At 44.1% G+C, this 240,730-nt stretch overlaps 6 protein-coding genes and 1 long non-coding RNA gene across 10 annotated transcripts; 2 read left to right on the top strand and 5 right to left on the bottom strand.

Annotated features, from left to right (window-relative positions):
* Positions 1-1,148: 1,148 nt before the first annotated feature.
* On the bottom strand, positions 1,149-14,865 carry LOC306789310. Its single transcript, XR_013772643.1, has 2 exons — positions 13,892-14,865; positions 1,149-4,440 (listed from the first exon to the last, which is right to left on the bottom strand). It is a non-coding gene; the product is annotated as an uncharacterized lncRNA (long non-coding RNA).
* A 5,917-nt stretch (positions 14,866-20,782) lies between these two features.
* On the bottom strand, positions 20,783-78,187 carry LOC306789587 (A-type potassium channel modulatory protein DPP6-like; the record flags this gene model as incomplete). Its single annotated transcript, XM_079285603.1, has 26 exons — positions 20,783-21,685; positions 22,723-22,796; positions 22,910-22,982; positions 23,105-23,160; positions 23,253-23,355; positions 23,501-23,555; positions 23,640-23,834; positions 24,597-24,666; positions 24,773-24,871; positions 25,017-25,064; positions 25,819-25,931; positions 26,014-26,061; positions 26,158-26,249; positions 26,340-26,447; positions 26,592-26,630; positions 27,477-27,603; positions 27,729-27,826; positions 28,121-28,275; positions 31,719-31,839; positions 35,037-35,118; positions 35,554-35,606; positions 35,695-35,769; positions 35,883-35,977; positions 39,950-40,048; positions 40,482-40,596; positions 77,996-78,187. The coding sequence occupies 26 exons, from the start codon at positions 78,185-78,187 to the stop codon at positions 21,539-21,541; spliced, it is 2,532 nt and encodes an 843-aa protein (XP_079141729.1). The 3' UTR covers positions 20,783-21,538.
* A 28,745-nt stretch (positions 78,188-106,932) lies between these two features.
* On the top strand, positions 106,933-169,417 carry kmt2cb (lysine (K)-specific methyltransferase 2Cb). Its single transcript, XM_079285092.1, has 61 exons — positions 106,933-107,041; positions 113,291-113,479; positions 121,027-121,115; positions 122,864-123,011; positions 124,601-124,807; positions 126,079-126,188; positions 126,345-126,454; positions 127,051-127,213; positions 127,321-127,492; positions 128,620-128,734; positions 130,361-130,536; positions 130,739-131,091; positions 134,264-134,329; positions 134,499-135,223; positions 136,690-136,812; positions 137,958-138,074; positions 138,440-138,541; positions 139,510-139,614; positions 139,731-139,912; positions 140,333-140,497; positions 140,618-140,724; positions 140,873-140,941; positions 141,082-141,294; positions 143,338-143,457; positions 143,732-143,857; positions 143,955-144,085; positions 145,191-145,383; positions 147,008-147,100; positions 147,399-147,446; positions 148,374-148,514; positions 148,628-148,660; positions 148,905-149,042; positions 149,143-149,284; positions 149,414-149,649; positions 149,810-149,883; positions 151,149-151,346; positions 151,576-153,513; positions 154,124-154,437; positions 154,570-156,152; positions 156,248-156,359; positions 156,565-156,631; positions 156,720-156,780; positions 156,917-157,149; positions 157,882-159,522; positions 159,791-159,982; positions 160,944-161,108; positions 161,201-161,330; positions 161,887-162,034; positions 162,188-162,372; positions 162,538-162,674; positions 163,041-163,323; positions 163,503-163,636; positions 164,178-164,288; positions 164,399-165,515; positions 165,611-165,747; positions 165,878-166,020; positions 166,123-166,297; positions 166,415-166,531; positions 166,619-166,692; positions 167,053-167,161; positions 167,493-169,417. The coding sequence occupies exons 2-61, from the start codon at positions 113,292-113,294 to the stop codon at positions 167,583-167,585; spliced, it is 14,877 nt and encodes a 4,958-aa protein (XP_079141218.1). The 5' UTR covers positions 106,933-107,041; position 113,291; the 3' UTR covers positions 167,586-169,417.
* A 1,833-nt stretch (positions 169,418-171,250) lies between these two features.
* On the top strand, positions 171,251-191,979 carry LOC306789516 (5'-AMP-activated protein kinase subunit gamma-1-like). Of its 3 annotated transcripts, none has more exons than XR_013772664.1 (16): positions 171,251-171,437; positions 172,811-172,876; positions 174,589-174,853; positions 182,703-182,932; positions 185,243-185,294; positions 186,172-186,278; positions 186,996-187,077; positions 187,911-187,969; positions 188,062-188,107; positions 188,224-188,278; positions 188,400-188,526; positions 188,780-188,945; positions 189,039-189,076; positions 189,193-189,339; positions 189,431-189,607; positions 190,732-191,979. XR_013772664.1 is itself a non-coding variant. In XM_079285501.1 (16 exons), the coding sequence occupies exons 1-16, from the start codon at positions 171,357-171,359 to the stop codon at positions 190,761-190,763; spliced, it is 1,647 nt and encodes a 548-aa protein (XP_079141627.1). In that variant the 5' UTR covers positions 171,251-171,356; the 3' UTR covers positions 190,764-191,979. The 3 variants fall into 3 exon arrangements, 1 of the variants encoding a protein (XP_079141627.1); XM_079285501.1 differs by having other exon boundaries at positions 189,431-189,524; XR_013772665.1 differs by lacking the exons at positions 171,251-171,437; positions 172,811-172,876; positions 174,589-174,853 and adding an exon at positions 177,366-177,992.
* Positions 191,980-195,058: 3,079 nt separating this feature from the next.
* bcl2b (BCL2 apoptosis regulator b) lies at positions 195,059-222,102 on the bottom strand. The gene is made up of 2 exons (XM_079285567.1): positions 221,047-222,102; positions 195,059-197,900 (listed from the first exon to the last, which is right to left on the bottom strand). Exons 1-2 carry the CDS (start codon positions 221,620-221,622, stop codon positions 197,763-197,765), a joined length of 714 nt encoding a protein of 237 aa, XP_079141693.1. The 5' UTR covers positions 221,623-222,102; the 3' UTR covers positions 195,059-197,762.
* An 832-nt stretch (positions 222,103-222,934) lies between these two features.
* kdsr (3-ketodihydrosphingosine reductase) lies at positions 222,935-229,547 on the bottom strand. Its single transcript, XM_079285559.1, has 10 exons — positions 229,194-229,547; positions 228,366-228,455; positions 228,013-228,069; positions 227,792-227,857; positions 227,601-227,696; positions 226,659-226,850; positions 226,375-226,458; positions 226,199-226,282; positions 225,979-226,080; positions 222,935-225,869 (listed from the first exon to the last, which is right to left on the bottom strand). The coding sequence occupies exons 1-10, from the start codon at positions 229,380-229,382 to the stop codon at positions 225,750-225,752; spliced, it is 1,080 nt and encodes a 359-aa protein (XP_079141685.1). The 5' UTR covers positions 229,383-229,547; the 3' UTR covers positions 222,935-225,749.
* Positions 229,548-229,935: 388 nt separating this feature from the next.
* On the bottom strand, positions 229,936-239,907 carry vps4b (vacuolar protein sorting 4 homolog B). Of its 2 annotated transcripts, XM_079284318.1 has the most exons (13): positions 239,822-239,907; positions 238,268-238,379; positions 237,921-238,021; positions 235,824-235,935; positions 235,309-235,459; positions 234,069-234,127; positions 233,779-233,898; positions 233,502-233,658; positions 233,245-233,393; positions 232,103-232,184; positions 231,801-232,020; positions 231,554-231,694; positions 229,936-231,465 (listed from the first exon to the last, which is right to left on the bottom strand). In XM_079284318.1, the coding sequence occupies exons 1-13, from the start codon at positions 239,840-239,842 to the stop codon at positions 231,364-231,366; spliced, it is 1,527 nt and encodes a 508-aa protein (XP_079140444.1). In that variant the 5' UTR covers positions 239,843-239,907; the 3' UTR covers positions 229,936-231,363. The 2 variants fall into 2 exon arrangements, with proteins under 2 accessions (XP_079140444.1, XP_079140445.1); XM_079284319.1 differs by lacking the exons at positions 237,921-238,021; positions 238,268-238,379; positions 239,822-239,907 and adding an exon at positions 236,812-237,024.
* Between the last annotated feature and the right edge of the window lie 823 nt (positions 239,908-240,730).

The following is a 240,730-nucleotide window of genomic DNA, read 5'->3' on the forward strand; positions in this document are numbered from 1 at the left end:
GTAGTTGACGGTGTGCACCTGCAGTTGGTCTGCAATCTGCCAATAAACGCACAGATGAAGAAGACTGAACCCAATCAACGCATCATTGCATACATCCTGAGCTCGTTTTCAGCTCGCGACTAACGACAACAACTCTCGGTCAATCGCTGAAGACATTCATTGTTGGATTTATTGGTTTTATAAACTCTGAAAACACTGATCGATGCTGGATTACAAAGCTTCTTCATTGGAAAGAGCCGAGGCACTGTGAAGTGAGTCTTTGTTAGACCACATATCCAGAGATATCCTAAAAGGAGTCATTAGAGTGCTTTGGTTTCACATCGTACATTAATTAACAACTGAACACAGCGGTTTCAAGGGAAATCATAGAGAAACAAATGAACTGGCCAAGAGGACAGCAAATGTAAAATGACTCAAAAACAGCTGATAAATGCACTTTATAGGAGAGGATAAGACATATTATTTATACCCATTCTTATTGTGAATCAACATATAAGTTGTGAGGTCGACATAACCTCACTGATAGTTATATCATTGGTTATAATAACTGAGGTCAGCTGTAGATTAAAGGACATGTAGTGTGAAGGCATCAAACATTCATTCATACCAATCGAAGATGCGCCTCCATCTATATACAGTATATATATATATATATATATATATATATTGTGACAGCCCCCGGGGTGGCAAGGGGGTTTCACGACAACACGGACCAATAAACACAACCAGTCGGTAGATAAATGGTGCAAGTGAGGTTTTTACTGAATATAGAGAGTGGATAGAGGTAGGATAGACACTCAACAATACACTGTCCGCTTTCCAGAGGGATGGTCGGTGTTCACTTCCCCGGTTCGGTGCACAACGGGTATTCCTCATACGGTCCAGGGCGCGGGCAGGAGCAGGGTAGTCGTACAGGCAGGGGTCGGGAGCCGGGCGGGTAGTCAGACGTTCCAGGGTGATCAAGGGGTAAGGCAGTTGTCTCCAATGGGTTTGCTTTTTCTCCGTCTCCTTCCACTCCTACTCTCTCCTAGTTTCCTGTGTCCGGGGCCCTTTTATAGTCCCCTCTGTTGTGAAAAAATGTGCTGTAGCTGTTTTTCACACTTTAGAGCAGGTTTAAGAATGAAACAGAAGCTCTCAGAGGCGTATAGTTTAAATCAAAAGCAATAGGTTTATTTATCGAACAAAGTTATTCAGCCAACACAATTAAACATGCATGGGCTCTAATGATTTCCCTCTCAGAGGTCCACCATAAGACACGCTTAAACACATCAGCATCATCCTTAATATATGGGGTCCGCCCCTTGCTACACATTGGCCAAAGTCAAAGATGCAGGCGTGGCACGTTTGTACGTTATGACACCTGGGTGGAGGCCGTGAATGTCCATTCACCTTTGGCCCCTCCCAATAGGCGTTGGTTTCCGTCAGTGTGAGTGAGAGTTTGAGGCGAGAGGACCTGGGAAAGAGTGTGTGGAGAAAGCCGGGCTCAGCTGGGCGTTGGCCCTCGCTTGAATCTCACTGTCTATTGTGTCTTCCTTATCTTCTCTAAAGATGGCTGCCTGTTCTTATGTGACGCAGTTAAATAAGTAACCTCTCACCTGCTTCTCTCTGGCCTTGCTGTGTTGTGAGCACTGTATAAGTGGTTAATAGTGCTGCATAAGATAATGGTTATTAAAACTACAAATATACTAGTGATTAATTAAACTGTATATATAAGCTAGTTGCTGATTAAGCTGTATATAAGCTAGCTGTTGAATAAACTGTATATAAGCTAGTTGCTACTTAAAGCTGCATATAAACTAGCTGTTGATTAAGCTGTATATGAGCTAATTGCTGATTAAAACTGTATATATGCTAATTTTATCAACAAATCCCTCTCTTGACGTCTGAAGGACGTCACTTTCTTTACTTTCCTACCCTGTTCACACGCTGGTGTCTTCCTCTGCCTCTCCTGACCCTACCAGGCTGTTCTGCTCTTCCCATACTGGGTAAGCGCCATAAGGAGGGGGTGGTAATGGTTCCTTGGAGAGGGCAGTGGTGATGAGACGGCCAACCAAAGAACGAATACAGGGTATTATACAACATCCACATGAGACCAATATTGCAATGAACACACCCACTGACACTGCTATTGACAAGATCAGGTGCTTCCATTTTCCAAACATGTTTTCCATCCAATCTCCAAATGGATTGTTCACACCTGATGCTTCCTGCATTTCGTTTGACAGTGCCCTCAGACTATTCAGTGCTTTTGTGACTGAACCGTCCGGCGCAGTATTGTTGGGGATGACAGTGCAACACAGGTCTCCAAACATTGAGCAAACACCTCCTTTTTCAGCAAGCAACATGTCCAAAGCCATTCTGTTTTGTACAGTAATCAAAGAAGTAGGGGCCAGCTGCTCAGCCAGACCCTCTATTGCATCCCTAGTATGATTAGCCAAACGAAGAACATTGTAATGCACATAATTGATACGATCAACATTTTTATTCACAGTTATCCATGGAATAATACTTGCGACACTCTCAAAACCTGCTGCAATTTGGTCTACCAATTTGTATTCATTAGGCACTCCTCTGGGCACTCCGATAGCATCTATGTAAGTTGGACCTCTGTCCAGGCTGAACTCAGCTTCAGCTGCTCTTTTAGCTAAGATATGTCTGCGTCTGCGTTGGGTCAGGCTTTGTACTTTGTTTTGGTCCTGTATTATTTTGTCTCCCACTAAGGTAAGTGGCATTGCCAGCCTCACCATAGCACAGACTCCTATTGTAGATGGTGGTATGTTAGTGAATAAGCGCAGACCCCCACAGTAGTAGAATAGCCCTCCCCTAGCCCAAGAACCTATCTCTGAGCCTGGTCGTGTCATGTTGCACCAGTCTTCTGGCACACTACCTAGGTGGATTTGAGCTCTATCGTTGGTGAAATGGTAACAGACATATCTGGATCCTAGTCCTTTGTAAGCTTTGAAATAACCTACTGCAGTTTGGTTGTCTATCGGTGGGAATATGGATGCCAGAGTAGTGCAATGTGGTGGAGTAGCCATTTTAGTCATTTTTGTCATGCACGCGTATCCTGTTGGGTCAGATTCAGGATATAGTGGTGCTGGTTCGGTGAACATAGCTGGTCTAGCTGCAGCACAAGCTACACAGCCACTCATTTTGTTTTTTATAGCATTATCAACAATCCAATTTAACCATACATTGTCGCTTCCTTGTCCTGTAGCTAATTGGATCACCTGTTGGGGAGTCCATTTAGAAAAGTCTTCTGATAAGACAGTAGGTGGGTCTGGTGGTAGCGGTTGTCTGTGCGGAATTATGTTTATTTGAATTCCTACTCTCGGGTCTTTGCCTGGGACGTCCACTAATAGGGCGAACCATATTATGTTTTTTCCTGTGCTGCTTTTGGTGACGTTGTTCAGGGACAGAGATAAGGGATTGGCTGTTGCTGAAAAGTCTCGTTGGAAGTCTATTTTGTCCCATAAGGTCCTTCTCGGACTTTCCCCTCGCATTGTTGGCTTCCACCGCCCTGTGTGCTTAGTTACCGCCCCCCAGGAACGACAAAACGCTGTGGACGGGACGTTCACGTAATTCTCACATCTGTTGACTATGGCATTGTCAGCACACAAATACACAGCACGACCTCTCCATGCTCTTGGACTTCTTCCACAGTTAATCACATCACACAAATCAAAAGTAAAAACGGTTTTGCTCCCCTGGGTGTATTTTAAGGTCAGATATGCACGACACGCTTTTGGTGGTGGCTTGTATGCCGGTTCTGAGGCATCTCTTTTTTGCCTAACCTTCCCTCTCTCGAGGTCGTTTTGAGTTTTGTTCACATCCTCGCCGCTTGTTGTCAGATTGAAGCTTGGATGACTCTCAAACCTTGTCAGATTTTGCATGTTCACATCCTTGCCACTTGTTGTCAGATTGCAGCTTGGATGACTCTCAAACCCTGTCAGATTTTGCACTGCCTCTGGCAGACAGCCATAGTTTCCGCTAGTCGGTTTGTTTACTGTTTTGTCCCCCATTTTCAATCCCAAAGTCAAGAATATCACAAATGCCACACCCAAACCCAATAGGACCCACCCAGTTCTTTTACCTATCCCCATGTCTTTCCAGGTACCTGGAGTGGGATGAATCCCCTGTGGCTGGACGTCTGTTTCCCCCAACAGATTACACTCACACTCCATTTTGCGCCAGATCACCTCGGACCTCTGCTAAGGGTCTGGAACGCTCAGATGCTGGGGCACAATGTGACAGGTGGTGCCAAGGTGCTCCTGATTTACCTATGACCTGGACCGAGTGTGAAGTAACCTCCTTCACTTCGTACGGCCCTGTCCACCTGGGGTCAGTCCACTTTCTCTTGTGAACTTTGACCCTGACCCAGTCACCCACTCGGATGAGATTTTTCACTTCCTCCTGGTCAGCTGGACTGGTCCGCTGGACCTGTTTGGAGAGAGCCTCCGTGAGAGTGATTAACGCAGTCATATATGCCTTCATTTCAACTTGCTGCACATCTAAGGCTGGTATATGACTACTGTCTCTTGGAGGACCAGGCATTTGCCTCCCTGTCATTAACTCATGTGGTGAAAGATGCGTCTCATTTCCTTTTGCGCTCCTCATTGCCATTAGAGCTAATGGTAAGGCTTCAACCCATGTCAGCTTTGATGCCGCACATGTCTTTGCTATTTTTGATTTTAGCGTCTGATTTGCCCTCTCTACCAGTCCTTGTGACTGTGGATGATACACTGATCCATATCTATGTCTGATTCCTAGTCTGGCTTCCACTTCCTGCAAATGCTTATTACTGAAATGTGAACCATTATCGGACCTTATACATCTAGGAACACCATAGCGAGGTATTAGTTCTGTTTGCAGCCACTTTATTACTGTCTGTGCGTCTTCTTTTTTAGTTGGGATTGCCTCTACCCACTTTGAAAATCTGTCCACCATTACCAAAATGTATCTTTTTCCTTGTACTCTGTTTTCATGTCCCATGTCAGTAAAGTCTATGCTGATGTCTTGGAAGCAGGCTGATGGTACAGGATAAGAGCCCATAGGTGTCTTGTACGGTTTCTTCACATTGTGATCCCCACAGGTGGTGCATTCGTCGCAGAAGAGGGACACCATGCTTTCCATGCGTGGGTGCCACCACAGTGCTTCCACCCTTTGTAATGTTCCTTTCTTTCCTTCGTGCGTTGGTCCATGTGCCTCTGGTATCAGTGAGACACACAATTCTGCTGGTGATACCACTCTGCCATCATGGGATCTCCAAAGTCCACTTTCTCCTTTTGTTGCTCCTTTCCTTTGCCATTCAGACCATTCGTATGGTCCAGCCTTCTTCTGTATCTCAATCAGTGTTTCTTCAGTGATTTCGGGTTCTTGTATGGCTATTTTCAGAACCATCTGTTTTGGTCTGTATCCTCCTACTTCTTTAGCAGCTTCATCTGCCTTGTCGTTTCCCACACTTATTCTGGTCTTTGCCTTGCCATCATGTCCTTTGCATTTCATGATTGCCACTCTTTTTGGTAGCTTCATAGCTTCCACCAGTGCCATGATTTCCTTCTTGTGTTTGATGGGTGCGTCCATTGATGTTGTGTATCCTCTTCTTCGCCACATGGGCCCATCAACGTGAGCTGCTCCATGTGCGTAAGCAGAATCTGTGACGATGTTTGCAGATTTTCCTTCTGCTATTTTCAAGGCTTGTATGAGCGCTTCGACTTCTGCCAGTTGTGCTGATGCTGGTTGAGGTAGGATACCTGATGCTACTATTGTGTGTTCCATGTCTTCGAATTGTCTCACCACAGCATAGGATGCTGTGTTTCCGTCTTCTCCTTTGTAGCAACATCCATCCGTGTATAACCACATTTCTGCTCCTGGGATTGGTGTATTTCCCAGGTCTGGCCTTAGTTTGTTTTCAATGATTGCTCTTGCTTCACAGCTGTGTGGTTGATCTCCTTGCCCTTGTTGTAGTGATGACGCCATATTGATTCCTCCTGTTTCATAGACAATATGTGGTCTTGTGCATTCTCTTTGAATTTTCGATTTTCTTGCAGCTCCGAATGTGAATTCTTTGCTGAGGAGGAATGCAGCCACACCATGATGTGTGTGGATTTTCAGAGGGTGGCACATGACAATGTGGGATGTTTTCTCGATCGCCTTTGCAATTGCCGCCATGTGTCTTGTACAGGTGGATTGGCCAACTTCAACTGGGTCCAGTTTTGATGAGTGATACATGAGTACCACTCTTTCTCCCCCTTTTTTCTGATACAAAACTGCATTTACCATCCCTCCTTTTTGTTCAGAAACATCTAGGTGAAAAGGGAGTAAATAGTCTGGAGCTTGAAGAGCCGAGGCATGTGACAAAGTCTGTTTGAGTTTGGTGAACGCGTCTTCAGCGTCTTGTGTCCACACCAGTGGGGCAGAGGTGTTTCTAGTTCCTGGTTCCTTGAGCAGGCTTCTGAGACAGGTGGTGAGGTCAGTGTAGTCTGGAATGTGACTACGAGAGTAGCCTGTTAGACCCAGGAATGACAGCATATGTCCCACGGTGATAGGTCTGTCATGATGGAGAATGCTGTCTCTGTGGGCTGTGCTTACAGCCAGGCCGCTAGATGAGAGAGTGCGACCCAGGAATGTGACTTGTCTCCTACATGTTTGGACCTTGGTCTTCTTAACTTTGTAGCCTTTTGAGGCTAACAGCAGCAGCAGAGTCTCAGTGGCCTCCAGGCAGGTGGCAGAAGATGGGGCAGCAATCAGGAGGTCATCCACATATTGTATGAGGACGACACCATCCGGCACCTCTATATCAGACAAGTGTAGTCTGAGATGATGGTTGAACAAACCTGGAGAACAACGAAAGCCTTGTGGCAGGCGAGAGTAGGTGTATTGCTGGTCGTTGAATGTGAAAGCAAACAGTGTCTGTGAGTCTTTGTCCAGAGGGATGCTGAAGAAGGCGTTAGCGAGGTCAATTACTGTGAAATATGAGTGCTGTGGGCTGAGATTTGTTAAGGCAATATGTGGATCTGGAACTGGATATGACGCCGGTTGTGTGGCATCATTGATTGGTCGAAAATCTTGTACCATCCGCCAGCCTGTGTTGTTTCCGGCCTTCTGCACTGGCAATATCGCTGTATTGTATGGTGATCGAGTTTTCACCAACACTCCAGCTTGTAACAGACCTGCAATGGTCGGGGCGATGCCTGCGATTTGTTCTGGCTTTAGTTTGTACTGTGGATGCCAGATAGGAGGTGCAAATGGATCCAACAGCGTCACCTTCACAGGTTTGACCGTTGCCAATTTTCCCACATCATAAGGGCCAGTCGTCCATAGTGTCGCAGGCACGCCGTCCAATAGAGCTTGAGTTGCAGGATGGTCAGTGCATGGTTTACCATGATGGCGTGGCAGTGGTAAATGTTCAGGTAGTGTGTGTTCTTTGGTAGAGATGATCCATCGCCACATATCTTCTTCTGTTGCCTTCAGCAGTCCTGCTGTATCTGTGTGTGTCCATGACAGAGTATGTGCTCTTTTAATCATGGGGCCGAGTCCTCTGGCCTCTTGTCCAAATCCAACCGCTAGGGTGACGTGTGGAGCAGATTCTTTGCTGAGACCATACCACTTGGTCTGATAATCATCCAATATCACTGCTGCTGCCACGCCTTCTTTTCCACAATACACATCATGACATATTATTTGTGGAGTTAGGTGTGCCATATTGATGTCCCAATCTTCAGCATATGGGCAGTCTGGATCGTCCGTGACATTCATAGTGCAGTGCACATATGGTAGAGGAGTTTTATATGGATGCAGTCTTTGGATCTGTTCTCTGTGTATGTTGAACCAGAATTGAATTGTTGGTGTGCTTGGTCCTGTGGCTAGACATCTCAGCCAGTACACTTCTTCATCCAATGATTCCACATTAATGGACGTTTGTGGCATAGATAGTATTCGCACAGGCATTGATAGTGTGCTTGCAGGGGGAGGGTCCAGTGAGACTTGGACCCCTTCGTTGTTTAGCCATATTGTTAGACCGAATTTAGTCATCAGATCGCGGCCCAGTAGGTTTACTGGGCAGTTTGGCGCTGATAGGAAGCTGTGTGACCATTGTTGACTTCCAATTTGGACATTTAAAGGTTTAGTGCACCACTGGCGTTCTGGCGCGCCTGAGACCCCAACCACTGACACATATTTAGATGACAGGACCTGTGGAGACGTGAGGCTGGAATATGTTGCCCCTGTGTCCACCAAAAATGTGTGTGCCTGTCCGTTTATTGTGCAAGTGAGAGTTGGCTCACTTGCTAGTCCAAATTTCATGATGCCGGTGCCAGGTGGTTGTGGGGTGTCCTAGTAGGGATAATAGTTATTCGCCCACTGAGCTTGTAGTGCCTGGTTGACATTTTCTCCGGAGCTAGGATCATTTTGCGGCCATTGCTCAGTGCCTCCTAGTGGCGCCTGGTATGGCTGTCCAGCTTGATTCTGGTTTCGTGGATCCTGAAAGCCTCCTCTTCCTCTCTGATAATTTCCTCTTCCTCTGGGTCCTCTTCCTCTTCCACGTGTTGGGCCTTGTTGATGTGACAGGTCACGTGTGTGACAGTTACGTGAGTAGTGGCCTGGTTTTCCACAGGTGTAGCAGTAGAAAGTGCCTCCTTGGCCACCCCCTTGATCACCTCCTCTTTGTCCTCCTCTTTGGTTTTGTTGCCATGGTTGCTGCACCATTACAGGGACCACTTGTGCTGCTAGTGGTTCCAGTTGAGCCATCTGCTTCTTTTTGTCCTTTGCAATCTTTTGGGCCGTGTCCAGGTCAGACAGCTGTCTCTTCATCAGTGCCACTTGCAGTGCCTTGAGCTCCACATCTGATGCTTCTGCAGCTGTTCTGTGTTTATCATAGTGATGCAGTACATGTTCTCTCCATGCAGATTGAGTGAAGGAGGCGATGGCCACAGTGTTTTCAATCGCCTCTCTTACCTTTGCAGGCAATCCTTTGGTCACCATGCTTCTCCAGAGTGCCATTGATGTCTGAGATGCATCTGGGGATTCTCTAAATGTTGTTCTCCATACTTGCTCAGCGCGAGCTAGGAGATCTGCAGCAGGCTCCCCAGGCTTGGCCATGAAGGTTGACATTTGGCTGTGGTCTGTTGGGGTGGGGTACTCTCTTCTTAAGGCCTGATGTAGTAACAGCCTGACACCGCCTATGGGCGTGGGGTCAGGCGCGTTTGTGGTTCCTGCTACGGCTTCAAGCTTTTTCAGTGTGTGTGGGTCAGATGCTCTGGCCAGCAGGCCTCTGTAGTCACCAAGTGCCAGTTTGTGGGACTTTGTATATTTATCTAGCTCTTCTAGCCATGGCTCTGCTCCTGAGGACAGTGAAGGAAGGGCAGTCAGCAGTGTTGACATGTCCATGAAAGAGAAGGGAATAAATGCCATCTGGTGAGGGGCTGCAGCTGTTGGAGCTGGTCTGAGTGGCATCTGACGTGAGTTAGGCCCATATTGTTGTCCACTGCGCGTTGTTGATGGGGCTGTGGCATATCCGGTGAAATTTCCATTTAGCGTTAGCCTCTGTACTTCATGTGTTTGTGGCCATTTGTGTTCGTTGGCTGGCTGTGCAGCTAGTTCGATCAGCTCCTTCTCTTCCTCTGTACCAGGAACCCACAGGTCCGCTTGTGGTATAGCATATCCACTAGCCTCCATGTAAGGCGTATAGCCTGTTGCTGCATGGGCTTTTTCCAGCTGTTCGAGCTCCTCCAGTTGTTGTTCCAGGATTTGAATATCCTCTTGTGTTTCGTCTTCTTGTCTGTGTTGGTAACGGTCTCTGATTGAGTTGCTCACTCTGTGCCGAGTTTCGAGTGGGGCAGTCGATTCGAAAGCATCGAAGCGTGGCTCATTGTGTGCGTCGACAATTAGTGTAGGTGTAGTTTCAGGTCCGGGTGTGTTTCGCAGCCCTAGGGCGCTCAGTTGAGTCATCAGGTATCCCACAGTCTTCTCAACTTGCTTCGCTCTTTTTCTTCTCTCTTTTTCCTCTACTGAGACAGGTATCTGCAGCTCTCCTTCATCTACTGCGAAGATGCCTTTCAGGAACCCCTTTGATACTGGTCTTACTGGAGCCTGAATGAAAGGGTTATTTGTGGGCACATAATCGGGAGGGGGAGGTGGGAGATCCGGGTGCAGTTGGCTTTGTTCATGTTCATGCATGTCTTTGTGTTGCGGTGGCAGGTCAGGATACAGGTTGCTTTGTTCATGCTTGGGCTTGTCATTGTCGATAGGGGTGAATGGGTTGTCGGCATATGAGGGAGGGGCAGTGGATGAGGGTGTTAGGGCCGGAAACATGCCTCCGCTGTGTTTGGCGGCCTCTAGTGGTGAACGTGCTGCTTCAGCATCCAGCTCCATTGCGTTCCATGGCTCTTTGCCAACCCGCTCCATCCATCTCTTCTCGATTCCAGTGAGAATCAGCTTGCTGCCCATCCTGTTGTTATCAAAATCGAAGCACCGTTTAAGATAAGGCCAGACGCCTTTTTCTGCAGCTGCGTTGTTTCTTGCTGTTCTTTTTCCCATGTTTAGATATCTTGGATTTCTGTCCTGCCATTCGTTCTTCTTCTCTTCACAGTGTCTCATCACTTCCCTGTTCATCTGTTGTACCATCTCTTCTGAAGGGGAACAATTCAGCCGTTCTCCATCCCAAATGGCTTTATCTTTCCATCTTTTTATCAATCGTTGGTAGGCGTGTTGTTCCACTGGCCAAAGTTTGCTTCGTCCATTAATCCTGCTCTGTTCCTGGACAGCATTCTCCAAGATGCTCAGATAAGAGGAGAATTTCTCCGCCATGATGGGTGTTTCTGTAACATGCAATGAGAGTCTGAAATCAGTATTCCCAAATGTCCACACGATGGAGCCAAAAACTCCTGTCCATTGTTCCTGTTGCAGTTCTTGAATAGGCCACAGAAAAGCCAACATGCAGGACAAATGTTTTTTTTTTCAAAAGCACCAGCAGAGGGAGCCAACGCTCCTCCCAAGTTTCCTGGTGTCTGGTTGAACTCAAATCAATGTCATTCACACTGCTGCATGTCTTAAAACCTGCTTTTCTCTGTAATATGTGTGTGTGTGAAATGATGATCTATTTTATTATTAACACTTTATGGTGAAGAGGACGAAAACAGTACAGTTATAGAGTTATTTCGAAGTCTCTGTGTGAATGGACACAAAAGCTCGTCCATTATACTAATGTGGCAATTTTCAGCCATAATCTTATGGTTTTAGCAAGCATTACCGTGCAGAGGTCACTGATCTTTATTCTGTTGTACGAGAGAATGACGGAGTGCTTCTCTCGGCGTTTTAAACCTTCATACAGTGACCTCACAACTCCGCATATAAGCATTACAAGTATTACGCATATTATTTAACAGTGTATGAATATATATTATTTACAAATCTGCCTATATACCCCTGCTAGGTGTGAAATGCTATGTTTTAATTACTCAAGCAATGGCTTGTAACTAAATATTTTATAAGGCAGAGAGAGAGTGTTAACCTTGCCCCCACCTTTTTAAATATCTTCCGCTAACTGTCTTTGTAACTGTCTTTGTAAGTAGACACAAATCAAGGCCGCGTCTGTATTTTTTATCAGGAGTAGTCAAATCCTCCCTAATATTCCCACCGCCAGTCTTGACTAAATGAATAGAAGATTTGTAGCAGCTGTTAACCTTGTATATTCATACTTTTAGCGACTGTCTGGCTGGAACAATAGAAGCTGTGTATTAGCTTTTAAAACTTTTTTTTTTTTTTTTTTTTTCTTCCTGGTAGCATTCCTGGACTGCTGTGTTTCCGCATTACACTTTGCTAACGATCCCTAAGGAACACAATTTTCCAATAAATTTAACTATGCCAGTAAAACTGACACTTATATTAGCCCTCAGCTGTCTCTCAGCATATTCTAGTGATTTATGTGTGTGTGTGAATGTAACAGTCGTGTATAATGTGTGTTTTCCCTACTCTGGACACCAACCTTTGAAACAACACACCAACATTTTCAAACACCAAGCACGGCCTCAGCTGGCTGTCTCTAACGCACAAAGAAACTCAGAAACAGCATAAACTCTGAACCAGGTCTCAGCGCTTACATATATGCTCCTAATAATCGCACTCATTTAAACGAAATCGAATCCATACACAGCCGTGGTTATGTACGCTTCAAACATGCACTTTCATTCAAACAAAATTGCAACACACTGCCATTTTTAAATGCGCAGAGATCACCAATGCGGTAAAGGAATATCTTTAGAAACACAGTCAAACAAATAAACAAAAGTTAAAACGTACAGCTCAGCAAATAGTCACCCGCATTCATACTAGATAATCAAAACACACGCTGCCGTGTCTATAAGCATAAATCAGTCACAAGCACGGAGTCACCCGCATTCCTACTAGATAATCAAAACACACGCTGCCGTCTCTTTAAGCATAAATCAGTCACAAACACGGAGTTGTAGAAGAGATGTACAGCTCTTTTTACACACTCATCACATTCCATCAGCAAGCTTTTTTCTCAACCTCATCAAACAGACTGGAGCGCTACTGATCGTTCGATCACAACGCAAATGACAAACAGCTTTTTAGCAACCAAAAAACAGTCAGATTATAAAGGATTCTTTCCCTATTCCGTGACAGCTAATCCACTTTATCAAACTAAACAAACAGACACCTCTTGGACGCCTGCGCAAATGACAACTGCTTCTCAGCAAACAAACACAGTAAACACCAATTAAAACCAAATTTGAAATGCGCACAATTCACAAATACGGTCTAGCACGTAAGTAATACTTTTACAAATGCAGTGAAACAATGAACACACATTAGAACATACACGGCTGTCTCTTTAAATGTAAATCAGTCAGAAGCACGGCCTTCGGATGAACTGACTCTTTTTTTTTTTTTTTTTAGACACACATTTATCAGAAACGCATTGTAACAGCAATTTGTCTTTTATCTCGATCTCATCAAACAGACTGTGTACCGCTGATCTCTCGACCACGATACAAATGAAAACAAATGCTTTTTCAGCAAACAATCAGTCAGATTATAATAATTTCTGTCCCTATCTTACACACATATCAAAGAGCTCTGCTTCTTTAATACATCACAACGGCCGCTGCTTTTTGTCAAAAACAATGTTACAGCCGGGAGCTGATCCCGGACCTACCGCGTCGAAGACTGATATTTTAACCACTACTCCATCAGGGTAGAACGTAAATAATACAATTTAACTGCTTTTTTATCCTAGGTCATCTCTGGACCTGTACACGTTCTGGCCATTTTCATTAATCTCGTCCGTTATTAACAACACACCGATATAATCAACTTCTGTGCTCTCGTCCAGAAACTCCGTCGAGGAAACTCTAATCAGAGTAACACTATTTTTTACTGAATCGCTACACACGAGTTGATGTCCGAAGACTCGATGCTCTTAATACGGGAATCCCGCAGTCAGTTTTCTCCATACAGTTTATCAATGACATCAATGACATATACATATATCCCCGTCATGTTATGCAATTTCTTCGTAGCCCAAAACATCCCATAAGTACGTTAGAAATCACGCCTTTTGCAACATGAATTTGAGTGTTCAGCGTGGAGCGCGTGTCTGCGAGCAAATGCGTTACACGGCTCACAGCACCTCACATCTACGCTATCACAAATGCGTCATTTCTCGCCGTTATTTGACGTTTTCTGATGGGCACATTCATACATATTCACAAACCCCCAAATGGCTGTATAACAACTCTGTTGCTGTGTGTTTAATCTTTACCATATTCTATACTAAGCAAATACTTACAGTTCGGACAGTCTGAGCACATTTTAGAATATTTCTATGAATACAATGTTGCAGAATTCAGTTAAATAGGTCTCTGCATACCTTGAGATGTGCACCGGTGCGTCTCAGACCCCCCGACTGCAATTTCGCTCCGATGGCAATTATCGGGTTCCCAGCCTCGAAGGGAGTGTTACGCCGTTATCTGGAATCAAAAGGAGAGGCCTGTTAACATTCTAACCTGAAGCTCCGTATCGTATCAGATCACGTCGGGGTCACCACTTTGTTGTGAAAAAATGTGCTGTAGCTGTTTTTCACACTTTAGAGCAGGTTTAAGAATGAAACAGAAGCTCTCAGAGGCGTATAGTTTAAATCAAAAGCAATAGGTTTATTTATCGAACAAAGTTATTCAGCCAACACAATTAAACATGCATGGGCTCTAATGATTTCCCTCTCAGAGGTCCACCATAAGACACGCTTAAACACATCAGCATCATCCTTAATATATGGGGTCCGCCCCTTGCTACACATTGGCCAAAGTCAAAGATGCAGGCGTGGCACGTTTGTACGTTATGACACCTGGGTGGAGGCCGTGAATGTCCATTCACCTTTGGCCCCTCCCAATAGGCGTTGGTTTCCGTCAGTGTGAGTGAGAGTTTGAGGCGAGAGGACCTGGGAAAGAGTGTGTGGAGAAAGCCGGGCTCAGCTGGGCGTTGGCCCTCGCTTGAATCTCACTGTCTATTGTGTCTTCCTTATCTTCTCTAAAGATGGCTGCCTGTTCTTATGTGACGCAGTTAAATAAGTAACCTCTCACCTGCTTCTCTCTGGCCTTGCTGTGTTGTGAGCACTGTATAAGTGGTTAATAGTGCTGCATAAGATAATGGTTATTAAAACTACAAATATACTAGTGATTAATTAAACTGTATATATAAGCTAGTTGCTGATTAAGCTGTATATAAGCTAGCTGTTGAATAAACTGTATATAAGCTAGTTGCTACTTAAAGCTGCATATAAACTAGCTGTTGATTAAGCTGTATATGAGCTAATTGCTGATTAAAACTGTATATATGCTAATTTTATCAACACCTCCTCCTCCTCTGATAGGGTGTGGTCGCTCCCTCGTCTCTCCTCCTCCGGTGTTGCTTGTTGGGCTGATGGTGGTTTGGCGCTCTTTTCCACTCCCTGACATGGGGGCTCCGCCTCCATGTCAGGCAATATCGTCCCTCTACCACTTCTCCTCTGAGGTTGCCCCTCCGGCTGCCACATACCCCCCCCCTTAAATCCGACCTGGGGGGAGGACTGCTCCAGGAACCTAGGGCGTCCCGTCTTGACAGGGCGTCCGCGTTTCCATGAGCGGCCCCGGATCTGTGGACAACAGAGAAAGCATACGGTTGAAGGGATAAAAACCAGCGGGTGACCCGGGCGTTATTGTCTTTTGAACGGGACATCCATACCAGGGGGGCGTGGTCCGTGACCAGGGTAAAGTGTCGTCCCAGCAGATAATATCTCAACTCCCCCAGAGCCCATTTGATGGCCAAACATTCCTTCTCGACCGTGGCGTATCTCGTTTCTCTCGGTAATAATTTTCTGCTTACGTATGTGATCGGGTGCTCCTCTCCATCCCTCAGCTGGGACAGGACGGCACCCACCCCGGTCTCGGAGGCATCCGTCTGTACCACCAACGGTTGCGTAAAGTCCGGGGTCACCAGCACTGGTTCAGAACAGAGTACTTCCTTCAGCTTCTCGAAGGCGTCCTCGGTCTCTGCCGTCCATACGATCCGATCTGGCAGCCGGTTTTTTGTTAGGTCCGTCAGGGGTGCTGCAAGAGCAGAGAACTGGGGAACAAACCGTCGATAGTAGCTAGCTAGCCCAATGAATGCTCGTACCTGTTTCTTTGTGCGGGGGCGGGGCCATTCCCGGATCGCCTCGACTTTCCCTACCTGGGGCTTGACGCAGCCGCGGCCGATGGTGTACCCCAGGTAGTCAGCTTCCCGGAGGCCGAGGCGACATTTCTTGGGGTTGGCTGTCAGCCCCGCCCCTCGCAGAGCTTTCAGGACGGCTTCCAGTCTTTGGAGGTGAGCCCCCCATTCCTCCCCGTGCACGACGATGTCGTCCAGATAGGCTGCCGCGTATTCTCGATGGGGACGTAGTACCTGGTCCATCAGTCTCTGGTACGTGGGGGGGGCTCCGTGGAGACCGAACGGCAGCCTCTTATAGTGGTACAGTCCCATGGGAGTAGTGAAGGCCGTTTTTTCCCTGTCTTCGGGGGCTACTGCCACTTGCCAGTAGCCTTTAGTCAAGTCGAGGGTGGTTATGTATCTGGCCCTCCCGATGCGCTCTATCATCTCGTCCACCCGGGGCATCGGGTAGGCATCGAATTTTGAGATGGCGTTGAGCTGCCTAAAGTCATTGCAGAACCTGACTGAGCCATCGGGTTTCGGAACCAACACTATAGGGCTGCACCACTCGCTCGTCGAGGGTTCGATGATGTCGGCCTCCAGCATACTCTGTACCTCCCTCTCTATCGCCCCCCGGCGGGCTTCGGGGATGCGGTACGGCCTTAGCTTCACCTTCTTCCCGGGCTCGGTGATTATCCGGTGTTGCACCAGTGTGGTGTATCCGGGGTCCGGGGAGAACACGTCCCGGAACCGATCCACCATTTCCCGGACGTCCTGCTTCTGCCGGGGGGTCAACTCTTCTCCCACGGGTACCTCGACTGGCTCCGTTTTTCCTGGGAGGGTAGAGAGAGAGAAACAGAGCATGGCATCCCTACGCACCCATTTCTTGAGCAGGTTCACATGATAAACCTTCGTCGGGTGCCTCCGACCTGGTTGCCGGACTCGGTAGTTTACCGGCCCCAATTTCTCCATCACTTCATACGGCCCCCTCCATCGGGCTAGAAACTTACATTCCGCCGTGGGTACCAGGACCAACACCCGATCCCCTGGGTTAAACACTCGGGGTTGGGTTCCCCGGTTGTACACGCGGGCTTGGGCCGCCTGTGCCTCGGCCATGTGTTCTCGGACGATGGGCCAGAGGGATGCCATCCTCACCCTCATCTCCTCGACGTGGTCCACCATGGTGCGGTAGGGGGAGGGTTGGTGTTCCCAGGCTTCTTTGGCCAGGTCGAGTAGCCCCCGGGGTCGTCGACCGTACAGGAGCTCGAAGGGCGAGAATCCGGTAGATGCCTGGGGCACCTCTCTGATGGAGAACATCAGGAAGGGTAGCAGTTGGTCCCAATTCTTCCCGTCCTGGTCCATGGTTTTTTTCAACATTTTTTTCAGTGTCTGGTTGAATCGTTCTACTAGTCCGTCCGTTTGGGGGTGATACACCGACGTCCTCAGTTGGGTCACCTTCAGCATGCCACACAGATCCTTCATGATCCTAGACATGAACGGGGTTCCTTGGTCGGTGAGAATCTCCTCCGGTATTCCGACCCTGGAAAACAACATCACCAGCTCCCTTGCAATGCCCTTGGTGGCCATAGAGCGTAGGGGAATGGCTTCGGGATACCGGGTGGCGTAATCCACTATCACCAGGATGTACCTGTGTCCCCGGTTGGTCTTGGGTAGTGGCCCCACTAGGTCCATCCCGATCCTGCTGAAGGGGACGGTGATGATCGGCAGGGGCACCAGCGGGTTTCTGTGATGGGGTTGTGGGGCCACTTGTTGACATTCGGGGCAGCTCCGGCAGTAATCCTCCACGGCCTTTTTTATTCCGGGCCAGTGGAACCTGGCCCTCACCCTTTCCAGGGTTTTCTCCACTCCTAGATGGGCACCTAGGATATGGGAGTGGGCTAACTGGAGGACAGAGGGTATGAAAGGACGGGGTACCAGTAACAACCTGAGGGGGGCCCCGTCCCTTATTACTACCTGGTAGAGGAGCCCGTTATAAATGGAGAAATGTGTGGGAGGGAGGTCTCTTACCCCGTCCAGTGGTCGTCCGTCTACGGCGGCCACCTGCCGAAGGGCGTGGGCTAGGTTGGGGTCCTCCAACTGGGCCGTCCCAAACCTCCCTGTGAGGGGCCCGGGTAAGATGGGCTCCTCCGGGTCCTGGGGAAACAGCCCGGCCAGCTCCTCTTCTTCGAGGGAGGGGGTATCTGCCTCCTCGGGGATGGGCGGCGCCTCTCCTTCGGGCTCACTGGGGCTGGAGGGTCCGTCGTTCTCGACGGCTGTGGCATATACGTCCTCGGGGTTGGGTTGGGTGGCCTCCACCAACGCCCGGGCCACGGCACTGGCGACTCCTTCCGATAGGGGATCGGTGGAGATCTCCTCCCCCAGCCCACAGATGGCTTTCTTCTTGTACTTTCGGTGAGGGGTCGTACCTGGTTTCACCACCAGGCTGCGCCACAGCTCCTGGAACACGGGCAGGTCTCGGCCGACCAGCACCTCTACGGGGAGTCCTTCCACTACTCCTGCAGTGCCGACGTATCTACCCCTCGTCGTGTATATCTCGAGGGCGGTGGTGGGGTATTCGCGGGTCTCCCCATGGATGCACGTGACCGCTCGGGTGCCGGTTAGGAGCGGGTACTGAGCAAACGTAGGTCTCACCAAGGTAATAGCGCTCCCGGAGTCCACCATCGCGGAGGCGTCGCGGCCGTTTACTTTGACCGGGGTGAGGGGCATGTGGTCCTCGTGAGTGGCCCAGCATCCGGTAATCAGTCCGCATGGGCGACTCCCCTCACTGGCCGTGGGCATGGGTGCGTCCTGGCGGTGAGGACATTCCCAGGCGATGTGCCCGATCTCGCCGCAGTGGTAGCACCTCCTCTCTTCCGGTCCAAACGCCGGCCGACGTCGGGGAAAGCCTGGGGGAAAGGAGGGAGACACATAGGTAGTTTCCTCCGTTCTCATCTTTTCTTTGCGGGTGGACCCCTCCACTTTCGGGTTTCTTCCCCCACGCACTAACGCTTGTGCTGCGTGGTAACCCTCCATGATCTCTACCAGTTCCTCGAGGTTGCGGGGGTTTCTCTGGCCGGCCAATTTTTTTGCCTCATACGGGAGGGATCTAAGGAATTTGTCCATGACGACACGATCGGTGGGCGACACCTCGGTTGGCTCTGCGTGCAGCCAGGCCGTCGTAATCCTCTTGATCTCATGCATCTGGGCTCGCGGAGAAAGGGAGGTGTCATATGTCCATTCATGAAATCGTTGTGCCTTTATTAACAGCGTGACCCCGCATCGCTGTAACGCTTCCGCTTTCAACACCCGGAAGTCAACTTTTCCAGCGCGCTCTAAGTCCTGATACGTTACTTGCGTTTCGTTGATCAAAAAGGGGGCTATCAACTCAGCCCAGTGCTCTTCTGGCCATTTTTCCCGGAGTGCCGTTGTCTGGAATATCTGAAAAAACACTTCAACATCGTCAGCTGCCGTCTGCTTGAGAAGGAAGCGCGCTGGGTTGGCTTTCTCCACGGTACGTTGCTCCTGTTGTGTCTGTAACATGCCCTTGATTTCGCTTTGCATCGCCTCCGCGCGTTCGGTTTGTACCTCCATATACTTCTCCATGTGTACTTGCTGTTGGTATTGTTGTTGCTGCTGTGCTTGGAGGATTTGCATTTGTACTTGCATGGCTTGTTCGTGGCGTTTTTGGGTTTCCTGGTTGCTAGCGATTAGCCCCGCTAGCAGCTCTTGAAATGGCACCGGGGTGGCCATGCTTACTGGGTCGGTCGGTCTATCGGTCAGTGTTGCCAGAACCGGACTGTGCCCACATTCTCCACCAAATTGTGACAGCCCCCGGGGTGGCAAGGGGGTTTCACGACAACACGGACCAATAAACACAACCAGTCGGTAGATAAATGGTGCAAGTGAGGTTTTTACTGAATATAGAGAGTGGATAGAGGTAGGATAGACACTCAACAATACACTGTCCGCTTTCCAGAGGGATGGTCGGTGTTCACTTCCCCGGTTCGGTGCACAACGGGTATTCCTCATACGGTCCAGGGCGCGGGCAGGAGCAGGGTAGTCGTACAGGCAGGGGTCGGGAGCCGGGCGGGTAGTCAGACGTTCCAGGGTGATCAAGGGGTAAGGCAGTTGTCTCCAATGGGTTTGCTTTTTCTCCGTCTCCTTCCACTCCTACTCTCTCCTAGTTTCCTGTGTCCGGGGCCCTTTTATAGTCCCCTCCTCCTCCTCTGATAGGGTGTGGTCGCTCCCTCGTCTCTCCTCCTCCGGTGTTGCTTGTTGGGCTGATGGTGGTTTGGCGCTCTTTTCCACTCCCTGACATGGGGGCTCCGCCTCCATGTCAGGCAATATCGTCCCTCTACCACTTCTCCTCTGAGGTTGCCCCTCCGGCTGCCACAATATATACATAAGTCATGGTATACTGTGCCAAATGAAGTCCTATTATAGCATGTCGAAAATACGAATAGAAAAGTCAGAGTATACTAGTTCAAAAAAAGTCAGCATTTCAAAAAAACGTTATAAAAATGTAATAAAAAGGTTAAAAAAAAGTCACAGCATGTCGAAAAATTCCTAAACGGTCACAGTATATATCGCCTGTCATAGAAAAGTCATAGTGTAGCAAATAAGTCATATTATACTGTTTCAGAAAAAGGAATACTGTAGCATGTCCAAAAACGTCATTTGAAGTAATTATAGGTCGTTCTAAAGTCTCATTGCATGTTGAAATAAGTCATGAAAGACATTATATTGTGTTGTATGGCACCAGAATCGTACAAGAACACAGCCAACGAAAGATACATTTCAAAATGCTTTATATACAAGTTGCACATACAACATAAAGACTTAAACAATATAAGATTTATACACTTTGTACATCAGCTGACTAGAAACCACCGACAATACTAACAGAAGTGACATGGGGAGAGAATCAATCCATTTAGAATACAAGTCAGTTATTGACAAAATCATGTAAATTAAGCGTAGTTAACTCACCAGAATATGAAATAACTATTTGCAAACTAAATACTTTTTCTCAGTAAAACACCATATTTCAAGTTGATGTACAGCTATTTTGTATTTAGTTCTTTCCATGTTTTGAGATCAAATGTGCCACAACTTGGGATTTTGACTTACCTCTCAAATAACTGGCCATTACTTGAGGAGAATTAAATCATCTGGTTTCGAGTCCACAGTTCAGACAAGGCCTATCCATACCCACTCGTTTCCAATGTCGTGTCGGACCCCGACACCAACGTGTCACCCACGGTAAGGCACAGTGACTTCAAGAACAAGAATTCAATTCAGAGATATGACGAGGGAAGATACGATTCCATACCAGTTCAGGATACTTTTTGTAGTACAACGCAAGTTAAACATTGTGCCCTTGTTTTGTAAAGCAACTATACGGACTGATGCAGCCAGACATTCACTCAAAGACACAACACTGAACAGAGAAATTCTGAGAAAGTAGCAGTAATCATACTCATGAACAGAATAATCAGTAAATTGGTTGGCAAGGTAATCAGAAACCTTAATGTGCCTTGTTTGGAACGGAGACGCATTGATCAGTGGCCAATATGTTGATCCTCTATCTGTCCACTAGAGGGAGGACTAGTTCATATATTCCAATAGCAGAGAGAGACGTGACTGTTCACATCTGACATTTATTTAGTCTTTGTGACCAGCACGTGGTGAGGAGAAGGGCTGTATGCCGGGGTCCCTTGGGCACGTGCAGGTGCTGCGCTTCAAAGGACAGCTCAAATGGGATTGGGCAGCAACGTGGTGTGGGTTGATTGGGTAAGAAAGCTCTGTTGCATATTGTGCTATAGGCGGGGTTAGCTTGCTCAGAGGAGCGTGTTTAACTGCTGTCCTCGCCCTCTTCTGGCTGCTCGTCTGTCAGTATCTCCGGCACCCGGAAACACACCTCGAAGAAGTTGACCAGGGATTGGCTCAGGTGCTGCTGTATCCCATCACCGTGTAGGAAGTGTCCCTCATCTGGGTAGATCTGTGCATAGATATCCAGGAATGGAATTATATAGAGCTGCACCGCACCTAACAATATTCATTAGCAGTTCATCTTTTGTGTTTTTTTGTCAATTGATGAACCATTTAGTTTATAAAATGCGAGCAAATGCCTGACGATACAAAAATGGCCATATAAAACATTATGACTGGAGCTGAAACAATTTATCTAAATTGTAAAAAGTCATAGTATGTCATCAAACTGTCAAACATATGTCACAGTAAAGCAAACCATAACAATGTCTGTTTATTTTCTTGTGCATTTATAGTTTTTATCTTTCAGTTGTCCCTTTATCATCTTTAGAGTTTAGTTTGCCTGCTACCTGCCTCCTTTTTGTAGTCTCAGTGTGTAAGATATTCTTCCATTGAAACATTAAATGCACTATCTGCCTACCTGGTCTGCATTGAGTTGACACCATGACAAAATGTTTGTCACAGTATAGCATGCTATGAAACATAAAATCCTGAGTCATCGTATAATATGCCATGAAAAATGTCATGGTTTAGTAGGTAATGAAAAAGTCATAGTATAGTATGTCGGGAAAGAATCATAACAAAGAGATAGAATAGCATGTTACAAAAAGCCTATAGTTTAGCGTGTGTAAAAAAAATCATAAAAAGTCAAAGTATGGTCGAATAAAAGTCATAGTACTGTGTCAAAAACTATAACTCAATAAAATACATGTGTGTGGATCATAGCGTTTGCTTTTTTGTGTGTTTTCTTGATGTTTAAATGTAGGCTATATGTCAGGCAGTTGTTCTACATGGCGGTAATTCTGGAATAATAACCGCCATATTGGCCATAAAAAAAAAGTCGAGCATAAATCATGGTTGTTTTGCAAACTACACTTCAACTATTTTTGGTTGTTTTAATTTTTCCTCCTTACCAAACTTAAATCTAGAGTCCTTGTTCTGTACAAACAGGCGATCTTACGTTCAGGCACAAATAGGTTAAAATCAGATAATGACAGTTACACGCAGGTACATTTGCCAGGTCGAGCGCTTATTTCAGAAACTCACCTGTAGAGTGTAATTGGCCTTCTCGCTGATTAGATGATTGATAAATTTGGCTGTGTGCTGGAAGTGAACCTTTTCTGTGATAGTGGAGAATATACAATTGGAGACAACACATTAGCGTGTAATCACAGTGAAATTGCGTTTCACTCGCTGCGGTATTGAGACGTAACACAGAAAACACATCTTTTACCGTCAGCAGTCGGGTGAATTATCAAGTACTGCTTCTGCAGAAGCTGACCAGCTCTGTGTGCTAAATTGGCCGTCTGAAAGAAAGAGAGAGGAAAATCCACCTCATACAACGACCCTGGAGTCCATCTCTGTACACTTCAGCTAAACATCTCGGGCGTGTGTTTTGGAAAGAGAGACGGAAACATTCAAACTATACCGTATATACTCGTGAGTCTGTCTTTGAGCCGAGGTATCGCTCTGAAAATGCAGATGCTGCCATTTGGAAACAGGGGAAAAAAAGTCAGAAAGATCGGAGCATTTCATTTGAACACATCCATGGAAGAAAAATATGTGGAAGGGTATACCATATAGCTCGAAATCTGTGATGGGGGAGACGGCTGTTCCACATTTAAGTTGGGGAACCTCCTCAGAGCTCAGAAGCATCGTGGCTAAATATCCTCCATAGGCCTGAACAAAGGCAGAGGAGACACAGAAACGCTTAAAGAAGTCTGATTGATTCCACTTCATGGTAATGATCTCCACATGAGGCAGTTGCTGTATCAACACAATTACAATTAATTCTCAAGATCCTTTTTGAGCATGTTCCCCTTACCTTTCCATGAACTCCCATTCGACTGTTATCAATATAAGGCACTTTGGATATAAACCTAAAAATGAAAGAAAAATAATTGTTTTAGGGCTGTAACACCACAAATGCCTCCTCGTGCCTACACGTAAAGCAGAAGTCTGACCTGAGTGCCTCCAGCTGGTCCTTCTCCTCTAGTCTCCCCAGCATCCCCTTAACTTTGTGCAGAAGGTTGGTGCCCTGGAAGCCACTGCCGTGGCCATCGAAGCGGATGACGATGGTGCTGAAGCTGCTGACCAGAGCCGTGGCCCAGTCTACCCGGAATTGCTCCGACACCATCTGCCCGCCAGGCGTACCGTCCCTGTACCAACACCACAGCACGTGTTGATCATTTTGAGGACTGACACGTTTCTCAGCGATTCATATTAAATGGGAATCTTGTTACGAGGAAGGCACATCTTTTAGTTCAGGATTGTTGGAATCACAACTGGACAAAAGAAGGTTCAACATCAAAATGGAACATTTACAAATAAGACCAGAGGGATATTTTACACAGCAGCTGTGAGGAATGATGATGCAGCTTTCCCATACGTCACATTTCATTTATATCCCTTTAAAAACGACAGCTCCGAAGCACATGTTTCATTTAGTTTCATCCCTAATTCCTCGACTCCTCTCTCCTCATGCCTCTTCCTTGCCTCATAAGTTCGCATCTCAGGTGGGAGGTACTATGACGCGAGGAGAGAAAGTGAGGAATGGAATCAGGGATATATACAAACGGAGAAACGAAAAGAGCTTACAGCGCCAAACGTCGGGATTGGTACAGTACGAACAGCAACAAGCAACGCACTAAGATTATAGCATTCTATTGTGGGTCACCTCAAGCCCTGAGGAATAACGACAAATTTCACTGTTTTTCAGGGTTTCATAGACCAAACAATCAAAACTAACCCATACGAGGGAAGTCAGGATATCCAACCTTTTGAATTATGAGTCCCCCAAAATTTAGGTGAGTGCAATACTGAATTGCTGTAGTATTTAAAACGCATATGAAAGTAATTGTTAGTTGCTGCATTTAACTGTTGACAATATTCTATGCACTATTATATACATTCATACTTACACCAGCAGCAGTAGAGGGTAATGGGCTGTATTTACAAATCCAGCTGGCTTCAGGATCTGCATGGTCAGAGCTACGACAGATAGGACAAGGTCAATGGGAATCTTACGATACAAGACGGCTGGCTGTGATGTACGCATAGGTCATTGTGTGGTTGATTATTTAAAAAGAGCACATACTGTAGTCGTCTATGGTGACGGTCTCGTACTCCACTCTGGGCATCTGCAGATTGTTGTACGCGTTGTTGACCCTGTCGTTAGTCTCCACGTCAAACACCTCTGCAGTGAAGCAGATCAAACAGGCCCTTTGTTAAAATCTCTCAACGACAAATCTGCTCATCTTCAGAAAGCGTGTTCATATCATTCCGTGCAGCTTGTTGAACACGGTGAAGCAGGAGGGCGACGCCGCCGAGGCGACACTCACTCTGTTTGTCTTCGGTGCTATAGATAGCCACACTCGGTATATCTGGACCTACACAGGACAATTCAGGGAAAATCAGTTAACAGGAATGCAATAACACTTTATTTGATGTAACAAAGCACTGAGAAAAAGGCTCAAAGGCCTCTAATCAAGCCTCTGAAACCCCAATCCTTTTCTGCAAAGGAAACATCTCCCTGTCTCATCTTCAACAGACTTCAGCCAACAACAGCCCTCTTAGTCAGCTCTGCAGTTAATAATCTACTTCTGTCCCATGAGAAAGCAGCGTATTATTTCACCATGGAGCTGCTCCCCAAAGATCCAATTAATGTTGAAAGCCACGGGCACTTTCCCTCTCTGGGGGGCGAGCCTTCTAAACAAACCCGCCTCCATAGAAACCATGATGTTTTGCCCCTGCGATGAAGCCACAAAGGGCAAAAAAACAACAACAACGACAGAGAGTTGCAGAGGTGCACAATGAATATCTAGCAATAACAAACACAATACATTTTCATATGACAAATAGTAAAAGCAGAAAGAAAAACGCTCTCTGTGAGCAGCTCAGTCGTGCTCACGTGACTCTTGGCGTCCAGTCACACGATACGTTATTTCTGTGGCTAATCAGAGGGATCCAGCAGTGGTTTGAGGTTATCTGCTAATGTCCACTTCGATAGAAGCTCTCAGCCTGACATGGAGCACTAATTCAGTTTCGCTTTCTACTGAAGACGTTCTTTCTCAGGAGTGCTGTCATGTCAAACGCTCTCCGCTGTTATGAAGACAGATGTGACTCGAGGTCAAAGACACTCACCTTTACAGTGGAGTAAGTAGTACTGCATGTTGTGGCTGAATGAAACGTCCACATAGCCACACGTGAACTCACAAGACAGGCAGCAGCGGTTGAACGGAGGGATCGTGTCGGCGCTGTGGGACGGCAGGGATTGAGTGTCATTGTGTAGTAAGCAGAAGACATAGAAGTGCTGGTAAACTTGGAAGGAAATCCTACCTGTACAAGTGCCGTCGCTTGGGGTCGTCCTCTGTGCTCAGAAAGTATCTGGAAAACATCCAAACATCACCATCAAACGATACAGAATAACCACGAATTTGCAGCTCCGGCTGTTCTGAAAAAAAAAGCATCAAAATGTCTTACATGAGGTTCCTTTCATGATTGTAGGCCAAGATCCTGGTGACGTCCCAGTCTCCAGAGGTCAAGGACTGAAGTGTGTCTGTGCTGGTGTTAGGCTGGAGGAAAGTAAAGGCCCATGAACATCAAACACACTGTACCAAACCGTCAAACTATAATATCACAAGGGTAATTCTGCAAGCGCTTACCAAAGAGGTGGACATAGAGATGTGGAAAAACTTTCCTCTCCCACCCTGAGGGATCGCTCTGGTGAAGAAGAACTTGTGTCCGTCGTGGGAAAAGAGCGGCGCTTCATTCTGCAGAGAGGAGACAAACACATCTGCACACGTCTCTGCCTGCAGGGCTTTCATATTTTCATATCATTGACTTGCTTAAGCTCCGACATACAAAGTAAGAACTCTACGAAACAACAGCAGGGAAGCGGCGTTTTCCTCACGCACCTGTCTGTGCAACCAGCTCTCACTCTCATCCTCATGTTTCTGAAAAAAAAAAAAAAGACAAGCATGATTTTAAATAAAATTCTGAATGTAAGATAAGATAATTCTGGAGATAACAGTGAGTCAGTTTGTCTCTTAGTACTTTCCGACATCCTTAACTTGTCTGTGGCACTCAGCCCATTCACCACAGTAGAGATGAAATACGCTCAGAAGATGAATACCACTCTCACTCTGTTGAATGGGAACACAATCTGCCTGCCAGCGCCTCTAAATCTCACTATTCAACACAGTATATCTTCTTTGCTCAAGCCATACAAAAGAAAACAATTGGAGGAGGTTATGAGCCGGACTACTGATATACTCCGAATAAGAGTATTTACTAAAACATTGAACATTTCCTTTTAAAACCGGTATTGAACTACGAACAGAAAATTGAAATAATTTCTTGACACAGCTCAGCCGTGTAGTTTTCAGCAAAGATTACCCAAACTGGACTAAATTGTGCATTTGTTTGGGACTATTTTCTGCTGAGTCGGTGAGCTAGTGAGTATTTGCAGCAGCAGAGTTGTTTCTGAGGGATTGACTTCAAATAAACTACAGTGCCCATCTTCACAATAATAAGGCGACAAGTCGGTCCACTGCAGTGGCTCATTGCTGTGTTTTTAATAGTGTTTGGACAACAATAGATGTCTGAGGTACAAAGGAATACGCCATGTCAGGCTTCAGCTGCACAGGCAACACTTGTTAGTATAAAATCATTGTTGGCTTTCTGGTCTTTTTGTGGATTTGTTGACGGTGAGAAAAACATCACCAGATTTATCCTTCACACAAACTCAACAAAGAGCAGATTTCACACTTTGTCACAGAAAGATTTGCCGAAACTTTCACCTTAATGCAGACTCCAGTTGTAGCCTCACACAGTGTCAGGATAGAGTTGTTCTGGCCTCTGTTCAGCCAGTTGACAGCCACTTTTGTGCTGGTGGCCCATTTCACCACAGTGATGTAATATTCCCTCCTGGAAAACCAGAAAGTGAGAATGCATCGCCACAACTGACAACCGCTGTCTGGGTGAGCTTAAGAAAATACTCCAGGGCTATCTCTGGTGACTGGTACTTCAAACATCTGTGAGCTGTCACTCACCCTATCCGGGGGTCATCAGGTTTCTTCATCACCACGGTGTGCAGGGGGCCGTTGAGGCTCACCACCGACAGGTGAACGACTGGGTTTTCTTCCCCAGCCTGCGAGGGCCAAGGAGAAACGAAGATAGGTCAGACTGGAATTCAGCTAAAGACGGTGAGACGTTCGCTTTCTGTTGTCGTCAGAGTTAAACAAGTGATACATCAAAGTCATTTAAACACACTTGGCCTTGTCCTGGAGGAATTCATATAATATTCTGTCCGCTGAATGATCCGGAAGATTTTATAGATAGATAGAAAATCGTTTTTAACGGCAGTAAAGTTTTACCGTTGCCTTGAGCCACGTTACATTTGCTCAGCCTAAGGACAGGCGTGAGATGGTGGCCGTAGACTTGCCTTTGGGTAGCGATACTCCAAGGTGGCAGGGTACGGCATTCCTGTGAAGAAGGGAACTTCCATATTTGGCACCAGTGTGTCATTGATGGTCATGTACGCCAGACGCAGCCCGTCTGGAGACCACCAGTGGGCTATGTGTGTCTGCAGGATCTCCTCTGTAAAAAAGAGCGTACACACACACACACACACACACACACACACACACACACACACACACACACACACACACACACACACACACACACACACACACACACACACACACACACACACACACACACACACACACACACAGACACACAGAGCTTGAAGCATGTAACTGAAGGCCAGAACACAAGCTTTGAAGGTGATGGTTTCCAAACACCTGCCGTCTCTTTGTTTGCCTCCTGACACAAAGTATTTGGCTGTAACTCTACAACATCCCTCATACATCCCAGTTTGCATTGCTAGATCTGCAGCTTTCCCGTTCGCTAATGTTTATGTTCTTACTATATTCTGACAATGATACAAATATTTACAGCGTGTTCTATTTACAGTGTGTTCTATGGTGACCAATTGCCGATATTACATTTTGAGAGAATCCAGAAGCTTGGCATTGCAGTAGATACACCATGTTGATGTTATATCTCTTCATTTTATTTGTGTTGTCAGTCATTGGTACTTTCTACATTTGTATAATTATTTCTATATATTTCACACACCTGTGTACATGGAGTCAAATTCCTTGTATGTGCACACATACTTGGTCAATAAGGCGGATTCTGGTTCTGATGTGGATGCCGGTGAATCACACTATTCATTTGAATCCCTGTAAATATTATATATTGGAATACGTGGTATTTTCTTCTTCATTTTTGAGCAAAGCTATAATCGAGTTTTCAGTTAATTCAGTGTATATAAAATGCTATATAAATATCGGTTCCTTTGCCTCGTTCCATTTGAAGGTTCTGCTGTTGGCAGAGGATGAAGCCTCAAATATTCCCTGCCAGTTAAAACTATAAGCTTCGATCGATCGATTGACATATGCACTGTAACTGAGGGAGCTGACATGCAGGAAGAAACCAAGACAAAAACGATGCATTTCAGCCATCTGACAAGAGAGCTCTGATTCTTTTTGAAAGGCTCTGTACTTGAGCCTCTGATTCCACTTTCCTCTTTGCAGCAGTTTCCTGATGTGTGTTTCTCCTCCAGCAGGGGGCAGAAGAGCTCCAGGAAAAGCACTTACAGTAAACACTCTACTGTACCTATGTGTGGAAATCAAAATAGACTTTTCTTGATCCAACTTAACCTTGATGAGGTCTTTGATAATTGTGTTATCATTGATGTCATCATGCTTTCCCCACTTTATGAATGCGAAGGTTGAATTCTGTGGTAACACGATCTGACTGAGAGAAAAGGACACTATTCAGTGTTTCAAGGCCCACAGAATATTAGCAACCACAGTTTCCTCCGTAACCCAGGAAGAACACAACATATCGTTGATCTGACACATTATTTCATGTGGGTCGGAGCACTTAATAAGACTCCTGTTGCTTATGAAGATAAGTGCCTTTGCTGAAAATGAACATCAACACACTGCATCTGCAATTCATACACGATGAAAAGACTCCCTGTCACAGCGGGAACAGATGGGGTGTTTTTTTGTGTTTCTTGCCCTCACACGCTGCCAGCGTTGGCAATAACTGCTGTCAGAAGCCAACACACAGCCTCAGCTGGGGAAAGGGCACATGCTGAAACGTGTGAATCATTTCATACTCTCGTCTGTCCATCAACTCAAATATTCCATTTGATGTAATGGTGAAGCCAGAGCAATGTGTAAAATGAGTATTTCAACAACATCTGCGTGATATACTTTATCTTCAATGAACTGTTCGACAAGCAGATGATACATTTCTGTCCGGCGCTTTCATACATGAATAAGACAATAAATGAGAACTTGTGTTGAGCCTCTCTGTGACGGGATTTTTCTCACAAGGTTCAGGATGTTTGACTGCAGAGCAGTACAATACCAGAGAGACGTGAGGAAGCCTCACCTTGACCCACATTTAGACAACTTCTGCCAAACAGGGCACACCGTCAACGCACACCGTCAACACTGTAAGCAGTGTCAGAGACGAAAGCTCAGCTAAGTGCTTTTGTGAGACTCTTCTGTTATCCGCCGGTAACTCCAGGAAAAGGTTGCAAGACAAATCTTTCTTTAGCCTTGAAAATGGATTACTTCTTCAGTGTCATGTTCTGTGTCTCCAACAAAGGAATAATCCCATTAATGGAAGAAAAGCTTAAAGCCAACCCTGAAGCAGTTTAATCTGTAACAAAATGTCTCTAATAAACACTGGCATTTTGCAATTACGTTGTACAATTATACCGAAATGATTAATTAAAACCACTCACAGAATAAATCCAAAATTAAGAATGATAACGATGCCAGAAACAGAAGTGGGAAAATGTGTCTCAAACGTGGCAGCGCATCTGTAAACAAATTCATATTCGAGCGATATGTAATTGCAATGTCTGTCTCACATATGCAGTAAATCAAAAAGTGAGATTGCAGCGCTGCAGTGATTAATTGATTAAAAACAGCCTGGGCACAAAGACAAGGTATGGCTAGTCTAGAGAGGGAGGGGCACTGAAACGTAGCCAGCTGTGCACTTTCAAAATGGAAACGTGCACACAAACACTCCCGCAGGTTGGGGGGGGGGGGCAGGTGTCACGACATTGGATCGAAATGGTTCAATTTAGTTCGTGCACAAGGTTTGATCGAAGCACCGTAGATCCAATTAAAGGGTCTGTAATCAATATCTTTATCCTAACAATGATCACAGGGCTCCCTGGATTTTTAAAGAGGCTGCTCTCCACAAATGACTCTGTTCCGCATTAATCAGATCAAAACAGCAAACAAAAAAGTAAGTGATTAGCTGGGGAACGCAGCGGAGCATTAAGCAGCTAAAGAGACAGGCGACTCCCTCAGGAAACCCCAAAGTGAGCTGAAACAGAGTGAATATTGGACTTGCATGGTATGAATGGTAATGATGCGTCTGCTGGATGTGTAAATAATCAACTGTTTGCTAACACATTCGCCAGATCTTTTATTCACCATATTAAAAGGTACCAAATATAAGTAAATGCAGATTTAAGGTAATGCTATGGGTACAGTGATATTTAACAGTGTGATTTTAAACTTGAAGAAGGCCTTTTTCCTTTTAAACGTGACAATGCCGCCCGAGCACCAAGTGAGGTCTGAAAAGAAGTGGTTTTCTGAGTTTGGTGTGGAGGAACTTGACTGGCCGGGCCGGCACAGAACCCCGACCTCGACACCTTTGAGATTACGACAGCGGGGACTCCAGGCCTATGTGGCAGGGACTACAAGCAACAACAGACTATAAACCCAAGCTGTGAGGGTCGACCAGCACCAATGCTTTACTCCTAGACAGCCGCAACAGGTTCTCTGGAAAACGCCTGCAGAGCATCAGAGCTATAGGAATTGACAGAAATTCCCACTCTGTCTTTGGACTTTGGATCAAGTCTGCTATTTGCGACATAGAAATCACTCCGGTCTTTGTCGTGTGTCGGTGTGTGGCCGTGTTCGTCGACGGCTTACCCTCATACAGCCAGTCGGCAAGGCCGTTGAACACGACTCCCTCTTTACCGGTGGAAACCAGGCGGATCGCTCGGTTATCCAGCGTCGATCTGTAGTAGATGTTGTTTTCAAATATGAAGATCTGGACAGAGAAATGAAGGCAGAAGAAAGATCAGTCTCCATATCACTGGATGCAGCCTAGAATCGTTTTGCTGTCATGCTCGGCTTAAACCTGTATTTTCAATTTCCTGTGGTGCAAAGCTGGGACTCTTTTTTTTCCTCTCAGCCTCTGCATCTCACATCTTTCCATCTACAGTACGTGACTTTAGGCGAAAGCCACCTGTGGCTTTTTATCACAACATGACTTTATCACAACCCAGATAGAAACACGCACTCAGTGACACCTACAAGCTAATACAGTCTCGGACAACACCTGCCTTCAGCACTTTATTAACAGATACCCAATTACAGTTTGCGCTGGATTCCTCTCCAAAGCAGTGGGAAACCCTGTATGTTGCTAATCAAGGCGCCGGAGCTGGCTGAGGCCCCACAGGCTCATACCCCTCCAGTGTTTATTGAGACATTAACGGGGGCCCAATGGCTGAGCTAAACTGTGGGTTCGCCTGCTGGGTTAAGCGCCAGCGATGGCATCGCCTGAAGGAATTAAGACACACCACTGGCAGATGAGTGCGTGACACTTAAAACACTTAGTCAAACCACTCCAGGGTTTTTCGCTGCTTCGCCTGGTGCCAGTATGAGGGAGCTGAATGTGGGATTGATTGGTATCTGAAGCACAGGCGACTATGGGCTGTCAGCTGAAACCTCTTCAGTTAAATGTAAGCCTCAAATTGCCGGAGCAAGAATCAGGAAAGAGAAAGACAAGGGTCCTTTCGCTCTGATCTACGGCTGCTGTGAAGAACATCCACGTTTTATGTTGTGGGATAAACATCAGAGGAAAACAGATCAATGCAGGGCTGTGCAAAGCAAAGGACGTTTGGTGGTTGGCGAATGTTGCAGAACCATCACGGAACATAACGGAAATCCGGCGGCTGTCAAGAGTTGCATAATATATCTAATTCACAGAATCCACATTGTTATAAATGACATCTTGGCCAACATCCAACATAACCTCAAAACACTAACTCGAGGACTTTTCAATCTTCAAGGTATTTAGATGAGAGGAAATAGAGAATAAGCAAAAGGCTAGAAATGAGTCATTTCAAAGGGGTGGAGAGATGAAAGTAGCAACATCAAAGATACATGTGGAGCTCGTATAGCAGGGTTTGCTTTTTTGTGTACGAGTGTGTGTTCATGTATGAGCGCGTGTTTTTAGTTGTGAATTATTGACCAATTTGGTCACACAATGCTTTCATTTCGTAAAAAATGTTGCTCTGAAATCCATCCCGTCATTCTTACCCCTGCTCTTTTGTGTCAGTATGACCTCTTTTTCAGGTGTGTGTGTGTGTGTGTGTGTGTGTACGTGTTGACCCAGCCTCACTGATTGCTCTGTCACGGTAGAGTAACTGCATGCTGCTTAATGAAGGGAGCGTCGCAGGATTCATCTCCACGCTCCTCTCACTGTACATCTGATGCTTCACTGCACACACACACACACACACACACACACACACACACACACACACACACACACACACACACACACACACACACACACACACACACACACACACACACACACACACACACACACACACACACACACACACACACACACACACACACACACACGTCTTTATGTGCCGATGAAGCACTTGATTATGAAAATTGCTCCAATTGTGAAAAACGTAGAAAATCATTAAATTTAGAGAAAGCGAACGAGTGAGGGGAAAAAAAGAAACATGTCCAACATCGGCAGGTCAGACGGAGACGAGAGCTCATCTCATTTGTCTCGCATGGCTTCGGTTGTTCATTAAATGAAACGCGGAGCTACAGTAACAACAATCAGGTACGCTGTTACCATATGCAAATGATTCTGCTTTTCTTCCCTCGGCAGGCAAAGTCTCATCGCACACTTGAAATGTTATTATTTTCACAGCAATGTATCTGTAAATTCAGCAAATGATGCGATAAGAGCAATTATGGAGGAAGAGAACCCTTTGAAGCTGCTGTTGTCTAAGCACCGCGATCCAAACGGGCACTAATTTAGAGTCAACAAGGTAGTACAGACGGAGTATTGCAGTATAGGCGAGAGAATAAAACAAAAGATTAGCAGGTGCTCGGGTCAATGGCACTTTTAAGCTCCTTAAAAGATTATTTTATATTTTTGTAATTGCCAACAAATTGCATGAAAAGACCAAAACCAACCATGTCTTAGTTGTCTCTCTTTACCTTATCTGTTACTATTCTTTGCACCAAGCCCAATGGTTTCTACTGAGGATGTAAATCTTTAAAAATCTTTATAATTTCCTAAAAAAGCAGGGCACAGTCATTTTAAGCCAGGAGGACATTTTACATTTGTTTGGGGACTATTTTCTGTTGCAGATGAAAACACACTTTCCATGTGTTCTCATGAACACATTAAACCGAACAACAGAACTGGTCTGGCCCCGAACACCTGGATGACTGAATTTACAAAATGAAAGTGCCACTCTCCTGCTACTGTTGAATTTATAATAGCTTGAACTATTCTAAAAAATGTACCCTGTACCTTATGTCACGGATGAAAGATTGAAAATAAACAAAAAGAGCTCACTTTTTATATGTAGATGTTGAATCAAAGGAAGTTTTTTTCTAGACTTTCAGCTGTTTTTAAGACTACGCTACTTTTCAAAGCTTACTCCTCGTTGCATAGCAACAGGGAAGAAATTTAATGAATGAAAATGCCAAAAATAACTGCGATGAAACCAAATAGAAGACGCCAATTTAGTTTGCCCAATGTTACAAACGGTCTCCAATCAACTGGTGCGTTTTTACAAGATCTGGCCCCAAATGTGGCTGGTGACACACACACGCACACATTGAAGTCAATGTCACGGTTTTGACCCAAGACTGTCCAAGCCACGCGTTTGTGCCACCTAGATGCCATCTGCCACTGTGGCTCTCACCAGCTCATGTGCTGTCACAAAGCTGGGAAAATAACCATCATGTGGATCTAAAGTGCCTTTGATGGAGATCAAAGCAAGGAGAGTTCACCCTGGAAATCCTTAAAGTAGTCATTAACCGTGCACAGAAACCTCTTATCGCCACAACATTTGTCTGTTCCACCCGACAAAGCACGCATCACTACTGTGGCTCTTCTGCGATGCCAGGCTGATCCTGACAGCTCTCCACCAGTGTGCCAGTATTCACAGTGTAATCTCGAGGGTACGGCCTCCTCACCAGCTGCTCGCCTCGGGGTCCCCATCCAGCAAACTGCAGGACGGCTTCATGCACTTCAGGGGGCTTCAGAGGCCAAGTCTCCCTGTGCAGAAAAAATAATTTAAAAAAACAAAACTGTTTTTGTCTCTATGTACACTACATGCACAATGCAGCGCGTATCGGAATATAAATGCACAGTCAGAACAAGGAAGTTATGTTTTTTGGGCTGGTTCTGTCACTGTAGGCTTCATCAATCTTCCACAGCGGTTTTTAAAAGTTTTTTTTTAGCACAAGCTGACTTTGCTTTGCTCACGACAAATACAGAACAGTGGGGAAATAAGCAGACGTAGATGGATGAAAGGCTAAAAACAGGCCGGCCTGGATGCATTCAAAGGCAGCGGAAGCAGGTAAATGGGGCTGACGTCAGTGGACTGGCTGCACCAGGTCAGGATGAGGGCAGATTATCCTGCAGTCACAGAAAAAAGGACCAAAAGGTGACAAGACAATGAAAAGAAGACACGACAGAGGTTGGTCTTACTGTCTCACAAGGCTGTATATAATGTACTTGGCCACATAGGAGTGTTGGTAGATCTGCAGAGACAAACAGCATCACAGTTAAAAGAAGGAAAACGTGTGGAAGAGTTAGACGGTGCGAGGTAACACGCCGAGGGTTTCTCACCGGTTTCACTTCAAAGGCGAACAACACATGTTGCATGTCTGGAGACACTTGGTACCTGGCGGCTCTGGCTCTGTCCTGCATGGGTCAAAAACACACTCGCAGTAAGTAAGACACCAGCTACTGCAGCAGGAGTATACTGAGAGTGCACTCACTCCTCGAGTAAGTAGATGGAGTAAGATGATACTCACAAACAACTGGTTGAGAACGATAACAGTTTCCTCCTTTGTGTCAACATTAAGCTTGACAACATCCCCTTCCCTTGTACGATACAGCAGCTCATTGTCTGTAAATGGCAAATAAAAACCATCAGGGACATGGGAGAAACTGTAGCGGCATATAGTTTCTACACCCAGATTACTGCCGGGTCTTTATTGTGTCAATAATCTTGAGTAAGCCAAATTGCAAGTAAACCTACACTAACTAACCCTTTTTTTTACCTTTGTTAATCTACATTCTATTTATTTATTAAGGTATAAATCAATTCATAATGTAATTATTACCTTCATATTGTTGTTGTTGTTGTTGTTTTGCACATCGTTATCTGACATTTCTGACATGTAATATGGTCAATAATCTACGTGCCTTTGATATTCTTCCTCATTCTGGCTGAAAATACATTTGCATCTTTGTTATTGAAAGTTAGTTGAAAATATGAATGAAGATATTGCTGCGTATAGTTGACTTTCCAGAGCATTTTCACGGAAAACACAAACACTGCAAACATTACTGCTAAATTCTTGCTGTTCTGTCTATTGCTGGCTAGTTTGATAACTCTATAGGTATATCTTGAACTTTAACTTCAGTATCTTTCAACCCATGTCCCATTTTTTTACCATGTTTTTAGGTCTAACGGGGACAACAACGCTGCAGCCAGCAGCCCAAACGAGCTGTAATGTACCTGCTTGTAGCGATTCCTCACCATCAATGTACCGTACGTCCACTAAAAGTACTCGTTATTGCCACTGACAGGCCCAGATTGTAATTCTACTTGTCTGACAACATTACGGAAAGGACCAGAGAAGAATCAGCTTGCTCTGGTCTGGCATGTTGCTGCGGTATGCTGCTCGACTTTAGGTGGCTTTAAACTCTCTGCCACACAAACACTCTTTTTAAGTGTGTTTTCCTCAGCAGGTGGAATTTTACAAACCAAAGATGGACTTGTGATCAAACAAACACTTTTGTCTTTTTAAAACGGCAAAAGTAATGCACCACAAATGTGATGGTTAAAGTGCCTCGCTCAGGCCATGACGCCCGATCTTAGTTCATATATAATTGTGTTTTGCAGTGTGCAGGGGGCTCCAATGGTTGTTTCGCCCAGAATCTCTTTGTTACACAGGTATTTTTTTTTTATTTTATTTTTTTTTCGTATCGCAAAAGTGAATTGTACACAAGTACACCACCCCCCTACCCCCCTGTAGCCCCCTTTAAAGGGGGCTGTCGTGTTCAAGAGGCGCCACCTGTTTTGTAACAGCGAAAATGTTCATCTTGCAGAGTTGCACAGTTTGTTATGTTGCACTTTACTGCCAGTATTTAAGAGATGGTCGGTGTATTATGGTCGGTGCATACTGGGTCCAGGATGGGAACTGTAATCACGCCAAATCAATTTCATTTCATCTGAGCTGAGAGTCATACAGAGAAATGACAGCGACTCCGTTGCCAAAGATGGTGCTTTACATTTTTAGGTAGATTTTTTATGTGCATACTTTTCTTGTTAATACCTTGTTTACAGTGTTGGACGCTATTACATTGTGTTATATCGCAAAAAATATAAACGCGTCAGAGAGACAGCAGCAGTTCATTGTTTTAGAGATCAATCTGAAGGTGGATTGCGTCATCTTTGGATCCGAGTGTGTGTGAGGAACTCATCGGTGAGTCCAACGACCACTGAGGCAAGCAGTGATCAAAGAGCAACCGGGATCAATTACACACCGCTGTGAAAGAAGCCCGCAACATATTGATGAGGAGTACTGAAGTGTGAGGTTGTCCCATTGGGTTTCTTATCAGAGGGTCATTAGCACCGAATGGAAGTTGATTGCATTAAGTGAACTGACGAGATGCGATGTCACACAATTGATTGTGAGGATTTCGCCGGCCGCTGAGGGCGTTCTAATCTCCGTCTTGAATGAAGGGCACAGAGACACAGGAACTTAACTAATTATACGCTAATGAGCCGGTAATGTAAGTAATCAGGGGAGCGGTCTTCACAGTAGAACAGCAATGACAGACGTAAGTGTCTGTCACACAAGCGGGAGACGTGGGTTTGCGTGTGTGCAGGCGATAATGTGAATGTATTTATAGAGACAGCTGCGTTCAGATGTACACACGTAAGTCACAAGGTGTGTTCATGCATCAGCTTGTGTGTGCGTGCGCTGTGGAAAGAGACGGAGAAGCAACACTAACTGTTTCCCCTCTGGGGGTTTGCCTTCAAACACAACTCCAACTTTTTTATATAATGGCAACTTAGCAATGACGATCATAATAACTGTATTTTTACAACACATATTCAAAAGCTTGTTTGTACAGTATGACCCTAAAAGACACTATAATGTTTAGTGTTGAAGGGAAACCGACAGTAAAATCTGTCAGGTTGTTGCGATTGAGACCAGAGGAGAGTGATGGCACAACATATATTTATCTATTTAATCTAGTATTAAATATATTGTCTTTTCTTTTTGTTTTATCGGATTTTAGATGGCCAGCTGTATCATGTGCATTAATTACTTCAAAATGTGTTTTGTACCTGGAGAAACAAAAACTGAATCAAATAGCAGACGACCAAGTTCATTCTTGACCCTGGAGACCGTTGTTTGAGGATAGAAGAGGGTCACTTCATATTTATCTTCCTGCAGCTTTAACTACAGTCGCAGTTTGCTCTGACAGAAATTAATCCCCCAAAGAAAGCTATTAAGTTGCCCTTGGGTTTAGATTTTTGGGGAAAATAAAAAACAATACTATCACATGACAAAAAGTGATTGGTTCGAAACATCGGCTTTATATCGGTAAACTCTGAGAGCCCAAAACCAATTTGCATCTCAAATCCAGATGTTATAAGGTCCATCTGTACACCTTTCCACACAATAATTATGATTGAATTTATGTAACGTGCTTCAGGGATCACTGTTGACAACCAGACCTCGAACATATACAGAGCTGCTTCAATCCTGTAATAAGTAACATGGACATGAATCAATTACTCTGCAACCTTACCTCTGTTAATGAGTGATTAGCAGTAGTAGTTGTACTTACTACCAACACAGAACGACACTGGTCCAGACTGTTACACAGTGCACAACAAAATCCAAAATCCAAGTCAAAAGTACTTTTCCTGTTTTTCCTGAGTCGGCGGATCCAACATTTCTGAGCACAGGTGGCCGCTTGCTACTGGCTACCTTGCCACGGTGGCAGAGGCCACAGCAGACCTGCTCTACTCTACATCTGTTCAATTTGAACCATCCTACTGTACGTCTGGTACACCGCGTGCTGAATGTGTAATGCAAAATAAAGCTGGAACACCAGGTCAAGTGTTTGCCATGGAAACAGAAAGAGCTGTATTGTTGTGCTTTTTTTAATGTTGAGAGCGTAGAAACTCACGTAGAAACGTTTTCCCCCAAAAGTCAAAAAGCTCTGTGTTCACGGTTACATGCAGGTACATTAGCAGCAGCTGTGGAGACAGCTAGGTTTAACGGCTGCCCTGCAGAGAAACCTCTGTTATGCGATTGGTGGGACTGGAGATTAAGTGAATTTTATATTTTACCGCTCGTTTTCGTCCATAAAGCTCCACTGTTCAAGCCTCCAAACTACCACACATCTCTTCTCTCTTTCAAATCGTGTAACTGCAGAGCACGATCCAATAACCACTTCTCCTTAGATATCCCATAATGTACATATCAATGGTAGCAGAACTAGTTTCAATGGTTTGAACTGCAAACTGCCCTCAAGCCGGATTCCTTCGCTCCCATATAATAAAGTTATATGAGGATTGGGAATCTTTTTCATTGAAAGGCGATTAAGTTCTTTGTTAGCGATGTAATGTTACATGCAACCGAATCAGTTATATTCCTTTCTGAAAGATGTGTCATCACTGTTATAAGCCCATGTGGGCTATAGGCACCATCACACACAATGCACAACAACTACGATAACAACATGGACAATTCAAGACAGTGGGTCAGATACACTGACGGTGTATACCGTCTGGATACATTCTGCATTTTGACATGAGAGGCAGATGCTGAATGCCAAACTGTTCACTCACCGCTGAGCCATTTGGCGTCTGGGTCATGGATGTGAAGGTCCGGACCAAAAACATCCTCTATTGTCACTTTCTTCTTCAGGCCGAGGCTGTCATCTACACCTGTCGAGGGCATCACCAAAAGATCAATAAGCATGTGTGAATCCAAGTTGACGTGCAGCAGCTCACATGCATGTTCGCAAAAAAACCTCTAATTTTCCACAATATCAATACACACGCTAACTAGTATATGGTTACGGTGAAGGAAACATTTTGGTTTGTGGAAAACATACTGTGGCTGAAAACTGAAAAGATGTCGGATGTCCATGCATCACTCAAACCGTCTCCTTACTTTTTGCAGTGCTACATAAAAGGACAAACTATTTCCTGTCATGGAGTGCAATATCGCTGCAGATTACACATGTTCTAATCACTACAATAAAAACGTCAGTTAGGAGGGTTGTGTATCCTTGGAGGATTGCACGCGCTGAATGATGGAATATGTGTGTGTGTGTGTGTGTGTGTGTGTGTGTGTGTGTGTCTATATTGTACATACGAGGGGTCAGCAGGATGACGGAGGTGACAATCAGGGAACAGATGATGAGGATGACCAGCAGGGCGATGGCGATTCCTTTCCAGTTCCTCTGCGGCGGAGCGCTGCCGACCAGGTCCTGAAAAACAATATGACACATCACACTACTTTGATGCAAAAGAAACATCAACTTTAAAGCTTTCAGGTAACAGCAGACATGATTTGTCACCTGATCTGCTCTCTGTATTACCAAAAGACGCTGAGCGATGACCTTCAGGTGATGCTTTTCTGTTTCACAAAGGACACACAGCGTTTCAGATATGATCCTAACATACACGAGGCAGATGTATTTTGCACTGTCACAGTTGGAGCCAGAGGAAAGCTCATTCTCCGTCAGACAGACGCCGACAACTCAGCCACTTGTGTGCAGTAACACCGCGTCCACCAGCTGCTCCCCGCTGCTCGCACACGAGAAGAGTCCCTGCAGCTTTGCCCGACAGCTGTGGAGGAGCTAGGTCTTCAACGCAGACACAACAGGCAAAATAATGAGCGGCTCGCCTCACACAGCTCAGCAGATGGTCGATGGCTAATCGGCACCATTCGAAACACATACACTGCAAAAGTCCACAGGACACACACAACATTTCAAGTGCGGGAGGCAGCGAGGGTGGTCTCTGTAGACCGGCCGGTACGCGCTACACGCAGGTTCTTGAGCTATTTTGATTCAGGAGCTCATTTTTCGGGGAGTTTTAGAGTGTGATTTAACAGATGGGCTTCGTATAAACACACACACACACACACACACACACATCATTCACTCCTTGAAATACTGTGTCCAACAGAAAGCAGGAAAAACTTTATAAGTAAGTTCACCTCAACCACCACCTCAAGTTCACATTCGGCCTTATCTGTTAAATGTGTGCATAAATGAACGCTCCTGACCATATACTCTCATTTCCACCACACATTATCTTGAATAGGTAAACCAGCCATTTCGAAGAGATAAATCGCAACTTGGTTTTCACATCTTTCCATTTTCTCTCACCAGTAAAACAATCAATGTACGCTGGCCTTTCACATTAGATTCAATGTTAAATGTAGACAACAATTAGCAGAACAATACAAACATTCAGGCTCCTTCGTGTGGCTCAAAGACGTACTGCATATCTAAATGTTTAACAATAGACAATGTAAGATATTTTACAAATATATGAATCGCAGGAGATTCTTTGAGAATCAGTCTTTGGGAATGATGAATAACAAGACAGGTAAGGCTACTCTGAGCTGCTATTCATTTAGCATGTGAGTAGCCCTACATATGTTTAAAGACACATTTGATGAATGAATGAAATCTTCATCCAGTAGCTCGAGGGATTCAGGTCATAAATCAGGGTTTCTGGTCTATGCGCGCATTTGGACAGACGGACCCATTCCGTGAGGAAAGTGAGCGGCTCCAGCCAGCCGTATCAGTCCAGCTGTTGATGTCCTTGTTACCAATTAGAAGCTGTCTGCCCGCAGTTAGTGGTTATACAGTATGCAGCAGCTTAGTGAACCATCCACAAGTTAATGAGGTGTGTGCGTACACGTGAGAGTACAACAGACGGCTCGACTATCGGAGCCGAGATGATGTTTTTTATATCTATTCAGACTTTAAATTACTACATTGCAAGTTACTTTTTATTTAAATGTTTTAAGCGTAGCTGTGTGTGTGTTTGTGTGCATTTACACTGCATGTGCACCTCCTATCTCTAAGGGCAGCAAATCAATACTGAAGACAGTGAGGACACATAGAAAAAACAGCAGGCACGGCAAGACGCTGATTTATTACTGCAGAGGTAAGCTTTTCACGATCAGGTGTATCCTAAATTCATAAGATATCAATGTCCCTGAAAGACATGCTGTTGAAGTTGCCTTTGACAGAGATCGGGCCTCTGAATCAAGCCAGAAATGAAACAATAAGAGGCTTTGACAAGCGATCAGAGTCTTGTTTCTGCATCTGCTTACTTATTCCCCCCCCCCCCCCTATCTCTGCCCTGAAAATGGCAAACCAATCAGTGCAGGCAGACTTGAATGCAGCCCAGTCCGCTATCTAGTTCAGGGCAGCCTGTACCTAACGGAGAGGTACTCTACAAATGTGACAGCAGCTGGTTCTACGCCACATAACAGAGGCAACGTGTCTCTCAGCAGAATATTTTCAGACACTTTGATACCAGCCCGGGAGCCATGCGAGTAAATATTTAGTTCCAGTCTTTTCTTTCCACCCACAACAAATCCAGCATGCTCATTGTGCTGGAGCACAGGAGGCACATGGTAATAATTTCAGACAGCCTCCTTTTAGAATCTTAAATACATCTTCCACAGGCCCCGTGGGCTAATTCAGGTTGTGGAAACGCAGGATGCAGACGACTTGATGAGCAGGAGCAGCTTCCCTCCAGCGCTTGGCATTTCTGTAAACAGACACCCAATTATTCAATCAGAGGTCAGGGAGCTTTTCCGCAATTTTAATCGATAGGCAATCAAATGCTGTTGGACGTTTTTCCTTTTTTCACTATAAACTCCTCAATAAAACAGCATCCAGTTGAAATGAATACGGCCATTAACCATCACCGGCAATATTCACGGCTTCACAGGAAAGACGCCATCATGGAGAGGGATGGAGACGTGATTTAGTTTGAATGGGGATGAAGGCATTCATAGTGTTCACATTAAAAATGACAGGAACAGTTGTGTCAAGAAAAAAAAAATAGCTGGGGAGAGAAGATCAAACTGTTATATTATGGTTGCAGATCATCACTAAATACTGGCTGTTGTTTCCATGAGAACCAACCATTTGCCATGGTTTGTCGGGAATTTCAGTATGCAGTTGTGTTTCTGTTCTTTTGCACACGTGTTACACTCCCTCCACCATGTTATGAAGTCGTGTGATTCGAGTCGAGCCACGGCCACTTCATGCTAAATGTGTGAGGCCAACTGCTAACACGTACTGCGTCACCCGTTTCCTCACCTTTGTTTTGGTGCTCTCTGATTTGTCGCATTTCTGAGGACGACAATGGCTCACAGTTACAATGTTCTGTCCTGGAACGTGTGCAGCAGAGCATGAGTATCTCATCAGTCTCGTTCTCAGTCTCGTTCACGTTCTTTGATCCCAGAAGGGGAAGAAGCCAAATCAAGTCTGAGAATGGCTCAATGGTTAAAAGCCTCCTTTATTTATTGTAGCAGATCTTTGTTCAGGCACCCGGTTTCCATGTGCCATCCTCTCGTTTCTGGAGCTCTCAGTCCATACGCCGATGCATCAGCGGAGACTATTGTCTGTGCCCTGGGATTGAAAAGTGCCAAACCTGGTGGTTCGCTCAATACTCATTTGATGCTGTCAAAAACCCTGCGCTATAAATTTTCCCAGATGCAAATGTTCTTTGCACTCCCTCGGTAACCGTCTCCTCTGCTCCTCTAAGGGGGTATTTGTCGATATGATGAATCATCCCCGGAAGCCTTCTCACCCCACTCACATTAGTGGGCTCCTCTGTGTTGGTGTCAGCTCTCACCTTGTTGTTGATCTGTACCAGAAACTTGAAAGACAAGTTCACTTTTCAGCGTCGCACTTGCTTGGTCCAGTGACTTTAACACTGCCATTCACCCCACGCCGTGCTGAGCCTTAGGTTTTTGCATCATCCATCTGGAAAACGACTTTGTCGAGGCTTTTCTGCAGCTGAGGCATTCTCTCTTGGAAATGTTCTGGTGCAGTGTAGATGCCAAAGCAATATCTCCCAAATGGAGTAATGAATATCTTTTTGCAAAGTGGGCCAAAACGCCAAACTTGTGTCCGGTTTAGAGAATACTTTGGCGCCCTCCAAGAGTGTGATCCCCTGATGAACGCACATGTCCCTCTCTGTTGACTTAGTGGTCAACTTTGTCAGGTCGACACATAGTAGAACCTCTGGTCATCAGGTTTTAGTACAGGAACTATTCTTGCACACCAGTCTGTAGGCAGCATTACTTTGGAAATCACTCCAAGCTCTTTCGTGCCGGCGAGTTCTCTCCTGACTTTTGGTGGGAGAGGTAATGGGACACCTCTAGGTGTCGATGGAGCAAATGGCACGGCTTGGTTATAGTTCAATTTCATATTCCCCATCCAATTTACCTAAGAGTGTGTTAGTGTGTGCTTTTACGTGCAACGGTGGAAGAAGTACTCAGACCTTCTTACGGAAGTAAAAGTGCGAGTACAACGGTGTAGAATAGAGATACACTGTGTGTATATGGAGAGGCTGTCTGTCGCTGTGTACTATGCTGCACGTCTTTTCTCAAATGCCCAAGACAAACAATAAAGACAAATCGAATGTGTAAAATACATTTTAAAAATGACTTGAGAAGAAGTACAAAAGCATTAGCAGTACAATACTCTTTAAGTACCAATGGTAGAAGTACTCTTTGTGCAGAATAGCCTTTTTGCAAAATAAAATACACATATAATTGTGTTGATGCATTCAAGTGTAAACATCACTCTAATGTCAAACGGTTATTTCTAACTAGAAACACAGCTTGGTAACTTCATCTATAGTAATACAACACTTATTCATTTATTATATTTTGTATTATTAATGTCAATCTGCAAAGTTACTGGTAAACTAACCTGTCAAATAAATGCAGTGAAGTAAATGTAGTCGAGTAGAGGCATAAAGGTGCACACAAGTACTTGAGTAAATGTACTTTAATCCTAAATCTCAACACTGTGTTTATATCTGCATGTATTTTATCGTCTTCACCAAGGGTTGAATCCTAAAAAGAGTATTTAACACCATCTTCAGGCTGGTTTTGTTCATTTGCACGTAGCCCATAGGCTTGGGTTGGTAAAGTTTAAATAGCGAAGATCTAATTTTCTACTAGCGAAAGCCATTTGGAGCCACCATCATGCTAAATGATCTGAATTGAGGTTGAAAATGAACGTGGTGTGTCAACACTGTGGAAAGTTGTTATGATGAAACACCCCATCCATTTCAGTGCAATCTTTAGGAAGCTCCACTGGTTAAACCTCCGTATCTATACACATAGATTTAGGTAGAGGCTTCATTCTTTTTATATTGGAGATAAAACTTAGCTGAATTTCAGGAGCAGGACCACACCTCAGCCACTCGCCCACTTCCGGCCACACTCCTATGAATACCTACCCACTCTAAGTCTCGGCACACTCGCGTTTTCTGCACTCGCAACCGGAACACCACGCAGAGGACGCCGCAAAGCGCATCGAGAGGGTCCGGGCAGCCAAACCCGCGATCTCCACCTCGCCGACCAGCTGCATCCACCCGCCAGGATCTGACAATACGAAGAGATCTGACAATACGAAGACTCGGACTCACGGCCGTCCTCCTGTTACTCACATCATCGACGCAACAAGCAAGCAGTGCCAACTCCTCACAACTTTCCCAAAGTCACGTTAGGGAAAAACAAACACGTACCTACATGCAAACACACTGGCGTGACGCAGCGACCGTGACGCCACCACGCACCCCGAAACTCCGCCCCCAACCCACAAAGTTCCGGGTTGCCAGGTCGCAGAGCCTCACCTCTCATCCCCCTCCACCACCTCAGGCAAACTCAACTCTCCAAAGCAGCAAGAGACGACTCTATCTTCCTCCCTTCTATTTCCACAGCATTCCATCCCACCTTTTGGCCGGAATCACCCCTCCGTCCCTTCACCGTTCCCCTACACCACCCTTCTTCTGCCTATACCCAGGCACCGGGTCGCCAGGTCTTCTTTCCTCTGTCCCCCTTTCTAAGCTGCCCCCCCCCTCTAAGCTGTCGGCACCGGGTCGCCATGTCTTCTTTCCTCTGTCCCCCTTTCTAAGCTGCCCCCCCCCTCTAAGCTGTCGGCACCGGGTCGCCAGGTCTTCTTTCCTCTGTCCCCCTTTCTAAGCTGCCCCCCCCCCTCTAAGCTGTCGGCACCGGGTCGCCAGGTCTTCTTTCCTCTGTCCCCCTTTCTAAGCTGCTCTGTCCCCCTCTAAGCTGTTGGCACCGGGTCGCCAGGTCTTCTTTCCTCTGTCCCCCTTTCTAAGCTGTCCCCCCCCCCCCTCTAAGCTGTCGGCACCGGGTCGCCAGGTCTTCTTTCCTCTGTCCCCCTTTCTAAGCTGTCCCCCCCCCCCTCTAAGCTGTCGGCACCGGGTCGCCAGGTCTTCTTTCCTCTGTCCCCCTTTCTAAGCTGCCCCCCCCCCCCCTCTAAGCTGTCGGCACCGGGTTGCCAGGTCTTCTTTCCTCTGTCCCCCTTTCTAAACTGCCCCCCCCCCTCTAAGCTGTCCCTCCACTGTTCTTACACCTCCTTTCTTCTGCCGTACCTAGGCACCGGGTTGCCAGGTCTTCTTTCCTCCGTCCCCCTCCCCTATCCTGCTTTTTCTATGCAGATTCCTGGCACCGGGTTGCCAGGTTCCCTCTCCTCTGTCCCCCTCCCCTATCCCGCTTTTCCTACTACGCATACTCTTCCCACGAGGCAGATTCCTGGCACCGGGTTGCCAGGTATTCTTGCCTCTGTCCCCCTTTCTAAGCTGTCCCCCTCTTTGAACGCAACAACGCAACCTCTGAACGCAACAACGCAACCTCTGAACGCAACAACGCAACCTCTGAACGCAACAACGCAACCACTGAACGCAACAACGCAACCACTGAACGCAACAACGCAACCACTGAACGCAACAACGCAACCACTGAACGCAACAACGCAACCACTGAACGCAACAACGCAACCACTGAACGCAACAACGCAACCACTGAACGCAACAACGCAACCACTGAACGCAACAACGCAACCACCGAACGCAACAACGCAACCACCGAACGCAACAACGCAACCACCGAACGCAGCAAGCAACAACGAATCGCAGAGAGAGAAAGGGAAGAGAGAAGTAAGAGAAGAGAGAGAAAGGAAGAGAAGAGAGAGAAAGGAAGAAAAGGAAAGACGGCAAAGTAGAGAAGAAGGAGAGGAAGAGAGCAAAGAAAGGAGGAAAAAAGAGAGAGAAAAAAAAGCGTATGCTTTTTAAAATAGCACTGTTCCCTCTTACAATCCACTGCTATTAAAGTGTCTTAGCTCTGATTGCTTTATCCCCGCAGACTGCTTTATCCTTTTGTGCAGTGTGGAACATTTCACCCACCCACTCAACCACAAATGAGCTGGGAGCTTCCGAACTCGGGCATATAAAATGTCACATGAAATGTATGAATCGCCAACACCTCCATTGTTTCCAGCAAATGAAATCCCTTAAGAGACGCACAGAATCTAACTTCATATCAGTTGATTTCCCCAATGCTGGGCTTATTAAAGAATGCAACAAACAGCTGCAATCTCTTGTATTCCCTGGATGCTGACATTTACTGAAGAGCTCTTAACGAGGCAAAAAAGCGTGTCCGTGTGCTAAAAGGAAATCTTGACCTTTGGCAGCGTTTTCAGACACGGCGAGGTATTCCTGGCTGTCTGCATGAAGCCGTCTCTGTTAGTGTGTGTGAAGAGCAGGCAGGCATGCCATACAGCTGATAACAATAAAAGCTGCATCAATAAATGAGAGCCGGAGCCATTTTCACCCTCTTCTCTACAGGCGCCACATCTAAACAAACTCTGTGCATTTCAGTACCGACGACTCTAAAGGGGTAGAGAATCCCATGAGGGGAAGCGACACCATTTCTTCTCAATCTATTTGTTACTATTTTCCTTTTTTGTTTCTAGATGAAGTGTCTATGAAAATGAAGCATCTTTTAAGGTGAAGCTTAAAAGATGCTCCCATTCTCTCTCTCTCTAATCCTCTCTGCGTCCCACTTTCCCTCTGTCGAACCATCTCTTTGTCTCTGCTGAAGTGTGAAATGGATCTTTACTGATCTCTGAGCACCTGGTTTCCAAGGGAACCAAGAGAGTCGTTTGAGTCAGATTTGCAGTGAAGATGGTGCTGGCTGTGCTGTGCAGTACAGCAGGTACTAATATTACTGCCGAGTGTCACGTGGGAAATGTGACCGGAGTCTTGCGGAATTAACCGACTAACAAATATGACACGGAAGAAAACTGACATTTGAAAGGAAAGCAACCTTGCAGCTGCAGACATCGGACCCCTCGATACTCGATATATATCACTCCACTGTAATGTAGTCGCTGTCTGAGTACAGAGTCAAACTCGATGAGTGAAGCAGTAACCTTCGGACATATGGGATAAACGTTTCCTCTGGAACAGCATCAATAAATTATGGGCATTCATGAATGAGATTATGAATTTATGCCAGCTGGCTTTTGGGTTCATGGATGGTAGCGCATCAGCATGTCTCCGTCTTTCCAGCCCGTCTTTGTCCCATTCGCAAAATGTGGAGTGTGAGGTTTACACTCAACTGAGTATAAGACAAAGAAAACGAAATGTTGTTGAGACGAGATATTGTAAAGTCAATGTGTTTGCTGATAAGCGATCCCCTCCGACAAGTAGAGACAAGCACAAAATTGTGAATTGAGGACATGCCACTACGTACTGTGCAGTGGCGGCTGGTCAATAGAGGGCCATGGGGCCTGGTCCCATGAGCCACACGGATAATAATCATAAATTATACAAATTGTCAATATTTGTGTCTTTGAACTGTGGAATGTACCCAGTAATGTATGTAAAATATATGATATCTGCGCAAAATATATGCTTTTCCTGCTCGTCCTCTCCGCCTGTGTGTAGACACGTCTGAGAACGCGCAGCTGGGGGGGCCGAATCGTTTTGGCCCAAAAGAGTCTATGAAGCAGTTTAGCCAATTGCTGATTAAAGTTATAAATGAGTGACATACAATTTAGCCAATCAGCGCGCTCAAATAGATTCAGTGTGGGGCCAGAACGATCAGGCCCACAGCTGCGCGTTCTCGTCAGGAGAAGTCTCTACAGGCGAGCCAGCGCGAGCACTCCTCCTCCAAGACCCGTTTGAGAGGAGAACTTTGGCGGAGATTCTGCAGCCAAAGAGCTGATATCAGATCAGCCTGACCTCACAATCAGACAGCAGACTACATGCGAAGCTTCACTACTAGCTGTACACCAGACAGGTTTGGCTAGCTGGATGACGTCATGCTAATAACTTATTTAGCTTTTTAAAACAACGGGTACGGATCCAGCACGACAGCTACGGGAGTGAGGGATGAGGAGGTAAGGAAACATGAGAACACCAGGACACACATAAGAACTCTGTCAAGCTACATATGATGCAAAGTGAACATCTGTTCTTCTACATAGCTGTCCTCAGTCTCATCTGCTTAACTTGGTCATGGAGGCATCAACATGTAATAGAGATGTTAAATTAACAGTGAAAACTCATCATAGCTTAATTTAACATCAGTATTCATAATTACACTTCATGTTTACTTCTCCTGATCTTTACCTCCTATAACAAGGTCCATAGGGGCATCTCAATAAAAAACATGTTATATTATATAAGTGTTATTTACTGATTGTTTTCGTGTTGGAATAAATGTTAAATATTTAACTGCCAAGTAATAATGAGTGTTTGATACTTACATTTTTTTGCATTAAATCATACTGGGATGTTTGCTGAAATTGATAGGATGGCCCTACCTAGAACATTTTCAACCAGCCACCACTGGTACTGTGGAGTGTACAGTTAACCAAATCACATAATCAATATGTCTGACGATACCCGCTGAGGAGAAGTACTGTAAGATAGTAAATGTCACATTGTGGAATGTATTTTCTGTAAAAGTAATTTTACAAAGTGAAGAAATCATTTTTTTTTTCTCGAAAAACAGAAGAAGAGGGGAGACAGAGTTTAGTTGAAGTTGCTCACATAACCCAAAGTAAAGAGAACAGCTGATCGTTGACTTCAGTGCTGTTCTGTGTAGTCGTCTAACAGACAAGGAATGAAAGGGTTCAGGAACATTTTCATTCCCGGCTAATTACACTTTGCTCTTACAAGTATCATCACAAGCAAACAAGTAGCAAACTACTTTCAAAAAATCCTCCAGCGAAGCTCCATCTGGTTGCATCTGATTGTCTTCCCGTGCTGGAAGACAATCGCACAACAATCTCTCCGAATCCAACTTTAGCAAGTTGTCAATGTAAGGAGATGGAGTCCAGCGCCACTTGATTCTTTGGCTGACAACTCAACACTGACATATTATGACTTTCTAAAGGATATGATGAACATTGTGAGCAAACAGTTGCTCATTTGCACATCCAGCAGTGAACCAAAGCACAAAGTGACATTAGCATTCAGTTGGAGTCACGTTATCTCAAATATTGACTCTCCTTCTAGCTGATTTTGCGCTTCACAAACTCCTTAAGGAAAGTTATCTGGCTCTTAAGCTGCTAAATGCTCTGAATGCTCGTCGCTAACTTTGTGTGTTTGCTGTCTGGTGCTGAGCCGCTAGTTTACAGTGGGTTTAATCCAGCCTCAGGCCATAAAAAAACAAAACAATGAGCTAAAAGACGCTAAAACTCTCCACAGACCTGAGGGGATAATGATCAGAGATACAAATTGAGTCGGATAATAATTCTCTGTGGGTTTCTTACTACAGCACATAGTCATTTGACTCATTGTTAATATATAAATATTGATTATTGCAGCTATATACTTCCTTAAAACAGATGGACATATTTGAATAAGTAGTAGTCGTAGTAGTAGTAGTAGTGAGGTTAGTAGCAGTAGTGGTTGCAGTAGTATTACTAGTGGCATCAGGGATTTATTGGTGAGGTAAGTAAGAAGAAGTGCACTATGTTGTTCTTTCTCAACAACTCAAAATAATATTAAATGATTTAGACCGCTGCCTTTTATGCCATTATCGGATTTCACCTGGGAATGAATTATTCAATATCTGGGGCGATGCTTCTTCCCTTCCCACTTAAATTCTTCCAGTCAGCTACAGCAGTATGCAGGCAATGTTAAATTAAATTACACCCAGCCAGCGTGTCTCATTTAAAAATACCATGAGTGCCGCACTCGTCTTATTGTCAGAACGGATACATTACCAGACTGGAGAGGGAGGCGCTCCGAGGGATCTATTCTACATCTTCAAGAGGGTGTGTGTGTGTACTCATCTAGTACTCATTTGGCTTGGAAACCAAGTGTACCTGTATGTATTTTTATATGAATTAAAACAGCAACATATTGTGTAATTAAGTGGATATATTAACATGTACAACCCTACAAAATCCATAGAAACACACAGGACAGACTGCAACATACAGTAACAGCAAACTGAAGGGTGGCGCCAAAGACCAAGAGTCTACAGCCCAGCCAGCGGCTCTGTGAGGATGTACTTAGCACCAGCAGTGTTTTGTGGTAAATGATATCAGCATGCTAACATGCTCACACGATGACAATGCTAACATGCCCAGGCTGCTAAACACATCCTCTGCTTGACATCTCTTTTTCAGAATGGAAGGGGAACATTCAGCATCTACAGCAGAGAGCCAGCAGAAACAACTGGTTATGTGATGACGAAGCACGATGCAAAATAATTCAATCATAACACCGTTCTGTCATTTTCTACTGCAGTCATGAGAACAAAATGCCAAAGCCTGTTGCACATTTAGTGCAGGTGACGGTGACGGATGAAGAGTTTAACTTCCAAGAGTCTTTCTTCCAAAACAGAAGCAAGTTTGAGAAGCTTGAAGTTCCAAAATGACTGTTTTCTTGAATATTGTCTTAATTTGCAGCGTGAGAGGTGACAAGTATATGCATGGACGCATAATCTTTATTGTTGCAATTTAATGAATGCAAGTTTGAATACATGATGGTTAACATGTAGTGAATTACTGTATAAAAAGAAATTGGCTTCTCGTGCATTTTAGCCCATACAGTCTGTAAATAGCAATTAATGTCAATTCTGAAAAAAAACAATGGGCCTACCGTTTAAAGTGCCGGTCAGACAAATAAAAAATAGACAGTTGCCTCGGCCAAAAGGTAAGTTAGACCACCAGGAATGTGCCCAGTGGATGGCCAGTCCAGCCTTGTATACCAACAAAGGAAACCATAAAGTGGTTTAGCGCATAAACTAAAAAAGTAACTATGGACAGAGTCAAAGTGTTGCCATAATTGAAAGCATTTCGACTTCCTGGGCAACTCTTCCTGAAGATAATTCTTTAAAAGAATCCACAAAACAGATGGGGAGGAAATCCCTCCCCATCTGTGTTGAAGAATAAATAAATATTTGAGCTCATGCTTCAGATATTAGAAGTAAGAATCTGCAGGAAAAGATCCATACAAATAGGAAATGTGAAAGAGACAAGAGACCAAACTTGGCAGTATGAGTAGATACTTTCTGGGCTTCGTGGGGCTCTGCATTGGTCTTTGTAAGAATTAATAACATGTAGTGAGAGTGTGACATGGAGGGAGATGAGAAAAGCAAAAAACGAGGCCTGCTGAATCAATCGACGGGGAAAAAGGCACGACCGAGGAAAATAAGGGTTTTCTTAGGGGATCTGAATTACCGCCTGCCTCTGGACAAAACTGGCACAATATATTTGAATCATCAGAAGAACTGCAGCGCACAACAACGCGACTGAAGTTGAATCACTCAAGAATGGATCAGCTGGAAGTAACCCTCGCTGCCGTTTCTTTTTTTTCCTCTTCCTTTTCAAACTGAACGTTATTTTTCCCTAGAAATGTCCATGAAAATTAAACCAATTTTGAGTTGAAAGAAAGATAAGAGACCCATTATCCTTTCTGAATAATTGCAGGCAGACCAAACGCATTTAGAAGGATGAAAGATGGGGAGGGAGTTGAAAAAAATTCACGAAAAAATTCGAATTTTATTTAATCACAGCAGAGTCTGCCCATCTCATCAATTATGTAAGAGGTCTTATACTGCATGAGTCACCTTTGATCCCCGCAGTGTGGATGGGTGCTTGTGTTTTAAATGACGGCTCGTCTGCTGGAAATAGATACTGTGCAAGTGCTACCTTGAACAAGACAATGACCTGGAGTTCAAAAGCAGCGAGTATGTTAATGGTTATAAACAACAGACAGAGAGCGACACTGTGGTGGCAATTCCGGTCCGCCTTTATAGCATCACGATCGGCAACAGGGTGAGGGGGCTGTTTGCGGGGGTGCTCAACAAAAGAGACGGACAGCGATGCCGTATCAGATAAACAATATGGGGGTGCACTTGCTGAGCCAGTAATGACTGCCATAATAAAAAGGCAGCTCAGCATTTGCAAAGGGGGAATATAAGATAAGCTTGAATTCATTCGCGTACATTCTCAAGATTCAAGCTGGATAAAGAGCCATGGTGCCCACAACACGTCGGCCAACTGCATTGAAACCTCCACTAGTCAGCAGCAGCGACGTTGCAGTCCAGAGAGGCTGGAGTTCAAATCTCAGATGTGCTTCTTGGGCTCGGCGCGGTCGCTTCCTGTGTTCTGATATTCCCATCTCTCTCATTAAAGAGTACACACGCAGGCTGGCATTTGCATTTGAAACTGATATTACTCGAGCAAGGTCACGGCGTCAGCGACGGGGAGGGGGTATATCGTTTTCCGAGCTCCCTGTTCAACAGGAAATTGTGTTGCTTGTACAAACTGTGCACTCTGAAAAAGGGGACAAGAAGTCGAGGCCGGAGCGAATAAAGATGCATCTTTCTGTTTCATTATCAAAGGTCAAATGATTGCTGAACGCACATAATGGTAACCGTGCACTGTGACATATGCAGATGAGCATAATGTGCGTTTTACTCTCTGTGAGCTGTCTTCTCCAAGTCTCACATCCAAGTTTTCCTCTCAACCACCATGAGATGCCTAGGCTCCCTTCTTTCTGATCTAAACATGGTTGAGGATCTGCTGTGCTGCAGTCGACTGCACCGCCACTTTCATAAATGTATGAACAGGACGTTAAAAAACAAAACACTTTAAAATATTCAAAAGTTGCTGTCCGCATAGACACGAGAGATATATCCTCACGCTGTTGAGAAAGTGCACAAGTAAACAAGAAACCGGCAAACGCTGTTGAGGTTCTTCAAATTCACTTGAAGGGAGTATCACTAAATATATCCTGCCCAAGCAGCAATTATGTATAATGGAGAGAACCTTCACCTCAACTGATGAAACTGACCTTTTTTTTTTAAATCTCACATATTCAGGGCCGAAAACATATAGGCTACCATAGACAAATGCTTAATAATCAACAGCTGTTGTGCAACTAGATTTACTGTTGATGTTTCGACTTCACTGCGAGCAAACATGAGTTTAACTCTGTGAAGCACCTTTCAAACTAAATGAAATGGCGGGAGCTCAGTTATGTAAACCCATGAAGTGGATTGTGCCATTGCATCCCTTCACATTGTTGCCTATGGGGCCTCATACAAAGCTCAATTTTAACTCAATTTAACACGCATCTGTCTGACGCATACAAACTTTTATCTTTGGTGCAGAAACAAAACAAAAAAAGATGTTGTTCCTGAAACCAAACAAAAGCTAAACCTTGTATGAGAAGACCAGAAGACGTTCTCACAGAGTACAATTACTCATGAGACAGGACCCCGCACAGGTCATCATGGTATAGATGCTACACCTGTGGGCTGAGGTTACAAATATGAGTTCATTAAATATTTAGGAAGAAGTTTGGAAGTCGGTGCGTAACTCCAACCTAGCCAGAAAACAGCATACATATCGAATATTTTGGTTGTCCGATTAAAATCAGCAGTTTTCGCCGCTGCTATTACACACGCGCGCGCGCTTGTTAAGAGAGGAAAACGCCAACAACTGATTATATGAGAACAGAAGTGAACAGCTCGTGTGAAGTCCTACCTGGTCCTGCTGCTGAGCCGCTTTCCCCGGCCCGTTCGCGTCTTTTCCAGAAGTCATTACGGCAAAATAAAGAGGGGAAGGAGGGAAGAAGAAGAGGAACGCGCGCCCGGCGTCCGCCGTTGACAGGTGCAGAATAAAAAAGCGAGAGAGAGACGCAGACCAAGAGAGAGAGAGAGAGAGGGTGGAGCGAGAGAGAGAGACGTATCAAGTGTTCAAGGATATCAAGTGATTAGTTAGAATAATGTAAGAGACCGTGGGTGCAGACAGCGCCGGGTTCAGCTGATGTGCAGGAAACTGTGGACGGCTGCGATGTGGGAGGTTCGGCTTGCCTTTCGGAGTGGCAGTCTCATCACCCGCAGCTCCCAAAACTCCCGCCTACAGCGTGCGGCGTTTAGTCATGAATTTATTGAAGTTATGGATAGGACTGGGGCGCACATGTGCATGCACGGGCAAACAACGACTGGAGGATCAGACATCATTTTTCAACATCAAAATAAAAGAAGTAAAACGTCAAAAAATGTCAGATTGGAAACAATCATTTGTTCTTCAATATCTTCAAAAAGGTGTAATTTAAAGCATCGTGAAACTATACAAAAATGGGGACAAAAAGAAGCAACAACTTCCTTCATTAGCAAAAGTTTGGAGCTCCAATTGTGCAAAATTCTTATCTGCAGTCGCCCCCCCCCCCCTCCCTCTCCCCATCCCCATTCCCTCCGCTCCCTCCGTGGTAATACAAAGGAGAGCTCAAGGCTTTGTCCACCTGGACCTATATTTAGTTGTACCAGGCTCCACTTCCCGCCGCGCTTCACCGAGCTCGCACTGATAATATGGAGTCCTGTCAGTTCGGATCAGATCACTGTGGGCACTCATTACTGGCAAGTCTATTACACCGGAAATGGAAACAGGAATCAATGTATGAAGAGCAAAATACTTTCAGGTGTCAGTGGAGTTGTTTTCTGGGGCAATTTTTTGTCTTATCATGGTTAAATATACATGTATACATTCGTGACTGACCATGTTCTGTGCATTGCAGTTTAGGATTTGCATATCTATACGAATAAAAATCACACTAACTCCGCTATATTGTAAGCCAATACTGCTGTATTGTCTGCCAATAAAACAAAGGGTTGCTGCTGGGCTGGCTCTTGAGAAGCAGTGCTATACCGTCCTCCCACATAGAGCAGAAATAGTTCCCGTTCCCAAAAAAACATTGTTTGTGCTGTAACTCTCTCACCGTGTGTCACATATCTGTGCACACACACACAATCCACATTGTTGTTAGCACAGCTTGCCTGCCTTATTTCTGTTGCTCGCACACACACACACACACACACACACACACACACACACACACACACACACACACACGCGCGCGCGCGTAGCCCTCTGGTTCTGAAGAGAGCTTTTCCTCAGAAGTCATGAGCAGCCTCTGCAGAGCTCCTGGCTTTTTGAACCAGTCATCTGTTGGAGGGAAAGGAGCTGAACGCTCTGAGATAAGACGGAGGGAAACGTGCGTCGACGGCAGAGGGGAGATTGTGTTTGGCATCAGTACAATGTCTTCGTTGTAATGGGTGGCAGTGCCTTCACTATCATCTTAAGGGGTTTGTTGTTTTCACAGGAATAAACAGAGCAATGGCTGAACTTCAGAGTAAAATCATCCATTTTTTATCTTAAATCCCAAATGATGCTTATCATAAATGATACAGTAAATCATGAAATATTTTGATTGCTCCAGGAAATTCATCTGTGCAAGCTTATTCTGAGATCACGCTTTTGTTCATTATGAAAAAATGAACATCAAGACATGAAGTGCTGCCAGATCATTTAGTCAGATTATAGGCAAAAGTATAGTACATTTTTATCAGTAAACGTTAATTTCATAATGATTACATTTTGGGGGATTTTGTTCCTTTTGTTTTGTCGACAGATCCCTTTCGACCAAAATCGGTGCTCTCACTGTTAGGGTATAAAGCGTACTTGGCACCATTTACAAAGTAAATGACGTGCTCAATTTTCATATTATAAGAAAAACATAATATTTCTCTTCATATTTGGGACGTACAGAGATGCCTACGGATTGGCGTGTAACGGCCGCACCAATCCATTCTGCAAGGTCGGTATCTATTATGTGAGATTGAATACAGTTTCTTCCTCAATGTCATTAAAATAATCTATATTTTCCGCTGTCAGTTACATATATCACTGGGGGACCCTTTCTCAGTTCATAACGGCACAATGATCTCTCTCCTCATGTCGTCTCCCTCTTAGTATGCTTGGATTCTGAGCTGAGGTATTGGAATCTGTACCAGAGAGAAAAAGTCAAATTTATGCATCATTAATTGTTACATAATAGAGTGCACGCCCATGGATAACCACAATCGTAATAATAAGTAACAATACAATAATAAAGATCATAGGTAAGTTAATGGGAAGCATGTTATATTACCACAATAAGTCCCGATCGGCGCAATTCTATGGTGCCTCTGAGCAGGATAAAAGGGGGGAAAAGAGGAGGAAACATAGAATAGAAAGAAATTCAAGAAATAAATGTAGAGGGAAACACATTTCTGCAGCAGGGCGATTCTGACAATGGACTTTAAAAAGGCCAGACAGCGCAGCTCCACACTTGGCCTCAGGGAGCTGCACGACCAGCTCAGTGCCAAGAATGATTTCAGCACCACTGCTGTGGACAGCTCCACTGACAGAGCAGAGAGCCTGGTTTCCTTTTCACCCAAAGACATTCAAATCAATCTAGTTGGCGTATAAAAGCAGATGCAATTGGGTCTGCTCTGCATAGATAGCCCAATAAATGAGAAACAATTGTTTACAAATGAAATTAATTTCACAATTCAAGATTACAGTTTAATCCTCGAATGTGTGACAGTCGCTCTACTCTCCGTATTTATAAGACTTCACTCATGACAGATTAAACTCAACTCGCTGTCAGGGGACGCGAGCACCTGAAAATTTGCCGCACAAAAACATCAACAAAGTTGATCATCACAACCCATTACTATAGGTTCCAGGCAACAACGAAATGAAGAAAAAGAAACAACACACAAGCAGGCGTAATTGGAGAAGTAAAAGATAATGCAACCATGAGGGGTCAGAGCGAGCCTGCCGAGCTTTTTTGAACCACATTTCTATCAGCTAATTGACATCATTTTCATTTATATTCAGTTCTATCATCGAGTGGTTTATGTGCTGCCTGAGACAACATCTCTAGGCAGCGCTGTCAAATAAATCCAAAGCCCTTAAACAACTTTCCACCAAGCAAGGACTGTGCAGGGCTGTTGAAGTTATTGACAGTGTCTTTTTTTCCCCCTTTCTGTCTGGGGGACCAACAAACAATCATTTATTTATCTGTCAATAAACAATGGGATAGTCTTCCACTGCATGCTAGCTCCCCCAAGTGATCACTTGTTGTCTGACATCTTTATGTTGGTGAAGAAATGAATATTCAGCAGATTTCTCGCAGGACAATTCCTCGTTTAATCGTCTCCACTCCGAGGCTTTATTTTATTACGAAAACCATCAACACAAATTAGAGATTATTATGAAGACATTAACTTGTAAATTGGTGGGGGCCATGCAGTTACTAAAAATGCAAATCGTTTCCTGATTCATGGCAGGAAAACATTTTGTTATGAAGGAAATTGTGGAAAGAGAATCTAAACGTGTGAATCCCTGACCAGCGCTGCCTGCAGTCGTGGCCATTGGTCAGTCAGTCAGTTAGACTGAAGTCAAAGAGAAAAAGGGCGAGAGAGAAATGAGGGCGCCTAATAAAGGCCGGTACAGTTTTGTTTGATAACTGATCATTATCAGCCACGCTCTCCACGGCCCTAACATCAGAGCAGAAAGCCTCACACAGCCACAGACCCTTAAAACCAACAATGCTAGGCAGTACATCATCATCCATTCTGTTTTTGTATGAATGCATTCCTGAGGCTTTTTTTTTAGTTGCCATAACGTGCAGACAGCATATCATCGTAATGGTGATGAACATAATGTAATGTCATAAGACCTGTGCAATCTAACGCAGTGCACCTTTGCAAACAGTATAATTTTCACATTTAGTCTAAACTGTGTGTGGTGTTTTGCGTTTGCAGTGGTGTTTCAGCAACCCACGTTTCTGGATTTGATTTGTAATGTTCAATACCACGTGCCGACAGTCAGCATGGGGAAATGTAACCTTCTCCCTTTTAGTATTTCGTGTATTTCATACTTGGCAGAGAACATCTCTCAGCAGAGTTATTGAGGACACGGAGGGCATTTCATCTGCATTTTGTTGGGAATTTGGATTTTTAGCAGTTACATAAAAAACACACCAACATGGTGCGTACAGTATATTTTGGGGTTATTACAGTATTTTTTATTTTAACAAACTTTAGGCCATCAATGAATATAGTATTCACTATTTCCTCACCATTGTTTCATGACTGGCAGTGTGGCGCTGAACCAGCATGCATGTTGGGTTGGAATGCAAAAAAAAGGAGTGAATATAGTTAAGCAGTTTAGAGTTACAACCCTAAACATTTGAATGAAATCAAACCCAGTTTTCTGTGCCATTTGTTTCTGCCATAGCCAACCAATGTCTTTACATTCAGCTGATGATTATTTATCAGAAATTGTATTGTATAAATATGTTGTGAAAGCACCAATGGTCAACCCTTATCCTTGCAATATTGATACAGGGATATTTGGTCAAAAATATTGTGCTATTTGATTTTCTCCATGTCGCCCAGCCCTACCACCATTCCCTAATCCCTGAACATGGAGTGATTTTTATTGTAAAGGAGCCACAGAACAAGCAACGCATGTCCCTGCAGACAGCGTCAACTGCAATTGTCAATCAAAGTTGAATCTATACAAAATGATACGAAGGTCATTATTTCAGCAAAAAGATTGCAGGGAGTGATGGAACAAGAAGACAGCTGTTAAGATGGAGAGCCACAGCTGCACATCTACAACTCCTCAGCAAGGTAACCAACGGAACTGTTCCCTGCTGTCGTGTGGAGAACCACTTGCAGCATGTGCAGCTTGAACCCAGGTCCCGGTTGCAATTACGGTTGACTGACTTCTATATTAAAACATGTGTTTGTTTGGTTGCGCTGTAAACAGATACACCATGTTGCACTTCAGTTGTATGCACACCATAACTGAGATGACTGTTTGCTGTAGCATTAAACTGTGCTTGCTGTTTGACTTTAAGGATTATAAATAAAACAGAAAGTCCGGTCAAAATGTTCTGCCGGGGAAGTATGCACTGCACAGTGTGTGTTGGGGAGACTTTTTGTGTGTGGACCACTGAAAAGCCAATGAAAATAAAACACAAATTTTAAATTGTTCTCATGCACAATGCCAATAAAATCCTATCAATCAACGATGGCTGCTGATTTAGGAACAAGCTGTTTCCACTCGGCTGTGCCGCCTGCTGTCAGCCCGGCCAACTCAATCATCAGTCACGTCCCTTTCGCCCTCTGGCCCGCCGTGGCTCCCTCAGCTGTCAGATTAGCCGCAACGCTTGCATTCACCGAGTGTAAATACTGCTATTTGCATCGCCACTCCTCGTCTGCCGAGCCGCGGCCATAAATCTCGGGTTAAGGACAGAGCCGGCGTGTGGGCCGTGCTGCAGAGTTCATCACAGATCATTGCTGTACACTTCAACGACATCAATCCGGCCCAGAGAACACACGCCTACGTGAGTGACAAAAGGCAGAGAAGTTTTCAGACTGCAGGCAGCGGGAGTGTTTTCACTGTCTGGACGTTACAGAGGGGTGATTAACAAGTGCACAAGTTTTTAATCAGACTCATTATTGGTCTTTTACCAAGAGAGGACTTTCAGGGGGAAGCAATTAATCTACCATTGTCTTGTCTGGAAATGTTTGGACACACGCACACACGCTATAAAAAATGACATTTACTCTTATATCATTCCCGAGCCTCTGAATCTCACTCCTTGACCCCCATCAACACTTAACAGTTGTTCTAGGAAGGCTGCACTGGTCATACTTGCTTGTCAAGTATTAACAACAGAACTAGCTGGTTATCGTTACGTAATGATGCTAAAGCCTGTGTTATTTTTGAATACATTCTTAAAGTAAACTACAATAACCGCCTCACGGGTGTATGCCTCTGCCAACCAGTCATGTTGTTGTTGACATCCATATCTTTCCAAAATATCACCACATCATCATCGTAGCAATTCTTGAGTTATGACCGAAAACACGTTTTGTGAGGTCACGTTGACCTTTGTCCACCAAATTTCAAATAGTTCAACCGTGATTTGTGCCAAATCTGAAGAAATGATGCAGACAGAGTAAAACCCCCAAAACATAATGACTCTGGCCATGGCTGTCGCCGGCTCAGAGGCATAAAAATGTACAAACTTATAATTATCTCTGTATGCTGACATGTGCAGTGTCCGAAATCTCGTTTTATGCACATACTCAATACGTGTGCACTATTGTTCAACATAGTTTCCTGTGAATAAACAGTAGCGTGTATCTTTTGAGACGCACCTACTGTAGTTACCGCATCACTTCCTGAGTGGGTGCTTGCTGGTTGGAGACGCCTAACCATGGTAACATGTGCCAACCTCATGTGACCAAACAGCAATTTGTAAGAGTCATGAAGTCTGAACTTATTAAAAAATGATATTCCGCCTCGCAAAGTATATACTTACATTATTTGGTGTTTGCATATGGATATATTCAATCGGAAATAGTATGCAATCCGCGTACTATTGGTTTCACACAAAGGTCTTGGACAAACTAAAAAATATCACATGCTGTTTTAGCATACTAACGAGCATGCTGGTATGGAATTTCGGATGCAACCTTTTTTTTTACAATTGGCTACTGACTTTTCCACTAAATCCTATTTGATGTAAACGAGGGAATCACATCTTATTTCATGTCATGATTGCTGAATGGAAAGCTATTAATTCATTCAATCAGCATTTGAGCCGCATTTTTGAATAGACCCATTGCACAGTATACTCTTCATTATTCAAACAGCGTTGTATAATATCTGGACGGAAATGAGACCACAGAGGATGAAATTGGTTTATTTTATGTTGTGCCCTTTTCCAGCTTCGTCATTCACTTTAGATTATGGCAGTTTCACATTACCTCCTCTGACTGACTCAGGCTCATGACAGTCATTTTTTATGCTCTGCAGTCTACTGTGTCGCTGTGTGCCCCATAAGGCGTATGTCGTACGCCACAACCCAAAATATTCGCTCCTGTGAACCCGAAAAGAGCAACATCCCTGTAGCTCCCCACTACCTGCACTCACAAATTCTCTCCTGAGGAAAAAGATTATCTCGACTGCACAATACGCCACAGAGCAGCGATGAAACTCAAACAGAAACTCATTTTCATTTTCTGACCAAAACGACATCCTTGGGGACCAAATTGGGACTTTTCAAGGAAAAAGAAAATAACTGAGGAGAAACAGTATTACAGCGTCAAGGTTGCCAGTATCAGAGGCTCATAATGTGGTTCCAGTTTGGCCTCCACAATAGGTCTCATGGGTCCATTTATAGTATGTCAAACAAGCCTTCATTTATTGTTTGTGCTACAATAGGTTGCCATGAACATATAACCTCCTCCAGGCTGCAAAATCTCCTCACATTTATAACTCTGTGGCCACAAAACCAGACACTGCCACAGTAAACGTTTCCAGGATAATGCATTCTGCTCAAAAAGCTAGGAGACAGAAAAGATTTAAAAGAGCCTCAATGCTTCGATGACAACAGCTTTTTGGGGCTCGGAAGAGAGAGAGGTCCACCGAGACGTCTGAGAAGAAGGCCTGCAGCCATGACAGTAACTGGCCCTAATGTTCATCTTTAACCAACTCTTGATATACTTGAATTATCTTCTGTTGTATTAGGGTTGACCGTGTTTATATCCCTAACAAAGGATGAACCATAGAGTTTTAGAGCACGTAACGATTATCTGTCCACTGATTTCACAAAGCATGCCTTGCTCATTTTGAATTAGCCTTTAAGATCCCCTACAGAAATGTGTTTAAGACATAGAGAAATACGTTGACTTGAATCATAATTTTGTACTCCTTTTGTACGTCTATGTGAAGATGCAAATATTTTCAGTTCTAAAGTTGAACTGCCAGACTCGAGATGTCTCCCACTTCCTGTGCATCTCTCATGAGTTCATCTCATCAAAGTGTCTTTTGAAGAAAACACCAAAAGGCACCTTCACGCAACTGTGGTCAAAAAGAAATTAAGCAAGCAGATGTTGAGCGCAGCTCCACTGCACGGATATGACTCAGACAATAAAACACAACAGCGAGGAAATGATGTCAACAAGGAAACGGTAAAGTTGCTCATTAAGTATGGCACATGAGCATTTATTTCTTTAGGAGACGAGCGGGGTGAGTCAGCGTGCATTTACAGGGCATTAACCCATCTGCTGATTTAGTTCTCGTAAAACAGACTTACGAGCCTCATGAACTTTATGTGTGCTCATCAATGGCTTGCAAGAGGGTCGTAAAATGAAAAGAAGAACAAAGTTTAGAGTTACCACTGCATTTTCGGCGAGTTGTTATGGAAATTTGTCGGAGACAAAGCTCAGCCACAAGGGCCATAAACAAGGAATTAGCATCAGCGTGTGCTGTATAGTCAGATCAGGGAGTTACAAATCATCAAAGAAACAAAAGTCACAGGTGTAAAAAAAAAAAATTGATCTCAGTGGGCCAAAAGGACGTGATGATGAATCACAAGGAAAAGATAATTAATATATCAGTGCTGTTCTACTCTTATTAAGAATGGAGTAGTTGAGTCACAGAGGGGATTGATTAAAAGCAAATTAGTAGCATCTGAATGAATAGTGCTCCATTGTTGCCCGTTCACCGTGGGTTTGAAAAGGTTTTCATCATCTCGCTACTCCGCCTCTCCAAGGACCCCGACAAATAACAGAAGAAAAAAAATCCAATCTTGTTTATGTTTCATTATTCTCTCTATCAGTACTTCAGACCCAAATGAGAGGCGCACACACACACACACACACACACACACACACAAACCTGTTTCTTTGTATTGCGCACAAGGAGATGAAGAAATCCAAGACGCTGCCCACCCAAAACAGGCACAAAGCTATTCTAGCGATATTATTATAATTTAAACCTTCATCGACTTTGGTTGAAAGGACGTTATCTTATTGTGCCAGGCTTTGAGATGTTCGTCTCATGAGATTTCTGCCCTGAACCCTAGTTCTATGGCGGAAAACGAAGTTTAGTTTGTGGTGCTACAGCTTTTACAAGATGGTTGTCATTTTTCAATTCAAATAAAAGCGGGAATTCCAAACAAAATGACTTTCATTTCCATTGTATTGGGGTGAATGTAGGGTAGAAACCAGAGAAAGATATCTCAAAACCTGGACAAATAAAACTAAAACTATCTTCATAGCCAGTCAGCACTTATGGTGAGAAAATACGTTCTTCTTCTGTAATTTGAAAGCAACAACCCTTTACCTTGATCATTCAAATGTTGGAACCATTGCCACAATGGAAATGCTAAAATATTGATAATTAGCTGCAATGTTCACTACCATAACCACCTTATGTTAGCATGTTAGCATGCTGACATTTGCCAATTAGCACAAATCACAAAGTACAGCTGGGGCCGATGGTTTTGTGTTCGATGGTATGTTATAAGTTTTAAACTTATTTTCTCTTAAAACGTAATATTGATATGTAGTATTGAGTATAGATATGTTTAAGGATCACCCAAGTCATAAAAATGCATTCTAAGCTACGTGTGTGTACCAAACTTCAAGCTAGTCCATGCAAAAGCAACATCATCAATCTCATGGCAGCACGAGAGAAAACGTCAGTTGATTCCCAAAGTGTCCATATTAGTATTAGCAGTAGTAGTAGTTGTAGAAGCAGTATTGGTGATATTATAATCAGCAATATGTACTTGAGACACAGAAAACATAAAGACATTGTGACAGCTTGTACACCAGCAGCTCTCTGCCAGAGCTCAGCCTCTCAGGGGATTTGGATGCAGTTTTGAAATGCTCGTGTCAAACTCCTATCGTCTCAAAAATAATACATATTTCAGGCATCAAGGCAGCCACAAGGACAAAACCCCAGGACACCCAGCTAGATCAGTATCAGCTGCTAAGCTGTAGCCTGACTCTATCAAAGCCTGACAGCATCTCATTGTTGCCTCCTGCTCCCTGTGTGTCGCTGATAGCATCAAGTGAAACATCTGTCTACCAACACCGAGATATATGTTGTAGTATGTCTCTAATGAGATAGTACTGCTGAGTGAATCACAAATGCACGGAAAAGAAAAAAGTCAGTGGGAGGGGTTTAGTTTAAAAAAAAGGTGCATTGGCTTCATGCATGTAGTGAATTGTATATGATAGACAGGTTGATTACACATCCCCAAATCCCATTTGATGTCAAGATGAGTCATCAATAATACTTTCAGACTTTACAAGAAGAATGGGGGAAATGAGTAGGAGAATAACAAGCAGGAAAAGGTTCCGGCCAGCCGGGAATCTGCGCCCATGTGGTGTGCAACCTAATGATTCGGCCTCAAGTATTCTTTGTGGGACACTGTTTGCCCTTCATTAGAGAGAGAAGACAGTATAGAGGCGACAGCACACGAGGAGAGAAAGAGACGGAGGTTGCTCGCAGGACTCAAATTGGGAACATTGTGTTTGCTGTCAGTTTCTTCAACCCCTTGGCAACCAGGAAGCCCTGAATTTACACAAGCAAGTAAAAAAAAAAGTGCCTTTGGGCGAAATAATAAAATTTTCCATTTCGAATTTGAGGTGTATTCAGAAACTCGATCCAGTGTCCTAAGGCAAAGCTTGCCACAAGTTTTTTTGAAATAAACTGTTGCATTAAGATTCAACTAAGTTTGGGAGAAAAGTTTATTGTCATTAGAAACGTCAAAATACTGATAATGACCTCTTCCCATTGTCGATTCTTATTAAACGTTTGTGCCGTCGAGGTCCAACTTTGTCTAGTGGGGGTGAATATTAAATATGTATCACAGTGAAAAAGCTGATAATGCATGACGGGACTGAGGAAGCACTCTGTGCATGCACAGTGCAGTCTTTGCTTAACCACAATTAATGACTGTAGGGGAAGTGCATTAAGGTATTTCTATGCTGGATCCTGTGTGTCTGGGTTTATTTTTAAGTCTCACTGCAGCAGTCGAGAAAGACATTCACGAAAAAAAGCAGGGATGCAGATAGGGTAAAAAGTCACAAATCTACTAAGAAAAGTCACAAATCTATTTCACCCCATAATACTTGATATTTCTAGTGGTATTTAACATAACTTTACAACACCAAGTTGCCCATCAGCACGTCCCCTGAGAGCCTGGTGTTTAGATTTACCCACTGATGCATTTTTAGAGATAATAGCTGTGATTTTGCATCAAATTCTAACAACGTACAATCAGACTGTTTGAAAAATAAATACATAAAATGAACAACTCTGACACTAACTCATGCATAGAAACAGCCTGTAATTACTTTCAAAAGAATGCTCATCGAGTGCTCAACAACAGACTGATTAGAAGCATAATTAGAAAGTAGAAAGCCCCTAAAATGCTCCGCATGGCAAACATTAAACAAAGGCAAACACGGGTTACACGTGTACCTGAAAAGATTGAACACACTCACCTTCCACAGCCTCTCCACCCGGGACAACTTGCGTGATTTCATTGTGACGGAGTGGCCGCATATGGAAAGGGCGAAGGAGGAGTGATGTACATGCAGAGAGGGAGAAGTGATGAGCTGGTCATAAACCTCAGCTCTCAGTGAGAATTATTCCATCGTCAGCATCTCAGCACTAACTTCCACACATTACGTTGGAGAGAGTGCCCACGTGGGTGTGTGTGTGTGTGTGTGGCTGTGGATGTTGGCATGGATGTTCTCAAACTGAAACACTGCCCAGCTTTCTCAGGGAAAGACCGCATCATCGGGGAGGAGACCCCCAACGAGAACTTGACACCGCCATCACGCCAGAGGACATCACGTCAGCGCTTTGAGGGAGAATCAGGCAGAGCAAGGTGTCGGACAGCCGTCCACGTCTGCACTAATCCCTGAAACACAACCCCACAGGAGGAGAGCGTGGGGTGGGTGCAGCCAAAAGCCCTCGGCCCCTTCACAACAATCAGCACTGAACCACTTACCTGAGCCATTAGCCGCATCTTGCCGCTCAGCAGGGATCAGCATTACACACAGAGAGCTCTGCCACTTTATGGCACTTTTTACCCAGGGTTGTTTATACTGTCTCCCATCTGCTTTTCTCCCAGGAGCAATTTACCCACAACACCAACTTTGTGGATTGATAAAAGCATTGGTCATACGGCTACGGGCTGATGCAGGCTAGAACACGAACACGAACACTTAAGAGGTCAAAGGGACCGAGACTGTGAAGCTAATACGGCGTCACCAAGTGCAAATACTACCTGTGCCCTCGAGGCTTGTGACTGTAGCATGGAGTCTCTCCCTGTTGAGCTTATTTTACTTTTGAATGAATGAAAAATTAAAAAACATCTTGCACAATGTCTGGAACCACAACCTTCTCTAAATGATATTACAACCACGGAAGTCATTCCTAGACCTTAAGCAGCACTAATTCATTTTTTTAACGTGAAACACGAAAGCTGTCGCTTAGGTTTAGAAGTGTGCTTTAGGATTTAAAATTAGAGGTGTGGTTTAAGATTTATAGTTAGAAGTGTTTCTTAGTCGAATTTGTAGCACCTTAGAGGTGGATAGTAAAATGTTAGCAAGTACATGCTATACCAATTATGCTTGTAAAGCTTGTGAAGTTTTTTGCCAAAAGTTGCAAATCCTTATCGAATATATAGTATGTTTACAGTATGGTTACCATAGAAGTGTTAAGCCATAAAAGACAGTCATTGAATGTATTAAAACTGTGAACAATAGCCAAGGGTCAGACAGGGATTTACAGACAGGCATTTCCAGAGACACGCCCAAGGACTCATCAAACCCACGCACAGGGTCTGGACAGCTGGATTTAGCCAATAGAAACTAAGACGGACATTTTGTGACTTTTTCGAACTATGAAAGGAAGTGCAGAGGAGGAATTCGTCCTCTTTGCTCACGTTTCATCTTGTAGGTTGTTACGCTTTCAGGTTGAAACGCGGGTGAATGCTTTTCCGGATCATATTTCTATAGATTCTGTAAATAGTGTAATTCACTTTGCCATTGTTTTAGCTTCAGTCAGATTAAATACTTTTGATTGTAAACCAGTTTATGGTAGATTGAAGCGACTCTACTGTAAAAAACAGTGGAGCGTGTTCCGCGGCCCTCCCTCGTGAGAGGAAGATTGAAGCCTCCACACTTACAGTGCCGAACCCACAGTGACACCTGACTCTGCAGTTCCCCTTCACTCTGCAGAGCATATTTTGCATCTTTCAATCAGAATCAGAATCAGCTTTATTGGCCATGTGTGCTTACGCATACATGGTATTTGTCTCCGGTTTCCACTCCGCTCTCAATGTACAAACACAAATTTACAATAAAACAAGAAAATATATGTATAAAGAATAAAAAAGGGCAGCAAAAAAAGTAGAACGGATGTAGGTATAAACATTTAGCGATAATATAAGTATAAATATATATCCAAGAGAAAAAAGTGGATATATATATCTACATGTGAACTCACCGTTTTGGATTTACAGTCCCCATGCTAACTGATTTGGTTTAGTCGCAGCGAAAAAGCACGAAAGCCCACTGTACTCGCCCAGCACTGCGCTCAAGGACCAGATGTTTCCCTCTGGACTTGGTGCAGTACAGCTTGTTGTGCTGTCCCCAAGTGGCCAGAAATAAATTAATTTAATGCAAATTTAGGACAATCTCTTTGCCCTAAAATGTGCCTGTGGAAGCTGGAAAAAAAAAGACGAAACTACATTGTTTCTGCTCAAAAATTAAAGAGGTAAACAATTGGATTCCCAGATGCATATTATGACAAAAATCGAATCAACTGGTGTTCAGGTCGAGGTCTATCCGACAATAAAACATCATGGATATCAAGTTCTGAGAAGTCCAGCTGACAGACGGTCAGACAGCACAGACATGTAGCATTCCCTGTGAAGCTGATGAGTCGTGTGTGCTTGTCTCAACCCATGAGCCACAATGCCTTCCTCAACACATTCAGCAATATAGTCTCTGTATTCCCATGATGCAACAGACAATGTGTTGAGGGAAGGAACATCAATCATTGCGGTTCGGCTTTCTCGTCTTTTTGTCGGGTACGATTTTGACAGGCTGCCAGCTCCGGAGTAGGGAATCACTCAATAGCGCTCTCACCCTTCTCTCCACCTCCGCTATACACCAAACAATCATTATCTCCCCCAATCTCTGTTCTGCTCCATGTGAGCGCCACACTGAACATCCTCACAGACGTCCACGCTCGATTCCCCGGCTCAGGGAAAAGCAATCCTTTCCCTCTCGTCCCCGGAGCTCTGGCTCTCATTCAAGACCCCTGACTCCTGGTTTAGAGGAACAGGAGATAATTATTGACTGGAGACGATGATGGAGGATAAGCTGCGCAATACAGAATGTGCCCAACAGAGGGGGGAAAAAAAGCCCCCTCAATGACCTACCTATATATGGGCCTGTACACAAGATGTAAGTTAGCAGATATACACACACACACACACACACACACACACACACACAGACAGACACACAACACACTCTTAATTCAGAGCTAAGATGCAGCAAACAACTCTGACCGGCCACATTAGTGTTGAATCCTCGAACAGAACAACAAGCTAACCCCACCTTCATGGCTGGAGGGACTCTCTCGCGGCTCCTCGCAAAGACTAGAATGCACAGAAAGGTCCGATGAGGATGCAACATGAAAACTGATCTCATGTGTTATTTAATAGAAGACTAAACAAAGCCAGGAGGCAGGAGAGGGCCCGCGTAGTCAACGGGCCTGTGTCCCAGCAGGCATTTAGACATTTTAAACACAGGTCACTACGTCCAGCATGGCTGCTTTTCATTGAGGCGTTCTGGCTCCAGGGTTTGGTGGATGTCGACTGAACGGCATGGAGTATACTGACACTGACGTGACAAACATCTGCTACCAAAACAAGACATCACCACATCTACAAGCGTTACGAAACACAAGTGTACAGAGCTCGACCCGCCACGATCATAGCATGTACATAGAGTTGAATAATGGTTAAAGATTTACATTTTTTATTTCTATCATTAGTGATTGATGTAACTTGCTGCTGGCAATCTACATACCAATGAACAGGTGAGGTATAAAATGTAACCTGTGAGCTTTAGAGATGCTGGAGGGCCTTTGGACAGATGCCGGCCGGCTGTTTCTACCTTTTTGGGAGTGGCAAGATGAAAAATGATGATTTGATTTGTAAGCACATTTACTGCATCAGAACAGCGATCTGTTGCTTCAAATGTACAAAAGCCAAAGTTACTTTGTTGCTTCCGCTGTCGGTTCCCCTCCAGGGTTTACCCCGCTGTGATACGACCCTGCATTTTGCATGCGTGCAGCGGTTCAACGGTTCAACGGTTCAACGGTGTCTTTCGCGCGTGTCTGCTTGCGCTCGCCACCCAGGGGTGTGTCGCTGCTGTATCATGTCGTGGTCGATAAGCGAGTCCGCCCGTGTGACACAACGGATTACCGCTGCCTGGTCTCGGACCAGAGGAAGGCTGTTAGAGGGCTCGGGAGAAATGGCAGCTCCGCTCCTCTGCTCTAATTCTAGCTGACAGACATTTCCTTCACTGGCTTTAAAGTGCTGTCTTCATTATTAATGATGTACTCCGGATTAGTCTCTCTTTTGATTAGAAAAAGGAGCATTTGTAAACAAGAGGCGCTGCTGCTTAGAAGATGAGAGTCTCTGTAAGAAGGGAGCATCCAGAGCCTTGCTCAAAGACACTAAAGCAGCACACATCGCTGCCGGGGGATAAATTGGCTGCTGGCAGCTGAAATGCACTCTCTGGTTCCGACTCGCACCCTCTGCAACCGATATGATAATTTGATCTTTTCCACCCTCTTGAATTAAACGTGGTAATTAAGCCGCTGATGATTTCTCGGCTGTCTCTGCCATAAAAAGGTCTGTGTCTGCAGGTCAGAAATCACTCAATTTGGCTGATGTTGCAAGGTGAACGTATAACCTTTCCAATGCATATGAGAGGTGACATTACGTTGCTCTTCTTGGATCTTGTCTAGACACTGTTAGCTGTGGCAGCTGGCAGGTTTTAGTTACAACGGCTGTGTAGGAAACCACTTGGGTTTTTGTTTGTTTGTCTTTTGTGGACAAGTAGGATTTTAGGCTTTATTGGTGCTGGCAGCACAGCGATGACAAATACACTTGTCTGTGTGAACCAGAGCCAAAGCCTGAGCTCACCTACTGTACTGTGCGTTGATGTGTACAGTACAGTGTAGAGTTGGTGCTTTGATTGGAACACAACAGTCTCCAGTGGCAAAACAGAAACGGTGCATGGCTAAGCTGTTAAAAATATATATATTATAAATAGCTCACGGCATGTGCTTTGCATTTCAAACATCAATGAAATGACACAGTCCACGGGATAAAAACTCTCATGACAATAAATTGCAGATAAAGGAACAAACGTAATCTGCAATTACCCTTTCCTTCCTCCAAAAGAGCTGCACTGCTGTTTTTTAACCACAAAAATAAAGCTGATCATTGAAAAACGTTGAAAACACAGCCTGAAGTTGTACAACAAAGAAAACAAACTGAGACATGAGGCATACGATTTAATTTATTTTAACTGCATGAATATTTAACTCGCTAACTTTTGACCACAAAGATGACCACTATTGTTCAAATATCAGTGAAAAGCGAAGATTTCAAATGTTAATGTTAACATTTGTGTTATGTGAGCCTCTGTGTTGCATGTCTTGTTAGTACTTGACAATATAAGAGCGTCCTGAATGATGTTTCTACTTATATTAATGTTCTCTCTTATTTTATTGTGTCTGCATGCTTTTTAAAGGGTAAATATTGCATAACTTTGTAAATTTTATCTTATATTCTGTTTTTAGGTTGACTTTGTAACATCCGCCAAGGGACTACGGATGAAACATAGCCTCTTGGCTAACTCTGGCGCATTTACAGAAATGTTTTATTAATGTGCACTGTCCCTACCAAATAAAACAATCAATAAATAATGTGAAAGAAACTCAAAGCAAAACACCTGCATGGAGGCTCAATAACAGCCGATGATATGTTTGTTACTTCGGGGGACCTTCAGAGCGGAAAGTGTACCACGAGAGACTGAAGCTGAGTGTCAACCATTGTGCAGGATCCTCGTCTCATCGGGGTGTAATAATGCTCCTCTGTATTCAAACACTGACCAATCTCCACTGTCAGCTTGTGTAATAACAAAGTAAATCATCAAGAGGAAGAGGCACAGCCTCCCAGCGAGGCAGCAGCCTGCTGACGCACTGTTGACAGGTCCGTGGAGGTGGTGGGGGAAGGGCGGTGTGGCGGGGGGGGGATGATTGATGGCTTGTCAAGAGAACGTTGAGGTCCTGGGGTGAGGGATGGACGACCTGTTGAGATGCCCTCTGGAAACAGAGGAGCAAAAAAAACAACAAAAAAAACAACAGGTCGATAACGAATGAGTCTGCAAGCTCCTGACTGAAACAGGAGAGGCTGATGTTCCTAAGAGCCAAAGGCGAATTACTGTTTTCAGATTAGAGGGGGGGGGGGGGGGGGGGGGAAACAACTGGTCACGCTCGTTACGGCGGATGTAGCATGATGCATGACACCAGCACAGGATGCTCAGTGTGCAATGTGAGAGCTGCGTCATCTCCAGACGGCAGTCAGAGTCCCCAACGAGCAGCAGCGAGTGTGTGCGTGTTCCCAGAGCCTATACAGCCTCACCCTTTCCACCCTTTCCACCCTTTCCACCTTTGCAACCATGGCAACGGCGAGCAAGTGGTCCTGCTGAGGCTGCTGGCGCTGTCCTGAGGGGAGGAGCTCGGGACAGCGTCTATTTAAGCTCAAATGTGTTACGTTTAAGCTCCCCGATCCAGCCAAAACCTTAAAGCTGCTATAATCAACATTTCTACATTGACAATGGATCAATTGTCAATATGTTATGTGAAGAGGTTCATGGTGATGATCCCACAGAGAATTACTGTATCGCAAACTCTACAGTTCCCCTCAGCTTGCAGAGCGTTTCAGCATCTCTCAGCTCACTGGTTTGGTTTTTGGGCCAGAAACCTTCCTGTTTTGGTTCACTCTCACCCACTGTACATTACCTGCTTAGCACAAGACAGCAGATAGACAAAATAAGTGACTAGTTGGTGAACATAGTGAAGCATTTAGCAGCTAAGGAGACCGATATTTTCTATTCCAAAGTCGACTGGAGAGCGAAACAGAGCGAAAAGTAGTATTAATATTGGATTTAAGATTGTCAGGTGGACAGACACACGACTCCAAATAAAGGCTAATGTCTCTCCCACTTTTGCCCCCAAGTGGTCCAACAGTTACTTAAGGTTTAAGAACCATGTGTGTTTTGTTCTTAGGGAAGACAAAAGAGGAATGGGAAATGTCCCATGATGTTACATTTTTAAACTGTACTATGTCTTTGCCATTGTCAGATAAAACAGCAGGTAAAATGTGACCTCAACACCTCACTTACGACCGTCATGCCTCCAGTCGTAAAAACAAAAAAAGCCAGTAGTTCGAAAACATAAAAATGTGCTGACCATGAACTGCAAAGTCACTGGTTCCAATCCAGCCTCTTTGTCCCCTCATTTCCTGTTAACCGTTGACTCTAATAAGAGTCGCCTATTGAAATGTATGTGAGCTGTTCAGAATACGTGCTTTGAATTCACATCTGGCGTTTTTGCACTGGACTGTGTTGTTAGTGTGGGGGGGGGGGGGCATCATCATCATCATCACACCATCGTTTTGGACGAATGCAGCAGGTAATGAAGAAGCCAGCGGCGGCCATCAGTAAGCAGTCGGCACCTGAAGCTGAAGCTGTAGCCCGACCACAGCGATAATGAGGACGGCCTATCACATCTCGCTGCTCTCTTTCTTTCGTCTGGCTGCTCGTGTTGAGCTCCATCTGGCTGACTTATCTGAGCTTCTGGACCTCAAAGGGAAGCACACTGCTAAAACTAAGATTTGGGAACTGGGCCAAACTGTTTAACTCAGATCTGGAGTATCTCTGGAAGTAGAAGGCACAGCTAAGTGCACATGAGGACAGGCAGGGTGTGTGTGTGTGTGTGTGTGTGTGTGTGTGTGTGTGTGTGTGTGTGTGTGTGTGTGTGTGTGTGTGTGTGTGTGTGTGTGTGTGTGTGTGTGTGTGTGTGTGTGTGTGTGTGTGTGTGTGTGTGTGTGTGTGTGTCCTGGGCAGTAGTATCTGAATTAAATTTGACACTTCAATCACACAGTCAGGGTGATTAATGAGTCACACTGTTTGGGATTTACCTTTGACAATATCACCAAAGTGAATCTTAAAATTAAAATTCACTCAAAAGATGACAGCCATGCAGGTATGATGACATTTTACAGGATGAACTCCGCATATACCCAGCTAAGAATACTGAAACACAATGGTGACACTATAAAAACACTCCAGGAATCTCTAAAAGAGAAACCTCATATAGCTCACAGCTCTTTGTCTCCATCCCCGGAGATGTAGCCTGCGTAACCTCCATGTTTCAAAATTAAGTTTTTGCCACCAGGATCCTCAGGGAGAATATCCTACTTTTTCCTCTAAATTCCAGTATACTTTTAATAAAAAATCTGTAGCCTAGGAGGAGAAAAAAGAAAATCACTAATGCATAGAGCAGCGTGTTAGTCTTAGATCCCTGTGGGAAATAGGTTTTTCACTAATGACTCGTGCTTAAACATGAACATATTTGCTTTTAAAAAATGTATCTAAAAATGGTCGTCTGCCATTGGAAGAGTCAGATGGACCTGATTCTCTGAAGGGCATTACTTCCTTTGAATCTCTGATTGTAAGGACTAATTATTTTCAAGGGAATTTCTTTTAAGCTTTGTCTTATATTTTAATTTCGATAAAGAAGGAAAAACAATACCCGTATAAACATAAAGTAAACACAGCCACTACTTTTACCTTGAGAATGTGCTGCCCCATTGTTGTTGTACATATATCGCATTTGATCTGTCTTTAAATTATTCCCTGTAAGATGTCATCTTGTGTTGCATTCTGATCTTTATATGTTGGAAAAGTTTATGAAAATAAAATAAATCACATTTTTAAGTCCAACTATTTCAGTGAGAAGAAATGAGCAAATCTTTTTGAGTGAGAGTCGAGCCTTCATGTATGCGGTTCGGAGAAAGCGTGCATGAATAAACACTTTGTTAAATTTGTCTACCCAGACTTCTGTAGAGTCACTTGTCACCTATCCATGTGAGACACAAACAGAGAGAAATGTTTATATTTTCTCTCCTTTCGGCTGTGCAGAAAGAAAAAGTCAATACAGGTCGGCTCATAAAAGTATCCCGGGGCTCCAGTCCGCATCTTTACATGCAGCGGCCATTAATTAAGGACACTTGTGGGTTTCTATTAGCAGTAAAGGGTACCGACAAGGAGAAAAGAACTACTGCTGATGTCTCCCTAGCTGACCAAACTCTAGCACAGAGTATTGATGCTTATACCCCGAGCACAGCAACAACTAATCAATCCTGCAAAACACACACACACCAAAAGCTGCGGTAAACAAAGTAAACATCTTTTACAAAACAAATTATTTCCCATTGTTTCCCCCAGCTTTGATTAAAACAATGCAGCTCAACTTGCATCTGAAGGATTTTAGAAACAAGCTGAAAAACCATGCAGGTAAATATTTGGATACATGAAATGAAATTGACATTTCCAAGTCAATTTGTGCCCTCTCCCTCCGCAAAATAAATGGAAACAACAACAGTGTGTTAAAACTTTTACAGAGCGGAGGTGGGGTAGGAAATAGTCTCATCTCCTGAGGCTAAAGGCAATTTCATGCTCCAGCACGACTCGGGGGGACATCGGGACTAAAGGTGACCTCAAGATTAACGGTGCAAACCTAATAAATATGTTGGAAATCCAGCAGCACAATAGCATCTCCTGGTCACACTCCTAAAATCCAATACCAAGGTTTAATTGCTAGGGGAAATCACAATTTTGAATTTTGCAGCAGTGAATTATCATAAAATGAACATTTCGAGGTCCTTAAAGGAAATGGAGGAAATATGGCTGTTGACAGAAATGGGGGAAATATGGCTGTTGACAGCCCGAGCCATGTCAGAGTTCAGCCTGTTGCCAACCGTACCGCCTGATGTGAAGAACATCAATAATTCAGAGGAACATCACAGCGTTGGTGGCTATTTAAAGATCAAAGGCCAGTCATGTACACTTTTGTTTGCTGTATGTTGGAACTAGTGTCATCTGCAAACAAGCAACACGCATATTTACGTAAGGAGTCGCTTCATCAGGCCTCACTGGATGCAGAGAGAGTCAAACCAAAAGACTGAAGCACGTGTGTTACCTTGTTGGTTTCTCCTCTTTGGTTCAAAGAGGGCTAATCAGTGAATATCTGCCTCGGATGTCTCGGGTTGGAAACATTTACAAATGCACTTATATAAAAGCACCAGGAACAAACATCACGAAGGCAAGGAAGCCAAAAACGTTCGAAGAATAAAGCATTATCTTTTGGAGAGGAACTTTTAACTATTTGTATTTGCCGTTCTGCATTTTTTGCTGTGTGTGCATTCGCAGAGAAAGAAAGTGTTGGAAAGACAACCTGGACTTTGACAACTCAAAGTGGTACAAAGCTTTATAAATACTGCTAAAATCTAACATCTGCTCAAAGCAAAGCATTACTTTCATTAGGCACTTGTATTTAGGAGGCTAAATCTGTCAATAGGTCACATACTGTCTCATATGAGGGAACTTAATCCATTTTTTGGTAACTTGAAGACAATTATAATGCCACTAACAATAGTGTACTGTCACAACATAACCATGTCAGAGACGTGAAGCCGACTCAGAGTCACAATAGAGATCTTCTCATTGTTGCTTTATAGGTCCAAACTGGATAGGATTTAGCAAGTCAATGTCTACTGACAATTGTGCAACTCATCTAAGAGGCCCAAGGACGTCTTCCCCTTTGACTAAATTTTCATTTCCTGGCTCCAGTGCATTAACTGCCAAGATGGTGACCAGCATACAAAAAAAAGCAAAGCTTTAAAAACATGAACTTAAAAAAACTTCAGACTACACCCATGTTTTGCCACAATCATGACCAAATGATGTTCTTTGCTATTTCAGCACCACGGACAGTGCAAGAGGAAAGCGCAGCCTCTCCCTCCAAAAAAAACACAGACAAAACCTAAAGAAAATCACACCAGACGGTGATGATTTTCACATTGTCTTTGTCTGTTAAACAATGCTGTGGATGCTCCAAGAAAAATGAAATAAAATATGAAAGAAGAAGGTGATAAATGACAAAAGACACAGACCACAACTTTCACAGGCCCTCTTAGATTTGTATCCAACATAATCTGAAGACAGCTTGACAAAAACAAATGATGCAACCAAACAACACAAAAGCAAAAACAAAATTCTAGCAAGAGTTAGTTACACTGCCAACTTCTTGACCAAAACTGTAAACATTTCTATACCTCCATGGATATACTCTCGGCTTATTAATGTGTTTGTATGAAGCCTGTGACTTATCTAAACTAAACATCTGGAGATGTGTTTCATAAGGGAGGGTTATGTCGGGTAATAAAGTAGAAGTGTCTTACATCCTCATCCTCCTTCGAGCTTTTTTTGCGGTACTGGACGTGAGGTCTGCCATCGACGAGTTGCTGAGGGGTCTTCGCTGCGTTTTCCTCGTCTGCAACCTGACCACCGAGAAGGTGACTGGCCTCAGGTGGGTGCGGGAAGGAATTGGCCGTGATAATCTTCCCGTTGAATCTCTGATACAGCGAAGCCATATTATAGGTCCAGTTCAGATAAAGCAACTTACAGCATGTCAGAGCCACAGACGGGTCTCGCCTGAGTCCAGTATTTAAAAAAACATTTTTTAGGGAAGGTCTAATGGTTTTCTGTGCGCCTCGAGGAGGACCGATGGCAGGCGGCCAGTTTTCACCTCCGGGTTGAAGCAACAACAACAAAAAAGATAAGGTGAAGATACCGAGCTGGTATCTTCACCAGCTACGCTTCTGTGGATAGCAGATGACTCACAACCTGAAGTGACAGACCGATATGAAGCTAAATCCTTGGCAGCAGCGATGTCCTTTCAGCTTTTGTCCGGGCGCACAGCAGACTGGTATAGGCTGAAGGTGTCAATAGTTGTCTCTCATCTGTATTCACAGCACGCTGTCTCTCCAGTTTCCTGACGCCGCCAACACAGCGAGCCAGCAGGCGGATGCGCGCCGAGTTTCCGATCAGATACTCGATCCCCCCCCGCCAGACTCTAGGTGATTATCCGCGAAATGAGAAGAGCGCGAGATAATGTTTCGACACTTTCCGCTCGGTTTCGTGGCGGCCCGTCCTCGGCGCACGGAGAGAGTGTGTGTGTGTATGTGTCTGTTTGTGTGTGTGTGTGTGTGTGTCTGTTTGTGTGTGTGAAGGACGAAGGGAGCTCGGCGGTGTACTCTCCGCAGACGCGCTCTGCATGAGAAGTGACCAGCGCTGAGAGAGAGCAGCGCTACTGTATTGCGCTTTCTGTCGCCGCACTTCTCCGGGGTGCCGTTTTACGCACAAACACGCCACCGGCGCAGCGCGAGTTTCACCTAATTTGTGGTCATTTACAACGTCTGCTTAACGAGGCGCACTCGTGTACGATTTCATGAACGAGGTCATAACATTTTCTCCCAAGTGACTGTAGACCTATTTGGTCCCAGGATGGAGCTCGAGTGCCTCTCTGTGGCGCGCTGGATTAGGGCAGGCTGGCCACACCTCTACCTCAGGTGTAAAACAATAAATCCTCTTGTTTTTGCTCATGTTTTCGCAGAACATTCAGATCTTGAAGCTATAAACTCGAGAACAACAAATCTACAGGCGAACATTCTTTTCATTTTTGTAACAGCCAGAAAACACAGTCACATGCAGCAAGGTCCTGTACTTTCCTTAAGATCCCTTACAGTAATAATTAAAAACATAAAAGTGTCTATCTTCCCTGATGCACGCAGTTTCTCTTTTTCTATCATATATTTCCAGTCAGTCCATCACAAGTATCATTGGGCACTACAATTGACGCTTGAAATGCTCACAGTCCAAAGATATGCAGCTCTCTAATGCAGAATATTGGCTTATGTGTGGAGGGAGGGGAAAGACTCTCGAGTCAAAGTGTTAACATCTGTGCCATCCCTTTCATGGACGCCACAGGCTAAAAACCCACAGCCTCTTACTGTGACAGCTCAAACCATCACTCCACCGGCCGAGCCATATTTCTGGGAAATAGGTCATCTTCACATGGGTACAACTTCAAAGCAGCACTAAAGCATGGCTCAAAACAGCCTCTCACACATTCGGCTGAATAGCACTGTTTTGCATCTCCCATTAAGTGACATCAAGTATATTGCAGAGAGCACTCAAGGCAGACTGAATACGATATGAAAATATTCTCTTTTTGACATTGAACAACGAGCGAGTTTCAATTATTTTTTTCCCCCTTTTTTGAAAAATGTCGAGTCATCTTCATCTCTGAAAGAATTGCTGGAGGCTCATTGAAACGACTTGTATTATGAATGTCACCTCTTTAATAGAACATTGATCTAGAATACAGAATATTGATTTCAAAAGGTTTGTTCATCCATTCAAAAACAAAAAGTATAGGATATTACTGCATTTGTCTAATTAAAGTTAGTCCCTTTCCCTCCTGTTTCTCTTCACTTGGAATCAATTGTCCTCCAGAAATAAACTGAATTAGTTTGATGCATGCTTTTTAATTGCAGCAGAGATTTATGGTGCGGGCAGGCTGAGCAGCCGGGCTTCTAGCCTCCGCTTACACTCGCCTTGGTCCCTGTCATCGTTTGTTTCTCCAGTTCATAAATGCCTTTCCTGGGTCTGCGCACCCACCGGGGAAATAGGTCCGAGTCACTTGACATCTGTCCCCGGCCTCCCTGATAGATGTCTTCCAATCTCCACCACCTTGTTGGGGAGCTATTGTGAACTGCCTGGCTGCTTTAATACTCCCCTCAGGACCTCGCCGGGAACCACAGGCTCAGCTCGACTCCCCATATCGCCTCCTCGCAGATACGGCAGCTGACTGCTGTACGCCTTCCCCGCTCTTACAAACACCACTGCAGTCAAGCACATGCATTATTAGAGGCAAAATGCGGAGAGGCATGTAATAACAGCTATGATGATGATGATGACGATGATGATAGCTGCAGCACACCTAATACCTCTGTGGATAGCTAATGGTGTTGGAGCCAGTGCAAGTTACTTCAGGTGTGATATGGGACATTGTAATTATTTTTCAGGCTCATAACAGATGCATTTTAATCTGAATGACGTAATGCACGTCTGTGCACTTTATCACGCCGCGATTGATGGATTTAGGGCTCAGTGAAGTCCCCTGGGTGAGAGAGGGATTTAAACACAGAAGTAACCACATCATTTAACTGGAAATGCGCAGGTGTTATCTTGTTGTATAAAAGGGCTGGAAGTAAGTCATTTGCTTTCCAGTTGTTGTGGAAATTATGTAAAAATACTAGTTCTCACATACGCCAAGGAGTACTTTTCTTGTTCAAAAATATGTAAAACAGAGTTAAGTGGGGTGATACGCTTGAGGCTAAGCTCAGTGTCGCACATGATTCATATTGTATATAAATATATGCACATGTTGATGTGTTTGCACTAACTGAAATGTGACCAGAGGCCAACTAGTTTCCATCATCATGCGACACGCAGCAACAAAATGACTCACAAATTAATTTGACGGAAGAGCAAACGAATCAATCAATCAATAAATGTCTGGTGGGAGGCCAATAGCCTAATATCTAATTTCCTCTGAACATCACTTGGCTGAATAAGGAAATTACCTCTCCACATGCATGTAACAGAGTGGATGTATTTACAGCCCACCATAATCACATCCATTTTTGCACCATTTTTCCATTTGGTATTAGCAGGACTAATGATTTCCCTTGATGCTGAGCTGAGCCAACCGAGGCAACAGCCTGTTTATTTTGATGAACCCTGCTGACTGCGTCAGATGAAATGCCCCTGCTTTGCTTTCTGGTGGCCTGTCTTACATATTTGATCTTAAATCATGTCCTCAAGACAGTCCATTATACTAGGGCCGTAAATAGGTTACTCTCGTGCTGTCACTTAAACTGAGTTGTGTACATCAAATGTGTATCAGAACCAGTGTGCAAGCAGGATTTGCACATTTCATAAAACTTCACTCCAGATCAGAGGCCAAACTGTGAGAAAGAGATGTGAGGCAACGATACTGCGTGAGTGGAAGGAAACGGTGCATGCAGTTGTTCTACAAACAAATGGAAGTTAGTTATAATTTGCCCTGCTTAAGTAACACGGTCCACAGCATCAACATCAGCTGTGACAAACCCTTAGCGCTGTAGCGTTAGCTGCTTTGAGTCAAGACATGTAGCATCTGAACACAATACACATGTCTCTAGATCCAGCGTGACTTACCCTTTCCGTGGATGCATTCATCTGCGATGTCCATCACTGAATTTAACCTCACTTAGAAATCCTGTTCTTCGGTATAAAAGTCATGCTTACATTGCAAACAAATACTGCTAATAGCTTATTCTGCATTCTTTTAATGGTGCAATTGTGCCCAATTGTGAACCAATATAGGCAACAAAAAAAAACGGGGCTCAAGTTGCAGCCCGCAGGTAACTCGAGGTAACGTTTCAAACTACTTCCTGTTCCCAGAGACCGCGTTTTATGAGAACTCTATTTCCAAAGTTTAGAGCGTTATTATCCCCCGAATAGCTGTAAGACAAGTAATGACAATAGGAGTGACAAAATATTGACATTCACTTGTTTTATGTTGCACTTGGGGGACTTTGAAAACCCCTGCTCTAGATTGGATAGATAGTATATTAGATATATAGACAGATAGATAGATCCAGTGTTATCACAATCAGCATCTTATCTTAAACATGAACTGCCTTTCCCATCAGGATCACAATGTTACATTGAACATGTCTAGAAATAATACCCATTGCTCGCTCTCTCAGAAACATCTCCCTCTCTCACTGTTTATCAAAATGGAATTACGCCTCACTGAAGGCCAAAGTCAATAGGGCTGTGCAGAGGAATACGTTAACACTAAATTACACCCCAACACTACATAACAACTCTCGGCTCATTTTGGGCCTTGTAGCAGCGGTGGATTCAATGACTGTGCGCTGCAAGTCACGACACTTCGTTACAATCGCGGCCCGCTGCATGAAACCAGAAAGCCTCCACAAATCCATGAAGCAGTTGACTTCATATTTACTTGATGGTATGCCGTGACAACCAGCTTCAACGCTGAGTCTCATGTAGATTCACACAGTTCATGCACCATTGTTGTGAAAATTCCACTATAAATTCCCATTACTGTAAATATTCGAGTACGGGCCATATTATTTATCTTCTACGTAGAATAAGTGCTGAATCTTCCAGTACATTACGGATGAAAGGAAGCTGTGTACTGAGCCAAAATTGAAATGGTGCCAGAGGAAATGGAGTTTAATTCAGGCTGATGTGGTAAAATAGACTGTGGCTACGTTTGAGGGCAGCAGCAGACTACAATTGTGGGATTGTGACAGCGGCAGATGATGGGGGAGAAGGGGGAGAAGGGGGAGAATCGGGAGTGGAGAAGCTGAACAGGAGAGTCACCAAGAATTTATTTCCTCATGTGTGTTTGAGTGCGGATGGATAGTGTGTCGCTAAGCAAGGGCTGAACAGGCTTTGGGATGAATGAAAGGAGGGAGCTCATCACCTGTGAGGTCGTAATCTGAGCCTTTCTGCTTCCTCCCCCCCCCCCCCCCGCTTTTATTTCATTCAGATATTAGTTGCATTGTTTTTCGAGTGTTACAAATGAACGCCCCTTTGGTAATTTAATATTCCATATGGCTCTTTATATATCTATACATTCTTAGACATAACAGTGAGAAAAGTGATTGTGTTTAGAGTCTACTTAAGTGTTTCTCTGCTGGAGACACAAGCCATTCCTTTTAACGCCAACAACCACCATCAGATTGTGTCTGTTCTTACATCTATCTCATCTCTTTAATTGCTTGAGAACAACAAAAGTTATCCTCAACTTTTGCTCTTCCTCAATCCTGCTTGCAGTCCTATTTGCATGCAAGGAGGAACGCAGCAAAAAAAAAAGTCAGCATTGCGCAATTAGCTGGCCTCAAAGAAAACGGAATGACTTCACGTAAACAAAGAGGAAACAAAAATGTTTAAATTCAGAACATGCCAAAGAGGAGTGAAAACCGATCATCTGGAATTCCAGATATCTCTGGCTGATGCGCATAAATACTTCTATCCAACTGTTTCCCCACGATGGCCAGAACTCATTAGATGGCAACACATCACAAAGAATAACAATGAGGCACTAAGTATTCTCCACAGCATATGTAGGCAAACCATTCATTAGAAGTCAGCACTTGAAAGAAAATTAAGCGGGATACGTTTGTCCATCAAGATCACCAGAAGAGACGCAGAGAACCCGCCGCCGCCGCCGCCGCCGCCGCCGCCGCCGCCGCCGCCACCCCAACAGCCACCCTTTCCTGCTTGTCCAGTTGTTATCAAACACATTCAGCAGCCTTTTTTCTGTCAGGAGCAGGAGACTCTACCCATAAACACAGACATTCCTCGACAGCGTGCCGTGCATGCTAAAGAGGCCCCTTACCCTTCTGGAAGGAGTGCTGGTGTCTATCTTCAGCTGGGTGGCTATGAAGACTGACATGGTGGCGAAAAAGTGCCACTGGTCTTCCCTTCTCGCTGTGTGTGCTCACACCTTTGTGCTGTGAAGTTGAGGCTGCTGGAGGTGCCTGAGAAGTCCCCCCCTCCCCTCCCCCCCCTCCCCTCCGGCTACAGGAGAGGATAACCCGGGGGTCCAAGAGCCCGACCAAAACGCCTCCCTCTCTCCTCACCGGGTGAATCCATCACTCAGACACTGGCATTGCCTCCACTGGGGGAGGGTGGGGGGGGGGGGCCATCTCCACTGCTCAGGCTGTTCCAAACTTATCTCTCCCGTCCTTACTCCCTCCCTCCCTCCCTCCCTCCCTCCCTCCCTGTCTCACACACGCTTCAACTGAGTTTTCTCAGCGAAGATGGAGAGTGTAAGTCAATCAGACACACACCGTATATGTAAACAAAATGTGCACCACTCCAATGTGACCTATAGCCACATATTCTTTGGAGCGAAGTGAATAAGATAAAGTTGTGACGCATATTCTTATTTCACGGACAGCGGCATTTTCTACATCCCTTCATAAATTTTCTACATCCCTTCATAAATTCAAAGTCAGAGGAATTTATTTCTGACCATGACTCATTGGCTCGTTTAAAGAGGGATTCTTCCCCCTGCAACTGCAGCAGTTTGTCACTAATGACTGCCGGGCCTCAGCTCATATTTTACGTGTTTGATTTGCACACAGACACCAAAGTCAGGATGAAGAGCTGCACGTATAGTTGCAGGTATATATAGGCAGTATAATCACAGAACATGAGACGATAAAAGTTTAAATTAAGAACACAAGAACAAAAGGAAACAGCATGCACGCTTAAAGGTTTTTATTTTTTCCATGTTAATCAGGCCAGCATGTAAAGCCATACGCTACACCGAGGATAAAAATTAGCTTAAGTTCATATTTGCATGCACACCACAGGAGACAAGGTTTCATCTGAGAGAATAGTGACCGGGGAATAATAAAGTCCTTTGAGTTTATACAAGACTTGGCGGTTGTAGTTACAGCCATCGCCGCTAACGAGCTGATTTTGTGCCGTGACATTTCCCCTGGGGTCCTAATTGGTGGCTGATAGAAGCCCCTGATTGGTCATCTTCCGTATTCATTTTTGTCACATTTACAGCCATGACATACACTCCTATGTTTATGAACATTGCTGGCTCACAGTAAGTCACTGTAATTGCAATTAGTGCAGAAGGTCAGCGCCATTACTGTTGTAAAGCACAAAGGTGACGTGCTGTTCCATCATCCCGGCAGACGATTAACAATATGATTGTTTTTTTTACTTGTTTACTGAGACTCACTTCTTCCATTTGTCACCTCCCGCTGATTTTTGCAGAGCGTGAGCCGGCGTTAAAGCCTTTTAAGAGCTGGTGTCAAAACAAAATCATTAATTAAGTGCGTGCAATAAAACGATGAAACAGACAAATTGAAGACATATTAGTTTATATTAGTACTTAAAAAATCCCAGCGACAGTGTGCGTTTTGGTCTTATTAAATCACACATGCCAGCATGTTTAAGAGAAACATTATGGATCTCTAGATCCAGAGAGAAGGATGGATTTATCACCAGATAGCACAGCGAAAATGAAATCATCCGTTTAGGGTTTGGCTTATCTAAGAGTGACTACAGCTGCTAAATTAAATTGATAAATCATAAACAGATCAATAAACGAGAACGGTAAATACCAAACAGCTCTATGTGGATTGCAAGAAGCAAATCATCCCTTATAATCTATCACTCTTACTTTCTTTTTTTTTACTGTGAGCAGCAATGTTTTCCACGCTGCTACAAAGATAACCTTGCCAACCTTATAGAAATAGCATCCAAATCCAGACATTCAAAGGGTTTGTGTGTGTGTGTGTGTGTGTGTGTGTGTGTGTGTGTGTGTGTGTGTGTGTGTGTGTGTGTGTGTGTGACTGTGTGTGTGTGTGTGTGTGTGTAGAAATGTGTATTAGTGTGTCTTTGTGTGTGCTACTGGGCAGCATGACAGTTTTAATCAAAACTCACTTCACAACTTTATGCCCCATGAGGCCGGGCAAACCTTTCCCGCTTTCCGGCCTTAGCCCCGGCTCTGATCTTGACCTTCAGCCAGACCACAGCACCTATCCCCGGCTAATCAACTCAAAGGACACAAGCATCCTCCACCAGCGCTCCTCCCTGTGGATCCTCAGATGCACATTGCTGTACTTGGTATGCCTCTCAGACCAGCTCCTCCTTGAGCTCAGGGAAGGCCGGCGGTGCAAAGGTATGAATAGAGAACACAACACTGTTTTTTTCACAGAATGGGAATGAGTCCAGGAATTCGCGCCTATCTTTCCACGGTGCGTGTCTTTATCAGCGAGACGCAAGCAGCTTCTACACGCAGAGTTCTATCAGGTCATCTGCTGCGGGTGACAGCTACAGATGAACCCTGCGCCTCGTGGGAGCAATGCAAGAGCATCATAGCACCCACGGATGAAGAGCTGGCGGTGTTCACCCGGTGGCCAGGAAAAGCTTTCATATGCACAGTTCTCATTTACAGCAAACCTTCCCTGGAGAGCCAAACCCACGGCACAGCAGTTAGCGGTGACAAATGACTGCTGTTGAATGGTCGTTGTCCCTTGCCGCCGGCCGTCCCTCGTTGTTTCTCCGTCTCCGGATTTCATTTCATCAAACAATGTGCCATTGTTCACCACCGCATTACCACTCTCAATGCGGCCATTGGATAAAATAAACAGATGGTATCGAGATGTGCCTGGTGGCACGAAAAGCACGGAAAATGAAAGTCATTTTGCACCGGCTCATAATGGCTGTGGGCAGCAACACAAGCATTTTAAGCAGGCGATTCAAAGCACAATGGTTGGAAAGCAGGAATACAGAGGGCTCACTAGATGAATACAGAATGCTTTTGAAAGGCATTTCATCCGCACGTATTCCTGCTGCATACAAATCGTCTCGGCGAATGTTTGTCTGTACGAGTCTACTCAAGGGAACCAGCAAATCCTTGAAAACATTTCAAACAACCTCCAACGCAGTTGCTCTCGAAACTAAACCCGATCAAACAGATCAAAGTTATGATCATGTTCCATGGAAACATACTTGAATGATAGCCTAACGTGCAACATGACCCCCAGATTTATACAAACAGTTGAGCTGGGCCTGAACATTACAGACAGTAACTGAGACTTTGTTTGCATGAGGGTGAAACTATTTGTATCTTGGAAAATAGGGAGTGCTGTCAGCCGTCTGACTGCCTCTCAGCCTAAATGCAAATGATGGAAGGCTACACTCAGGAGAAAGGCACTGGCCTTGAAAACGTCAGGCAACACCAGAGGCAGCCAGCACAACAGATGAGACACTGTCAGGCAAAACACAAAGTCAGTTTCCTGCTATTTCTGGGCCACGTCTGAATGTGATTAAAAGATGCCGAGTACTCTTTCCATTACGATTCACATGTTTTTAGAATTGTGGATCCTTGTGTTCATGTGTCCTAAAACACCACAAGATACTAGAAACAGCGTACAGGTCCATGTACCAGCCCGGCTTCTCTTTCTGCAGAGCACATTTGGATGTTGGGATTTGTGAATCCTCTCGGGTGTCACAACATAATTTCAACAGAAAAACATTTTTAAAAAAAGATTTCACCACAGAAGCAGCAACAGCTGACAACAAACGTCGCGAGGAGCTTAATGATGCAGTACAGTTGTGGCCGACAGTAATCAACACCGTAATGGTGACACCATCAAAAGGCTGGAAAAAACATGATAGAAATGTTTTGCATGTAGAATAGCTGCATTTTAGTGCATTGCACATTACATTTTATGTTCTGGTAGAGCCACTAAATCCAAATAACTGTTTGAGCTTTGTGTAGTGGATCTCCCAAAATAAACTACATCTTCTTTCTTATTATTCCTATTATCTCCTAAGGCGTGAAATATATGAAAAGGTATGATTACAAGAGATATGCAGTGGTTTTATTGAAAGATTCGCTGGGATTAAAAGCTTGAAACGCCATAACTGCAGTTCCTGATGACCTTTGATTTTTGACACTTTGTCTGTGAAGGGCAGTGTCTGTGACTGGTTCACAGTTATCATTTCCTAAAGTAATGTCAACATTGCTGTGATTACTAAATATACTTAACAAAGTAAAAAACAAGAGGAGGAAAAAGGGTCAAGAAGAAAATAGCAAAAAGCATATAATGAGTGTATCGGCTAATAAGTTTCTATAAGTCAGAGCTCTCTCATTCTCATGGCAGGATCATAATAACCAAATCGAGTTTAATGAGTTTCAGTGAAGACATGTCTGCATTTTCTCCGATTTTGCTCTGTCCTCTGAGAGCAGTGGGCAGCTCGGATATCTTAATGATTTCTTTTCTATGCAAATTGACAGCAGATTATATGGTCAAATGTAATAGGCTATGCCCGGGGAGCCCTTAAAGAGTCGAACTCTGGTCACAGAAACTTTACTCTTCAGGGCCTTTGGGCATCGAGCAGTAGAGTAAGTGGAGTCAGCAAAACTGTGGGATGTACAGAAGCAGTGGTGAAATTAGTTGTTTTTTTTTAAAACAGACTGTAGGCTTGTGAAATCTAAATAATAGGGAGAAATATCTGTCAGGATGCTGAGAAAATAGAACTACTTTTGACAAGGAAGCTTGATCTGGAGTCAGTGTGTGACTGTGTGCCTCCAGCAGAGGGCAAACGAACTCTAGCATCGGTTCAACAGAAGTCATGATGATATCAAGAGTCAGTCAAAGTCTTATCTATTTCAATCCGTAGCACTGACAAGTGAAATGAGTGAATCGTCACGGGAAGCCACCGCACATCCACGTTGGACAAGACTGGATGAAACACTGTCACATCAAACAAAACGTGCAGAACTGTGAGATCTAAACATGAGGAAACTAACTCATTTTGTGAATTGATGGGGCAACATATTTCCACATCCAATTGATTTATTCTCAAGGTTTTTCAATTATTAATCTTTCATCTAATCCTTATATGTTTTGTTATTTTTTGTGAATCCTGCACGTGGCACTAGGTCTCATCCAGTTTACAAGAGCACTTAAAAATAGCCAACTACAGCCTGCAATCTGGAAACATGTTTGGGGGTCACATGCCCCCTAGAGGCAGACAGATTTGTCACATCCTCAATATTTCACGGCTCCTCATCAGAGTACCAGGGAAACTGATTCATGCGTCAACATATTTTGTATCCCCTATACTGAAAACTACAATCGATGTGTCGTCCTGTGTAATTCAAGTTAACTGTGGATCTTTGATTTGAGCGTTGCTCAGAAAAGGCATTGTGGGAGTGCTATTGCTGGGGCATTGGCCTACTAAAACATGTTTCCTCCCCTTATGGCTTGATTTGTGGTGGTTTCTTTGTGAGAATATCGAAAAGGGCAATCCATGCACGTAATTACAGACTTAAAGTTAAGTAAATGAAAAAAAAACATCAAGTCAGAGCTGTGAGGGAATATAAAATAACCAGACTCTTATCAGGACAACCTAATTGGGTTTTCTACACATGGAGGAGCTGTGTGGACAGACACTCCATTTAGCGCAAGAACTTCGCAAACAAGTATCTTATCAGATGATTTGGTCTATCGAGTCTTAACTCTAAAAACAAGTGGAAAACTATCGAGAAGACATTTTGGAGTGCCTTTGCCTCTCTACAAGCAGATGGTGTTGTTGCAACATAGTGGCACTTGTTGTTTCCAGACAATTCCTGATTTAAGTGATCCTGCACTTGAATGAATGCGTATTAAATAAAAATGACTGAATATGACGCTGGAGTAAGCCGCAGAGGGGAAACTGAATCTGATCTTTAAAAAGTTACAGTTTGAGATTCATTTTTTTTTTAAAGACCCGGCAAACAGCAACATCTCGACGGCACGTAACACCTCTCTGATGTCTCCTGCTGCTGAGGGTGATGAGTCCGCAGCAAAAGGGACACGAATTTGTCTCCTCGCGCGCCAGCTGTGCGCCTTCAAAGTACACTCCAATAACGCCAATTGGCGACGGTGAATTCTAAGCCTGGTGGTTGGAAAATAAATACCGGAAGAATGTGAACAAGAGGTGGAAATGAGGAGGCTTCAAATATAAATTACCTTCTCTCCCTTGGTGGATCCCCTGCGGTAGTTTCCTGAACCTGCGGACGAGTTCATGGTCTAGTCTGCAAGACAAAAATATTCACCTGAAGCACACTGGACAATCCACTTTGCTCTCTCTCTCGCTCACGCTTCCCACCCCCCTCTCTCTGTCTCTCTGAGCACGCACGCACTATACGCTTTTTTTTCTAGTAACCTGCAAGTTGAAAAAGCCACGCATATGGCGACACATGATCACTGATAATTGCATGCGTCGGAACCCCAGCTATTCCAGCAACGACCCACAGTAATGCTGCTTGAAAGCGCCGTCCAATGGAGAATCAAAGCGCCTGAGGCGCAGCCTCTCCCTACAGCTGTTATAGTGGGCGCCTTCTGCCTCGGCAAGTGAGACAGATGATCCGCAGAAAGTTTCCTCCCGATGGCAAGTCACGAGATGAGTTTATTTTAGAATGTTGTGCAGTAAATGAGCAGGTCCGTGTTCAGAATGATAAAAAAAAAAAAAAAGCAACAACAACAACTACGCATTTACAAAGAAACGGAGGAAAAGAGAAGCGAAGCTGTTCCCAGGAGCGAGGATCCACGGCAGTCCTCAAAGTGTCCAGTTTTAACTGTGCAGTTTGAATCCCTTAGTTGAATAGGAGTCTGCAATGGCCGTATCATCTGTACCTTTTTAGGAAACGTTCACGCCCCATCTAGTAAGCCCATAGGCTATATGTCGAGATATTGTGACGAGTCATGAAAGCGTTTTTGTTGGGGGCAAATATCAGCATCTATGGCTTGTGCTTATCTGGACGAGCTTGACTCTTGCTTTCACAGCTCGTTTATGATTTGTTTCTGTGATCCCGTTTTAAGCGGGGCAACCTGTGCGTCACGTGCCCCTCCTGTTTCAGGGCACACAAGTTTCCGCAATAAAGCCAGCAATTATAGGCTTTTAACGGTGGGTGGTGGTGATCAAAGGCGAAACTATGTCACCCTGCGGGCCCCCAACGCGGTTTGAATTGTTTCCATACGATGAAGGGATGCAAAGGAGTTCATTACGGAAAGTAAAGTGTGAATTTAGTGAAACCACAGGGAGCTAAGCAGCGACGCAGTCAGCAAATAGGCTACTAATGATCCGGGGCTGGGGAGTTTTCTACAACTTCAGCATGCAGCTAATTAGACAGAGAGCAAAGGACAGACTGTTCTTTTGTTAACAAGGAAAATATGATTGATATGTATCTAAGGATACTTGTGTAAATCCTATGAGGGCACAGACAGTTTCTTCCACTTCTGAGTCTTTTTTTCTCCTCTGCAGACTTGAGGTATACGTGAGTGATTGCAGTCAGTGAAGACAACCTGCTCTCTGTGGAGACGTGAGGAAGTCTGTGCTGTAACCCCCGACTTTGTTTCTTCTTTCTGTTTTGTTTTTGTCGCATTGCACTGGTGTTGGAATATGAATAATTGAACAGTGGGAATAGTATTGTACCCATAGAAACACAGTTTAGGTGTGACAATTCCCAACTGGGCTGCGTTGGTGAAATAGCAACAAGGCGACACAAAACCCCCCACTTCAAGGTACTAAAGAAGAAGCAACAAAGCCAGGCACAATGTGTGCTCTTTTTTAGGCCTATCATGTGGAGACAGTATTAACTTCCAAAAGCCCAATTGTAGAATAATTTGAATTCATATTTTATGTGAAAATAATACAACATTTATATCAATTTTTTTTTCCGTTGCCAATCATTCTTGTTTTCTGCATCGCTTTTAGGTGAAACTTGTTTTATATCTTCAAAAAGGTCACTTCATGGTGGTTTTGTAGCATGCCTTTTTTCGTATTCCCGAAAAGCAATCATGCATGAGACAGGGGAAAGTATAAAGCGTGCGTGACAGAGTGCTGAGCAGCATGGAGGCCTCCTCCATCACAAAGCCATCATTTAAAGATCAGCACCATGGACAGCAGCCAGGCAGCTCTGTGGCGGTGTTAATGAAGAACAGGCAAGGTGCTCCGGAGCCACTGGAGACCAATTATGGTTGTTATACTGTTGTGTAAATGCCCAAGTGGAGTAGAGGTCATCGACCAGGAACTGGTTTGCACTGAACAAAAATGAAATGGAAAGAGTCCAGATGAAATGGGCGAAATCAGTGCAGGAGGGTAAATGAGGGAGATCTGCAAAACGAAAATGCTTTATGATGATTCATCACGTCAGATAGAAACCCTTCAGTATCAATGGAGACGAGAAGACAACCCTCAGTGGACCTTCATCAAAATCTGGCATTTGTGCAAAGTAATTAGAAAATGTAAAACATTCAAAAAATTCAAAAAGAAGACTTTATTTCCATACTTTCTCTGGAGAAATGGTAAAAATGTTGGGCAGAACTTTGGTGACAATGCTAATGATCAGTATTTCCCCCAAGAAGTCTTCATTTATAATTACTGTGCCCTCTGTTTCCCATGCCATCATGTCATGTCTTATCTGTACTGAATCACATCAATATAGCAAGAAAGCTGACCAATTGAAAGTATCAGTGTTCCAAAGATCCTGTCATCAATGAAGTGTTTCCTGTCTGGTATGTGATAGCGCTGTGAATCCTCTGCTGCATTTCCAGATCTCGTTTCAGTCCCTGTGGTCTATTAGCCCTTTACTTAGATGAAGCTAAATACGCTTGGGACATAAAAAAAATATATAAAAAAAGACACACAGTATGATATAGGTCAGCCGAAGGATTCCTATTTTCCCCCTTTTTTATCTGCAGCGGTAATCGTGTTTTGTATCTCCTTAAAAAATTCAAAATGTCAAAGTCTTTGATTTGATTTGACAAGACTAGGCAATTTCAGCCTTTGGAGAAAGCATTCGAAGTTCCCACAGTTTTTTTATTACTGACAAGGCAAGACCCCCAAATTATTGCAGAAGTTTATTTCAAAATGGGCTTAATTTCCATTTGACTTATTTATTCCATCACCACCTCTGAAACAGCAATCTAGATGCAAAATAAGTCAGAGACTTCTTGCTTGAAATCCAATTTTTCTCCCAGTTGGCCACCCTCTTTCCTCATCAGAATGTCAACAAACTTGACCACATGTGCTGCGGGGCCATAAATAAATCTCTGTTCGCCACTGACTTAATGGACCTGAGGATCTCAGGGGCATGTGGAAAGCCAGGCCCTGTAACGATAATGACCCGAATGACCAGTGGAAGCAGCGCCATCAGCTTAAAAACCTCCTCCATTTAGCAATGTGTGGGCTGCTTTAGGGTTGACATGAGGTTGGAGTGATATAAGAATGCATACAGACAGCAGCATTAATGCTGTGGAGCCTTTTAGAGGGCGAGCCACTTTCCAAAAACCTGTTCCGATACGCGTGGTTTACAAACAGAACACAACAATCAGAAAAAAAAGAACAAAGCCGATTTAAACGTTGAAACAAATGTTGAATAAAGGACTCTGCTTTCTTACCAAGAGTTAGATGAGATGATTGAAACCATACTCTCATGTTTGTCTATTCAGTACGAAGCTACAGCCAGCAGGTGGCTAGCTTAGCTTAGCGTAGCATGAAGAAGAGAACGAGAGGGAAAGGGCTAGCCTCTCTATGTTTAAAAAAGGCGGCAACCTCCAGGTCTCAAAAGGGAAGCCAATGCTCAATGAATAGTTTCAAGTCTTCTTTTATACAGCATGATGCTCATTTAATAAATGATGGTCCCATTTAGAGTAAAATAGACGATAAAGCAGGGTATGCTTTCGGGCGTGGCTACCTTGTGATTGACAGGTTACCACACAGGGTTGTCCGGTCTGGGAGATGTCCATGTTTTAGTCTGAGAACTTCAACCCTGTGTGTTTTCAGGTCATGAAAGTTAATTGTAACAGTTTGATCGCCTAAAATGTCTCATGCAGAGTTTAGTTGTACTTTGCTCCACCATGTCGTGTCACTCCTGGTTGCACAAAACCAAAGACAAATACGCCCTGAGACTATTCATCAAACCTTCATCAAACCATTGGCAGAGCTTGTAATGCGTCATCTTTGTGATAGAGCATCTTTGGTATCCTCGTCATCCTGAGGTTGCCAGGCAACTCGCAGAGCCTCCAGGAAGTCACTGATCCGGGCCAAGAAATTAAATGCGAACAATTCTCAAAACATCGGACTATTCCTTTAAACTATAAGAAAAATGAGTCACTAGCCCCTAACCCTACCCTAACTATCACAACTAACCCCAACCCTTACCCTTAACCTCATTTTTAAGTCTTAACGCTTAAACCAAAGTTTCCCTCACTCAAAAGTTCTCCATGGTCCTTGAACAGACATACATATAAGAGCACACACACACACACACACACACACACACACACACACACACACACACACACACACACACTTACCACACACACTTACAAAGACTCACAGCCCTTCATCAGCTTTCAGGGGCAGGTCTCAGGATTTCAGCCACTTTATCTCAGGTTGTGGATTGCCTTTCAGACATGCAGTTCCACACAGCTCCTGTTTACCACTCCCACTCTGACATACATGAAGTGATTACAACTGACCCCAACAAGGCAGCATCAGAAACATGCAGGCTGCGCAGGACGTAGTCAGAATATCCTACCTGTATATAGAATTTCGCTGCCGCCTGGCGGACAACGAAATCTCCTCTGCTCTTCCCTGAGCCATTTGCTGTAGAGTGGACGGGAAGATTGGCTGTTGGGAGATACAAAGTGTGGCAGTCTGTAATACAATGAGCACTTCTTATCTGTACGAGAAGCAGTCGAGAGTAAGAAAAGCTCACAGAAACAACTCACACGAACAAATGTGTTTTGTAACGTGAAAGTGTTTCAGTGCCACTTGGGGGATGTTAGCGATGCTCCCTTGCATGCAGTGTGGCCATTTGTTGTGAGGCACAGTCAAATTTGTTTGTGTGATTTCATCAGAGCTTTGATGGCCCCCATGGAAAACATTCATCAAATGGTGTGTATTATGACTATACCTTACATCGGTGTGAGGAATTCCCAACCCCAAAGGCAGTGTTGTGGCTGTTTCAGACGGATACGTCTTGCCATTAGCGGCAGTGCTGTTTCTCAATGCCACAAGGAGAGTGTTGGCCCAGATTAATCTTCAAAATGAGCCAACAATTCAATAATCTCCACGGTCCATGTGCTAACCGTCATCTTTTATTATACAATTTGTCAACGGGAGGATGAGAGGAGACAGATAGCACACAAATAAGCCTGCAAGAGATTTGATTTGGACAGATTTGTGTGGTCTCACAACATTGTGTCTTGTACTGAAGAGCTAACAACATTACATGCACACGCTCTGAGTAAGTGGCTGTCATGTAAGGTGCACGCAGCGCCGCAGAATCTCTCTTTTTTCTCTCATCTGAGCTGTCTTCCCTGTAATTGGTCATCGCCGCGACGCCTCAAAAAGGCTCTCAGCTACAGGTGTCAAGAGGTCAAGATGTTGCATCTAGCTTTAATCCCAATCCACGCGCAAAGGAAACGAGCGCCCCGATACCGTTGCTCTATCACATTATACTTATAAGGACCCACCTTCATGCATCACTTTGGCAGCACATTAAGCATTGTATGTGTTATGAAGAGGGATTATAAAGGGAAAAGTGAGCCAAATATTTCACGTTGACAGGAATGCTCTGCACACATACAGGTCTACATATACCTGCTCAAAAACAATTACTCATCATCAAAGCCTTTTGTCTCTGCATGCTTTGTTTTTGACAAAGAGAGGGAGTACATTCATCACCATGAATGGAGGGAGACACCATGAATTTTCACCGTACTGATTTCAGCATATTCAGCCACAGTCAGCGCTGCCGGATCTTTGGCTTGTTAGACGCTGGGGATTTGTGCTTTATGATTTATGATTCTTTGGCCTTGGAAAACAAGCATGCATGTGTAAATATTTCACTGTGAAAGAAAAAAAAAAAAGTCGGTGCTCTCTTGCTGAGCTAGATTAACAGGTAAGGCCCCCCAAACATCACATTTGACCCCTGTTATAACACATCAGCCACACTCACACTTACACTTTGTGTAAAGTTTTAAGGGTTTTCTAATGCAGTAAATAAATCTGAGGGCACAGGAAATGTTTTCCAATTATTCTAAAAAAAAGTATGCTCTTTGAGACCAAATGTATTTATTTACACATGTATTTTATTTGTACAAATGTGGCTGTAAATCTAATTTCCCATACAACCCTCTCCGGCTTAGATTGCTCAATTTAGAAATCCAGGATGCCGTCCTCTAAATCTCCCCGTAATTTACCAATAAACGTTTTTCATAAAATGATAAAAATATGAACTTGTCATAACTGGCAAATGTATGCAACCAGTGACAAATGGTTGCAAGTGTAGATTAGACAAAATGGTTGGGCCCCACCGTTCTAATTATTATTATTATTATTTAAACAGAAAAATCACAGCTTTCTGAACAAAGATGTTTCACCTGAATTAGCTGCCTGCGGTTTTGTGCCTCAGCCACAGATTCTTTCTTCATTCGCTATTTTTGGCCCAATAACCACTCTGTTTGGGTGAGCATTAGAGAAAACCTTAATTGTTTTATGTCTGAGATTATATTTAACATTTCAAAGAGCCAGCAAAACTGCAGGGCTTTCTTTTCTGTCTACTTCCAGACAACATACAGAACCTTAGAGAATCTGAGAAGCCCGATCTCTTATTCTGTCTGCGTGTTTCAGCTGCCCACACAGCTGCTTTTTATCAACACCTTGTTTATTACATCTAACTTAAACTATGCCATTCAACAGAAGGTGAAAACCGGACAGAACACCACCATTATACTTGTTTTGTTTCGTGATCCAAGAAAACTTTGCTCATCACACCTAAAAGGCAGGTTTGTAACATGCGGTGTCATCGTGCACCTCATTAAACCTTGCAGTGATCCCTTGATAGCCAACAAAGAGTGTTCTGCCAATTCCCTAATGGACTTAGATGCCGTGACTTATTTATCAGCCTCACATTCAGCCCAGTAACTGAGTTCTGGGTAGTTTTCACCTGTTTCATGTTGGTTCAGTGCATCTTTCCCTGGACTGTCAAAGACCCTTTTCTAAAATACATGACAACATGAAGGGTCTGCGCCTGATGTTTGGACCTGATTTAGACAGTTCGTATATATTATCATATTAAATCTCTTTGATAATTTCAGTTACCTTCAAGAACGTATTTATATATTCACTTTCAACCAAAAAGACGGACACAGATTCATGATTTATATGTTGTATAGCCAGCAGGAATGGTGAAGCAGCGCCTATTCCTTTTCATGAGGATTTCTAAGTTGGGTCTGCTGACCTCAGCACCTTCTCCCTGACCAACGTTGAAAAGCAGCCTTGGGTAACACAAACAACAAACACTAAAACTGGGAATTCACTCAATTATCCTACTAAGTTATTGGCATGTGATTTGTTTTCTTCATCGATATTACTGTCACAGAAATTTGGATTTTTCAGTGCTTGGGTGACCTAAATATACCTGCAAACTGCATTTCTTATGAAAACATAATTCATTGTTGACAGATGGACTCCTCACTCTGTTGCCGAGCTGAGAGATTTAGGACAGATGCATCGGCTGGTTCAAGAAACTGGTCTACTTTGAAAGGTGGTCTTGTTCCCCCGCGGTGTCTATAATCCATCTGGATGCTTAAACCTGACTGTAAAGGAGTTAACAAGAGGAGATAACATACTACAACATCATCGAACGCTCAGTGCGATGACTGCAATGGTCCTACAATTGTCAACTTGTCGATGAAAGGTTGGGCTAGTCAAAGCGCTTTTACACTACATGTCATCATTCACCCATTCACACCCATTCATCCACTAATAGCAGGGGCTACCATGCAAGATGCCACCTGCCCTTCAGGACCAACTAACATTCATACAACATGCACAGCTACTGGAGCGACTTGGGGTTAAGTGTCTTGCCCAAGGACACATCGACATGGACTAGCGGAGCCGGGGATCGAACCACCGATCCTCTGATTGAAGGACGACTGCTCGTTAATCAGTTGAGGTCTGACAATTTCTTACTGGGAACATCCACAGACTTCTTTAAAATCATTATCATACATAAACCCAAATTCTCTTTTACAGACACAAGAGGAAAACCACCTCGTCAAAAAACCAAAGCTGTGTGGACAACATGATTATTCACACGTGAAAGGCCATCCATAAAACTGGGCCTGTTTGGTGAACCACTGAAACACAGAATTGAACTGGCTCCATGAGGTCTGTGTTCGCCCGTGGTAGACTGGCAACCTGCCCAGGGTTTATCCCCATCTCTCGCCCAATGTGTGCTGGGATCGCTTCCATAAGCAGATGGGTGGACGGATACTGAGATCTCCCTGTTTAACTGCTCGTCCTCCACACAAAATTAATTTCCATATTCTCCACACGTTGCGTAAATCAGAAAGGGAAGGCCTTACATCACTTGTTATGCTGCACTTCTCAAGGAAATGTATGAGATAAAAGTCATTGTTAACCTGTCAGTATCCAAACAACATGCACACAGATTGTGGAATCATTTTTTTCCCCCTCCTCCCTAATTTAGTTATTTGTTAGTAAACTTATCCATGTTTTTTGACGCTGTCCAGGTCAGAGCCAAAAAGAGGAGGAATATGTACGCCTGTAAATTACTACCACCGACACTTCACCACAGCGTATTGCTATGTAAACAAACAACATGACAGCTTGATAACACAAAGTATGACAAGCTGTATTTCCTGTCTCATATTCAGTATCACACTTGCAACAAACTGTCACATATTTCTCCCCTCAGCACAAGCTTTTTTCCAGGATTCATATTTCTGGGGAGAAAAACAAATAAATAGGCTATAACATAAATAAATTGAAGGATGGCTTGACATTTTTTGGCACACTGACATTGGAGTAAGTGTGATCTGTGCAGTAATATTACAGCCTTGTTCCAATAGCTATGGCAAGCTCCTGTGCAGTGAATGTCCTTCGCAATGAATGCGGTCTCTTATTGTTGTGGAAAACAGACACTGGAAACACAAATATGTCCTGTTTTCCTCTCAGATCACAGGTGGCTGTCAAAATATGCTAAATTGAGTGAAGTTATAAAAACATTCCTACAGGCGGGGGATGTGTTTTAAAGTAAACTTTTAATAAACTTTAAAAAAAATAGCACAGACGTTCGTTCATAACCTTGGGGAAAGTGTGACAAAATAAACACGATTCAGAAGTTACGCAAGGAAAAAAGATAAAAGAAACAAAAGAAAGAATTGACCTTCGAGTTGTGATTATTTTGTCACGTAAAGCTGCAGTGACTCATGAAACAGCAACACTTCAGCAGTGGACAAGAGGAAACATGCGAGCACAGGCTGAAGTGTATGAATTACAACTTTTAATTCCATTCAAGAATGCTGTGAGGTTTATCATTCGTGATCTTTACACTGTGAAAGATTCAGCCTGTAAACACGCACACATGGAGCCCTTTTTATTTTGTCTGAATTTGGTGCCGATCATTTCATGGGTATTAATATCTCGTGTTTATTTGTATATAGCCCTGTAAGGATTGGCATCTGCAGTACACATCTTCTCTGTCACGTTCACTACTCTCACCAGACATGGCTTGAGGGCAGAGCATCGTTTCTGGTGTCTCACGCCTCACTGCCATTTCTCCCGCGTTTATATGGGAACCTGAGCCGCGTATACATATATTGCTGCAGCAGGCTTGAGAAATTCCATACGGCATTTTCTGAGTCAGACAGTCGATTTATGCAGAGAGCCTGCTTTATGGTGCCATGGGACCAGCTGAATTGTTTCAGAGATACAGGAGAGGATGCTACGAAAACATCATTTCACATGGAAGCTTTCCGGCGCTGTTTTTCACGGGTGAGCAAATCACTGCAGGAGAGGTGACAGCGTTTCAAGGCTCACATGGGACTGCAGCGCCTTCAATCAAAAACAGCTGTGTAAAATGGAACAAAAACAACTTCTATGAACACATAATGAGGTGAAATAATGCCTGACCCCAGCCAGACAAGCTTGAGACAAGCTATTGTTCTCCTTTCCTCCGGGTATTCGGAGCAAAAACATCTCACCTTGGCTTATTGCAACACTACCAGGATTACATCCTGTACAGTGCTCCGAGGTGTCTCTGAGGAGTGCAGCAGAGAGTCCAGGATATTAGAGAACTTTTACAGTGTATATACCAGTCTGTAGTGTAAAGCAGGGCAGAGTGGGGTTCAAACCTTGGCCTTAATAAGGCCTCTTGGGTGTGTCTGTAAGGGAGTCCACCGTCTTGATGCTTTGATGCTTTTGCAAAAGAGAAAGAGGGAGCCGAGTCTCTCCTCAGTGGAATCTCCCTGGGCAGAACGGGACAGTTTGAGTAAGGGAGAGAAAAGATGGCAGCGTGGAGATGATGCGACAGAGAGGAGTAGTGAAGGGAACGGTATCTGAAATTGTCATATTTAATAAGCCGGTCAGATGTTTTCATGCTGTCGCATCAATCAATTATTCCTTTTATTTTAGTCAGTGGATCAGAGGCTATTTCTGTTGCACTATTTTTGTATCCTTGCCTCTAAATAAACACCGGCTTGGAAAGGGACCAGTGCGCTGCTCATCTAAGACCAACATGACACAAACAACTCATATTGACCTGTCCGCTCATGTCTGTGTCCGACTTTGTCTGTGAGCGTGTGCCTGGGTGTTTTAGTGATTCACACGTCCAGTCAGACACACTATCATTGCCTCCCCCGTCAGTAGATGGTGGGTGGTCCACACTAAACTCTGGGTCTGCTCCGGGTCACATCGTTGCATAAACATTAGTGTCCGGCTGCCGAGAGCTGACGGCGAAGCAGAGCCCGATCCTGGTTGGAAGCTTTGATGACCAGAGAGAATAACAACCCTTCATGTTGAATGTGCAAAAGTGTCTTGATATTATTGATCAAAAAAACGAGTTGGGATAGTTTGATCATGGGGCTAACACATTTTGCTGCTTCGCTTTCTCTTCTCCTTGTCCCCGTGAGAGGGGCCTCTCTGTACCGGCCCCTGAGATCTTTACAGAAGAATCGACGACTGAAAGAGACGTTTTTGAAACTTTCAGATCAAGTGATTCCTCCTCAGCGCGCCGCTTATGCCCTTGTGTTACTCAAGAAAGTCCCGTAAACTGCTGCTTCACTCCTTTTCCTCTTCACCCTCGAAGAAAAGAAAGACGCTCATGTCTGGTCTGTTCAAAGCTGTTCATTTGGTTTTATCAGGCTTCTTGGATGTGAACATCTTGGTTTCAGATATCACAGCATGCAGACCCCCCCCCCCCCCCCCTCTCTCTCTTTCTCTATCCTACTCTCGTTCTCTCTTAGCTCTTTGGATATATTCCCCTATGATTATAAATAGATTCTAATTAGCTCCTCCAGCCATGGGCAATGGAATTGTTCATCAAGTAGGGACTGCACTCAGAGGCCTTTATACATTAAAGCTCGTGCAAAAGTCAGAAGAATAGCAAATCCCCTCTGCCTCAATTTCATTCTTTTTTTCTCAGCAAAGCAGGGATTAATTTTCCGACATATTATCAGTTCAAAAATACTTCTACAGTACAATCAATTTCCCTCATGGTCCAAAAGGACTAAGAGACATCAACCCAACCATAGGACTGAAAGTCACAAGAAATCAGAGGACCCTGATGTTTTACAAAGTAATCAAGTACAATACTCACAGCTTTAAGAATAAATGCAGTCAATCTGCAGCCTATATACAGTATATATATATATATATATATATATATATATATATATATATATATATATATATATATACATATATATATATACATACCCCACCGTCTCTTCTTGGATTGGCTGATCATTCTTGACTTCCTTTCTGCAGCTTAACAATGTCTGTACAGTTTAATGAGATCCGTTTATAACATCAGAGCACTTTTGGTACACTTTCTAAATTCACTGAGACCTAAAACTTTCAATTCCCACTTCTTTCCACTTTCTCCGCAGCTTGTCAAGACCAAAGACTTGATTTGTGGCCATAAAAAGAGATTCTTTCTTTCTCTCTGTCATATCCACTTTTCCAATTTGGTCTGTTTAATGTACATCAATCAAGCAAAGTCCCTCTAGAAGTTGTGTTGACCGTATTTGTTCTTTAATTAGAATGATTAAAAGCCTCCTCTCTATTCAAAGGTAAGCAACACTGTGTTTAAACTCCTAGTTATCAGAGGATTTATGATGCAAATTTCTCCCTGAAGTTGTTGAACATTTTATCTCTTTGAAATTGAAGAATAAAACTGATTCCCTATCCTGGAGCCTTTTGACGTTTGTATACTCTCTGTGAGCTTAATTCTAACAGCGTACCAACATTGTGAGGTGTACTCTGCATGTAACTATGGAAAATAATTATCTGGGCTGTGCAGTGAATTAGTACGAGATGAATTCTACAATACCTGTTCTTCTGCAGACAAAGAGCCAAGTCAGCATCTGGTGTCATGTTTCCTGTCTCCTCTGTTATCCATCTGCTCACCGGCCCTGTTATTCATGCAACTGTCGGTGCAGCTGCCTTTCGCCCTACCTTGTGCAAAATCGGTGCTTTGTCTCTAAAAGCCTACGATGAACCACATACAGGGAAAAGGGAAGGTGTTTGTCACCCTGAGTCTTTGATGTTATCAGCACTTTTTCTCATTTCAGGAGCAAAATTATGACCTGACGCTTTTTTTCGGAGAACTTTGAGTCTGACAACATGGTTTACGTCTCCTCTTAGTCATGGTGTCTTTCATACATCTTTTTTAATATATAGAAGTTGTTTTGCATTAGGGTGTCCCTTGCGTCACAAATGCACCACTTAAAAATGTCAAACACCTGCTCATAGTTATCATTAAATTGCATGTATGGCAAGAATTCAGATAACCATAAGGAAAACAGCCGCCAACATAAACAGAAGGCCATTATTTTGTAGCAACAGCAGAGCAGATCTGCTGCATTTCAAGACCGAACACCCACACGATGGCTCGCATGGCTAGCAAATTGTAAGTTAATGGCCTCGAAAAAAGCCTATTTCATCTCCCAGTCACAGTGTCTCTGTATTCTCTTGAAAATTAGCCCTTAATACTGGTAGCCAAAGGCCATCAATTAAGCTCTACATCAGGAAAAGAGCTCTTTAAGCCTTTAACTACCCAGCGTGTAATTAGGTTTTATTTTGCTGAAATGACTTATTGTATTAAATCACATTTGTCTGCTGATAATTATATAAATTGGCATCATAGAGATTTAGATGAGCATTAGAAGGTGGGGAGAGTCTCGTGCAGAAATGTGTGCATAGGTGGGTTTACCTTCCGCCAGATGTCTGAACATTGAGTGTGTTTCTGTTCAGACATTTGCATTTTCAACCTTTCACAAGATTCATTCTTGCTCCACCGGCTCAAATTTTTTCCGACAAGACTGGCCATCTCATCCCTAATTGTGACATCTCCCACAATAGAGAATATTTCACTTGACTGTACTGTTTATCACCTGAACAACTAGCTGAACAATGGTAAAAGAGATTATGAAACAGAGGAATGTTTGACAGGAAGAGAAACAGCCATCCGGCTTTTTTCTAATGTTTAAATTGTAATTGGACAATTTAATTTGATTACTATTCCCAGTGTTAAAATAGAACCATGCTGCCCTCTGCCTGTAATATACCAGAAGTGTTTCTCTCCACCCAAAACAAAAGAACATTTTTGATATTGTTTCAGAAGAAACTTCTGATTTATTCTTCATTTCCTTGTGTTTGTGAATCAAATCAGATTTTATTAAGTCTTAGATTGTAGTTTAGAAATATTATATGGTGGCAAAGTAGATTCCTTATTGTTCAAATATGTACATAGAGAGACACAAGCAAATACAAAATGGGAACGTCTTTCAACATATAAATGCCTTTTTGGAGTTCCAGTAAAAGAGTATTAAAGGATACAACACCAAACAGCGGTATCATGTATTTCAAGCTAATTAGGCCAATGGTGGTTGGTGGTGTAAACGTACATCAGCTCAACGGTCATAGTTAAGAAAGTGACACCTGTACGTGCAGCGTCTCACACCTCGCTGACACCAGGCGACACTGCTGAGCAAAAAGAAGACCACAATGCATGGGGATGTCCAATGGCACATTTAGGCATTAATTCAACAGCAATGGGTGACTCAGATACATTTGTGAAGTCCGAATAGTTACTACAGACATTCTTTCCATATCATGAAACATTGCTAATGATGAATGCTTTGATGAATGACGATGACATTTTTGTGAATAAACCATGAGATTTTGAAGCAAAATAGCTGAGATTGAAAGATACTTTTTCAAACCCTGCATCCAAATGTCCATCCTGCTCACAGTAAAAGACAGACAAAAAGCTTAATATAGACTTTGTTTACGGTTTGTTTTTTTCCTCTTCTTTTTCCAGGAATATGATACTTGATGGGTGTGTGAATGATTATGTTAGTAAGACCTTTCTAATGTATATAAACAACATATAAACATACAGTATATCAACTTGTATACACTTACTAAACGACTTAATTGCATATATAAGCCATCCTGTTTTCCCTGTTTTTCTTTCCTATATTTTATATATTTGTTTGGGTTCAATTGACTTCCCTTGGCCTTTATTCTCAATGATATTGACTTGTCTTATTGTTTTTATGTATAGGTGTGAATGACATATATACATATGGGAGACAAATTAAAGGATAAACCAACATAAAGTGCCTTTGTAAAGTGTTGTCCTATCTTGTAACTGACAAATAGCATCTGAGTGTGCATTAACCACAGACGTTTTGACCATTTTATATAATCTGTACCTATTTTATGGAACTCACCACTGCAAGTAAAGACAGGATGAGTGACGGATGAAAAACAACGTTCAGGGTCTTATTGTGCGTTATTGGTCCATCACGAGTTGCGAGAACAACTGGCAACAGATGTAAAGTCCTTAGCATAAAATTGACATGCACTTATCAAACCAGTGAGCTCTCTGGCATTTGTGGAATATGTTTCTGTACTAATTGATTCATATTTCCCCTATATTAGTCGTTGGCATACTGCCATTTGATTTGTTTGAATTGTCTCCAATTGATTAAATATTAATTAAAAACAATAACAAATTACAAAACACTTTGTGTGACGTGTGCTGTATTAGCCAGCAGGGGGAGCTCATGGTCTAGGAAAGAGGTGCCAAGGGTTACCATTTAAAGGAATAGGGCTGTGTTTATTTCCAGTTCATTTTCTTTGAGGCTTCACTCGAAAAAAAAAAAAAAACTCATTAAGTTGTAAATAAAAGCGCCCCCCAAAAAGGAAACATGCACGTAAATACGTAACACCCACTGGCTATTTTACTTATTATGTGTAGCTGTTGGAAGCCGACCCCTGGGGCTTTTCCTTAATTTAACCCCTGCGTGTACAGTATGTCTGCCTATTTGCAGGCTACCTTTACCAAACACCAAATACAATGCCTGCACCCGTGTGCGTGTGTGCGTGTGTGTGTGTGTGTGTGTGTGTGTGCATGTGTGCGTGTGTGAGAGGAAAATAAGGCAGGAATAGAGACGTCGTGTGGGTAGCTGGGGATCCATTTGGTCGTGGTCTTTTTCTGAATGGATGCTAACTGGACGAGCCATGAACCAGCACACTCGCGTATTAAAGTTAATCCATCTTTGTGTGTTTCGGCCCTGCTCTGGGGAAGGCTGAGGACTATTTGAGTGACTGCAGCTGCTGCTGTTGGCGAAGATTTGCATGAGCTGGAGCAACAACGGTTGACAATCCGCCTTCATCCCGGCTGCAATCCAGGCTCCATGTTTTAAGCCCTCCCTAGCCATTATTTTATTTACTAAATGCCCATATCCCTCCGCAGGGTCAGAGAGTATTTTGAAGAAATTGGCAAACGGTTTGCGTGGTATTTACGTCGTATATTCTCATTGATGTTATTAAGCACTTTCCACACACACGAAACATCCCTTTCTCGACGGGCCTCGCCGATTTGGAAAGATTTGTGCGCCGTAGTTATGGTAGGGGGAGGTGGATCTAGTTTTTGAGGAGCCTAGAGGGGCTGTGCTTCGGTCCCACTTATCATTAGATATGGCCACCGTTATTGAGTACGCCGAAGCGTAATCTTCAACTTAATTTAGTGAGATTTCATAGTAATCTTGCAGTTCGGCAACCGTGGCAGGCGACATGTTATTTTTGGCAAGCTAACGTTTGTTTTTACATGTCTTTGGAGGCGGTTGTTGCTGCGTGGCAGGCTGGCTAAGAGAGTCTCCTAACTGGCCGCTTGGTCCCGCAGCTTGTCGATGCTGAAGAAAATAGAACCAGTTGCCAACCAAGCGGTCGGCACCCCACGGTTGCTTTGCGCGTCGCTGTGTATCCGCCGAGGATCCGAATTTAAAGTTTCATTTGCAGGGTGTTGACTTTTGCAGCCGCCTGGATCTTGGTGTTGATTTGTTTGTACGTTAAAGGTAGAATTGTTGGCCGTAGACTTGGGTGGCTAACACCAACTAACGTTAGCTCCATAACCAGAACTCGTGCGACGACAGCTGTCATCGGAGAAAGGAAAGTGATCCACACTCATGCGCGTGCAACCGGAGCGGGTTTCTGTTGGATTTACATCGTCCGCCTCCCCATCAAATGGGCCAAGTTGGGAGTAACATTACAACGTTGGAATATAATGATATGCGTGATGCATTTCTGAGAGCTGCGGTGTTGCTTCATTGGAGAGGCTAGCTAACTCCATTAGCTCGCTAGCTAGCTGGGTGATAAAAGTGCGACGTTTCATCCCCAGTATTTTGGATATGAAGAGGATAATTCGCTATTCATAGGGCTGGAAGGTAAGCTGCAGTGAGACGTTTCATTATTTTTTCAAGCACACTAGATTTGTTTGTCTTTCACCTTGTGAAGTGAAAGCTGAGCCAACATTACCCACCTCCAGTCCGATGTTGGGGGTTTGTCTCCGCCTTTCATGACTCAGACTATTCAACGGAACGGTTCATGGGGGATGTTCAGAAACACAGGGGTAACGTTATATAGGTACAGTTTAACACAATATATGCGATCGACACGCACACACAACTATCACTAGTGTCCACAGAAGAGCAGAAAACAAAGCTTACGTCATCGTGTAACGTTTCGTTTTCACTTTTGTGTATCATTGTAGTTCCCCAGAACAGTTCCGTTTCATTGAATAGACCGAGCCTTTGTGTGTGTGATGGGCACAGACGACCACTACGTTGTAACGTTACCCGGGTGTAAGTGGGCTAACGGACAGCGTAGTTAAGTTTACCATCATACACAGACTATTATAGTCATCATGGGTCGCTGGACAACAAAAGGCTGAAGCATTCATATTTGGTGTTTCGTTAGTTACAAGCTAGTACGATGAGTTGGCCAACTAATTTCAACCATTGGTAACCTGTTTGCTAACGTTACGTGAATCTCTTTCAAAGTTGTCTTTACTGACTAATGTCGCTCAAAGCAGAAGCAAGTCTGCTATTTCCACTTAAATACGAAACATGGAATAGTTTCATTCCTTATTTTCAGTCGCATTCAGACGACGTAAATGTTAAATTGTGTCTGTGGTCGCCAGAGAAAAGGCGACAGAGTTTGAACACAACAGGCTAGCATCGCTAGCTGTGCTGCTTTGTGCCCAAGCTTGAGTTAACAAAAGCTAACGTTAGCATGCCTCCAATTGTGACGACAGTGGTGGTCGTGACTGCCTCGTAGTCCTAGATCATAACCTCAGATGCCCCAACAATCAACGTTACTCTCATCCCTCTCTGGCGAGGCAGTACATCTGGTTATAAAATGGTCTTTATCCAACAAATTTGTGTTACATCACCACCTACACTGTGTAACGTTAAGCCCCTGTTTATTATCTGAGGATTTAGGCTCACATGAATCATTTGTGGATGATTGTTCTGACAGTCTAACCATTGTAAACTCTTGTGGAGTTTGGTGTTATTGGACCACCATCTGTCCACAGAGCCTGAAGGCCACTATAGACATAAGAGAAAGAGAGAGTTAACACAGATTGGCAGTGAAAGATGGTATGAGTCCCAAAATAGGGAGCTGTCTCTTTAATTTCTGAAATGATTTCAGGCCATACAGGGTCCTTTTCAAACCACAGCACATGACTAGCCACCAATAGCAGTAATGATACACAACTGTTCAGGACAACACAATGTGCTAAATGTATGTAATGTGGGGCTAAACAACAAATCACATCAGCATTGACATTGCATTGCAGAAAAAGAAGTTACCTTGCAAAGGATACAATGTAATGTAAATTTAGACCCACGATAGTTTATAATCATTTTACTGAAAATGAAATCCAGTGAAGTTGACCTTTGCATGACTCTTCCTAAAGACTAGTCGTATGTAGTCTGCTGTAATTGAATTTTGCTACAAAAAAAAAGCAGACAAGTGGAATGTGCCTTTCTGAAATGATTGCCAGTTGGTAAAAACATGCTATGTCTGCTGTTCATTTTTAAAAGGATGATGTGGTGCTTAACCCAGTACTCGTTCTTTCCTTTTTCTTTACTTTTCAGGTTAATTATGAAAAGGTCATTGGATTAGTCTTAGTAATAAAGGTGTTTTTGAAGGTGATATTATCAAGTACTCCGATTACCCGAGATATAAACCTAGATTTCTTTGGAAAATGGAAAATATGTTCTGTCATTTTATTGGATTTAATTTATTGGTGCATATTTATTACAACCCAGCCAGGCTCTATTGTGTTGATATTTTCTCATCTAGCACACTGCATCACTGACTTCCTGGCCACAAGACTTAATTAACCATAAAACCTTTCATGTTACTGTACAATAATGCATTAGAAATCGTCGGCCAAAAAATCGGCCATTTTTCACAATGTTTGTTGTTGGAATTTTAAAGCCACATTCAACAAGGTTTGAGACTTCAAAATACACTCGCTGAAACACAGCAGTGCTATGGTCTTAACAGTTAACACAACAAATGGTTCCTTGCTTTCATGTCCAGCATACACAAACCAACATGAGCATCCCACTGGATGCTACTGACCACGAGAGGAATGTGTATTCAGTATTCTCTTGCCTTTTTCTAGTTGTTTTTTTACACCAACTGCCAACAACAATCTCTGTCCATTGGCGTGCTAAATGTCCTCACCAGCCACTTGTTAACTTAGTCCTTGTCTACATTGGCCATGTGCACTGCAGCCAAAGCAGCACAACAGCAGCTGCAGTCAGCCATCACTGTTACATTACTGTGAAAAGAAAGTAGCGTTTTGACAATACTCTGCCCCAAAAAGAAACTAAAATATCTGTGTGAAGCTACAAACTTATCATGTAACTGTTCAGCTCTTAGTGATGGGAGAAAAAAAAATTGCTGTACTGCAGCAGAGTAAAAGCCTTACTGCACTGCCAAGTTGAGAGCGGCTTGATGTCGTGAGACACACACGTGCAGGCAACCAGACTGTTCAAACCCGCTTGTGCATCACACGAACAGACAACTTACACACAGGCAAACAAATTAAAAGAAAAACATGAATAACTGAGTGGAGAAAAACAGCAACAACTGCTCATGCTGTCATACAGGGCACAACGGGTCACTAAAATGCATTATTAAGGAGTATCTTTTGGAAGAATGCTGTTCATACCTCCAGTAGAGTTCCAGACATCTACGCTAAGGACTAAAGCCTTTCACAATGAAATTGCATAAACTGAAAGAAGTCCATGGGAAATGGCCTGTGGTCAATATTAGCTTTTTATCGTTTAAACCATAATCACAAGCAACACAGTGGGGTAAAAACATTTACATCAGCCATCCGACCACAGAGTTGGAAATGTCAGGAATTTCTGATACAGACAATATCTTCCACTTGGTGAAATGTTAGTCATGTCAACAATGGCACACAGAATGGCTGCAAAGGGCACCATCGCTGGCAGTTGCATCAAAACAAAACAAAATCCCATATTAACACAAATACAGTCGATTTAGCTAATATAGGAGTCGTACAATGTTTGTTCGTATCTGGTTTCATTTGGGGACAAACTGGTAACTTTAATCTAACAAATGGGTAAATGCATTTGTATTGAACCATTCGGTACAGGACATTCGGCTATGGCATGTCTGCAGTATGCTTGTTGGTTTAATCACGCTCGATGGACATTGGACAACCGTTTGTTTCAAACTGTTGAACTGAAGTCTGGTATATGTGTGGATACACTTCAAACATTTAATTCACGACGGCATCACCATCATCAGATTGTGTTAATTGGCCAAACTAAAGACGCTCTACAGCAAAGATGACGCATTACAAGCCAATGGTTTGAAATGGTACACACTTCCTGGGGGGCATGGTCATGGCTGGTTCGTATTATTGGAATAATGTGTGAACAAGTCAGAACAAGGGGTGTTTTTCCTGTTATTTCTACTCTCTGAATGCAGCATTAGTACTGAATATTCCAAAAGCAAGGTGACTTTTGGAGATGTGTCAAAGTTATACGGCGTGAAATCAATTGTGAAAAGAAAGCAATGCGTTTCCCCAGCATTTATATAACCGGTGTCTTGAATTCAAAGGCATTTGTTTTAAGCAACAGGTATGGGTTTCATTGGACCAGAAGAACTCACTCGTTTGGTCAACGACACTTCATCACTTGGGGTGCAACGGATAGAACTCACGGTTCGTAAGGTGTCACCGATCGTAGTCACCGATCTGATCGGCACAGAATATGAAACGGAGAAAATGTAACTTTTAGAGATCCCCGATCACACTTTTCTTTTGCCGCTGATGACTATTGCCGATCATTGATGATCCATATTGGCAGATCCAGGTTGTTTTGTTATAGCAGCTGGTCTACAAGGCTCCAGACACTCTGACGTCAGTGTAAACCTTCAATATAATCAAAATAATATCTTTTAGCTTATTATCATCTATTGTGTTTTTTCAAATGATGAGGAAATTAAAGATAGTATTTATTATTCATTAAAAAAATAACTTTTGTCATTAGTTTTGTATTATAAGCTGCTTAGAGCTAGTGTTGGGAAGTTAAAGAGGTCATAGTTCCCTCTTTAATATCTGTTGTATATTGCTGGGAAAACATCTTCAAACAGCTGTATTTATTCAAGTTTCTCACCCAAACTCCATTTTACAAGATTACATGTGAACACATCATGGTAACATTTTATTTACATTTGCCCAGTAATCATTTTCACTGAACAGAGCCGAAACGCATCCTAATGTAACGTGCGGTAGCCGTTAGCGGTGCTGCCATGGTTACTAGCTCTCTTCCAATGTCTGAATGATTTGTTGTTCACAGTGTAACATTATCATGGATAGAAAGCAAAAAAGGCTGATGTCCTTATCGCATATTCGAATATCGGCCGACAGCGTTCGTCAGTAGAACTTTCTTTCTCACTGTGATGTTTAAGCTGTGTAGTCAGTCCATACGGATCCCGGATCGACAACGGCCCGCTACGCCACTATTCATCACAATAACTAGTGTTATAAAGCATCAACATGTTATCAGTGTATGGTAATTCCTGACAAATCAGGCAGGTCAGAAAAAAATACCTTTCTTTAATTTTCTTTTTTTCCAAAAGACCCAAATGAGGAGAGGTCTGTCCCTGTTTTAGACATGAGTGAGAGGTGCACAGTGGCCACTTCAAATTAATTCAATGCCATTGGTGGAGTGTTTCTGCGCCGTATGAATGCAAACAGCCAATGGATACAAACAATCTGTTCACTGATTTTGCAACAATTCTGGCAATTGGCAAACTCCCCCAGAGACATTAAAGAGATGGATACCTCCGTTAAATGATATAGAACGATCTTTGGCAGTCAACAACCCGTCTCATGGTATATTTGTCATTTCACCCAACTATAGTTTTTGCAACATAAAGTGAATCTTCATCTGTTCGCCAGTGGACTCGTGCTAGCTCTGAATTTCACTTCTCATTGTAAAATTTCACGAAAGGGCAGCGTTTACCATATTTACCATTGAGCTGTTTGTACTGGCCTTTCGTTAGGTGGGGGTTGCAGCAATTGGAAAACCCGGAGCTGCTGGATGTGGAGTGATGAGAATGAATGCGTCCCATGACAAGTCATCCCCCTTTCCCCATCCACTCCATGAAAGCCTGTTAACACTATGAAATATCGGTTGGGAATCTCTAGCACCATTCGATTAGATTCGAGGGCTACGATGCGATTATAAAACAATTATCGATTTATCTTGATTTTCTTTCTCACGGACTATTTGTTATTTTTAAAACACTGCATATTTGCAATGATTCATAATTAAAAAATCGGATTATTTTGCTTTAATTATCTTTTATTAATGCAATATTAGTAACAAATAGAAGAGATGTGTCAACTGGAGGATTACATTTATAAGCATTGCAAAGAGAACCAACAAGAAAATAAATGAAATCAGGCCTGTAGCAGCATCCTCGTAGTAAAAACGCTGTTACGGTGACACTGGATGCTTTGGTTGGGTTGTAGAGCATCGCTGTGTCTCTGTTGTATCTCGGTTCCAAAGTGTGCAACATAACGCGAAAGCTCTGATTCTCAATGACTGAGTAGGGGTGCAAATCCTTCTCCAAAAAATGTCCATCTACTTCGTGACTCACTTCGCTCTTTCCGTGTTGGGCAGAAGAAGAAGAGAGATGCTTCCATACGTTAGTTCTTAAGCCGGTCGGATTGTATCCATATTCGGCTGCTCAAGCTCAGCCGCCCTCACCAAAACTCTGCTAGTATTTAGCTCCTAGTTTAAAAGGTAAACAAGAAGCACGTTTATCACGTCTGTTGCGTTCAGCGGCAGCAGTGAGGAATGGACAGCCCGGTGTCACAGAATTGTTACAGGCGATCATAACGTTGAATTGAGTCTTCTGCATCGAGTCATAATCGTTGGAGAGAATCGCGATGCATCTAAGAATTTACATCCCCCCCCACCCCTAGTATGAAAGCAGAGGTGAAAATCAGCACCTGCTCTTCCCCTTACTGTTGATTTCAATTTTCCAAGCCCACCTGCCAAGTAACGTCCATCACGATCTCATCTTTTTTTTAAATTTATTTTATTATTTTTTTACACTTTTTTTTCCAGAATGTCATCAGAGGATAAGACTGTGGAACCCTCTGACCAGGGACCTTCACTGCCCTCCAGCAGTGTAGGGGCCACGTCCACAGGAAGTCCCGCCCATGCAGACAAGCGACCCCGTGGCAGGCCGCGCAAGGATGCTGCTGTCCCCCTGCCCCAGGCACCACCCTCGTCCACGTCTAAGAACAGAAAGAAGTAGGCTTTTACCTTTGGACATTCAAACGTAATCTTGTTTGCATGTCACGCCATAGAGAATTCCCTCATTCCATGAGTTAGACGTGACTTGGTGGTGCTGCTAATATAAATAGAATAAAAACAAGACTTTCTTTCAGTAATGGTCCAGGTGCCAAGCCCTTTACACTTCGTCCCCACTTTTAGGGTTGTCATTTTGATATAAGAGCAGACAGTGGAGCATTCTGACCCACTGAGCTCACCCATTCATGTATGGAGTCATTGAAACACACACAAGAGACCAGTGCCCTTTAAAATGATTTGACGATGACATTTCAAACATGGTTCAACAATACTTGCTTGACGCTATGTTACCAGTTGGGCTGTCTAGTACAAAAACAATAGACATTCAAATATGAAAATCAATATTTGATTGTGGAAGAAAAAGCAGCGCTACCGCTACTGTCTGCCTCGTGCACACTGAATGCCCCCGAAGCCAGGAGTCAAACAACGTCGCCTTCATCGATTCAAAATGAAACGTTACGTTAGGTCAAGCTAACCGAGGAATAATTCAAAACATCCGTAAAGATGGCAGAGAACTCGTTCGCAGAGAGACATCACGTAAACAAACCACGTATCCATTAGCTGTGCGCTCACGATCAGGCTGGCCACGTAACCACTAAAAATACGGGTGAGTAGTACTTGCTATCTTGTTACGTTTGTACCACAAATGAGGAGGTATCGTATGGATAACGCCTCATTTCAACTTCACGAGTCTGCCGTTCCTTGTCTAACGCAGGCTTTCAAAGCTAGTGACAGAAATTAATAGAAACTGGTCGTCTGACAAAAGTGCTGCGTCACTCGCGTCCAGTTAGGAAAACGTCATGAACCAAATGCGGAAAAAATAGATCTTCCAATATTTCAAACTTGTAGGTCTTTTTAAAAAACAAATATATAAATGTCATCTTTGGCCAATTTTGACAGCGCCCCGTTACGAGTTAACTCTAATTGATTAAGCTAGTCTAACCACGGGTTATTGAACGGACTACAAACAAGCTCAAGAAATCTGTGATCTGGGTTTGCATTGTGGTGTTTCTCGCCTCCACAACATCTGCTTGTGTTACAAATTAGAACATGTAGGCGTGTTATTGCTTATTCTGTTTTTTGTTTTTTTTCCCCCAAAAATATCAAGTCATATGGCAAATATGGTTACGAAGCAGCACCAAAACCATATCATGAAATTTGGATAATCTGGGATTGTTTATTTTCAAACGCAAAAGAAAGGTCAACCCAGTCCCGGTTCAGTTAAAAATAGGAAATATCTTTCACAAAATGTCTAGGTGTCTGTTTGTTTATTTGCATACAAACATACAAAATATATAATTTTCAAGGGAATGTGAAGGAGAATTGCCTAAAACTCCTCCTGGGGCTTGAAAAGTGGCATTCTCCAGGCAGCATATTACAGGAAATAAGTACAGCTATTTAATACACACGATTTGTATCAATCTATCATTTTACACATGGTATAAAACGGAGACATAGTTTAGTGTAGCACTTGAGAATACTGTTGCAATGGAAGATCTAATGTTTAATGTTTACTTGATAAAAATACAGATCATTTTTTGATATTTTGTACATTGCTGTTCAGGTTGTTCAAACTGGCCATGTTTCGATAAAATGTCTTTTGGAGTTTTGATTAGAGGACCTTGTCTTCTCATGAGGCATTGAACAATGTGCCGGCTCCGTTTGTGACTTCCATAGTGACGTATAAAGCAGCTTTGAGCTGCTCTGTCATATAAAGCCCGCGAGATTCTTAACTCTCTCGTTGGTCCGTCCTCTCAATCAATCTTAATACCCTGCTCCCAATGGATCGTTTAATCTGCGAGCATCCAGACACTGGTTAATGCCACAGTGGAAGGATGACCTGGTACACACCTGAATAGCCTCATGTGGAGGAACTGGTTAAGAACAAACCAGGAGCAGAAATACGTTGTTGTTCTTCTTAGTTAGGTTAGGATTTTGTTTTATAGTGTTGTAATTTTTGTGATTTTCTGTTACGGTTGCAGAGCGTTATAAAGCGTTATTGATGCCACAATTATTTGTCCCATTTAAGATTTCATTGACTTGGATCCACTGCACCTCCTTAAAACGCCCCCCCCCCCCCCCCCCCCCGCCAACTCTCAATAAAAACCCGAGCTTTATGGATGGACCTCAGGTTGTACCGCCTGTCAGCAAATTCAATGCGGCCTAATTTCTCACTGTGGTTCATGATGAGGCTAAAGGGCCCTGGTCCTCCTGGCATAAAACTACCTGTGAGGCAGTGTGTCGAAACCAAACTATCCCAACTGTAATACACTCGAGTGTGAAACAACTTCACAGAGCTGTTAATTATCTGCATAGCGCAGTCTTGTGTTTACACCAACTGGCTTCCTCTTCTAAAGGATGTTATCGGTACAAGTATAAACATTAAAATGACCAATGTTAAGTGTTAAAAAAAGCCGGTTTGCTTGTGACAAAAGAGAACGTGTCAGGAATCGCTCTTGTAGACCTGCTTGTTGGAATTTACTAGATTTGCCCACGCTCCATCTGCTCGTCAGTCCATTTCAGAGCAGCGTGCTCCTTTTCAGGTTTTCCGGGCAGCACGCTGCTGACTGGAACTACTTACCCCAGCATTATTTTCACCTTTTCTTTTTTTTTTTTTTCCCTCTTCCTCTCTCTTTCTCCCTGTGGTGGGACTGTGGGGGGGATAAGTTGTGCAGGGTATGGGGTTGAATGTTAGTCTTGAGTGTTTGTCAGTTAAATAACTGCCTGTAATTTGATGCCTTTTTGAAAGGAGTTGCATACAATTACGGTTGTATGTTATGTAGCAGTCTATGGTTAAGACGTCACCGCCGCCAACTACATTGCGTGTAATACACCAGATCGCGGTCACAGATCTAAATGTCCCACGCGGCTAATTTTTCTGCATTTGAATTTGCGCTCTGGAATCAAAACCCACTTGCAACTGCATTGAACAAATCAACTACTGGATGTGCCAGAATTTTCTTCAATTAAACAAAGATAAAACAGAAGTAATTGTTTTTGGTACCAAGGACGAACAATTGAAAATCACCGCTCAGCTTCAGTCACTGATGTTAAAACCCACAAACCAAGCCAGAAATCTAGGTGTAGTTATGGATTCAGACCTCAACCTGAACAGCCATATCAAGACAATTACAAAATCAGCCTACTATCACCTGAAGAATATATCAAGGATTAGAGGACTTATGTCTCAACAGGATTTTGAAAAACTTGTCCACGCATTTATCTTCAGCAGACTGGACTACTGTAACGGTGTGTTTACAGGTCTCTGTAAAAAATCTGTCAGAAAGCTGCAGCTGATTCAGAACGCTGCAGCTCGAGTCCTCACTAAGACCAGGAGGGTGGACCACATCACTCCAGTTCTGAGGTCTTTGCACTGGCTTCCTGTCCAACAAAGAATTGACTTTAAAATCCTGCTGTTGGTTTACAAAGCACTGAATGGTTTAGGGCCAAAATACATCTCTGATCTGCTGCTACCTTATGAACCATCCCGACCCCTCAGGTCGTCTGGGACCGGTCAACTTTCTGTTCCCAGAGTCAGAACTAAACATGGAGAAGCAGCGTTCAGTTTTTCTGCTCCACATATCTGGAACAAAGTCCCAGAAAGCTGCAGGTCTGCTGAGACCCTCAGCTCATTTAAATCAAGATTGAAGACCTTTCTGTTTGCTGCTGCCTTTAATTGAACCACATTCAATTAATATATTAATCAATTTCCTGCATTTCTGCATTTTACTACTGCATTTTATTTCTTACACAGTTTTTTAATTGCTGTTAAATCTCCTTTTCTTTTGCCTTATGTTTTGATGCTTTTAATGGTTTTATGTGAAGCACTTTGAATTACCTTGTTGTTGAAATGTGCTATACAAATAAACTTGCCTTGCCTTGTTGGGTGTAGACGATCAAAGTGTTTGCCTGTGAGACGGAAGGTGTGTGTGGTACTCAAAACATGATCGTGATCTACGACCGAAAAAGATGTATGGCGTGTTGCTCTGCTTCTGCTGTAGGCACGGTTAGATCGGTCCTGGTGCCTGACACGTCTCTGACCTCTGATCAGCTGATGGAGAGTTTAGAGAATGTATATCATGACATTGTCTGTCCAGACCTACGTTTAGCAAATCGACAAATTGCACCAAAGATTTATTATAATGTATGTGACTGTGTATTGATCAGTTGTCCCTTTTGATTATTTTGGTTTGTGCAGAAATAACTAAGCTGCTTTTCGAGGTTTATCTTCATAATATCTCATTAAGTCATGAATATTTATTGTTCTTTGTTCCTCGTGAGTTCTTTAAATTCAGTTTCTGTCATATCAGCGTGATCTGTTAGAATTGATTGGTTTGCTTATTGAGATATTTCTGTTTGACTCGAGCTTACTACCTGTACCTCGTGTTCTTAGCTGAGGTTTGCCAGAGGCCTCTTCTGTCATCCTCTGGGGTTTTTTTTTTTAGGGTTGTTCCTTATCTTGACATGGAAGTAATTTCGAGGGAGGGGTTGATTTGGCGTCAAGCCATTTGTGATTTTTCTCTCCAGTGGCACCGAAAATTACCCCCCCCCCCTCATCCCTCCATCTCCTCCCTCACTGCCAACCCCCTGTATCCTCCCGAGTACCCATGAGACACGCTGCTCTCATTTGGCCTGCGCTTTCTCTACCCACTTAGCATGCTAACAATTGATGTTGCTATTTAATTTGTATCCGTGACAATTATTCCTTCCACATGGCGCTTCCAAGATTAGTTTAACAGAGCTCCCCATTGGAGGATGCTGACACTGACAGATCTCCCCATACTGTATGCAAAAGGGGGGAGGTGGCGTGTGTGTGCGTGTGTGTGCGTGTGTGTGCGCGTGTGTGCGCGTGTGTGCGTGTGTGTGCGTGTGCGTGCGTGTGTGTGCGTGTGTGTGCGCGTGTGTGCGCGTGTGTGTGTGTGTGTGTGTGTGTGTGTGCGCGCGCGCGCGCAGCTGTATGACTTGGCACAGAGGCATATGGTTGGAAACGTAGACACGCTTGTCTGATTTGCTGACGTAGCTCATTCAGTAGGATACGGGAAGGTTTGCACTTTTTTTTTTTTTTATAATTGCAACATTTTAAATTTCCTGGTTTTAAAACTGATCATGTCTGTTAAGTGATGACACGGGGAAGTGGGGGAAAAAGGCTAAGATTACATTTAACTGAGCACTCCAGAGAGAGAGAATCTTAAGCAGGAGCAGTAATGAGATATTTTTGGGTCACTCAACAGGAGACGGACACATGAGAAGGGATATCCTGATCAGGTTGTTTAGCTTTGGATCTCAATCCAAGTCCTTTTAAAAGTGAGTATTTACCAGTGAACTCTTTCTGAGCGTGTCTACCTGCAAACTATACCTGCACGGTGACATCCAGTTCACTACAGGACAATAAAATGACAACTGAAATATGGAATTAGGTTTAATGCTTCTCTCCCCCCCCCCCCCCCCCCCCCCATAGGTTTATGTAGTTGAATGTTTTGCATTGTGTCCTGTAGAGAGATATGAAGTTGTTGGTTCAGGTAGTATTGGACAGGATGTTGGCAGCTTGGTCCCTTGCATGAACAAATGCTTAAATTTGTTACAATTAATGACGGCAGTTTCCTTGTATTGCACTGGAATACTTTGGTTTTCCGAGGAGTTACCTGCATCGCAGATAAGCCATTTCCAGTTTGTAGAGTTTATAGAGCACCACACCTGTCTAAAATACTAAGTACTTACACCTCGTAAGAAGGTTGTGGGTGAGGTTTTTTTAGCTGCAGCGTGTTCTCCTCCGGGGAACAGCTTAAACCGGGAGCAACACACCGACGTGTTTGTAATCCATGACGGAGAGTACGTCGCCGAATTGCACCAATCCGAGTGCTGGTATGGTTTGAATGTTGTGTTTCGCACATGTGTGTTTGTTATAAGCTTTACAATTCTAATAAGACTTATTATTTGGTTCACACGGTGCACTGTTGGATGAATGCAAACACCCCTTAAGTGATAAACAATTGTTTCTGACTTCATATATCAGAGATCTAGCCCAACACTGGTGTGTTCATGAGTCTGCACTTAATGTCATTTGTACTGAGCAGTATCATTACCCAGTCGCGTAACAAGCAGCATCTTGATTAGTCTCTCGTAGTACTATCTACAAGAAATCCTTGTATATTTGTTGTTGCCGATAAATCATTTCTTTAATTGAATTAGACTGTTGGAGAAAACATTGTATTTATACTTTATAGTCTCAAACAGGCCTTTAAACAAATACAATGTGTTTGAATATGATGATCTTGCAGGTTGCTAATGAAGAAGTATTTTGAATTTGTCACTGGGAAATGAACAGAGCGCTGACCTTTTTCACAAACTCGCAGTTTTCAAAGCGCAGCCGTCACATTACCGCTAACGTACGTACGTACCCAGCGGCGACGCCTGCGACTGAATCAGGACGAGCCTTATTTTCAGAGGTTCAAAGTGCCGTGTTCTACGCACAAATTGGTTTCGGTAGCTTGCTGTCAACAGATAGAGTAGCTGTCAATTACATATAATAGTGAGAGGTTTTAGCTGTGTTTTTTTTTTATGTCCAATCATTCAGAGATTTAAGTGTGTTACCCTCAGTAATTCTATTCCCCTGGGACTAATCCTCAACAGGAGGGTTGTTTGTGTACCTATCCACGGACGACCGTTGAAAACACCGGAAGTAGAGTGAAAGTAGATTTTGCATAAATAATTGTTTGTTGTACTTTATTATAAAGGGAATAATAGCAAAAACAGACGGACACGTATTGTGTATTCTCTGCTTTGTTGGTTTTGTCCAAAGCTTCAACGCACAATACCCATTTTATATATCACAGCCCCAAATGATTGCGTGCAACAACCATAAGGATGAGTATGTTCAGGATACCGAACATGACTGGTGCGCATTCATGATTAAATGTTTGTTGGAGCGGTCTTAAATTACAGAGCTATTATCATAAGTAATGTCTGTACTCCGTGTTCAGTTCGACGCCAATCAGTCGTCATCCCTCCAGGGAATGCAAAGGAGAAAGGTAGTTGTTCCACGTAGCTCTGAAGATGAACACGCACATTTCAATTCTGGTATGAGCAACAGTAAAAGATGCATGATAACTGTAATGTCACCCCCACATGGGCATAGTCGTGTATTTATGGATGATGTTGCATTAGTGCCATAATGCCCCTTTATTGCAGTCTCTTTACCTCAATCTTTAGAGCAAAGTTATCCAATTGCTCTGCCTCCATCTTTAAACTCCACATGCTACCAGTCGCCCCCCTACTACCACCCTTCCGCCTTGCCCGGCGCCCTTGAGTGCCTCCATTAAAAATCAGTGACAGCTGTGACTATATTTAACTAATTCATGACCTCACCGCCAACCCCCACCCCCCCCCACCCCCCACCCTCCGGAGGCAAACCCCAGGCCCTTCTTCTCGTCTTGTTCTTTTTCTTTGCGCCTGTTTTTTTATTTGTTTGTGTCTCCTCCTCACCCTAGGGGTCGCACCAGAGGGAGAGTTGTTGTGGATGAGGAGGACAGCATGGATGGGACTGAGATAACAGAGTCCACAAGCCCTCAGGACACAGGTGAGACTTTGCAATCCCCTCCCCCCCCTTTTTGATCCATTATGTACACATTGGTTACGTTGGGGCATGATCAAAGACTTGAACTTGCACATCCAGGCCACCTCATGCAGACGGTGCTTCAGAAGGGTATTTCGGTAAAGGTAGAAGAGGAGTCTTCCTCTCCTGGAGGAGGATGGATGAGAGCTCTTTCTTGGCACCCCATGCTTCTACTTCAGGGCTATAATTGAAAGGGTTTAGCTTGAGCTGTGAAGCTGCAGTGAGTGCGTATTTTTTATTTTTTTTCTCTCTCTCTCTCCCCTTACTGCTTCAATCTCTCCTCCTGCTCTGAGATTGGCATTGAGGTGCAGTGGGAAAGAGCCCTAGGCTAATGCCCTCTAAAAGCTTTTTAAAATCCCATCAGTCTCTCCAGACCCATTTATGTGCTTTTTTTCTTTATGTGTGGACATCACGTCATGTGACCATGCCTCCCATTCTCATACATCTCAGCGCTGCTCTGTTGCTGAGCTGGTGATATTGTGGAGTGAAATTCTGCCGGTGGTTAGCGTTGCTTTTATTAGCTGTGGTTTACATCACACAAACAATAGGCAATTATTAGCAGTTTTGAAACTGTGATTTTCTTTTTTCTACAACAAAACAAATCCCATGCCCACAGGGACACCGGCCCTAGTGGGCATGGGATTTTTTTTATTAGTTTTTTATCAGTTGCAAAAATGAAATCTACAATTTCTATACAGTATTGTCCCCAAAGTGATATACAGCTGAGGTCAAGCAGTTCATCTGCTAAAGACGTGGGTTTAATATCTCCTCTTAATCTTATGTTTAACCCTTGCTTTGCTTCATTTGCACAATGTAACTTAAATGTTTAATGCAAACCACTTTTGAAAACGTTTTTAGTATATTTAAAACTATCGCAAACCAAATACTTAAACATATTTCTTTTATTTTGAAAATCCAGCAGAGTGACATATTAAATGCTTATCAGAATAACAATGTTGCTGTTAAATATTGTGAAAAAACAAAAGTGATATTACCTCGCTCATATCTGAAAACTGCTATTAGGAGGTAATGAGCTTGAATTTGTCCTTGTGTGATGCCATTGGATGACGCTGAATCATTGCAGTATTAGCCTAATTACATCTCAATGAAATGTTAATAAAAATTCAGCATGGCCCACAGCCTCGGTAAGAGGTACTTTTGGGAGTTGTTTTGTATGATTGGCACAGTGAATTGTGCCATTTCTTTTGTAATTTAGATCAAAAGCACTATACTAACACAATAGAGTTTAGTTGTATTTCAGGCATAATTTCCCCATTAATATTAAACCCCACTTCTTGAGAGACATTTTTTCATCGGTGATTGCTGTTTGTTTTTTTCTCCCTCCCCTGCCTTTATTGTTGTTGCTATTCTGAGCAAGAGCGTGATGTTCCCAGTGGGTTTAGTTTAATCAGTGCTTGAGCATATGGTCCCCATATATTACCATGCATCTCACTTATAAAGGCTGTGTTTTTGACCTGAAGGAAACTGACTAGAATGCAATCTACCTGCCCTATGACAGCCTGTACCCGCCAGAAGCTGCACGCCGAATTGACAGTCGTAATTGGCAATGAGTTAAAGAGCGGCTAATAGCGTCGAGGTCAATGCTGAATGGGCTCCAATGCTCATAAATGCTCCGGAGGGATTAAACACTGAGTCATTTCTTACTGACTAACTGGTCTTTTTTCGTGGTTTTGTTTGTTTGCTCTGATCAGAAACACCAATCCAGCCAGTGGAAACTGTGGAAGTGGTGGCCACTGAGTTGCCAGAGGAGGACAAGCCCTCTTCCCCTCTGGCCCAGAGCCCTCCAGCCGAGAGTTCAGCAGGACCATCTGTCCCAGCGAGCAGAGAAGTCCAAAGCAGGTTAGGAACACTAAACTTCCCCCAACAATAACGGTTAGAGAAACATATATATATATATATATCTATATAAGATCCCTGTGTTTTCATAAATGTTCATATAAATGTGTGCGTGTAAAATCATTTGTGTGTGTGTGTGTGTGTGTGTGTGTGTGTGTGTGTGTGTGTGTGTGTGTGTGTGTGTGTGTGTGTGTGTGTGTGTGTGTGTGTGTGTGTGTGTGTGTGTGTGTGTGTGTGTGTGTGTGTGTGTGTGTGTGTGTGTGTGTGTGGCAATGTGACATGCTGTTTGCCTTGCTGTGTACACATGCATGGATGAATCGAAATGGAGTCATCAGCCGGTAGCGGCAGCAGTCTCTTCCCAGGTGCCACCCTGTTAAAGGTTGTAATCAATCTTCCGGCCTGTCTGTGCTATCGATGTTAGTGATGGAGGGCAGACCGGCACCCTCTCCTGGGATCTTATTAACAAGGCCGTCTCATCGCCTAAAGAAATGTGATAAATATTTACCGGTTTACTTCTCAACTTTCCGGGTTCTTGGCTGCTTTATTGTCTCTGTTGTTTCTTTACCGCTCCGACTCTAAAACGCCCTTCTCCCAATGCAATCTGCAACACGTCCATGTCCAGTTGTTCTTGTAAGATGATGGTTTTTGTTGTTAACTTATTGCCTACATGTAGAATTAGGTCCATATGAGATGGAGTCTGGCCTGGTACTTATGGTGTGTTCACACTATACACGAAGCAAACCTTTCGCGCGGCTTAATTGCATACAAAGTTAATGCCTTTGCGGAATTCTTGAAATATTTCAACTCTGTCAAAGCCTATTGATGTTAAGATTGTCCTCCAGTTGACACTGAAGTCGCGGCGTTGATGAATCAGAAATGGAGGGAAAATATATTTCAGCCATCCCAGAGCTCTACAATACCTCATATCTGACCAGAGATGTAATTATGTGGATACAAGTATGCGTATAAACCATAGAGTTTAACTGTGACCATAACCTCGCTGCCGTATTTATGCCTGGATTTCGTTATTTTGAGTGTTGACGGAGCAGCTCCAATGTTAGCAAAGCCTAGCACCGATTGATCCGAGCTCCCTTCAGAAAACAAGCGTTTTACAAGTTGTTTGCTGGTCAGAGTGCCTCCGGATGATGTTATGTACCCAGCGTAACTGGGATACGCGCCCACCTCTCCTCTCCGGGGCATCTAGCGCGAGAGCCGCAAATAAACCCAAATAATCCAGCGGTCAAACGTGCACACGTGACGCTGGGCAAAAAACCGCTTCGCTGTGAATACAGCATCGTATACCATTGAGGATTTCACAAGTGGTTCATTTTGTGTGTGTGTGTGGAGACTGTGTGTGTGTGTGGAGACTGTGTGTGTTTGTGTGTGTGTGTGTGGGTGTGTGGAGACAGTGTGTGCGCCAGTCAAATGTAGGCTTTCTGCATTTGTACCGGTAAGTATGTTGCTGCACAGACAGTCCCATTGCCAGAAGAGGAAGGCCTTAATTCATGGTGACATGCGTGGCGCTGTATTAAGTCACAGTAGGTATATATAATTAAACACCCCCCTACCACCCATTTCTTTCTTTGTTTCAGCGAGTGTCTCTGTGCCTTCTGTTACTGCGGTGGCCGTAGCCTGCTGGGTCAGGGGGAGCTGCAAGTATTCAGCACCACGCCTCAGTTTGAAGCACTCTTCAGCCACAAGGGTGGAGGAGGCTCAACGGGCGAGAGCAGCGATGGTGATACAACCACTCAGCCAAAAATGGCCGGAGAGACCACCTCAGGACAGAGGGAAAAGACAAAGTAAGTAGGCCTGGCGTACACTGTTGGACACAAATGGTTTTGGCTGCCAGTGTTGGTCAGGATAGCCGAAGTGGGCCAAAACACCTTTTACCCCTTTTCCTGGAAAGCAGTGTTGACACAGTGGATTTGTCCTGGTGAAAGAAACCAATGATGGCGCTTAATAAATGACCACACATTCACACGCTAACTCGTACACACACAAAGGAGCATGCACACAAGACAAACACACAGACCTCACAAGCTAACGGGCCTCTCTCAGTTAACAGGTTGTGTTGTCGCTCTACATTGGAAGGCTAAATTATCACTTTGCCTCAGCAGTCCGTGTCCCCAGGTCCAGGGATCCCACATCAGGGGAACAGCTGCACACAAGCCTCTCGTGTGTGTGTGTGTGTGTGTGTGTGTGTGTGTGTGTGTGTGTGTTTGAGCACTACATATTTGCTCACTGTTCCAACAAAAGACCCTCCTCGGACTCTATTGGACAGCTGCCTAATTTGTTTTGGTCCTTTTGGAACCAGTTGGGCGTCTCACTGGGTTCCCGGTGACGTAACGGGGCAGTGGGAGCAGTATGGGATCTGGTCGCACGCCAAGCCAACCAGTAGCTGTTGTGTTGCTGCCGTGTGATTGGGCAATAGGGCCAGTCCTCGGTTAATGCCACACGGAGACACCAGAGGAGAAATTGTATCTCGATTTGTCAGAGAACCGGAGGCGTTGAACGAAATGCAAAACCCGTGGACACGTGAGGAGGTGGGAGAAGATAATTGAGTGAAACTTGGGGCTGTAAACAATAAGCTCTCAGGTGTGAGCGATCATGCTTCTAGAAACCGTTCTCTTGATTTTGGCCGTTGGTTTGTTTCCTGGAACTAAGGTCCTTTTTAAATGCTAATGCTCCCTCTCCACATTTTCCGCATGCTATGCAGCTCACTAGTTCAAGCCAGGGACTCGGGGAAACGCATCCTTTTCAACTGATTTTATGAGACAGAACAGCCAGCCTCTTGTGCACATGCCAAACAAGATGGCCCTCTTCCTCCTCCTCCTCCTCCTCTCCTCCCTCCTCCCCCACAGCGTTTTATTTGCTCTCTAACATTTCCCCCCAGCTCATTCTCTCTGTCTTCATCTGTCTGCTTTTGTAAAAACTGAACATGGTCCTCTGCCTTAATGTCTCTACTCTGGATTCATTCCTAAATTGACTCAGGCTCTCTACTTAAAAAAAAAAAAAAAAGAAAAACCTGTGCTGACCTGCTTTCTCTGCAAACCTCTTCCTTTTGTTTCAGTGGGTCTGAAAGCTGCGAGGAAGAACCAGACCCAGCCAGTCGATTTTGGGATGAACTTTCTCATGTCGGCCTCCCACAAGATCTTAACGTCCAGTGTCTCTTCGAGTCAGGTAAAAACCAATAGACTTAGCATTTCTCTTCCTTTTTACGAAACATTGTCGGCATCATCTGTTGAAGCTTAGCACGTCGACTCAGAATCTTCACCAGACACGAATTAGATGCTAACCTTTGTGTTTCTTCACTTCCTCAATGTCTTGAAATTCCAGGGCAATGCTGGGCACATCAGAGTTGTGCCTTGTGGTCCGACGGTGTTTGTGAGGGCGAGGGACAATCTCTGCTTCATGTGGACAGAGCCATTGACTCAGGGAGCACAAAGGTGAGTCGGAGGGGGGGGAGAAGATGCGTGGACTAATGAGTGTTAACAGCATCTTAATGTGTTGGGGCAGCATTGAGACCGCTTCAGTGAGGCACAGCAGAGCTGATGGATCAGACTGGCTGGTAAAGGTCGGCCTGGCAGCCGTGGATCTCTCAGCTGTGAAATGGAAAAGGTCACGCCACTCAACGGGGCTGAGCCCTCGTGGCAGCTCAGCTCCTCGTGTTCGCAGTGGCACAGCTCACAGCTCTCTCCGAGTGCGTCCACAGCCCAGTGGCCCATCAGCAAGTCTTGCATTTGATCTCCAGAGTGCACACTTATAGAACTGAGTGGAATGGCGAATGGACGAGGTTCTGTCATGAATGTGACCAACAGGGGTTGGAAGAGGGGGGGTCTTCTCTAAGCTGGGAAACCAGATGACTGTTTTTCTAAAAAAAAAAAAAGACCGTAAGGGATGAAGCACTGTTTTTACATCAGCCAGCCAGCCAGTCACGAAGAAATATCACGGACATGTTTTAGAGTTTGTTGTTTCCTCGGCTAAGAATGGAATTGATTCATTTTATATATGTGTGGCTTGGGATCTCTCTCTTTCTCTGCAGCACTGTGCATACTGTAAGCGCCTTGGAGCATCCGTTAAGTGCTGTGCTGAAGGATGTGCTCAACTCTACCATTTCCCCTGTGCGGGGGCAGCTGGGACCTTTCAGGATATCAGGAGTCTCTCGCTCCTCTGCCCAGAACACATTGAACTGGCCATTCACAAATGTAAGTGGAGTAAAGTGAAAATGGGAAATTTGACGAAACGTCTGAATTGTCCCCCCCCCTCGTATTTTCCTGACTTAAATCCTGTTTCTTTCATTTTCTGCCCATAGTTGTAGATGATGTAAATTGCGCGCTATGCGATAGCCCAGGGGAGCTACTGGACCAGCTCTTCTGCACCAGTTGTGGTCAGCATTACCATGGGATGTGCCTGGACATGGCCGTGACCCCTCTAAGGAGGGCAGGTTGGCAGTGCCCGGAGTGCAAAATCTGCCAGACGTGCAAGTGAGTCGCCTTCCCATTCGCCCAAATAAAGTATCCAGCACTGAATGTTTTTGTCCTATCTATCTATCTTTCTTTTTTTTTTCTAATACTTGTCTCTGTAGCTACCGGGCATGCTGCTTACTGCTGGTTTGTTTACCTCTGTGGTTTGTGAGGAGATAGCTGGATGTTGTACCCTGAAGCACAGTCTTGTAACTTCTGACCCTGTTTAAACAGCACAGGGGCTCTGCTAGCAACCAGTCCTGTTTGCCTTCGGTGAATACTGTCCATTGAGCTTTCTGTTCCGTATTTACATAGAAACACTAGTACCAAGCTATTATTGCACAGCATGGTGTTTTTTTGTCATAAACTAATCGATTGGATTACTCCAATTTTTTAATTTCTTTGACTTTTGAACCCTTTTATTGTTGCCTGAAGCTTTTATTGTGGATGTTATACCAATCATAAATCATACATGTATTTGTATTATTTAGATTTAAGGAGTCAGCAGTCGAGTTGAGTGTGCAGCTATAAATGAGCATCCCAAATATTATGCAGTATGTGAGATTAGCCGTGGACAGACACAGAGATGGATTCACTCACTCACTCACTCACTCACTCACTCACTCACACACACACAAGACCGATCTCATTATCTCCCTTGTGGAAATATAATAAAAAGCGAATGGAGGTGAATATGGTCATGCGTGGGACTTGTTCATAGTTCTTCTTTAAATACAACCCTGCGTAAATATTTGCAGTATATCAAAGTCCCATGTAGGGCTGGGCAATATATCGATATTTATACAGATGTCGTGATTGGACTGGACATATTCTTATATTTGGGATATCTTAATTTGGCACACGTGTTGTCTTTTCCCGGTTTTAAAGGCTGCGTTACAGTAACGTGATGTCATTTTCTGAACTTCCCAGACTGTTTTTTAGCTGTTCTGTTATTTGCCGTAACCCACTTAGTCAATATATCCACATTACTGATGATTTATTTATCAAATCTCATTGCGTGAATATTTTGTGAAATCAACCCTGGTCAACCCTACAAGATTGTCTGATTATCGAGGCATTTGGTCAGAAATGTTGGATTTTCTTGTCTTCTTGTCCTATTTCATAAAACCTTCTCTCTCGCTTTGTAGGAACCCAGGAGAGGATACTAAAATGCTGGTGTGTGACATGTGTGACAAAGGCTACCATACCTTCTGTCTGCAACCTGCTATAGACTCTCTTCCCACCAACGGATGGAGATGTAAGGTAGGAACAACCTCATGAGGCTGGACGGCTTTTTTAAGACGATGTGAAATAATGTTTCATCCGGCTGGTATGTAAAAAAATATGAAGTCATTTTGCTTTTGAAGTCCCAACCTATTATTTTGGCAGCTGCAACACAAAATTCCCACTGTGTGTGGGCATCAATATTCAAGATGTGATTTTTTTTTTGCTCTGGCACAGAGTAAAATGTCGACCACCCATGAGAATATGACTTCTTGGTGGTTTGTATTTACGCTTCCTGTGGTTAAGAACTGACTCACTCCGGCTGATCTTTTAAAGGCTTCAGTTCAGCCTCAGCTTAGAACCGCGTGGTTTGCGTGTGTGTGTGTGTGTATATGCGGGTACGTGCCTTTGCATGCTGATCACACGCAGCCCCGACCGTCATCCTCCAGCAGTGCGAATGCGGCCGTCACTCAGGCGGCCGGTAAACACACCGACCAGTTTCCCGCGGTGGTCAGAGGAGGCTGCGGCGATAGAGCCAGCCGCTGAGACGTCTTCACACTCTGGCTCCTCCGTCTGACTCAGCACAGGAGGACCAAAACCCACGCGCATCCTCGGCATCCGCTAACCGACTCCTGTCCCCCACTCGCTCGGGAGATTTGCAGTCGTCTGACCGAAGTAGAAATCAATGAAGAATTACTCATTGTTACCCTGTCCAATATTTGTTTTTATGATATTTTTCTATTCATAATAGAGCTGCATAGAGTATTTCCCAAAAGTAGCTCTACTTTAAAACGTGTAAATCTATTTAATTATGTTAAACACCAAAGATTGTTTCCTCTTTGATATTTTGTACTTGTGATGTATGTGTGAAAAGATGCCTCTTTACAATTGTGGCATGACTGTTTTGTCAAAATGTCAGCGGCCTCTCTGTTCCCAGCATGAGCAAAGTACTGGAGTACAAACACTTTTTTTAAATGAGCAGCAGCCAAATGGAAGCCAAACGACCACTTTCTGTTGTGTTTTGTACCGGTAAGCAGCTCTGCTTGATGCTGCACACCGTCTGCGTTTATTTCATCAGAATTGCCCGCCGCTGCTACTTCGTCGCTTGTGCCGCTCTGAGGTTCTGTCGCTCGCAACGCTGTGCTCACTTTTGTCCACTTGCATGCCCAGAAAATAAAAGATGATGCAAAGCAGGAAGTACAGGTTCATGTTTTGGTTATTAGCAACCTGCTTTGAATTGAAGTGTCGGCCATTTGTAACACAACTTGGCAGCATGTTGCAGCCATGTAGCCAGAACAGCACTTATTCGATGCCAATGTTTTTAAAAGTTTTTTTCCTTTTGCCATTTATTAAAAGCTGGTTAGTCAAAATGATCTGTCTGATTAGAAAATTGCCTCTATAAACCCATTTCATCAGGGTCTAAAAAATACTGATAACATTTTGTTCGTCGTAATTCCCCAGCTCTACCTCATAGATTTAGCTGGAAAAGAGTCGTGGTCTTAAATATACCCACATTTACTGTGGGTCTGGACAGGTTCCATGCTTGTTCCCCATCCCATGACTTAGGTGCCAAATCTATGGAGCAGAAACACTGTATTCTCACCGTATTGAGTGTGAACAGCTGTCAATATCATGTTACTAAGCGGGCCTCCTTTTGCTCCTCAGAGCTGCAGAGTATGCATCCAATGTGGGACACGGACCAGCGGGCAATGGCACCACACCAGCCTGCTGTGTGAGAACTGCGTCCAAAACCAGGACCCCGCTCTGTGCTGTTCCATGTGTGCCTGCATCCTGGACCCTGAGCATCATAAAGACTTACTCTTCTGCCAGACTTGTAAGAGGTAAGGAACATGTCTTCATAACTAGTTGAAATGCAACACTCTTGTTTTGTTGTTTCATTCCTGTGGCAATTTTTGACGTTCCCTGGTAACATTAAGGAAACACTGGGGGAAAACCTCAGCAATAAATATGTTGCATGTTAGTTTTTTTGCGCAGAGATCCCTCACCGAACAATCCCTTAAAATTCCTTCGCACTCCTTTCAGATGGCTACACCTGGAGTGCGAGCGTCAGAACTCAGGCCAAGCAGAAATCCACCCCGGAGAGGACTATGTTTGTTCCAACTGCAAGTCTCCTGCTGCAGAGCAGGCGCTACAGGCAGAGGATATGGACACCGGCCCAGAGCTCAGCCCTCAGCCAGCCTCCATGCACATAGACTCTGAGACTGGTCTACAGCTGGCTCAAAAGCACACGGACCTAGAACCTGGCACCCAGGGGCCTCCTGAAATGCACAATGACCCCAAACCGGAATTACTTGCTGTTCCATTGCACTCGGATCCAGAGCCCGCTCAGGCTACCGTCCATGAGGAGAATCTGGCCTCGTCAGCCCAGCTGCCTGGTGGGTCTTTGTTCCAAACAGGTTAGATTAGACACAGGAAGATAACTCCTCTGATCTCTTTCCTTGTGTTGTCTTTAAATCTTGAAGTCTTTATTTTTCCTCTGTGCCCCTTCCAGAGAATCTAATCAGCATATTAATCACGTGTTATTGCGAGGACAAGCCAAGGAATGTAACTCTTTTGATAATACAAAATCGCACACACGAGCACCAGGTTATACGAGGGAAAATGAAAGGCGATCTTTGTAGTTGAGGGTTCATTCGCTGTAAAGTTTTTGGCCATGCAACACGAAAGTGGGCTGTAGCGTCGTCGCCGATGGAGTTCTGATCGTCGCCGTTGTTGCAGATGAAAGGATTGGGAGTTATTTGGACTAAGACCAGAGAGAAGCGCTCCCTCTCTTTATGTGCAGGGTTTTCTGAGGCCTCCCCAATAACCAGATGGTGTCCTACTAGCAGCAGATTATAGCGACTCCTTTGTCTTTGTAACTGTGATGTGAAAATTACAAGTACTATGTTTCTCCCTCCTGTCTCCTGGGGATGTAACTTGTGCTGCCAGTCTTTGTAAATGAGAAATTGATTGTTGAAAGTGCTTATTTTTTTATTTCAATTTAATGCATGGCTAAATGAAACTGCACAGTGCAACTTGAAGCAGAGGTGGACACTTGAGTTGCTGCTCACGCTGCCACAAATCAGCTTTACATTTGACTTGCAGTTTGTCTTTATTACCTTTAGACTAGAGAGACTTGTTAATAACACCACTTAACAGAGGCAGAGATTGTAAAGGGGCACTGTGTGTGTGTGTGGGGGGGGTGGGGAAGAATGTGTGTGTGACACAAAATCAAAGCACATCAAGCTGTGTCAGCCTTATAAAGGCTTCAATGGGATTCAGACTGTAAATTATTGCCTTTGAATTCAGTTTTTTTTTTTTTTTAACATTTGGCAGAACAGAGGAACCGTGTTATTTACTTGTAGTTACTTTGATAATAAATGGGATATAACCATGCATGTATAAAGACAACTGGGTACAGTGTTGGAGGCAGCTCTCCTTCATTCCTATGAAAGTTGCTCATTGGCACAAGAGGCAAAACCAGTTTGACTTCCTGGTATGAAATCACCCGGGTCTAGCCTCATTCTCGGGCTCATTCACATGAACGGAGGAGGAAATCCTCCGTTATATAAGCTTATCCAGCTAGATGCCAATTAGTAAAAGAAGCACCGTTAAATAAAACCTTACCTGTGCAACAGCTCCAACACTGAGTTACGTGACGCTGGTAGCTGCCCCGCGTGAACGCTTTTAGGGCTGCATCTCCGCTCCACGTGAGATCTTGCCAGCAGCGGAGCGGAGTATCAGGCAAATCAACGGTGAGCAGGGGATGCCAGCAGTAGCTGCGCTGCCCACTCCGTCTAGACGGCAGACTCCGCTGGCAGGAGAGAACGGATAGGAGCAGCACGATGGTGATGTTATTAGATCCCCTGTCTGCAAACCTGCCTCGGAGCTATGCTGGCTCGTTCGTGGTTCTCACAGCTTGCTGTGCTCTGCTTTGCATACACATTTTTTTTACTATCTTTTCCCGTTGGTCATGAACTGCTTCATCACTGGATTTAGCTGGCAAGGCGATGCTCCCTCCTCTGTGGTGTTAAAGACACGTTGGGTGATCTCTGTATTGATTCAAGAGAAGCTTTAGGAGGTTTATGTTAGACGCCTCAAAGTAAGAGTCACGTGGGAGATATCGTTTGGGATTTTAGGTTGAAGCCTATCACTCAAAATTGGCTTTATTTTTTTGCAGTGTATTTGATATTCCTGCTACGAATAAGAGGAGGCATTTCATTTCAGTAATGTGCTGAACTGTACTTGGATCTGAGCAGAGTTGTTTCACGTATTTTTTTTAGCTTTGTTACGTGAGATTGTGGCGATGCTGCCAACAAAGCGTGCCCATGTAATGTAATTAAAGTCATTAACCAGAGCTGTTTATCACCTGCCAGGATTCTCCACTACTCGGTGTCAACAGGGCGGGCTTACCGTGACTCAACCGACAGATGCCATTAGATCCATTCTGTGACTGCAAACGAGACCCGACTCGAGGCCTCTGCTTCGTTAATCTGAGCCGCGTATTTATCCGAAGCGTCACCTCATTCCCTGGAGAAGATATAGGAAGCAGGCCGGTGACGTGAATGAGAATGTGTGTTCGGCTTGGTCAATAGTCGAAAAGGCTAAGGAAGATGGTTGGAGGCTCCATCTCCTAATTGACTTTCTGGCATCGGCACCGGATGAGCACCTGCGAGCTGCACAGTCGTGAGCCCGGAGCACACAGGCGCTGGGATGTTGGTTGTCATGGTTACTCCCCCTTCCCTGGCAGAGATGCCTAGCAGGTGCACGCGTGTGCCGGGATCAGTGTGACACGGGAACTTGTGGATTGAAACGGTGGGCGCCTTGTTAAGACTGGGCTATCTGTACGGTCAGAGGCTGTCTGGCAGTATATCGGCTCGATGTGTGGACGCCTGATAGCCAGGAATGACTAGTTCTATTCATACCGGGACCAGTCAAATGTATTGATGTCTTTAACACGAAACCAAATGGAGGGAGAGGATGGGAGACGCTATAAAACCAAATAGAGAGAGAGAGTAGGAGACACTAGACTAATATAAGATGGCGTATAAAGGCTTTGCGTCGTTGTCTTTTTGTTATGCATTGTGGCTCTAAAGCCACTCCTTATCAGTATCACTTAGGATGCATCCTTTTCAAGGCTAATGCAACACTAAATCCAAGCAGTGAAAATCATGTTTAATGTTAGTTCCTCTCAACTTGTGCTGATAGTGACCCATATAGAATTCTCTTTGACGTGTATTGGCTCTAAAAGTAATCGATGATCTGCGACACCAGCTTTTAGTGTTTCAGTGGTTTCACTAAAGAGGAGAAGAGTTTCCTCGACTTGCGGACTCACATCCTTGTATAGTCTTGTTGAATTAGATTTGATAAGTGGATAGAATTGATGCATGAAGAAATATCTCTTTTCGTTTGATTTGCCAGGAATCCAAGCTCAACATCTCCCTACGGTCCACTTTCCGTGCTTGTGTTCACAGTCTCTCCAGACTCTTAGTTCTCTCTTTTGAGTGATCAAATATCCATTTCTTTGACTATAATCCTTTTTGATTATGAATCTTGTCTCTCTTTTAGAAGTCTCTGTGGGAGCAGACGTCGAGAAGCAGGTTACTGAACCTTCTGTCAACAAAATCAATCCAGGTTTGTGAACACGATCCGGTCTGCATTGTGGAACCTCGTATTGATTTGCGTCAATGTATGTTGTTGTAAAGTGAATATGCGGTTTACACATGTATCTTTCTTGGTCTGTTAATGTGCATGATGTCAATCAAAATGTGTTCTTCTGACCGCTGTGCGTTTCCTCCTGCAGAAACTAAACCAGCAGCAAGAGCCCAGCTTACAACTACCGAGAGTCCTGCGTCTCCAGCGGCTCCCAGCCAGGAGTCTGAGTCTTTTCCAGCCCAGCTCTCTGTGGAGGCACTACAGACCCAGGATACCATGTTACAAATCAAACCAGCAAAGACAGAGGCCTGCCCTGAGCAGGGCATGGCCAACCCCAGCACAAAGGATTTTAAGGCCATCATCTCAACCACCAAAGAACCATGTACTGCATCAGTACCTGTCACGGACCAACCAATGGAAGTCTCGCTACCCCAGCCTTCGAGTATGGACGTGGCCAGGGCTTCGTTCCTGGAAGCCGCTCCAGAAGAACTCAACGAGGAGAGGACGGAGGGTGTTTTTCACAATAACCCGGCAGAGACTGTTAAGCCCTCGGCCTCCAGTGCGTCGATGGAGATGTACATTACAACGGAGAGCAAGCCCAATCTGTCATTTCCCTGCCTGCCTTCGGAGGAGAAAGCACTCAAGACGTCCATGGAAAGGTTGGCGGAAATGGTTTCCTCTCCGTGCCGTTCAACCTCCCCTCTGGGCCGAGGGACGTCTCCCAGAGACCTGACCCAGATCCTTCCGTCACTGGGTGACTACAGCAGTGTGCTGCCCACCACCACCCTTATACCACTCACCCCGAAGATTGGAATGGGAAAGCCAGCCATCACCAAGAGGAAGTTTTCTCCTGGGAGGCCACGAGTGAAACAGGTAGGAAGCTGTACGTCATGTCACAGAGGACCACTGATTGGTTTGCCTCGGGCTGGAACAGCCAATGAGGCAGAGCGAGCCAAAGTACCAACCCCACCCCCCGGAGTGTCGGTGGATAATTGGTGCGCATACCCTGTGTGCCTAAATGATCTCTGTGTCATTATTGCTCTGCGCCATGAAGATGGGCTCAGGGTTTTTTTTTGGTGGCACTGGGTTGGTTGAAGCAGTTTGTACGGTTTTATGTTTTTAATGCTTTTTCTCAGTCGAGTTATACCTGGAAGTACACTATTGAAGCGTAGCAGGAGGACAGCGTGGCGAACGATGCTTTTCTCTCAACTCCCGATGCTTCTCTTTGCATGTTCATGCACCACACAGCTAGTCAGTCACAGTGTTCATGCCGTTCTCATTATTTTTGTTAGGAATTATGTTTTTAAAAAAATTTTATGGCTAAAACTCCTTTTCCTCAGAGTACTCACCATTTTCCACTTCAGCGGCATTTCCATCAGCTGCTCTGTTCATCTTGTGTCCACATTACAAACATGCGTCACCTTATTGTCCCACTGAGGATGAGGATTCATCAAGTCACACATTTCAGAGATCATTATCATTACCGTGTCCAAGTTAACTCCTATTACAGCAGCAATTGCAGTGGGTCACTAGTGACTTTGGGGGGAAAAAATAAAAAAGTTAGAATCCCCTAATTTAAGTGTCCCAGTGTCGTTAAAACAAATGGGTTGTGATAGAGACACTGAACGTGGCCTCTCTCAGACAAATATTTATAGGAGTAAAATCACACCCATGGCGATAATATATTATGAATGATGCTGGGGTGGGTAGATTACTTTAGTTTGCAAAATGTGTTGTCCCCCGGAAATATCTCATCTCTTAAATAAACTCATTTATTACACAAGGCCTGGGGAAATCTATTAGCGACGCTTCGATCCAACTTTTTCCTCCTTTAGTCCAGAGTGCTTTTGTCCGATGCCGTACGGACACAATTGTTTTGTCTACATGCCAAACATACATGGTTGTCATGACGAGAGGTTGCAGGGCCTCTTTCTTGCTGTGTGGTGCCCCGGCAAAATGATCCTGTGTGAAATGCAACTAACACAATTGTGCTCTTCAGGTTTTGCCTTTAAAAAGAAACGTTGCCCCTTAATTAAATGCATCTGCATGAAAACTCAAGGATTGGCTTCAGCACAGACCCTCCCCCTGATAACTTATTCTGTTCATATTTGGCACGGCAGATGCTTCCTAATACCGTAGCGCTGCATAGACGGATCTACATTGACGAGTTCCCGATTGGCTCCATTAGAAGCTCACTACATCTCTCTAACATCTTTCTTTGTATGTTTTTGTTTCTTCGCTGGCTTTGTTTTTAAGTTGCTGCATTTTGTCGCCCTCCTCCCGCCCTCCCTTTCTCTCACTCTCTCGACCCGCCTCCTCCCCCTTCCCCCTTACCTTAGGGTGCATGGAGCCCCCATAGCAGTGTGAGCTCCCCCTTGTCCTGGTCGCCAGACCAGTCAGAGGGGTGGGACGTCTCAAAGACCAGGCAGTCCTCTGGCAGCCCCGGCTGGAGCATCAGAGTGGTAAATACTGTGGCTCACCGGAGACGACCTCCTGTTAGCCCTCTGTTTACCCGAGTGACACACTCCCTGAGTGATGTATACCGTAGCCTGCTAACAATTACCACCACCTTACCGTGAGAAGAGGAGATTCAAAAAACCAATGACGTTATGAAGTGGAACCGAAAGATTTGGCTGTTTGGCTGACTTTGCTGTTGTATTGAGAGATCATGGGTATGGTGTAATAAGACCATCCTGTCTAAATATTTGGCAAATAAGTTTTTACTAATGAATGAATGTGTCCTCGCTGCTGCGCTCTCTTCTCCGTCTTATTCACACCTTTTTGAGTATTTCTTAATATGTATTTTTTTTCTTCTCTGATTTTGACTTTCTGTCAAAAGTGTGTGGCAGTGTGATGATCATTCGTTTTGGCAAGGCTGGGTTAGGGTTTATTAGTGTGCAGTTGCGGGGGGGGGGTCCGGTCCAGGGCCAGGTTAAACACCATGAAGCAGTGTGTCTGTCTAGAAGCGCAGTTGATGGGTCAGGCCTCGGCTTGGGATCGGTGTCAAATGATGGGTAACTGAGAGGGGATTCTGGTGGCAGGAGCTGGAAGATTTAGTTCGGAGACGGAGGCCTCCCGTCGGTGTAGGCGGAGGCCTCCCGTCGGAGTAGGCGGAGTCCTCCCGTCGGAGTAGGCGGAAATGTGCCAAAAGACTTTTCTCAACTCTGTCTGAAATTTTAGTGTCTCTCAAAAGTCAAAAAAAAGTTATAAAACCAGTTTTGTTTTTTCAAATACAGAGCAGTGCCAAAATACATACTTGAATGTCAATCATTGATCATGCAGCAGCTTGCATCCATACAGAAAAGAGACTCACAGAATGACCTTTCTTTGCTAGAACTGGATGATCAATGCTCTTCCTGTTGTACAGTCAAGAATATATATAGACCTCAAAGCTGAAAGTGGTGAAATGTTCCTTTTTAAATCTGTGTCCATCCACTGGGGAAACTATGACTTGGATGATTGTGCGCCGCGCGCAAGCAAGAAGCCAACTTTCGCAAACCAGTGGCGCTTGCGTCGGCCCATTTCCCCCGTGTTCCCCTACAAGCTGTCCACGTCCACATCCACTCCCTGTTCCGCGCATTTTCTGATTTTCATCTTTCCGCCACAGGGTCGAGGCTCAGGCTTCCCTGGGAGGAGGAGGCCTCGAGGGGCCGGCCTGTCGGGTAGAGCTGGACGGGGCAGGGCCAGAGGCAAGAATGGAGTGAGTCCCGGCATGAACCCTGGGGTATGTGCTGTCAGCTGGTTGACATCTTGACATCTTTGGCAAATATTGCACGATATGCAAAAGAAGTGTTTGGTGTCCCTCCAGCTGAAGACAGATGATGTGTTCTTAGCAGCGTTAGTGTCAATAAACTTACTTTAAATAAGGTAGCGGCTGCGCATTACCTGAGGGCCTTTTCTTTGATACCTCCAAATGATGACTAAACAGTTATGAATAATAGATAGTTATAGCTGATAGTAACTGCTCTTCATTAGCATCTGTATCCAAAAATCTGTCATATTAACTCCCGTGAAAAGCTACGCCTCTGTTTATGTCATCCCAATACGTCATGTTTGTTTATGTTGTGTGTTTTCTTCCCTGCTCTGTAGGTCCTCTCGATAGAAACACCATACCCAGTCAAGGACGAGGAGAACGCCATGCATAACACAGTGGTTATATTCTCCAGCAACGACAGTTTCACGCTGAAACAGGTTATTGTTTGTTTAATACTTACGAGTGTTGCTGATGTATTTCATTTTGAGCCACCATCTGTGGATTTCTCCATTCACTTAGATGGCCTGAAATTAGATCTGTGCTTAAAGACCTCTCCCACTGGAGATCATTAATTCTTGTGGAGGTACTAAGATGCCTGCAGGAAATGCAGTGGATTATGTAACACAGGATCGTATTGTTTCTTACTCTCTGCCTGCAAAGGTCCTGTACTGAATTTAATTCAGCAAACAACAACAACGTGATGGCTACTGTCCAGCTCTCATCGAGGTTTTAGAGACGTCAGTAAATATGAAGATAGCGGCGTAGTGCAGTAATTCAGAGGTTAGAATCCTGTATTGTCAGAGAAGAGACTTGTATAAAGCGACTAAGCAATTGGCCGTACAGCGGAGTTGCTGCTGATAAAGGCACAGACCCTAGAATGGCTCACATCAGACTGTTCAGTGCTTTAAAGACTGCTCCGTCTGGCTCTCAGGCTGTGACTGCAGGCTAAAAAGGGCCCACTCCTGCTTTTAAAAAAAATAAAAAATGCAGTTAAAGGCCAGTTTCCGGAAGCGTCTCATATTCCTTTTGCGCTGCATTTCAAAATGCTTTTTTGCACAGCTAGACTTGAGGCTAGAGGACACGTGCACTGTTCTTATTGTCCGTGTAGGCTTAAGGGTACAGAAAGCCTTTTCTTTCCTTCAGTGTTTAGCAACATAGATAATGAATGAATATGCAGAACAGATTGATACTTATATGATTGGGTGGTGACAAGACAACTGAGTTAAAAGAAGTTTTCAGATTTTCTTTCTACATGACAAACTGAAAGTGACTCCAGCTGACGAGGTTCTTTTGTTTATGTTTTTGAACACAAAAGTTACATAAAATAGGAATAGCAAAAATGTGCCATTAGAATTTCAGTGCCGTAGCGAAATGTGTGAACTCATGATGTCTTATTTCCTTTCAGGACATGTGTGTGGTGTGTGGGAGTTTTGGCCTTGGCGCAGAGGGCCGTCTTTTGGCCTGCGCTCAATGTGGGCAGTGCTACCATCCATTCTGTGTTGGCATAAAGGTACATTTACTATTGAGCTTCTACATCGCACACACACGGTATACTTGGAGAAACACCCCCCCCCCCCTATAGTGCGCAGGCCTAGATGTAAATGTCTCATTGGCTCTTTCACACAGATCACCAAGGTGGTGCTGAGTAAAGGTTGGCGCTGTCTGGAGTGTACAGTGTGCGAGGCCTGCGGCCAGGCCACGGATCCTGGCCGCTTGCTACTGTGTGATGACTGTGACATCAGCTATCACACCTACTGCCTGGACCCTCCATTGCAAAACGTTCCCAAGGACAGCTGGAAGTGCAAATGGTGAGTGATGAACGATCGTCTCAGCCAAAAGTAGCTTGAAACAGGCAATCCTTCAAGTTAGAAAAGAATGTGTGTGTTCGGTTTACCAAAAGAGCTCTGATCATTCTGTTTGTTTTTTTGACAGTACGCGGTTCAGGCAATTTACCACATTCCACCTCTTCCAGATCAATTCATATTTTTTTTTGTAATGCCTTCTCGTCCCTCTGTTTGAAAATCAGCCCCAAAAAATCCCCCTTTTTTAACATATACAAAGACATGTAAAGTCAATGTTTTGAATATTTGTATGCAGAGGGGATCGACTGAATTCGAGATTACCTTTTTAAGAATTCCTAGAAATATTCACAACTTACATTTGCATCATGGTGAGCCGGCGATACAGTTGATCGCTAGAATGACCTCTGTCCTCCGTCTCTCCTGCAGGTGTGTGTCCTGTACGCAGTGTGGTGCCACTACCCCAGGCCTAAGGTGTGAGTGGCAGAATAATTACACCCAATGCGCCCCCTGTGCCAGCCTTGCAACATGCCCCATCTGCCTGCTGGACTACAGCGAAGGCACCGTGATTGTGCAGTGTCGCCAATGTGACAGGTGGGTTTCTACAACAAAACTCAGGCTCAGGATAACTGGCCTCTGTGAATAAAAACATTTTTAAATGTCTTATTTTTTTGACGAATTGCTTCTCATCTAAACCTTCTCTTCTATCTACAGATGGTTCCACGCTTCTTGTCAGGCTCTCCATTCAGACGAAGATGTAGAAAAGGCTGCAGACAATAACTTTGACTGCACAATGTGTCGAGCTTTTAAGACTACTAAAGGTGTGTGTGTGTGTGTGTGTGTGTGTGTGTGTGTGTGTGTGTGTGTGTGTGTGTGCTGTACAGGGCATAGACTCAACTATTGACATTCAAGTCCCTCGTCTCTGCTGGTTTGTTTTTAACGTCTTTTGTGTGTCCTGTGCTGCTGCAGTTGTGACCAAGGCCAGAGACATTGAGCCTGTAGTTATGACGCAGATTGTCACAAAGGCTAAAGAAATGGGTGAGTTCAGAGCTTCTAAATTGGTGCATTATAACAGCATAAAAGAAAATGTCTCTCTCTCTCTCTCTCTACAAAATATTGATTTGGTTTCTACAGTAGATGCCCGCTCCAACCATAATTGTTTTCATTGGTCTTTTCAGATCTGTTGAGGACCTACACCCAGGACGGGGTTTGTTTGACAGAGTCGGGGCTTTGCCAGCTCCAGAGTTTGTCTGCTACGGCGTCGCGGCGCAGGAAACCGAAGCCCAAGCTGAAGCTGAAGATCATTAACCAGAACAGTGTGGCAGTTCTTCAGGCTCCTGTAGACCCCCTCTCAGAGCACTGTCGTGATGAAGACATAGAGGACAACAGAGGTACTTGTCTTCTTCTTTCATCTCAGAGTGCTTATTAGAGGCCTTCAGTACAGTGTCTTGGACTGTCTGTATTGGCTTTTCTGTTTGTGTGTTTCTCCTAGTTTGTCTTTAAATGTTTTTCACCATCATACGGCTGCAAAGTTCACACTTAAAATTGCTAAAGCTGAACCAATTGACCCTTCGCTAAGCCATGTCCCCCTGCTGCTACTCAGTCAAGCTGTCAGAGCTACCGTGGAGCCCACACTGTTACTAACTGCACTCCCTCAAGAAATATTATCAAATTTTTTGGGGAAAAAGCAATTTCAGAGAGAAGCAGAAGGAAGGCTCTACAATATGCGCTTGAATGATATATCCAGGATAGGAAACTTACAACAAACAGATAAAAGCAAAAGCTTACCGATCACAGTGTAAAATGTGAATCTTTAGGCACCACACGGTTTGATTTGATTCCGATTCCTACGATGCGATTATAAAACGATTATCAATTCTTCTTGATGCATCAAAATGTTTCGATAGATGGTTTTTTTTTCTCACTGTTACTATCTGCTATTTTAACAACACTGCATATTTGTAATGATTCATAGTTAAAGACAGATGAATTTACTTCCATCATCTTTTATTAATTCAATATTAGTAACGAAGAGAAGAGACGTGTCAACTGAAGAGTTACATTTACAAGCATTGCAAAGAGAACCAACAATAAAATGAATAAAATCCGGCCTGTAGCAGCATCCTCGTATGAAGACACTGAATTCAGAATGTCATTTGACGTTACAAGGTGCCTTATTCACCAATAAATAATACAGACTTACAAATCCTCCTGTTATTGGAAATGAGCATTCTGTACCAGCTCTCATACAAAAATAGCTCTTTCTGGAACATGTGGTAAAACTACATGCAGTGGTAAAGTGCGCGGTTATGGTCACACAAGATTCTGTGGTAACGGACGTCCACTCACAGCCTGTCCTACCATCCTACTCGCTTTCCTCAGTGACTCCATGACTTTAGCTGAAGAAGTAAAATGCTTCCATACGTTAGCTTTCAAGCCGGGGGGGGGGGGGGGGTGCCGGTCCGATCGTATTCATATTCGGCTGCTCAAGCTCAGCCGCCCTCACCAAAACTAGTTTCCTACGAGTGCAGTAGTTGCATAGAAGTGCTGTCGCTAGGTAATGATGTGCTTACGTACTCTGCTAATGTTCGCTCCACAGGTTTTTACTTAGAAACGTAACGTTTTAGAAACTTATATCACCGTCAAACCTCTCCGGTTAGCGAGCATCACTGTAACACAACGTTTTACCGCGACTAGCTGGAAAATCAACAAAACCAGACTGAAAATGAAGAAAATCTGAAACGATTGCATCAGAGTCTGTGGAGCAGAGCTGAACAGTTGTCAGACCCGAACAGATGCTACACTATAATTGTCCAGTCAGCCAGTCCATTGCTGTTATATATCTGTGTATTGTTTTGTGTGGAGATTAAAGTATGGACGTGTTAGGACGTTTTGGACAAGATGGAGAAAATACGAGTAAAGTTATCTCAATACAGTATGCTTGCTGAGATTATCTGCTAGTGAAAATCTCATTCGTTGAAACTGGCAGTCGCTACTTATTTTGCTGTGCTTTACAAATATAAAATGTCTCTTTTGTTTTTAGCTTCAGTCTGTTTCAAATAAAAGTAGCTTGAATGGGTCCTGCTTCATATGATCAATACCAAGTCATTAAAACGAGAGTCCCGTGATCAGCCTCAGTACGATCCAGATGATCGGCACAGGATATCCCTCATTAGTTTTATTATAATAAGTTTACCTCTCGTTTATTTATCTCTAAATCAAGAGTTGAAAGAATTACACAGCAAATAAAAGTGTCTGAAAAATGAAATTCCTCAGCAGTAGAAGCCGTGAACTTAATTTCAATCAGGCGGATGTCCCGCCACTGGCTTGCCGTTCAGACGGAGTTGACCCTGGTGGCTGTGTCGAGGTGCCTGGCCGGGGTGTTCTCTGCCGCGGGGCTGTCACTCATCGTCAATGCTCTCTCCCTCTCGCAGAGGCGGAGCTCCTCGATTGTGAGGCGAAGTCTGACTCGAGCCTGGAGCGAGAGCCAGCAGAAGAAGACTCCAAGGGGGCCGACGGCGGCAAGAAGAGGAAGAGGAAACCGTACCGGCCGGGTAGGGCACCTGATTGAAGGAGACAGCTCCTCTGAAGCGTAAAATGGTGCAGTACATGCCCGACGTAGCTGTAGCGAAGCACTGCCATCTCAGGGCTTCTGATATACACAGAGCTCTCTCTAGTGTTTCTGAGCCTTCATGCTGAACGCACTGGACAATTTAATGGAACCATACAACCAGACTCGATATACATCAAATCCAATCACCTCCATGATTGCAATTAAGATACGTTTATTGATCAATTGCTAATAAATTCATAACTTCTCCGTTCAAGGCATTGGTGGGTTCATGGTCCGCCAGAGGAGCCGTCCAGGTCAGGGTCCAGGCAAAGCCAAACGAGCCCTCTGCAGAAAGGACTCCACTGGCTCCATGTCGGAGAATCCCTTTGGAAAAGATGAGGGTCTGTACACCTATGATATCTGTATCCATCTATATTACAATAGCTTGTCCCTTTTCATTTCTGTTTTTATCTGATGTCATGTTTCTCCTTGTTGTAGGGTGGACGGAGACTCTGCCCGATACCCCCGTGGATGAGACGCCCCCTGGACCGGAGGTGCCAGAAAAAATCAAGAAACGCTACCGCAAGAAGAAAACAAAACTGGAGGAAGCTTTTCCCGCCTATCTGCAGGTATGTCACCTTTGATAGCACACTCTTGCTGTTTGACATGAACTGTAGACGAATACTGTGTATAAACAGAATGGGCGTATAATATGACATTTTTATATATGTATAACCACATAGAGTAAACTCCTATACAACCATTCTGTATATCTACAAATAATGATCTGTAATAATCATCAACTTTTTAATCGATTTATTCAGCTCATTTTGCCAACACAACTTCAGTATTTTAAAGACGACACATTCTAAAAGGCGCCTTTGTGACGAGAAGAAACATCGCGTTAGTTAAGACGGCTTATTTCATCAGTTGATTGCAACTCTCTTTTGGTTTTTATTGTTGTGCAAGCCTCCTGTTCATATGCACAGATCGTCTGGTCATGTCATGCCATATCTTCATAAAATCCCTTTTATCTCACCCTCGGGAAGGTTGGGAATCCAAAGTACATTGCCTGGAAACCACTTACCGAACCCTGGTGCACGGTGCCCCTTTCTGTGATCGTTTTTTTTTGAAAGAGGAACAGCCTAAAGGAGCTCACTGTTGTGGATACTCGTCTCTGATCGGGCTCTTTAAATGGCTCCTGTCTGGTTTGTGAAGTGACGTACAAAAGCTTAACCGGAGACGACTTTGAGGCTCCTCGTCTCGAGCCGGTGTCCTCAGTGTCATCTTTTGTTGGCCAAAACACAGATGTATGTGATGTGCATTAAGACACCGGCAGCTGTCAGTGCTGCTCAGTCCAACCTAAAGGTCCAACACAGTGAAGCACATTTCATTAATTATTGAAATAGCCACACATTGGGCTTTTAATGTCTCGGTGCAGCAGGGAGCTGCAGTTGCATGTCTTTGAGGATAGTAGATGACTCGTGGGTATAAGTGGTTTGGGGGTGGTAGCTGCTATCAAAAAGTGAGGTCAGCAGCGTCATGTATTGGTTTCATAGCTTCCGTCTTCCACATCGGTCAGTTCTCATGGGGCCTTCGACGCATGCTGAATAATTTCTATGTGACATGGGATGCGTTTCCCCAAGAATGATGTCAAGATAGGTAAGATGACACTCCTTAAAGAGAAGTGTCAACACAGAGAATTGACCAGTGCTTTTGTGTTGTCATGTTCAGGAAGCCTTCTTTGGAAAGGACCTACTGGACAAAAGCAAGCAGAGCAGGCAGCAGGGGGTCGAATCAGGCTTACTGGAGGAAGGGCAGAGCCAAGTGAAGAGGAAGCACCCCACCACCAGCTTCCTGGACCCTTCATCGGACCCTCTGCTCAGCGCCTCGGCAACATCCCATCCCACCAGACCAGCAGCAGCACGTACGTGTACACATTTAGTTCTCCAGGGCAAGGGCTGTAAAGATTCATTGTTGGACGTTACATAAGATTTCACCAAATAAATTACACCTGAAAAAGGAGTCAATGAAGGTGTTTGAAAAGCCTGACGCAACAGGGGGAACTTTTTTTATTTATTTTTTTGGCATTTTTCATCAGGATGTCTTTTATTCCATTCATTGATTTCCCCCCCCCCCCCTTTTTCGCATTGGAGTACATGGGTGTCACAAAGGTCCCTGAACACGTGTTCAAACCACATGTCACCCATTCATACGAAGGTGTCAAAGGTTAATCAGTGCTCACGGACTCATCTGTGTGTCAGTTCTAGCCCTGCATACTATGCACCAACACGGCCTAATGGAGCACCTTCACCACCGTCAAAGAGTTTATCACCAACTAACATCTAAGCACAGTCAAACGCTGTTACTGAAACCGATGTGTATATAAACAGTGGAAAACCATCATAACTAGACTGATGAAGGCTTTCATTGTCGGGGCCAGTAGCTAAACTGCAGTAGAAGTCAACTGGGATTGACTTAACGTTTGAGTTACAGCATATTGTAAGGTACTGCGTCACATGGTGTGGTAAACATCAAATCAGTGTCAGGCGAGTAGGAATAGGGTCCAATATCTGGTTCAGAGTTGCTACAAAAAACTGAACTTGTTAAACTCTCTTATAAGAAATTGTCAAATTACTGGAGAAAAACCTCTTAAATCCGCAGCTGAATGTGTGACAGCTTCAAACCTTTATTAGCAAAGACCAATGTACAACAGAAGCAAATAAAAAATCTGCCGAATTGTATCTAGCAGTGTGGTATCAAAAAAAAAAGGATATGTATGAGTGGTGTTACTGAGTTCAGAAAATGGTGTGCTGCAATTTGAAAGAGTTAGAAATAGCAAATAATCAACACTTTGAAGAAATAGAACCCTGCGACTATCGGAGAATTAGAAGGAAATTGAACAGTCATAAGGGAAGAGACTGCAGCATAGAACAGACTGCACCGTTCTTAAGTGCGGAGGATTTTGAATATATAACGTAAGTTTGGAAGACTGACTGTTCAATCTCTGACTCCTTCAGTTCGCATGTCAACGTGACCTTGGGCAAGATACTGAACCCCAAATTGCTCCCCGAAAGCCTCCCTCCAAAACCTCCCGAAGGCTGTGCCATCGGTGTGTCAGAGAGTGTGTGTGTGTGTGTGTGTGTGAATGAACATTTCGATCCTGGTTGGCACCTTGTACGGCATTAGTGTAATGTAGTCGTAAAAAAAAATGCTTTGAGTGGTCGGAAGACTAGAAAGGTGCAAAATGAATATAAGTCCATTTACCAGCTTTGGCAGATATTCTCTGACAGTCGCTCTAATCAGTGAAATAATGTTGGAAGATTTGGTGTCGTATAATTCAAGCCTTTTCAGAATCCAGTCGGTTTAGCTGGTGTTGACGTAGTTTCTTCTCTTGTTTAGTCGAGACCAGGCTCTACATGTGACATCAAAACCAATGGTTCCGAATCACCTTCTCATGTCCGTTTCAACATCGCCATCAATTATGATTTGTGACGCTTTGGTTTCCTTTCTTTTTTTTGTTTCTTCCTTTCCCTCCCCCCCATCTACAGAGACGTCTGAGGAACCATTAGTTGATCTATCTGATGTTCTGAACACTGATGCAGACATCTTGGGAATGCTCGGAAAGCCAAGCAGTGACTCTGGTGCGTCATATATTTCACAGGCAGTCACATTGGCAAGATTTATTAACAGTCACCTAGTCGTGGGTTTATAGAATCTTTTCCTTCCCGGATCAGAAATTTCCTCAGACAGAAAGTTAATTTTGCTTTCACCACTTAATGATTTAATTTAATTTTGAATGTCACATTCTTTAACAATACTTTTTTTTATTCACCTTTTAGTTTTTTTGTATCTGTTTTTTTGCATTGTCACAAGCGTGTTGTGCTTGTTCTGTCGTCACTCTTTTTTTCACTCATTTTATCTGGTTTTGGGTCCTTGTAGGTCTTGATTTTTGCCCCTTCCAGGTTGACAGCTCACCTCCTCCTTTTGGTAAGGGTGCTCTGGCCTACTAATCCCTTGCTTTAGTGCATTCTTCCTCTCTAACAGTGTTCGTCTCTATTTGAGTGTGCATGCATATATAAGCCGCTGTTTTAACACTCATAAACTGCTTAGTGCTTACCTAACCCAGTGCACAGTGTTCACTCCAATGCGTCTGGTGTGTCAGTCTTTGTTCGTGAGCCTCCTGAGCCCTTTCACAGTGGTGACATTTCTTTTTTGTTTTAAAATGGAGACAAATTCATAGCTGCCTGAGCAAACTGACAAGGACATTTCGACATTCAAGAAATTGCCAGTTTAGAAACCAAAAATGTAGAGGTGGCCTTTGGAGAATGTCCTTCCAGCTCCCAAAGAATGGGAAGGTCTTCTGTTCTCATTCTTACAGCTGGATGACAAAAAGCATTGCCGTACATGTCCTCCATTCTTAGTTAAAAAAAGCAACCTTATTCAGCCTACAAGCCATCATTTTCTACGTACAGTATATGTGAGATGGAAAGTGTAGACACGAGTAGGACATTTTTCGCAGTGCTAGTTGGATAGAAATTCCAGCCTAATTTTGATAGAATCTGACAGCAGTGCAGTAACCCAGGTTATTTTTATGGATTGGATCGATATATTTTTTTTTCACACAAACATTGAAGTGCCTTTTTTTTAATAGAGAATTATTGTGCCCCATCTGTCTCGTCGCGGTTCCCCAAACGCTGTTTTTAAATAACACAGGAACCCCAAGGAGCTGTAATCATATACTGTTGTGTTTTGATTGCAATCCTCAGGCTGTTAAGACAGTAAACCTGTTCGTACTTCACGGCTATATTTATGATCACGTTCTTTGTTGGGTATTTTGTCAGTTCTACTTGTGTGTGTTTGTGTGTGCATGCATGTTATGATTTGTTTTTGTATGTCTTGTGTGTGTTTCCACAGCTGGTCTGGATATTGGGCCCCTGGCAGAAAGTTCCCCAGTGGCGCTCCATTCTCAGGCTGGCCGGAGGACTCCTCGAACCCTCCCAGAGGAACACCTGGACGGTATTCTCAGCCCGGAGCTAGACAAGATGGTCACTGATGGTCAGTGCAGGAGACAAAACATCCAGACACTTTCAGTTGTTCGATACTGTTATTTGTAAACTTCATATTGGATGAATACTGATCTGTTTTCTCCAATTCTCTCGTTGTTTCAGAATCAATTCTCAGCAAACTTTACAAAATTCCAGGTTTGTATTTTCATCCTTTTTTTTTGCAAAACTAAGCTTTGAACCATCCTACACTAATGCATGTGACTGTGAGCGGTGGTGTTACAGCACTTGGGCCACGGTTCAGAGTTTTGCTGAACGATGTTTTACAGATTAGTGAGATGAATTGTACAGGTGTCTCTAAGGCAAAAAAAAAACATGTTTACTCCTAACTTAATGGCTAATATATGCACACACAACATTGTACTATTACACTCTGTTACAGAGCTGGAGGGCAAAGATGTGGAGGATCTCTTCACAGCAGTCCTTAGCCCCAGCACGAGCCAACCCCCTCTACCACAGGTGCCTCACCCCCAGGGTCCAGGGCCCACACCTGGCACTAGCATGCCTCACCCCAACGCAGGTAACATCATTAAGCAAGGTGTCGTCGTCAGAGGTAGCATTTGAATCAGTTGTTTTTGAAAATCTGTGCATCTAACCCACATCTTAAATTGTGTGTGTAGGGAATTCTATGTTTCCAAGGATGCCAATGATCAATGGTATGATGGGACCAAACCAACGCTTCCCTTCAAATCTCGGAGCAGGGCCCTGCATCCCAGAAAACTTCTCCCCCCTCAACCATATGCCTTTCACTGACAATCCAAGGTGATGTCCTGCTTCCTTCCTTCACACTATTAATTAAATATTCACAAATTCTACTCACTTTCTTTCTTTCGCTGCAAAAACCGGATTTGGGTTGTGATTAAAGAGGGGTTGTTTTCTTTGTTGTTACAGGGATAGAACGTTTAATCAGATGCCTAGAGAGGCAGTTGATCCATGGGCCTCCCCTTCCCATGGCGCCGGCCCTACAACCCCCGGACCTCTGCCTGAGGGGGAGACCGAGGCCATGTCAAATGCCCAAAGGAGTACACTCAAGTGGGAGAAGGAGGAGACACTCGGAGAGCTAGCCACCGTTGCACCCGTCCTATACACCAATGTCAATTTCCCCAACCTCAAAGAAGAATACCCAGGTTTGTTTTTAATCTCCGTCATTGCTGTTGATTCTGCTTATCTCTGGCTCTTTGTTTGGGTGTGCCTACTGCACTGGCTCAGTCTCACAGTATAAAAAAACACCTTGTATGCTATGTGAGACTGTTGGCATGACAACTCCTGCTCTTATTCTTTCTACAGATTGGTCTACGAGAGTAAAGCAAATTGCAAAACTTTGGAGGAAAGCTAGTTCACAAGACAGGGCCCCATATGTGGTAAGATCACTCACACTGTTGAATTTGCAGACGTTCTTCAACTATCTCGAAGTCTAAACATTTTGAACCATGCCAGGCATAAAACTGTCACTACTAGATGCATATTAGTATGCAGAAGGCAGACTCCTCTATCGCATCTGGCCTCTTTGCCTCCTGCCAATGCATTTTGAAATCTGGCCATTCACAAACAAACTAATTAACATCGGCAGGCCTGCTCAGTGTTAGCACTCGCGATGGCCTACGCAATTAAGTTCACTAGAAGTATTTGTATCTGGCAGAGGCCATTTTCAAAGTGTAAATGTAAAAAGTGTAGATTCTAATAAACGCTGAATTTATGATTGTTGGGCTATTTTGCCACTGGTTACATGGTAGCAGTTCTCTTTCACGGCTTTTGTTTGATCTCCCACTTAACAAATCCTAACGATTGAGAGCCCTGATTTACAGCAACAGATGACCGCCATCTTGGTTGCATCTACAGTACAAAGAGGTCAAGTTACTCGATGGTGTGGGTAGAATGGCAAAGAACATCAATCCTTTGAACATTTTCAGTGAAGAAGTGCTTTACCTAATCAAGATCAATTTAAATGTAACATCCATGGAGTGCTTTAACCAGCCATGCCCCGATTGTAAGTTAGCAAACCACCCTCGCCCCGGGGATAGAGACCCCTCTCTCACTGTCACCACCAAGTGTCAAATCTGCAACATGAATGGAGTTTTCTTCTCTTTGTGCATGTTATCGCCTTCTAACTGTTTGTGTACTAGCATAGCAATGTTCAATAACAACCAGCACTTTGGTGATTTCCTATACCCTGTCTCGGATTGTATCTATTCGGGATGTTGGTGCTGATGCTGGTCGATCCTTGACCCATACATGTGGGAGGTTGTGAAATTTGACTGTCGGCTCGTAACCATCACGCTGTTTTGAACATGAAGTCCACTGTAAGGTAGTTGGACTCATGAGAGGGAAGCTAAAAGTCATCTTTTGATATAAGCCTGCCTGCCAGTACTGAAGCCCCAATATATCATAGTGAGATATTAAAACAAATGCTATGAAAGAGAATTTAATGTCAGAAACACACTAGTTTTGGTACGAGTAGGAATGACATTTCTCCAGTTTCACACTTGTTTCAAATTTCAAAGGTTGGGTAGGCAACCGTATTTCTTTCTGTTTTCATGAATTATATTGTCGTATTTATGTCGAATATGTTTTCGTAGTTATGTCTAATATGTTTTTGTTTTGCAATTGTGATTGATTTGCTGTTTAGCAAAAGGCAAGAGATAACCGAGCAGCCCTGCGCATCAACAAAGTCCAGATGTCGAATGAGACGGTGAAGAGGCAACAGCCGCAGCAACAGCCCCCTGAGGTGTTTGATCCCAACATACCACTAGACACAGAACTGCTGTTTAAAGACCCTTTGAAACCAAAAGAGTCAGAGCATGAACAAGAGTGGAAGTTTAGACAGGTAAGAGTGTATGCAATGAAGTCAGGGAATGCAGCGGCAGGTCCACATTATATTAAGACAGCTAAGAAGTGGTGGTTTAGTAAAGCTCCCTAAACAACTGCACTATCCTCCACATTAACCCTGATGACATTGGTGGTTAGTAGGTCCAGTTCATTTTTGGCATGAGACTGATATTTGCTGCATCCTTTTTTGACGTCTAATCCCAATTTTCACTGTGCCCTTCCAACAGCAAATGAGGCAGAAAAGCAAACAGCAAGCCAAAATTGAAGCCACTCAGAAGTTGGAGCAAGTCAAGAATGAGCAACTCCAGCAACAACAGCAGCAGCAGACCAACAGCCAGTCAGAGGGAGATGGCAATAACAGTGGAAACCAGAGCCCAGCCAGCAATGGCAGCATGTCCCCCATGCAGCTTACTTCTAAAGATAGATATGCCAGGCCGCAGCTACCAGGGACGCCCACTTCAGTTCCCCCAGAGGACGTGTTCTTACGACCACCTCCTCCCCCTCCGTCTGGCTCTTCCTCACAACCTCAGTCCCCACAGGTATTCTCACCAGGTTCCTCTGGTTCCAGACCCTCTTCTCCATGGGACCCATATGCCAAGATGGTTGGGACCCCAAGACCGCCAAATACATGTCGCAGAATGCCTGTGGAATCTGGTAAATCCCCCACGTCCATGATGGAGCAGCAGGACAGAGGGAGGCCCTCTCCTGCTCATGAGTCTTTTGGCTCTCCAACATCCATGAGCAGTGACCCTTATGCCAAACCACCTGACACCCCAAGGCCTACTGGGGAAATGGACCCTTTCCTGAAGCCTATGGGTCCCCCACGGGCCAGTCAGGCTGCTCAGGGAAGGCCCCCAATGGGTTCTCCAGGCAGAGACCCATACTCAAGGCCCATGATAAGAAATGAGGCCTATCAGCGTATGGCCCAGAACAGGATGATCTTGTCTGACCCTTACTCAAGGCCTTTACTAACACCGATCCCTGGCAGTAATGAGTCTGGCTCAGTCCCTCTGTTCAAAACACCCATGCCCCCTCCTCAGGCTCAGGATCCCTTCAACCGACCAGGTCCACATCCTGCTGACAGGTTCTCCCAGAATCAACTAAATGACCCCTATGCTCAGCCTCCGCATACCCCAAGACCATCCGGGAATGACAACTTCACCAGTCCTCCTAGAATGGGCCAACATCACCCTCAGGTGCACCCATTTGCTCAGCCGGGACCAATGACTCAAATGTCTAGAAACCCTTACGCCCATGCACCTTCCACTCCGAGACCTGACCACTTCACATATGACCCCTTCGCCCAGCCCCCTGGTCCCAACAAGCCAGCTTCTGACCCTTTCTCTCAGTCTACAGGCAATCAACGATCCATCAACGAACCCGGTCCGCGCCCATTTTTTGAGCCCTATGCCCGACCTCCCGGCACCCCACGTCCACATGACAACTATGGTCAGCCTTCAAACACCTCAGACCCTTACTCACAAGCTCCCTCTACTCCTCGCCCCAGTGGGATGAACCAGTTCACACATCAGCCGCAACCTGGACAGAGGATGTCACCTTCCCACTCAGTGGACCCTTATGCTCAGTCACCAGGTACTCCACGGCCCTCTGCTGGAGAAAGGTTTTCTAAGTCACCGGGCAGCCAGAGGGGGACAATAGAGCCATTTACTAGTACACCTGGGGCATCTAGGCCAGGGAGCATTGACATGTTTTCCCAGCCTGGGGCTCCCAGACCAATGCTTAATGACCCCTACGCTCAGCCTCCAGGGACCCCACGGCCTGGTCCTGATGTGCTCAGCAGACAAGGGCCAAGGCTGGGACTAATGGGAAGCCAGGATCTTTTCTCCCCACCTCAGGGCAGACTCCATGAGACCTTCCCTCATCCAGGCTCACAAACACCAAAACACCCGAGTGTTTCAGAAGATGGATTTACTCAGTCACCCTCCAGAAGACCCATTCAAACACCTGGCCATGACCCATATGAGCAAGCCCCCATGACCCCTCGTCCACAGTCGATGGAGAAAGTGGAAATGAAAGATCAGTCATATGTAGGTAACAATGGAACCGTCCTTCATGACCCAGGCCAACTGTCTAACAACCCACACATGGCTGGTGCTTCCTCTGAGGGTCTTGCGCTCGCTGAGAGTGAGGAAAGACTCAGACAGGTACATGAAAAGTGTTCTATTCAAAATCTCATCACTCGTTACTTTTGCAATTTCATATTTGTTCCTTTGTCTATTGTCATTTCTACCACCTGTCTGAATATCTGACCATGGTTGTTACTTGTTCTGAACCTACAATGTTCACAGAACACACAAACAAACAGAAGTGAGCCAAATGTTTTTGTATCAAATGGGAATGACGGCCATCTTAGAAAATTAAGTTTGTTTTCCGTCTAGGTAGATGAGGATCTTGTTACCATACGGCCAATCAAATCTTTACCGAAATCAGTAATGTCACCATTCTGTCATAGGCAGACAGCAGCCTGCTAACAACACAACAGCCACAGACTATGAACAACAACCACCCAGTCAGCTTTCCTGCTAAATTCTCCTTTCTATCTAACTTGATGAACACTCGTCTTGTCCTGCGCAGTAGCTTGTTGAACAAGCCATCAGACAGAAATTCTACCAGGGAAAAGTTCTCTGCTAACATATGTGCTTATGTTGACAATCTGTCTTAACAGCTAGAACTACTGTATTATTGTAAGCTTTACTTAGCCCATTTGCCTTGTTAAGGCTTAAATGTATGTATGCTTGCTGTTGTGTTTTGTAGCGACAACGAATTAGAGAGCTAATCCTCAAGCAGCAGCAACAGAGGAGTGCTATTCGACAGGAGAGGGGCCCTCAGGATCCTGCTGGCAACATGACCCCAGGAACACCACGACCCTGGCCCCAGGAGGGCCCTGGGCATCAAGGGGAAATGTTCAACCGGCCTCCACCACCTTATCCTGGACAAGGACCCATGAGAGGGCCAATGCGGTTTCCTGGACCTTTTCCAGGTGATCAGCGTGTCCCTTTCCCTAATGAGGGACAACTGCCCAGGGGCCCACATCCTGGAGATCCTAATTTGAGACATCAGGGACCAAGGTTTGTGTGATGTTGTTCTTTTTAGTACACTTATGTGTTTCAGATAATCTGTAATTGATTACACACCGCTGCACAACTCTAGGAATGCCCCTGCTCTCTATTCATACATGTTTTTCTTTTATACTATTTTAGGTTTGCATTTCCACCTGGGGTTCTTGGACCTCATGGGGCCCAAGAGTTCTTTCCCCGGGGGCAACACCCAATGCAGGATGTCCCTCCTCAAATGCGACGGTCCATGTCTGCCGAAATGGCAAAGAGTATGGGGGGCAACCCTATGGGGCTTCCCCAGCACTTCCCACCGCGTGGTGTGCCAGTGCAGCAGCACAACATAATGGGCCAGCCTTTTATTGAGCTGCGACACAGAGCCATAGAAAACCGGTCACGTATGCCATTTCCCCCTGGTGCCATGCAGGGAAGCCACATGGATCTCAATTTGCAGGGTCAAAGACTACCAGGCTTTCAGGGAACACCTGACTCCAGGTTCCCTTTTAATCAGGGTCCCAGGATGTTAGACCCCATGGCCAGCCACGCTGGCCATGTACAGCTATCTGCCAGCATGGACAATCTTCATCAGCATGCCCAAATGTCAGGAAACTACGCACTCAGACAATCTCATTTGATGAGATCCATGAGCCAGCCTGCTTCAAATGAGAGCCAGAACATGGCAGCATCTATGATCCTGACTGCACCCCCTGCTGGGCAGACTGACACAGTCTGTGACGGCGTGGAGGAGAAACTGGATGCAGAAGAATCAGCTGTCAAAGATCTTGAGGATGTGGAGGTGAAAGACTTGGTGGATGCTGACTTGGATAATCTAAATTTGGATCCTGAAGATGGCAAAGACTTGGATCTAGAGACGAATGACCTACACCTTGATGACTTCTTAACATCTGGGAAATTTGACATCATTGCCTATACAGACCCTGACCTAGATGACATCAAGAAAGACATGTTTAATGAGGAACTGGATCTCAGTGATCCCATGGATGATAATGGAGACACCACAGACATCCACAAAAACTCAAGCACAGGAACTGGGGCGTCATCCAGTTCAGCATCCGTTTCTGCGAAGTCCGAGGCCTCTGGTGTGCAGTATTTAGCTGAAGTCAAGCTGGAAGCCCCTGGGAGTCAGGACTCTGCTTTTTTTGCACATGGGAAAGAAATTAAAATGGAGGTCAAAGACTGTCAGAAACCCCCTGATGTTGTAGACCAGCAAGTCACTGGAAACACCTTAACCTCAAACCAGCAGGGAGTGCTCTCTGACTCCACCCCAGTCCTGTCTAGTTTACTCATAAAGCAGCAGCCTGAGGAACGGTCATTAAATCCAATCGTAGAATCTGTCAGTCAAGGAGTTAACCTCATGCCCCAGCCGAACCAAGCCAGTGACACTCGGCATACCTCTGGACTTACAATACCCGACGCCACCAGTGCCGGAGAAACTTCTATGAGTGGCTTTGGGGAAGACGAACAGGTGGGGCTGGCCTCTGGATTGGACCAGAGTGTTCTGGACCAGAGCGGTCTGACCTTGGCCCAGCAGGAAGCGTTGAACCAGGCGATGGGTCAGCATGGTCAGCTACACCGTCCTCTTCTGCTAGAGGAGCAGCCACTCCTATTGCAGGACCTTCTAGACCAGGAGAGGCAGGAGCAACATCAGCAGAGGCAGATGCAAGCCATGATACGGCAGCGCTCCAGCGACTCCTTCTTCCCCAACATCGGTAAATTATTTAGGCCCCACAACTTCTAGTCGTCGGTTTGGGTCATGTTTGAGATTACCTGTCTTTACTGAGAGTGCGTTGTTTGTCATTCGCAGATTTTGATGCCATCACTGATCCCATTATGAAAGCTAAAATGGTTGCTCTGAAAGGCATCAACAAAGTCATGGTTCAGAACAACATGGGGATGACCCCAATGGTCATGAACAGGTAAAAGTTCACTTTTCTTTCTTGAGTAGAGCATGTAACACTGGTAGTGGGAGTGTATGTATTCATTCTGGTTTTAAAGCAATGGTCATGGCAACCTGATGGCCCAGCCACGAGGATATTGTGCAACTATTGGGAGGATTGCTACTGTGATTGATTGGATGACTAAATGGTGTGTGTGTGTGGTCGTGGTATTGCTCTATCACAGATTTCCTCCTGGTCCTGCAACACCTTGTCCTGAAAGCACACCGCTTCCTCCACAAGTTGTTGGACAGGTAATTGAATCATCAATCTGCTGAGATGTTCTGTAAAACTACATCATAAAAAATATCTATTTAACATATTTGTCAACCTTGCTTTCAGGATGGCAAATTGACACAAGTAGCAAAACCGAATCCTCCAAACTTTGGACCAGGATTCGTCAGTAAGTTCTCTTAAAATTCAGATACATTTTAAACTGTTTGGTTTGAAGGTCTGTCAGGCCTTGAAATGTTACGATGTTAGTTTTTCATGCTGTCAAGATTGCTAACAAAAAGTTCTTTTTTTTCTTCTTCTTTCAGATAATGCTCAGAGGGCTCAGTACGAGGAGTGGCTCCAGGAGACTCAGCAACTACTTCAAATGCAGCAGAAGTTTCTGGAAGAGAAGATTGGGGCACACAGGAAGTCCAAGAAAGCCCTGTCTGCCAAGCAGAGAACAGCTAAGAAGGCAGGCAGAGAGTTCCCCGAGGAGGACACTGAGCAGCTCAAACATGTCACGGAGCAGCAGGGTGTAGTGCAGAAACAACTAGAGCAGGTAAATGTTTGGCCTGTCAAGCTCCACCACTGACTTCTCTCTCACAATGGCAGTCTTGAGCATTATCCTTTCATTGGACGTATGAAGCAGAGTTTAATGTTCAAACTAACCCTCTGGCCCTCCACCAGAAATAGTTGCTTACATGCAGAGAGCGTACTTACGACTATGTTATGGAGATATAATTCTCATTACTTTCAATTATTTTTTACACTTTTGAGACATAGTTACTTGTTATCGGGAGCAGAGGTGCGTTCATTGACTGTAACGTACCTTTATAGCAGACTTGATTAGGATTAAATATTAACTAGGTAGTCTCATTGTTCTAACATATAAAGTAGGTATAGGGTATGCATTTGAAGGTATATATCTAGGTGTTTACTTTCCAAACAGACTTGACAAAATAGTATCCGAACAAACCGCAGGATTTAAAACACACAGGTTTGTGTCTGCACTGCACCTGTCAACCTGCCTTGACTCCCTGAAAGAGCAGTGTTGAAAAGCATGTCCTTGGGTGATAATATTTTCCATCTTCTGCTTAAAGTAAAATTCTTCAGTTTCTGTTTGTAATTAAAATCATACATCTCTTCCCTTGGGTACAACCGTGTCCTCAGAAATGTGTTATTTGATAAAACGCCTTGAAAGGGATACGTCATGTCTTTGTAAGTTTCATAGAGAACCTCAATATAATTTTTTTTTTTTGTTTTTTTAAATATGTTTTATGTTTTGTTTCAGATCCGCAAACAGCAGAAGGAGCACGCTGAACTTATAGAGGAGTACCGAGTGAAACAGCAGCAAAACAATATGACGCCCATAATGCCTGGGATGCACCCAATGCCAGGCCCTGCCGGTATGGTCCCGAGTGGACCACCAATTGTCCAACCTCCTCTGAACCCCATAATGCAGATGCCACTTCATCCTGGCCAGCCAAATCCACCTCCCTGTATTCCCGACCCACCACCTGGCTGGCACCCTGGTGCACCCATGCCCATGGCAGGACCGGGACTGCCACCCATAATGCCCCCCCAGGTACCTGTGGGAAATCCCGGCCAACCTCATCAGATGCCAATGGGTAACATACCTCAACACTCACAAGTGCCCGTGGATCCCCAGGCACCACCGGCTCCACCAGGCGGCGTAAAACCCATACAGGGAGGCGGCGTGAAGTTCGACGACAACAACCCGTTCAGTGAAGGCTTTCAGGAGCGGGAGAGGAGGGAGAGGCTTAGGGAGCAGCAGGAGAGACAGCGGGTGCAGCTAATGCAGGAAGTTGAGCGACAGAGAGCCCTGAAACACCGTATGGAAATGGAGCAGCAAGGGATGATGGGGCCAGACGGGAACATGGCGCCACTCGCTCAGATGCCATTTTTCAACGCAGAGCTTCCACAGGACTTCATGCAGCCTCAGAGGCCTCCTCTGCAGCAACAGCTCGCACCAATGTTCCCCCAGCAGCAGGGCATGCAGCCTGGTATGGGCTCACCACCCGGGACGTTTATGCAAGGTGAAAGGAGGGCCATGATGGGCAATGGAATGATGCCCCGTGACATGGGGCCCAGTTTTGGGCCTGATAATCTTGCCCTACAATCACCTAATTATCCCCAGGGTCAACCCAGACCTCGTCAGTTCAGTGGACCAGGACTGATGCTGCCGATGCCAGGTGAGGGTCCACCGTTTGGAGGCGACTTGGCTACACCTCTACAGTCTAACTTTCCGGGCTCAGGTCAGTCTCTAATCCAACTCTACTCCAACATCATTCCAGACGAGAAGGGGAAAAAGAAGAGGAACCGCAAAAAGAAGAAGGATGACGAGGCAGATTCAGTCAAGACGCCTTCAACGCCACACTCGGACCTCACAGCCCCGCTCACGCCGTGTGTCTCAGACACCGCCTCAACTCCAACCAGAAACACCCATCTATTTAGCGAGCAGGACTTGTCGAGGTCCCCCTTACTGGGACCTTCCACCCCTAGTCACTCGGAGCTGGAGAGGCAGCTTTCTGGAGGCCAATCTGGACACCCCGGCGTCTCATCGGACACAGCGAGGGCCCAGGCTCAGGAACATGACAGGATCCTTAACAACATAAAGCTGGAGCAGATGGATGCCAGTGAGTGTCATGGGCCGCGGGAAGGGCCCATCGGCTCAGAAATGAGCGCCGTAAAGGTGGAGGGTAAAAAAGGGAGTGGGTCTCCCTTCCCCGCAGGGCAAAGTCCAAACAAAGGGGAGGCTGGCAATGAACTACTGAAACACCTTCTGAAGAACAAGAGCACACCTCCATCCGGATTGTCCCAGCAGAGGTCGGAGGAGAGCATGCGCTTGGAGGAGGAGGAGCTGGCAGACTGCAAAGCCCTGCTGAGGCAAAGCTCCATGGACAGCAACGGGGTCAGTGTTTGTGTTAGTCATACGGCTAGAGCGCCGAGCGATCAACTTAGTGAGTCATAGACGGGCTGGGTGATTCAGATGGGAGGCGTGTCATAGTTGTTGTATGAGTCACAGCTGTTGGCTTTTGAATGAGTCATAGTTCTGTGTTTGAAAACATCCAACTTGGAGCCATAATGCTGCCCAAGCAATCTGAAGGGAAATTCATGAGGGTTGTTTTTTTTTTTCTTTTTTTTTTTTTTATGCAAAAACATATTTTTCTCATCTCCAGGCGTACTCTGATGGCACCCTAGACTTCCCTGGTCCTGTGCTCCTCGAACAGGAGAAGAAGAAAGGGAGGAACAAGAGGGCTCCGAAAGGAGGGGAGAAACCTGCGTCTCGCTACAAGAAGAGGAAGAAGGAAGGGGATGAGAGGCAGCTAATGCACTCTGGCCCTGACACCGTAATGACCCAAATCAAACAGGTAAGATTGATTTCACCGCTGTATAGCCTGCTCGTCATTAAATCGCACATCTTCGGGAACAAAGGATGGAAGAAAGATTATAGCTTGGAATCTGAATACTTTATTCAGAATTTTACAGTATTAATTACTGCCAGAAAATAAAATGTTGCCCACCGAGTGCACAGACACTAATTTCACATATCATAAGCATATTACTGTAATTAGGTACTTGTTGGATGGCAATTGCACACACAGGTATTAGAAGCTGCTATTATTCAGGAGAGGGGGAAGGGGATTCGAGATTGTATGCGAAGTCGCTCATTGATCGAGGTTTATTAATTTAAACGTCGTGAATCCAGCTCGCTCATTAGAAATGTTGTACATCTTCTCAACCGTCACATTTAAAACCAAATGAGCTCTCACTTTGTATTGCTTGTTTCTCACAAGTATCGCACAAATCTGGCTAAAAGGGTGGCTTTGAGCCTCATCATTGGACAGTTAACGGTTTGATTCTGCCTCCCATTGACCTTCAGTGGTCTGCACACAGCAAGATTGATGACTGCACCTGAGATTAGACTTTAAAATTTGTATTATTCTTCCAATATTCAATCCAAACTTGAGGACACAGTCTCAGAGATGCCACTTCAGGCAGGACTGGCTGTATTTGGAGGTTACTGTTTTTACAAGCAGTGAAAGATGTAATGTAACTATGTAATGGCATAACCCGACAGACCAAACCCATGACAAAGGCTAACGCTTGAACTAGCTGAAGAATGGCCTTGGTGTGGTGGTGGTGGAAGGATTTTTGACAAATATATAAGACAAAGCCATCCATCCATCTATCTAAGATTAATGACGCTGGTTATGCAAAGTTAATCACAAATATGTGTTTTATGTAAGGTCTTGTTTTTTGTATTTCTTATTTATGAACACTGTTTCATTTTGTTTGTTTATCTGGTGCTGTTTTTCTCTCCTCACACAGCAGCTCTCCCTGCTGCCCCTAATGGAGCCCCTGATTGGGGTCAACTTTGCCCATTTCGCTCCCTATGGCAGCGGCCCGCTCAATGGAGAGAACCTCCTGTCTGGTACCTTTGGCAGCGCCTCCCTCGACGGAGTGTCCGACTATTACTCCCAACTGGCCTACAAGGTGAGAGATCCGCTTACCTCACCAAGTTGGAACTGGATAAACAGCGATGCATGTTTTGTGTGCTGACACTGCATTTGTTGTGATTCCCGCAGCAGAGTAACCTCAGCAATCCACCGACACCACCGGCGTCTCTTCCTCCCACCCCACCACCTGTGACCCGACAGAAAATGATCAACGGATTTGCCACGACAGAGGAGCTGGCCAGCAAAGCTGCTGCCATGGGTAAGCATTCAGACGGATGTATCTTAAAGGTATACAATGCAGGATTTACCTAAGAACACAATGTATTGACTCATAAAATAGTAATCCCGCTCAATGATCACTGAAGACCCACTAGAAATGTGTGGCGTGTCTGCAGAGATCCTGCCCTCTGCCTCTATTCTCTTCTCATTTTCCTGTGTTTGGGTTTTCTGGGTGTGTAACATCCAAGAGGAAGCTACGGAAATGGCAGGCAAAAGGCAAATATAGCGAGGTGAAAGCAGACAGAGCCTGTTCTAAAACGAGAGTGAATCTGGGGTTGGTTTTCACTTCCGCTGTCGCATGTGATGCTGCAGGTTGTACGCCGGGCTTTGTTCTGGGTGACACGCGCTTCTGGTGTCTGGTTTGAATGTTGTGTTTTACAAACATGCAGCAGCAATTCCTGCACAGCAAACCTTTTAATGACATCACGTGATTGTCCCCCTTAATCTCATAATGGTGGAATGAGGATTATTTCCAGCCCTATGGGCATGCATACTATGCACAGTCGTGTTGACATTGTGCTCCTGTTTTCATACAGTGTCCAAAGGCCTGGTCCCAAAGACGCTACATGTCCCATTTAGGACTGAGGAAGACCTTCTAGCCCGGGCCATTGCACAGGGTCCCAAAACTGTGGATGTTCCGGCCTCCCTCCCCACCCCTCCTCACAACAACCAGGAGGAGCTCAGGTAAAATTCCCTCTGTCTTTTCTAGGGCTGCCACACCATTAACGGTTGTCATAACATCTGTTTGTGTTGATCATGTCATGATAAGAGATTTGGGCCACATGGTCTCGACAGAGGTGGTTAATATTTTTGTTTCTCCTCCTAAAATGATGACAGCAACAGAGGACAGGAGCCTTGCAAGGACAGGGACACACCTGACAGTTTTGTTCCATCCTCATCTCCTGAGAGCGTGGTGGGCATGGAGATCAGTCGCTACCCAGACATGTCTCTGGTGAAGGAAGAGCCCCCGTCCCCCTGCCTGTCTCCTGTCCTCCCCATGCTTCCCGCGCCTGACGGGAAAGGTAAACACACACAACTCCCACATAACCAGCGCAGTTAAGACATTTATTCCTGCGACTCCGATGATAATGAATTGGATGTTTTTGTGCGTGCCATACGACTCTAGCGTATACCTTAAAAGTGTGTCGGCAAACTTTTATGCATGTGCTCTTTTTTTTGTTTTCCAGGATCAGAAATCAAACTGCAGGATATCAAAACGGAGCCCTCTGCGATGTTCTTCGGCTCCCCCTTCGGCTCCATGTCGAATGATTCCAAACAAGGGCTGGTGTCTGTAGCCATCACACTGAGACCAGCTGCAGCAGAGGTACTGTGCTTTCACAGACTGATTGTTTTACAGCTATTCATATCTTAATTCGTACGTACATGCATCACATTTGATGCTGCATATTCACTCAGGATTGCCCCCTGTCGCTGGCTTATTTATTGTACCCACCCCCCCTCTTCGGAGGACTAAACGTACTTTAGCCAATGAGAGAGGAGCATCAGTTTAAATCATTTGTTAAAGGTAATCCCCGTTAGCGAGTGGCCAGCTTCAGTTTTTTCATTGTAAATGTAAATGTGCATCAGAACAATAAATGCATCCCAATCAAAAAACAAGTCGAGTCTTTTTGGACTTATCCAGGAGAATGTCAAGGAAAGATCTAATCAACTATTCTTTTCTTTTTCTCAGAACATCACAGGTGTGGTGGCAGCCATTTCAGACCTACTGTGTGTGAAGATCCCCAGTAGCTACGAGGTCAGCAGCACCCCAGACAGGGGGCACCCATCGATGCTCGGTGGTCCCAGGGTGGGCCCCCACGGCATGGATCCTCGGCCTCCCATGCTCTTCCACGGACAAGTGGACAATGGAGGACTTCACGGACGGCCGGCACAGATGATGAGGCCCAGTGGAGCTCATGCAATGATGCAGCAGCAGCAGGCTCATCATTTCCGTTTCCATCCCAACAGCCCAGGTGAGGGAGAATTAAATAAGAGCATTTTTAATTGAAAGTCGTGTCTGATTAACGCAAAACATAATTACTTCCTGTGAAAGGGCACGAAGTAGCAATTGTGAAAGTCAAGCATCATTATGCTGTAGGTTTACAATCAGAGAATGCATGTTTTAAAAAATATATATTTTCTGTTACTTCAGGCGCAGCTCGAGGACCAGACCAGAAAACGCCTGGCAGCCCGGGATGTAAACCTCACTGGTGCTGCCACTGTAAGGTGGTGGTTCTGGGAAATGGAGTGCAGAAATCCATCAAAGATCTCCCCACCCACATGAAGGTAGCGAATTAATTAGGCAGGGGGGGGTACATTAAGTAGGCAGGCCACCTTTTCAGCTGGAGCACAAGTGTGATTTTGAGACTAATAATGTACAAAATGCTTTAAATACACCACGTCATCTCTGCCAAACAATTATGGATAATTTATTATTCATTTCCCAATGGGGGGCTAGATGAGCCATGACTGGATGCCCGGACTTTACTAGTAGGATGTATTATCTACTTTCAGTCTGAGGGGCCATACACATCTATACACACACACACACACACACTGCACCACAGTAACACTGCATACATCCTCTGTTTATGTAAATCCTGCCTCCTTGAGTTGAATCCATTTCAGATGAATGAGTGGGTTAAACAGCATACCCCATGACTTCAGTCCCGAGTATTTTGGTCATTTAAATATACGTTTTTGATGTTTATTTCATAACTTCTTTTAACATCACTCGAGCTTAAGCAGTTCAAATTGGTGAGGCTTTGATTTAACACCTCGTTCCTTTTTCAGCCTTGTTAAAATTGTGACTGCTTTCTCTCATCAGGAATCTGGAGGCCGTTTGAAATCTGAAGACCTGGTCTTCTGCAGTCACAGCTGCTTCCTTCTGTACTGTTCCTCGACACCTCTGCAATCCAGATCAACGACAGAAACTAAGGTCTGTACCACTGTAAAGCCACCGTGGGTCTAAATAGCTTGCAATTAATATACTTGTTTTGGGTTGTTGTTTTTTTGCTGGATGTCATGGCTCTTGTCTCCTCTTTTCAGGAATCGGTGTCCCTTCTCCCTGCGTCCGAGCAAACGGAGAGGCTTTCTAAAATTCTGCACCAGTACAGCAACAACATGTCATCACTGGATGTCCATTGCCTGGCCCAGCTTCAGCCCAAGCAGTCTCCCCCCTCGACGCCTCCCATCCCCTTCCCCATGGCGGATGAGTCACACAAGATGGAGACCAAGTCGGATGCCATCAAGGTCACGGTGAAGCTGAAGGCCCGGCCGAGGTCCCATGACGGCTGGTATCAGGGAAAGCGACAGAAAGGACTCCGCTGGAGGAAGTGGACCGTCCAGGTGGTGGTGCCGAGAGGGAATTCCCAGCTCCCGGACGAGGATAAGATCGATGAGCTCCTGAAGAAACTCGGGGCCTCCCTGCGCTCTCCGGCATCGCTCCGGGACCACAGGCGGTGCTGTTTCTGCCACCAGTTCGGAGACGGGATCACCGACGGCCCCGCTCGGCTTCTCAATCTCGATCTGGACGTGTGGGTTCACCTGAACTGTGCCCTGTGGTCGACCGAGGTTTACGAGACGCAGGCCGGCGCTCTCATCAACGTGGAGCTCGCGCTGCGCCGCGGCCAAACAGTGCGCTGCGCCTTCTGCCAGCAGACCGGAGCCACCAGCGGCTGCCACCGCCTGCGCTGCACCAATGTCTACCATTTCACCTGCGCTCTGCAAGCTCAGTGCACCTTCTTCAAGGACAAGACCATGCTGTGTCACCCCCACCGGCCCCGGGGGACAACCGGACAAGTGCTGGATCACGAGCTGCGTTGCTTCGCGGTCTTCCGGCGCGTCTACGTCCAGAGGGACGAAGTGCGGCAGATCGCCACTGCCGTGCGGCAGCCGGAGTTGGGCTACACCTTTCGAGTCGGCAGCCTGGTGTTGCACGCAGTGGGGCAACTCACCCCTCTGCAAATGGCAGCCTTCCATTCCTCAACAGCCATCTCTCCAGTCGGCTACGAGGCGTGCCGCATATACTGGAGCATGCGCCACGGCAACCGCCGCTGCCGTTACGTCTGTTCTGTCGAGGACAGAGAGGAGCTGCCGGAGTTTACCATCAGAGTGATCGAACAGGGCTACCAAGACCTGGTCCTGACTGACAGCTCTGCAAAAGGTGTGTCCTTGCGTATTCGTCACAGGAATATTATTGCCGTGTGTTTTTAAGAGTATACAGTTTCTGACATTGTGTGCTTCTCTCGCTGTAATTAGGAGTGTGGGATAAGGTCCTGGGTCCTGTTGCTGACAAAAGAAATGAGGCAGGCACTCTAAAGCTCTTCCCTGTTTACCTGAAAGGAGAGGACTTGTTTGGACTCACAGTCCCTGCAGTCACCAAGATCTCTGAATCGGTTTGTTGCTGCCTTTTTAATTTTTGTTGGTTTCATTCAGGTTAAATAATGTGACATTTTAATTGTGTGTCGATAATATTATTTAGAGGCTGCAGGATATGACATCCTTTTTTGTATTAATTTATTTCAGCTCCCGGGAGTGGAAGCTTGCGTCAGGTACTCGTTCCGTTACGGACGCCACCCTCTCGTGGAGCTGCCGCTCATATTCAATCCAGCTGGCAGCGCCCGCGCCCAGCCGAGGACCAGCTCTCCTTGCACTTCCCTGGTGATAAGGTAACATTGGGCGACGCTGACATTGAATAGCTGTATGTTTGTCCTGAAGCGAAACCTGTAATTGTTGTTGTTGTTTTTGTTTCGTTACTTGCTTGCACAAAGGCCACATCCACAGGCTGTATCCACCAGCAGTGCCAGGTCTAACCAGAATGTGGCCCAAGGAGAGGGTGGGGCCCCCCAGGGCAAGCCGCCAGTAGTGCACCCCAGGTCTTCTCAGTACCGCTGGATGAAGAGTGAGTGGAGAGCCAATGTCTATCTGGCCCAGTCCCGCGTCCAGGTCAGTGTTCAGAAATATATTTTATTAATTTCTCAGCTTTGACGGAGTGCAGCTGATGCTCTCTGATTGTCTTCCCCATGGACAGAATGAATACCGTCTTGTGTAACGTGTTCACAGGGCCTGGGTCTGTTCGCTGCTCGAGACCTGGAAAAACTAACTATGGTGATCGAGTACAATGGAACCGTCCTCCGAAACGAGGTCGCCATCAGCAAGGAGAAGATCTACAGGACTGAGGTATTCATCAATTACATTTGTCGAAAGTTATTTTTGCCACGCACAAAAAAAACCCAGCAAGTAAAACCTCCTCTCCCCCCCCAACAGAACCGAACAGTGTTCATGTTCCGCATCGACAGCGAACATGTTGTAGACGCCACTCGAACTGGAGGGATAGCAAGGTACTGTGACATTCGGTCGGTTATTGTGAGATTTTTGTAAACGTAGGAGAACGTAGAATTACATCTTTCATGGTCCTGCAGCTCCAACACAAGCATAGTGCTGTTGCATATTTAAAGAAGAAAAACAAATGGATAATGTTTTTTGAGGTGATGCTCTTATTTATTCTGCATACTTGAGTTTGTATAAAAGAATACCATTTTTCTAAATTCAGATCAAAACACTATTTTAATTTTTGAATGTAGCAATTTAGCTATTGCCAAAAAAAGTAAAATGTAGCACAGAACCTTTTACTTTAAAGTCCTGCGCAGAATATTGTGTTATATGTAATCATGTAATAAATCTCTGTTTTGTTTTTCCAGATATATCAACCACTCTTGTGCCCCGAACTGTGTTGCTGAGGTGGTCACGTTTGAAAGAGGTTACAAAATCATCATCAGCTGCAATCGCAGAGTTGAGAAAGGAGAAGAGGTGAATGTCTTTCTTTTCTTTGGTTCGACTTCTTATTCATACAGTTGAATCAGGGATCGTTTGGATTTTATTGGTTCTTTCTCATTACTAAATAACTACTTCTTAATATATTATTTAAAGAACAGGACTAGAATTTATTTATATTTTACAAATAAACAAGTGTTGTGTGTAGAGCAGTAATGTTTACAACAGCAAAGTCACTATATGCTGTGAGCTCGATAATGACTCAGCGGGATTCATAATGATGCTTTCGGCATGCATCTCTAACGTGAACATACAAAAAGCACACATGTGATACTGAGGAACTGATGTTTCCCTCCTTGTTATCCAGCTGAGTTTCGACTACCAGTTTGACGCTGTGGAGGGTCAGCACAAGATCGCTTGCCACTGCAGAGCTCCTGAGTGCAGGAAGTGGATTAACTGAGGAAAACGACAAAAAAAACGACAAAACCTAAATGCATTCCTTGCTATAGTGTGTGGACGCTGCGATCACTGCACCGAGAGAAGAAGAAGAAAAAGGCTTCACATTAAAGCCATTTTATGAACAAGCAGGAGGCCCCGAGCCCGTTTTGGAGAGATTGATTCAATTTAAGTGTTGGGTTCGTCAAGATCGTGGCAAGACATGGGTGGAGGAAGGGAAACGTTACCACAGTAGCAGGATGTGACTCGTGCCATATGTGAGGGGCTCTGTTGAATGAGATGCCTCTGTCTGTCTGTCTGTATGTCTGTCTGTCTGTCTGTATGTATCTGTGCGTTTGTTTGGTGTACATGGGGTGCGGAATCCACCAGCGAATGAGAAAGCACTGTGCAGGGTGCGGCCTTATTGCTTACTAAGGGCAGGCCCTTTTGTTTCATACTGTCAATGTATACCGTATGACTAAATGTAGACATCACTGAATGAGGAATGTACAGCAATGAATACCGCGAAGGGAATATTAACTTGCACTAAAAAAAAAAGAAAATAAACAAAACAAAAAAAAAACACACACACACGAAAATGTTTAAAATACTTGATTCCATGAGTCAGTTTTATCATAGGTCTCTGTCATGTGATTTGTGTGGAATTCGAGAGGTTTTGTATTTATTACTGAGTGAATGAATTTTATTCTCAAAATGATGAGATTGAGTTAAAGAAGGCTTAGATCGCTCTTGTTTTTGAAGATTGAGGAAGACATGCTGTTACTTTTGTAAAAATGTACATAAAGAAAACTATAGGAATAACCGACCAAATACTACCTTAACCTTCTTGATGTTTGGGTGTTTTTGAATTGTTTTTGTTCTGTTTGTCATTGAAATTTATTTAAGATGGACGTTATTTCAGTTTGAGAGTATATATTATGATTATTCTGTACAGAATTTGTAATATAACCACAATAATTCACAAAGTATTTTTGTTGTATTAAAAGTAAGGTATTGTAGCGTAGTGTTTTGTGACTTACACATGCTTTGACCACTCAAAAAAAAAAGAAATATTTTTGTTGACTAACGTAACGAGTTATCAGTTACAGAATCAAAAAAAAAAAGACTCTTCAAATAGTAAGAGATCAGTGTGATCTGTTTGCTGTTAATCAGGTTTGATTTTAAAGAACTGTGAATTAGGTTTTGAAACCCAAAAATTACTAACTTTTTAACACGAATAGGAACACCAACATGTATTTACCTGTTTATACATTGCTTTTAAAAATACGGTGCAAACGTCTAATGATATTGTGAGTTAGACGAAACCAGTGTGACGGAAAGAATCGTAACGGGGGGGAACTCCTGTGCGGAGCCGTAGGTTGTTTTACCTGTTTTTTTTGGGGACAGAAATGGCATTCTCCTTAATCAGAAATATTTCTTATACTGACACTTCACAAGTCACATGCTTAGAAACGGAAGAGTTTTTGCGTGCACAATTTCAAGTCGACTGTAAAATTTTGGAGACAGTCCTAGAACTTGTAATGTATATGGCATGTATTTTTTTAACTTTCCGAAGACTCAATTGTATATATTTTCTCAATGAATGGTTGTAACAAAATTGTTTCTTGGATATTTTTCTTCTCTTGTATGATATTACATCATCCTGCCAGTGTGTTTGTGCTACATTTTCTTGGTTGTGTAGTCAGATTATTTTTTTTTCTCCTTTTTTTTTTTTGTTTTGAAAATGCCTTTTGAAGTGTACAGAGTATGAGGTTTGGAGTTTGTGGAATTGAATTTAGAAACATTTACAAAAATAAACTATTTTACATGTTAGAAAGTTGTGTATGTGATATCAATAACTACACCGTTTAAATAGGTAAATATGAAGAATTGAAACTATAATAAATACATCATTTTCCTATGCACTGGTTGTTTTAGGAGAGTTCTATCTGTGACTTTGAAGAAGAAGCCAAGCAAGGCTCCAGGGGATTAGCAAAGTATCAAAATGATTTACATAAATGCTAGGTGTATGAAACAAATATCCCTTTAGAGGCAGTTTTATTGCCACTGATGCAAGTAAATATACAGCCATGGCTCTCAGCTGTTTTGACTTGTGACCTGCACAGATGGGAGGAAAGAAGACATTTCACTTCTCTTACTGCCAAAAGCCATCACAACCGTACGTCCTCCTCCGTCCCTCCTGAAGTGAACTATGGAGCTCCTCCATCGTTCCTGAGAACATTGTGTCTTCGTCGTCGCCTTCATTGTACCCTTCAACCAAGCTCGCCTTATGACAGAATTGTCAAGTTGACGTCACAAAAATAAACGGGAGTCCATAGCATCCTCATTATGAATGAATGAAGATATCATATTTAGGCCATTGTGCATATTAGACACGCAGTAACATCGGGGTGGTTTTGCCTCATTTGTCAATCCTGTTTCTGCCAACTGAGCAACAAGGTACATCATTTTCTATCATCTTTAGATTGAAAGGTTTTCATGCTGATAACAAGATCATGGACGTAATTGGTCACATGTCCCACAATTTCAGCATCCTGGCACTGGCCCCCATTGGATTTTATAATAGATTTTAAGATACAGCTACTAAAAAAGCAAGAAATAGTCTGGATCCTGTCATCATGACTGAATTATTGTACACAGAACAGTAAATCTTCTCAAGCTGAACTACAATGAGTATAGATCAGAGATGACCATGCATTTATCTTAACGGTGTACTTTTAGTGTCTGTTATTATATTGTTCTGTTTTGTATATATATATATATATATATATATATATATATACAAAATATATATATACAAAATATATATATACAAAAAAAAAAATATATATATATATATACAAAATATATATATATATATATATACACAAAATATATATATATATGTATATATATATATGTATATGTATATATACATATATATATATATGTATATATATATGTATATATTTGTATATATATGTATCTATATGTATATATATATGTATATATATATACATGTGTATATATATATACATATATATACACATGTATATATGTATATATACTATATGTGTGTGTCTGGGTGTTTTCACTTTGTAACATTATTTTAGAGATGTATGGTTCTTCTTCTTCTTCTTCTTATTATTATTATTATTATTATTATTATTATTATTATTATTATTATTACGTACTTAGCCAATTTGTTTACAGCGTGTCGACATCGCATTTAATTCCCGTCCATCAAACCAGTTAAATATCTGCGTGGTGCTGACATCTGTTGGTGAAGCATCTCTTTACAGGCCACACTGCTTGGTGTGGTGTCCAAATTAGCTTCCCTTTCAAAAACGTGCTTTCCTGGCTCTGTTGTCCTCCGTTTTGCCTTTTATTGTTTTGCCACCGTACAAAAGACGTACTGGGGGGGATTCAGAAATGAAAGACACTGGTGGAAGGTTATTGGACTGTGTGATCCAAAAATACATGTAAAAAATAAATCTCTGTTTTGCTAGGACTGACGGGAGTGATATTGTTTTTCTTGAGCCGCAAACACGACTGGAGACACTTATTTCTCCGGGGTGCAGACTGCGACGCCACACCTGTAAACAGAAGCTGATTCGGAGATGCGTGCCCTGCCTCTCGAATACTTCCTGGTGGAGGAGGCAGCGCCTGTGTGCTCGTAGTAAGTAGACGGGGCAGCTGAAGAAAAAGGTGGAGGCGGCCGTTGATGGTCAGCAGTCGCGACACCGCAGTTAGTTAGCACGCTTTATTTTTGGGGTTTTCGCTCCTTTGAAGAAACATGGGAAGCACGGTGATGGAGTCCAGCAAGGACAGCTCAAAGAAGCCAAAGAGGAGACGAAATCTGCGGATTAACATGCCAGTGAGTCGGTGACGTATTAATCATTTGGCGGCTTACTGTGACTGTTAAAAAAATGTGGCTTGTTGTTGAACTTGTGTGACTTTTAGCCGTTATTAGCCGTTTTTTGTTGCATCTCCGCTTGCACTCGCACGCGCCGTAGAAGCGCGCGCATGATTGACAGCTGTCTGTGTGTCCCGACGCTTCAGTCCTTCAGTCACAGAACTGACTGAACATGAACATCTTCTAAGGCCACGTTGAGTGGACATACCGCTCGATAGAAACGTTGTCTGTTTGGAAATATATGTTGCGACAGGTTGAACATTTTCAACGGTATGTCCATAACTATTTAATGTGTAGTCATGGTAGCCAACTCCCCCTGGCTTTAACCACTAACGTCATCATAAGGCCGCGACCAACGATGAATTTATTGTTTTATCAATCAGTGAGTTTTCTCTATGTGCATGCAAGTACTGCGAGGAAAACACAAGTAATAACAAGCAAGGGAAACATCCTAGAACCATCATGCTCCAACCAGCGGGTCGTGTTTACTTCAGTAGCCAGCTGGGCCTGGGTCACAGTGTCTATTCGTCTATTCACCACTGTGGGCAGTTCATGTCTGGGGTTTGTGTTGTTGTTTTTCTTTGCTTCACAAGCCTACAAAGACCTATGAAGGGAATGATATTGCTGCAGACCGTAAAGCTCTATCGAACCTTCTGTTTCTCAAGGACAAAACATCTCGTGAGCACAGTTTGGTGATAACACGTTTTTGGACGGCATCCATCAGATCCACCTGCATGCTGACCCAATTTAAATGGAGTGGATACAACCTTTTGAGATCTTGTGCAATAGTTGAGATATTTATTTTTAAGGTTGGAAAACGACGTAATAATGCAGCTGAAAGTGTCATTTGAGTTGTTATGATGCATTCATGTGCAGCTGTATAGATGAGACAAATCACTTCCCCAATAGGAAGTAAGCTTGTGAATACAACACAGTGTTGTGGCTTTTCCTTCTCACTACATGAAATTCCACAACCTCGACCTGGTGGAAACGCCGACGCAGTTGCGTAGTATAAATCGGAACTGGTTTGTGTGTATAATCAAACTGAAGCGCTCTAGTGTGGAATGTAAAACTCAGCCCTTGGTATGGGGAAGGTTGGGTGTTGTGTTTGCTCGCAAAGGTTTCCGCATTGTCAAAGCATGTTCTTCTTTTTCGAGTGGCGTGCATCTTCACTTTCACTCAAATTGATGAGGAACGTACAATTATCTATTTGACAGGACCGGCTGAAGCAGCACGTGCTGGCCAAGCAGGCGTTCGTGTTGCCTGTTATGACTTGACACTTTTTGTTTTCCTGCTGTATTTCCTAAACGTTCCTTAAACTCTTCTATCTGCAGGACTTTGGTGCGTTTACATCCCCACAAGTGGAGACGATTGGCTCAACCAAAAGTGGCGCTCAGACGGTACAGATATTATTTTCCTAATTTTTTTTGTTTTCATTTACTTGCCACTTGTTTGTTTTCGCATTCTTGCTTTATTTCCCCCCCAGTAAATGTATCTCGTCTTTTAGGCTCTTGTTTGTTTGGCTTTGAATACGTTTAGACGCGGATTTGGGAGAGCAAAATATTACTCGAGGCCATCTTTCCTATTCTGCCAACGCTCACTGGCTTACAGTAACATCACGCCCACTGTGTGGCGTGAAATAGATTATTCTAAAAGAAAGCAGTGTCTTCCTACTGTCTGCTCGGATTGATTTGAATAGGAGTCATTCTGTGATCATTACCTCATATCTGCCCGACTACATGTTTCACTCGTGTGTAATTCTGATCAGAAGCTGCATTCTCTTGTGTTTTTTAAACATGTAATCCAGAAAACAAAACCTCATAGCTGTTCACTTGCCTTAACAAGCTCTTGCACAATGTCAGAGTTGGAGTTGTTGGCAAACACAAATGCTGGGTGTGTGCTTTCCCTCCCTCAGACTTGTCACAGGATTGGTTTAAACAGAAATGTGCACATGGAGTTGGGTTAAGCCTCTAAGCAAACACCGCTCTGCACCTTCGTGAAGTAGACCAGACCAAACAGTGCTTCCCCGTTTTGATTGTATTACCAGTGCATTACAGCGCATAACTTCATATCATCACGCATCTGTTTTGTTGAGCCCGGTTATGTTACATAGACTTAAACATAAACACTCCTTGTTTCATTTGATTGTTTTCTGTAAATACTCCCTCCCGAGCGGGAGATCTCTGCGTGTTCTAACGCCTCACTGTGTCACAGTCAGACCACAAATGGTTAAAAGATGGTTGTTGGCACATCCAGAGCAGACGGCAGTCAGCAGTGGGAGGAGGCGCTCTCTGTCTCTGGAGAGATTGGCTGCCGTCTCTCCTCTGTTTTGCTTTTGGTATCTGCACTGCGAGAAGGAGAAGAATGTATCTTGTCTGTGTATGTTAACCTTGCGAAGACGGACTCGACAACACAGAAAGTTAGAATGAAAAATAGGCTCACTGTTGTTTAAGAGGACCTGATGGTGCTGTTACTGACTCGTATCGAGGGCGAGGCCTGCATGGTGCCCTATGCAGCGTTATGTTAAGTCTTAGAGGGAGATGGAGAACCATTGGATTTGTACAATGTTTTATGAAAACAACATGCTTAATAGTTAACATTGTGAGTGCGGCATGCAATGCAAAATTGTGGCTATATTTTGCTGCTCAGCTCTAATAAAGTAGTTTACAGCTTTATGTGCTGACAAAATGAGATATCATGAAAAATGCTGCGTCATAGAGCGCTCTGTTTAAGAAAGTAAGGCATCAAAATGGTTGGTAGCTCAGTAAGTTTTATGGATCATGAAAGAACATTTCCCTTACTGCACTCTGCACCCGCTACTCACATGTACCACAGAGTGTTACAACGTGGCTGACGAAACAAAAACAATGTTGTGTGTGTGTGGGGGCGGAAAGAAGAAGTAACCAATAATGGAAAGCTCACGCAAAAAGCAAGTGCAATCAGTGGCCGTCATTTCACAATAAATCTCTCCGTGTTGTTATGTGTCTGTCAGTTTTTCACAGATAAGCTCAGCGGCCTCTCACCGTCCCACATAACACTCTGAGCATAAAGTCACACCTTTTTCAAAAGTACAGGAAAATCAAACCGTCTCTCTCTTTTTATTGTCTTTCAGGGAAAGCGCCGCATCCGTTCAGCGAGCCCCACCGAAGGGTTGTCCGCGAGGAGCCCATCAGCCGGCTCCCCTTTGCCCCCATATTCTCAGTCTGCTCCAGTGCAAGTGAGGGCCGGCTCGGGCTCCCCGAAAACCATCTTCCCCTATTCCTCCTATCAGGACTCCCCACCCAAGTCCCCCCGCCGACTCAGCTTCAGCGGCATCTTCCGCTCCTCGCCCAGCTCCACGCCTGCGAGCATGAAAATCTTCTCCAGGACCAAGAGGGGTGAGTCGAAAAAAGACATCGCACGGACTGCCCACTCGTGACGAACACCCTGACATGCCGTAACGTCAATTGGTGGATTGACTACAACTGTAGTTTGATAAATAGTATTCAACAACGCAGATTAATACTGATGTTATCTTGTGCAAGAGCCGGTCTAGGAGGAAGGGGGGGGGGGGGGGGTTATAAAGGAAGTAAGACACAAAAGATGAAAGTCAGTTATCTCGATGATTATTTGGGTTTCCTGTTGTATGTACGAGCTGAAGCCGCACACAGGAACCAGCGTCTATCCGATGGAGTTCATGAGTTCAGGTATTTTGCAGCTTGTGGCTGAACTGACAGCTGCACGCAATGAACACACCGCTGTGCCAATAAGGAAGTAGAAGCCTAGATTTCCTCATGGTTTAAAAAAAGAAAGAAAAGTCCACTGCATTCTTTTGCCATCCCCAACAGGCCAACATGGTCATGAGCCTCATCAGACAGATGGGCGATTGCTTGAGGAGAGGATAGATGGTCCTTCATTATCAGAGAATGGTCGTCTTTGTTTATTGTCAGAATCAGAGGAGTCCTTTTTTTAGCTCCCAATACCTAGCATTGAGCTGTGCATTTCAAAGCCAGTTTATTAGATTAAGGTTTGGCATCCTGCAGGTGGGAGTCCAGCCCATAGTGCATTCCCCAAATGAAAACTCATAAATGACATAATGGTGATACTGGTATGCGCTAAGAGGTGGGAATGAGACCGGCTCGGGCAGAACAAGGCCTGGTTTGATGAAGAACAGACCCCAACGTGCAGATTTTCAGCTCTCATGTCTCTGTGTAGTTCTGTGGCCGATTACATAACAGAAACCCAGCCTGTTTCACATGGAAACAGCGCTGCTGGAAGCTAGCGTATCCAACGGCAAAACGATGAGTCATATGTTTTTGGCTCGCACGCGCACCCATTCTTCGGTTTCCTCGCGCAGGGTCAGTTTGGCAGCGGCTGGTGGAATAGCTCTGCAGGGGCCAAACTCAAACGCAGCAAAGCACACCGGCGGCTCCAGCCCTCTCGTGCCAGCTGCTCGGGATCTTTTAAGAGTGTGATGTGGTCCGAGACGTTCCTGAGTAATGCTGTGGCTTTAAATGATAATAGTATGCATGTAAATATATCTCGTACAGCGACTGAGCGGGCCAGCAGCTTTTCCAGTTTTAGTAGTGTGGATGTTTTTGTAGACACCCTACTTTCACCACAAGGGGGTGCTGAAGGCACAGTCTAGTCTGGATTCAGTCCTCAAACTAGTGTTGATTAAGCTGCCAGTTTATACTTCATTATTATTATCAATATTGGTTTCTTTGTACCATTTTCTTAAACATAGAGGTATTTTTATAGACTTTGTGTTTTCCTGAACGTCTGATTTTGTATAAGTTGCATAATAATATGCATGAGTTGACTGTTTTCTCAGGTGCATTTATAACCATAGTTGCCACAAATATGATCAGAATGTCTTTGCATTCCCATCTGGTCTAAATATGTGTCTTCCCATCAGCCTGGACATTGTCAGTATCTCCCCGCTGAAGGCAACGCTGGTGTTTTCATACCCTTATCTGGAAGTGACCGGACTCTTAGCAGCTCCTCATACAACCATGCAGACCCCCCCCCCCCCCCCCCCCCCCCCTCTCTCTCTCTGTTGCCACTGTGTGCTGTATGTTGTCAGTAAATAAAGGAACCGGGCAGTTTTGACTTTCCAAAATTCAGAAAGCGCAGACCGTACAAGGGCAGAATGATTTTATTATGTGTGTGGAAGCTAAAGTTTAACAAAATAAACCGTGGACGGTATTTAAAATCCTCATGGATCTGGAACTTGGCAACCTTCAATACAAACTGAATCTGAAGTGGTGTTTGAGGCGACTGATTTCATCATTGATATTTGAACCCCTCACTCATATTAGCCATTGACCCACTGATTGGAACACTTGCATAACATGTGAATTGAGATCTGTACTGGACAGACTGGAGCTAATGTGTGAGCAGCAGATACTGAGTGGGGCCATCTGTTACGGGTTGGGGAGGCTGGTGGTATTGAATGGAGGCTTTCTGATCAGCTGACAGAACATGGGAGGGTCCCCTGCTGTCATCTGCTTAAAGGTCAGGCCCCTAAAATTAACAGACAACCTAATGTACAAGTGTCAGAGCTGCAGGACACCCAGCTCAAAACCACAGCTTGAGTCTTCATTTGTAGTTTTTAATCTGAGGAAATGCTGAGACTGATCCCTGATCCTGGATGTATTGTGTGAAGACAGAGTGAGAAAGATGTGCCTGTGCTTACTTTCCTCTGTCGGGAGAGGGAGGGCATTGGAAGGGGGGAGGGGGGGGGGGGAGACGTGCAGCAAGACGTGCAGCCTGAGCCAATCGCTGGTGCATCCTTTGTAGACTGGTCGTCCTTTTACAGGCTGCTGGCATGCGGTGCTATATTAAAGAGACGCCTCCCACAGCTGCACCTGACAGTTCACAGCACTGACTCAGCTGAGAGGGGGGGGGGCGCGCTCCGGTCCCAGTTGCTCTTTGCATCACTTGCGGGAGGGACATTTCTCAGCTGAAGCTTCTTTTCTTTCCTTTTTCATGACGCGTATGAGCTGAAACAGAGTGCACTGCTCCCTGCTGGCACGGGGCTCCGTGGATTTTTAAAAAAATTTCTTCATTTTCTGATCCAAGTAAAAGTGTAATGCTGTACTTAATGCCAACATTAGTTTATTCTCCTGCAGAAGAATCCTGAGGACAATTTTATACATTCTTCATCCGTCGATTTGAAGGTGACCAGTCTCCTTTTTTTAATAGGAAGGACCGTCTCTATCTTCTAAAGACAAAAACTGCTTCAAAAGACAAATCGTCCTCTGGATCTGTGGACGTCAGTTGGACGCACTTTTCAATTACAATTTCTCTACAACTTGCTTCATCTAGCAAATAGAGTGACTCTCCCTTGGGACAGTTTGCGAGCCAATCTCTGCACCCCATATGGCGATGCGGATGGTCATGGTCAAATTTAGTCTTGAACCCACAACCCACCGCGCTTCATGAAGAGGTTTGGCAGCCTGAGGAGGAGCAAGAAACGGAAGGAGCAGGACGGGCTCGGAGGGCGGCATCAGTCCGAGGCGTCATGTCTGTCTGGTAACGTGCTGTGCTCTTCACACACTCCCTTTTATCCTGCAGCTTCCTCCTGTAGTCGAGTACCTATGGATCCAGATATTTATATAAAGCTCATCACTATGGCCTTAGGTTCTCCATATAGTTTCGGTGCTGATTACATGGTCTCTGGTTTCACAAACGCATGCAGGACGTCTGCACAAAGTGGTGAAGCTACGACCTGAGGCTAGAGGTTTGCTAAACGCTGCACACACTGCGTGATTCTGTATGCATTGTGCCTGATTAATAGTTCTAACGTTAAAGCAGTGACAGAAATAAGTGAAATGTGTTTTGTGGTCATCATGGTAAAGTCATTTATAGCCACTCCTCTCTGATACAGTATCAGTTCATTATTTCTGTCTCATATCCTGTCTCTTCAGAATAGCCTCTCCATTTAAAAAAGAAAACAACTTTATTTAAATCCACAGAAAGCATTTCAGCTGATGTAGGGATCGTCAGAAGGTGCCAAGTTGAGTTTTCGGGGCCTTTTCCAATGTGTTAGGACTCTTTCACTGTTTGCAATATTCCCTCAGGTTCTCATGAGAAAAGCAGGCCAACATGAACAGGGACAGAAGATGGAGGCCAAAGGAAAAGCACAGAGCTCCATGCAGACTTAAGGCAGCTATCGTAAAGTGTTTAGCTCATAATGCTCGATGTGTGAAGCACTGGGGGACGCTGTGGCGTTCAAGTGGCCCTTCGTCACGGACCTTACAGCTCCTGATTTACAGCCGGGCTGACGTCAGGCGGAGTGGATGAGAGGAGCCCGTTACAATGATGTACGACCGAGTGTGGCTGCTGCGTAAGATGTAGAGTTCGTCGTGAAGGCAGTATAGAACGCGGTGACATCTCAGCCGAAACCATAAGTCCTTTGAGCCGGCGCTTCTACACCGAGGAGAAATTTCAGTCGTCTTTGTGCTTCTCAGTGACATTTTGTACGTCAGTTCGAATTGTGACTGCTCATTTAAAATGTTTTCATGATGCAGTTTGCACACCTATGTGGTAGTGAGCCGGCCATTATCGAGGGGCTGAACATGCCACGTACTTTGTAGCAGAGAATCTGTATCATGGTGTACTTTTGCAAATTAGTTTTAAACCCTTATTGCTAATTGGGGTTACTGACTTTGCGATCGCCTATTGCTTCACAATCCACACACCGGAGAGGGCTGTAGCACCGCGTCCAATCGGGCTGCCTGTAGCAGCCCTCGCTGCCGCTCTGACGTCTACCAATGAGGATCACGTTGCTCCCGGAGTCACCGTAGAACCACTTGACTGAACATACTCTGTCGCCTCCCCGGGGGGGAGGATCTGCTTTTATGGGTGTTATGTTAACACCTCCCAAACACTGCATCTCATGCAAAACCCCCAAAATATTCAATTCGCTATCACATTACACAAAAATCGACACAATTGAGAAGCTGGAGAAAGGAAATGTTTGCCATTTTGCTTGAAAAATGACAGACAGTTAAAGGAGCTATATACTGTATGAGATTTTGAACATAAATATAGCAGCAAACAACTATGAAGTGAAGCTTAGTGCATGCGAGTCCTTCCCTTTGCAACTGTTGGCCCTCGCCGTGTTTATGAAGAGACTAAGAGAGTGACCTCTGGCACAGCGTTGTAAAAGCGAGATGGCAGAGTGCAGTTCAAAGCGTTCAGCTGAAGGCGACGTTCAAGATTTTCCTCCACCGAAGAATATACCATTTTCAAAAGAAATGCACTGTCATCAAAGCCATCCCAAACATTCAATTGAAACCATCAAATGTTATGCTACCTGAAGCATTTTTAAATCAATGAAAGGCCCTGCACACACACACAGGTGTTTTCACTTCTGGCTTCACCTGTGCTCGGGTCTAATCCGGCGAAAACGAGTTTGACCACCTCGACTGTGGCTGCGTTAGGCCTCTGGAACGTAAAAGCATTTGGCATTGTAGAAGCGAGCTGGCAGAGTGCAGTTTAAAGCGTTCAGCTGAAGGCGACGTTTCAGATTTTCCTCCACAGAAGAATACATGCTTTTTAGCCAGCTAGCATTAGCAGGACAGCTAACAAGCTAATAATTATGTTGCATGGATTTAGCCGAGGTGCCCATTTGTTTTGGTGTTAGATAGTTGGACACATATGGTGCTCTCGTGCAACATATGTATATGTAGAGCCTTTAATCAATTAACAAAGTAGCTTCAGATTCATTTTGTCTGAGTTGACTTATTGATTGCCAATCGTTTCATCTCTGATTCTAATAGTTGCACAATAAAGTGATATGGAAATGAACATTTGACTCATTAATATTAGTGATTTTCCAGGTTTGGAGAGATTAACCTTGCACGTCAATGCTGCTTTTGTCTTCCTGTGTAGACAGAGCTTTGCAAAAGTGCATCTAATCAGTGTTTGGTATGTTCTTCTATGATATTATATATTATATATATATATATATATATAGTGCGTAAGTGTTTTTTTGTATGTTTGTAAAGTTGGATGGACTGGACGACGCAATGGCTTTCCTGTGTCCTGTGTGGTGTCTGGCTGCCCCGTATTACCCAGGCCGAGGAGAGGGCTCCCAGCCCCGCTGTTATCTCCTCCTGTGGAATGTGCCACAACAGCGCGGCTAAAATAAGAAGGCACCACTGCGGAAGCAGGTCAAGCCGAAGAGGGCTGGTGCTCACTAACTAAATGTCAAGAGATAGTGCGGAGTGCGCTTGGACGGACCAAAGAAATGTGTTCACTCGACACACAGGGCTTTATTTATTTATATATGTATATATATAAAGTATCTCCTAACTTTGTATAATTCTCTGTTGGAAGATTATATTTTGAAGGCAAGAAAGAGTCACAAGACACGATCTAAATACAGTGTGTCATACCGGTCACAATACGGACACTTCTGTCCTGGTTCATTGAGAAGTACACACAACTTTTTAACCTTTGAGTTAAATACTCAAAATACTTCATTTCTCAGTCGTATGTTTGAATAACAATCTCAGTTTGTTTCATTGATTCTTGTACTTGCATGCCGGCGGTTGAGTCCGCTTCACTGGCACACCGGTGTTGGATATGTAAGCGTGACAAAAAGTCAACTGGAAGTCTTGTGGTGGAGGAACCATTTGGTCCTCATCACCCATGTCACTCATTGTCCGGCCTTTAGAAAAATGTCGGCGCGGTGCCGTGAGTGTCGCATGTCGTCCTGCGTAAAGGCCGCGATGCCTGAAGTGAAGGAGCATGTGAGGGCTGTCAAGTGACGGACAACCTGCAAGCCGACACCGCGGCAGGTCGAGCAGCGTGACGGGTATCTGACTGCTAGACTGCCGTTTAATGCGGCTGCTTATGTTGTAATCGGCTTAGTTATTGTGGAGGGACGCCAGGAACAGGAAGGAGGCGTCCTGCATGTTTCATTGTGATTCTTTATCCAATACTGATACATTATCGATCACTTTCGAGAGCATTCATTGAGGTGAGATGAGCTTTGGAGTGGATTTTTTTTGGATTTTTTGTTAATACAGAGTGATGCAGATGTCAATTCACAGCAGTGTTACTGAGGAATATGATAGAAGGATAATTGTAGCCTTAATCTAATAAATTACTTCATTAATGCATTTTAATAAACTATTAAAAAAGGATAATTACATTAATATTGAGATATAAAGTAAAACTAGATATAAGGGCAACCTCATCGATTCATTCCAATATTTTAAAGTGTTTTTAATTAATGTTTTGACAATGAATTATGTTTGTGTCTTTTTGTCACATTTAATTTAGTTGTTTCTTATTTCTCTTGAGGCTCTTTACCATTCTCATTTGAACATAAAGACATGCAGCCTATTTGTCACACTCAAAGTTTAATGAGGTCCAACCCACAGGGACCAGTTCTCAGCTCTCATCCCACACAGGGTCCAAGCTGCCTCTCCCACAGCTAAAGAGAGTGTTTGTTAGTGCGGATGAATACAAACATTTCAACAAAAAAAAGAAGCAAGAGACAATACAAGTGAATGGATTAACAAGAATGAAAGGCTCTGCACAACCACACAGGTGTTTTCACTTCTGGCTAATTCGTCCTCTGCTCAGGTCTAATCAGGCCACATAAGTGAAAACACCTGTGTTGGTTGCAGAGGATTTTTAAGGACCTCTAGAATGTCAATGCCTTTTTTGAAATGAGCTTGTGATTGGTAAAGGTTTGTAGATGTGTTGATAGAATATGACATAATATATAATTAGTAACTGACACATCTACATGATGCATCATGTGTTCTTCATAAACTTCCTAAGATGAACAATTTATGCATGGACAAAATGACAAACTCAGTAAATTGGGAAGGTAACCATGTTTGTTGAAGGCGCTTATTAAAGCGAACACGTGTTGCTACTTGTTATCTAAGTTGATATCATTTGGTAGCTGTCTTTCTAATGGTGGTTCGTCCACGTCTGTTATCGAATGGGCTGAGACTTTATCGCTGGCATTTGTGTTGTTTCCTGGTACCCAGGACTCTCTCGGTCCCTGATGGATCAGATATGCATTCCTTGTCCGTTATAGCATGTGACGGCGTTGATGGTATCTGCAGCAGTCACGATTGCTGTACCTCAGTCTTGCCAACGAGGCCTATCGGCGACGTCAATCCGCGTGGCGTTTCAGTGTCACTGAAAACAAAGTTTGGACCGACATTGAGAGGAACACGTGACGAGTTTTGGTATCTGTTGATCTCTCTGCAGCCTCTGGACTCTCCACACCACCCACCACCCCAACCCAGGCTTGCAGCCAGCCTGTGTTCACGCAGGAGGCCCAGCCGAGCGGGCCCAGCCCTGAACGCCTAGAGGCGAGCACCCGATCCCGCTCGATCTCCACGCCTCCAGGCACAGGACAGCGCCTCGGCCTTCCCTTTGCTAAACCCCCGATCGCCGCTTCCTCGAGCCCTGTGCCATCCTACTCTACCTCGCCACAAGTGAGTCACACCGCAAAAATGTCTAATTTGCCATTTAAATAAAAACATAATCTGGTTATTTGTTTGCCTCGGGTCGGTTCGGTCACTGCTTGTGAATGCCAATCAATAAATCATTGTGGTTTTGACTCAGTCAACTAGATTTAGTAGTGACTTGTTTTGCCAGTCAGCAATGTTGGAACGTAAACGTATATTGGGTGTGTAGAGTTGTTTATGGAGCAGAGAGAGTTCACATCAGGTATAAAACTAGTTTGAAGGTCACCGTCTGGCTTTAGAAGAGGGTGGCTTGAGTTAACAAGTACTGACTGAACTGTCCTGGGGCTTTGGAGGAGCATACCCATGTAAATTCCTAAAATAGGTGAAATATGAAGCGCTTTTACTCAAAAATAAGCCTGAATGTGTGACTAAATTTGCAGGTAAAATGCTGTTTTCTTTGCTCTACTTCAGTATCACTTATACATATAAGTCATATTTTATGAAAGTACAGACGAAAACCACACTGATCACAAGATGTGAAACTAATTACGATTTTTTGTTTTTACTTTGTGGCAACAACATAACTGTCTTTCCATGCGCTGCGTTACTCGGTGTCAAAAGGGTTTACTTGGGGGAGTGGTGAACGGAAAGCATGGACGATGCCAATCTCTTTAATCCGAGCTCTGACACTGGAGCATGCTGTGTGTCAGCAGGCCTGTGTGTCAGCAGGCCTGTGTTTGCACTATTTGCTCGGACGATAAAAATATTAACTCTGCATTGACGCAAACTGCATTAGATGGCGGACTAAGCGGGCGCACAATCGGCTGAGGGGTGGCTCAGTGTTTTGTCACAAGGGTTTTATTTCGGATTCACCACAGTCTTGAGTCGGGATGTGATGCCAGATTTCCCACAGCTAGTGTGCCCATTCAATGAATAATTATCTGAAGGTCTGTCTCCACCTGTCAGCCATGAGTGATTGTGCATTCTAGGTAGAGAGGGGTAAATCAATATTTCATCACCAACATTGTATACTGTCGGTATTAACACCCAAGGACTAATGATTGTGGTTGGGGAGCGATGAGCCGGTGCCTGTCATCTTCTCTGTGACCCCGCCCTCCCCTCTCCGTCATTCATAAGGGGGAGGCTGACCAAATAATCGTCCTTTTGCTAAATCCAAGCACAAAAGCAATTCATTTAACGGATGTGTGCATGTCTGCTTCGCTGGAGTTCGCTGTAAGAACAAAGCAGACCAAGTGCACGCTGTGACGCAGCAGGGCACAGATTTATGAAAGTGCAGGAGTGTGTTTTTGGCAAGAGAAGCGCTGTGTCACCATTGCAGGGGCGACACGGGGGATTGTCTTGCATCCCAGAGCAGGTATGCAGGCTGTCTCCCACTGCTGCAGTGGCCTGTTGTGAATATGCTTGCAAATTAGGGACCAGGGGAAATCAGGCGGATTACAACTCGCACACTTTTCATAGGCCATGCAAATCTGTCAGCATGACACCGCACATTTTAATGCTCGCCTATGTTGCGCGCAAGATGCAAATAGCACACTTTGCATGCCATTTTCTCCAAAGAGTTGTTTTTTTTGCGGAACTCTGCTACGTTGCTCGTTTTGTCAGAAGACATTAGCTCTGAAGATGTGCCCAGGCATCCCCAGCTTCTTGCTGCTAAGCAACATAAGGGATTTCCTAATATGGTGAAGCACCCAGGTTGCCCTGCATAGAGGGGTGTGTCCACAGCGCGTGGAGCTTCCTGCTTCATTTTTCCTCCTCCACGCTGTCTGGGAAAGACTTTTCCTCTGGCGGGTGTAGTTTGGTAGATTACAACTAAAAAATAATTCAACTGGTTTATCAAGGTGGGATTAATTCTCGCGCGCCTGTGTGAACGCGGCTGTTTGGTCAGCGCGTAGACATTGGTCTCCCCCCCTACTGCAGCAAATAGATCAGGACTGTTCCACTCTGAGTTTTAAGGGGTGTGTGTAGTCTAATAATAATGATGATAACGTGCCATTAAAGTTGCAGCTCTACAGCACAATGTTTATGTCACGTAAACTGTGTATATGTAGCGGACTTGGAGGAGGTTTATGTCATCGGTGAAACGCCGGTGGCGCACGACAGTTGTTTTTTTGCGCGCGTGAGTGTGTGCGTGTGGTGGTTTTGGTGTTTCTGCGCACTCTGTGTGATCAGTCTGCTGGGGCCGCTGGGGGAAAAAGTCGCTTCACCCTGCCGCTCACTCCAAACATCTACAGCAAAGTTTTGCCTTGTTGTTGTTGTTGTTGCTGTGAGGACTCGCTGCGATCTTCACTGCGCATTTCTGCCCCTTTCCTCTCACAGGTCTGCGGTTTATTCGAAGGCATGCTGGAGAAACTTGAACTAGATGATGATGGTAAGTGTCCCATTGCGATGACCCGGTGCTCTCCTTTCACGACCTTTTAACTCAGCAAGCGATGGAACGTGAAGGTGAGTCCGTCACATCAGGACGTCTCGGGTATTCCAGCTGTTTCTTAGAGAAAGGATGTCGGATATCCGAGCCTTATGCATGCAGACCCAGCGATTCAGCTGCTGTGAATTGTGTCACAAATTGGAGGGATTTCCTCTACAGGCGACTGACTTTCCTGCGTTGTTGTCATAACGCATCTGTTTATCTGAATAAATGTATATTTTTTTTGATGAGGTCTTGATAGATGGACACATACCTGTGGAGTATTGGAGAGACTGCTTGATTTTAATAGGGCTCTGCATTTTATCAAGGTGAATAAAAGTTATTGCACCACGTGAGATTATTTTAGAATGTTTTTAATTGAGTAATCATTCAATCTGTAAAATATCCGAGAAAACTAAAACGTCAGACATGACTTCAAAATGTTAATTTGTCAGACCAGGAATCTTTTTATTTATTTATTTATTTTTTGGAACAAAATGTTTTATTTTGACTTAATGATTCAACATTTATTTAGATTTCTCAGTGAACGAATGGAGAAGTCAGTGTTTCGCCACCATGTGTAATCTCAAACCGCATCATCGGTGAAGGACCGAAGTTCCCAAGTAGCGCTGTCTGTGTTTTTCCACTGTTTCTGGTCTTGTTGGTTCTTAAAGAGGATCTAAATTGTCAGTAAGAGGGAGCAGTAAAGTGGCTTTAAGTGGTCCAGACCCGTAATGGTTGTTTATGCTCAGAGTGTGTTTTGTTCTCGGGCTCTCATTATATATTCCCTGTGAGATTTATCCTTCCTCTAAAAGTATTTTCCTGCTTTTTGTCCTTCCAGCTGCTGAACCTGAGAGTGATGTTTACATGCGCTTCATGAAATCCCACAAGTGCTATGACATCGTCCCCACCAGCTCCAAGCTGGTTGTGTTCGACACGGCACTCCAAGTCAGTACTGAGACAAAATGAAGTTCACTTTGCCTTCAGACAAACCTTTGATGACTGGAAAAAAGACGTTGGGCCGAAGTTAATGTTCAGTAAAAATGTGCTGGACTGTTTGCCTCAGAGCGGTTTATATGAGATGGTTGATGCAATTGTCATAAAGCGGTTAAACAGTAATCCTGTGGAGGCCTGGCCTCTTTGATGTGTAGACCTTCAACCACTAAATCCACCGAAGCTGAGACTTGAGAGTCCGTATCTAAAAGAAAAGTGAAAATACTAAAACCAACACAAAGCCATCAGGAGTTTAGAACGTACAGTACTTCACAAAACACAGCACAAGCCTCTCTTCTACATGAGAATGTGACGGAAACAAAAATAAATGCTCAGATGATGCTGAAGGCGGAAAGCAAAGATTATTTTTAATGAGACATTCATTTGTCGACATTAAAAATATCAAGATGTCAAGAACCTGGTGAAGAATTCATAGAAAGTTCAGAGAGTATAAAACACAAAGTGGTAAATCTTCAAATTGAAGAAGCTTGGACCGGTGAATATTTGCCCTTTTTGTTTGATTTAACAACTGAATTGATCGATTATCAGAATTGCTGCTGAGTTTTCCGTCCATCGACTAATCAATCGATGAAGTCATCACATATTGTTGTGAAGTATTGTGTGTGTGTGTATGAGGTAATTGGGTTTTTCTTTTCAACTGTTGCGTAACAGGTGAAGAAAGCCTTCTTTGCCTTGGTAGCCAACGGTGTGCGAGCTGCTCCGCTATGGGACACAGAGAAGCAAAGCTTTGTGGGTAAGAACCCTCAAAACCCGTCACAAAATGAACTTTGTTTTGCTGCTCGGGTCTAAGTTAGGCATGTTTAACATTGAGTTTGAATTTTAAAGAGTCGTTAAATCATAAATAAGGCGTCCAAAGACTTTACACGTTGCAGATATTTTTGCGAAGCTTTCAGTTAAATACCATCGCCAAAGAAAAGACGGCGCTTGGCAACAGAGTGTGAAATTTTCAAGAAAATATGTTTCGATGCCTTTTATTCTTCTTACTTACTCTGTAGCTTTGACTCCTGCACCTTTTTAAGACTACATATTTTTAGTCCACAGTTAAGTTGTAGAAAAAGGTTAAATTGCTCCTTTTTTTATTTTGTGACTTCTCTTGCTGTGCTGGTGCTCCATTGGGCAGGCTGTGTATTAATGCTGCTGGTCATGTCTTGTGGAGTGCGATGCTTTAGATTGAGCAGAAGTCATTAGAGCTGCCATAAACCATTAAACACAGCAGTGACTCCTCTGTATTGATAAGTGCTCTAAGAAGTTGGAAATAATATTTACCCCCACACAAAAAACCCAAATCACAACAGGCGAACAGAAACCACTTTCTATTAGTAATAGAATGATAAAAGCCAAACCAGCGCTCGGTCGGCTTTGTTGTGCTGTGTTTTTATCCTGTGGAGAGTTTATTGCAAGTCAGCCTGTGATGAATAATAGATGCCAGGTCAGCGTGAGGTTAGGGGGGGGGGATGTGTTGTTTGGACCCCGCCCTTGTAAGCGCTCTCTCTTGTACCCAATCGCACAATGCCTGCAGGCTCGGCGCCATACGTTGTTTACAGATCCAGTGTGTTTTCATTGCAGGAATGCTGACAATCACGGATTTCATCATCATACTACAGTGGTACTATAAGTCGCCAATGGTAAGTCTACTTGACATAATGTTTGCATGGAGGTTCCTCTTGTTTTTATTTATTTGTGTTTCTTATACCAACATCTAATTCTTGTCTTTCAGGTGCAAATATATGAATTGGAGGAACATAAGCTCGAGACGTGGAGAGGTTAGCCTCATGATCGTACCGCCATCTTTCTGTAAACATGCATAATATAAGGTTTTTTTATTTGTGTTTTTACAAGCAGAATATAAAACACTTAAATCTTTAATCTCTTGCTACAGAGGTTTACCTTCAAGCGACATTCAAACCTCTGGTCAACATATCGCCTGACGCAAGGTACGTCATCTCACCGTGAATTATGAATCTCCCTTATTGCATATTTTTGTGTCCATGTGGGCCGATTTTATTTTTGAACTGTGTGAATTGTAACTGCTCATTGTGTTTGTTTGTTCCGCAGCCTATTCGATGCAGTGTACACACTCATCAAAAACAAAATTCACCGCCTGCCTGTCATCGACCCCGTCACGGGGAATGCACTTTATATTCTCACACACAAGAGGATCCTCAAGTTCCTCCAGCTTTTTGTGAGTCCAACACAAACCCCCGCCCGTCTGTCCGTGAATGAGTGTTTAGCTTGCAGAGCGTTTAAATCTATAGGAAGGATAATTAGGATTACTCGTGCTGGGAACTCTGTCATCTCGTCCTCACTTCCATTTGCCTGCTGCCCTCTAGTGGTCAATGTGGACATTGGCAGAATATGCCGTCACTTAAATGGAGCTGGTGGAGAGTGATCCTGCTCGACATGTTCCTGCCTCACTGTGCGTTTGTGTACTCCAGATGTGTGAAATGCCGAAGCCAGCTTTCATGAAGCAGACTCTCGGTGAGCTGGGCATTGGTTCGTACCACGACATCGCTTTCATCCACCCGAACACGCCCATCATCAAAGCACTCAACATTTTTGTGGAGAGGAGAGTGTCCGCCCTGCCTGTGGTGGATGAGTCGGGTAAGATCAGAGATGTCCAGTGTTGGCAAATTATCATAAAAATAATAATACTAAACTTACTCACATACTGGCGTACTTTCTGTCCTCTCGCAGGCAAAGTTGTGGATATTTACTCCAAGTTTGATGTGATTGTAAGTTGACATTTCTACAATTTCTGTTTTTGAAGAAAGAAAATACCAAATATCAGAGGCTGAACTGCTCCGTGATTCACTTTCTACGATGCATTTTCGTGTGTGTGTGGGTTCAGAACTTGGCTGCGGAGAAGACTTACAACAACCTGGACATTACGGTGACGCAGGCTCTGAAACACCGCTCTCAGTACTTCGAAGGAGTCATGAAGTGCCATAAAATGGAAACGATGGAGACAATCGTGGACAGAATCGTCAAAGCTGAAGTGAGATTTTTGAAAACGGGTCCGACGTCCGTGCACGTTAAGTTAAGGAGACATGACCTCAGGACTGATTGTGAGATGTGTTTTGTGCCAGGTGCATCGGTTGGTGGTGGTGGACGAGTGCTCAAGCATCGAGGGCATCGTCTCCTTGTCCGACATCCTCCAGGCCCTGGTGCTCAGCCCCGCAGGTATAGATGCTCAGCATTGCTAGCCCCCAACTCCCCCTCTGCCCCGGACCCTGAGCTCTCTCCCCGCCCTACCCGTGCCCCAGGTAGGGTAATCGCACCTGGTTGTGCCGCCTGTAGCCGGCTGTGTGGTGCCTTGACGTCCTGGTTGTCGTGCTGGATGCTGCTGCATGGATTTTTGGGGGGGGGGTGAAGAGGCTGCCATCCTCTGGTCAGGACAAGAGACTTCACTGCTGCTGGTTCTAAAAATATATCCCATGTCTGCCCTCACCAGTGCATTGAAATATGTGTATCTATCTATCTATCTATCTATCTCTATCTCTGTTTTTCATCATGCAGCAGCTTCAAAGTGTGAATAGGGATTAGCAAATTGCTATTTTGTGTATTTGCGTTCCTACAGTAGTTTCATAGGATGGATTAAGGGAAATCATTCACAAATGTTGGGTTTGAATGGCATAAGCTGTCCCGTGCAGATGTTTTACACATTCTAAATTCTGCTCTTTTATGTTTGGCTTTTAGTAGATGTAGTTGCAAGCTCTACTTTGATGTTAACATGTTTTGTGTTGATACGCTTGAAAGCAAATAACAGATGCCTGCATACGTTTAGTGAGTCCGGTGTTGGAGGTTCCCGCGTGTTCAGATCAGTAGGAAACATTACACGCAGCAGTTTAAAGGACAGGGTTACTGTTCCTCTACCCAGGCTTTTAGATGTTCATATTTGTGCAGAACACCGCCTCAATTTGGTGAAACTAACCAATCGGCTGTAAATTCTCACGGAGTCTACTGTGGCCGTCACTCAGGGCTTCAAACGGAAGGATGAACCTTGTTGAAAAAAGGGAATCTCAGTTCAGACAGACATGTCTATATGTTGTATAGAGAGTTATTCGTACTCCTAATCCTTTGGCTTCATTGCTGCTGGTGTATCCTTGTTTAAAGTGGGGAGTTGAGCAAAAGAAAGTCTTGACAATTTGATAGCAATGTTAATTTGTGAAATTGTTTTGGGCGAACATATGAAAGTATTTCTAACTAGAGAGTTATTATATTTTTAAGGGCAAAATGGTTAATGTTTTCTGTTTGTTAGGAGAGATCCTGCTGTAGATCAAAAAAAATCAAGCCACTGCTGTAGTTATTATACACAATTATTGATGAAGATAATGCATGGGGGGGGGAAATCAAGTAATCCTGTCCTAACTTCTCCTCTTCTCTGCAGATGCCTGTAAGGAGGAGACCCTGGCTGAGTGAGGAGGAGGAGGAGGAGCTAGACCGCTGAATGAAGTGGAGTTCCTGCACGGAGGATGGATTTTCTGAGTTTTGTTTTTTTCTTTTGTTTGTTTGAACACTGATCAGATACTAACACACACGCAGTGTACTGTATTTATACTCTGACACAGACGTAGAGATGCATTAAGGTCACTTGCTTGGTGAAAGGTGGGGAAGTCTAGACTGCTCCTGATGAATTAGGGCTCCAGTGTTTTGGGTCGTATAGTTAGGATCATGCTGCTGTCATCGGTTGATTTCGAGTCGCTTTTCATAGTCTATACTGAATGTCAACACCTCCGGGAAAACGTCTCGTTTATGGTGTCGGAAGGTGAACGAACAGTCAAAGATGCAACTCATTGTTTGGTAGAAAAATGAAGCTTACCCTGAAATGTGGCTGTTAAAAAAAAAAAAAAAAGAAGCTTAATCTGAATTTGTGCCTTTTGTTGCCCTGTCCACACCACTTAACACTGACAAGAATTTGTGTCCTTGGATTATTTCTTTTGTCAAATGAGTGCAATTATACTAATTCAAGCATTATTTTCCTTTATTTGGTTGTATTTTATCTGCTTTTAAACCATGTCTGTGGAAGAAGATCTAATTCAAAGAATATCCTAAATTAAATAAAAATAATTTTGGCACACAAACACAGTGGAGGCAAACGCAACGGTACACAACAAGGATCAGCCAGTGAGTACTTATCACTCATTTTGCATCAGAAGTCATTTATACTCATTGCTACTTAAGGATGTGTTCTTGTAATTTTATTACACGACCGGGAAATGTCTTTTCAGATGTTTAAAACTACTTTTTTTACATTTACTTTCCAATTGTTTTGACGCTTCAGATAATCTAATACTCGCAAACAAGCAAAAACAAGTGTTCTCTCTGCTGTAGCTCGACAGGACTCATCTCTATCTTTGACTGTAAATAGGATCGTTTGTTTTCGGGAAACGTGTCACACAAAGCTTTATTTTTATGAATGTGTCAACTTGTTTAAAGAGACTGCGGTTTTAATGTTATTTTTGTAAATATATTGTGGCACTATGGCCGGTTCAAAGAGACTTTGTATCAGATCAAAATGTACTGTAAAACGTGCAAGCATGAGAAACTACACTTCAGCAGGATGAATGTCCTTTGTTTTACTTTTTTCTGTTTTTCTGGCTGCAGAAAAATAAATGGACACTGAATGTACTTTAAAGCCGTGTTCTTAAGTTTTAGTTTCATTTTGTTTTTTTCTTTAACTCTTCTAAGGATGTCTACAATAGTTCAGTGGTTCCCACTATTGTCTGTCATACACCCAATTTAGCCAATCAGCGCCCTCAAATAGATTCAGCTTCAAGCTGCGCGTGCCCGTCAGGAGAAGTCTCTACAGGCCCGCGCCAGCGCGAGCACTACTCCTCTAAGACCCGTTTGAGAGGAGAACTTTGGCGGAGATTCTGCAGCCAAAGAGCTGATCCCAGATCAGTCTGACCTCACAATCAGACAGCAGACTCGCGGGAAAGGGAAGCAGTACATGCGAAGCTTCTCTAGCTGTACACCAGACAGGTTTGGCTAGCTGGATGACGTCATGCTAATAACTTATTTAGCTTTGTCAAACAGCGGGGACAGATCCAGCACGGACAGTTAGGGAGTGAGGGAGGAGGAGGTAAGGAAACATGACAACACCAGGGTAGGGAGTGAGGGATGAGGAGGTAAGGAAACATGAGAACAGCAGGATAGGGAGTGAGGTCCATAGGGGCATCTCAATAAATAAACATGTTCTATTATATAAGTGTTATTTACTGCTTTTTTTTCGTGTTGGAATAAATGTTAAATATTTAACTGCAAAGTAGTAACGTGTGTTTGAATTTTTTTGCATTAAATCATACTGGGATGTTTGCTAAATTTGATTGGATGGTCCTACCCAGAACATTTTCCACCAGCCGCCACTGGTGTTAATTCAAAGATTTTCGAATGTCATGTCTCAATAAGTATATGATTTTTGGCAATGTGAATGAGGTATTTATTTGAGCCAGAGGATAAATGGGTGAAGAGAGTGGACGAGGAGGCAGAGGAGGACTGAGCCTGCTGCTGCAGGGCCGCGATGCTCCTGTGGGTGCTGTGACCCCTATGTGACCCCTATGAGGCCCCTATGAGGCCCCGCAGGAAGAAGAGTGCTGTAAAGAGTGGGACCTGTTGCAATGAGACTTCTCCTCTAACGGGGGAATTCGGACTCCATAACAAACAGACCCGGTCAAGCGAACGGTAAGGAAGAACATTTTATTTCTCTGTATGGTCCTTAGTTTCCATAATGTGTTTTTTCTTACGACAACCATCTGACCCTGTCAGTGCAAAGAACAGCTGCCCGGTTTACAGTTTTATCCCTAAATACTGGACATTAACTGACCTACGAAAATATTCAGGATTTAGACATCAATGTTTGTCTCTCTGTTGGCCAAAAACACAGTGACCCAACCAGAACTGACCATGAGTTACTGTAAGTAACAAGTGTTGCAATACATATCAGCCAAAACCCTGAAAACAACTCCACAAACCAAATGTGACAGCAGTGTTGTAGTACATGTCGGCCTTCTAACCCTCAGTACCATCATGTGTATTTAAACATTTAAGCGTTTTAGTCCATTTCTTTTTAAAGCTTTCAACAAATGCTCTGTTTGGGTTTGCTGCTGAGCATGTGATCACAGGCGTGATTTGTTGTTACACCACACATGCTTATTATTACCATGTCTTCTTTTCCTTCTGATGAACATATTCCGTGAGAATATTCAGACGCTTGTCTCGCACAATTTATTTATTTTCATCAGACAAGCATTCCTAAGAAGACTCTCTCTAAAGCACAGACGGCTGAACAGTCATCACCAAAGCTGTGAGCAGTTGAGCCTTCAGCCCTGGAGCCTTTTTTCTCTTCGTGGCATGCTGCCCCGAGGATATTTTAGAGCCGGGATATATGCAACCGTGTGCCAGGGAGTCCTGCGGAAAGGCTGGTTGTTGTTTTTTTATCAGCAGATCATCTTCAAATCCAGAGGAGGTTTAAAGATGATCTGCTCAGTGAAATTAGCTGTCGGGTTTTTCTCAGGATGGAGGTAGAAATGTGCAGACTTGTGATGTTTTAAACCCTGCTGGAGTGTTTGTGGAGCAGCCACAAGGTGACACTGCAGTACACGGTTCACTTAAAACATCAGCTTCTACAGTCTGTGTAATGAGCAGCTCTTTCTCATTGAATATTTACATTTCAATAAGAGATGAGTGGTTTCCGAAGGCTGCTTTTAAAAAAAAATTCACATCTCATTTTAAAGGAAACGGCTAGATTTCAGCAGGAAGTTTTTAAGTCAAAGGTACCGTGAGTGGATCTGATGGACTTCCAAATGAGGGGTAAATCTGGACCAGACTAACTCCAGACAATCTGCTTTGATCTCCCAATCTCCCCTGTGGTATCCAGTGCTGGGGAAGCCTCCTCTACACCTTGTAGCCCTAAAGCAGAAGAGGCAAGAGGGCTTCTCTATCCCCCCATCCTCCTCCTCGCTGCCCATCTCTTTCTCTTACACACACACACACACACACACACACACACACACACACACACACACACACACTGGACTCTCTTTTGAAAGTCTAGGGCTTGATTTAAAATTCCTCTTCAGAGCGTGTCATGCATTTTATATGCATGGCGAGTGGGAGAGAGAGAGAGAGGAGGTATTGCATGGGGCTCCAGCCCAAATGAACTTTCCTACGCTGTTGATCTCCTCAGGGATATATCGACACACACACACCACTTTCTTTCACTCCTCATTTCCTCGCACCCACACACCCCAAACTCTTTCAACATTAGTTTTACTGCATCATGCTTTTCACAAATTCCACCGAGCAGCAAGAGTTCCGTTGCCTTTGAAGACGAGTGTGATCAGAAGAGAGGCAGGGGGGGTGGGGTGGGGTGGGGGGTGCAAAAAAAAAAAGGAAAACCTGGCCGCAGGGCATTTTGCACTTGTGTTTAGCAGGGCATAGAGCAGAGGAGGCTGACACGTGCAGTGTTTGGGGACAGCTTTGATGTCTGATGGGGTGCGGCTGCTGCGCCTGCACAGTCCTTCACAAGGAGACTGTAAGGTTGACACAACCAAGCTACATGTACAGTTCACAGCTGTGGGTGGATAACAGATAATCAGAGGGGCACTGCTGCCAACCCGAGATGTCTCTCAACCCGAGACGTCTCTCAGAGACGAAGCTGAGAATCGATTAAATAAAAAAGCAGACGCAACATGAACTTTGACTGCAGCTGCTTGAGAAATCCGGTTTATTAGGAACAATGTGATCCCGCTAGCTTATCGTGGATATAGCAGTAAACAACAGAAACACAATTCACTTTTTTTTCTTTCTTTTTTTTTTTTAAGTGCTACATGTTTGTGATTATAGACATAAAACAGTACAGCAACCATGGCGCCTACATTCATATATGCACAGAGAATATAAAAATTACAGTATATTGCTGTTGAGCCATTCCTACTCCTGCTCAGGAATCACCTTCCCTCTCTCACACACACACACACACACACACACACACACACACACACACACACACACACACACACACACACACACTACGAGAAATATATCACACACTGTGAGCTGCAGTAATGAGACGTGGGGGTGGTTTATAGTAACAACTGAGACAAGGTTTAAGTCTGGCAGGTGAACATTTTACAGATGAGCACTGAGTTATCATCGGAGCACGACGCTGACAAAAGTTAAGCTGATATAGTACAGTAACACTAGACAAACCCTCACTGAGTAGACTCGGTCAACTGAAGCGACGTGTATTTGCTCCTTGAGCTACTTTTTGTTTCGTTTTTTTCTTTTTTAAATTAAAGATGAATACAAGTTAACTTTGGTTTCCAGCTCTCTAGAACTATACTGTAAATCTGTGGCAGTTTAAGCTGTAAGTAAATGTAAAATCAACAGTTAAGCAGCCTTAAGCCAACATTAATACGACACAAAAATTCAAAAAACCCCATCTTTCTTGTTATAATAGCAGCCAGGGGGGGAAAAAATTACAGTGTGATTCCTTAGAATAGAAAAAGTGAAAACAATAAATTTTTCATCAAAGTACTGTTAAAAAATCTGTGATCTGGTACCTCTCAATAAATAGAAAAAAAGCAACTCCTTTGCTGTTATTTGTTTTGTTATATGCTACCCTATTCTGTTATAAATATGGTTACACATATTTGATGTGTGAAGACTATCTTTCATACATGCAACAAAGAAGTTGAAGATCTTTAATGACAAAGGAAGCAAAGAAACAAAACAAAAAAAAATCACTTTTCCATAACCCAACTATCCAAAATATGAACCAAAAAAATATTTCGGAACTTGTGAGCGTTTCCAAATTTTCTATCAGACTGTAACACGAGACAAACATCAATAAAACAAATCAATGACTGAATGCATTTTGCAGACCGGAGAGAAGGGACGTCTCAGGTTCCAGCACGCCGGGACACACCGGCTTCAGTCCTAAACCGAAACCCTGCTGCTGGTTTTTCTTACGCGGCCTTCTGTAGCAAGGCGGGTTTCTCTCGGACCACGTCGACAAGCGCCTTTTGTCAGAGCGGATTCTAGCAGCACCGGGTCGCCGCGTGGCCTCAGCAGCTGGAGGACACATGTTGACCGGGTTCAGCTCTGAAACCTGGGTGAGCCCAAAACAATCTGCCCACAAGTGTGGACTTGAGTAAGAAAGCTGGTAGAAACAGTGGTAGAAAATGGAAAAAGAGCCGGTAGCCTTTAAGAGTCGCTTGGTGCCAATGTGTGAACAGTGATGGTGCTTTTTAAATGGGAGTGATTTTCAGTCTCGTTCACGTCGCTTTGCTCGAGGAATGCGCGTTTCAAATCTGGTCCGTTCCCGTGGCACGGGGGCCTACTCCCTTCGTTACTTTTACCTCGCTCTTTTGTGCTGTGCTCAACATTTTTCTCAATATATTCATCAACATATGATTTTTTAATGCAACGACAGGCTTCTCCGGCATGTTTTTCACTCCTTGAAAACTCCATTCTCCTTCTTTTTTTTTGTTTTAGTTTTTCTGGGATAAAACCACACAATTTTGGGGATTTGGCGTGCTGCAAAAAATTAAAACCAAACACAAAGTTCGCAATCTAGGAGCGTTTAGAAAGATCAGCAGAGCCCCCCCCCCCCGGCCCTCAGAGGCCAAGAGGCCAGTGAGAGTATAATGGTGGAGCGTGTTCAGAGTTCACTGGAGCTATCTGAGGAGTGAAAGCAGTAGACACAAGCCGCGCTGGTTGTAGCAAGCCGCTTCCATTATACATTCTGAGCAGCTGTTCTGTGGAGGAAGTCCTTTGAAGGACGGCTGCAAGGGGGGGGGGGGGGGGGGGGGGGGTAACTGGAGTCCACGGTTCAAACGGGGTTCTTCACCCTAACAAGCAGGGGCGGGTCTGTGGCCGCTTCCTCTCCGGCGTGGGGCATCATTGTCCATGCACCCCCATCGTCGAGGCCTCCCAATAGAGGTCCCGCATGAGCTCTGACACATGCAACGTCTACACTAACACTCAACATTCATGCTATAACTAGTACAGAAGCAGGCAGAACAAAAAACAAACAAAAAAAAGATGCATGCCAGTGATGCCACCTCCTTTCTCCTCAGTCGGACTCAGCTTAGTGCGATTCCATCTAAGCGGCCTCTTTTCAAGATGTCCTTTTGCTTTGTATGGGCTGTGCATCTGGTTGCTTCAATTGTTTTGATTTGTGTCTATTTTGACGTGGAGGGAGCGAGGAAGAGGGAGTTTTCGGAGAGAGGGCTTTGAAGAGAGCATGATTCGGAAGAGTCTGAAGGTTGTCTCTGAGGGGTCAGGGGCATCTATAAAAAGGAGGAGGGAGAAAAAAGAAGAGGCACAAGGAGGAGGAGGAGGAGGAGGAGGGGGATGAGGAACAAAGTCAAGCTGGTAAAAGAAGGAAAAAAAAGGGGGGGGGGGGCTCCTCGTTCACTTCTGTGTAAGGTACGCGCCGATGGTGAGGCTAGCGGCCCCGAGTGCAGCCAGACCGAAGACCGTCTTAATGGAGGGCCAGGAGCAATTGAAGAGGGAGTCCCTCTGTCTGTCATACAGCTCCACAAAGGCATCCTGGAAGGGAGACAGGAAGAGAAAGACGGCCGGTTAATTGGGCTGGCGAAGAATGTGTGTTCACGTATACGAGTGTGTTCTTGCGTCAGTTGGTTATTTGATGGGTTGAGTCTACTAGAAAAAACACCATAAAGGATAGAGACCTTCTTGTATAGAGTGTATGTACACAGTGGAAAACAATCAATGGCTCTCCATTGACTGTGTACTGTGGGAAGGTGCCTTTTTGTCACTTTCTTCTGCTAGCAAACAACAAGGAATATGTAAAAGCTGCTGTGTGGTGGGATATGCACTACCAACACAATTAAAGCTAGCTAGCGTAGTGCGCTAACTACAGTAACTTGCTAACACATAGCTAACTAAAGCTAACTTCATTCGTTTAGTTGTGAACTGCTCCCCTGGTAGACAAAGGGTGCTACAATATTCCTTTGACTTGCTGGAATCTAGGCTAATGTTTTTAGCTCGCTACAGGCTCACTACAGGCAGGGACTGAGTCAAAAATAAACTACAATGCCCACAGTCATTGAAATTAAGTAACATGTCTGTAGGTTGAAATATAGAAACATATACCCAGATCATTTCAAGGATTAGTTCATCAAACAAGGCAAGTGTTTAACTTTCCACTGGTGGTATCTAGCCATACAAATCTTTCACTTTCATTTCACAACATTTTGAGATTTCCACCTTTTTTGAGATATGACAATGGAGGTGAAAAATTATGTTAAAATAATGCAAAAACCTTTCTTTCCAGCAACAGTACACCAGTTACTCTTACAGAGAACTCCTACACACAACCTCAGACGCCTTTCGTGCAGAGAGACACAACACACACAGAAACACAATAAATAAACATGGGAATCACCGAAAAGAGCCCGTTTGCAACTGCACGTCAACAGATTTAGGTATGTTTGGGGGTTTTTTTTAGCGTGTGGATGAGCGCTTGCAGCGCTCCCACATAAATATATTCATGTTACTTAGAGGGCACACTGCTTTCTGCTGCCAACAGGAGTTTTAAAAGAGCTCTGTTACAATTTCAGTATGTGTGAGTGTATGTAAGGTCCATGGCGCAAATACCACGGCTGTGGCATCTCCAGTGAGGAAATACAGACATCTGATCATAAGCAGTGACAGCAGGAACAGCTGGACAGGAAGTCGTGGTGCTAAGAGCCTCGCTCTCCCACACACACACACACACACACACACACACACCAGTAGATTATCTTGAACCTGACATGAAAAGAGTATGTTCTAGAGAGGATATATCAACCGTTTCCGATTGAACATCAACTCTTTTGTTATGAAGCTAACCACATTAGTAGCAGCGTTGTGAAGCCGTACATTTGAGCCCCTTTGATGCCTCTGTTTGCAGCTGAAACTTGACTTTATCTGTGAACAATGGTGAATTGTTGAGTTTAATTCACCACAGCATTACTGTGTCGGTTCCCATGGGAATCCATCATCATTATATTGTAATCTGTCTTGGTTTAACTCAATTTACTTACAGTAATCATGTTTTGTGTAATTCTAACTGGAATGCACGTGTTTTATTCGACCTTGATCTAGAACAAAACTGGGTCATAATAGACTTTTTCAAGTATCACATTTTAATATACAGCTTTCCTTTTATCAAACACAAGCCTAAAAAAAAACAAGAGGAGACATCCATTCTGAAGTGCTGCGGGGGGACACAAGTATTTCCTGTTTCCCTCGCCTCCCTTCCCATCCTGTCGCATTCCTGAGGCTGGGGGGCCAGTCTGTGACACAGAGGAGGACGGATCAGCACTTTCTTCCCACTTAAGGCCCTCTGGTGTCAAAACACACTGCAGTCTTAAATCAGCCGCCAATATCTTTAACCACATGGCATTTCCTTTGTTGAGACTGAGCAGTTTTTTTAATTATCCAGGCCTCAAAACAAGACTGAGAGCAAACAACCATGCCAGCAGCTCTGTGAGACTGAACTGATTTGAGCTAAATGCTAACGTCAGCATGCTAACATGCTCACAATGTTAATGCTAACATGTTAATTGTAGACGGGTATCACTGCTAACCTGTGCTAGGTAGCCCTAAACACAAAGTACAGCTGAGGGTGATATCATTAGTTTTGCAGGGTCTCCAAAGTTATTACAGTTCAAACTGAAAGGGACGTGGATTTTTCAAATACATTTCATGGCAATTTATTCAGTATTTGCTGAGATATTTCACACAAAACCACAAAAGGTCAGCCTCCTGGTGACGCTAGAAGCCTGAAAGAGTTTCACAAAGAGTTGCTCCTGGTGATTAGAAATGACGCTTTCTAAGAACTTCCCCTTACAGTGAGGAAAATATCCCGGTGAAGATAAAAGTTCTGCTCAAAGGTGAAAAACTGAGTAGAGAGAAAGACTTTTAAGAGGGTGAAGAGTTCCTTAAGTAGAGGAGAAAATGGTGGAAAGGAGAAGGGAGACATATTCTCCAACCGCTGAGTGACAGAGAGTTAATGAAACGCTACATATTAGATCGTGCACGGATAATGTTGTCGATCTCATTAAAGATGCAACGGTGTTCGCTGGTTTAGATTTACATGCCGCTACTTATATAGACTGGTCAGCAATCAACTGATGAAAGCTCAGCCATTTTCCCCTTTTAGTATCAAACTGATTAATTATTAAACAGCGTACTGGAAATAAACATAAGTAAATAAATATAATTGTCAGAATGTGAATAGGCTACTGTCTAACTAGGCCTGTGTTTTCAAACATTTTGTAAGCTCCTTTTAAAGTGCTCATTACATAAAATATGATTAAATTCTATGATTAGGACGATTTATCGTACTGTCCATTCCATGCCCATTCCCACTAAGGGGCTGTTCACAAATGTTGCATTTTTTGTGCAACAAACGCGAGAGCGACTTTGCAGTGCGCAAGAGTTCCCCAGCGCCTATTCTTCAGGGCGCAACGGCTGCAACCTAAGAAAGAAATTATTAAAACTTTTGGAATGTTGCCGCCCGCATGTCATAGGCGAGGAACAACCAATTAAAGCTGGCAGACATCTTTTCTTTTTTCAGTAAATATCAATCTACGGTATGAAGGAAAAGGACTAACCGTTTGCCATCCGAGGACATCACAACACCCGGCTTAAGATCAACCAAATTGGTACAGACAAATTGAGTAAAGCCACTGTGAGGGACACCTCTTTAAAAGAATGCGTCATACCTAACAAAGGGGTCACCCCAACTCCTCACTGAGGTAAAAGTTTCATGTTGCTTCCTTGTTCAGATTCGCTCTCAGAAGTTTCCTAAATCACTCCAAAGCCAGGACTCCTTGTTAGCTGACGTGACCGGAGCTGCGAGCCACTTTCCCTTTCTCAGCCGAACTACCACTCAGCTTCGCACCACTGAGAGGACAAAAACTATTTTTGGTTTCGTTATGAAACTATGGCAGGACAAAATAGACTTTGGCGGGCTGCCACAGTCTCTGTAATTAATGGGGAAACACTGGCTGTGGTAGTGGGCCAACTGGCATTACCATCCCGAGAGCCATGCTGAAAATGGAGAGCAAAATGTCCGATGGCTTTATTGTAAAGAACTGTGAACAAGCACCGTCTTTCAGCAACGCTACCCTCCCTCCAGGATTCAGGTATTAAATAGAGAACAAGCTCTCCACTCGACCTCCAGCTGAGGGAAATGTGTTAGCTGGCGAAAACACTGCCTCCGTCTATTCTCTCCCCCCCCCCCCCCCCCCCCCCCCACCTACTCCAGGAAAATAACAGTTTGCTGAGGCAACAACATAAACCCGGTGGCTCCAGCAGCATGTACATGTGACTGACCTCTAGCTAGGCTCCACATACTGGCAAACCCATGATGCGTGTCCTCAATACGTCCCAGACGGCCGACATTAGATTTAAGTCTGAAACAGCAGTGGGCCAATTACGGTAAGAGGTTCATAAGAGCGGTGATGGATGTTTAAAAGAATCCCACAAGGACATTGGCGGTGATAACGCTAGGCTGACCCAGGGCAGAGCTGGGGGGGGGGGGGGGGGGGGGGGGGGGGATTGTGTCAGGTGGATATCATGAGACCAAGGCAGGGAGGAATTGTGTCAGGTGGACATCATGAGACTGAGGCATGCTCCTGGAACTTTTTCACCCACACGTTGGCAAGCAGTGCTGCAACAGCCATGTGAGAAGTGGGAAGCACAAACCTTGGGACATTCTATGTTTCCTTCCACTCCCTCATTCTCTGAATCGACTGTCATTGTGAAAGATTTGAGCCTTTTTGAAGAAAAAATAATGATAAGCAGCTGTCAAAGTGAAACAGAAAGTTTTACGGGGACAGGAAAGGACAAAAATCTGCATTTTTCACATCTCAAGGACTCTATAATCCTCAAAAACAACTCATCTGACTGCCCGCAGCAAACCATCTGCCTCCGACACCAGGTATGCATCTGGGAAATAGCGTCCAGGCTGCAGTTCTCCACAGTATTCATTTTTTTCGGGATCAATGTCTTTATAAAAAAGGTCACAGCTGCCCTACAGAAGCACAGTATCCAATGGGAAAATGCCTAGCCAGGTCTACACACTCCCTTCATTTTTACAGCGCATATTGAATCCCTCAGAGAGAGACACATTCGGAGTAAAGGAGTCAGACTTGAGAGGATCCCATACTCAGCCGTGGGGTGGCAACTTGCTGCCAGTGTCATGGTTACCCTGGCTGGAAGCTTCACACATGATTTGCTTTTCCCACCAGCGGGAGCGAGCTTGTCCCGACCTCTGATTTGTTTTTCACATGATTTAGACCTCTTTTTTTTTTCCTTCTTTTTGCTCCGTGTCTTTCTCATGAACACAAAGAGACTTCCACCCCGTTGTCTTCCTCGGATGGCCCTACGCTATCTTAAGAGGAACAGGAAATGCCAAACATTTGCCAGTTCCTTTGGGTATCCCCCTGCTTTTTGGGAATGATCCCCCGACTTGTGTGGAAGATAATGAGTCGTCTTGTGCGCTTGGCTAGCTCCGTTTAAAAAAACAAATAATACAAGCAGCGCTTTGCCAAAACAGAAAAAATGATTAGGCAGTCATCTCTCTGTTTTGGGACGTTTCTGTGGGTAATTGCGGGCGGACTGTGACTGACAGAAAGAGATTTGGGTTAAAGTTCAGGTTGTAATTAAAGTGCCTGTTGTGCCTTCGCTGCTGTATTCACCTTTAAGCCGAGCACCTCCCCGGGCTCTGTTTAATTCCTAAGCATTCACATTGTAACATACTTATAATATTGCATACGCTGCAGCTGCTGCCGCCGCTCTCAGAATTTCTAATGAGATTCTCGCAGATTTCTCTGCTACCTAATTAAAGTCAAACAAAACTCCCATTTCAGGATCCAAGGGAGAGTAATGGGAGATAGAAAGAAAAAAAACGCAAGGAAGGCATTAATGTCCTTTGTAATTGATCTGTTTTGATCCAAATATACACTAATATCTCTTTCATATGGGTGTATTATTATTTTACGTATGAATGCGTGCGCAGATTAAAAATACAACCCTGTCGGCACACAATGGGTGCCAGGACAGTCACCTCTGGTCTGGCACCAAGGCTTGGTTCGATCAAGTCTCCGGAGTGTCATCCATCGACTGGTCCGGCGAAAATGAGATGACAGAGGAGGTTTTTTTGCAACACTCATTACCCGGTGAATCCCCCTGAGTCAGCACCGCCAAACAGCTTGGAGCTGAGGACGCTGAGCCCTTCACTGTGACAAGACTGCAATACTTGGAAACAACAACCTGCCAGCCAAGTGATGACAAACTGAGTGAAAGCTGTACAAATCTGGGCAAACGCGCCCAATCAGCACACGGACGTTTAGGTGGAATCTGGCTAAAATGAAACGATAATGCTCGTTTGAATGTATATGTAGCCTAATCGGTGAGCTTTAGAGTGACTGGGAGGCGGTTTTGTTGCCTTCGGACACGGCCGAGTTAGCGGTTTCCTCTTGTTTGCAGTCTTTATGCTAAAATATGCTGAACGGCTGCTGGCTGTCGACTTGTATTTAGCTAACGCTAGCTTACGGGACAGACAAGAGTGCTGTTGATCCTCTCATCTAACGCTTCGCCAGAAAGACAAGAAACATAGGTCTATTCCTTTAACACATTTTATTAAAGAAAGAATATTTTCTGGTTCCGGCATTTCAAATGTGAGAATTTCATGCTTTTTCTATTAAAATTGAATATCTTTGGTTTGGATTGTTGTAATTGTATGACGTCAACTTGAGCTTTGGGGTCATCTCATGGGCACTATCTGTTTTCTGACATTGTAGACCAAACAATCAAGCAAGATAATAAGATAATCAGCAGATTAATTCATAAAAAAACAATAAACGCAGCCCTAATCCAATATATGGTAATTGATTTCATGATGTATTTTTAGTTAGTTAGTCAGCAAAGAGAGCTAACAAACAGCGCAGGAGACATTGAACCACGTCTGTAAACATCGTAGAAGAGATAATGAATCATTCCAAACCATAAAATCCATCTTTACAGTTAAAACAAAGCAGTACAATTTAGGGCTGGGCGATAAATCGATTTAATCGATTAATTCGAATGTGTGCTTTAAGGCGATGTGTTTTATTGAAAATCGAGAAAATCGCCCCCACCCCTTTTTCCCGTAGTAGAGTGCGCGCGCATTGTTTACAAACTAAAACAATGGCGGCCAGCAGCTTCACTGCTGGCCGCCGCCGCCGCCACCTCACAACAACAACCCAGCATTTTGGAGACATTCACCAACTGTACTCCGCATGAGAAGAAGAGTGCCCGGTGGAAAGCCATCACGGATGCAGTCGCGATGTATATCGCAAAAGATATGGTGCCCATATACACCGTGGAAAAGCCGGGGTTTATTCACCTTCTCAAAGCTTTGGACCCCAGATACGTGCTACCAAGCCGTAAACATTTTTCTGACGTTGCCTTGCCTCGGCTGTACAATAGTACACGCCAAAGGATCTCTGCGGAGCTGGAGGGGATGTCATTCTACTCCGCAACAACTGACCTGTGGTCCAGCAGGTTGACCCAGACACCGATCCACTTGACTGGTGGAAGCGTCACCAACTTAACTTTCCAAGGCTAAGTACTTTAGCAAAGAAATACCTCTCTGTGCCAGCTACAAGTGCCCCCTCTGAGAGGCTTTTCAGTGTGTGGGGGGGGGCATTGTTACATGCCACCGTGCATGCCTGAAGCCAGAGGTAGTAGACAGGCTTGTCTTCCTGGCAAAAAATATTTAGAAAAAACATGCACTACTGTTTAATACTGTTGGTTATGTTGTGAATGCACTTGATTTTGTTTACATGCACTTATTTACTATGCAAAATATGTTATGTTGATGTTAGATCAGATGTTGCACTTTTGAAAATGTGAATGTTAAAGGGTCATATACATTTTATTTCATGCTGTGTTTGTATCAGTGTATTCAGTTAGAAAAGCTTACTGTAAAAAGTTACATTTGCACAGTTGTTTACAATGGAAGGCTACTATTTAATGCCATTTAATGTTATGTTTAATTTAATTTTATATTTAAATGATTCAGGCAAACAAAAGAGTGACCAAATACTTTTTGTATACTACAGGCACCTTTCTACAATGTTCAGGTTTTGTTTGCACTTTATTTTTATCAACCTACTTGGGAAAATCATCACAAAATAAAAGAAAAAATTGTTTTCAACAGCTTCTGTCATCTGCAAAAAAATTTGGGGGAAAAAAATCGATTTAAATCGTGAATCGGATTTTTTGTAAAAAAATCGGAGATTTTTTTTTTAGGCCATATCGCCCAGCCCTAGTACAATTCAACTGATACAATAACATCTTAAAATGATCTCATGTTGAGAATTAAGCTCCACAAAACTTGACACTGACACCTTATCTTTAACAATATCACCATTTAAATAGTCCCGTGAATTAACAAGCCTTTTGAATTGTCCACACAAAATGGAAATGCAGAGTAATACTGTAAGTCTGCCTGCTAAGAACAGAGCTGGAAGTAAATCCTGACTTGAAACAAAGGAAATGGGAAACCTTTTTAATTAGCTTTCGCTTTGAGTGCCATTTGAACACTCTGGGTTTTGGTACTTGGCAATGTGTTTGCTTTGAACTCAACCGGAAAGGGGAAAAACACGTTGTGACGTGGGATGCTACCCTAAAGGCTCGTATGTATTCAAATGAAATAACAGCGGCAGCGTTTGTGTGTTTACAAAACAGCACGCTCTCTCGTGGGAGTGAGGCCGCTCTGGTGGCACGTGAAACGTGATCGCCAGTAAATCACCCGCAACTCCTCATGACACCAGCCTGCCAGATAAATAAGGACTGGAACTTTACACACCAGACTTTGGTTTCTTTGGAGATGAATAGCGCTTCGGTGAACTCGATTTTCATCCCATTGAGGAGGAGAACCGCTGGAGGTAAATCGTCCAATTTGTGCAGCAGCGTCTAGTCGCAGACAAACATTCCTGATCTATTTACGTAACCTTGACTGAGCAGTGATATAATCCTTACAGGCTCTTTATTGTCATAGAGACCATTGATTTATTTTATTTAACCGCTTTGATCCGCCATGAAATAAAGGACTGGGGGACCTTGCAGGCTCGGAGAGGTTGAGGCCAAGTGGAAGGACTGTTGTTCTCCTGCACTCCTGGTTTATCTCCGCCTCTGCACGCCTTACTGAAGCTCAGGGTGCATCATTCACAATCAGCCTCTTCTGCGTGCAGAGCGGAGAGGCATCAAAGCAAAGAGAGACGATGCTTTTCCCCTCACAGTAAATCAGACCGCCTCAATATAGTTTCTTTCATTCTTTAAAACAAGCCGGTCCTCTGATTTTGACCTTGACACCTTTTTCAACACGAACAATTGATCCAAAATCCTTCACAGTTGCCTAAACGCGGCACAATGGCTTCCTATAAATAGAGACAATGAAGCTGAGAGGGATGTCTGCGCACAGCCCATCCCGCCCCTCAGCGGAGGAGGAAGTGACAATAGTCCAAGCCGAAAGGCTTGTGTGCTGCTATAAATATCGGGCCTTATCCGAGCTCCTGGCTCTGGGCTGCCCAATCTAATAAAACAACTCGCATCGCCGCTGCTCGGCCCATTCGAAAGGCCACCGATGACGCACGAGGGCAGAGGAGAGAGTGGAAAAGGGTGCAGCTGAGTCATCGCCCACACTTGTGGAGGCTGGTGTGTTTTGAGTGCATTAAACCTGGTTGGAGTGGCTTCCCAGTGAAGACGGGATGTCTGCCACTTGGCTGTCTAATGGCTCTCTGTGTTTTCTCCGAGGAAGCCTCGCACAGCACATCGGCTGCTCCAGTGACGCGCTTGTGGCTTCAGAAATGCACGTAAGCGTGTGAAAGCCCTCAAAAACAGTGCTGCTTTTCTTCTGAGGTAATTGTGTGAAACTCTCAACCTCCCAAGAGTTGTTTTGTTCGCATTTCGCACTCAAGAATGCAACTATCAAGTATAAAGAGCCACTTGGTAAATACAAGTCGCATCTGTGGGATTTAAAACACACAGAAGGACTCAGCGGGTCAAAAACAACGACATTCTTCATGTTCACTGCAGCAGCTTGGGTTTAACGATTACACACAGTTAAAACTTTCACTTTTCAAACTGCTTTAAATCCGCTTCGGAATGCGGTGTACAGGAACCAGAGTTTGTCTTATTTTTGGCAAAACAAGGAAGCGTGGGAGCCCTCCCTCCTGATTGGTTCAGATAGAAACCTCTGACAGAGACCGTGGGAACCAGGTGGCCCCTTTTTGCTTCTCCTGTGACGAACTGATCCCATGGGAGACGCTCGTTTCCTGCGACAGGGGCGGCACACGCTGCTTCAAGCCTCAAAAGTCATATCCACTGACCCCTTACGACCTCGAGACCACACAACCTTAGTCCCAAACGCAGCGGAGCTGAAAATACACTGACTGATCGCGGCCAGAGACGACGACTGTATATGGTGTAATGAATGGGATGTGTGGGTTCCCCATCTGCGGCATGCTCGGTGAGCCCAAGAAAATGAAGTCATTCTGTTTCTCTTGGACCGGCACGTTCAGCTGTTTCCCCGTTGTTGTGGTCTTCGTGCGCTTGAGCCCTGACGTAACAGCATGACGCAATCCTGGCGTTCAAAAAAAGGTGCTTTCAGGCAGCAGTGACTGACAAAGTCTTTGTAAAAAAAACAAAGAAGAGCTTGACAGTTCACTTAGTGTTTAGTCACTTCCTGTGCCAGATGCTGCGGGGATGACATCACTGTCTGGTTTGAGACGATTGCTTCTCTGTGGTAGAGCCAAGTATGGTTAAATCACAGACTCTGTGCCGGTAACTAGGAAAAGACGAGAGGCAAGCCAAACATGTAGTCATACTAATACCGTGGAGAAAGGGAGGGGGAGCGGCAGTGGAGAGCTGCAGTTGGTTGGACACTGTAACTAAGAGGTTTGTATTTGTTTTGAACCTTTAACTGACTCTTAAATCTGAGCTCCAAGTCAAAGGAAAAAAAAGCAAACTGGAACAAATGGGCACATTTTTATGTTCTCTAAAAAGCGGCAAAGTTTTTCCGTTGACGAAATCCCACATTACCTCTGTAATTACGGAAGCGGGGCCAAACAAGTCGAGAGTAATATCGTCTAATAGAGGATTTAACATGTCGGCGAAGGAGAAAGTATCAGAACATCAAAGCTCTGCGCCCCGGCGCCTCTCGCGGTCTCCTCTTTCATACAGGAGACGTCTTGTGAAGCCGGGCCTGCTAAATGAAAGCTTGTCAAGTTTTTGGCAACAAGATATCGGAGCGGTTTTGCGTGATTGGAGTACACGGGGCCAGGTTTCAGGTTCAGGTCGTGTTCTCCGCGTGTACCCATGTAAATGAGAGAGGCCACAGTCTGGGGACGGGGCGCGCTGTGAGCGGAGCACATCCAGGATCTCAGATGTCCGATAATGTCGAAAAGAGAAAACAATCATCCGTTTGAGGCGCAGCTCCCTCAGCAACACCTTTGAAGTGAGGAGAAGAGGAGCCGAACCAAGGTGAAAGTGAAGACATCCACTGCCAGTGGTGGAAACGAACTAACGTACATGTATTCAAGTATAGGTGTTCTACTCTACTGCATTCATCTGAGAGCTGAAGTTACTTTTCAGTAAGAATTTATCGAAAAAAAACAAATGATAAGCTTATAAAATTCAATTCATTCACTAGTTCTCACTCCTTTAGAAAAGCAGTGTGTAGTTGGGGCTCCTTGTTACGTTTCACACGTCTGTGGGTTGTTCACAGTTCAACATATCCTCAATGGTTTGTATGATATCTTACAAAATGTCCGGCAACAGTGCGCATGCCAACAAAACCTGGTGAGGTTTAGTCAAAGATTGTGGTTTGAGTTTCAATCAGTATTTTTGTTCTGTAACTTACACGCGTGGCGTTAGTTAGGCACATAAGTTACGTAACAAAGGTAAAATAAATCAACGTAGACTTGGTTTCACACGGGACCCGAACAGCAGTCTCAGAAGTGAAAGTCCCGTGTTTGTTTGAGCTGTTCATTCACCCCGACCGCCTGCACGCTGACTTTGTTGCTCTTTACACTACGTCACCTGACTTCCTGTGAAGCAGCCCTGGACGTCCTGGCTCACTAGCACGTAGGTTATATACAAATCACAAAGCATTACTTGTCATAAGTACAAACACTGACTGAGAACAGAGACATGCCACCCCCAAAACCTTTCAGCTGCTTTCATTTGAATAACAGTCACAGGGACCACATGAGTACTTGTACTTTTTCTACTTTAAAGTACATTTTGCTGATACTCCTACTGAAAGCCCCCGAAAGCTTACTGACAAATCTTCTCAGCTAATGTGCTTCATCAGGACCGTAGGTGTGGATTGGTCGGATTTGATTTGACAGGCCTGGCAACATAAACGATCACCGTCTCAACTGTCACCACATTTTGATTCAAAATATTACTGAATCCTGATTGGTGCACAGAAATATGTGATGTCCCCCCCCCCCCCCTTTTTTCTGAATTGAGCCCTGCCCACCTTAAACTATGTGAGTTTCACAGAAACTCAGAAAATCTCAGAGGTGAAACAACCAAAACTGTTCTAGTGGGTTGAACAAAAGTATGTTCTCAGGGCCTTGAAGTAAGAATTTGAATGCAGGACCTTGTTTATAATAGATTATTCTCCCAGTCTTATAACTCCAGTGAAAAATTGGGAATACTTCTTCCACGGCTGTCGACTGCTGTCATATTTGCATCAATTTAAAAAAAAAAAAACGTAGATTGCGCCATGTTGTAAGACAAAGCAAAACTCAATACGGGAAGGAAATCAGCTTCCCCACAGGCTGAAGGGCTGAAGTTGTGCAATGCGTGACAAAACTTCTCTACCCTGCATGGAGCATGAGGTCATTTTGAAACAGAGAGAGGGGGGGGGGGGGAAATAATTATTCTTGCGCAATTCAACTTCCGGCTGAAACATCCAAGCATACATCCACAGTCTACGGTATGTTTTACTGTCAGATGCAATCTCAGAATGAACTCCTGAACGTTTTCCGACCCCCGGTCCCTTTTTCAAGCTGGGAATACTGGGGAGAAGTTCATTGACCTCTCTGAGGCAACCGGTTGCTTTCCATCCAGGGGGAGAGGAATGAGTGGAATGCATTGATGTGTGGAAACAAACAACTGCACTGTGTGCGCCCGAGAGAGAGAGAGAGGCCCGATATGAGAAGGAAGGAACCTTGAGATAACCAAGTCGACTGCAAGGGACGCGACCGCACCGCACACTCTCGCATTATGTAACAAAAATAACGTTTAAAATCCTTTTTCAGTGGTAGATGAACGCAACTAAAGCCTATTGAAGCTGCTAAGAGCCGGGCGGCGGACAATACTTACAGTCCTGGTCTTTGAATCCTTCCTTTGGTCCGAGTTCAATGTGACTCGCGGAGACCTTGGAGACGGCGAACGTTGAGCAGCATGCTTTCAAAGCGGCCGATTGTTTGAACTATCCTGAGCAGGTTAGTTCACTCGCAGCGTGACCTTCCCTGTCTTGTATATGCAGGGAGACCAAAGCACAAGCACAGCCCACCCGATGAATGATAATAAGTTGCCTATTGTGACATTGAAGGTCTGGTGTGAAAATGTGTGGAAAGCTAATGAGACACGCGTCAGTGTCAAAACAGAATGTTTTTCTTCTTCTCTTTTGGCATTTTCTCTCTGGAATAATCCATGAAAAATGTCATTCAGTGGTATTGAGTGACTGCCTGAGCAGCCTTGGTGCCGCTGTGCAGTGCATATTAGGATGTCCTGCCTAAAACTGCAGGCATAGTATACTGAGCTGAGGCTGTTAAACATCTTTTTTTTAAATGTGTGTGTTGTGCTATGTAACGCCCGTGTGGGTGTTTTACGAGTACATTCCTCTACTTTCTCAGTCAGCAGATGGATCAGCTGAGAATCAGATGATTGTTGAGTCAGATGACTTTAACGAGCAACTTATCCAAGTTTGCTCAATAAAGTTCGACGGAGTGAGCTAATCTTCTCCTCCTCCTGCACCTCTCTCCTAACAACACGGACTCCAACTAGTCAAAGCCATTTGCTCCACGAGCTCCAGTTTGCTTTGGTCTTTCAACGTCGGTGGCCTGATCGTACTTTGCCAACCATCCACACTTATCTTTAACAGCAGTTACCTCAGCAGTCTCCACCTGGCTGTCCGACTGCCTGTTTGTAGCTTCATAAGCCTCCTCTGCTTGCTGGCCCTTCCGTCTCACCTCCTCATCCTCTTCAACCCTGTTAGCCTCACCTCCTGATCAAAGTCACCTTGTGAAGTCGAGCCATTTCACCAAGGAATATTTTGAACCCCCCCTCCCCCGGAGTACAGGAATGTGGACTTGCATTAATTCAAATCCGGAGACATTGAAGGTCAAGGGGTCTGAGATTGGGTGGTATCAGAAAATGAGTTTGCAAAGCTAGCTGAGTATTTGGCAAACGGAGTTTCAAAGGTCTTTTACATATATATAGTGTAGTTGATTAATCAAGACAGCTTTTTTACGACCATGTGAAAGATAAATGAAGCAATTTATAGGGCAATTTGCAGAGTTGATGAAACTTCTGGTGGTTAGATTTGCCCACATGTGGCCCGTCTAGACATGTCACCCTTAAAACTCCTCCATGAAGCAAAATGGCGCCTGACATAACTGAATCCAGGCATCGTAAAAATGTTGCTCTGACATAAGTCACAAGACGACTGCATCCTTAGAACATACACGGGCAACTGCATTGTAAAACACTGAAAATGCTAAACAAAATAAGAAGAAAGGGAATCACTGTCAGTTCCCCTGTTTTCAATTCTCCCTGTTCTCTTTGAAGTATCTGTCATTATTTGAAGATGTAACGACAGCCCAACAACCAATTAAAGGCAGCACATCTTCAGAGTAGGCCCGGTGGAATTGATGTAACATAACGCCATGGCAATGCCGGGTAGGCCGCTGCTGGCGAGATATTCCCCGTCAGAAGTAGCATGCAGCTGTAGTCCTTTTTGAAAACAGCAGGGTTCATCTGTGACGAGCAACAAAATGGCCGTTCACTGCAGCGTGCCGACAGAAATCGGTTGTAGGTTTGGGAGGACATCGAGAGTTCAGGATGGCGTCGAGTTTAAAGAACGCCGATCGCTCTCGCTGCCTTGAAACACTCGGTAGCAGCAGCGACGCTCCCTCCGCAAAGCTTTTATCTTCCAAAACGTCGGGGGCGAATAGTTTTCTCCGCACTTCAAACCTAATCAGTTGCCATCAAAGGTGACTGGCAACAGGGTGGTGCCGTGAGCTTCACCGAAAGTGTTAAAACATCTCGCCAAGGTCTTCCCACGAAGGCGCTTTTTTTCCGACGCCATGAATGTCAGTACCATCACCTTCATATGCAACCTGACATTCACAGCCACTGGTCCGCTGCGTTAATTGAGTGTTTGTTTAGAGATGCCGACGCGAACCATCGGAAACGCTCAATCAATACCACGTCGTCAAAGTGATATCCAAGCAGTGGCTGACCTCACTCTGCGTCCACTGAAACAGATCCGATTTCCTGTGGGCTATGTGCTCTGCTGCCAAATATCACGTTGGGGAGGGGGAGAATTATTTACCCCAGACCTCCACGGACGAGGCTGAGAAATCTATTTACCATCATCTGGCAGTTGTCTTTTTTTCTTCTTTTTTTTTCGGAGGGCATGTACATTTCAGAGAAGAGCCAATGATGGCATGATGTTTGTTAATGGCCAATGCTGTGGCTAGTTGCACTGGGAAATCCCAGCGGAGACAGTAGTGGGTCGTGTGTGTGTGTGTGTGTGTGGTGAGGCTGAATGGCAGAGCTAACAGGAAGCCAGGCACCCCGGGGCCATCTGCTCCCTGCCATGGCTCACATGTCACTGTGACAACACAGCATTATTGATTCACACCACCACATCCGCTTCTGTGTGTACTCGCTGATGTGCCACAGTATACATGTGTGCGAGTGTGTACACAGCCATTTTATGGACAGCAAATAATTGATTTGCACCAGCACATCCGCTTCTGTGTTTGCTGGCTTGTGTGTGTGTGTGTTTATTAACTCTGTAAACCTTAAAGGGCCAATTCAGCTAAATCACAAGCAAAACATATTTCCCCCCTTTACCCCTGTTGGTATCTGGCCATGCAGATAGTTTGACGTTTTAAAGCTGCAACAGTCTATCTTTTTACTGTGGAATGTGAACGGTGGAACAGAGAATTATCACGCTGCAGTTCGTCGCAGCTCTATGGGGCATTTCTGCCTCTTTCAGCTCATTGTTTTGGTTCCGTCTCACAACTCTTATCTGTTTCATTTTTTTTTTAAGCTACTGCAGACATGATTTTTTTTCCTTGGCACCAAAAAGCAGAGAAAGTTGGCGACTAGCTGGTGAACGTAGCGTAGCATTTCACAGCTAAAGAGACTGATATTTCCCTCAGCCGTTAGTAGAGACCAAAACAGAAACCAAAAGAATGTCAATATAGTGTGTCTCATTAGTGTGTACATAGCCAATACAGGTTGCAAATGTGTCAATATTGAAATGACAGCTCGTTTCATTCCCATCAAGTGGCCCAAACATCGGTAATCTCTGCTTTACAATCGTTGCTGCTGAGTCTCTAATACAATGGAGGTGAATGTAAATGTCTTCATCATCAGCATAAAAAAACACCAGTGTTTCTGGAGATTTCAGGCTCCGTCTTTGTGAACAAGGAATCATTTAAAGACACTGCCAGCTGCATTGCAATCAGTAGCGGCCATTGTTGCACGAGAAATTAATTGAGAAGATCAAATCTCTTTTAAAAACCCTTTTGGGGGTTTGTCCCAAAAATATCGACAGTAACTAGACAACGAGCGGAACCGTTTAACCTTGCCCTATATTGATATGCTGTGCCGCTTGTGAGGGTGTGCCCGGTGGCAAAGTCAACTAGGGTCTCAGTAGGCTCCTCATTATCCGGCTCCCACCATGACAGGAGAAGTGGAAAACTCTTTTATCTGCCATCTGAAATGGTTCTTTGGGACCTTTTTTTTTCCCATGCAGAACAGCGGGCGAGTTTGTGATGTGAACACGAGGACGGCACAGAGGCCAACAGGGCAGCGATTTATGTGGAACGTGACAATTAAAGGACCACAGGGGGAGCAGTGACGGTAACGCTTCTATATTTAGAGGCCTCTCACATGTCCCTGCATCTTTCAGGAATCTGGAACGTTACCTGACACTGGAAGCCAGGTCTCAGGGTATAAGGGTGTTGTTTTATGACGGCATCGGCGCACGTGTGTTAAAGAGTGCGTGTGTGGTGAGGTATAAAACTGATGGAGGGAGAAAGAGGATGAGACAAAAAAAAAGAAGCGGTAATCTCTCGACTGGAGCGCAGCAGACGGCCTTTGGAGTTCTACTTGAGGGACATCCATTTACTGTCCGAGTTTATCTGCTCTATATATTATTCATCAGTGTGTGTTCTGACTGCTGGGATAGTGGTGCTTTTAAACAGCTCAGGCACGTGTCCCTCGTGAAACTCTGAAAAAACCAGCAGGCTGAGGTGATTACTGATTTCAGCAAAACGATAAAAAGGAAACAACAATCATATGGTTACATTCAGAAACGCACAATGCGCAGGCTCACGTGGCCCCACAGGCGAAACATTAAGAGGGAGTTTTGCAAGAGACAAAATAAACACGCTTAAGTAAGCCACACACGTCAGCACGCAAGCGGCCGACAGTGGGTCCTGGATGAAGCATGCTCAGCTGACGCGATCGTCCGGCAAACAAAATCCGCGCACACACACCTTTCACCGGCCACTCTGGGGAAAGAAAGACCCGGGTCGTCTCCATTATTTATTCACAGTCGCTGCTCCCCAGCAGACATTCCTGCTGCTCTCCTGGGGAGGCCCGGAAATAAGCACACAGGACGGGCGGAGGGTCTCTCTGGGGAGAAGTGAGGTCGGGGCACAGCACTCACAATGCACCAGAATTAGTATATTCCAGGAATGTAAAAGAAAAAGATAACTAATGCGCTAACCGTGTTGTTGGAGTGATTGCCATTCACAACAAAGGGTGCACATTTCCAGCGTGTTCATGAAATGCTCGCCATGTGTGGAATGGTAAAGATGGCGTCAACATATCATAAAAGCAAGGCGCGTCATGTCAAGCTGTAAAAGATCAAACTCAATGTCTGACCTCACGCTCCAGTCAACAGTAACATAAAAAAAGAAATCTTTGAGTGAATTCTTTGAGCGTGTCTTCATGATAACAGCCTTTTTTTTTTTGTTGCTGTAATTAAGACTGACAACGTGTCTGCAGTTTGAGGCTCGACTCTGTTTTATTGTCAGAAAAAGAAAAGAATTGCACTTGAACTTTTGAATAAATATCTGAATTATTCATTGCACCGTATCCAGCTGCAACAAAACGCTATGTTGGTGATTCTATGTAGCAGTGAACGGCTGTAGGCCGACAAGGCAAAGCAGGCATTGCTGTAAGAAAATATACTTGGTTGTTTGGTGAAAATGCAACAAAAAAAAAGGTCCAAAATCTATCGGTTTTCTTTTGTGCACACTGTCATTTATTTGTTGGTTTATTTGAACGGGACAGTGCACATTAATAAAAACATTTCTGCAAATGTGCCAGAGTTAGCCAAAAGGCTATTTTTCATCTGTAGTCCCAAGAGGCAGATGTTACACAATAAACCTAAAAACAATGTAAGATTAAAGTTAAAAGGTTAAACAATATTGACACTTACCAATGCGTGGACAAACACTGAAAAATGGAGACATATTGTGCTAAAAAAAATATCCCTTTATGTAATTATAGGTACCGAACAGTCAACCACTACTTTCATTCAGGCAGTGGTTCAGATACAAGTGATCTCAGAGTAAAAGCTGACCAAAGCGGACAGGACTAATTATTTGGAGCAAAGGTCTTCGTGCTTTGAGTGTCTCAGAGACCCAGATAGAGACGTCAGGCCCGTTCCTGAAAGAAAGTATTCATGTCGAACTAATTCGGAGAGTTACAGCCCAGAGCTGCGTGCGTCTTCAGGAAATGTTTCTGAGATTACAGTTGCCGGGCTGACTGGTGTAAACACAGTGGCAGATGGCCTGCGCAGCTAAAGGGGTACATTACGGGGGGAAACCTTGGCTTGCTGCTCGCCACACTGAGCTCCTTTGTGGTGTACAGTCTCCACCGCAGAGCCTGAGAGTCCACATCAAGAGATAACATTGTCGTCCAACTCTCAGCCAAGACCGTTTTTGCTCCTCCAGCAGTGAAATTATGTTATTTCTTTGTTTTGGAATGATGATGGGGGGGGGGGGGGGGTCTCCTAAATGCTATTTGCATGAGTAATTGTTTATTCCGCCGTCTGATTGCTAGAAACAACAAAGCGCAGTTAGTCCCGCACTAATTGTGTGAGGCCAGACTGATAAACAACTACAAATTAACAGATGGGGGGGAAACAAGAGAAAAAGAAAAACAACTGACTGTGACAGCACACAGAGCGAAAAAGAGAAGGTTTCTGGCTCAGAACGGATGGATCAATCACACCTTATTACATTAGACAAGCATGTCTCCTCAAACAGAGCTTTCCTTTTGTTGGACCAGCTTAAAGCCATGGCAAGCAGAGCCATGAACACTTCCTGAACGTTGCCACGGTGTAGTATTGACTTGTGTTTAACAGATTGAAGTTGCACCTCGGAGACACAAATTGGATGTAAGTGAGATCTCATTGGGATTTATTTTTTTCTGCTCTCCTGTGAGTGCACCGCGTGCGCCTCCTTATTGAGCGAGGTTTTTTTTTTGTTTTTGTTTTTTTATTCCTCCCCTACTCTGCCGACATGTCACCTATATGGAGATTAATGACTTCCTCGCTGTCCCAGATCCACTCAGCCTCAACAGGAGAGGAGGGGGGGGGCGCAACCAGATGCCCGTAACACCGTAGCAACAAGCAGGTCCCACCCGCCGACTAGCAGATTGTGCTCAGGGAACCCCCCCCACAGGATGGACCCAACCCAAGCCAACTGACATTGTCTACACTTCACACACACGCACAGACCTGTGACAGAGAAATAGGCCACCTGGATCGTAGCATTCCTCAGACACCTGATCCTGCTGTTTGAGACTTCAAAAAAGCCTTTCAGGTGATTTATCGCCTTTGTCTCGTCCACAGCCATGCTCGCTATACAGGGCCAATATCAGCATGCTAACATGCTCACAATGCTAACGTGCTGATGTTTAGCAGGTATGTTTGCCTTTGTAGTGTGGCGTGTTAGCATGCTAACATTTGCTAAACAGCAGAAAACACAACGTACACCTGATATGGTTCGTTTTTGCAGGTATCAAATTTTGGATAAATCCTCTGGGGACCATGCATGTCTGTACATACTCTCATGGCAATCCATCTATTAGTTGTTGACTTACATTTGGACCAGTGTGGACCAATGAAAGTAATTTCTCAACGTCGTAGCTTGAGCCGCTCTCAGTTAGCCTTCCAAAGTTGTGAAACCGCTGTTTTTTTCCCCCTTGGAGCACATTTTGGCATTTCGCTCCATGCCACCCCCTCAGCCAGTCGAAATGTCTGAGGTCAAGCATGCAATTTCAGAAGTGGGACGCCGTCTTCCACTCTGTTCAATCACGTGGTGTTTACTGAGAGGACCTGTAAATAAACACAGGTGAACCACGTGTGGGTGGAGACCTGCAGCCGAAATGCAATCGTCCCCTGATGAGTGCAATTCTGTGCCACCACAAAGGATGAATTTATACAGGTCGAGAAAAACTGAGCGTCGAGGACAATGGAAGGACAGCGTTTTACGAGTGTGGGAAGTAATCAGGGCAGAATGGGAGCTATTTCACCCTCAGCTGGGTTTTTTGCAAATACAGTAACTGCTTTGTTGTGTCTGAAGGCAGATAGTTTTGTTTAAGTAAAGGTGTATTCGACTCACCGCCGGTGATGCCTAGACTCAACAAAGATTAGTGGGCACCCCCGTTTTGGACTCAAATTGTCTCGGAAACAACAGGAAACAGAGGGTTGCTGATAGAAAGCCGTTTCCACACCACTCTCACATGTCAAAATGTCAGTAATAGCTGGATTAGCCCCCACCTTTGTTTTCAGGGTGGTGGAAAACACCAGACTCACCTCTTACATACAATAACACAATGGACAGTGAAACGGACTGTAAACACAACCTGACTAAAATGACATGGAACTGTTTATTCTGTCTTCATTGTTAGGTCGGAGCTGTGTAAACACAATTAAGGAACAGAATATTGTTGTAATCTGTCCCCTCACAGAGCCCAAAAGCATCATCATCATCTGCCAGATCAAAATGAACGGACATATTTGTAACCGTATGTAACCTTGAAAATGCGTGACCCCCCCCCAAACTGGATGGACACAAGGCTGCAAATAAAAATGTAGCACATCTGGTAGCTCACAAAAAGCTTTCACACGAACAACAGATTGGTTTCCACATCACATCCAAACAGTGGCAGCCGTTGTCGGGAACAGAGGACACTGAGGTCAGGTCCTCGTTTTTTTTCTGGGAATTTGTTTGAGCGATTGGAAGTGTTTACACAATCCTAAAATAAAAAGGGTTCACGTGGTGGGTTTTTATTGTTGATTCCAGCATTTCTTTACTCAACATATTTGAATTTACCACTCTAATTGAAAAAAAGGGATATTTCCAGACCAGGGGACACATCACCTCAGTGTCTCTAAAATCCTGGCTACGGCCCTGAGACCACTCAGGGGAAATGTCGGAAAAGAAATCTCAACAACTTGGGGTGAGGATGCATAATTCAGAAGGGCATCAGAACAAAATCAACAAACGGTTAGCTGCCAAAGAAACCTCCCAGACCCTTCCGTGAGTAGAGCTACAAACAGCGTGGGACAACAACCTTTCTGCCACATGCTGAACGACGCAGTGACTTTTCCATATTTCACACACAAGTCAAACAGTAAAAAAAAAAAAGAAAAAAGGAGAAGCTAAAATTTCACAGGCACAACTCTGTCTGCAGTGTCAGTTATTGGATGTCGGGTAATAACTGAAATGCACACACACCTTAGGAAATCCCCCACCTGACAGACATTCAAAATGATGATATCAATCAACATCACTGTCGGTTAGATTCTTATCTGTCTATGCTGAAGCTCAAAACCTTCCAGGTGTAAACGTGCACACGTTGACTCAAACTAGGCTCTAAATCAATTTGCTAATTGTAAAAAAGTCATTTGGATGTAGTTTCCTCAGAGCCGAGGGCAGAAATCCCACCAAAATGACCCAAAGTGGAAACATGCACTTTCATATAATCCTGAATAATCCTTTGGATTAAAAGGGCCGTGCGCTCTGTCTCTCACGTGGATGCAGAGCAGCTGGAAAACCCAGACTATGATGACCTACATCAGGATGACCTACATCAGCAGGTGGGCACCACTGTGCCCACCTGCACAGTGGGCACAGGCTCCAGAGACCTCGAGCAGGCATCACGGCAGCCCGGCCCGTGCCGGGTCTAAAAAATAATAAAAAGGCAGACAAAAGAGTTCCAAGATGCACGGAGGACTGTATGTTAAACACAGCGGCTGCAGATTAACGCTGTGTTCCTGGAGGGCCCTCCCTCTGTTGTGCCTGCCTTTGATATGTGGCACAACCTGCCACCTCCAGGAGCAAGGCAGACTCAAGGGGAATGTTAAATGGTCCTTCCCTTTGAGATGAAATGTTCAATATGAATCATTGATGGCGCCCCCCCTTCGATTCTCACACCTCCTGGCTAAGATAACCGAGCTGCACAAATGTTACGCTCTCATTAAGAGCACCTCTGCTAATTAGAGGCTAATTCGTGCTGGATTGGTTTAATAGCTGCCGAGGAGCACAGACGAGGAGGAGCAGCACAGATGAGCTGGATGCAGACGAGGAGGATATTGCACACTTATTTTCTTCTTCTTTAGATTCAACTCTTGTCATTTCTCTGTGAATGTGTAGGCTACATGTGTGCAGGCAGGTGTGTAGATGCCTCTCCTTGTTAGTACCTGACGTGTGCATGTGTCGTGCAGTAAAACGGCCCAGATAGCTGAGCCCTGTCCAGCCATGCCCAGAGGCCGAAACACATTAATTCAATCGTCCTCCTACCTTCCTACAACCACGACCTAACGCGTCACATCCCAGCACTTTGCACTTTAGAGCTTTACATGTAGGTAAGTGTTGATAAAGTTGCCATACAGTTCAATCTGATGCGATGCATTATGTGCAGTTTTGTAAGGTTTGAGTTGATTCTGAAACACACTGGGCTTCCCCTTCTGCTCCAGCTGCGTGGCTGCCACTGGCTCTGCTGTCGACGGGCGGGACTTATGTAGAGTGGCAGGAGGTGTGTGACAGAGCACGCGGTCTGATTGGCCCGAGAACTTTAACAGCCACTGTGAACATCCAATCAGAGCAGCTCATAAGGCAGGCCGCCCATGTCTACGGACGTTGGGGACACAGCTAAATTGATTTTTTTCATATGGCATCATATTCTGTTATATTAAGTCATATCATAATGCACGTCTTTATCTCAATTAAACCGTTTGTACAGTTGGAGAATGTGTTGATTGAAACGTCTCCAGCCGGAGCAGAAGATGACTTTTTTTTGCGCCCCCGTGGCACCCAACCGCAAAAGCGCTCAACTATCACGGAATCAGACCTACCCATCCCCCGTTATCTTGTATCCAGTTGTTCAGAGGTCCATTCAAATACTCCGTCATCCACTCCGCGATGTTGTCCACCTGCGACGCCATCTCCTCCTTGGCGGCGCACTCCACGCACACCGTGCCCCCGAACTCGAAGAAGGCGATGATCCGGCCCCAGTTCACCCCGTCCCGGAACAGTTCGTCAATCACCTCGGCGAACCTCCTCTGCGCCGTGGTGGAGGTGAGATACAGCTGCCGCGACATCTCCGTGAAGTCCGGCTGGTACAGTCGCTCAAGTTCGTCTCCAGCCTCGCGCAGGACCCTGTGGATGGCGGCGACGGTCGGGTCGGACTGCGGGAGCCGTTTGCAGAGGTGGGGCACGCTCTCGCTGTCGGGCCCGGTGCTGGCTTCGCGGCACCGGCGGACCAGAGTCGGCAGCGGCGGCGGCGGCTGCGGCGGAGGCGGGACGGCTATTAAGCAGTTATTGGCGGCATCTTCATCCCGGACGTCATCGAACCCAAACGCGTAGCCCCGTTTGGAGAGTTTATGGCAGATATACTTTTCCACAATGTTGCGATTACACTCGTTCGCCATACCGGCTTAATTTTGGCACTTTTATATAGACAAGAGGGTTTGTTCTTAAATCAAATACATTATGATCGAATTAGCGCGCTATACAACGGCGCAGGCTTATCCAAAACTCGGCTGCTTTCTAATACATGCAATGCAAAGCGTAATCCCACGCATGGAGCGAATGCTTCGCGAGTTGATCAAAATCCCTCGATCACAACTGCGCGGAAAAACGTTTCAAAAGTTACAAATACAAATAAAAACACAGAGTCCGTGTCAGCAGCGGTCTTCATTTCCCGAATCCTGAAGAGGGACGTTGGCGACCTTCTCTTTGCATTGAAATCCAATATGCGGAAGAGGTTGGAGTTGTGCTGATGTATTCCTATGCACATTACCAGACGTGGATGCGTTGCGAATGAAAAAACATGAATGAGGGCCAAAGACGCGCCCGAAGTGGCTTCAAACGCCGCCAACTGCTTTAGCAGCGTTTACGCACAAACCAGGCGCGCGGGGCGGACTGCGAGCCAGACAAGGTCGGACTGACTCCTCTTCCACGATTGCTCCTCATATCCTCCTCCTCCTCCTCCTCCTCCGCAGCAGCAGCTCCCTGCCCACCGCACAGTGCTGCTGGTGAGGTATTCCTGACGTCAGCTACGCAAAGTCATTCCTTTGGCTGCGCTCGGAGACTTCCAAGTGCACATGAAGAACTGCACTAAGAAGAATTAGCAGGCCCGGTTCTCCATGGCTTCGTTAGAACTGTGAAACGAAACTGAAACACACAACTTAACTCAGAAAACAAATGAACAGAGACCGCCTTGGTTTAGTTGCTTGCCAAAAAAACACGTGCAAGGAAAGCTCTTCGAGGATCCTGGTTAATTCACGAGGTTTACAGGACCACGTTATTCTGCTGAGGGGCTGCTTTGATGTGGTCCAGCCACCCCTTGTGGATGGAGATCCGAGCCTGCTGTACAACATATATACAGTTTCCCTGTGCTCCTTTGATTGCCATGTCTTCTTATTCTCTGGTGGGACAAGCAAAGCATCCTTTGTGCTGTAAACCGGAGAGCTTCTGCTCTGGAAAGTTTCCTTAAAATGTCACCTCCTCAAAGAGAACACTTAAACCCACAGCTTTCGCCAATCCAATTTAATTAGACTTGACCGAAAACCCTCACTAACCCCGACTATAACAGGAGGCTGTGACAAAGCTCGAGAGCGATTGAAGATGAGATCTTAGGTCACAAACATCCATCAACACTAACAACTAAATGATGAAGACTAGGATGTAGATTTTTCTTTTTTCTTCACAAGTATTTATTTATTTTTCTTATCAAGTAAGAAAATAAGACAAAGAAACGTTCCACTTCTCACATTTTCTTTCAATGGCACACAAGGTGAAGGTGTTATGTTTTTTTTGGCAGAAAACAAGTAAAAAGCAAGAAAAGAAGAATGAAACCAAAGAGTGCATTATGACTTCCATGTTCAATACTCTTAAGTATCCGATAGGGGTGTAACGATACGCGTATTGAACCGGTCGGTACGAGGCTCACGGTTCGGTACGCATGAGGAACCGAATAAGTTCGAAAAATAAAAATAAAAAAAGGTTTTTTAAACCTTTATTTAACCAGGTAGTCCCATTGAGATTAAAAATCTCTTTTGCAAGATGTAAGTAACAATACAAGATGTAAGTAACAATACTACATAACATGAAGGAGCAGTTTTTGTTTTTTATGCTTATGTGTTGCTAAGAAGACACCCCAGAAGACGGGTCACTCAGGTATAGTTCCATCATTGTTCAAAGTCAAAGAATAACTTGATGTTAGTTGTAATGAATAAATATATTTTAAAATAAAGTACATTTCTCTGGCATTTATAGTTTTCTACTGTACCGAAACGTGCCGAACCGTGGCTCCACTGTATCGTACCGAACCCAACCGTGAGTTTTGTGAACCATTACACCCCTAATATCCGATGACGCCATTAAATAAGGGGAACTAGTGGGACTGTTACAGAACGTAAATCTGGACTATGTTCAGACGTATCGTAAGCAAAGGCTTCATTTGCATAGCTTAAAGGTCAAAACAATGCTTTTATATGGGCTACATGTTCTATCAACTATGTGTTGCTACCTCAAGGTAAAAGACAACTTTTGAAAGCAATAAATGTACAATAATGAAAATCTCTTGAGCGCAGGACAGTATGCCTTTAACCAATTTCAAAAGAAAACATCGTCACACACGAGTCATCCGTTCTCACTTTCATCATTTGGGTTTCTGCGAGGCTTCCTTTTGTCGTACAAAGACCGGGAATTGACAAAACACACAAAAACAATTGGCATTTTACAACGAAAATGTATTAAAGATTAAGAATGAAATGAACTGGTAAACAATGTCCCAATGTTCCGTGGACAGGTCCATTCTTTTAGCTTCATCAGTAGTCACGTCTTAATGCTTAGAATGGGTCCCCACACTGCTCCACAGCTTCAACTAACTAACATCAACATCGAAATGAATCTCACATAAATGCATTGCATCAACAGAAATTGTCTTAACACATTTTGGCATTTAAATATTGGTGTATTTTAAAAATAGTGTTTTTGTCTGATTTGTATGCTTTGTATTAAAAAGTACATTCTCCCCAGTTTGTGGTGGACCGAAGGAAGACGCTGTACTTTTTCCTCCCTCTGTACGCGAAACGTTTGGTAACACGTGTGGTTATTACAAGGTGGGAATAGATATTGTCATTCAGGGAGCTGCAGAGTCCCAACTGTGCACGGCACGGTGACAGCAGGTCAAAATCAGAGAGGCAAGTCTCTCTCCCGCTTCGGCATTTATGTAAAGCAAATCTCTAGCGCCCTCACTAGACCTGCAGAGACATGACTCGAACCAGCAAGTCTTGCCCTGCCCCGACTCACACGGCCCCAACAAATAATGGATCCCACTATGATCCCGACTGGCTGGGGGTAGCTGAATATGTGCACTGACACAGAACACTGCATGTAAAAATAATACACTTCTCACATATTTAATGAAGTGTATTGAACAGGTGATTCACAGGTGGAAAATGTATTTACCTGTGCTGGTCATTTATTTTTTTTTGTCTCTTCATCTTTTGATTGCATGGCTTCAACCCAGAGTACCTGCTTTCCGTTCTCAGTTAAATAAGACGGGATGCCGAGAAAACGATTTGATGAGTTTAATCCCGAGACGATAAAATCGAATGGCTTTTCTCTCCCTAAGGGGGTTTGGCTCAGTCACAGCAAAAAAAACACACAAAGCACACACACAAAAATATTTCCCCCGTACTGCGTCTAAAATGTTTGAATATTACTATTTTCTGGAAATGATGTATTTGCAATCGTAAAATTAAATTAAAAAACTGCAGAGTACTGCTGTGTCACACCTAGGCTCACACAAAAAACAAAACATACACAACATAAAGAAAACACTGTGGGTCACAAGTGGTTTCAAACAGAGAGGTTATTCATTCAAAAAGGTAGCTGCTTTGCCAGCAAAGACTTGTGGTATGAAAAGGTAGAGAGGAAGGGTCGTATTTAGTGAACACTGAAATCCCTACAGGGTGGACCTAGCTTTGTGATGCGTAAAACAAAACGACAAAAGCTGAGAGTTACTATTCTGGTTTTTCATGATAGCCCCTGGTGGGAAGCAACTTTAAGCCATAATTGGCACAACCGGTCAGACAGGCTATCCGTTGCTTTTCCTCTCTGTGCAAAAAACAAACAAAACCAGCACTGTGCAAGTGGAGGCCTGACATCTAGTCAGTGGTTCACAAAGCCTACCCTACTGTAAAACCAGGCCGCGGGATGTTTGGTCTGCCCTCATTCTCCTAATATAAAGCCGCTTCCACAAAGAGAAGCAGGTGGACACGTGAAACTGAAAAGTCACTGGAATGCTCCGAGAGGATTGACAAACGGAAATGACTCAAGTCTATGGAGGAGTTATGTCACTGGACAAGCAAAGAGTAAACATCTGCCACTTCCTTTCATCCCCCCTGTTCATATCAGAAATGCACCAATCGATCCCCCCCCACCTATAGTTGTGCACTCGTACAGCTGGAGGAGGGGGTGGGATGGGAGGGGTGTGGTGGAGGAGGAGGAGGGGGGGCATTGGGCTGTGATGAAGGTAAGGCTGCCGTTACTCCCTCTTATCAGCTGCTTTCGACTGTTCCCTCTGAATCATGCAGCGGCGCACAATGCTGTCAAAGCTCCCCAGGTAGAAGAGGGCGATGGTCCGAAACAGTCCCATGGTAACAATCTGTACAGAGGTGAGAAGAGATTAGAATTTGGAAATTGCGCAATACTTACAGCATCCTGGAGCAGCGCCGCTTTAGCCAATGTGACTACATCACGTTACATGGCTTTACCTGCTGGAGGCCCTCTGTGATGGAGGTAACGGGTGACATGCCACAGGTGAGGGCTGACAGCATGTAACCATCGGGTCCCACAGAGCTGTTGAAGTTCCCCTGCTACAAGAGACAAGGAAATGACAGGCAGGTAGATTAACAACAGATTAGCCATCCACCTAATGTTAAAAACAGGACAAGAAACATGGTGAGTCAGCGGCAGGTGGAGTGAATTTCTTACCACTGCATCCCGAACAATGATTTTGGCCACTTGGTCTGGTTGACAAACTCCAGAGGTTTCAGAAATTAATTTGGTCTCTAGGGGCTATAAGGAGGAGGAAAAGGCGTCATGGTGGGGGGGGAGTTGGAAGTGAAATTATCTTATCGTACTGTTGATTGTGTTCAAGAGATGTTTACCTTTGTCTTGTTTTCCTGAGCCAATCCCGGAGTGTCAGTGTCAGGGGGGTAGGCCACCGTCACATAGATATTGTATGGTTTCATCTGGAGTACAAGAACAGCAACACTCACGAGTCGTTACGTCAACATTTTCTATAAAAATTCACACCGGCAACTCATCATCCCTATATATATGTAATATGATTAGCTAAATGATTTAAACTAGATGCACAGTGAAGATGATTTGCGATGCAGCGTGTTTGCTTGGCGTGTGGTTATTCAAGCGCAACAGTCCAAAAACTCACCTCCATCTGCAGCGACTCTGCTAAGCCTCGCAGGGCAAACTTGGACGGGGAGTAGGCGGTGTATCCAAACAAGCCGATCTGGCCCGCCTGCGAGGACACAAACATGATGCGGCCCATTCTTCGCTCCTTCATGGTGGTTATGACGGCTCGTGTCGGGTAAACGCTGCCCAGGTAGTTCACTTCCATCAGTTTCTGTTGGCAACGAGGTCAAAGTTCACACACACAGCAATGTCTCGCCGCACATTTATTCCACAACCTCAATGGTGTTGCACAATTTCTCTTAATATACTCATTGCAATTAACCCTTCGCTAAGTCCTGCCCCTCGAAAGCAGACTGGCCAATCATAGCGCAGCATTGCCCAGCTCCTATAACTATTCGGCTGAGCTCCATAGACTCTCATGCAATCGTTTCAGAACATTTTGAGCTAGTCATGGTTTAACGTTGTGTAACAGTGATACTCGTTACCGATAACATTAGCACTTTAACGTGAGCAGGTTAACTGAATGCCGACACATGCAGCTTTTGTTTTTCTAATGATTGTAACAGTGAGGAAAGACCTACGCTGCTTTACAGGAACAGCGTTGTTCCTCAATTTCATTGTCCTCTGTCTGGCCAGGTGATGTGGTGGTTCACTTTTCCACTGTGAGCTGTAGGCGTTAGCTTCTATATTTATAATATTTATTCAGGGAGTGCAGTTGGTGACTGTGGGCTCCATGGTAGCTCTGACAGCTTGACAGAGCAGCAAGGTACATTTGGCATTAAGTATTACCTTAAAATGTCTGAGAGTAACAAAACATCCTCCAGAACCAGACAGCAATCACACCTCCAACTTAGCCATCTGGTAAACGTTGAATCGGTTTCGTTTAAACGTTTTTTAGTACCGTTCACAGTAGCTAATTGGATTCTTACATGAATAAGACCATATACTCCCAGGTACCTACTTTAAAACGGTCCACGTCCATTTCCTCAAACTTTGCAGAAATGGACATCCCGGCACAGTTCACTAACATATCGACAGGCCCCAGCTTCTCTTGAGCCTGCACCACAGGGAAAAAAAGCGACTTCAGTATGCCGACACTGAATTATTTAAGGAATCCAAGATGTTCCACTGGCGTTAAGAGGGTAACTTCACCTGCTTTATCACACTTTCCACCTGGCTATATTCACTGGAAACATCCACTGATATGCAGAGCACCACCTGAGTAAGGAAATTGTACATGAACTTATGCAATGTCATGCAAAACGGCATCAGCTGTTATGCACAATATGAACACATGTACAGTCATAACTAGTAAGTAAGGTGCTTTAAAACAATATCTGAATATTTCATTGAAATAAATGCTGAACTCATACCTGTTTGTCATTGATGGCAAATTTCTCCAACTCTTTCTTCGCTTGAAGTAATTTAGCCTAAGGGAAAACATGCATATTTAATCAGTTATAAAAACGTAAGGTTCGTAAAACTTCCCTAAATGACGACATTTCAAATCCTCAGAACATTAACAGTCACATGCAGGTGAATTGTTTAACATCAAATAAAGTAAATGTGAAATTTAAGTGGAGCACATCCTTCACCTTACATGGTGCAAATTAACCTTGAGAATATATTGTCGTGTTTGACATCAAACGCTTTGGCTGTGACAACAAACAGGCAATGACTAGGGAAGACACAGAGGGCCGATTGGTTGAATGTGGTTTGTGCTGACCTCATCCCGCGCCACCAAAGTGATGAAGGCTCCTTGCCTGTAGCACTCAACTGCAATGCATTTCCCAATCCCACTTGAGCCTCCAGTCACCTGCAAATCCAAATGGTAAGATGATCATTAATCAAATGCCAAATACGGGGTAGCTGATCTCCAACTCATAGGCTGGGGGGCACAGGTCAACTGGAAACGAAAATATGCTTCCATAATGAAATAATACATTTGAATAAAGATGTATAATGATGTGCAAGTCATCTGCATAATGAAAGTAAACAAGCTACACTCTGTTGCGCAGTTTATTAGATATATCTAAGACACAACTAGCTAAAACGAATGTAGCCTAATACAACAGGCCAGAGAGTTATCATGCTGTTGATGCAACTTCCTGGTCAGTTTGTGGTGCTCGTCAACCCTATGTTACATAACCATAAAGTTGACCAGCAACTAAGTTGAATTAGAATCTCAGTTTGAACAAAACTGGATATTACAACCTTCATGAAGGTGGGACATGAAGCGCTAAGTAAGTCATGTTTTATCTGGGTGGAGCTTTTAACTGGTAACATTCAGAGGTTAGCTCTAACTAGCACAATTGTAACGTTAACGTTATAGAATAACCGTTAAGCTGTGTGGGCGTGTCACTCTGCGTAAATTCACTGTCGTATTAAATTCGCCACTCACAAGATATATTTTCAGTCTAAAAGTTTTGTCTGGTTATTCGTTGTAACGTTGGTGGACGTACATGACGTACTTTGAACAGTACATAAAGCTAACTTTAGCTATAACGTTGCAGGCTGTAACGTTAGCTAGCTACCGTTCCCATTGTGCACTTACCACGACGTGGGCCCCGTTCAGTTTCAGAGGTTTGGGACTAATAAGAGGCGATATCATGTACAGCAGCAACACAAAGGCAACAATGAAGGCAGCGACCACAAGAAGCATGACAAATGGCAGAAGAAGCCACCAGGAATTGATGAAAAGCCAATCCGTGATCGTTGAGCTCAGCCCTTCTTCAGAGGACATGGGGGAGATTTGGCAATCGTTAGCTTGTTTGCTAACTAGCAGGCCAGCGTCTGGAGTCCGATAATGGAGATACGAGGCAGCCGACGGGCCTGAGAGGGGGGTGGCGAAGCACAGACGTCGGAGGAGGAGTTGTTCCGGGGTTTGGCCAATGAGTCAAAAATGTGCAACGACCAGATTAAAGTCCCGCGGTGGACATGGACCCCCAGTGACAAAGCTCAGTCTGCACAAACCAAAACAAATAGAACTGTGCACCGTACACGAACGTTTGACGTTCGTATCGGGTACTTGTAGTCTTCTAGCGAGCAGTTCACGAGGAATCTAAACGCTGCTCGAGTGTGCATTAACAGCAACTCCCACAATGCAATGTTCCGCTTCCTCATTCGTATCCGTATGGTTTCAGTTAACACTACACTTAAAACACGTATGCTTTACATCCAGTCACCTGTTTGTTGACTGATGACAGTGAAAGAAAATCTATTTTAAACCTTAATTAACCTAACGTTACAAATAAATCGTACATTTCTTACAAAAACATAAAACAGCTTTTCTGGACTTCGCTATAACTTTTATTTACATTATTGAAACAAACACAAAAATTCGTATGCACGAGTGCCCTCTTCACAAAGAACGGGTTGAAGAGGTGGCTATATGTATAGACATTTACAGTAAAATAAGCAATGTTCCCCATCAAAACTCAAAAGAGATAGTTTGCACTCTTTAGGAGCAAAAGAGAACAGTTGTATACAAACTCTAAGAGTTTACATTGAAATTTGCAAGTATTATACATTTCTCGTTTAGTGACATAGCACTGGATATATATGCAGCATGAACAATTTAGAAATAAACCAATAAAAAATAAATTTGCAGCTTTTCTAGAAGGCACATGGTGCAAACTGCTGCACATGGCTATATAGTTCATGCTTGGAGATGCATTCCTATATTGTTAACTGTACAAGAAGAGGGTCTCTCAACCTGAGCCATGGGTGTCCAACTCAGTCTTGTTTTATCAAAAGTTACGTGACTTTATGTTAACATAAGGCTTAAGTTTTTTCGCAGTTTATATTAAGGATAACCAGCAAAGCCTGTGAATAGTAATGCAACATATGTACAGTAGGTCGTGAAAATAAACCTCTGAGCTGAGTGACAGCAAATTAAAGTTATTGAGTCCTTAAAAAATTATAAAGTAATGCTGGTCCGGCACCATTGGGGCTCCACCCTAGTAGCCGTGTTTAATTCCAATGGCAAGAGTAAACAAATACAAATGTCCGTTGTTAGGAAACTGGATAAACAATCAAACATTTCCACAGGGTCTAATGCAGCTCTCATCCTGAGTATCTCAGTCTCAAAGCTCTTAAACATCCACCAACCACCCTGAGACAACAATCCAATGAACTCCTGCCCCGCTTCACTCCCCCAGCCCAAGATTTATACAATCCACAAAGTACAGTTCACACGATAAAATGCTTCTTTTTTTTTTTTTCTCCTTCTTAATAGAAGAATACATAAGGGGCAGTCATTAGTCTAGTGAGGTGTATTCTGACTGGAAGATAAGGACACAAGAGCTAGTCCCAATGTTAAATAAATTATCTTGATTTCAATAGCCTGATTTGCAATAATTGTTGAGTATGTCTGCCGTCAGTTTCCGTAAGTTGCTTGGGCTTTCTGCTCATCAATGTTTTTAGTGCTTAGTCAACCAACCTTCTAAGTTCTTTATGTGGAGTATTTCATCAGGTCAGCTGCAGATGGGAAGTCTTCAATGTTCTTTGGACAATGGTTAATATCAAATAAAACAATGTCCTTCCACCCTTTGCGTGGTTGTCAAAACAGCGCAGTAATCTTGTCCACTTATGATAAACCACGAAGCCTGGTGTATGGTTATGATGAGACAGACAGAGAGAGAGAGAGAGAAATGGGACAAGGACAGTAAAGAGAGAAAATCACAAATCCTTTGCTTTGGTTTGGCTTGGCTCAATCCTCCCACCTAGCCTTCCTGTCCAAAGTCGTCTGTGAATTTTTTCAGTTTGCCCAGATCTTGTTCATTGACTGTTGGCTTCGTGCTGGCCTGAGACCTCAACATGTCAGACTGAAAAGACAAACAGATATCATATAATATTAAAGTAAGGACTCAAATATGCAATTATATCACCATCTAGTGTTTTTTACATCCTTACCATGGACACTATAGGTTCCAATAGCTTCTCCCCAGGTACGTCCATCCATGACATTTCAATCGCGTTGGGGTCGCCAGGTGAGCAAGGAGTCAAGAGGTCATCTATCATAAGGTTGGCATCAATTCTTGATTCACCTCGTACCTTATTTAAATCACAACGAATGAAAGGAAACACAAATTGAGAATTAGTCAACTGCAAAATGTTAAACTGCATCATGAAACAGAGACAGACATCTTAACGGACGTACCCGTTTGAAATGGGTGGCTGACTGGACCTTTCGAACAGGCTGCATGAGAGCGTCTCTGACAATGACGCTGATATCTGCTCCCGAGTATCCAGCCGTCTTCTTGCCCAGAGTGACAAAGTCGGAGTCGGTGAGACAGTTGGGGGTCGGGCCGAGATGGAGCTTGAACATGAAGGAGCGGGCGTGCTCTTCGGGCAGCGGGATGTAGATCCTCTTCTCAAATCTGAGAGTTTCATTGGCGTACAGTCAGCAAAGGCGAACGAGAACACGGTTCCTAACAACTTTCACCAAGTGACACCAATTACCTCCTTCTGATGGCTGAGTCTAGGGTCCATGGGATGTTTGTTGCACCCAGTACCAGCACTCCCTCATTGTTATTCCCCACACCTGGAAAAGAAAACAGTCAGGGTAAGTGTACATACTTTAACTACTTATCTCATCTAAACAACGATACTCTACTTTCACTGACACGTGATGGTCCGTCCAGCTTTCTAAAGATTTGTGACCACGCGTTACATTACTGGGCAGATGTCGAAACAGGCCATTTACAAAAGCAAGTTACAAAATTATGAATCACATTGACACCATTTCAAATCTGCTCATCAGGGCCTTTCCCAGTGTGTTATTCCAGATGGGTGCCACCTCACCTGAATCCAAAAACCACCTCCACACACATCATAAAAACAGATACAATTTTACGATATTAACAAATAATCTTAATCTAGGGGAAAGAGCATTTTAGTTCTTTGTCTGCACACTAAATTGTTCATGAGATGAGATGTGTATGGCTCACCACCTTTACTCAGCAAGTTCCTGGGGCAAGCCCCGTTATTGCAAACAGAGTATGCACAAACAAGAAGTGAGTCTATGAACGTTGCGGTCAGTGGGTTATCATCTCATAAAGAAATTTGCACTTCCCACCACACCTCAATCTGTGACGTCACAGCAGGTGTTTTCCCCCCTAACCTGTCAGAGAGCATATCTGAGGTGTGGCCAGAATGAGCATGCTGGAAAGTTGCAGCAGTTTTCTGCCCCACGTGATTCAGCGGTCATTTAACATTTAAATAGTTCACATTTGGAAATAAGTGACGGGGAGATTTAAAGAGAGTCTGAGAACAGTAAAAGAACGAAAAGATATTACCGGTACTCTAAAGGTTTTGCCATTGAGGGACCCAACAACCCAGCATAAGTTTCTACGGCGTTACATTTGTGTCCCACAATGATTCCAGTGAAAAGCTAGGATGCAGAAAAAAAAACTAAAAGAGATTCTTCACTTGGTGCATAAACTGCTATTTCAGATCCCAAAGGCTGTTTACTCATTCACTCAGAAACTATTCAACCCTCAATTTGGGGAACATTTAACATGCAGTACTGAGGGATTGCATCAAAGTTAATTAATCACAGCATTCAGTCATTAAAAACAACTGTTTTGGCTCGTCAGACTTACCCTGCATCTGAACCAGGAACTCTGTCTTAATACGGCGAGCGGCCTCACTCTCGTTCTCACTTCTTGAGCCACACAGGGAGTCTATCTCATCAATGAAGATGATAGAGGGCCTGTGCTCCCTCGCCAGGGTAAAGAGATTCTTCACCAACCTAGGAGGTTAAAGAAAGTTAAAGAAATTAAATAGCAACAGGCTGCTGTCTGCAGTATATTTGAATGCTTAACTCGTGCTTTTGTGGATTACCGTTAACGGGACTTACTTTTCACTCTCTCCCAGCCATTTGGAGACGAGGTCAGACGAAGAGATGGAGAAGAAGGTAGAGTTGCCCGCCTCTGTGGCAACAGCTTTAGCCAGATAGGACTTTCCTGTGCCAGGAGGTCCAAAGAGCAAGATCCCTCTCCATGGAGTTCTCTTTCCTGTCAGTCACGCAAAACGGTAATTTAGGCCACATTAGTGTCGACGAAAACAATCGGCTGTCTTCTGTCACTTAAGAGCAAAGCAATGAGGACGCCTTCCTCTTATATGAGATGTCATACCTGTGAAAAGGTGGGGGAATTTGATAGGAAGAATAACTGCTTCTTTCAGTGCCTCCTTCGCTCCCTCTAAGCCAGCAACATCACTCCATTTGATGTTTGGTTTCTCCATAACAATTGCACCTGTAAAAAAACATTACATTTCTGAGGGGTCTAAGTACCTGAATTATGACCGACTGCATGTAACAATCTCCCCCCAAAAAATACAAAAACATTAGGACAATTAAGTTCAGATTAAAACTTATATAAAGCCTGCAGAAGGTCCAAGAGTCCTCAAAGGGAATATCACAAACCTGAAAGTTGATTTTGGAACTTCTTTTTCTCTGGATCGTCACCTTCATCGCTTTCATTCCTGGAAACACAAACATATAATTATAAAAAATTAAATAATTAGGGCCCGAGCACCGACGTAGTCGGAGCGGAGGACCTATTGTATTTCTAATGTTTATTATTATACTTCTTATTTTTAGTGTTTCGTCGCAAAAAGGAGGTGCTTGGGATACTGTGAATTTTGTGAAATTTGGCACGCAAGCCAGAATTTGCGAAAATTGCAGTCTGGGGTGTCCAGCTGCGGTATGAAATATTGGCTCGCTAGCGCCCCCTATTGAGTAGCCCCAACATCGGGTTTCACCTAGCTGTATGAAATTTGGTAGCAATGTGGATCGTGATGAGCCGCACAAAAAACCCTCTTGGAATGTTTCTCTAAACCAAACAGGAAGTCGGCCATTTTTACTTTTATGACGTGTTTTGACCGTTTCAAGGCGTCATACTTTAACAAACTCCTCCCAGAGATTTGACCCGATTGACTTCAGATTCGGCTAGTCTGCTCTTGAGACCGTGGCAGTGAAAAGTTATCGAACTATGTGGCCGTGGCGTGGCGTCAAAGAAACACCAGTCGCCACGAAACAGGAAGTTGTTGTAACTCGGCCGTACATTGTCGAATCTGCTCTCATATGTCATAACATCCTGACCCGGAACACATCTATATGATAATTTAGAATCATAGTGATAGCGCCACCTAGTGGCAACCGGAAGTTGTACGTTGTGTACTTTGACATCCTGCTCCTCACAGATTAATCAGATCCCTCTCAAATGTTGTCAGAAAAGCCTTAAGACCTTGATAATGCTTCATTGTGAAGATTGTAAGAAGTTACTGAAGGGCGGCGACGTGGCGGCTCTGCGAATTTCGATCCTTCGCCATGAACGAAATTTGGTAGGAACATGTATCACATATGGACTTAAATATAAGTATATTGGGGCCATGCTCTAAACCTGCATGCAGTGTCTGATGGTCACAGAACTGAATGGCAGCATCAACCAGAGTCCTCGCACCGTCCGACGGTCGTGGACGTTCTCCGCCGCGCAGGCCGGAGTCCTGCCGGCACCCCGACGTGCATATTGCGAGGGCCCGGTCATCGCTGCTCGCAGCTTTAATTAATATATAATTTTGTCTACATAGTACATAATAGTAATTTGCACTGATTTTCCATCCAGGTCTGAATGGCATCAGACCGGCTCCACTCATAAACACACCCTTTGTCATCAGACTGTGACTCTTTGACAGGCTTAGCGGGAGTAGCGTTTTCTTTCTTCTTTAGATACTCCTTCAACTTCTCTGCTCTGTCCAAGTATTCAGCACATTTTGCTCGGATGCTGTGTTTAGCTTTGTCACTCTGGGCTTCATCTGTCAGGAACAACAAAAAAGGTACACAAAAATTACTTCAGGTTTGAGTATTTTTAATCCTTAAAGAAACATCACCCTCCTCTCCAAATTTCACCTTAAGTGTACTTCGATTGCCATATGAAGCTACTAGCAAGTGCTCATATCTAACCATTTAAAGAAATTATTTTATCATTGTTCTTGCCATCTTCACTGCTGTGAAAGTGTACAAAATAGCTTGCATGTCATTTTGAGAGATATGACGCCACTCTACAAGGTATGTTTAGAATATTATTGGATTGTGATTCCTATTGTGGCAAACAGAGGTGATTATCAGACTGTGTGGACACCGTAAACTTAATGCCAATGTGCTGTTTTTATGCCTTACATTTCACCACATGGAGGAAGTACTGAACAGCAGCCTGGTAAAGACGCAGAGCTTCCTCGTATTTCTGAGCTTTATCCTCCTGAGCCGCCTTGCTGGCAAGATCAATGGCTTTCTAAAATAAAACAGACACAGAACAATGTTACTTATATTAGCATGTGTAGGTTATACTGTTGATTAATTACGGAAACAGACAGCTGTGGGAGGTTGATGACAGTGTCTTTGAATTGTCAAAGTGCCAGGACAACATCAACCAACCAAAACAAACAAAATTGACAAATGTAAGCGGGAAATGTATTTAAAAGTCAGTCACAGGCAACCTTCCTGTATAACATCACAGTATACTTACCATAATGTACTAGCTATAGGTGAAGATCAGATTGAAGCTAACACCTGTCCTGTGTGGGGGACACTACGCACACCGAAGTAAGAGTGCGTGAACCGGAATTTGAATGCACTCTTTCACTTTCTTTTATGATATGTATGTCACTTGAACACAATTTGTACTTGTAACACAACCTGTACAGAATATAACCATAACAGTTTTGCTCTCCATTAGTAGTGGATGTCTTTTCAGAGGCCAAATAAAAACCATTTAGCTAACGTTAGCTAGCAACGGTAATCCCGTTAGGTGTTGTTTTCTATAATACAGGCTCACGCTGTTATACGGCAATAACCACAACAGCATATAAACGTTGCTTTAACCAAGTTCAACTTTAGCTTTCATAACAAGTACGGGCCACAATAACACCTTCCGGTGGTCTTTGTTGTTCACAAGTTGATGCACGTTAGCTAACCATGCTAGTTAGCAGCTAATGTTACAAACGTCACACTGTCGGAAGCATTTAAACCAAACACCACCCAACATAACAAGGTCAGACGTTTCGGTTGTCATGAACTATGACACTTGCTTTAGTTTAGTCCAATTCGTGAACAACTTTGTTAGCTTATTTTGCGTTTTAGCTGGCCCTGGCGTTGGTTCTCAACTTACCTGTAAATTATTGTTGGTAGCCATAATGGCTGATCACTTGTCCAATAATCGAAACGAATGTAACACCGCCGTGAGGAAACGACCTTTAAAAACTCTGCTTTGGAAAGTAACCATACAAGTAGACTGTTAAATCGACAGTCGAGTATTTTATGAAGCTTGTTTTCGTTTCTTGTGATCGCCCCGGAGTCAGATCGAGGAGGAAACTTCCGCATTGAAAACTCGATACTCGCGTGCACAGAATGCGATGACGTCAACGCGTAGCCTCGTTACTGTTCAGAGTACATTGCCTGAAACTATAACGTTTTTTTCTTTTCCTTTTGCTTGTCACGTGGTATCGTTGGTTCGTGGTAAACCCAATAGGCCCCTTACCTTTATGTAGAGTCTATGGGTTTAACAAATTCAAACACTATCAGGCTATGAATGAACTATCAACCCTGTTGTTCTGACACGAACAACAGTGGTGGAAAGCACCTAAGTACACTTACTCAAGCATGATACTTAAGAACTATTTTGAGGTACTTACTGCTTTCTACTTTCCACTACATTTTGGAAGTTAATGTTGTACTTTTTACTTCAGTATATATTTCTTTCACAGCTTTAGTTACTAGTTACTTTGCATATTTAGATGTTTACTGCAAAGTATAAATCAATGAATACACTATGATGTATTATTATAGATTAAGCTACCCAGCAGTATATATAGTAATACAAATTAGCTCCATCTTCAGCAGCATTAAAGTGATGAACACATTAATGCATCAATAATTACAATCCAGTGACATATATGATTCTGAAATGAGCCATTCTGCACAATGAGTACTTTTGGTACTTTAAATATATTTAGATGCTAATACTTTTTTTTACTTGAGTCTGAATACTTGACTTTTTCTTGTAGAGTATTTCTAGACTATGATATTGCTAATTTTACGCAAGTAAAAGCTCTGAATACTTCCTCCACCACTCATTAATTATGTATTATCTACAAGGCACTTTAAAAAGTCCACTCGTACTGCAGCACATCCATACTGTTGTGCACTTGAGACATTGGTCTGATTTTATCATGATGAATTTAAATACATAAATATGATGTATTTAATTTTGGTAACAACCTTTTTATACTCTAGGTACTCCTGTAATTCTTCCACTCGGTCCAGGTACAGTTTACATTTATCTCGGATCTTCTGGTTGCCATCTTTACCCTGGGGTTCACCTGATGGGGAGTAGAACATTTATTTAATAGCATTCTGTAATGTTATTGATTTAAACTATCTATCGTAACAAGTCATAAGGATGACACAACTTAAAATTGGCCCAAACACACAAACCGAGAACATTAATAGCTGAGTAATTTAAAGCAATTAAGGTGATGCACCCTCTAGTACAGACTGTTAGGATGACCTGAAATGTCTCATTATGTGACATAGGATGCATTTAGTTTCCTGCCGTAGTGACGCACGTTTTACAATGTGCAGAAAGTACTTGACAGCATGTTTGTAGGAGTGGATGGCCTCCTCATAGTTCCCAGCCTGGTCTTCCTCTGAGGCCTTCTGTGCTACGGCAATAGCTTTCTGAAAGAGCAGGAATATTTCAGATACTATCACATCTTATGCTTCTACTCAAATCACTTCATGACACATAATGGTGTCCTAACTGCATTAATCTGCTTCAGCCAAAGCAAAAGTAATACAGTAGGCGTTTGGATATATATTTATACTTATATATAGCTGTTAAATGTTTACACCTACATCTGTTCTATTTTTTTTGCTGCCCTTTTTTATTCTTAATATATATTTTTTGTTGTTTATTGTAAATTTGTGTTTGTACATTGAGAGCGGAGTGGAAACCGGAGTCAAATTCCATGTATGTGTAAGCATACATGGCCAATAAAGCTGATTCTGATACAGTGCTGTTATTATGCCGATGTCAGTTAGTACCATATTATATATGTTATTATTATATTACAAACAAATCATAATAATTTTTAAAAATTCTCTGGAGTGCTGAAATGATAAATTGACTGATTGAGTATTCCACATTTGGTATTCCAGTCATTTCAGTAAAGTATTGAGTAGTAATATACATTGTTATTTCTTACACTGTTTCTTTAATTGTTTTTAAATCTCCTTTTCTTTTGCCTTATGTTTTGATGCTTTTAATGGTTTTATGTGAAGCACTTTGAATTACCTTGTTGTTGAAATGTGCTATACAAATAAACTTGCCTTGCCTTGCCTTGTTCACAGGTGTTTTGACACAATACCAGGGCCCTGGAACTGATTAACTAAAGTTAAATGAAGTTGTTTGCAGTGTCATGAATGACGCTTGTGCTTTTTGTGCTTTGAAATGTCAAAATCTCTACTGTGAAAAAGGTCTCTATTTGCTCATTATCAGAGCAGATGGTCAATCAATTAAGTGTGTGATACATTGTATCGTTAGTTCAACTTTTCCACCGATATTTGCTGTGATCAAATACTTTTAGCATCTATATTGCTGCAGAAGCGTTTTCTGTGTACAATATGGCTACTCAACGTTTTATGGTGATATATTGTGTTAAAACAAAGTAAGAGAAACCTTATGACTCCAAGTGGAAATGAGTTATTTATAATAGAAGAGGGTCTATGTGAATCCCACCGAGAATACCTGCTATTTTTCACCAGCAGAACAGAACCACACTGCATATCTCTAAACCAATCAGATCACGGATAGAGCTTTGTGTTTGCTCACTGCATATTAAAACATGTAATGACTAATCTCGCACACTGCCTTTAAAATCGGTGGACTTGATGTGAATCACTATTTTTGGTCCATGATGGAGTTCAGTGTTGCAGACGCCGAAGTATTGGCACAAAACGCTCCTCACACGATGAGACTGAATCCAAATGATGCGTTGGTTAAAGTGAAACCCGTCAGATCACATACCGGGAATAGACTCGGTGTTCGTACCTACACTTCACTTATTACACTCCACTCCATCGATAAAGCTTCCAGTCTTTAAGGAATGTATTCATCCTACCTGTAGAGTTGTCGGCTCCATGAGGAGACTCGTGGGAAACAAAACACAGCTGATTCAACCCGTGGTGCCCCTCCAGTCTGGTTTCGTTTACCCAGCCGTCTGTCACCGCGCAACAAGTTCCTGTTTGCTGATCACTCCCTCAACAATGACACTTGCGATCGAGCAAAGCAGCCAGGCCAGTCCAGAGGAATGGCAACGATGCTGGGAGGAACCGTCCTGCCAGTGAGTCACGCGTTTTGTTCTCGTGCAAGTTGCAAACACAACACAAGTTGCTGGACCTGTATCTTTTTTATTAATGACCCAAATAGAAACAGCTGTTTCAGAAACATGTACACTTATTTCACTGAGAATCATTTTTGGGACTGTAGAAATAACCAACACCAACACCATGCATACATTACGACAGAAAAGCGTCGTTTTAGGTGTAACACAATATAGCAGCTCTTCTTTCTAAAGGCCAATGACGTGAAAAAACCGAATACTTCAGGAGTGTGCGTGATACTCAAATCCACTTCACTGATGATTCTCATGTGATGACCGTTTTGTCCACTGGAGGTCGCCCCGAGATCACTGTTGAATGTCCATGACGTGAAGAACCTGCAAACCCACTGGTGGGCTACTTCACAGGTTTGGGGCTCATCTGATCCTCCTTTAAGAGGTGATACTTTTACATTAAAACTTTAAAAAATATATAAAATTATACATATAAGATATGACGAATAAATTAGAATATAGATTACACTGTGGAAGCCTCCTTAACAATCCTCCATATTCATCATATGGCTGGACAATTTCATTTTACAATCAAATTGTAACATTTATTGCTTTTGTAACTGTCAGTCAGTTCCAATTGCCTTTGAATTTGCAGATCATTTCTCAGCGTGATTATAATGCAGTGTCTATTTCAAA

This window comes from Melanostigma gelatinosum (assembly GCF_949748355.1).
Source record: "Melanostigma gelatinosum genome assembly, chromosome: 15".
Lineage (NCBI taxonomy): Eukaryota > Metazoa > Chordata > Actinopteri > Perciformes > Zoarcidae > Melanostigma > Melanostigma gelatinosum.

Excerpts from the sequence above, each read along its gene's own strand:
- kmt2cb (XM_079285092.1), top strand. The coding sequence starts at position 113,292 with ATGTCATCAGAGGATAAGACTGTGGAACCCTCTGACCAGGGACCTTCA. Across the intron at positions 136,813-137,957 it reads CCGGCTGGAGCATCAGAGTG|GGTCGAGGCTCAGGCTTCCC; the intron begins GTAAATACTGTG and ends TTTCCGCCACAG. Across the intron at positions 138,542-139,509 it reads ACAGTTTCACGCTGAAACAG|GACATGTGTGTGGTGTGTGG; the intron begins GTTATTGTTTGT and ends ATTTCCTTTCAG.
- LOC306789516 (XM_079285501.1), top strand. The coding sequence starts at position 171,357 with ATGGGAAGCACGGTGATGGAGTCCAGCAAGGACAGCTCAAAGAAGCCA. Across the intron at positions 182,933-185,242 it reads CCTACTCTACCTCGCCACAA|GTCTGCGGTTTATTCGAAGG; the intron begins GTGAGTCACACC and ends TTCCTCTCACAG. Across the intron at positions 189,340-189,430 it reads ACAGAATCGTCAAAGCTGAA|GTGCATCGGTTGGTGGTGGT; the intron begins GTGAGATTTTTG and ends GTTTTGTGCCAG.
- kdsr (XM_079285559.1), bottom strand. The coding sequence starts at position 229,382 with ATGTCCTCTGAAGAAGGGCTGAGCTCAACGATCACGGATTGGCTTTTC. Across the intron at positions 227,697-227,791 it reads TGGAAAGTGTGATAAAGCAG|GCTCAAGAGAAGCTGGGGCC; the intron begins GTGAAGTTACCC and ends CCTGTGGTGCAG. Across the intron at positions 225,870-225,978 it reads TCACAGAGGGCCTCCAGCAG|ATTGTTACCATGGGACTGTT; the intron begins GTAAAGCCATGT and ends ACCTCTGTACAG.
- bcl2b (XM_079285567.1), bottom strand. The coding sequence starts at position 221,622 with ATGGCGAACGAGTGTAATCGCAACATTGTGGAAAAGTATATCTGCCAT. Across the intron at positions 197,901-221,046 it reads TACAAGATAACGGGGGATGG|GATGCCTTTGTGGAGCTGTA; the intron begins GTAGGTCTGATT and ends TCTCCCTTCCAG.
- vps4b (XM_079284318.1), bottom strand. The coding sequence starts at position 239,842 with ATGGAGCCGACAACTCTACAG. Across the intron at positions 233,899-234,068 it reads GTTCCAAAATCAACTTTCAG|GTGCAATTGTTATGGAGAAA; the intron begins GTTTGTGATATT and ends GTTTTTTTACAG. Across the intron at positions 231,466-231,553 it reads TGGAACCTATAGTGTCCATG|TCTGACATGTTGAGGTCTCA; the intron begins GTAAGGATGTAA and ends TTGTCTTTTCAG.